The sequence below is a fragment of the Ochotona curzoniae genome, unplaced genomic scaffold, assembly GCF_017591425.1.
Source record: "Ochotona curzoniae isolate NIBS_2020 unplaced genomic scaffold, NIBS_Ocur_1.0 contig_1014, whole genome shotgun sequence".
Lineage (NCBI taxonomy): Eukaryota > Metazoa > Chordata > Mammalia > Lagomorpha > Ochotonidae > Ochotona > Ochotona curzoniae.
In genome coordinates, this window is record NW_024464920.1 from 9,321,268 (window position 1) to 9,609,625 (window position 288,358).

General features: G+C 44.8%; 4 protein-coding genes, 1 long non-coding RNA gene and 1 other non-coding gene across 7 annotated transcripts in view; 3 read left to right on the top strand and 3 right to left on the bottom strand.

The window, feature by feature from the left end:
- Positions 1 to 9,468: 9,468 nt before the first annotated feature.
- LOC121156689 lies at positions 9,469 to 146,214 on the bottom strand. Its single transcript, XR_005883911.1, has 7 exons — positions 146,060 to 146,214; positions 143,137 to 143,203; positions 74,195 to 74,318; positions 23,736 to 23,841; positions 18,511 to 18,607; positions 16,735 to 16,831; positions 9,469 to 9,533 (listed from the first exon to the last, which is right to left on the bottom strand). It is a non-coding gene; the product is annotated as an uncharacterized LOC121156689 (long non-coding RNA).
- Positions 146,005 to 146,076, bottom strand: TRNAD-GUC. Its single transcript has one exon. It is a non-coding gene; the product is annotated as a tRNA-Asp (tRNA).
- A 293-nt stretch (positions 146,215 to 146,507) lies between the features above and the next one.
- LTA4H (leukotriene A4 hydrolase) lies at positions 146,508 to 181,415 on the top strand. Of its 2 annotated transcripts, XM_040980506.1 has the most exons (19): positions 146,508 to 146,730; positions 152,879 to 153,009; positions 155,116 to 155,236; positions 156,043 to 156,111; positions 157,684 to 157,788; positions 159,017 to 159,069; positions 160,393 to 160,465; positions 160,716 to 160,856; positions 161,717 to 161,740; positions 162,466 to 162,536; positions 163,318 to 163,429; positions 165,090 to 165,234; positions 166,457 to 166,560; positions 167,100 to 167,170; positions 172,070 to 172,124; positions 175,060 to 175,155; positions 177,077 to 177,159; positions 177,807 to 177,911; positions 179,550 to 181,415. In XM_040980506.1, the coding sequence occupies exons 1-19, from the start codon at positions 146,572 to 146,574 to the stop codon at positions 179,665 to 179,667; spliced, it is 1,836 nt and encodes a 611-aa protein (XP_040836440.1). In that variant the 5' UTR covers positions 146,508 to 146,571; the 3' UTR covers positions 179,668 to 181,415. The 2 variants fall into 2 exon arrangements, with proteins under 2 accessions (XP_040836440.1, XP_040836448.1); XM_040980514.1 differs by lacking the exon at positions 177,077 to 177,159.
- A 4,910-nt stretch (positions 181,416 to 186,325) lies between these two features.
- On the top strand, positions 186,326 to 211,943 carry HAL (histidine ammonia-lyase). Its single transcript, XM_040980526.1, has 20 exons — positions 186,326 to 186,846; positions 187,595 to 187,655; positions 187,797 to 187,824; positions 188,119 to 188,193; positions 188,318 to 188,390; positions 188,481 to 188,547; positions 188,824 to 188,861; positions 189,431 to 189,556; positions 193,918 to 194,057; positions 195,580 to 195,627; positions 196,447 to 196,594; positions 197,472 to 197,567; positions 197,665 to 197,723; positions 199,785 to 199,865; positions 200,746 to 200,811; positions 200,888 to 201,053; positions 204,604 to 204,738; positions 209,329 to 209,437; positions 209,535 to 209,604; positions 211,441 to 211,943. Exons 1-20 carry the CDS (start codon positions 186,600 to 186,602, stop codon positions 211,579 to 211,581), a joined length of 1,974 nt encoding a protein of 657 aa, XP_040836460.1. The 5' UTR covers positions 186,326 to 186,599; the 3' UTR covers positions 211,582 to 211,943.
- A 2,257-nt stretch (positions 211,944 to 214,200) lies between these two features.
- AMDHD1 (amidohydrolase domain containing 1) lies at positions 214,201 to 231,018 on the bottom strand. The gene is made up of 9 exons (XM_040989502.1): positions 230,873 to 231,018; positions 226,696 to 226,802; positions 225,349 to 225,413; positions 224,213 to 224,490; positions 221,095 to 221,320; positions 218,546 to 218,670; positions 216,246 to 216,339; positions 215,548 to 215,708; positions 214,201 to 214,663 (listed from the first exon to the last, which is right to left on the bottom strand). The coding sequence occupies exons 1-9, from the start codon at positions 231,007 to 231,009 to the stop codon at positions 214,573 to 214,575; spliced, it is 1,284 nt and encodes a 427-aa protein (XP_040845436.1). The 5' UTR covers positions 231,010 to 231,018; the 3' UTR covers positions 214,201 to 214,572.
- A 7,117-nt stretch (positions 231,019 to 238,135) lies between these two features.
- Positions 238,136 to 288,358, top strand: part of CCDC38 (coiled-coil domain containing 38) — a 53,866-nt gene continuing 3,643 nt past the window's right edge. Inside the window, exons 1-12 of the mRNA XM_040978010.1 lie at positions 238,136 to 238,175; positions 238,728 to 238,828; positions 240,922 to 241,087; positions 251,505 to 251,569; positions 264,923 to 265,086; positions 265,254 to 265,334; positions 267,981 to 268,138; positions 269,166 to 269,243; positions 277,297 to 277,463; positions 279,582 to 279,733; positions 282,302 to 282,437; positions 286,973 to 287,178. Coding sequence (XP_040833944.1) covers positions 238,136 to 238,175; positions 238,728 to 238,828; positions 240,922 to 241,087; positions 251,505 to 251,569; positions 264,923 to 265,086; positions 265,254 to 265,334; positions 267,981 to 268,138; positions 269,166 to 269,243; positions 277,297 to 277,463; positions 279,582 to 279,733; positions 282,302 to 282,437; positions 286,973 to 287,178 — 1,514 coding nt within the window. The remainder of the gene's footprint in view (positions 238,176 to 238,727; positions 238,829 to 240,921; positions 241,088 to 251,504; positions 251,570 to 264,922; positions 265,087 to 265,253; positions 265,335 to 267,980; positions 268,139 to 269,165; positions 269,244 to 277,296; positions 277,464 to 279,581; positions 279,734 to 282,301; positions 282,438 to 286,972; positions 287,179 to 288,358) is intronic.

Below are 288,358 nucleotides of genomic sequence, written 5' to 3' on the forward strand. Positions count from 1 at the left end.
GGAGCCCCTGGCTCCATTTTAAAAAAGAAAGTCTTAATTTTTATTTTATTTTATTTTATGGATTTACCTGACAGGAGAGAGGGGAGCTCCCATTTGCTTTTTTACTCCCCAGGTGCCCACAAAAGGCTGGGGCATAAGCCCGAAGATTAGAACTCAATCCAGGTCTCCTGTATGGACAGCAAGGATTCAACTGTGGAGCCATCACTGCTGCCTCTTTGGGTGCACGTTAGCAGGAAGCTGGAACCAGAAACAGAGCCAAGATCCAAATGCAGGCACTCTGCTGGGAGAGGGACTGTCCCAATCAGCCTCTTAACCGTCATGCCAACTGCCTTCTCCTAAAGTCTTATCAATATTTTTTTTAACAAAAACATATGCCCAAGCCAAACATAGGCATATTTTAAGTCAGTAGCATTTACATTTTTGCTTTCTTAGAAATCTTTGTAGAATCCTCACTGCAAGGGAGCAGAAATGTACATGTTTTCTTCAGTTAGGAGAAAGACATTCTAGGAAAAGCACTGCGAGAGCTTTAGGGGTAGCCTTAGGCTTTCCCAACCCACAGAAGGCCTCTGAAGTGTCTGAGATTTTGTATTGGCCACACTGCCTGCTCCCAGATCTTCATGTAAATGAGCACTGCTGAGCAAACTGGCTCCTGCCCCAAGCCCTAAGAACACCTTCAGGGCTCCGCAGCTTCTGTCCTAAGCATTCCAAGAAAAAAACTGCGATGTTTTCCGTGCTGTCCTTCGCCCAGGCTCTAGTACTTGGGAGACTTGTGGAGTTCCTGGCTCCTAACTCTGGCTCCAGCTCAGCCTCAGACATTGCAGGCATTGGGTAGTGAACCAGAGTACAGGAAAGAGTGTTCTCTGCTGGGCCTGGTGTAGTAGCCTAGCGGCTAAAGCCCTCTCTTTGCACATGCTGGGATCCCATGTGGACACAGGTCCTGGTCCCAGCATCCCTGCTTCCCATCCAGCTCTCTGCTGTGGCCTGGGAGGGCAGTTGAGGACGGCCCAAGGCCTTGGAACCCTGCAGCTGTGTAGGAGATCCAGAGGAAGTTCTGGGTTCCTGGCTTCGGATTGACTAGGCTGTTGTGGCCGCTTGGGGAGTGAGGGGGGATTCTCCTCTTTGTCTCTCCTCCTGTCTGTATATCTGACTTTCAAATGAAAATAAATAAATCTTTTTCAAAAAGAGTGTTCTTTCTCAAAAATAAAAGTTGAAAAAAATAAACCAGCGGAGAGCTGTGGAATCTACTGTTCACGATCTACCCCTCTTTTCCTATGCCTTTGTTGTAAAGCAGTCAGCACTTACAACGGTGTGAGTTGCAAAATTACTTCCAGAACCCTCCTTTATTGCTAATGAGACAGGGTCTGCAAGCACACAGAATGAGATTCTTGCTGTTTTGACACAACGGAGAGCTCACCTGCAATGATACCGTTAATCTGTGATGTGTTACATAGAGGTGCCCTGTGAGGGTGAGGAAAAGTTAGCTCAGTCACACTCCATGAAGTCAAGAATGGGAGAGGACCAGCTCTCTCTAAGAAAATCAAAACCCTAGCTGCTAAAGAAGGCATGTGTTTATAAGCTTATGGTGGGATCATGCCGTATAACAAACAAGTCCAAACCATAGTGGTGTTCCCGGGGTTACCAGGTGTGTGGCTGGACCTGGCTCCCTTCTGTGTCACATGAACTCTCACTCTGGGGTCAGCCTGAAGGTAACAGAAGCTTCTTGGGTCATGTGGTACTCCAGGAGACTAGGTACTCCAGAGAAGCGAGTGGAAATCTCTGATGCCTGTGAGAACCTCTGCTTGGGACCTGCTGGCTTTCACTTTTGCTCATGTTGCACTGTGAAAACCGAAGTATAGCCAAGGGGTGACCTCGGTAGATGAGGAGAAGGACAGAGAGGGAAGAGAAAATTGGGATCAAATAATTGGCTGTACCACAAGGGTGAACAGATGATGGGCTTATAAAAACAAGAGTTTTTTCAGGCTCCTCATGATTCAGCACCACCCCTTGGTGATAACAGGTGAGATGCCATAACAAGTTGTAAAAAATTACTAATGGTCACCTGTTACTGGAGAAGTGGAGAAGAAAATAAGCTTTGGAATAAGCCAAAGTAAAATGTTTAAATTCAGGACAGAATAAACAGTGTTTGAAACTTTTGAGCTAGTGATTTTTTTTTTTTTTTGGTGGAAAATTAAGTGGCTTGTCATCACTGCTTTGAAGACTGGCTCAATACTTGGTTGGGGGAGGTCGGTGGGAGTGCTGGAGGCACGGGTTGAACATGAGTAACCAATGCCTGATGGGAAGACAGACCACCCTGATGGAAAGTACACCCAGTCTTCTAACAGTTCCTAGGAAGGAAACTAGGCCCGAGTGCCTGGGCTTGAGGACCAGCTCTGGATCCTGATCCCAGCTATTCACCAGTACAGACCAGGGAGCAGAGGTGATGGCTGGAGTGATTGTGCCTCCCATGCAGGATACCTGAATTGCATTCTTAGCCGCTGGCTCTAGCCTGGGCTCAGCCTTGGTCGAACTCTAGCTGTTGGGAGCATCTGGGGAAGGACCCACAGATGGGAGCTCTCTCTGTCTTTGCCTCTCTTTCTACTTCCAAAACAGTAAATAAATAAAAATGGAAAGTTCATGGAAAATGTGTGTTATGAAAAAATTAGGCATGGATTTCAAAATTACTCTTGCATCAGGAACTCTTTGAAATACCCTTGCATCTATTTGGGATCAGGGTTTGGGGGACTCCAGCTCTATACCTGAGTTGTTCCAATCCTGTGACTTTGTCTACATCAGTCACCCTCTCTGCGCTTGCATTCTCACATGAATGCTAACTTGACATTAAAACAACATGTACTGCGGACTGTGGTTTTCAAACGCCCATAAATTTCATTTGAAGAAGTAATTTAAAGACAGGCCCCATCTCTGACGTGTTGTCAGAGGCATCTCAGCGTGGACATCTGAGAAGCACTGATTGGAACCGCCCTTTCCACCCTCAGATTGGCAACCTGTAGGCCAGAGGTTGGTGGACTACAACCCACAGGGTGGGTGCAACTACCTGTTCCATGACTTTTGAATGAATAAGAACTTACTTTTGCCTTTACTTTCTATTACAGAAAAAAGCTTGATAAAATTTCCCCTTTTAACCATTGCTAAATGTAAATCTGAGTCACACTAAGTGAGCTTGCTTTGTTATGAAAGCCATCTCCACAACTTGTTCATCTTTCGTAAAACTGAAACTCTGTACCCATGAGACACAACTCCCATCCCCTCGAGGCCCCCATAACCATTACTCTACTTTTTGTGGGAATTGTACTAGATGCCTCCTCAACGGAACTATGTGAAATTTATCTTCTCATGTCTGGATTTTTTCTCTTGGTTTGATGTGCTCAAGGTTTAAGTCTGAATGAGGCTCCACTATATGTACATATTACGTGACTGACATTTGAGTTACTTCTAACTTTGGGCTATTGTGAATAGCTAGAATTCACATTGAAATCTGTATTCATTTATCTGAAATGCAGAGAGAGAGCTCTTTCATTCACCTGTTCACTCCTCATACACCCACAACATCCAGGGCTATGCCAGTCCCAAGCAGAGACTCTGTAACAAAATCCTGGTCTCCCAGATAAGAGGGAAGCAGGAGCCAAGTACTGGAACCATTACCACGCACCTCTACGGTGCATGTTGGCAGGAACCTGGAAACAGGGGTGCAGCTCAGGCCTAAACCTGGGCACTCCAGTGGGAGATGGGGGCATCCGTAAAGGCAGTTTAACTACTGTGCCAAATACCTGCTCTCAAAACATGGATTTCAGTCCCAGCCTCATTACTAAATAACTGGATGACCGTGAGCCCATAATTGCTTGATTGCTTTAAATAAAAAAGTCAATAATATTATTTGATAACTGAATCAGCTTATTTAATGGCCCCTTTTAGACTGTAAGACATTATACATAATTTGTAATGATTATTTTTGCTCCTTAGGCACTCATGACCTTTACTCCAGACACATGTATTGGCATGAAAAGAGAAAGACATGAAAGCGATGTTATGAAGGTTCAGCTTCTAAACTGTCACCAGCACAAGGGGGGCAAGGAGATGCTTTCCCCCTTCATTCTATTCCAGACCCTTTGATATCTGGAGGACTCACAGCAGCCTGCAGAACTGGGTGAAGGCCAAGCTAGTGCAATGGCATGACACCACTCCAACCCTGCTCCCCAAGGCAATCTATAGAAGCCCTTCCCTTCTCCCCATGAAGGGTGGCAACGACCGCCTCACTGGTCTGTGGGTCCACGTGAAGCCCCAAGACTATAGATACCCCATTGTGACCCTAGGTAAGGTATACTGGCTCATGTGGAAACCCCAACCTTCCTTCAGCTCTAACCCAGGCTTTTTCTCGGAATTCTAAGGAATTCAGGCTGTTGTGCGGGGAGAAACACCTCTCCTATCTCTGCACTGGACCCCTGAGAGAACAAAGGGCTGGGTTCAGAATAGCTCAGATTTGATATCCACACTCCCCGTAGGCTCTGGCACCTCCCATCACACACACATAGCCCCAGGACCCCTGACCGTGGGTTCCTGAAGTGGGCAGTTATTTGCCCCGCTTGAGCCTGGAAGATCTGATTTTGCTCTCAAGGCATCGCCCCACGCTCCACTGCAGGCCTGGTCCCAGGCCCACAGCTGCCTTCCGTTGCAGCTCTCTAATTACTAATTACATTCAAGTGATTTTTTTTAAAGGTGATAATCAGCCTCCAAGCCGTTGGCTTTTGCCACCCATCAAGAGTGGGTCTTGAAACCCCCTTGGCACCCCTTCCCCACCTTTGGCATTCACACCTAGTGTGACATCCTGCCCTTCCCGGTATTTCCTGAGCTTCCGGTGACTGCCTGATAAAAACAGACCACAGCTTCCTACCAAGCCTTGTCCGACACCTTCCAGGATCAAAACAAAAGATAAAATACTCCCATCTTCTTGCTCTAAACATTTAAAAGCTGTTGTGTGTGTTGGACTCTTGAGTGTTACAGACAGGGAAGAGGCCCAGGGCTGTCTGTCCCGTTGTACACAGATGCACTGCACTATGTGGGAAGTGACTTGGACTAGAGTGGCCACACTTGTATCATCTGGGGACTTACAGCAGTGGCTCATGGTTCAGTTGTGACTTCTCGCCCTTTCCTCTCCCTGTTGTTTTTTTTCCCTTAAAGAGTTAAGATTTATTTTACTTAAAAGAGTTACATAGAGACAAGGATAGATCTTCCATCTGCTGGTTCATTTCCCAAATGACTGCAATGGCTGGAGCTGGGTTGGTCTGAAGCTGGGAGCCAGAATCACCTTCCAGGTCTCGTGGGTTCAAATACTCGGATCATCTTCTGCTCCTTCCCTAGACCATAAGCAGGGAACTGTATGGGAAGTAGAGCAGCTGGGGAATGAACTGGTGTCACTAAGGGATGCTGGCACCACAGGTGGATAAGCTTCCTACATCACCACACCGATCCCTCCCTTTCCTTCTAATGGTACAACATGGATTTTGGGTGAGAGCACATGGTGTTAACAAATTTTCATCAGTAAAACCTACAGCAGACAGGGAGTAGGGGAGAATTTAGTGGTATAGTAAACTAATCATCTGCCTTCAGTGCCAGCATCCCATATGGGCACTAGTTAAGAGTCCTGGCTTCTCTGCTTCAGATCCAGCTCCCTCCTTATGGCCTGGGAAAACAGTGGAGGATGACTCAAGTCCTTAGGTTCCTGCATCCACGTGGGACACCTGCAAGAAGTTCCCAGCCCTCAGCTTCAGATTGGACCAAATGGTTGTTGTAGTCATTTGAGGAGTAAACCAGAGGATGAAATCTGTGTGTGTGTGTGTGTGTGTGTTATATTCTCTAACTTCCTTTCCAATAAAAAAATAAATAAATAAATCTTTTAAAAAAATCTCATGCTTGAGGGTAGAAAGTTAGCCCTACCATTCAGATGACATGTTCCATATCAGAATATCTGGGTTTGATTCCAGCTTCCTGCTAATGCAGATCCTGGAAGGCAGCAGTGAGGACCCAAGTTGCTGGGTCTGGGCAGCTCCATGTGGTAGTCTTGGCATGCAGTTCTGACTACCAGCTTGTACCCTGAGCCAAATGGCAGCATCTGTGAAGGAAGCCAGCAGATGAAGTCTCCACCTACCATCTTCCCTGCAAACACATTGATTAAAAAAAAAATTCTGAAGCTTGAGGTTTCAATTCTCCCCAAAATGTCACTAATTACTCCCTGTCCTGGTAATTATTTCTGTATCTCACTTATGATTATGCAATATCATTTATTAGGCTTATTACCCAGCATTCCTCCTACTGTCAATCAACTGACTCAACAACAACAACAAAATAGGATGTCTCAGCAGATATTAAGGACAGAAAGATGGGAGGCACGGAGGGGCAAATCACAGCAGTAACTCTAAGCGACAGAGTTCAAACAGGACGCTGTGGAGGAGCAGGAAAAAGAGTCAGGTCCTTCATCTGTGGACTTAGGGAGGCTTCTCGGAGGAGGTGGGGTTTGAGTGGGGCCAGCAGATGGGTAAGACTTTTACAAGAGTTTCATGAAGAGCAAGGTTGTTTGGATGGGTCTTTGGAAAGATACAGATTTTCTGGACTCAACATCAGACTCTTGGGGATAAGGCCATGATCCATGTAAATCTGATATATAAGCATGATTGGAAATTATCACAAGCTAAGATTCCACTTCCTATCCGAGGCCAAAGCACAGAATCTTAAAGGGCACAATTCCCACCCTTCCACCTCCCTGCCTCCGCTTCCTGGAGCAGAGGGCTGAAACCTTCATCTTCAAATTATCGTAGAAAATGAGGCTGACAGGGGCCACACAGTGGCAAATCAAGCCTATCCTCTGCCTGTAGTGCCGGCATCCCCTATGGACACTGGTTCAAGTGTCCATACACCAGTCCAATTTCCACACTTTCACAATGCCTACCATCGCAATGAGCACATTTCTACTTCAGTCATGGAATTGTCTTTTGAAATTGAATGTTCTGATGGACTGCGGCAGGCCCTGTACTTGCTAGTACATATAGGAATCTGGTCTGGGAACACCTCAGAGTTTCTTTGGGGATCCCCTCAATTGAAATGGCAGACTCAGAACATTAACCAAGAAAAGATGGAAGATGGAGCAGGTCAATCAACCACCTCAGCTATATGTTGGCAGCGAAATACTGGACAAGGGTAGACTCTATGATGGACTATGTCAATCAGTGTATTCTTCAACAACCTCATCGTACCTGGAGTGGCGAGATTGGCAGTGATTTATGACTGGTGAACTATCGGAACCACTTGAGCAAGGATCTCGGAGCGTGCCCTACATCTGGGACCTGGGGTGGGTGGGAGACTGGGTGGGGCTTCTCCCTCAATATTCCCTTTGCCTTATATATACGAAGGAAACAATAGGGAAATGGTGGTCTTAGCCACTTTCCCATAGCCCTTGTACCTTTTTACCCTAATTAACACTGTAAAGCTTGCCAAATATAATAAAAGAAAAAAAAACCTGAATGTTCAACAGATAACTTCAAGCATCCTAGGTCTGTTTGGCACTGACTGGATTCACCATCTCAGCAGCCCTCCAGCTTTGTGAGTGAGCACTGACACTGTCCGTAGCCAGCCCCATACTGAGCACAGGGGGACTGTGCTAGTCTAAGGGAGTCCCATGACAAGATCCCCATCTCACCAGAGAAGGCCGGTGGCAGCAGCCTGGTGACAGTGTAAGTCTTAGGTGACAAGTTCAAAAATGGATTGGACCTAACCACACTGCAGTGGAGTGCACAAAGAGTCAATCTTTTCACTAGCACCGTAGTGTTACACTGCATTCTGTATGTTGAGAGCACCAGTTGGGGTGTGGCATGTGGCACAGTAGTTAAGCTAGCCCTTGGGATGTCTGCATCTCTTAGTGGAGTAATGGTTGATCCCCAACTACTTTATTTTCTGATGCAGTTTCCTGCTAAGGCACACACTGGGAGACAGTAGATGATGGTTCAAGTACTGGAATAAATCAGTTAATGTTAAGTTCTCTGTTTCTCTTTGTGTCAGTCTCTACCTTTTAGGAAAGTAAATAAAAATTACTTTAAAAAATTTTAGGAGGACCCACTTAGTGCTACTGTGCGTTAAGCCTCTGTCTGAGATGCCAACATCCCTTATGGGTGCTGGTTCAAGTCCTGGCTGTTCTGCTTCTAATCTAGCTCCCTGTTAATGTACCTGAGAAAGTAGTCAAAAGATGGCTCAAGTACTTGGGCCTGTGTACCCACATGAGAGACCCAGAAGAAACTCTGGTCCCCTGCCCTGTGGTCATGTGGGGAGTGAGCCAGCAGATGGAAGATTCTGTCTCTCTCTTTCTTCCTCTGACTGTAACTCTGTTTTTCAAATAAATAAAATAATAAACCTTCCAAAAACTTTTAAAGCATTAGGCCCAGTACTACAGTCCTTGCCTTGCGTGCACCAGGATTCCATATGGGTGCCAATTTGTGTACTGGCTGCCCCACTTCCCAGGCATCTCCCTGCTTGTTATGTGGGAAAGCAGTCGAAGATGGCCCAAAGCCTTGGGACCCTACACTCATGTGGAGACCCAGAAGAAGCTTCTGGCTCCTGGCTTTGGATCAGCTCATCTCTGGCCATTGCAGCCACTTGAGGAATGAACTAGCATCAGAAGAGCTTTCTGTCTGTCTCTCTTCTCTGTAAATCTGACTTTCCAATAGAAATAAATAAGGCGGGCCCGGCAGCGTGGCCTAGCAGCGTGGCCTAGCAGCTAAAGTCCTCGCCTTGAACGTGCCAGGATCCCATATGGACACCGGTTCTAATCCTGGCAGCTCCACTTCCCATCCAGCTCCCTGCTTGTGGCCTGGGAAAGCAGTCGAGGATGGCCCAAAGCTTTGGGACCCTGCACCCACGTGGGAAACCCAGAAGAGGTTGCTGGCTCCTGGCTTCGGATTGGCATAGCATCGGACGACCATTGCACTCACTCCTCCGCTCACTTGGGGAGTGAATTATCGGTTGGAAGATCTTCCTCTCTGTCTCTCCTCCTCTGTGTATATCTGACTTTCCAATAAATAAATAAATCTTTTAAAAAAAGAAATAAATAAGGTTTTTTTTTTTTGTTTAATGAAAGCATCAATTGGTTTAAAACAGACCATAAATTTTGTAAGTGTGCTTTAGCATTTTTCATCAAAACATGATTGGTGCCAGAGCTTTTCTCAACTTGGAGAGGCCTCTTACCCAGGGAAGACAAGATTCTCAGTGGTGTCTTTTGTGTGGAGCTTCTTCAAAGACCGAGTTCACTTGCAGATTTCCTGAGGAGTCCAAGGAGAGCGAGCACTCCCTTCTCGAGGGGCTGAAATGACTGCAGCTCCCATGCTGTCTGGTAGACTCCCCAGGCAGGCAGGAAGGCAGCTTTCCATCTGCGAGTGTGTCTTTCAGCCAGCAGCAATGAAGGCACCATGATGCTTCAGGTCCCCAGGATGCTTACTGAGCCGCTCTGTTCTGCTCCCCTCACAGGGGCCACCCTGGAAACCAAAACACCCCCAATTCCCTTCATCCAGTGCCCCACCCCCTCACTCCTGGACACTCAAGCCAAGATGGTTTTTTGCTTTACATTCCCTCTGACCACACCCTGTTCTGTTCAAATGCTCTCTCTTTGAACATTAAACTCCAGTTCACTAGCTGTTCCAGGAGGCCTAGAAGGCATTGGTTTCCCACTCCCCTCCCCATCGCATGTGGATTTAATTTGTTTAATTTCATTTTCAGGGAGAAAACTTACTTCCAAGTTGAACCTCTTCCTAGGCTCCACACACTCCCATCATGACATGGTGCAGATACAAAATAGACACTATTCCTGACTCGAGGACCTTTCCACACCTCAATGGGAGGTCACACAAGAACGCTGCCCTACACACATGCACTGACACCACAGGTTGGGCCCTGTGGGCTCTCTTTCTAGGCCTTTCTATGACTCTGAGAAAGATGCACACCTCCTGCTTGAAAATGATGGGTGTGGGTGGAGAGTGGTTTAGAAAACCTCTCGCAACTGGAACCTGTGTGATCATTTGTTCATCCATGCATTCATCAGATACTGCGTGACTGCCTACTATGCATCAGGGGATGAAGCCATAACCAAATGGCAAGACATAACTCCATTCTTGAAGGAATTCCTCATCTGCAGCTTCCAACTTTAAAATTTCATCATTCAGGGCCCAGTGTGGTAGCTTAGTGGTTAAAGTCCTCTCACAGTGCATGTGCTGGGGTCCCATATGGGCACTGGTTCATGTCCTGACAGCCCCGCTTCCCATCCAGATCCCTGCTTGTGGCCTGGGAGGGCAAAAGGACAGCCCGGGGCCTTGGGACCCTGCACTGGTGTGGGATACCCTGAAGAAACTCCTAGCTCTTGGCTTCAGATAGGCTCGGCTCCGGCTGTTGAGGATACTTGGGGAGTGAATTAGCGGATGGAGGATCTTCCTCTCTGTGTCTCCTCCTCTCTGCATGTAACTCTCCAATAAAAATAAATAAATCTTTAAAACATTTTCACAATTCAAAATACAATGGCAATCAGAAAATTTATCAGCATCAAGAAGAGTTGGGCATCTTAGGAAGACCATCTACTACACGGGAATGGCTGGCACCAAGAGGATCAGGTGGTTCATGTTTCAAATTCAACTTTGGGAAAGTTTCCTGACCCCTGCTAGTCTCACTTTCCTTGTCCATAGAAGAGGCATAATGATATACTCTTTGAAGTGTTGAAACATTAGGACTAGGGCCCAGCAGCGTGGCCTAGAGGCTAAAGTCCTTGCCTTGAACACGCCAGGATCCCATATGGGCGCCGGTTCTAATCCCGGCAGCTCCATTTCCCATCCAGCTCCCTGCTTGTGGCCTGGGAAAGCAGTCGAGGATGGCCCAAAGCTTTGAGTCCCTGCACGCGCGTGTGGGAGACCCAGAAGAGGTTCCTGGCTCCTGGCTTCGGATCAGCATAGCATCAGACAGAAGATCTTCCTCTCTGTCTCTCCTTCTCTCTGTATATCTGACTTTCCAATAAATAAATAAATCTTTAAAAAAAATAAATAAATCATTTTAAAAAATTAGGACTAAAATATAAAAAGTGCTCCATGTGTTGGTAGCATTTTATAAACCACCTTCCCAATTTCACCCTAAAACCTTAATATCCCTTTCCTATCTAAGCAGCTCAGTTGATCTTTTTAAAAATGTAACTGTTGGAAGGGAGAGAGAGTAGAGAACTGGGAAGGGGAGGAAGCCCTATACCTGCAAACCTGCAAACCTGTAAAACAGAAAATAAGATTTTTTTTTTTTTTTAATAAAGTAACTCTGGAGTAAGTGTGTGGCACAGGAGGTTGAGCCTCCTTTGAGGATGTCCATATCCCATCTTGGAGTGCCTAGATTAAGTCCGGACTATTCCACACTTCTGATCCAGCTTCCTGCTAATTGTGCCTGGGAGATAGCAGATGATGGTCCATTATGTGGTACCCTGCTATCCAAGGTGGAAGACCCAGATGGAGTTTCTGGCGTCTGGCTTTGACCTGGCACAGCCTTGGCTGCTGCAGGCTTCTGGGAGAATGAACCAGCAGATGGAAGATGGCTCTCATTTTCTGTCACTCTGCTTTTCAAATAAATAGACAAGTTTTTTCCAAATATGTTCATCTGAGGAACAAGCATTTAACCCAGCAATTAAGAAACCCACATTGTACACTGAGGTGCTGGCTTCAGTTCCTGGCTCTGGCTCCTGACTCCAGGTTCTTGCTGATGCAGCCCTTGGGAGGTGACTGCAAGGGCTCAAGTAATTGGGTTCTTGCCACTCGTGTGGGAGGCTTGGATTTCCTTCTGGCCTCCTGATTCCGGCCTAATTCCAGTTTCAGCTGTTGTAGCATTGTGGGGAGAAAAATCAGTGGATAGAAACTCAGTCTCTCCATCTCTCTGCCTTCAAATACACTTGAACAATTTTAAATAAAATTGTCATGTTTCTTAAACCTGCCCTTCTGCTCACTCTAATATCTAGACTCCAGGCTCTGTGTTGAGTAGCTGCTGCCTCCATCTGCGCTGATGCCTTCTCTGCTCACTGCAGGCCGCTCCTCCAGCTCTGAAATAAGTACGCCCTGCTTCAGGGCGTTTCCTCTCTTCTGGTCCTGAAGTGTTGCTGCTTCCTCACCATAGAGGCTTCAGCTCGTATGTCATGACCTCAAAGAGGCCACTCTTGACCCTACATTCCTCAGGCCAGTCACCTCTTTCTCACCGTCTTGTTGACTCTTCAACACACCAGCCTCTGATTACCTTATTTCTTGGTATGTTGTCTGTCTCTCCTCCCCAGCAATGTAAATTGCCCACAGGTAGATGTTGTGTGTCTCTCTTGTCTGTATCCCACAAACAGGCACATTAGCGGTGCATGGCAAAAAAAAAATAAACCTATCTTTTTGGAAATACGCTGTTATTATTATTACCACTGTCATCTGGTGATTGGAAAAACTCCTCACGTGATGTGAGGACCCTGAATGACAAGAGGAAAGTGATTCCATGTCTGGAATATAAAGCTGAAAAGGACAGGTGTTAAGTTCATGGATCAGGAAGGAGGGTGGAGGCAGTGAAGGAGTCTTTGAGTGCAACATGAAGAGCTTCAGATTCGGAGCTAAGAGACATGAGTTAGGGATCTGATGTACTATCACAACTGTCTCTTTCCTTCTCAGGCTTAAAACAAAATTTTTTTTCCATGAATGTAACAATAACAACAGTAGAAATGGGGGTGCTGGTGTTGTGGAGTAGTGAGTAAAACTGCAACCTACAACACAGGCATCCGTATGGTCACCGGTTCATGTCCAGGGTGCACCACTTCCAAAACCAGCACCCTGCTAATACAACTGGGAAAGCAGCAGAAGATGGTGCAAGTCCTTGTGCTCTGTTCACATGTTGGAAATCCTGAGGAAATTCCTGGCTCCTGGTTCCTGGCTCCTGGCTTCAGCCTGGTCCAGCCTTGCTTGCTATAGCCATTAGGGTTTGAATGAAATAGCAGATGGAAGATCTCAATCTCACACATTCTCTCTTTCTCTTTCTCTAACTCTCCCTTTCAAATAAATGGAATAAATATTTAAAATACATAAATAAAAAGGTGAAGAAACTGGATCCTAAAAGTTCAGGGGCAGGTGTTTGGCTCAGTTGTTAGCGTATCTGTTAGGTTGTCGGTGCTCCACATTGGAGCACATGAGTTCAATACACAGCTTCAGTTACTAACTCCAGTTTCCTGCAAATGGAGGCCCTGGAACTCTCCAAACAATGGTTCAGATGTTTAAGTTCTTGTCACCCACATGGGCGACCCAAATGTAATTCCTGGCTACTGATTTTACTCCCACTAACCGTCCCCCATAGCTCTCTGTGTCTGCCTATCTCTTTACTCAATAGTAGCCTTAACTTGGAAATTTTGCGTCTTTAGGAGGGGGCTATCTCCACGGAAGCCCAAACAGCCAAGAGTGAGATGTTACAGAAAATTTGCAAGCAAAGGGCAGTGGGTAAGAGCCTCTCCACTGCTCAGATCTTGGCCAACCATCCACTCTACAGCCAACCCTAACTTAAAACAAAAAGATTACATAGCCTGACTTTTTAAAGCAATAAAATCAGTTTCCAGAATGTCAGCTATAAAAGGGTCAGCATCAGTTTTCCATTCACATATGATAAACCTCTACTTCACGCGTTAAAACAACAGCTATTCATTTGTTCCTAGTTCTATGAGCTGGCAATTTCGGTTGGGCTCAGCTGAGCACTTCTGCTAGTTTTGTGGGGATGGCCATGTTAACTGGCAACGTAAGTGGGCTATACTGTCCAAGATGACTTCAATCACATGGCCAGTGGTTGGTGCTGGCTGATGGCTGAACCTCTCAACAAGGTTAGCTCAAGCTTGTTGGTATCATCACAAGCGTTGTGAAACATCTTAACGCTCAGATGTAAATATAATGAACTTTTACTGCATTCTCTCATTCAGAACAATTTACAGGCCAACCCATATTCAAGTGGAGAGAAAATAAATTCTACTTATTTAAAAATTGTTATTTATTTTATTATTCCGTGATATAGTTCCATAGGCTTTGGAGTTTCCCTTACTCCTTCCCTAAGTACTCTCCCCCAAGCACTGATTTCCCCCATGTCATCACACTAGTAAAGTCCTTCAGAATCAGTCGTAAGTCCATCATTCTGCTATTTAAATGTATCCTGACATTGTAGGCATGGACAATAGCAGAGAGTCCAGCATCCTATTGTCAAGATACACTCAGCAGTTTCAATGAGAGTCTATCTTTGAGTTGGAAGTAGAGATGCACACTGCATTGTATCTTCACATCTGTATGTGACAGTCTCTACTACACAGTTACTACGCATGCCCTTAAATAAAAAGTCATAAGACAAAACCAATAAGAGAGGAAAAACAGAAAATTTACAACATGAAGTTAAATAATATGCTACTAAATGACCACTGTGCCACTGAAGAAATGAAAAAGAAAAGCAAAGAGTTGCCTGAAGCAATCTGTGAGTCAGTGAGGAAATTAGTTAGAAAAACTAAACTTTTTTTTGAATGAATGAAAATAAAAACAAAAATATCAAACCCACTGAGATGTAGCAAAAACAATATTGAAAGGGCTATTGATCTCATATTTTGCAGTATATCAGAGAGAACATATGATGTTTGTCCTTTTGGGATTGGCTTGATTCACTGAACATAATAGTTGGGACCTTTTGCTTGCAAATGGCACAATTTCACCCTTTTTTTAAAAAAAAGATTTATTTTATTTTTATTGCAAAGTCAGAGATACAGAGAGGAAGATCTGTCTGATGATTCACTCCCCAAGTGTCCTCAACAACTGGAGCTGGGCCAATCTGAAGCCAAGAGCTAGAAGTTTCTTCATGGTATCCCACACCAGTGCAGGGTCCCAAGGCCCCGGGCTGTCCTTTAGTGCCCTCCCAGGCCACAAGCAGGGAGCTGGATGGGAGGCGGGATTGCCAGGACATGAACCAGTGCCCATATGGGATCCCGGGCATGCAAGTTGAGGACTTTAACCACTAGGCTATCCCACCGGGCCCAAATTTCACTCTTTTTAATGACTAAGTAGCAATAGTTCACGGAGCAGATGTACCACAGTCTCTTTTTGGCTGAGAAAGAAAGTATAAGTACAATCCCCTTTAAAAGAATCTCAAATATCTTGGAAGATTCTCAAATACTTTGGAATTAACCTAACCAAAGATATGGAAGACTTCTATAATGAAAATTATAAAACATTAAAAAAAGAAATAGAAGAAGACATTAAAAGATTGAGAAACCTACCAATCTCTGGATCAGCAGGATAAACATCATCAAAAATGTCCATATTACCAAAAGTAACACACAGATTCAACATGATCCCAATCAAAATCCCAACATTCTTCTCAAAAATAGAAAAGGTGATACAAAAGTTCATTTGGAAACATAAGATACCATGAATAGCCAAAGCTATTCTGGAATAATCACCATTCCAAACCTCAAGACATACTACAGAGCAGCTGTCATCAAAACAGTCTGGTACTGGTACAGAAACAGAGAGGAAGATCAGTGAAACAGAATAAAAACCCCAGAAGAGAGCCAACACATGTACAGCCAATTAGTCTTCCACAAGAGAACTGAAAATAATCCAGGGAAGTCTGATGTCTTCAACAAATGCTATGGGGACAATTGGTAGCAGCCTGCAAAAGTAAGAAACAAGACTCCCACCTCTCACCTTATATAACAGTCAGTTCTAAATGGGTCAAGGACATAAATCTGCACCCAGAAACTATCGAACTATCAGAGGAATACATAGGAAGCACTCTCCAAGATAAAGGAATGAGGAAAGACTTAGAAAAGTCACCAAGAGCACAGGCAGTCAAAGCCAAAATGAACAAATGGAACTACATCAAACTAAAGAGCTTCTGTACAGCAAAGGAGACGATCAACAAAGTGAAGAACTAACCAATGGAATGGGAGAAATTCTTTGCACACTACATAACCAATAGAGGACTAGTATCCAGGATTTACAAAGAGCTTCAGAAACTCAATGACAGCAAAACAAAAAACCTTGTGAAGAAATGGGTGAAGGAAATGAACAGACATTTTTCAAAAGAATAAATTCAAATGGCTAATAGACATTTAAAAAATGCTCAGGCTCTCTAGCTGTCAAGTAGATACAAATGAAAACCACATTCGAGGTTTCACCTGACTCCAGTGAGACTGGCTTACATTCAGAACTCCACTAACAACACCTGCTGGCATGGATGTGGGAAGAAAGCATCCTCCACTATTGGTGGGAGTGTAGGGTAACACAACCATTATGGAAGTCAGTATGGAGAATGCTGAGAACTGAAAATTAACCCGCCATATGACCCAGCTATCCCAAGTCTGGGAATTTATCCAAAAGAAATGAAATCTGCATATGACAAAGGGATCTGTAGTCTTACATTTACAACAATACAAGTTAAAACAGCAAAGACATGGAAATTCTACTTCTTGATAAGAGAAGCATGCAGAGATGGGAGACATTATGGCTCTCTGCAAACCATATAGTGCAGATGGTTTGAGACAGGCAGATCCCCATTCTACAAATGAGATGACTGAGACAGACAGAACTTAAATGCCTTGACCAAGCTCCTAAAGAGCTAGTGGCACACCCAGAATTGGAGCCAGGGCTCCAGCCTTTGAGCCTAATGTGTTCATACCTCCAAGGACAACTTCTCCCACAGGCTCTATCCTCTGTTTAGCTGGTGACAGGGCCATCCTTTTGAGCCAGCTTGCTTCTCAGGCTGATGCAACAACCTGTTTAGGAATAGAACATCAGAACCCTATTTCTAAGGCTGATTACAACCACCCTGGATCTATGGGTGTCACACTGAGAAAGGAGACTCCACTGTATCTTCTGATCACCCACCAGGCCACAGCTACATTTAACATCCAACCTCATTTCTCTGGGTTGCGTTATAGCCATCTTATCAAGTAGCACCTTGTGATATGGTTTTCTTAAAATGGTAGGTCTCCTGTGCATCTTGAAAGGGTAGTCACAGTACCACTATAAAGAATTAATTCACCAGAGCAGCTATTGAAAATGATGATTTACCTCTGCAAGGGAGGTAGCAAAAACCTCTGAAAACCTAAATCTCCTTTCCTTTGCTTTTGTAGGCACTGAAATGTTTCAGATTCTCATTCCCATTTTCCTGATCACTCCTTGGCTGATTTGTTTTCCTCTGCATTCCCTGTGGAATACTGATAGCTCTATCAGACTAGCTGGGGTCTGCACTCATCTGTCTTCTTTCCTCTCTACCTGTTGGTCAACTAGCCAGTCTTACAGCTCCAGTCTTCACCCTTGGCTCCACCCAGGGTGCACATCTCATCTTCTTTCTTTCTGCCCCTGAGGTATCTTCTCTGAAAGATTTTTCTTTGCTCCAACGCCTCAACACTTGCTAGGAATTCCCAAACTTGATCTTCAGTCTGCACTTCTAGTTCCTTATAAGATGTTATAATCAACATAACTAGAATCAAGGACGGCATTGTGCCATAACAAGCTAAGCTGCTGTCTACAGTGCTGGCATCCTACAAGGGTGCCTGTTTGAGTCTCAAGGGCTTCACTTCCAATCCCTTCCCTATTAATGCACCTATGAAAGCAGAGGATGATTGGCCAAGTACTTGGGCCCCTCTACTCATGTGGGAGACTAGGAAGAAGCTCTGAATCAGCTCAGACCCAGTGATTGTGGCCATGTGAGGTGTGAACCAGCAGGTGGAATCTCTCTCTCTGTCTCCCTCTCTTTCTCTGTGTGTAACTCTGCCTTTCAAAAAAAAAAAAAAAGAAAGAAAGAAAAAATAAAAAATAAAAAAGAAATCTTGAGAAAAGGCAAAATAACTAACATCCACGGTCACTTGACCATTCAGATCTCCTTGTTGATGCTTATAGTTCTGTATTCATTGATCTTGGCTTTCCTCAGCCTGCTTCCGAGCTCACCTCCTCTGCAAGCTCTGCCCACACTCTCCAAAGACAGCCCACCTTTGCTCCTCTGAGCTCTTCTACGTAGCCCCCACCATGGCCACTCCTGTTGTTATCGCTTTATAGAATACAACGATCTTCTCCTTGGGCTGGCTCCTCTGCTAGACTGAGCACACCCTGAGAGTAGGGAGCAAGGCTTGTTCGTCTGTGTAGCTCCAGTGCTTTTGCACAGCAGTAAATGCCCACGTTTATTGTCTGCTGAACTATCTAACTAAATTTGGACTTAGGAAATTTTTTCAATTCCCTGGTCAAAAGCAGCACACTCTAGTGAAACCACAACACTTCTTTTTGAGTTTCCATCAGGGTGAGTTGACTGTGCTTGTAGGAGACTGCAAGGCAAATCATCTTTGTAGGCATGACTCTCCCCCACCCCACCCATCCCTCACCACCTCTTGTTTGTCTTATATCCCAGGAGCACCCACAGGACGGGAATGTTTGTGGTGCAGAGTCATCCCTTTACCTTGATCCATCCTTAGTGAGTGGTCCATTCTCAAGTGCCTTCTTCAGGGCAGGCCTTATCCAGGCTACGTCTCTGCCCTCAAGGAGTTTAGATTCTACTGTGAGCAATAAATAAGAAACCAAATAAGTAAGAAAATACCAGCTGGATCAGAGTTCTGAAAGAAACAAGCAGAGAGATGGGAAAGGCCTAGAGGGGATGTAGATGGCAGTGAGAGGACAGGTCTCTGAGGGATGCAGGGACTCAGGCCCAGGATGTCCAGAAGGGACTTCAGGAGGAAGTGGACACACCTAAGCCAACAAGGGAACATGCAAGGCACTGGATGGAGAGAATAAATGGGACAAGCTGACATTGTTAAGCAGCCACTGGGTTCACAGGCTTGCAAGGACAGGTGATTTCATTAGCAGCAAGACGGGACTCGTTAGCAGGTTTCATGCAGAGGCGCGATGCAATCTGATCAGTTTAGCTCTCAACAAAGATTGTGGGGAAACTGGAGCAGAGGCAGTAAACCTAGTTTAAAAAAATACTATAGGGTCTGGTGCAATAGCTCAATGGCTAAATCCTCACCTTGCAAGTATCAGGATCCAATATGGGCACTGGATCGTGTCCCAGTTGCCCCGCTTCCCATCCAGATCCCTACTTGATGGCCTGGGAAGGCAATCAAGGATGACCCAAAGCCTTGGGACCCTGCACCTGTGTGGAAGATCTGGAAGATGCTCCTGGCTCTTGGCTTTGGATCAGCTCAGCTCTGTACATTGTGGCCACTTGGGGAGTGAATCAGTGGAGAGAAGATCTTTCTTTCTGTCTCTCTATGAATCTGATCTGCTTTTTCAATAAAATAAATAAATCTTTCAAAAAAATACAGAGGAGGGTGTTTTGTACCACAGCTAAGTCACCATTTGACATAGCCACATCCAGTGTCAGAGTCCTTGGTTTTCATTCCTGATTCCAGCTTCCATCCTAATAGGAGGCAGGTGCTGACTCAGCTAGCTGGGTCCCCACTACCGAGACCCACATTGAGTTCCTGGCCTGGCGCTGCTGCAGGCATTTGAGGAGTAATCCAGTGGATGGGAGATCTTTTTTTAAAAAAAAAATTAATTTTGTTATTGTAAAGGTAGATTTACAGAGAGGAGAGACAGAGATAGATCTTCCATCTCAGCAGATGAGCAAATGACTCACCAAATGGCCACAATGGCCGGAGCTGAGCTGATCCTAAGGCAAGAACCAGGAGTCAGGAGCTTCCTCCTGGTCTCTCAAGTGGCAGATGGCTTTGGGTCATCCTTCATTGCTTTCCCAGGCCATAGCAGGCAGCTGGATCAGAAGTGAAGCAGCCAGGACATGAAGCAGCACCTAAGTGGAATCCCTGCTGCTTAAAAGTGGAAGATTAGCCAGTTGTGCCACAATGCTGACCCCAGAAGATCTCTTTTTTTTTTTTTTCCTCTGTCTCTCAGATGAATAAAATGTAAGGAAAAAATAGATGTCCTTAAAGCTTAAATAGAGTATTGTAACAGCCCAGGCAACTGCACTGTGGGCTTCGAGCAGGGTACTGGCTGACGGAGAGAGGCGCTGACTGCGTTCTATCTGCTCTCACTGCTGTTCAAAGCAGCATGCTAACCGCTGCTCGTGGTGTCCCAGTGTCAGCTAGCAGCCCCCATTGGTCTTTGCCTGTCTCTCAGGCCCTTTCCTTCTGGCTCCCCCTACCCTCCTCCAAGAAAGCCCTGTTTCTGGGCCAACCCTTCAGAAGTCCAGAACGGGTAGAGAGGCAGAAGTTGGCAGGACTCAGGAACTCTTAAGAGTCTGGAGGTGGGATGGGGTGGCACGGAATTTGGCACGTGTGGCTGGGTGGCTGTGATCTAAGTTTCTCCCAGCTGTCTTGGCTGAGGGCCCCACTCCATTTCTCCAGGCCTGTAATCTCTGCTCACCCGCAGACCAGCACTGAATGCTCCGTACTTGCCTAGGCTGCAAAATGCACTCCGGTATTACTGTGATTATTTCTCCACTGCAAGTTAGAGGTGCACACTGCAATAGCTGCATGACTGGTGACTGTTAACAGGCAGTAGCAGGTGTCTGACCTCAGGCTCACCTGCACTGCTGCAACTCCAGCCTAGTTCCCCTCTCTTCTCTTGGCACCTGTTGGGCTCTCCTCTGAGTCACAGCTCCAACATCACTTCCTTTTCTTAGCTGAGCCAGTCTATGACTTTTAAGCCCAATAAAATGGGTTCAAAGCACTGGGGACATTTCCTTCACAGTGCTCTAGGGAATTACAATGACACACTCACCCAATGGGGTGGAGTCCTAAATGCTCAGGTGTTTTTAAAAGGCACTTGACATTTTTCATTTTCCTAACTGTTCTTACCCACTTGCAGTCCCGCTGATGGTGGGAGAGAGAGGGAGTCTTAAACTTGCCAGTGAAAGGCAACCGCCTCTTCCGGTCTACAACAATCTGTTTCCCCCAAGTCATCAGTTAGTTCAGAGTCGTGCTTTCCTGTCAGGGTTGCTTCCTTCCTCTCCAGTGTATTTTCCCTTCCTCCTTCTCAAGGTCAGGTCTGGCTGAAGGGGCGGAGGGGTGGAGTGGGTAAGAGAAGGCTGGCTGCTGGGTCATTGACTCTCAGAGCCTGAGGCAGGGCCCAGTTGGGCTGCAATGGGCTGAGGGGTGATATACCCACCCAGCTGCCACCTCTGACACAAACTTTGCAGTGGCCCTGCTCCCAGAGAGCCTTGGATTATCTCCTTCACACTGTACCTGCAGGGAACCCTTGCTGGCTGGCCAGGGGAACCGTAGGAGCCCTTTAGAGCCAGCATCATGTCCACACATGGAATTTGTGGCCAGGTGAGGGGTCAGCCCCATCCTCTTCCTCTGGCTGCAAAGACACATCCCAGTTTGCAGTGGCATCAGCCCTCACCCGCCAGCTCACCAGCCAGCATTCTCAGTTCTTCTGGCCAAGGAAAAATGCAGAACAGTTCTTGCCCTCGGTGTGACCATATTCCCCCGCTGTGTCACCTCTGGAGAAAGAGCCCAGGGCTTAAAGTGCTTTATCAGTCCAAGTTGCATAAGTAGTGGCAGATGTGGATCTTGAACTCTGAGTCTTTCCACCCTCAGATTTTATCAGTGTTTTCCAATGCACCCAACCGTTTAAATGCCAAAACCAGTTACCTCGATGGGTTGCTTGATGGAGGTAGACCGTTCTCCCCTTCTCATTGTCTTCAGTTGTTACATATTTAAATGTGTGGGTTTTTCAGAGCAGAATCAGCTTAATCTTATGATCACAAATAGTATGAATTCTCATTGAAATAACAAACTATAAATAAATCTTCATATTGTATCCCTAGCATTTAACATACTGCTGGTAAGCCCTGAGTTCTTATTGAATGAATATGATTGAGGAAAAAAATAAAATCGTGTCTAATTGTATTATCCAGAAATAATAACTTGCACTTCAGCACATATGAGGGTGCTTCAGAAAGTTCATGGAAAATGAAATTAAAGGATAAGTTTACTTTTGCACAAGAAAAGGTTTTGAAATCCATATGTGGCCCTCTCATGCATTTTCCATGAACTTTTGGAAGAGTCCTTCTGTGTATTCTATCTGTACACATAAATACATTTGAAAAACAGAATTAGTCTACGGCCATACCACCCTGAACGCGCCCGATCTCGTCTGAAAAACAGAATTAGATATTTATTATTCTCTTTCCAGATCCTTTAAATAAAAAAGCACATTAAAGCATTCAAATACGTAGTTATCCTTTCAGCTAATACACTTATGAAACTGATTCCCAAGAGCATTGCTAATTATTTTCTCAATATAAGCAAATATTCATTCTTTGATGGATTTGTTTTGAACTCGGAATATTACTTGGCTAATCATGGAAAATGGTGAGTGTTGCTAATTTAGATCAAAACCAGGATGTGAGTGTAACATAATATTAAAATATTTTCCTAAATGGCTCTTAAATTGGGCTTGAAAGAATAACCTCACAAGGAGCCCCATAATGTCTCTTAATATTTTAAGGATTTATTTGATTTTTATTTGAAAGTTATAGAGAGAAAGAGAGAGATCTCCCACCTTCTGATTCACACCCTAGGTAGTCATAATGATCAGGGCGGGCCAGGCTGAAGGCAAAAGCTTCACCTAGGTCTCCCACAGAGGCGGCAGGAGCTCAGACGCTTAAGCCATCTTTCACCTCTTCTCCCAGGCCATTAGCAGGATCTGGATTGGAAGCGGAGCAGCGAGGACTTGAACCGGCGCTCATATGGGATGCTAGCGTCACAGGTGGCAACTTCACCAATTACATCACAACACCGGCCCCCAAAATGTTTCTTGTCAAGGGTATAGTGGGAAAAGGTGCAGATCTCTCAAGGGCTCTGCTTCGAAGCTGGCAGCCTGCTTTCTGTGTGCAAAGATTCAAGTAGATGAGTTTTAGAAGCAATTATATTGGTGGTTGGGTGCTGTGGCGCAGTTGGCTAAGCCGCTACTTTAGGATGCTCACTCCTTTATCAGAGCATCTGCCTCAAGCCCTGGTGCGTCTACTTCCACCTCCCAACTAATATACACCCCAGAAGCAGTGAGTGATGGCCCCAGTAGTTGAGTTCTTGCCACCCATAAGAGAGACACAGATGGAGTTCTGGGATCCAGGCGTGGGGAGAGAACAAGCAAAAACCTTTTTGTTTTTCACTTTTCCTCTGTCGCTCTGCTTGTCAAATAAATAGAAACAAACTTTTAAAAACCCACTTGGATAAAAACATTTCATACAATATTGAACTTTTATAGGAAACTATAATTGTAGAGAATATCCTTTAATAATCGGGTTGCTTTTAGATCAAAATTGAAAATCTTCCATGCTTTGGGTTGCAGGCAATCAAAGATTTCCTTTCCAATTGTTATGAGTTTTCTCCAGCAGTTCTTTAAATGCTCTTCTCAGGGTTTTCCACCAATCTGCTACTCAGTGAGTTTCTAAGTACTGCTGAACTTCCTAAGACACCTATTATCAGAGAGAAATGATGACTCACGCTCATTAGGGAAAAAAGTTAGGACAGGCTGGGACCTGGCCTGGACACCTTCATCTTTGATCCTAAATGCATCCCGTCTTTAGGAAGAGCATAGTTGAGGAATCACAGGTGTTAGAGGGACCCAGCAGGTGACACCAATGAATGCAGAAGACAGCTGCAGCCAAACAGCCATGCAAGACTGACCAAGCCACCCAGGACTGAGCAGCCCTGTCCCTACCTTTCCCTTCACTCAGGCTGATGCTTCCTTTCTTCTCATCCTCACCCTCCAGCTGCTGCCATGTCGTCAACCCTGGACTCAATGCCTTCAGTCAGGCTGCAGATTGCTGATAGGGAGAGAGATTTGAAATTGACAAATCATCTGTGATTATCAAGACCATCTTGGAATATCTGGGAATGGATGATGAAGCCGATGGCGGTGCAGTTACTCTACTAAATGTGAATACAGCGATATTATTAAAATAGGATATAAAGGGCACATCACCACCAGGATGATCTCCTGAAGACCACAACAAAGACAAGGAAACAGATGATACCCCCGCTTGGGACCCAGAATTCCTGAAAGCTGAGCTGGGAACACTCTTTGAACTTATTCTAGCTCCTGAATTTTCTCCCTGAGATGCTGGGCATCTAGGTTTTTCTTTTTATGATACCTCTCTTTATTTTTTAATGTCAGCAAATAGCACAAACATAACAGGGAGAAAGAAAAGCATAAACAGAAGTGTTACAGTTAAGAATGAGCACTCTGGTGCCAGATTAGATTCAAAATCTGCATGTCACATTAATTAGCTGTGCCACTTTGGGCAGATGACTTGGCCTCTCTGGGTCTTAGTTTGCTAAACTGTCAAATAGGAAATATAATAGTATCTGATTCAGAGTTTGAAGTGAAAATTAAGTGCATCAATATGTATAAAACCATGAGCATGTCTGGCTTGAACTTGGCACCACCCAAATGTCAGCTTGTAGTATGTGAAGAAATCACTGTATGGGTTGAGTAAGACATAGTTTTGGTATTCTGGTTTAGAATCCAGAGAGAAAGGCTTGGGAAGTAGAGAAAATCTGTGCAAAATCATACTTGCTTCTCAGCATATATCCAAATGCACTAAGATTCTGGTCACCCAACCCTCTGTTTAGTTACCCAGTGATCAGCAGGAGGGGAGTTATCCACTTCACCTGGGCAGCATGATTGGTTGAAACTCTCTCCCAGTCTCTAAGCAGACACTGCCATGACCAGTTTAACCGTTACTCAGTCAGCTCAGTCTCCCCCAGGGGCTCGAGTACTTGGATTCTGCTTCAGCTCCTTGGCTGCGCATCTGTTCTGACTGGCTGGTGCCCATGCCAGACCAGTTGTTAAATATTTTGCTTACACCCCTGAACATAGGAGCACACCAACCAAATAAGTTGCAGATTTAAGACATGAAGACATGTGTTCACTCTAAACTTGTAGATTGACCTCCCTGAACATTGATTTTCTTATAAAGTGGGGATAACACAAGGAAATACCTCCTGCATTGTTGTAGAATCCCAAGTGCAGCACCTGAGCCATGGCAAATCCCCTCCCTAATGCTGCAACTGTATTCATTTAGTTTACTCTGTCACCAGGCTTGATATCTGTTATGATTTGAGAAAGATTTGGCTGCCGAATTCATGCAGACATTTCAATCCCCAAATCATAAATGACTAGTAGAAGTAGAAATTTCACCCAGTTAGGGTGTTTAGGATTTTATCAGGTTAAAACATCAGTTTCCAATAACTTACTTAAATAAGAGTAAGAATCAGGTACTCTCTGGCAGTGTCTGTTATTTGGCTGGACCCTGAGCCCCTAGAGGATCATGTCCATTCTCTAGTCTAGTCACCTCTGTACTCACAGCAGCTGGCAGAGTACCTGGACATGGTAAGTGTTGCCTACATGTTTCTTGAATGGATGGATGAGTGTTGAATGAATGAATGAAGATGAAGAACGCTGAATGTTAGAGCCCAGAGGCAAGAACTGTACTGGCAGATACAGGTACCACAAAGCCAGACCCAGTGTCTGGGAAGGTACCGTGGGGAAGAAAGGACAAGGATGAAGGCCCAGAAGTCTTCCTGGAGAAAGAAGAAATCAGGGTCTGAGCATCAGGTGGGAACACATTGAGCTCAGCAATGAGTTGTTGCCTGGTGTATTTTAGAGATGCCCGCTGACCCCAGAGCCTGGCTGCCTGGACTCCACAGGAAGAGGCCACATCCTTCCTGGGCCGTGTGATACTGAGTTCAGAGAGCCAACACTGTCCCTCTCCTCACACATCCTCCTTCATGCAAGTCACCTGCTCGCTCAAGTGCTATCTAGCACTCAGCTTCGGTTTGCTGGGGCCCCTTCCCATGCAAGCTGGCATGTGTTCTGCTTCTCTTTTGTGGGTTAGGAACTTCCTGGGGCCCCAGGTAGTTCTTCAGGTTCAGGGCAGTTTGAGACTCAAAGACCTGTCTCTTTGTCAATTACCCCTCACTAATTAGGGTCAATTGCAGACTGTATTGAAACCATCTGATTGTCTTGCACATGCAACCCATTGTGGGGCACCTTATCAAAATGAATGAATGTGATGAGAGAAGCAACAGTTGTTCAGTACATGTGGGCCGCCTGAGTGAGTTCTGCCCATCCCTGTTTCCTGAGGGTGCAGTCTGCCTTACAGACAGCTGAACCTTCAGAATTCACCATAAACAGAAATCAAGGTCACCCTGTTACTTGTACTGGCTTTTCTATAACGCACCCCAGTCACTCCTCTGTTGTGAATAACGCATCCGGAGAACCAGTCATATTTTGCTTTACATACTTAAGTGAAGAATTGGTCTCTGGCTGAACATAATGGAAGCTATTTGTTCTGGAAAAAGCGGTTTGGAAAAAAAAATACATGTCCTCTAAAAGGCTGGAGCAGTCCACTCAGGTCTCCTCTTTGGATGGGCGTGAAAGACACTTGGGTTTTAAGAGCTATTTTGAGGAGGCAGACAGTGCCTTAATTCCCCATAATGGCAGCATCTAGGAAGTCTGTCTATTAACTCTAAGTGTTTGCTCCGAAAAGGTGTGATCAGCCCCATTTCAGAAGCAAGCGGGGTGGCTTTTAGTGCCAGCAGTGCCCATTAGAGCCTGGTTGGCAGGTGGCTTCTGCAATTGTGAGTTCTCTCAATCAGTGGGAACATGGAGAAAGAAGCTCCTTACTTTCACCTGCTGTCCTGGGAATACCTTCACCCTGCTGTTTTGCACCAGGGGTCCTGCGACTATCTCCCATGTTTCTGCCACCCATATATGCAGCTTGAGGCAAAGGAGACTATGTGGCTTAGTCCCCATGGGCCAGGCACAGGCGGGAGACTATCCCCTAAAGCTGCTGTCTCTGTTTTTCATCTTGGCTTCTGCCATTCAGATCTCATGACAGAATTGCTTCTGCCTGTTTCCATAATACTTTCCATAACTCTCAAACCAGAAGCTCTGTGGCTTGGGCCTTGGGGGGCTAGTGGGGCAGGCGCAGGGTCACGGGGAAGGAAATTTCCAGCCCTCCCTGGATCCTTGTGGAATGGGAATCCTATCCTTTTCACATCCCTTAGGCGTGAATTTGGGCCATTTTGGGCAAAACAAAAGAGCCCAACCAAAGCCTTGCCTTACTGGGGGGAGCAGAGATTGAGCTGGGAGAGTCACTCTCCAAATCTCCCCCCAAGGGGAGCTGCCCCTGCCCTGCACTGGACTTCAGGGAAGCCCATGCCCGTCCCAGAAATGACACATGGAAAAGACGGATCAGACTCTGCCCAGGCCAGGATACAGTCTCTGGAAAGAGGTGGGTTTCTTTTCGTTTTTTTTTTTTTCTTTGTCTCTAGTGCTATCAAAAACACATCCTCTTCACTTATTAAGCAGGGAATCAGTATGATCACACAGGCTGGAGGTTACCAAGGTGAATATAGCCCGAGATTAAAATCTGCCAGCCTGGGGGGTACATGGAAGCACGGAGGGCCTGCAGAGGAAATCTAGCCTGCTATTGGTAATATTTTTTTTTTTTTTGGATGCTGTTTACGTTTGAACTTTTCTCTGTTTTCCTGTCGAAACTTCCGTACCCTCTTCCTGTGTCCCTACAAAGGCCTGGACAATGCAGTCCCAGCACTGCTGTTAGGACATGGGCTGGACCCCACCTTCCTCCTTCCGGCAGGGATATCCTTTCCTATAGAAGAGGTAAGAATGTAGGGTTCATGTGAAAATGTTATTATGCTCCTTATCTCACTCATGGCGGGCTCTGCTGTTGGGCGACAGTGAGTTTGCCTGGCCACATTCACAATAGAGGTGGCCCCAGTTCCTCGTTGGGCTCCTGCTGTTTTCTCAGCTGAGGAGGGCAATGGCTGTTAAAAAATGCTGCCTGTTTGCCAGGATCTTATCAAGAGTTCATGTCTAAGGCCAGAAAGAGAAGGGAGGGCCTTTTTTTTTTCACTCTCCCTCATTGTTTCCAACTGAATTGGTAGGAAATGGGAGTCCTCCACCTGTCCCTCACGGGAGCAAAGTTGATTTAATTCCATGTTTCAGATGTATCTGCTGCCACCAGAAGCTGGGGACTGTTCCACTTACCCCAAAACCAATGTATCCAGACAGCTTGCAGAATGGGGGATGAATCAAATTTAAATGAAACTCTTTGGGATTGGCAATCATTTTAAGTCATTTCACAGAACCTCAATGTTGGCTTGATATTCTCATTCACCCCTTGGTAAAATGCCTTTGGGGACCACGGACTTTGCATGACTCCAGTAAGTTCATGTAAATGTGGTGTGTGTGTGTGCGTGTGTGTGTGTGTGTGTGTGTGTGTGTTATGGTTTGTGCTGTCACTAGTACAGCACTGAGAGGACTAAAATCCTCTGGATAGGGTTTCCTGGTAAGAAGAACAGTCCCATGCATAACTGTCAAGTGTATAAGTTTCAGACAGGGTAATGTAGGATTCAGGTGGAAGCCAAGACCCCATCTCAAGAATCCTAGTGCATTTGGGGTCAACCCAGTATTTTCCACTTAACCCCTTTCAGCCAGTTAGGACAAGAATCAGGATCTGGGGTCAATTTGCACGTCAAAAGTCATGAGACAGCAACTCCAGATGATTCTGTTTTTGAGGACTTTAGTCAAGATACTCCCTACAGACAAAGCCTCCACATAGGACTTCTGTATTCCGCAGTGTCCCAGAAGCTAACAAGCCTTCCTATCCCACATTATCCCTTCCCCCTGGAGCTGGGACTCAGCCTGCACACAGTTACTAGACAGAATCATCAAAGTACGTCTCCAAACGCCTCCCAGAACACAAGAATCAGAACAAGGCATGTGATTTTGTTCAGGATGGATTTGGGCCACATTATTGCACTTCAGATCAAGAGGCCATGCTCTGTCCTGGTCTTATGAAAACCCGGCTCACACTGGCCACTGCCTGCCTCTTTCTGTTCCTTGCTTGCTCAGGAATTGGGGTGACTGATTGTTCCTCCCACATTTCCCTGTGCCTCCACCCTTTTGGCTGTATTTGGCAAGCACCATCCCCATACCCTGAGCTCATCCTAGGGTTGCCAACTGATGCTTCACAAACAGAAGCCCAATAGATTGGCCAGGCATCATCCATATAGAAAAAGAAAATTTCCATCTAAGTGAGAAAACTAGCTTTAGATCAATCAGTCTCTTGGGAATGGGAAGGAAATATCTTAATATCCATGAACACTTTCACCCACCCCAAGGTTTCTTTGCTCTCTTTGGTATCTCCTCCTGCCCACTTACATCTTTGGAAGTTGCTGGGGCTCTTTTATGCTGACTGACTCCAGGAAAGGATGTTACAATAGAAAACATGGCCAGGAAAAGAGTCATCCTGACTTTAGAGTTTCAAAAGCTTAGCCCATTAGGGAAGTAGCAAAGATCCACAGAAAGGACACATAGCTTGTCAGAAATGTGGTAAGAACAGAAGTCCTCACCCGTTGTACCCTGTGAGCATCAAGAATCAGGCAGAGCCCAACAGAAAAGAAAACTTGCTGGGGCCTGGGACATGAAGGTGAGATATGAAAGGGACACTAGGCAGGTGAGTGGACTGAGCATCCCCACAACGGGACCACTCATGATCCACCCCTGTTCCCAGGGGCTACACTAATGACTTTGTCCTTCAGCATCTGATGCGCACTTCCTAAGATAGCTGTTGGCATTTCCTCACTGGTCACTTAGTGGGAGTAAAAACCATTCATGTCCCCAGATGTGGCAATATCACAGTGGGACTTGTGAGAATGTGGTCTGCATGTTGGATTTCCTACATAGTGTAAGTAAATTCCGAAAGAACGGTAGAGGGGCAGGGGCAGTGGTAATACTACAGATCCTTTGTGTCCATAACGGGGATTGAATAGAATCACTGAAGAGCAACCCCAAGAAACCGAGTTTGAAACTCCAACTCCCACCTCAAGTTCTCTTGATCACATGACTCTTTGGCCTTTAATAGGGAGTCACACTGCTCTTCCATGCTGAAGAATTTTGGACTACTTCCCAGAGATTTGATCTCATGGTTTGCAGGGGTTATTCTGTCCTGTATTGCATTCCCAGCCTCTGATCTAACCTTGACCCCGATTTGGGGTACTTGCCTGGTTTCCCAGATTGCCATGCCTCTGCCCCAGTTCCCAGGTCAGGGTTTACAGCACCCTTCATCTCTTCTTCTTTCCTGGGATACTTGTCTGCCCACCCCTGTCATGGACACATTAGTCATATACTCTAGGTTTGACTCTATGTCCTCAACTTCCAAGAAATTCTGAAAAGAACCTTCCCATTATGCCTAAAACTGACTGGGTTACAGGTAAAATGGGATACTCAGGGACACATCGTTAAGTACATGAGAAGGTGGTTTTGCCTGGACTAGGTCAAAATGCAGTGGAGGTTCAGTATCTCTTACTTAAAATGCTTGGGAAAGTATTTTAGGTATTTTTGCACATTTCAGAATTTTTTACAAAAAGATATATTTACTCAAAAGGCAGAATAACAGAGAGAAGAAGAAGAAGAAGAGAAAGAGAGATCTTCCATTCACTGGTTCAATCCTCAAATGCCCAGGACTGCCTGGGAGCCTGGAGTCAGGCTGAAGCCAGGAGCCATGAACTCCATCTCAGTGTCCCACATGGGGTCAGGGGTCCAAGCATGTAAGCCATCTTCTGATGTTTTCTCAGTTGCATTAACAGGGAGCTAGATTGGAAGTGGAGCACTAGAACCTGGATAAGCAAACTAATATAGATGCGTTTTCAAAATACCCACCAGGTGTTTTGAACTGTGGCTTAACCTGCAGTGTCACAATATAAACCCTCTACATTTTAGAATCTTTGCATTACCTAATCAGATATCTTGAGGAAGGGACCCAAGTCTAAACATGAAATCCATTCTGTTTATCTATATCTCTATATTATAGAGATATAGATATACACTCTGTACAACTTGTAGTAGATTTTTATATATCTTCTATAACTTAAAGGTAATTTATTTACTTACTTACTTGAGAGTCAGACAGCTCTCATCTGATGCTTCATTCCTCAAAGGCCAAAATGGCTAACACAGAGCCAGGGGTGAAGCTAAGAGCCAGAGGCTGAATCCAGGTCTCCCATGCAGGTGGCAGGCACCTCCAGGGTCTACATTAGTAGGAAGTTGGAGTTAGGAGCCAGGAGCCAGAGCCAGGAACTAAATATGGGCATAACATAGCACTCAGAGATCCTAACTAGCATTTTACCTGCCAGGCTAAATGACTTTCCTTAGTACCACGCTTTGATGCACATCCCTTGTATGTGGTCAGTTGTGGAGTTTTCCAACATATCATATTCAAAACATTTCAGGGTTTGGAGCATCTTGGAATTTGGACTAGGGTGCTCACCTATAGTAGAACCAAATTGGGCCAATGTCTGATGAGGATCCTTTGCCATCCACATGGAGTGCCTTCTCCACTCCTGTGTGACCAGTGTGGCTACATCATTCTGGGGACAAAACTGGCATCTCTCCTCCACAGCAGAAGGGAAGTTGAGGTAGGTTCCATGCCGAAAGGAAAGCTCAAAGGGTCTCTGAATAGGCCTGAATAGGAGGGCACGTGCTAATTGCTGAGACCTGCAACCACAGAAGAAAGTGGGGGTGGGGGACTCCAGCTGGGTCTCCAACATGAATGTTCACTGATCAAGTCTACACCAAAAAGATGCAAAGGAAAAGCAGCAAATGCAAGTATCACTCCTCCCAGATCCTGATTTGCTGAGAAATCCTGGGCACAAGCGCTACATAGATACAGGAATGTCAGTGTTTCCGAAGAGAAACACAGCATGAGAGGAGTGCTTTCATGGTGAAATTAGAAAATAAAGAATCAAAGATTGACGAGTTATGAGTGACACTGGGCTAGACTAGTTAGCAGGAATAAAGCAGGCCAACGGGACTGATCTTCATGTAAGGTTTTCAGATTATGACCGGCAAAGGGCCCTTGAGCATTCCTGGTGCTGTCATTTCTGTCATTTCTCTGGATTGCATTCTAGCCAAAATTAATGGGGTAAAAGTTGGGGCTAACAGATTTTTTTTTAAAATTAAAACACACAGTTGATTTTGAGCTAATTATGTTAGCTGGGAGGTTGAGGTAGGGGAGGGGACTGTTCTAGAACATTTATTCTCCCAAGTTTCCTATAAAAAAGTCCTATTGCATGGCTTCTGAGCCCATGTAAATTTGGGGCAAGTTTAAGTTAATCTTTGGTACCTAAGTGTCCTCATTTGTTTAACGGAAATAGTGAAAATATCTACCTCTTTAAATGATTAATAAGAACTCAAATAAGTTTGCTGATAGGAAGCCCTGGGACATAAACAACACTACCAAAAGGTCCCCTCTCCTTGTATTCATCCTGTTATTATTACACTGCCTTCGGAGACTTCTTGCACAAAGAATCATTTGGAATCTGACTGTGTCCCATGTAAGTCTCAAAAGAGGTCTAATGATTAGGGGCGAAGATTATTGAGAAAAGATGAAAGGAAAGTGGAGCTACTAGGGAGATTTTCCTGGACAAGTAAGTGTCTATTCCAAAGGCTTTCCACACCATTCCACCTCTCTCCACACCTCTGGAAGCCACTGTCAAAATAAGATTCCAGGTACTGAACCAAGTTGTGCCTAAACATATTTAAGTTCCCTCATTAACTCAGTATTAAAAAAAAAACAATTTATTTGTTTTTCTTGGAAAGTCAGATATATACAGAGCGGAGAGACAGAGAGGAAGATCTGTCTGTGGATTCACTCCCCAAGTGGCTGGAGCTGAGCTATTCTGAAGCCAGGAGCCCAGAGCCTCCTCCAGGTCTCCCATGCAGTGTGCAGGGTCCCGCTTTGGGCTGTCCTCAACTGCTTTCTCAGACCACAAGCAGGGAGCTGGATGGGAAGCGGGGCCTCCGGGATTAGAACTAGTGCCCATATGGGATCCTGGTGCAAGTAAGGTGAGGACTTTTTGCATCTAGGCTACCACGCCTGGCTCTAGCTCAGTATTTTAAAGCAACATTGGCTCCAACAGCCTCATTTGGCCCCTCTCTCTCTGAGTTTTCAAGAGATTTTCATTACTCTTGTTTATGTATTTTAGAGGCACAGAGACAGAGAAACACAATTCTCATCCATTGGTTTACTTCCACAAATATCCACAACAGTTGGGGTTGGGATGGGGCTGAAGGGACCAGAAATTCAGTCCAGGTCTCATGTGGGAACAGCAGGAATCCAACGACACAAGTTATCATCACTGGCTCCTAGGGTCTACAAGGGCAGGAAGCTGAAGCCAGGAGCTGGAGTTGGATATTGGACCATGTATTCCAAAGTGGAATGTGGCATCCTAATGGGCATCCCAACCACCAGGCTAAAGACTTGTCACCGTAGGATTTTCTGAGGAGCCTGTTTTAGATCACGGAAAGGAGATTGTTAGTAGGAACGTCTCTCTATTATTTTTCACTTCTTTCTCGCTGGGTAATCAGCAATGGGATTATACTTCTGGAACTCTTTGCAGAGTTAAATTGGGGCCAGGTGACGAGTCCTGCCTCTGAGCAGTGAAGGCAGCAGCACTCGTCACTTGCAGGCTGAAGCACGTAATAGGAAATGCAAGACCTGCTGGTGCTCTCCTTCCCTCTGGCATTGGAGGGACCTCCATCCCATGAACCTGTGTTCCTCAGCGACTGTCCCCGGGCGATGACCAGATCCACCACATGTCAACCCCGTTCCACCCACTCCCTAGGGGACAGCATGAGTGAGAAGTAAGCATTGATCGATTAAAGCCTCTATTTCGGGGATCATTTTTTATTCCATCACAACCCAATCTTTCCTAACTGATACATGATATCTGAAGTTTAAGAATCTACAGTGGGGCCCGGTGTGGTGGCGCAAGTGGTTAAGGTCCTCGCCTTGCACGCCCGGGATCCCATATGGGCGCCGGTTCTAATCCCAGCGGCAGCTCCCCTTCCCATCCAGCTCCCTGCCTGTGGCCTGGGAAAGCAGTCGAGGATGGCCCAAAGCTTTGGGACCCTGCACCCGCGTGGGAGACCCAGAAGAGGCTCCTGGCTTCGGATCGGCATCGGCCAGAGTGAATCATCGGACGGAAGATCTTCCTCTCTGTCTCTCTTCTCTGTATATCAGCCTTTCCAATAAAAAATAAATCTTTAAAAAAATAATAATAAAAATAAATCTTAAAAAAAAAAGAATCTACAGTGGCTGCAATAATACAATTTCCCTTTCCATAGGTGAAATTTTGTAAAGGCTTCGTTTGTATTGTGATCCATCCTGCAGCCGACTGTAAGATCCTAGTTTCTTAGCTTTGCACCTCAGTCTTGCATTGGCTTTTTACCCCATAGTTGCAGTACAGAAACCTTAGTGTAGACTAGGCTCTTCCCCCATGGACTTCCTCAAATCTCCCGGCATGTCTGAAGTGGTCCTCTCTTAGGGGAAGCACTTCCTACCATTCCTTGGTTGTTTAAACTCTATCCATTGGGTGAATGCTGCTTTCTGGGAAACAAATAGGAAACGTTAAAATGTGATTATTCTGTTCACCTGTAATTATAGATGAATGAATAAAATTCAAGAGGGCTAGGTGAAGATCAATGGTGGTGGTATAAGATGCACCAAAAATTCCTGTGTGCAGCACAGGTTCCTAAACATCAGAGTAATTTTTAAAGCAAAATGTACCTTTCTTCTTTTCTAATGTACCAGAGAAATCATTATTCTTGGCATTAATGCTGCAGACTACTAGTCAAGAGCTGAAACTGTGGCCATGTTGTGGCACAGAGGATTAAGCCACCACTTGCAACATCAGCATCCTGGAGAGGTCAGAGCCAGTTCACCAGTTCCCATCCAGCTCTCTACTAATGTGCCAGGGAAAGCATCATCCCAGCATTTAGTGAGTAAAGCAGCAGATAGAAGATCTCTTTCTGTGTCTCACTGCTTTTCCAATAAATAAATCTGAAACCCTGTTATAAGACAATCTGTTAGGGGGACATCTCAGTAGTGTAGTGGGTGAAACAATATCCCATAGGAGCACTGGTTTGAGCCATAGCTGCTCATTCTAGCTCACTGCTAATATGCCTGTTGAAACAGACTGTCTTGGACCCCTGCACCTATATGAGAGACATGGAAGAAGCTCTTAGCTCCTGGCTTCAGACTGGCCCAGGCCTGACAGTTATGGCCATCTGGGCAGTGAACCATTGGATGGGAGATTCTCTCTCTCTCTCTCTCTCTCTCTCTCTCTCTCTCTCTCCAACCCTGCCTTTCAAATAAATAAATAATTTTTTTAAAGGAGGGAAGGAATGAAGGAAGCCATTGAGGGTGAGCATTTGGCACAATAGTTATACACTTGAAAGCTGCTTCTTACAGCAGAGTGCCTGGACTCAAGTTGTGGCTCTGCTTCCAATTCCAGTTTCCCGTTGATGCACACCAGGGAGGTAGCAGGTGGGTGGCTCAACAACTTGGTCCCTGTAAATCACATGGAAAATCTGGATTGAGTTCTGGGTTCTTGGCTTCAGCTTGGCCCAGAACCAGTTATTGCGAAGCAGCAGATGGAAGATTCTCTCACATGTCTCTTTCTTTCCTCACCTCTGACTCTGGTTTTGAAACAAAGAAAACAAACAAATTAGTTAATTTTACAGAAAAAAGACAGCTATGAGGTAAAAATAAGTCCACAAAACATGATCTCCACAGCTTCTGGCTTTTGCCGTGAGATATGCTAAACATTTTAAGAGTGAAAATTTTTGTTTCAAAACAGAGCATGGTGAATATTCCTTACATATGTGGCCTACATGTTTTATGCCAGAATTTATACTGTTGATGCCTTATCACAAGTGTCACAACAGCACATCTGGGCTGGTCACAGCACAGTGCTCATTATTTTAAATTTATTCCATTTATTTGAGAAGCAGAGAGGCAGAGAGAGACAGAGAAAAGTGTCTTGAGCACTGGTGTTCTGCCTAAATGTCCACAACAGCCAAGGCTGGGCCAGACAGAAACTGGGAACTCAATCCCCTGGGGGTGGTAAAAAAGAATACTTGGGCCAACCATGCTGCCTCCAGGGACACACTTGAGTAAGAAGCTGAAGTTGAGAGTAGAAGCTAGGACTTGAACCCAGGGACTATGATGTGGGGTGCAAAGTGACTTACTGGTGCCTCCCTGATGCACTAAATACCCATACTTACTGGCACAGTGTTTATAATGGTGAGAAATTGGAAAAACGCAAGTGGCCCCCAACATGGTGATGAGTAAATTAATTAGCATGGTTCCCTAAACTTCAGTGCTAAACAGGTGTTAAAAAGGATGATGAGGTACAATCACGTATATTAACACAGGTAAGCATAATAAATAGAAATAGTAACTTGCAGGTACTTGCGGTATAATTCTGCTTATGTCACTAAACATGTTACTGGCTTCATAAAATTGCTGAAAGTATATTCACTGAACCAGCAGTAGTCCTGCCCGTGCAGGCTAGGGTGGCCAGGGTAGACTTGGGGAGCTCTTGCACTTTTCACTTTACTGCATGAGTTCATGCAAGAAGCATGTGTGGCTTAAATAACCATAATAACAGTTATTGTTCCATGAACACTTAGTGCCAAGGTTATCACTGGGTTCATATGATAATCTTGCCATGTAATTCCAGAAAGAAAGCTTTTTTATTATCCCCATTTCATTGGTGATAAAACTGAGGAACAGAGACCCTCTGTCATTTGCCCAAAGGCTTGGAGTAATAAGTTATTAGAATTGAAATTTGAACCTGGGAATTTTAGCTACATGATATGTGTTCTTACCACTGTGCTATCACCAAAACAAATATAAATTATTTTAAAAAGGATAATCTATCATCACTTCTTGGCTTTTTGGCTAAGATCAAGGAAAAGCTATCACTAAATACCTATTACTGGCTATTACTGGGATTATTACAAAGCCTGTAGGTCAAGTGAATCACAGTCATTGCCACGCCAGTGCTTATTGTCAAACAGGGGCACACAGGTGACTTCATTGGGAAGTATTCTAAGACAATGACAGAGTCCCTAAGAGTTCAGAGGGAGGGAGGCTACCTCCAGTTCTGGAAGACAGAGTCCAGCTTTCAGTACAAGCACATCATCAAAAAAGCTAATCCTCTGTTAGGCTGGAGTGAAGTGAAGTAACCAAATCACCGAGACAGGGTGGAGAAGGGTTTAGAACATACTAATGCCTATAACACCTTGTTTAGCAGGAAACGAGACACCATAAAATGCTAATGGAGTTACTGAGAGGAACAGAACAGCATCTGAAGGATAATAACTAAATTCTTATAAAGTACCAGACAGGGAGCAAAGTTCTTATGTATATACCAACTCATTCAATCCTCAAAACAACCCTAAGGGAAAGGAACTGGTTTTCTCCTAACTGTACAGAGAAATGACACAGCTGACTGGTTAGCGATCAGGGCTGGGCTGAACCACAACAGTCTGCTTTCAAAGTCTGTCCCTTCAACTGCACCATCGCTTGGTGTAGCTATGTCTGGTGCCATTGCCTGGGGAAGAGAGATTGCATGAGGGTTGAGTGTGTGGTGGGCAAGATTGGGCTGGACTGAAACACACATTAGTTTGCATAGAAGACAGGGCTGGAGACAGAACTACTCAGCAATTGCAACTACTACTATGTGTGTAGGCTGACTGGGGGTGATGAACTGTGCTGGACCATGTATTGGCACATACACACAAGAATCAGGTCTGGGATCACCTCAGATGAGGTTTCTTTGGGAAGCTCCCAACTGAACCGCTGGACTCAGAACTCCAAACATGGAGAGAATTGCAGGTTCTATGGTCTGTTTGTGGAATGCATGTGTCAGAGGTGGGCCTCCTCAGTGGCTAAGATGGAGCAGTGGACAGCATATCCAAATGCACATGGAGGATATGGCAGTACATCGGAACCTGCAGAAGACACCTGGTACCATGACAGAGGACAGAACAAATCGATCAACTCCTCAGCCAAGTGTTGGCAGTGAATACCTGGGCAAACGGAGACTAAAAGGTGAACTATGTCAGCCAGTGGATTCTGGAGAGATTTCATTGTGCTTGGAATGGCGAGATTGGCAGCAATTCAAATCTGTTGAACTGTCAAAGCCTCTTGAGCAGGACCTTCAGAGCGTGCTTCACATCAGGGACCCTGGGATGATTGCAAAGCTGGGAGGGGTTTCTCTCTTGATTTGTCCTCTCCCCCCAGATATACGAAGGAAAAAAGAGAATGTCAAAACAAGGGTCTCACCCACTTTCCTCTAGCCCTTGACCCTTCGCACCCTAATCAACTATTTAAAACTCATCAAAATAAAATAAAATTTACAAAGAAAGTGAAGAGTTCAGAGAGAGGGACAGAAAGAGAGAGAGAGAGAATCATCCACTTGCCAGTTCACTCCTTAGATGGCCTCAATAGCCAGAGCTAGTCCAGGCAGAAGCCAGGAGCCTGGAAATTCATCTAGGTCTCCCACATGGGTGGCAGCGGTCATGAACTTACATCATCTTCCACTACTTTCTCAGGGACATTAGCAGAGAGCTGAATCTGAAGTGAAGTAGCCAGGACTGGAATCATCACCCAAATAGAATGACAGCCAGCGTCATAGACAGAGACTTAACCTGCTGTGAGACAACACCAGCCCCTATAGCAATTTTTTAATGGTTTCTTTGATTTTTTTAAAGAGTTATTTATTTACTTGAAAGAGTGACAGAAAGACAGGCAGAGAAATACACTCCATCCACTAGTTCTCATACCAAATGATTACAACAGCTAGGGCTGGACTAAGCTGAAGTCAGGAGCCAGGAACTCCCTCTGGATCTCCCATGTTAGTGGCAGGGACCCAAACACTTGGAGTGTCTTATGTCTTCCTAGGAGCATTAGCAGGGAGCTTGATTAGAAGCAGCATATCGGGCCCGGCGCGGTGGCGCAAGTGGTTAAAGGTCCTCGCCTTGCACGCCCGGGATCCCATATGGGCGCCGGTTCTAATCCCGGCAGCCCCGCTTCCCTTCCAGCTCCCTGCCTGTGGCCTGGGAAAGCAGTCGAGGACGGCCCAAAGCTTTGGGAACCTGCACCCGTGTGGGAGACCCGGAAGAGGCTCCTGGCTTCGGATCGGCATAGTATCGGCCCGTTGCGCTCACTTGGGGAGTGAATCATCGGATGGAAGATCTTCCTCTCTGTCTCTCCTCTCTGTATATCTGCCTTTCCAATGAAAAAATAATAAAAATAAATCTTAAAAAAAAAATAAAAAAAAAAGAAGCAGCATATCAGGAAACTCAAACTGGTACTCTGATAGGGGATTCCAGTATCACAAGCAGTGGCTTGACCCTCTGTATGCCACAGTGCTGGCCTCTGACTGATTTTTCCCCCCCAGCATCTCAATGGATTGGTTGATATATTTGTTGGTTTGTTATTTGAGAAATAGATCAGATAGATAGACTGCTCACCTGGTGACTCCTCAAAAGCCCATAATGGCCAGGGCTGAGCCAGGACCAAAGCCAGAAGCCAGGAATGCAATCCAAGTTTCCTACAGTCAACTACTGGAGCTATCACCTGCTGGTTCCAAGAGTGCACCTGAACTGGAGACTGCAATTGGGAACCAGGGGTAGGAGTTAAACCCAGTCACTGTGGTACAGGATTGGATATCTTATTCTTTTGGCTGAATGCCCATCTTTAATTCTGATTTTTATAACAAAGATAAATAGAAGTAGATAGAACAGCACCACTTGTTCCAGAGGAGAAAAACGGATTAGGTGAGGCTATGTGTCCTGCCCCAAGTGACACAGCTCCTGAACCCTCAAGTCTGGGCTGAAACATAGAGGTCCCATTCTAAGTCTGGTGCTATTTATTGATTTATTTTTATTGGAAAGGCATATCAGACATATTGAGAGAAGGAAAGAAAGATCTTTTGTCCACTGGTTCACTCCCCAAATGGCTGCAACGACCAGAGTTGAGCTGATCCGATGCCAGGAGCCAGAAGCTTCTTCTGGATCTCCCAGGTGGGTTCAGGAGCCCAATGCTTAGGGTGATTTTCCACTGCTTTCCCAAGCCATAAGCAGGGAGCATGGTGGGAAGTGGAGCAGCTGGGACATGAACCATATGGGATCCCAGTGCTTGCAAAGTAAAGATTTAGCCAGAGTTATTGCACTGGGCCAAACCTGGTGCTATTTCTAAAATTGAAGACAATTCTAGGTTCATGGGACAGTGCAACCCTAAAAGCACTACTCAACCTTCATGTGAAATCTTGCTTCTTAGAATCTCAGTGTTTCATAAATTTCATTCACGTTTTCTGCATAGAAAGGAAGTGTGCAGGAGAGTAACCCTTCGCACAATGTATTGGCATAGTAGTGTTGAAGTGCAGATGCTGGTGGGGTGCTATCAACTCCACACCACTTCCCCCACCTTGAAGCTCCATGTATTGTTCATTTAAAGGTCCCATTAAATGTTTCTGCCTTTGCATTCATTCAGGGACACTTTGATGTGGACCTGGGCATGAAGTCACACATTGTGACTCACACTTCTACTTCAAAGAAGCTAATTATGAATGAATTCACCCCAGGTATGTCAAAATCCTGGGAATCACTGGCAATTCCTTACTAACTGTTGCAAGACACTTTCTGTATATGATTTCATGAAAATGCTGTTTGTGAGCAGGTCAAGCTGTGCCAGAACATCTAGTCATTCAATAATCAATCACTTTGAGCATGCCAGACTTGTTTAGGTGCTAGGGAGGGAGCAAGGAACAAAATAGGTGAGAGGGGCTGGTGTTGGATCCAAGTGGCTAAGGTGTTGGTTACAATGCCTGCATCCCTTGTTAGGATGCCTGTGCTTGAGTTTCAGTTCCATTCCTGATTCCAGCTTTCTGCTGAGGCGCATCATGGGAGGCAGCTGGTGACGGTTCAAGTGGTTGGGACCCTGCTACTCACATGGGACATGAAGCTTAGGTTCCCTGACCCCTACTCTGGCCTGGTCCAGCTCGGGCCATTGTGACCATTTAGGGAGAGAACCAGTGGATGGGCACTCTCTCTACTTGCCTCTCTTTCTCTCTGTCTCTTTGGGGGAGACAGAATAGCTAAGCAAATAAACAAAAAATTGGGTACTGAAAAGTGTCATGAAGAAAATAAAACAGGAGAAATGATGGAAACTGAGTATAGAAACTTTATTTTCTTTATCTTTTCATTTATTTAAAAAGGGAGAGAGAGATCTTTGATCTTCTTTCCATCCATTGGTTCATTCCCCAAAGCCTGCAACAGCCAAAGCTGAGCCAGGCAGAAGGCAAGAGCCTAGAACTGAATCTGAGTCTCCCAGATGGGTGACAGATAATACCCATCAACTACTGTCTCCCAGGTATAGTGGTCTAAGTCACCACCTATAGCACTGGCATGCCAGAGGGAAGCAGGTTTAAATCCCACCTGTTTCAATTCCAGTCTAGTTCCCTGCTAAGCCCTGGGAAAGCAGCAGAGGATAACCCAATTACTTGAGCCCCTGCACGCTCATGGGAGATCTTGAAGAGATCCAGGCTCCTGGTTTCTTCCCGGCCCAGTCCCAACCATTGCTGCCATTTGGGGAGTGAACCAGTAGATGGAAAGCCTCTCTCTGTCTCTAATCCTTCCTTTCAAATAAACTTTTTTTTTTTTAAGGCTCCACTTTCTAGTATCACCACACTGGGGTTAGGGATTCCACTTTAGACTTTTAGGGGAACACAAACATTCATTCCATAACAGGGCAGGAAGAGACAGTGAGAAGGCAGCTGCGGAGTCCAGGGCAGAGGTGGCAGGCCTGGCCCAGGCTGTGCATTACTGAGCGCAGAGGTGCAGGCTAGTTCAGGTGGTCCTTTGGCACCTAAGCTCGCAGGACTGGACCTGCGTGGAGGTCTCCAACTTCTTTCTTCTATTCCCCCTTGGTAGTTCTTTGCTTCATGTCATGTGCTGAGCTTTGACATGAGGAATTTCTTAGGCAAGCGGCATCCTTTTCTTTTAAATACATCAATCATAATTATATCCCAAATCCAAGTAGATTCAGGTCAGCTCAAAGAAAGTTTGCTGAGAAAAGAATCTGTAGTATGGAAAATGTTTGACTATCACATCAGATGGTCTTTCCACACCTCTTAGTTCAATGCCAAATGGGATTTTCATAAAGATTTATTTACTTTATTTATCTGAGAGGCCGAGTGACAGAGAAAGAGGGAGAGAACTTTTATTTGCTGATTCACTTCCCAAATGCCCGCAACAGCAAGGCTAGGAGCCAGGAACTCCATCCAGGTCTTCCATAGGGGTGGCAAGAACTTAAGTTCTTCACAGGTGTATGAGCAGGGAGCTGGATCACAAACACTGGGTTCCCAACAGGCAGTCTGATACGGGAGATGGCTTAACTTACCACACAATGCATGCCCCTCACAACCAGTTTGGTTGGCAGTTACCAGAATGTTGCTTTGATCAGTCCTTGCAGTTCAGATGAGAAAGATACAGCCCTGGCCCACATCAATCTAAAACGATTGGCAAGGAAACATGATATAATATAAAAGACAAGTGAAACACAAGCAATGGGTCAGAAATAGGACAAGGGACAGAAAAGGAGAAAGCTTCCCAGAGCAGGTGCCTGCTGGCCTGGAGACAGAATTGTTCCCTGCTGACAAGGCAGGGGTGGGCATATGGTCGGGGGAAACAGTAGAGCAGATATACAGGGAAATGAAACAGTGTGTATTACTGAGGGAATGCAGGTCACTCAGTACTCCTGGAGTACATGAAACAAGAGAGAGAGCAGGTCATCAGGGTCGCCAGGACCCAGCTCACAAGGGCCTCCTTATAAAGGGAGCTATCACTGGATCCCAGAAGTCACGGGGAGCCCGAGATGTGTTTCAGATATGGAAAGCACATCAGATTTCATTTGGTGCCACATGTTCACCAAGCACAGCCCTAACCACACACACACGTTACTTGAGAATATTTGCAAAGGCAAATGGATCACAGACTTTAAAAATGCATGGATCCAAAGAAATTACCTGACTTGGAAGAGGCAGAGAAGGAAGAGAGAAAAAATTATAGAGACTTGAGGGGGGAGTCTTGGTGCCTGCCAGCCCCTGGGTAAAGCCGGATGGGAGACGCAGTCAGCCTGTTATGTCTGCAGGCACCAGAGGCAAGCCCCGCTTGACCACAGAGTGGGCAATTCATGCAGAATGTAACGATGAGAGGGCCCATTTTCCAGGGGCTGTGATGCCAATTCCAGTCGCAGTAAGAAGGTGACAGGAGTCTGGAGGCCTGGCTGTGCCAAGGTACACATTTCCAGTGGGCACAGAATGAAGGCATCTAGTGAAAAAAAAATTCTAATTGTGCTCAGAGGACTTCCATAGCATTTGGCAGCTTAGACATGGTCTGGCATGTATAACTCCCTGGCCTGGCTGAGGAGTGCCTTGCCACATCTCACAGGATCTTGAAGGGGTAAGAAAGTGAGCACCGAGGCATGTACACACTGTTAACTTGATTCCACTTGGACATACATATTTTAAGATACCACATAAAATGCACAACTTCAAACACCACATTGCACCCCATAAATGTGGATCATGGTACTTCCAGAAGTCCACAGAATAGGGGGTTAAAGATAAATGTATTTTAGTGCAAAAATCCTGAAATCTATTGATACAAGGGGTCTTCAAAAAGCACATGGGAAATGCATAGATTGACAAAATTCTGTGTGGATTGCAACATTCTTTGCACCAAGATAATGCTAGCTTCTCATTTCATTCTCCATGAACCTGATGACATGCACTTGTATATTGTGCATGTGAATAAAAATGTATAAACTTGTTTGGAATGTAGATAAATAATTAAGTTACTTAAAAAGCAGAGAAGAATTCCATTTGAAAGAACAACTTTGTAGAGGATCTATGTGTGCAAACTGAAGTCACAAGAAGATGAAATCACTCTGACATCTCTCCTGTGCACAATGAACAGGGAAGGTTACGGTTATGAGTTGGAAAAATCCACCCAATATTTCTGTATAGTGTTGTTGTTTTTTTGGGCTTATATGTAGAAACTTTAGGGGTGAATGCACGGCTTTTGTAGTGGACAAAAAAAGCAGAACTACACTCACAATATAGCTAGAAAATGAAGGAAGAATTGCTGTATTATTTGGAATGAAAACATGCAAACATTCTCTATTACCAACTACTGCAAAGATCTTACGAATTTCGATTGCTCAGTCATCTTACAAACGCCTGCACTGCTATTGGAACTGAAATTTAAATGAGTTAAGATTAAATGCAATTTAAAATTTGGCTTTCCAATTACATTAGCTACATTTCAACTATTAGATATTCTTATATGAGAGTGGCATCTGATGCACTGATTAACATACCACTTGGCCCCCTGTGAACACAGGAGAGAAGGAACAAACATTTCTCTCACCCACTCTCTCCCCACCCCAATCTACTCCATCCCAGTTCATGGCCAACATGAGTCTGTGATCCCCTTACCTTTGTAATGAACTTTAAAAGTAAATGTCACCACTTGAACGCCCACATGGTGGTTGAGTACTTTTTCCAATTCTAACGTCCTGCTAATGTGCACCCTGGGAGATCGCAGGTGATGGCTCAAGTCCTTTGGCCTCCTGTCAGCTAAGTAGGAGACCCAATTATAGTTCAAGACTCCTTGCTTAGGTTTGGCCCAGTTTTATCCATTACAGGGAACTGGGAGGTGAATTCATGGGTAAGATTTCTCTCCTCTTTTTCTTTCAAATAAATAAATAAATAATAAATGAAAGCATTTTTAGACATAAATAAAAATACTCATAATGGCTACCCTATTGGACAGTGCAGAAAGTCACTAATACTATTTCATACATTGGATTTTTCACCATAGACTCGGGCCTGCTTCAGATATGGCTGCAGTAACAGTAACAGCTGCACTGATCATGATGCTGCTGGTCTACATTATTGAGCTCTCTCTCCACCCGTCTCGTGCAGTGGGAAGGTCTTTCTGTGAATGGCAGTTTACTGAAAAGCTAATTTTCTTACTTCCAAGAGGGAGTCCAAGGGGGAACTGGTCATGAGTCTTTATATGAGGAGAGACTGGGGTTGCAGAGCCGACAGTCAAGAGTTGACTGAAGATGACAGCTCAGTGTGTCGTCTATGAAAAGGATAAGCTCATGAAAACTGCTCTGGATCTCACGCAGGGAAACATGCAGAGTGGGGCAAGTCTCCCAGACTGGAATGGGAACCACATCACAGAATCCTTTTGGTTTGAGAATGAGTCCCCCGCTCCCTGGCAGCTAGCTTCCCGAGAAGAGTTCCAGAGGAGGCATTTGTTGGTGTCCCTTGAGGGGCCGAGCCAAGGCTTTGGATTTCCAGTCTTGGAGTCACTGTGCCTTAAGGGAACAATAGGCGGCTCACCATTGGTCCATAGAGTGCCTCAATGTTAATCTTTCTGATAGGGGCTGATCAATGCTCTTCCTATACATGCATGTGTCGAAGTCTCAACTCTCATGATCTAGAACGCGACCCCACGTGGAGGTAGCATCTGTAAAGACCAGAACAGGGAAGTAAATCCAAAGTTCCCGAGTTGGGATGTAGAAAGCCAATTTCTTAACCCCAGGGTCTGGATCCACAGAAAGCCAGAGTCAGGAGAAGAGCCAGGAATCAAACAAACACTTTCCAATACAGTACAATGGCAATTAAGCCAGACACTCACCCCAGAAGTCTAGGCCACTGATGAGTTACAGAGAGTCGTCACACTTGCAAGCAGCTGGAGGTGAGCTGGTACAGCTCTATCACCTAGTGAGGTCCTGGAGAAGAGCATGGGACTGTGCTGCCCTCAAACACAGAGCAGGAGAACCTAGGCAAACTTAATTCTACTTCATAAAAACAGATTGCATGACACCTAACGTGCATTTAAGATTGTGAAGTAAGATGTTTGCCTCCTGAGTGATTCGGCAACAAAGTCCCAGCAGGAGATTACAGTAACTAGAGAAGGATTTAAGGGGACTCTTTGCAAGGATGTAAGCAGGATTAAGCAATATCAGTAAATAGAGACACAGAAACTTAGAGCTAAGAGCAGCCAAAGCCCCTGCCTCCAACCACCTTGTCTGAAGAGCCCACAGGGTGTGCTCCCGAAGGAGCCCCTACTGCTGGTGAGGGCTGTGTGGGAGGAACTGGGGCTGTTCAGTGGCTTCCAGGGCCCTTAAAATGTTAACATTAGCCTATCCTGGCTCACCTGTGAAGCCCTATCTCGATCACAGGGTCAGTGTGGGATTTGCATGGCCAAGTCTGTGTTTGCCTTTTCCATCCTATTGACACAAAATGGTGCCCCTGTGATCACCCTGAGCTAATAAGAAAGGAACATGGGTGGACTTAATTCCTAAGTAATTCCTGAGTGAGGCCTAGAAAAGCCAAATGACATTCTAGAATGCTATACAAATGAGGAAAGTTGGAGCCCCATGCACATGAACTGGTCCCAGGGAGGGCAAAGGATCAGACGCCTTGTACTTGGTGTTAACCCAAACACCATCTCTCACATTTATGCTGTTATTCTGGATTGCACTGATTATGCAGAAATTTTTGTGTTTTTTTTTTAATTCAATTTGATTTGATCGTCACATAGGTTTTTAGATATAATTTTGTGTTTGTATAATTCTGGGCAACATATCATTTAAATTAACTTTTTACATTTTGTATTTCTTTTTCTTTAAAATATGTCGAGGCATCACTCAACTGTAGGAAAGGCTGGTGCTAAGATATAAAGCATGATATGAACTGCTTGTGCCAGGAACCTAATAAGGCAATCTGTGAGCTGTAAATAGTCCCTGTTTTTCGAACACTTAACAGTCACATCTTTGAGCTTTTGGCAAGTATCATTTCTAATCTTCCTAACACCTTTGCAATGTAAATGTTATTTCCCCATTTCACAGATGAGGAAGCTTAGGCTCAAAGAAGCGTAGAACTTGACACACAACTTGGAAAAACAAAGGTTCAAGCCCAGTCTGTCTGACCTTAGCAACTATACTTTTCAGTCTTTTCCTGACATCAAAAAATCACTCCAAGCTTAGAAGGATGGCAAAACAGCTTTCTGATGTGAATTTCTCGCATTTGACTAGTTTTACAAAAATTAATAAATGTTTGTGGATTTCTTTAACAAAACTCTAGCTTCTAAGTCCTTGTTAGCAGGTAACAAGAGTTTTTGCTGCCATGTGTAGTGAACGTCATGCTGTTCGTGTTGATAGAAACGCCTCCCAGTTCCAGGTCTATGTTGTCTAAAAAGTTCCGCGAATTTGTACCACTCTATGGACCATTTGCTCATGAGGGTTAAACTGACAAGTTCAGCTCTAATTATTTTACAACCTGAGTGTCTTTGAACCTGGTGTCTCTCTCCCCCTGAAAGGCAGTTCTATGTGAGAAGACTCTGCTGTCTGCTGCTGTAAGTCTCGTAGAGCCGCCAGGCCGCAGCCCAGAGGAAGGAGACTGGAGTCACCTTGGCTTTGCTCACACTAGGGCTGCTTTGGCCCTCTAACCCCCCTGTGGGGATTTCCCCGGCCAACTGCGGTTCACCCAGCTTGGTAGAGAGTCTTCCAGGTTAACCTTCCTGGTCAAGGCAATTACTGACAAGATCCCTTACAGCTTTGTGGTACTTGAGGGTCCATAAACAGAATTCATGTATTTCAGATTGTGTATGAGGGGGACACAAAAAGTCTATGTGAAATGGAATCAAAAGATAAGCTTGGGGTAATTACTGAACCTGGTGATTAAAATACCCACATCTCACAGAGAAGCAGCTGGCCTTGATTTGTGGCTCCAACTCTTGACTCTAGCTTCCTGCCAGTGCAGACCCTAGGAGACAGGAGTGAGGCCGGGACTGTGTTCTGACTCCTGGCTTTTACCCCTGTCCCATCCACTGCGGCAGGCATTTGGGTAGTAAGCCAGTGGGTGAGAGTGTGTATACTTGCTTTCTATCAAAACAAAATGATCTTTAAAATTTGATTTTGGTAACAAATATTTCCAAATCTGTACATATGTTTTCTTAATATGCATTTTACATGAGCCTTTGAACACCTCTTGTCAATTTCGAATCAGAGGTATGATTCCCAAATTAGGGAGAATATAACTGCTTTTTTAAAACTTTAAATGGGGACCTGGTGTGATAGCCTGGTAGCTAAAGTTCTTGCCTTGCACGCACCAGGATCCCATATGGGCGCCAGTTCGTATTCCAGGTGTTCCACTTCCCATCCAGCTCCCTGCTTGTGGCCTGGGAAAGCCATTGAGGACGGCCCAAAGCCTTGGGATCCTGCACCCGTGTGGGAGACCTGGAGGTTTCTGGCTCTTGACTTCAGATGGGCTTATCTTTGGCCATGTGGCTGCTTAATGAGGAAATCAGTGGACTGAAGATCTTTCTCTGTGTCTCTCCTTTTCTTTATATATCTTCCTTTCCAAAAGAATAAATAAATAAAAACTTTTTAGAAAAGATTTATTTATTTATTGGAAAGTCAGATATACACAGAGGAGGAGAGACAGAGAGGAAGATCTTCCGTCTGATGATTCACTCCCCAAGTGAGCACAACGGCCGACACTATGCCGATCCGAAGCCAGGATCCAGGAACTTCTTCCGGGTATCCCACGTGGGTGCAGGGTCCCAAGGCTTGGGCATTCCTCGACTGCTTTCCCAGGCCACAAGCAGGGAGCTGGATGGGAAGTGGAGCTGCTGGGATTAGAACTTGCGCCCATATGGGATCCCGGTGCATTCAAGGCAAGGACTTTAGCCACTAGGCCATGCTGCCGGGCCCAATAAAAACTTTTTAAAAAATAAAAACCTTTAAATGGTTGTTTAGGGGGTCTGAGTTCATGTTGTCCTACTGGCTCTCAAGCTCATGCTCATTTTTGCAGTTCCGTTGGTTCTCCATCTGTGGGGGCATGAATCCCTCGGAGGCCAGGTTACACTTGCAAAGGTGTCTGTGTTGGCATTTGCTTGCTTGCTAGGAAGCTGGCCTCCCTGAGGACAAGGGTTCTCCACCTGTTTAAAAACTGGGGCTCTGAACCCAGATGGATTTAAATCCCAGCTTCACCATTCGCTAGCTATACAGTTAGAGGCAAGGACCTTAGCCTCTCTATGCCCTATTCATTTATTATTCTATTTTTTAAAATAATAGAAGATAAGAGGGAGAGAGAGAGATAGAAAGAGATCTTCCATCTGCTGCTTTACCCCTCACCTGTCTTTATAGCCAATCCTGGGTCACACGAAACCCAGGAACCAGAAATTCCATGTAGGTCTTCCATAAGAGTGGCAGGGACCCACATACTTGGGCCATCATCTGTGGCTTCCCAGGTATGTTAGCTGGATCAGAAGTGGAGCAGCCAGTACTTTAATTTAAAAACATTTATCATCTGCAAAAGAAATATCTCCCTGTGACCATGGCATATGATTTTGAAGTTATAATATTTCTAGACAGATTCAAATATTTTAAAGAAAATTAATTTCACAACAATTTGTTTTTTAACACTAATAGCATGCCAATGGCTAAAACCATTGAGTAGCGTACAACAGCCACTCGATAAATATTTGGTGTTGATGATGAATATAGTATTTTGTGTCTGTTTGGGGCAGGAACAAACAGTTCCAGAAAATAATTTCTGCAGAGCTAGCAAAAGGCACAGGGCTGGTCTCACTCAACCTGGCCGGACACTGAATGTTTCCTATCCAGCATCAATTCTTACATCATGAGAGGGAAATTCTACCCTGAGAATGCATTTCAAGAGGGTTTTTGCCCTATTCTTTCCCCAGTTCAGGACCTCTGTTTTTCTGTAGTACTCTAAGAATCTGGGGGAGGCAAGGGGCATATGATCAGCCTGGCGGTTAACATGCACATGCGCCACAACAGAGTCCCTGGGATTGCTTCTAAACTCCTGACTCCAGGTTCCTGCTAACAAAGACCCTGTGAGGCAGCAGTGCGGCATGGCTCAAGGAGCTGGGTTCCTGCCACCTGTGCAGGAGACCTGGTTCTTGGCGTTGGCCCCACCCAGCCCCGACAGTTGTGTTTGGGAGAGTGAATCCAACAAGGGAGCTCTGGGTTTGCCTCTGAAAAGAAGAAAGAAGGAAGGAAGGAGAAAGAAGGAAAGAAAGAAGAGAAAGAGAAGGAATCAGGAGAGTAGACATTGAAGTAGTTTTTCACTCGGCCAGAGGAACAAGACTAGCCCCACAGTGTCCCTGCACGCTACTGTACATCAGTTAGGCTGCAGCTTTTACAATTCAGAACTGTGAGTGCAGCCGGTGGCTGACTGTGTGTGTGTGTATGAAAAATGTTGCTTGGAGTTTTGTTTTGTGGTATGCTATTCCTCCACCTTTGCTTGCCATTTCAACTTTTATGGATTTATTAGGAAAATGACACTCTCACAACACTTAACACTTCTCCTACCAGTATAGAGACAACTCTCACCCCTCCCTTCTCCAACTGGGAATTTTCTCTAACACGAGTTTTTTTTTTTTTTTTTTTTTACAAAAAGCACATGCAGTCCTTTCAGGCCACAGTGATCGCTCACAGGACATAGCTGTCTTTGAATCGGGATTCATCTCCACTAAGCCAGGAACAAAATCAAGGCAATGGAGATTTTAAAATGCAGGCAGGATGTTCTGCCCTTCTGACCTGGAAACCAAAAGGAAGGCAAGGAGGAAGATGATAAAGAAAAACCCAGAAGGAGCTCTTATATGCTGGTCTCTTACCACATTTTCCATCTATTCTCAGAAGATACTTTCTCAAGGTGGAAGCTATCTTTTTTAAAAAAATGCTGATGTCCACCAAATGAGCCACTGGACGTGACACTCCACTCAGGCAGCCTTTTTCTCATTAACCCCTTTTGCACAGACAAATCTGGGGCAAACAGTTCTAGGGGAAGAATGGGAAACAAAATCTTGAATAGTTTCTCACACTTGTCTTCCTCTTCCCAGCTTTCTCTCCCTTCTTGCTTTTCACTTCCTTTGCCTCATCCCTGTGTAGCTCTTTTTAAAAATCTCAGAGAATCAAGATGGTGGAATAGGGTAAGGACATGTTTAAACAGATGAAGAACATTAGCCAGTATAAAGCAGAGAGGGCACATTCCAGAAAACAGGAGAGGACAGAACAACAACAGAGGGGCACCTGGAGGCTGCCAGACACAGGAAAGCAGTGGACACAATGATGTGGTGTTGCAGAGACTCATACTCCAGCGGCATTCAGAAAGTGGTGATCTGAATTGCAGTGGCAGCTGGAACTCCACCAGCAACAAGGTGGGAAGGGACATTCATCTGGAGCTCAGTCAGTAAACCCAAAGAACTGCCTGTCCTGATGGTCTGTTTGATTTGACCAGGAGCAGAGACAGAGTGGCAGGTCCCGGATGGGCAAAACAGGAACAGGATGGATTTCAAAACCCAGTCTGCCCCCTTAGAGCCAAATTGGGTGCCATTTTGTTTAAGGAGGTGAAGGCTATAGACAGTACTGCGTGGGCACTGCGCTGGGAGTGAATACATTTCCGGCTAGGTGAACTGCAACAAAGCGGCATCCCACACGTTCCACCCAATATAGGTCCAGAAAGCCCTCAGACCTGACAGCCAGCAGATCAAGAACTCTAGTAGTGGTACATCAGGTATCATTTTGTATGGTGTGGTACAGGCTTTAAGACTGCAGGGACAACAGTGAGCTGTGAATACGCTGAGCTCAGTGTTTTGCACTGGTCTCATGGGGAAAATAATACTGACTTTGACATCATATGGGTCAAAATAGGTCTGTGTGGCCCTCAGACCTAACAGCTAACAGGTTCCGGCAAGATCAGTACCACCAACAACCTAGCTATATAGGACACCTGGTGTCTCCCTAATCCTAGGACCTTCTCCAACTGGAAATGGGATAAAGACTGTACAAACAACAGTGCAGACTCAACATGGTATCACAGGAGGTGGAAAGTGGTGAGCAAGGAGCTAGGGCTATGGAAACCATGGTGGAAATCTAACATAAAAAGTCAGACCTGTAACTCGCTGGAGGGAGTGGAACAAGTGATTGCAAACGAAGAACCATGTTCCAACTGCAATTAGTAAAATCAAAGTGTAAACTTGTGGGTGACACAGCTTAGAAACCTGCCCCAAGAAGAAGAATCTGAAAACCAGAAGTACAATGACCAAGAACAAAAGAAAAGACAAAGGCACAATGAATATTACTGAAGACACCCCTGCAAAGGAGCAAAAATCTTTGCCAATCTCAGAGTTAACTGAGGAAGACATCAAGAAAATGGGGGATACAGAATTCAAAACACTTGTTATAAAGCTTCTTATCAACAGCGAGAAGCATGTAAAGCAGTAGTTCAAGGAATTTAAGGAATGTATTACATAGGAAATAGCAGCAATGAATCAAATGAAAGCTGATATATCAGAAATTAAGAATACAATGAAGCAACTTATAAGTACAGTGGAGAGTCTCCAAAATAGAATGAAGGAGGCAGAATAAAGAATCTCAAAATTAGAAGCTATTTCCTGTCACCAGGGGGAAACAAAGAAAAAGCTGGAAGCAGATCTGGGTGAAGCTAAAAAAAGTATTCAAGACTTGAAAGACACTATTAAAAAGCCAAATACAAGAGTTATGGGAGTCCCAGAAGGTGCAGAAAGAGAAACTGAGATTAAAAGTGTATTCAGTGAAATAATAAAGGAAAATTTCCCTAATCTGGAGAAAGAATTGGGAAACAACATCCAGGAGGGGCACAGAGCTCCCAACATGGTGAACTAAAAGCGATCTTCACCACCGACACGTGATAATCAAGCTCTCTTCAATCAAACATAAGGAAAAGATCCTTAAATCTACACGTGAAAAAAAAATGAATTGACATATAATGGAATCCCAATTAAACTCTCAGGAGACCTCTCACAGGAAACTCTACAGGCCAGTAGAGAATGGAGTGATATATTCCAGATTCTAAAAGAAAAATTGTCAGCCTAGGATAACATACCCAGCAAAACTTTCCTTTGTCTTTGAAAATGAAATGAAACTCTTCCACAGTTCTTTACACAGTTAAAAGAATATGCCTCTTCCAAACCTGCCCTACAGAGGATACTTCAAGATGTTCTCTTGACAGAGAAGAGGAATAGCACCCACCCAAACCAAAGCAAATGTGGAGAACATTCCAGTAAAATAACAACAGAAGACCAAATCAATGAACAACCCATTGCTACAGTGATAGAACCAAATTACAACCCATTCATATTAACCCTGAATGTAAGTGGATTAAACTCATCAGTCAAATGTCATAGATCAGTAGACTGGGTTAAAATAACAAAACCCATCTATTTGTTGCCTATAGGAGACATATCTCATCAACAAAGTGGAAACTATATCTCACAGATTTAGATTTTTTTTAGTTTCATCTCTTCAAAACTGTTTCTCTTGATTAAATTCTTCAATGACTCATATAGATAATACAATAGCATCATTTTCTTCAAGAACGTTCTTGATTTTCTTTTTCATTTCTTCAATGACACATTAGTGATTCAGTAGCATGTTATTTAACTTCATGGCACTGCAAATTTCTATTTTTCTTCCTGTTGCTGATTTTGTATTGTGGCTTTTCATTTAAGGGATGTATATGCAATGGAGACTATCATATCCAGATGTGAGGATATAGTACAATATGCATTTCTACTTCCAGACCAAAGATGACTCCCAATGAAACTGTTTACTGTATCTTGACAACAGGATGCTGTACTCAGTCATTTGTCCATGCCTGCAATGATGGACATATGACTGAGTATGAAGAACTATACTATAGTAATAATATGGGGTAATTCAGTAAATGGGGAGGGGTTTGAAGAGGGGGTCAGGGAAATGCCAGGGCCCATGGAAATCCCAGGGCCTTATATATCACAAGATGAGATAGTAATAATAATAATAAAAAAAAATAAAAAGTCTCATTTTTATTGATTTGAAAGACAGACTGAGAGAGACAGTCTCTAAATGGTCAAAGTAGCCAGGGCAGGGTCAAGCTGAAGACAGGAGCGTAAAATTCCACCCAGAGCTCCCATGTGGATAGCAGAAGTCCAGGGACTTAGGCCATCTTCCGCTAATTTCCCAGAAACATTAGCAGAAAGCTGAATCAGAAACAAAGCAGCCAAGATTCAAATGGGCACTGTGGTGGCTTAGCGCACTGTGGCACGAGGTAGGTGTGCTGCTCACCACCATGTGATTCTTGCCCCTTGTTTCCGTCTGCTTTCCCCAGCTCCCTCCTTCCTCTTTCTGCTCTACCTCTGCATCCTTTAAGCAATTTGTTTGCATTTAAACCACCCTTATTCCATACTTTGTCCTTGGTGGAATTTTGAGAATCCAACTCCTCCTGGCTAAACTTAGAGAAAGGATACTTCACAAATTGTGGTTTCCTGGGCCCAAAGTTTCCCCTGACACCTAGGACTAGGAGAGGCTAAAATTAAACCAGTCACCTCTACTCCCAGTTCCTCTCCTTCTGAGGGGCCTGTTTTCCTCTGGCCCTCTGTTTTCTCATCTTCCTGGTCACCTCTAAGTTAGAGCTCTCCCTCTCCCTCTTCCTGCAAGTCTTATAGTTAGCACTGCTATGTCTTTTAAATGTTTGTCTTCCTTTCTTCACCTTACCCTACCATGTGCCATCACCAACACTCACCGTGTTTCCTACCTTTTGATCTTGCTGTGCCATTTCCTGTCCCTTCTTTACCCATCAGATCTAGCTCCTTGCAGCCCAAATCTGATTACGTGCTTTCCCTTGCTTCAAAGCCTTCAGTGGTTTTGTTTCCAAAGTGCAAGTTCACATCCTACAGAAAGACATTCAAGTCTTCCGCCATCAGGTTCAAACCTACCTTTCTAGTTCCCTCTCCTGGCACTGCTAGGTCATCAGCCAACAGACAGTAAACAAAACATGCTTTGTCTAAGGACATGTGTGGTGGTGCAATGGGTTAAACCATCCTTTGAGGTGTCCACATCTCATATCACAGTGCTTGGTTTAGTCCTGCCCTCCACTTCTAACTTTCTCTTAATGTGTCCTGTGGGAGGGAACAAGTGATGGTTCAAATAATTTGGTTCCTGACACCCATATGGGGGACTGGAACAAAGTTTTTGGCTCCTGGCTTTAACCTAGCTAGTCTAGGCATTTGGGGAGTGAACCAGCAGCTGGGGGAATGCTTTCTATGTCTCTCTCCCTAACTTCCTTATATCTCTGTCACTCTGCCTTTCAAATGTAAACAAACAAATCTTTAAAAATGCTTTCTCAAAAGTGGGCATTTAGCTTAATGATTAAGATAAGTAAGTCCCATAGCAGAGTGCCAGGGCTCAATTCCTGGCTCCAAATTCTGACTTCAGCTTTCTGCCAACACAGATGCTGCAGCGGGCAATGATGATGGCTCAAGTAGTTGGGTTCCTGCCACTCATGAGGAGAATTGGATTACACTGCTGGTTTTTGACTTGGTTTCAAAGCAGCCCTGATTGTCTCAGGCATTTAAGGAATAAACCAGCAGATGGGAGCCTTCTCTGCCTCTAAAGTAACTAAATACAAATTTTACAGAACTCTTTGATTGTAGTAACTGAAGTTCATTGGCAGAACCTCCCAAACAAAGCTCTACCTTTTCTTGACCCAGGTAAAAGCTGAGGCCTAGATTGTCTTGAATTATGATCTAAGCCCTAGACAGGTCCCACTGACGAATGAGCTGTGGGTGATCTCAGATAAGCCTTTGGGGTCATCTCTCCTCTTTACACATGACTTTCTTCATTTGTTCCTTGAAGCTTTGGCGACTTCAGAATTACCCTCCAGCATGAAGAGATGGTGGATGCAATGTGCAGACTTCCCATGTCACACTTCATGGGCTGTAGTATCTTGCTGCATTATGCCAGTAGGAGCCTGTCTGGAGGCATCATCTCATCCAGGAATGACATCAAGCTCTGGGAGAACTGACTCATGCTGCCCAGACTCAGACAAGTCAGAGTTGTTCCGGAAAGCTCTTTTATTAGTATGCAATAGCAAGAAAACTTCCATCTGCTCTCCAGAGCACCTTTTCCCTAGAGGGATGGTATATGCATGGGAATAGTCTCAAGACCTTTTTTTTTTTTTTGCAAGTGTGGTAAATCACATCAGTTACCAAAAGATTGCTTGCACATATAGACTCAGAGCAGCATATCTTCCTCAGAGGCTATTGTCCCAAGGCTGTCACACAGTCTGATAACTCTCTTTGTTCCATGTGTCTATTAGGAGGGTTTGATGACAAGCAACAGAATCAGACCCTTGGCTGCAAACAGCAAGCAAGATTACTGTGAAGGTCAGGTGTAGCCCAAGGGTGTCTTGTCTAACCACTCTATTGGAGGTGGCCTCCCCAACTGAGCTCCATTACATTGCTGTGAACTTCTATACAGCATTACGTGGTCTGCAGTTGCCTGGCTTACTTGCTTGTTGCCACCTTCTTCAGTAGACTTCCATGGGAACCAATACACCATCCCCCGTTGTTACTCTGCTTCCAGAACCTAGGATAGTGCCCAATACACATAGTGTGCTCAGAAATCTTCTGAAAATAAATGAGTAGAAAGAAAGAGTTGGAACTGTAAGTCCTGGGAATGGCTGGAAACAGAGAAAATCAGTAGCAGGGACTCCTGAAGCTTTTTGTGACTTCATTCATACGTTGACCTGTGTTTCTGCTCTGGTTTGCCTGGCCCAGGGGAGAGTGACCAGGCTTGAAATGAAGATCACATGTCACTCCAGAGGCTATGAGGCTGGGGTCCCAGGACTGCCTGCAGAGATTCACATGGAAGGTAGGAGGACAGATTCTCAAAAAACAACAACAAAAAATGCTGTTGGGCAGGTATCTACTATATCCTACCACTGCGATTACTTTTCTTAGAGACTTCTGAGATTGATTTAGAAATTTTGCTCCCTAGACAAATTCTTATAAGGTTTATCGATCATTGCCAATTTTCTTGTCTCCATTGGTTCCACCTGAGTGGGTCTCACTTATTAGTTAAGTCTCACTTGCTCACAGGAGAGACCCACTCAGGCCTTACCCATATGATGTTACGTGCTCTGTCCTTAGCACCTCCAAGTGTATCTTCTTATACATTTGTTTCTTATTTTCTAGCTCATGAATAAAACATACATCTACCTCACATTTGAAAAATGCATGTTTTCATTTAACCCAAATTTCTTGTTTTCTTTCCATAAACCCACATTTGATTGTTTTTGCTATGGCTGACACTGCTCCTTGTCTACCTGGAAGCCACTAAGTGCTACAATTCACTTCGACTTAAAGATCAGTCATACCAAAAACCTCTTATTCTTGCTTATGATCACAGTAGAAGTGACATTAAATCAGTACTAGGTTATAAAACAAATGAAAAGTCTACAAAAATAATAATGAAGTCTTTATAGCAGATTAAGCCACTGCCTACAAAACTAGCACCCCATATGGGTGCTGGTTCAAGTCCTTGGTGCTCCACTTCTGATCCAGCTCCCTGCTAATGTGCTAATGTGGGAAAGCATCAGAAGATGTCCCAAGTCTTAGACCTCTGCACCCAAGTGTAAAACCCAGAGGGTGAGGCAACGGTGTTCTTGAACCACCGGAGACAAGTTGGTGAGGAATGTCTGCTTTATTATGCACAAATTACAGGTTTTAAAGGTTAAGGAAGGGGAGGGCCAGAGGGTGTCTTCCAGCAGGCCACCCACCCTCCAAACACTGTAATTGGCTATACAACAAGTCTATTTCCTTTGACCTTCTGGTCATGTCAGAGGTCATGTTCCATCCACATTCCCTTTGACCTTCTAGTCATGTCAGAGGTAATGCTCCACATGTAGGCCTGGAGGCTATGCCTCAACCCATGGGGAGATAAGTTCTAATCCATGCCCACCAGGTAGCAGGCAGACTCAGGAGTGATTACCCACACTCCAGGATCCCATTTGGGTGTCAGCTTGTGTCCTGGCTGCCCAACTTTCCATCCAGCTCCCACTTGTGGCCTGGAAAAGCAATCGAGAATGGTCCAAAGCCTTGGGACCCTGAACCTGCATGGGAGACCTGGAAAAAAAACCTCCCAACTCCTGACTTTGGATTGGGTCAGCTCTGGCCATTGTGGCCACTTGAGGAGTAAACTAGTGGATGAAAGATCTTTCTCTCAGTAAATCTTCCTTCCCTTAAAAAAAAAAAAACTTGAAAAAAAACTTGGGAAAAAAAAGAGGTTTCATATAGAATGGAGTTGAAAAGAAACTCAGTGGCAAGTGAAGGTGGAGTTTTGAAACTGCATTTGCAAGACACTGTCAGAGATACAAGACAGGCAGTTGCCCTGATTACGGACTAAGAGAGACACCACAGCAGACATAGGCACCCTCATTCCACTCTATCTCTACCATAGCTTCTACCTATTATCCTTAAGATTGTCACAAACTTTCCTTCTGGAAGTCAAAGCATCGATTGCAAAGGTTTATTGCATGGGCCTTTGAGACTGGGGACTCGATGGAATAACATCATGCCACATCTACCCTGTCTAAGTAACTTCACCTTGCAACAATGGATTATCACCAATACTTAACATAAAAAGAAATCCCAGGGTTTCAGTGACTATGCAAAACACACAGACAAGCATCAGAGCCAGGTCTAACATCTTGGTCTCCTATTCATTCCTTTTCTCACTATACTCAGTGATAGGGATGTTTAGAATCTAGATGATCCTGATCCAAATCCTTGGACCAAGCATTCTGGTCGAAAATATGCACTTTTTCCTTCCAAAGAACAGAAAACTGGAGGGTTTGGAGGGTCAGGGAAGAAATGGGTGTCTGATTACCCAATGGGAAGGGAGCTACTCAGCTGAGTATCCGGCTCCATGTCAGAACCAGGAATACTTATCCAGAATATTACCCTCCTTCTGCCCCCCAAGGAACACTCAGTAATCTCACCAGTTAGAATCCAGAGTTGTTCCTTGGAAAGAAGGAGGAAGGCATGACCTGCATGTCTCTCCACACAGTGGTTCACCAGAGAATTTTGATTCCTCTCTAGACATGTGAGCCCAGATACAGGGTCTTGTGTTCCCAAAGAAAGGGAAGTATGTTTTCAGAGACAGATTAGCAGGCCTCAGGGGGAGAGGGTTTCAAGTCAAAGGCAGCCCTGCGCTTTCCGAACCCAAAGGGAGACCAAGTGCCTGCAGAGACATGGAAAGTTAGAACCGGGCCAGAGTGGGAGCCAAGGGAAAAGAAACCAGGAGGAAAACTGCTGTTGACAGACGGGCTGACTCAAAAGGGCCATACATAAATGTGGACAGAAGGCAGCTCTGACTGCTCTGCTCAGGACCAGGTGATGATGTAATCAGCATTAGCGAGACCCAGTGGTCTGGCAAGCATGCCAAGAATGTGGGCCGGAGGGGTCTGGGTTATTCCAGGTTGTCATGATTTTTAGCCAAAAGTAACAGAGCCAGGCAGGGGAAGGAGGCAGCCTTATGCCTCAAGATGTCAACATACACTCTGAGGCCTGGGACAAAAGAGGCCTGTTCATTCCCTTCCTATGCTGGCCAATGAACAGAGCTAGCAATAGAGCATAGTGTTTAGGGACACAGGATCTGGAACCACACAGTGCAGAGTTCACATACTGGCTTCATCATTTGCTTGTTGTGTGTCACAGTTATTATCTGTAGGCTAGCAGAGCATCTAATTGGGGGTTATGAGAATTAAGGTACAGTCTGAAGGTTTAACCTAATGCCTGATTCAGAGCAAGCACTCTCTCTCGATTCGTTGTTTTTCGTGATAAAGTGTATAGATAGATAGGTAGATGAAACTAAGAAAGTAGGAGAGCTGACAGCACTGGTTTTATAAGTGTGCTACAATTGCATTGGATAAGTGGATGGGAAAAAAGAAAAGACTGGGATGAGGGTTTGGATCATCAGTCAGAGAGAAGATAGCAAACGAGGTTGTCTTGATGTCAGATTTTCACCGTGGAAATGTTTGACTTGTGTTAGGCTGGCATCAGGAACAAATTTTGAGCCCCCAAACTACCACTTGGAACAAAGGGGGATGCATGACACAGATTTTCAAATAGGCATTTCTTTCTTTTTAAAAACCAATCACTGTGACATTTCAAACGATGACTGTAAAAAGGGTTGGACTATTTCCTGTTTGATCTAAGGCAAATTATTAAATTCTCTCACACCTTCTTCTCTTTAACAGTTAAAAATTTGACAATAACCATAACAACCTCAAGGGCCAGTATTGTGGTACAGTAGGTTGAATCTGTGATGCTGGCATCCTATATAGGACCATCAGTTCAAATCCTGGCTGCTCTGCTTCTAAGCCAGTTCTTTACTGAGGAAATCAGCAGTGAATGGCCCAAATACTTGAACCCCTGCCACTCCCATGGAAGATTCAGATGGAGTTCCTGGCTCCTCATTTCAGTCTGGCCAAGTCTTAACCATTATGACCCTTTGGAGAGTGATGGAAGATTCCGTGTGTGTGTGTGTGTGTGTGTGTCCCTCTCTGTCACTTCACATTTAAAATTTATAAAATATAAATATTTTTATTTAAAATATACCAGCTTCACAAGACTGTGATGAGAATCAGTTTGAAAAGCTCCCAGACAAGTGGCAAGAGCAGAGCGTCAACCCCATTGGCAAGATACCACAAAAGCCATGCCTCTCCATTGTGCAAATATCACCAACTTACCTATTGTCCTCCTGCTAAGTGGCAACTACCATGAATGTTCTATGTGTATCCTAAAATCTTTAACCATGTGTACACAGCAAACCCGCTCATTCCTTGGGGATTCATCCCAATACCTGCCTGAAACTACAGATCCTGTTATTACAGACCTGTGATGAAGGTTAGCTGTTCAGTTAGGCATAGTAAGAGATTAGCAATGACACCTAATAATAAAATAGAACATTTTAACGGCATAAAAGCCAAGGGAATGTATTTTGTCTTGCTCTCCCAAAACATTTTACTGTAGACTATTCATCCATCTTCTTCTGGGGATAATGTGAGATGATAGAATGACATGGATACTGTAATGTAGTGTTAGGCTACCACGCATGACTTCCTTAAATACAGGCACTGTGATAGGGCAGCAACTGACCTGATAACCAAGTCAGTCACTGAATGAATAACAGATGGGTAGCTTACACAGCATAGATATACTAGACAAGGACAGAATGTATGTCCTGGGGAAGATCTCATAATTTAGGATGATTTGCAATTGATGAATTGTTTGTTTCTGGAATTTTCCTCTTAATTAAAAAAATTATTTATTAGTATTGGAAAGGCAGATTTACAGAAAGAAGGAGAGACAGAGAAGAAGATCTTCTGTCCACTGATTCACTCCTCAAGTGACCTCAATGGGCAGAGCTGAATCGATCTGAAACCAGGAGCCAGGAGCTTCTTCCAGGTCTCCTATGCCAGTACAGTATCCCAAGGCTTTGGGCCGTCCTTTACTGCTTTCCCAGGCTACAAGCAGGAAGCAAGATGGGAAGTGGAACAGCTGGGACATAAACTAGCATCTATATAAGATCCCAGAGCATGCAAGATGAGGACTTTAGCCACTAGGCTATCGTTCCGGGCCCTCCACTTAATATTTTCAGACCACAGTTTGAGGTGATAAAAGTTCAACAGTGTGTGAAAGAGGCACTGGTGTATGGCCTATTTTTCATTAAAGGGGCCTGCCTACAACCTGCTTTTTCACCTGTCTACACCTGCGGAAGTGCTTCCTGTCTGTTAGCCTCTGCCAACTTCAGGGGTCATGGTCATCCTCTTTGAGTTCATCCTGGGTCTTGGGAGGGTCAGATCCCATTTCCTGCTCCTTCCCCCACCCCTGCTGTCTGTGGGCTTGTCTGCTGCTCCCTTCCTGTTCTCTGGGCAAAGGACTCCCCTCTCTGCCCTCCCCCTATGAAGTACAGGCACAGCACACTGACCCCAAGCATCAACTCACATGGTAGAGGTTTAATAAGCTTTTCTAAAGCATTAAAGATAATTAAAAATAATGAGGCAGGTGTTGTTGCATCCAAAACAGAATGCTGGCTCATGCCGTAATTCTTCTATTTCCCCTTCAGCACCCTGCTGGTGTATCCTGCAAAGCAGTAGTTAATGGCCTAAGCAGTGTTTAGGCCTCTGCCATTTATGTGGGAGCTCCTGGATCCTGGCTTCAGTTTGGACCAGCCACAGTCCTTATGGCCACTTGGGGATTGAACCAGTGGATGAGAGATCTCCTTCCACCACCTCCCCCCCCCCATCTCTAGATAGATACAGCTATATCTCTATACATAGATATCCTTCTCTCTGTAACTCTGCCTTTCAAAAGAAAAGAAAAGAAACCTTTAAAAAAGGAAGGCAAAGTTACAGGGAGAGAGAGAGAGATCTTTCATCTACTGGTTAACTCCTCAAATGGCCACAACAGCCACGGCTGGGTTAGACCAAAGCCAGGAGCCAGGAGCCCAAAACTCGACCCAGATCTCCCACATGGGGGCATCTTTCACTACTTTCTCAGGTGTATTAACAGGAAGGTAGATCACAAGTGGGGCAGCTGGGACTCAAACTGGGACTCATGGAATGCCAGCCCGGCAGGTGGCATCTTAACCCACTGTTCTGCAGTACTGGCCCCTGTTAACTACTTGTTGAGTTCAAGTAGATGAGTAAAGTATAGGAAGTCTCTTCACTCATATTTCCTAGCTCCATTCACTCCCCTCAACTGCCCATCTCCTGTTTCTGGGCTGGAAAACAAGCATTCTTCTGGTTTCCCCTGCCATCTCTGTACCATTCATTACTCATATAAACTGGCCACGTTCCACCAAAATCCAACCCTCAGAAGCCATTTGGCTAATAAGATGAATGAGTTGTCATCACTTGAACACCAGATTTTTTTTGTAGCTTCTCCTGAATGATGAAACACTGACAACACAGAACCCACATTCCTGTATGGCTGATGCCCTCTAACTTTACATGGATGGAACATGTGTCCAGCAGGTGGCTGGGCTCCATTAGTCTCTAGCATTTGAGACTGGATGCCATCACCTGTTTGTTCACCTGCCTAGCTTCTATGGAATCTGAGTCCAGGTAAGGGGGAATTTTCCAGGCTCTTAGCTTCCCATGTTCATGGAATTTCTGCCTCCCAGTCTTCCTCTCCACCCAGATGCTGCCATCCTCTAGGTGGTTTTATATCTATGAGGCCTGTCCACAATCCAGAGACCTCGACCAGCTGGATAAACACAGCATTGTCTGCTTGGAAAGAGGGTTTACCTGAGGGAATCTGAAGCTCACGTATCTGGCTGAAAAAGAACCATGGCTGAGGACAGCCCAAGCCATTACTTGAAAGTGGAATGGCCTAGAAACACCTAAAGCTAAGAAGCAGCATACAGACAGGTGGTGGGATGAGATGTGTTCTGTGCTGTTCGTGCTCTGGCTGTTTAAGACATATTCCTGGGCCAGGGCTTATGAAATTATACTCATTTGATTTAAAAATCAGAAATCTTAAACTCTAATCTCAAGGTTTCAGATCACAATGTCCAGCCTTTCCGCTTTCTTGTTAAGGATTCAATCCAATCTACTAAGCCCTTTACTTCACTTCCTTCCTGCCCAGCCTGCAGTCCATTTGTTATCAGTTTGAACTTGTGTGCTCTGCTCCTCACAACCTTCACTTCCAGCACCTGCCCCTGAAACTTACAGCCTTCATTCAGCCAATGACTTCCTCTCCACCCTAGACAGAGTCACCTAGCACTGTGGAGACACCCCACACACAACCTGATGCCCAACAGCATCAACTCCCCAACTGTCCTATATAGGACTTTAAAATGTTGTTCTCTTGATCCACCTCTAGGCTGTCTACATTCATGCGTACATGCTGGCTTTGAAACATTCATGGGGGAACCAGAATTAACAGATGAGTTTCTTTAGTTCAAAACAATAATTTGAAAATCTTGTGCAAAACAAACTTGTTTTGAGATTCTATTATTTCATAATACACATTTTCCATTAACTTTTTTGAAGTTTTTAAAAAATTATTATTTCTGTCCTTCTCATCTCAGGAGGACCTTGTGTCCACTCTCACCTCCTGTAGGATGTTGCTCTCTCAATCAGTCACCCTCTGTTTCCTTGTTCCCAACTTCGCCCTCTCCCCTGAGGCCTGTTCAGACCCTAAACAGACACACATTTCTCCCAGCTTGGAAGAAAAGCCCCTGAGAACTTCGGTGGAAATGACCAGAAAATGATAACATTCAGGGAGCTAAGGAAGGAAGGAGAGAAATCAGCAAGATAAAGAAAATGGGCTGTAAGAAGGTACATTTCCACGAGCTCAGGATCTTGGCAAGAAAAAGGCAGTGGGAACAAAATTGCAGCGACAAAGGACTGGCGTGAACAGGATGCCCTTTTCACATCACAGGCTAAATCCGTCGTGATGCCCTGCTTGTGGGCTGGGCTTTGTGGCTCACACACGGTGTTTCTCCTAGTTCTCACGTCTTTCCCATGAGAGAGGCAGGGGTGAGACTGGGTGGGTGAAGGAGAGCTTTGGGAAGTTCAAGATGTACAACACCACCCTGGGGTGGGATCCAGCCTGCACCACAAACACAGAACACAAGTGCCCAGCAGTTACAGCCCACGAAGGGAACTGTAGACCTGTTGGGACCACCTGGCAGAAGAGAACATAGGCACAGGGCAGAGGCAGCTGCACCTGGTTTCCTTAGATCTAGGGATGTCTGTAGAGAGAAAGAAATGGATCCTTATAGATGGGGATCATCAAAGAACAAAATGAAGCTGTTAGCAAAACAGTGGGTAGGACAACAAAGGAAACCACCAGCTGTTGGTTCATAAAGGACAAAGTGATGTTTCTAGGATTCAGTAGAAATTAAAAGTCATGGTAGGAGTAGGAATTGATGCAGAGGTTAAGATCCCGTTTGGGACTTTCACTGTCCATGTTAGAGCACAGAGTCTAGGTCTGAGTTCCCAGTCAGCTTCCAACTAATGCCCACCATGGACTGAGCAATGATGAACCAGGTTCTTGGATCTCTGCCCACCACGTGAGAGACCTGGATTGAGTGCTGGACTTCTGGTTTCAGCCCGGCCAAACCCTGGCTATGGCAGGTACGCTGGTAACTGTGACCACAGTCTAGTCAGGTATCTAGAGCCTTCTTCATCGTAATCTCTCCACCCAGGTGTGGCAGGAACCCAATGCGACAGCAGGTGGGAAAGTGTAAACTATGAGGATGTGCTAAGGAAAAGATGAGGCTCTATGTGTCTATAAGCCAGTGCCACTAACAGTGGAAAAAAACTGGGAAAAGAGATTGCAGCAAATCTGCACTCCACAGACCAAGGGGTATGCATGGGAGAATGGTGCCAGTAAGGACAATACCAAAGGGAAGTGAAACTCTGAAGGCTGTGGGGAGGAGAGGAGAGCTTTTTAAAGACAAGCCAGGAAACTGCAATCTTCATTAACAATATAGACTTGGATTTTTTTCAGTTGGGCCTGGCAGGGGATTCTCCATCAGGGGTTTCCCTCCCAGCTGCCTCTGAGGATGAGCATTAGATTTCATTGTAAAAGATCACATGCAGCAGACAGTTGGCACAGTGGTTAAATGGCTGCATGGGGTACCTGCATCTCATACCAAAGTGGCTAGAGTTCTAGCAACATTGCTGGTCCTGTTTCCTGCTAATGGACACTGTGGAAAGCAGCAGCGATGGCTCATGTAGTGGGTCCCTGCCACCTATGTGGGGGAACTGAATGGAGTTCCTCAGCGTTGGTTGCTGCAGGCATGTGGGGAGTGAATCAGCAGATACATGATCTTCCTTTGCCTTTCTCCTCTCTATCTTTCAAAATAAAATGAACATGAACACTGAGCAAATAACAATTGAACAAATAGAAGTGGGGCCTGGTACGGTAGCCTAGTGGCTAAAGTCTTTGCCTTGCCTGTGTCGGGATCCCATATGGGTGCCAGCTCTTATCCCGGCTGTTCCACTTCCCATCCAACTCTCTGCTTGTAGCCTGGGAAAGCAATCAAGGATGGCCCAAAGCCTTGGGACCCTGCACTCACATGGGAGACCTGGAAGAAGCTCCTGGCGTTGAACCAGCTTAGCTCTGGCTGTTGTGGCCACTTGGGGAGTGAATCATCAGACTTAAGATCTTTCTGTCTCTCCTTCTCTCTGTAAATTTGCCTTTCCAATAAAAATTTTAAAATCTTAAAAAAAAAAAAAAAACAGAGGTGGATATTGTGATGTAGTGGGTTAAGCCATCACCTGTAACACCAGCATCTCTGAATATTGATTCAAGTCCTGGTTGCTTCCCTTCTGATTAGCAATTCCCTGCTAATGCACCTGGGAAAGCAGTGATAGATGACCCAAGTCCTTGACCTTTGTACCTTTATGGGAGACCCAGAGTTTCAGGATCCTGCCATTTGGCCTGGCCCAGCCCTGCTGTTGTGATCATTTGGGGGCTAAACCAGTATATGACAGATTTCTCCCTGTCTCCCTTTCTCTCTGTATCTCTGCATTTCAAATAAATAGATAAATCTTAGGCTCCATCTTTTAAGAGGGGAAGAATAGCCCCAATAAGGACAAATGGTTGATCCACCTACAGAAGAGGCTGTATTTGGTGATGGAGAGCATACCGACCTGCATGGTGCTGATGCCGTGGCTCATCCATGTTACACTTATAAAGTGGGGGTGATGATGGTGACTCAGAGGATGACAATAGACAAAATCCTCCACCTTGAGTGCTCCAGCCAACAGCTCCTGGGATACTGGGACTGAAAACTAAGGCTCCGTGATGAGTACATTTTCTTGAGACAATCTAATTATTTTCTGGAAATACAGGAAGTTCAGAAGGATGCCATACATCTAAGACAATGGCTCTTAGCTGGGGACAATTTTTGTTCTTCAGGAGACATTTGATAGTGCCTGAAGATGGTATTTATTTATTTGAAAAGGAGAGAGAGAGAGAAAGTGCTCTTATCAAAAAATCAGAGGTGGGACTGGACCAGGAAGACTGGACCAGGACTGAAGACAGGAGCCAGGAACTCCATCCAGGATTTGTATAGGAGCCCAAGTATTAGAGCCATCACCTAGCGAGAGTGTACATTAGCAAAAAGCTACAATCAGGAGCAAAATCTGCACTTGAATCCAAGTGTTCTAGTAAGACAGCCCCCATCTGGAGGCAGTTTTACTTGTTCCAACTGGGAGGTTGTTAACCATTGGCATCTTGGAGGTAGAGTCCACAGAGGCTACTTAACATCTGAAGGACACACAAGACAGCTTCTTAAAATAAAGAATTACCTGGCTCCAAATCCTAGCAGTGCTACATTGAGAAACCCTGGCCTTACTCAAAGCTGGGACTTTGTGTGCCTTCCACAGGAGGTTCCAATGAGCCAGGCAAATACGGTTACCCGGGAAGCACTGCCATGTTCTGGGGCAGCTGGCGACAGAAATCACTGTTGGTGATTCGAATGTTACTTTAGGGTTAAACTTGATTTGAGTGTGTCCCCCAGTGTTCTTTTCTCAGAAAACTAATCCTCAATACAACAGGTAGGAAGTAGAATCTAATAAGAGAGGATTCATCTTGGTATCTAGAGAGCAGGTTGGTTATCATGAGGGTAGATTTGTGATGAAAGCAGGGCCAGCTCCCCTCTTGCTGCCCAGCTCTTGGTAATCCTCTCACCTTTCTCCATGGAATGATGCAACAAGAAGATTCTTGCCAGATGCCAGTCCCAACCTCCAATACTGTCAGAAATAAACCTGCCTTTATAAATTACTCAATTTTAAGCATTCTGTTACAGCATCAGAAAATGGACTATAATGAACAGTCAACAATATTTGTTCAAGGTTGGAGTAATTCATTCAAAGGGGCCACTAAGGTTTAGAGTTTGAAGGAGCAGAGTTGGATTATAAATCACCCTGAAAAACAAGAGTAGTAACTTTCCAAAGGTCAAATAAAATCTTTAGTGGGGAAAAACTATTTAGATTTGGGGTCATAGAAATGACCTAACAACCACAGAGGACCAAATCCATTTAATTATTTTTAATTAAAAAATTATTTCAAAGGTGGAGTAACAGATAGGCTGACAGGTAGTGATGTTTCATGTACTAGTTCACTTCCCAAATGTTACCAATGGGCAAGGCGGGGCTGTGCCAAAGCCAGGAGGCCAGAACTCAGTGCATGTCTCTCGTATCAGGTGGCAGGGACCCAAGTGCTACAGGCATCACCTGTTGCCTCCCAGAGTGTGAGCAAGAAGCTAGAACCAGAAGCAGCGACAGGACTTGAACCCAGGTACTCTGAGATGATGAAAGCAGCCAACCCAAGGAGTACCTCAACCACCGCACCAAACAGCAATCCTTTAGACACAGCCTGTGGTCACAACAGGATGGAGCAAAGATGGAGCTGGAAGCTTTCAGCACTTCTCTGACTGAATGAGATCATTTTGAACTTTTCAGAGTTAGGGCTTTGCATATTTTAAGATGAGAAATCTATAGAAAAGCCACAACAATACCTGGAAAACAAACAAAAAATATGTATGTTCTGAAAAAAGCAAAAGAGAGTTTGTGTTATTTAACATAGAAAAGAGGAGAATGAGTGTGCCTGGATTTGAACGTAAGACAGATTATCAGAAGGAGAAAAGTGGCCAGCTGTTTTCCATCTCCACAGAGGAGCAAATTGTAGGAAATGGGCTAAGATTGCAGCACAAGGGTGGTTATGAATACAAAAGCATTTCTAATTGTACCCTGGGACAGACTTCAGAGGAAGACAGTTCAATTCCCATTACTCAAGTCTGCTAAAAATACACTACATATTGACCTGACCACAGACAGTGGACTGAACATGATGATGTCTCGGGCCCGTTTTATTCTTCAGGCCTGTGTTTTCACAATGCCCAGGTAATTAGCTGACAAGTAAAAAATTCACTTGCTTTGCTCTATGGCCCTATCAAAGCTAGTTTTCTAAACAACCTATCTGGTGGACTTTTCATCTATGGGTTTATTACATTGACTGGTGGTTTTAGGGTCATGTTGACATAGCCTGTAATTTTACAACTCCACTGAGCTTGGATATGAAACTATAAACTATATTCTGCTTCAGTGAGGCTTATATGGATCACATTGTTAAAGAGCCCAGTTTTGTGAGCCAGCAGTTTCTTTAGCACTGATACCAGTACACATGCTGATATAATCTGAACCAGTCACTCAGACTGGAATCAAATAAGGTGAGGAAATGGTTCCAGGCTTTCAATTTGCTCCAAGGGTGTGCGCTTTGTATCAAGGGTATACCAATGGATTAGTGTTGAAACCAAACATCTGGGTTTGAATGTGGCAGGTGGGAGGTTGGAAAAGATGCAGTCCTGTAGTTTTTAGCATGTTGTAGCAAAAATAAATCCATTCTGTTCCGTGAATGTATGAGATTGTTGATAGAAAATCCATTGAGACTTCTGTCCTATCTGACTTTAGTGCAGGTACCCTCACTTTGAAGCTTAGACCCTGAGTGGGAGGGAGTGGGGATATTTCTTTATTGTGTTTACTGGCTGATTATTAAAGAGGTACTAGTAATAGTAGAGGTACCTGGTTGTTATTCAGTGCTTGCTGTGTGCCAGGTCATGTTGCTTTCTGGTCCAAGAAGGACTTGAATGAGATGCTGCTCTGCTCCTTGCTCAGAAACTACAAGTAGTCTTCATGGCCATCCTGGGATTATGAGAACACGGATGAGGCAAGGAGCTGGCTAAGTCAGACAAGCTGCTGTGAAAGACACAGAGCAAGAAAACTATAGAGGACATTATAGAAGGAGCATTGCCAGCAAGGGGTTCTGAAGCATGCGCTAACTCAACCTTAAAGAAGGAAAAAGAAAAACAAAAACCATGTGAGAGGAAATTCAGGATTGACTTTCTTATTTTCCATGAATCAGCATTTTTCAACATAGTTATTATCAAATGGAGAGCTGAGCTGATGAACTGGCATCCATATGGGATCCTGGCACATACAGGATGAGGATTTAGCCACTAGGCTATGCACCAGGCCCCCAGCTGCTCCACTTCTGAGCCAGCTCTCTGCTATTGTGCCTGGCAAAGCAGCAGAAGATGGTCCCAGTTCTTGGATCCTCTGGCTTTATCCTGGCTCACTCCTGGCCACTGCAGCTATTTAGCGAGTGAACCAGCAGACAGAAGATCTTCCTGTCTCTCTCTGTATCTTTCTCTCTTTCACTGTAACCCTGCCTTTCAAATCAATAAATGCATCTTTTAAAAAAGAGAGAGAGAACGTAGTTAATGCTTCAGGGAAAATAGTATGAAGTGTCTCAGCTACTTGATTGTCCAATATAATGGTGGCTTATGCTCAATAGACTTTCTGATGCTTATGCTATTTGTCAGTTTTCAAAATTCTGTAAATACTCATTCCATATCTGAAGCTGTGATTTTTGTTTGTCTTTCCTGCAAAGAGTTTCTCCTGTAGGGTGAGCTAGAGGACCCACATCATGTGGATCTTCTGTGGGAAGAAAGCTGACACCCACTGGTGAGATGAACACTTTTCTGCTCATCATTTTAGGTGGAGTTGAGTGACTGGGTTTGAGTAGTGTTTCCTGGGCAATGTAGTTTACCAGTCCCTGCTGCAGGAACTCAGGCACCTGTGTAGAACCAGCTGCTGTTCAGCTGGGGGTGTGTTGTGTGTTAGTGACTCATCCCTAAGAGGTGATGCGAGCGAGCTGTGTGCTTCCTTTTGATGCGCTGCAGCTCTCTTTTGAAATATCATGAATGCACAAGACTATTTCCTGACTAACTGTAACTGAAAAATCTAGAAAAAAAATCTTCTTTTGCTTTGGACCTTGCTGATCTAAATTTCAGTTGGACACACTCTAGTTGCACTAAACGTGGTGATAGTCCTCTTCATTTTGGAAAAGCGCTCTAATGGATGGTGGGAGGTGATGATGGGCTAAAGAAAGAAAAAGAGGAAAGCCACCTACCGTGTGTTAATCCCTACCATCAGAATCTAGCCAGAGACATAGAACCTCTCACTGGAACCTTGAGGACAGCTTGAGTCTCCATGAACAAACTCCCTTCCCAACCCCCAGCCTAGTTACCACACAAGAGCCAGTTATTTTGGGTAATTAGATCAGATCACCTTTGTACCTAAACCTTCCAATGACTGCCCACACAATGAGAATGAAGGCCCATCCTATTTATGGCCTACAACTTCTTCCCTGGGATGACCACTGCCTTTGCTTCTGCTACCTTCATCCCTAAAGACCCAGTCCCCAGATCTGCCTACGTTGTAGCCACTCCTCTTCCCTCTGCCCTTTTTTATTTTCTTTATTTTTTTTTCCTTTTTCACTCTTTCACTGTCTCCCTATAAAACATCTTTGTTGAGACAGCACTGTGAGTTTTGTATAATTTGTGAGCATTGTAAATAATGAAATTCAATGGTTTCCAGCACAGTTGCTCAGCCAGCATCACAATTAACCTTAGAACACGTTCACCCTATGAAGGAACCCGGTGCCTGCTAATAAACACTCCCTAACCTCCAACCCTCCTCCAACTCTCCCTAGATAATCTCAATCTACTTTCTATCCTTCATGGATTTACCTATTTTAGATTTTTTAAATGATGTTTTCATAGTTGATCAGGGTAGAAGGGGTCAAGGATTAGGGGAAAGTGGATGAGACCATTGTTTCCAAATTTTTTTTCTTCCTCTTGCATTTGAGGGAAGAGGGGAGATCATTGGAGAAGCAACATCCCCACCTCCCAATTGTACCAGTACCCAGGAATAAGGAATGGCCACCCATTGTCATCCCAATGTGGCACATGTTCCTAAAGTTCTGCTCATGTGGTTTTGATAGCTCTGAAATGTTGTTGATATCACTACCCCAAGGGTTAGATAATCCTTCCAAGTCCACTGGCTGACATAGTGCACCTTTGAATTTGCATTCGCCCAGATATTTGCTCTCAACACTTGGCTTGGAGAGTTGTCTAATTTGTTCTGTCCTCTTTCATCTGCTATAGTACCACATGTCCTCTGCAGGTCCCAATGGACTGCCATACACTCCATGTGCCTCTGGATATGGTGTCCACTGCTCTATCTAAGCCACTGAGGAGGCCTAGTTCTAATACATGCATTCCATGGTCAGTCTACAGATCCTGCAATTCTCCCCCATGGTTGGAGTTCTGGGTCCAGCAGTTCAGTTAAGGGGAGTCCCCCAAAGAAACCTCATCTGAGGTAATCCCAGACCCGACTCTTGTGTGTGCTTAACAGTACAGGATCTGGCTCAGGCTGTCACCCACATCTGCCTACACATACACTGGTGGTTGCAATTGCTGGGTCATTTCTGTCTCCAGCCCCATCTTTTATGCAAACAAATGGATGCTGCGGCCCAACCCAACCCAGCCTGCTACACACTCGGTTCTCACATAAATCAGCAGGAGCTGCAGCCCAGTCAGAGCAATACTCAATAAACCCCACCAGACCTGCCCCCAACCCTGGTTGCTGTGTATGCCAGTATGTGTAGCAGACTGGTTCAGTCTGTTGCACATCTCATTCAACTCTCATATACATCAATGGCATTGGAGCCTAGTTCAACCCAGCCAGCCCTACTATCTAGCCCACAATCATGCTGGTGAATGCCACCACCTGTCTACTCAAGCCCAACCCCAGCCCTGGTTCTCACGCTCACCAGTGGGAATTACAGCCCATCAGAGAGGTACCCACAGTTTCCCTACAGGGACCACTCCCAACCCCAGATCTTGCACTCTCCATGTGGTTCTGTAGTCTAGTTTGACCAGATTTGCCTCTAGTCACAGCACTTGACAGCTGATGCTTCAGCAGAGCCCAACCAGCCTGTATTTTAATCTGGCTCATGCTTGTACCAGTGGATACAATCGGTTAGCCCTGCCTGGTTCTCCCGCTAACACAATTCACATGCAGGAAAACAGGTGTTGTAGCCCTGCCTGTTCTTATGCTCACCAGTGTGGGAGAAGTAGCCCAGCATGGGAGCCCCTTGCAGGACCCTACTGGGCTCACATCCCCTCTTCCAGGTCACTTGTGGACTGGAAGGTGGTACAGCCTATTCTGGCATGGCCCATCTCACCTCAGCATTTGCCAGCAAGTGCTCTAGCCTAGCCCAGACTGGTCTGGGCCTAGTTCCAGATCATGCTTGTGAGTGCTACAGCCTAACCCAGCTGAGCTAGCCCCAGTCCTAATCCTAATGTGAACTGGCTGGTGTTGCAGCCTGAACTGGCTTGTTCTGCATCTGTCCTGGTCCTCAGATATGCCAGTAGTGTTATCAACTGGACCAGCCTGGCCTCCCCCAGATCTGACCCACACATATGCTAGCAGGTACTGCAACCTGGCCTGGTCTGGGCTGCCTCCAACCTTGGTTCTTGAGCTCACCTGCAGGGACTGCATTCTGATAGAGGAATTCCCCAAGCTCCTCTAGTAGGTCATTTCCCAGTGGCAGATCTCATACACACTGGTGGGCACAGCCTGAGTTGACCCACCTCCTGACTTCGCAGGAACAGTGGTGTTGTCCAACCGCCCACACCCATTCCGGTTCCTACTGTTGGGTGTTACATCCTAGCCACACCTGGTCCACACCCAGACTCAGCTCTCACATGGTTCAGTGGAAGCCAAGGCACAGCTCAGCCCATCTTACACCCACCCTGGCTGTTAATAATCACTCCCTGATTTACCTCCAATCCTCCCCCAACTCCTGGCCCTAGAGAACCCCAATCTACTTTCTATTCTTTATGGAATTACCTATTTTAGATTTTAAAAATGGAATTACACAAATATATTATGTGACTTTCCATGTCTGGTCTCTTTTCACCTTGGAAGATATTTTTAAAGGTGCATCCATGTTGTAGCATGTGTCTGTGCTTTATTCTTTACCATAGCGGAATACTATCGCATCGTGGGCACATACTGCACTTGTTTACCATTCACTGACTGGTGGACGCTTGAGTTGTTCCCACAGTTTGGTTATTGAAGGTAATGTTGCTATGAATATTTATGTATACATTCTTTTGTGAATACGTATTTCAATTCCCTGGGGCAAATGCCTAGGGATCGAATTCCTGGATCACATGATAAGTATACAGTTAACATTTTGAGGACTCTTTTACAGAGTGGTAGTACCATTTTGCAGCCCCACCAGCTGTATGTAAGCGTTCCAATTTCTGTATACCCTTGTCAGCATGAGGCACCTTTTATATTGAATAGTATCTTAATGTGATTTTGAATTGAATTTCCTTGATGTCATGTATTCCTTTCTGTGCCTGTTGGTGTTGGGCAGCCACATACCTTGTCTGGAGAAACGCCTATTCAGATCCTATCCCGGGTTTAAATTGAATTTCTTTTTTGTTTTGTTTTGTTCTTGGCTTGTGGGGGATCTTCAGACACTGAACAGGAATTTGGAGACATCATCCTGAAAAACATAAACCCAAATGTTGAAATTCAGGGAGCTAGCATTGTGGTACAGCAAATTAAGCTGTTGTTTGCAACACCAGCACCCCATATCAGAATGCTGGTTTGAGTCCCTGCTGTTCCACTTTTAATCCAGCTGCTTGCTAATGCACCTGGGAAAGCAGTGGAAGATAGCTCAGGCTCTGGTTTCTGCACTCAGTGGGAGATGTAGATAGAGATCTTGGCTCCTGGTTTTGGCCTTGTCTAGACCTAGCCATTGTTGCCATTTGGGGAGTGAAATACAAACAGAAGATTTCAATCGCTCTCTCTCTTTCTCTGTGTGTCTCTCTTTCCCCCACTCCCTGGCCTGGCACTGTCCCCCTGCCTTTCAAATAAATAAATAAACAAATCTTTAATAAATAAATGCATGAAATCTTTCAAGTCTAAAATCCATAAAGATAAAAAAAATCATTTAGAAAAAAAACTTTAATTGTTTAAAAGCTATTTATACTTTACAAAGATTTACTTAAGAAGCATATAAAAATGTGCCAGAATACTTCATAAGCCACTTTACATAACAGGCAACAAGAGCACTACGTATCAACACAGGTATACGAATGATAGTCACGCAGGCATAACAGCTGTGAGCTGCAGAATCGTATTCGTAAGCGAGCGTGTCAGGGCAGGTGGTATGACTGGCACCTGTGATTTAGCATTGCTTGGGCCACCAGCATCCCACACTGGACTTTTCAGGCTTTGAGTCCTATCTTCTGAGAAATTTCAACTTTCATAAATGCAGAGGAACAAAAAGACCATCTCATTGAGTATAGGGAAAAATCAGTTCTTTTGTAGCCATGCCTAATGCTTACACAGAAAGTCAACATTGTAATGACATGCTTTTATGGAGATAACTTCACCAAAAAAATGCATAAAACAAATTAAAATTCCCCAAAAGTCTTTATAGCAATGTGTGCCTCCAGCACAGAAATGATGTGGGGGTGAACTACATAGCATAACGAATTGTGAAAAATAGTACTGACAATCTATTTAGTGAGGAAAAAACAAAACTGAGAAAACAGAAAATTCAACGTTAAAAAGATACATTGTAGGGATAGATTATAGAGGGTTGCACACAAGTAATGCTGAAGAGCTGGCTAAGTCTCACCATCACTAAATATTTTTTTAAAGTCTTGTATCCCCAGCAGCTTTTGTATTTCTTATTTCATTCTATTTTTAAATGGAAAGTCAGAAATATAGAAAGGAGGAGAGACAAAGAGGAAGATCTTCTGTCTAATGATTCACTCCCCTAGCAGCCACAATGGCCAGAGCTGAGCTGATCCAAAGCCAGGAGCTTCTTCCAGGTCTCCCATGTGGATACAGGTCCCAAGGCTTTGGGCCATCCTTGACTGCTTTCCCAGGCCACAAGCAGAGAGCTGGATGGGAAGTGGGACTGCTGGGACACAAACTGGTGCCCATATGGGATCCTGGCATATAGAAGGCAAGAACTTTAGCCATTAGGCTGCCACACCAGGCCCATGAATGACTCTTGATGAGGCATTTGACTCTTGAAGAAGATACACTTCTTTTTTTTTTTTTAAAGATTTATTTTTATTATTTTTTTTATTGGAAAGGCAGATATACAGAGAGGAGAGACAGAGAGGAAGATCTTCCGTCCGATGATTCACTCCCCAAGTGAGCGCAATGGCCGATACTATGCCGATCCAAGCCAGGAGCCTCTTCCGGGTCTCCCACACGGGTGCAGGGTCCCAAGGGCCATCCTCGACTGCTTTCCCAGGCCACAGGCAGGGAGCTGGAAGGGAAGCGGGGCTGCCGGGATTAGAACCGGCGCCCATATGGGATCCCAGGCATGCAAGGCGAGGACCTTAACCACTGCGCCATTGCGCCAGGCCCAAAGATACACTTCTTAAATGTGTCACTAAGTCTAATAGAAAAAATAGCATGTGCTTCTTTTGGTTAATGATTTGTACATTCAAAATCATTCTGTTTTTTGTGTTATCAAATATATACAATTAATGTTCCATTTTGATATGAAAAATTTTAGAACTTAGTTACTCTTGAAAAGGAAAGCACTTTATGGACATTTATTTAAAGATTTTGTGGACTTGAAAGCAAATGGATTTCTGCAAACTATAGTGACAGATTTAGAATTAGGTGTAATCAAGTCTTCTAATAGTGAATTCCCAGGTACTGCCAATAAAGTTTGTTTTTCCATTCACTCAGATGCACTTGGTGGAAAATTAAAAGGATTGAGTTGGCTATACAGTTCCAGAATGAAAACTTCAGTTTAAAAGAATGTCATTTGCCTGCAATAGGCTTCCTCCAGCTCCAGGAACTCTTAACAAATAAAAGTCACTTTTCCCTGGACAAGCCAGTTTAATTGGAGAATAATTATGTGCACAATAAGATAAAAGGCATTAAGGCTACATACAGCATTCCTAGCCTGTCCCTAACATAGTTCCACCAAGTGTTGGTCTGTACATGAATGTTTGAGGAAAAGATATCTTAACACATAGCAAAATAGAAAAACCTGGCATAGAAGATGAAAACAAAAAATTGGGCCCAGCATGATAGCCTAGTAGCTAAATCCTCACCTTTCAATCACTGAAATTCCATATGGGTGCCAGTGTCTGTTGCAGCTGCTCTACTTTCCCTTGGGACCCTGTACCCACATGGGAGACCTGGAAGAAGCTCCTGTCTCCTGACTTCGGATCAATTCAGCTCCGGCCATTGTGGCCACCTGAGGAGTGAATCATCGGACAGAAGATCTTCCTCTTTGTCTCTCCTCCTCTCTGTATATAATTTTCCAATTAAAAAAATAAAATCTTTATTAAGTGTCATTCACCATCTAGTATGTTGTTTAATACAGGACGAACTCCCTCTAGGTAGTGTGTAGTGGGAATCCAATTGCTTGAGCCATCACCTGCTTTCAGGGTCTGCCCTTGGCAGGATGCTGGGGTCAGCAGCTGGAGCCAGGTATCTAACCCAGACATTCCAAAATGAATGTGTTAAGCCATGTCTTATCTAACCAGGTCAAATACTACTCCAGGACATTTTTTGAAAGCAAATGCTATGTGTATAAGGGCAGAAGTAGCATAGAATTGAGTGGTTTGGCCACAGTTCCATGTACAACTGAAGCCATGCTAATCCCATCTCCAGAATCCAGATCTCGATTCCTCTTATGCAGCCCTTTTCTCCACAGGAAACATGATTAGGATTTCAAAATTGCCCTTTCAGGACTCTGACTTTGAGGACTTGATCTTTTGGGGTTTCAACATTCAGGAGTCTGGTGTTCAGGATTGTATGTTTGGGGATTATGATCAGCATCAGTCATGGAGATGAAACCTTATCAGATCTATCCTTTGGCAGCGCTTTTTTTGCTGCCATATTTAAGAAACCTCTGCCTAATTCAAGCTCATGGAAATTTACCCCTAGATTTTCTTCTAAGAGTTTTATACTAATATTTCTTACATGCAGGTCTATGATTATTTTTGAGTTGATTTTTGAATATGGTATGAGAGAGCAGCTACATTCATTCATGTGTATATATTCAGGTGTACCCGTTCCATGTGCTGAAAAGGCTATTCTGTCCTCCATTGAATTATCTGGTCATCCTAAATCACCCTGCTTTCTGTTCCTCCGACAGATCAGCTGCTTCCTGCTTTGGGGTGTTTGCACCAATGCTTTCCTTGGCCTGGGAAATCTTTCCTGATTTCCACTGGCCGGTTCCTTCTCAGGTTGCAGATCCCAGTTCAGAGAACCAACCCTGAACTGAATGTCTCAAGCAGCTCCCACTCCCAATCCATCTTTATCTATCCATCTTTCTAATTTACTTAATTCTTAGGACTGCCTGAGCATGTCAACATTTTGATTGAATAGAGGTCTTAAAATCCTTTAAGTGGTTAGGCAGGTCCAGGAATAGGTAGTACATATTGAATTTAGAAAGCCAAGACTAATAGACTTGTTGTGTGTGTGTGGTGTGTGTTTGGAAACAAAGTGGGGTGTGGTTGAGGGCAAGGCCTGTAGATGAAAATGAGAAGCAAATGGTCTACCATGAAGCCGCTCTTCTCTTACCCAAGACTGGCCTTTTCTTTACTTTATGGTGAATTGAGAGGTACAGCAGTTCTGCTTACAGGTCAGATTTGTACTGCTTACCTCAAGCCTCTGTCTGAACTGAGTTCTGACACTGTCAGAAGGTTCTCCCGACCTGACCCAGGGACAGTCTGTACCCTCAGAAACGCCTGCCCTTGGGCCAAACCTTCTTTCTGTTGCTTTAGATCTCAGCTCTTCTCCATGAGGCAAAAGCTCAGAGTTGCCCCCAGCCTGCCATCCAGCTGCACTGGGACATGGAACTATGAAACCATGGGGCAGCCATTCACTTGCTCTGGAATGCTAGGGACTGTCACTCCTTTTCATTCTGTAGCATCTGGTAGTTGAGAGCAGGTGAAAGACAAAGAAGAGTGTGGTCTGTGTTCATCAGTCTGCTGAGCTTTGTGCCACTGAGACAGAGGGAAGCATACTCAGCAGCTTCTTTTGGGCAGGAACAGGAGGAAGAAAGTGGAGACAAATGAGCTGTAGAAACACAAACTGGGGCCTGGCGTGGTGGCCTAGCAGCTAACGTCCTTGCCTTAAATGTGCTGGGATCCCATATAGGTGCCAGTTCTAACCCCGGTGGCCCCACTTCCCATCCAGCTCTCTGCTTGTGGCCTGGGAGTGCAGTCAAGGATGGCCCAAAGCCTTGGGATCCTACACCCGCATGGGAGACCTGGAAGAGGCTCCTAGCTTTGGATCGGCTCAGCTCTGGCCATTGCAGTCACTTTGGGAGTGAATCAACACATGGAAAATCTTCCTCCTCTCTGTATATCTGACTTTGTAATAAAACTAAAAAAAAAAAAAAAAAATTCAAATAAAAAAAGAAAAAAACACAACCCAGCATACACATTCTGTTTCTAAGACTCTTTAGCCACATTTTGGTGACCTGTTTTATGAGAGACTTTGCTTAAGGGTTGGTTCCACTCAGACTTAATTAAACGACTTCAAGGGTGTTTTTCCTAACTGCATTTATAAATGTAATATGCTTGACTTCCTTTGCCGTGACAGCTAACACAGACCTTCCCAAGGTGCAGATACTGTCCTCAACAATTTATGTCATTCACTCATTTAATTCTTACAACATTTCTAGCTTGTATCTTATTATTACAGCTAATCATTTTGGAATTACTTTTTAAACCCATAAAGTTGGACTCCAGATTCCAGGTTTCAACTCTTACATGTTCATTAACTCACTACAAGTTAACTAACTAAAATGAAAAATTCTGATTTGGTCATTCCTGTAAGATGAATAAAAATTAAATTTTTAAATATAGTGTAACAGATTTAAAATTATTGAACATGCTCCATAACTGATTACACACTAAGTTCTGTAAACATGTAGGTTTGATGTCTGGCTTCTGCCAGGACTGTGGACAGGAGCAGGTGTTTAGCCCAGCAGTAAAGCTGTATTCCACGGCAGAGCACCTGAGCTGGTTGTGCAGTGCTACCTCCTGATTCCAGCTTCCTGCGAGTTCAGACCCAAGAACGCAGCAGTGATGGCTCGAGGAATTGAGGTTTTGCCACTTATGAGAAAGACCTGAATTGTGCTTCTCAGTTCCTGGCTCTGGCACCAGTCCTGACAGTTGCGGGTGAGTTAGCGCCTTTTCTCTTACTACCTCTTTAAAAAGGAGGTGGGGAGTGAATCATTGGATGGAAGATCTTCCTCTCTGTCTCTCCTCTCTGTATATCCGCCTTTCCAATAAAAAAAATAATAATAAAAATAAATCTTTAAAAAAAAAAAGGAGGTGGGAAGTGTGGCTCAGTGGCCTAGTGGCTAAAGGTCTTGCCTTGCACACACTGGAATCCCACATGGGTGCTGGTTCCAACCCCAGTGGCCCTTCTTTCCATCCAGCTCCCTGCTTGTGGCTTGGGAAAGCAGTTGAGGATGGCCCAAAACCTTAGGACCCTCCACTCACGAACGGAGACCTGGAGGAAGTTCCTGGCTCCTGGCTTCAGATTGGCTCATCTCTGGTCATTGCAGCCACTTGAAGAGTAAGTTAGTGGATGCAAGATCTTCCTCTCTCTGTCTCCTCCTCTCTATATTTGACTTTCCAATTAAAAAAAAAATCTTTTTAAAAAAAGTGTATGGACAAATAGAATCAAAAGCTAACTTTGTTTTAATGCCAAGATATTTGAAATCTATACATAATGCATATTTTCTGGGAACTTTTTGGAATTTTATACAAATCAAAGCCCACAAAGATAGAGTTATCCTAAGGCTGCAGGGCCAAGTTCAGCAATTGTTACTCACCCCAGGTGACTTTCAGTACTGATGCACACATCAGATTTCACTGGAAACTAGACATGGAGTGACTTCTGACCATGTTTTCAGTAGACTAATTATTCTGAAGCACAAGTTCCTGAAATGGTAATATCTCCATAGGAAGCTAATCCCCAACAGGCATTCTGTTTGCTCATAAAATGATTTTCTTCCCGATACCAAATGTTTCTCCCAAAACAGTTGCTCCCAGTTGATCTCTGCCTCAAGTCAGCTAATCTATCCCATTTCCATCCTGTTTCCACGGACACTCACTCTTCCTTGCTTTTCTAGCTCAGGCTAGGATTTGTCAACCTCTATACTTTGGTCAGGAGAATTCTCTGCCATCAACAACATTGCTGTGTCCACTGTAAGAGATTTCATGGCATCTCTGACCTCTATGTACCAAACAGTACCTCTTGTAACCCAGGTTATGACAACCAAAAATCTTTCAAGATTGTGAAATGTCTCCTGAGAGCCAAATTTAACCCTGATCAAGACTCTTTGATCTATTAGTATTAGCAAGAGTGGGACCCACAGGTATTCAAATTAGAGCTGCCTGTGGGATTTCCCATAGTAACCCTGACAGGATAAATTAAGTCTCTGGTGGAAAAGGGCAGGATTTGACAACCTCAGAGGCAAGAACTTAGACACTTTGCCGTCTTACAGAATGTGGCTGATCCCAATTTAAAAGGAAAAAAAGAAGAAGAAGAAGAACCTGTCACATTTCAACCTTCTCACCAATTGCAATGAGATTCCCAGGAGATGGTAATTAGTTAGCAACTGTAGGAAAAAGACAATGGCAGAATTTCAGGATTGGAAAAATGCAGAGAGAGAGTGAAGGGGAAGGGTGGTACAGGGGAAAAACCAAAAACCCAATGCAAAGCTAGAGCCTAACTGGACCAAGTCTTCATCTATAGCAGGAACACAGTGTGTGTGTATTAAAACTATGTCATCCAGCTTTCCACTGCCTGTGAGACTAGGTTCAAGCTCAGGGGCCTGGCCCTGTAGACATGATCCCTGGACTCTTTTTGGCTATTTTCACAAGGCTTTATTTTCCATCTGATTCACTCACATGACTACTGCTTATGATGATTCCCGAGCCTTTATCTCTAACACTTGCCCCTTACGGCATCTCCAATAATTAAAATTCAAGACCCATATCACTCCTGAGCCGATTCAGTCACCCCTCCCTCCAGCACACCCCGCAGCTGAAGGAGATAGCAGAGAGCAACAGCAAGGCAGTTGCTATGGACAAGCTGTCTTCTAAACCATCTTTGCTTTGGATCTCTGATTCCCAGCGCTGCTCACTGCTACCCCAGGAAGCAGAAGCATCTGTTATTGTGACACTGGCCTTTGGTCTCTTCATCTTCAGGGGCACATATGCAAAGCCTGGAGAATCCAGCAGGAAGACAGGAGGCTATGGAGCCAGTTGAGATAGACTGAATCAGCCAAGCAGAAGGTGAGGGCTGGGGTGGCAGTGCTGTGCTATTCAGGTTGAAGGGGACCTGCCGAGGGTTTGTCAGTCTATAGCGACCTTTGGCATTGGAGAGAAGGGGAAGAAGAAGCCGATCTAGGCTGCTCCTTGATTGGAACTTCTTAAAGGTGGAGTTCCCCATTCTTCAATGTCCATCTGCCTCCCTCTCCGTGCTTGCATAGCCGAGGCACTCACTTGGCTCAAATCTTGCAACACTGAGCCTGCTAATGACTCTGTCCCCAACTTCTGGACACTGAAAATAGGGCCTGGTTTCCTATTTTGAAGCTCTGAATTCACAGTAATTTCATTTCTTATAGTTGAAACCAAGCTGAAGAGCTGGGCTAAAACCTTGGCCTGTGTGAACTCTTCTAGTTTCTGGCTTCAATAACAAAATTCACTTTGAATCTAAAATTGCATTTCTGCATGCAGAACTATCTCTCTGTAGCCTCCCTTCCTCTCTCCTCATTTCCTGTTTCCTCTTCCCCTTATCTCCTTAGAGTCTGCTCACTTATCAACAAAACAGCAATGCTACGTGGTGGGACATTCTCAGGTCAAACAACAGAATGAGGTCTAGGCCGGAGCGCTGCAGGCGATGCTAGGCAGTGCCAAGTCTCTTTCCGAACTAAGCAGTATAATCCTGACCTGTTACATTACAGGGCAATTGCATTTCTTTTATAAAAGAGCCTTCTCTTTTGGTGTGGGATAAAGGGAGGTGTTTGTAGCAGGCCCACTTAGCCAGTTCTTTTACTCCAGAAGAAAAAAAGATCAGAAACATTCATCTCAATTTAGGTAACCAGAAAACAAGGTCTCTTGCTAAACAAACAAACAAAAAATTTTAATGGACCCAATTCTTGACCATGGCCGTGTGCCCACTTCTCCCACCCAGGCTGTCCCTTCTCCCTTTCCCAGAGTGGCTTTGGGACTGAGAAAAGAGATTTTGGATTCAGCAGTCCTGCCTTTAACTCCAGACATCACTACGGTCAGTTGCTCCTCAGTTTCCCCAATCTGTAAAATGGGCACAATAATGACAAAGATTCCTCCCCCACCAGAGGTTTGTTTTCAGGGACAACGATAACACCAGATGTGTACAGAGAAGTTGTACTTGTCAGGATTCTTAGCAAAGCAGAGATGTCTTTGTTGAGAAAATATTTTGCTAAATTCAAAAAGCAGAACAAAGATTCTTATAGCAGGAGGTGGGCCGATGGTCCCGGCAAGATAAAGGGAGGATTTTGCTTGCACCTCCAGGCAGGAAGTAGAGTGTTAGGACTGGGCAGAAACGCAGTGTTCCACAAGTGACCCTTCCCTGGCCACTTCTCTTCCACCAAAATCTTGAGTCAGTTGTTAGCCATTTCATGGAATACTTGCAATAAGTAATGAGAGAAACAGAAGGGGCCAAGCCCTGTGTCCCGGGAGCTGAGAGGCAAAGCAGTGAGAGCATTTGGGGAGGAGTGAGGATGGAGGCCCAGGAATGTTTAGAACCAAAGACCAGAGGCTCCCATGGGAGGGGTACTGGACCATCCCAGGCAAGGAGTCTCAGAGGCTAATTCCTCACAGACAGGGAACACCAGTTGGAAACCTGGGCCAGCAGCTTAGTCCTGTTGTTCCCTGTTTCATGTTTTCAGGAGTCTTTTCCTTCTTGGCTTTTAGTCTCAGTTTAGATGTTACTTTTTTCAGGAAGCCTTTTCTGTTTCCTAAACGTGGATTATATCCATGAATTCGGAGTCCCTCCCATGTATTCTCATCACTCCTTTGGATGTCTACTATTCTACTGAACCATTCACTCCTTGAGATCAAAGCCCAGTGTTTTACACCACTGTGTTCTTAAACTCGGTGCAGCATCCTAAATATCGTAGGTTCTCAATAAAATGTATGTTCTGTGCATGATGGTATAATAGAAAAACTGGAGTCTTTTAGAGTGCTATAAAGCTTAAGTTCAGATCCCAACTCTGCCCCTTAAAAGCTGTGCAACACTTGGAATGTTTCTTTACCTCTCTGAGTCTCACCTCTGATGTCTGTAAATAGGTATAAGGTACAGGATCAGTGGGAAAATGTGCAGAGAGAGGTATTTGCCCACAGTCTGTGCTCAGCAGGTCTTCAACTCCATACTTAATATGTAATACCTCTATTCCATCCACATGTCTCCAGCAGGTCAAAGCCCTCAGCACCTTATAAACCTCCTGCACTCTGTTTCTGTAGGATTCATTGAGCTCCTCCTGTGTACCAGATAATGTTCTAAATCACAAGAGAGCAAGCAGAGCCTATGTACCAAATCTAGCCCAGCATCTGTTTTTGTATGTTGTATCCAAGGGGTAAGAAAGGTTTTGGCATTTTTAAATGACTGGGGGATGGTGGTGGTGAGGGAATTAAAAGAATATTCCCTGATAGGTAAAAATTATTTTAAAAATTCAAACTTTAGGATTTACGAATTAAATTTGGCAGACACAATGTCACATTCATAGTTTTTTTTTATTTTTACTTATTTTTTATTTTTAACAGTTTGTCTTATTTCCTTTGGGTGCTGGCTTAGGAACTAGAGAAATGGCTGTTTTATGGTTCTGGAAGGTTGGAAACACAAGATCAAGGCCTTGGAAAGTGTGGTGTCTGGTGAGGAACCACAGGTGGTACCGTATAGCTGTGGATTCAGGTGGCAGGAGAGTCTAGCTGGCTATCTGGGACCTTTAGTGTAGGGACACTAATCCCATCTGCGAAGGCCTTGCCCTCATGACATATCATTCCCAGGGCTCTTTCTCTTAGCATCATCACTTTGAGGGTTGGGAATTCAACCTATGGATTTGAGGGGGACACAGTCAAATCCCAGTGGTGTTCTTGGGATGCATGGACCAGATGGATTAATTGTGACAGTGACCTGAAAGTTCCACAGCCTAAAATAGTCACCACTGGCCCTACTCCAAGCCAATTCCCACTGTCATCAATGACCAAGTCTTCTCAAATGCTCTCGGACATCAGGAGCACTGTTGCTTTAGAGTTAAGGAGCCTGCAGTGGACAGAGTTTAGGTGTCACAGCCAGGGTGACACTACAGTTGGAATTAACCCTCTACTGCCTCTACGCTGGTGGAAGGTGATAGGACAAGAGGCTGGGGCCAAGTGTCGATAGCCTTGTATGCCATGCCAGGAAGTCATGCCTTGTTTGTTCTGGGAAGTGACATCATGGAGTGAAATCTGAGCATTACCACGACGGCTGGTGGCTCGATGAAGAGTAGGGTGAAGAAATTGCAGACGGCAAGGATGAAGGATCTGAATTGCAGAGCTCAGCTTGCTGCCTCATTTTCTCAACCTCAACCATGGGAGTTAAAATGAAGACTCTACGTTTGGGGTTTTGGTGAAGATTAAAATGGAAGTTTATGTCTTCTAGAATCTACCTTTGGGGCACCAAATAACCCCTAGAGTAAGAGTTCGCTATGAGTAAGCCAATAACCTCACTACCTGTCCCCCTCCTCCAGAAATCCGCTGCTCTCTCTGTTCTGGAGGTCATCCAGGTAATTAGGATGCAAGAAGGATGAACCAACTAGACTTGATGTCTGCCTGTAAGGCGCACACCCTCAGTCCACTGAAGGGAACAGGAGGAGCACTCAGGACCTGGAGCAGTATAGCAAGTGCAAGGATTGGCTCTAACAACATAAGTGACAACAAGCACCCAGTTCTTGTTCTTCCCGCTGAGGTTCTTCCTTTTTCCTGAACACAGCAGGCACCTGGCTGGGTTTGACATAGACCTCCTCTCCCCAAACACTCCCCTGGTATGCGTAGGCAGTGATGTGAGCTTATGCAGTATCCCAGTGTCTTGGTATAAGGCTGTGTCCACAAAACTGCAAAGGACAAACCTGGGAGGACCTGAGCAGGGAGATAGCTTGGCCTTTTCCCTTTACCAAACTGCTAAACAACAAACTCACAGCAAAAGTACTGATGGTGCAAAAGCTTATCAGGTTCTAACCTAGGATATTTGTCTTTCTAATGTGTTCCGTGTCACACAAGAACCCAGAGCAAAGGAGAATTCTATGTCACTATGTGTCAGCATCTGATGCCTGCTTATTGTTTTTTTTTTTCACAGCCATCTATTAGCCTTTGATTTGTCATTTACAAGAACATATTTAGCTGTGACACAAGAAAGACTGGAAAGACACATGGGTGGTATCCAATTGGGGTAGCAGTGGAGCAGTTGACGAGTGGGAAGGAAAAGCAGAGGGAGGCTGTTCAAGCTTGTCTTTCCTGCTTGGGTAAATTGCTCTAAGCCTGCTCATTTTTTTAAAAAGTATTTATTTACTTGAGAGACAGAGAGCTGCCATTTGCTGATTCACTCCTTAAATGTCTGCAACGGGTGGAGGCCCAAGCTGGGAACCAGGAACTCAATCCAGACCCCCTACCCTGCAGCCATGTGAGTGGCAGCAACTCCATTCCATGAGCTGTAACCACTGTCGCCAGGGTCAGCATCAACAGCAAACTGCAGCTGGGCACCTAACACAGGTACATATGCTAAGGTGGGAGATGGTATCTTAACCAACTGCCTTTGCCCCATATGCATATTCTTAAAGTTACCAAGTAACTTTGATATATGCTTCTTTCTTCTTTTCACATTCCATACCTGATTTATTACCAATCACAGACTCCAAATGTTAGCGATAGTTAGTCACATGCTTAACTTTTTCATCCTTTTGTTTTTTGGATGTTATCCAACTTTTGTTATGTACCTGTAAACTAGTAGCATAATAGCTAAGGGGTTCTGGAACCACACAGCCTGAATTTAATCCTGATGTTGGCAGGTCACTGTGTCTCAGTGACAGCACCCGTGAAAGGAGAAGGATAATCATGGCTAGAGAATCAGGATGGGGAAAAAAAAAATCTGTGATCTTGACACATTCTGGAGACTTATTAAAACTGGACAGCAAGCCACACCCCTTCTTCCCCCTCTGGGAAAACAGAAAGCAGTGGACTATAAGGGTTGCATGGAAGGAGAAATAAAAAGCCGTGCGAAAGGGCTCTGAAAATATAATGTGCAGTTTGAAAACAAGGAATGCTTATTATGATTAGGAAGAGGACTGTGTAGCATTTTAAAAAAAGAAAATAGTCACATCAGCTGCCGGCTGCGCTGGCCGGCTGGTGGCAACAGGAAGGGGATGGCTGGGCTTCCCCTTCCGGCTCTCTGGTTCCGGCCCAGAAACTCCACCCTGGCTGGAGAGGGAAGATTGAGCCTCACCAAAAGGGGCCCCAACCATTCCTTTTCCTGTCACATTATATGGCACTCTGCTCTGTACATGTATTTCTCTTCTTTTCTCCCAGCTCGTTTTTTTTGGCCTTTAACAACCTGGCAGAATTACTTAAAGTTGCAGGCAAACCCACAGCTAATATTCATGGGTCACTTTCCCGTACCTATCCTAGACCGAGTGCTTGGGCCGCACTCCCCAAATTTGTCTGATAAACTCCCAACTCCAATACCATGTTGGTAGGAGGTAGGGCCCTTGGGAGGTGATGGGATCGTGAGGGTGGAGCCAACATGAGTGAGAGTAGCCTCCTGCCTCCTGACAAAAGGCACCGCAGAGAGTTTTGTCTGCTCTCCAACATAGCAGGATACCACAGAGCCACTTTTGAGCTAGGAAAGCTCACCAAACAATGGATATGCTAGTGTCTTGATCTTGGACCTCTTCATTCTCTTCATTTGTTAGAGATAAATTTCTATTGGTTAAGATACCCAGTCTGGGGCAGGCACAACAGCTCAACTGGTTCATCTTACACATGCAAGTGCCAACATTCCACATTGGCATCAGTTTGTGTCCTAGCTGCCCCATTTCCCATCCAGCTCTCTGCTTGTAGCCTGGGAAAGCACTTGCAAATGGCCCAAAGCCTTGGGACCCTACACCCTCATGGGAGATCCATAAGAAGCTCCTGGCTCCTGGCTTCAGATCAGCTCAGCTCCGGCAGTTGCAGCCATTTGGGAGTGAACCAACAGAAAAAAAATCTTTGTCTTTGCTTCTCTCAGTAAATCTGCCTTTCCAACAAAAATAAATACAGCTTAAAAAAAAAAAGCCACCCAGTCTATGATTTCTTTTAATGGCAGTTCAGATCAGCCCAGGACAGTGCGAGGCATTTGTTTTAAGACACATGTAGTCACTCCTTTATCCTCCGAGCATTCTTAGGAGAAATGCCTGCTGTATTTTGAATGTGCTCCTGAGAAGTCCATGTGTGAAAAACTTAATCCTTAAAATTCCTGCATCAATGGTTTTTGGAGGTGAGCCCTTTGGGAGGTGATTAGTCTTAAATGGGGTCATGAGGGTGGGGCCCCCAGGATGGCATGAGTGAGTTCACAGAAAGAAGGGAGACCCAAGCTTAGCAGGCTGGCTCTGTCTCATAGGCCCTCTGCCGTGTTATGAGACAGCCTGAAGGTCATCAGTCCTGGACTTCCCAGATTCTGGAATGGTGAGCCCCACAAACTGTTGTGGGTAGATTAACTTAGTCATTAGCTTTTCTTCTCTCCATCTTAGAGAGGTGGAGACTGAGAGTTCATAATTTGGACAGACAGTGTAGAGGATGTGGATCTAAGATTCAACCCCAGCAGCCCAGCCACAGAGTGCTCTTAGCCACGAAGACAGTCAGGGAAACAAATTCCCGGATGTCTTAAGCATTGACGGCAGGCTCTGTTGTAGTGATGTCTGCCAGGAGCCACCTGTGCATTTGCTGAGACTGGGAAGCGTGGCCCGTATCTGCCAGTTGACCTCAGCCTTGAGACGTCCTGTGGGTATATGAGCCCTGGGGAGCCAGGAGGGAAGTCCAGGCAGACTGATTCCACAGCCTGTCCTGTTCATTGCCAGCCTACACTAGCAACACAAATCAGTCAAGGATTTGCACAAACAAAGGCGGAAACAGGATGTCGGTTTTCATAGAGACTCTGCATTCAGAACCAGTTTCCACCCCGTGCTTCCGGCAATTGGTGAGGACGATGTAAACACTGCGACTTGCCAATGACCCTCAGTTTCGGGAAGAACAGCCGGCCCTCCTGGCTGGGGAAACAGCCGACATCAGCGGATGCCAGGTGATGTCTGCTGCTCTGACAGCTCCTGGGATCCATTCCTCGAGGATTCTGGAGAGCACATGCTCTGACGGTGGCCTTTCCTCTTACACAGCATGATGTCACCCTCCAACCCTCAGCCTCAAATGGTTTGCAGATTTTCTGGGGTGACTATTTCCTGTGTTCTGAGATTGCAGGTGGTGAGAGTGTTCTGCCTGAAAACTGTGGACAGCATGTCTAGGAAAACTGTTAATGGCAGTCAGGCTAGGCTTGGTGGCAAGTAACAGAAAACACAGCCCCACCTGGTGTGAAGAATGCAAGAACCTGTATTGGCTCAGGTAACAACAATCTCTGGGTAGATTTATGGTGAAGGTGGATATAGTGGCTCAACTAGGTCACAAAAGACCTGACTGTATCTTTTTCTCTCTGGCTTTCTACATGTAAAGTTTACCTTCAGGCTAGTCCTCTTGTAGCACAGCAGGAAGCTTACCAAAAGCCTTAGGGGAGAATGCTTGCTTGCTAATCTCTTGCAGAAGGGATATCTCTCCCATGCTATTAAAAGGATGTCCCAGGCAGCTGATTGGTTGTCTAGGGTCATAGGCTGGCCTCTGAATGGATCACTGCCGCTGTGAGCAATGAGAGGCCCATATTTAGTTTAAATCAATCAATCTCTACCCCTGGATCTGCCTTCCTCAGTCAGTGCACTATTCTTTTGTTTTGAAACAGACCTTTCTGAAGCTGCTAAAAATATATTAAGTCAACTATGGCTTAATAAGTAACAAAGTAAAGGGTAACTAGATCCTCATAATTCTTCAACTCAAACTCTTGAGATCATTCTTGACTCTGATTTCTCTGGATCAACTCCCATATTCAATCTATCCTAATCTATGTATTAGCTCCCCCACAAAATATATCTAAGCTCTGACCCATGTCCAGGGGGACACCTTAGGCCAAGTTGTCATTATCTTCCATCAGAATATCATAATAGTCTTCTCTCTGGCCATTCTACTTGCTTTCCAGCTGTCTCTTAACCACAGAGAACCACAGAAGAGTAAATGTTTTTAAATGATAAGTTGTCATGGGTTGAATGCATGTTTGTGCACAAAGGCTTGGTCTCCTGGTGGTAGTTTTGAGAGGTGCTATGGATGTTTAAGAGATGGGACTTTATGTAATGTCCTTGGGTCACTGATGATAAACGTCCAAAGGGGCTGACGGGACTCTAAACCCTCCCTCTATTTCTGACTTCTGCCTGGAGGTGTGACTCTTTTGTTCCCACACATACTCCCTACTGTGTTGAGCTGTGCCCACCAGAGGCCTAAACCGATGAACAGCCTGAAATTAGACTTGAACAACTCTAAGTTAAACAAACCTTTTTTTTTTTACAAGTTAGTTGCGTCAGGTATTTTGTTTTCAGTAACACAAAATCAAATGATGTACAAATCATATTGTATCACTTCTCAATTCAAAAGTACTCAGAGACACTGATATTTCAGGGTGGGTTGGAAGGAAAGATAAAAAGTAAAAATAGCCAATAGGGCTATATGCCCTACATGCTCTCGTCTGTTGCTTCTTCAATCTCACCTCCTACTGTTCTCCCTTTACTTGCTATGTGTTAGCCAGATGGGATTCTTGCTGTACCCCTAAAGTGCCAAACTGGACCCTGCTGTAGCACCTTTATATATACTGTTGTCTGAGACTAGAATACCCCTTTTCCCAATATACACCTGGCTCATCTTTTCAAAACTGACAGCATCAGGGTTATCCTGTGTGAATATATACCCAGCCAATATATATTTTAATGAATTCATTTTGTATTTTTTTTATTTGAAAGGCAGAGACAGAGAGAGGATAAGAGACAAAATATTGATTCACTCCCCAAACTCCTGCAACAGCCAGAATTTCCTGGCTAAACCCAGGAAGCCAGCACTCAATCCAGGTCTCCCACGCAGGTGGCCGTAACTCAAGCACTTGAGTCATTACTGCTGTCACCAGGGTACACATTAGTATGAAGCTAGAACAGAAGCAAAGCTGGGATTTGAACCTAGGCCCTCTAAAATGAAATGTAGGAAAATTCCAGGTAGTACTTAACTACTAATTCAGATGTCTGTCCCTATCCAGCCAATCTTTAAGACTCAAATCCTAATTTATTTTTCATAGCACATACCATTCCATAAAATATTTCAGTATTTGTTTAAATGTCACTTTTCTCACCTTCTAAATACAATGTCAACTGTAACAAGGGTATTCTCCACTATAGCTATACAGAACAATGAAAATGGTTATTAAATAGTCATTGAAAATTATTAATTCAGAGCACAAAATACACAGAAGAGAAAATGGCTAAAAACAAATACAGAAGTGATCAACCTTCCTAATAAAAAAAAAAAAAGAAATGTAACCTAAAAGATGGCTAGGGGCCAGTATGACTAGCTAATCTTAAGCCTTCAAGCACAAGCATCCCATATGGGCGCCAGATCATGTCCTGGCTGCTCCACTTCCTATTTAGTCCCCTGCTTGTGACCTGGGAGAGCACTTCAGGATGGCGCAAAGCCTTGGGACCTGCACCTCCATGGGATACCTAGAAGAAGTTCCTGGCTCCTGGCTTTGGATCAACACAGCTCTGGCCTTGTGGCTATTTGGGGAGTGAACCAGTAGATGGAAAATCTTTCCTTCTCTCTATAAATCTGCCTTTCCAACAAAAATAAATAAATCTTTGTAAAAATGGCCAAGAATGCAGATTTGCTATTTTTCAATGATTTTTTTTCAAGATTTATCTATTTATTTGAAAGCCAGAGTTACAGAGAGTGGAAGAAACAGAAATCTTTTATCTACTGGTTCACTCCCTGGATGCCCGCACTGGCCGGGGTTGAACCAAGCAAAAGCCAGGAGCCACGAGCTTCTTTCTGATCCCCCATGTAATCTAGCAAAGGTTCTTCTAGTGCTTGAGCCATTCTCTGCTGCTTTACACAGGCTATTACCAGCGAGCTAAATCAGCAGTGGAGAAGTCAGGACATGAACTAGTACCCATATGCTGGCATTACAGGCTTTACCCACTACGCCACAATGCCAGCCCCAGTTTTGCAAATAAAATCAGCAAAAACAAAATCTATCACTGTTTATATTACAAACTAATAAGATTACTAGTGGGAGGTGTTTTTGCCAGTCTCATTGATTCAAGATACTTCTTTAGCTTTCATTTGAAAAGAGAAAAAGACAGAGCCCTGCCCACATTTGGTTTTACTTCCCAAATGCCTACAACAGCTGGAGCTAAGCCAAGCCAAAACCAGGACCTGGAAACTCCATTCGGCTCTCCCACTGGGTGGCAGGGATTCATTCAACTGCCTGAGCTATCACTCATTGTCTCCTGAGGTGCACACTAGCCAGAAGCTAGAGTGGAATCAGAACTTGAACCCAAAATATGAGGTGCAGGCATCTCAAACAGCATTTTAAATAAAAAACCTGTCCTGGGGTCAGTGCAATGGTGTAGCAACCTAAGCCTCTGCTTGTGGTGCCAGACTCCCATCTGGGTGCTGGTTCAAGTCCTGGTGGCTCCACTTCCAACCCAGCTCCCTGCTAATAATGACCTGGGAAGGCAGTAGAGAATGGCCCAAGTCCTTGGGTTTCTCCTTGTACCCATGTGGGAAACTTGGAAAAAGTTCCTCGCTCCTAGCTTCAGAGTGGAACAGTTCTGTCTATTTGCCACCATTGGGGAAATAAACCAGCAAATGAAACATATCTCTCCTCTTACCCTGTAACTCTGCCTTTCAAACTAAACAAACCAACCAACCAATAAATAAATATTTTTAAAAAGCGTATCCCATAATTTAATAAACAGTTATTGGGTATCTACTATATACTAGGCATTGTACAATTTTCCAATATGTATTTTCTACGCTGTCGCAAAGTTCAAAGTTTTAATGTTAACCAGGATAGAATAAATTAGCTTTCTTAATAATTGGCCCTGGAATTCTAGTAGTTTGCCATACCTAATAGTGTTCACTTACTTCTTACTCAGCATATATACCTCAGGTTGGTAGAGAAGGAGTTTTTCTGTGATTTTTTTCTTTCAAAAAATTATTTTAAGTATTGGAAAGGTGGAGTAACAGAGACAGGTGGAAAAGACAGAGAGCTCTTCCATCTGTAGTGCACTCCCCATGTGGACCCAAAAACCAGGGCTGTGCCAGGCTGAAATCAGAAGCCAGACAATCCATCAATGCCTCCCAGGCATATGGCACAGGCCCAAGCAACTGGACATCTTCTCCTGCTTTCTCAGGTTCATTAGCAAGGAATCAGATGGGAAGTAGGAGAGACTGGGACTTGAACTGGCACCCATACTGGATACTAGTGTTGCAGGCAGCAGCATTACCCACTACCACAACAGTGGCCCTGAGTTGTTCTGTTCATCTCAGGCTCATTGAATCTCTACTATCAGGAATAGCATTGATAGAGGATAGGAATCACTGGCAAATTATGCAAAGGCTCTCCAAAACCACAACCAAAAAATGCACATTATTTCCCTTCACACTTCATTGTCTGGAACCACTCTTCTGGCCCTACCAAGTGACAAGGAAGATGGAGAGTGACATTTTCAGCATGTCCATAAGGTACAAAGAAACAGATGTTGGGAAAAGTTAACAATGTCTGAAGAATGTCTGCTATAGTCCTTAACCAAGAAATCTTATCATCCTGCTAAAATAACCTAAAGTACATAAAAAGCTACATTAAGAAAAACACGTACTGATGTCTTGCTTTGATGGACTTAAAAGACTCTTTTAAAATGAGGAAATGGATTATGGAATTACAATTTTTCCACATACACTGTGCAGTCATAAAAACTATAGTTAATGGAGAATATATATATAGAAAAGTGATTGTTATAAAATGGCGAGTAGAAATCAGAAAATAAATGAAACAGATACTATGATTCTATCAATATTAAAAACATTTAATTAGGTGTCAACTCCCTGGTGTGGTAGGCTAAGGTTCCTTCCTGGGCACTGGTTCCTGTCCCAGCTGCCCCATTTTCTGTCCAGCTCTCTGGAATAAGCACTGGAGAACGGCTCAAGTACTGGGGCCAGGGCACCCATGCTGGAGACCCGGAAGAAGCTCCTGACTCCTGGCTTTGGTTTGGCTCAGCTCTTGCTACTGTGCTCATTTGGAGAGTGAACCAGAAGATAAAGGATATCTTTTTCTCTCCTTACTTCTGTATCTCTTTCAAATAAAAATAAACCTTCAAAAACATCTAACAAGAAGAGAATTTTAAGGAAATAAATTAGAATGTACTGACTTAATAAATATTCAACAAATACCGTTGAGGCAGGGCCCTACAGGTGTGGACGTAAAAAATACTTTATCGGGCCTGGTGCAGTGGCCTAACGGCTAAAGTCCTCGTCCTGAATGTGCTAGGACCCCGTGTGGGTGCCAGTTCTAATCCCGGCAGCTCCACTTCCCAACCAGCTCCCTGCTTGTGGCCTGGGAAAGCAGTCGAGGACAGCCCAAATCCTTGGGATCCTGCACCCGCGTGGGAGACCTGGTTCCTGGTTCCCAGCTTCGGCCGTTGCAGTCACTTGGGGAGTGAATCATCGGACAGAAAATCTTTCTTTCTCTCTGTCTCTCCTCTTCTCTGCATATCTGACTTTGTAATAACAATGAATAAATCTTTGTAAAAAAAAAATATATATATATATATCTGCCCCCCATCCCCCCATAAAGCTGTAGGATAAAGCAGAGCTCTAGAAGGAAAGGAATTTCAAATTACATGGGAATCTTACCTCCCTGTCCTCTATCTTTGGTAACATCTATGGAAATTTATTTTCTTTGTTCTAACAATTATCATTGTCTTTCAAATACTTTATAGATTTGTGATCAGGATTGAATGAGTTAATTAGTGCAAAATTGTGCTGGGTGCACATGTACTATGTAAATGCTGGTTACTATTATTTATTTGAGAACAGGTAAAAATCTATCCAAGCTAGGACTTGCCAGAAAGTGGTAGTAACAGCAATGGTGACCAACATAAACTCAACTCAGTATGGTATGCCTGCCTATACTTGAAAAAGTCCTACAGCCTGCAAGAGTGGATGCTAATCCTGGACACACTCTGGTATTACAATACTTTTTCTAAACTGTTTGCTGAGTAAATCCCACATTTTAAACCTTTAGTGCTACATAAGCTTCGAAGTAAAAAATCTGTTTACTCTACAACCCCTTAAACAAACCTAGAACATTGTGTGTTATGCATGTACTCAGATAAGTTTAAGGGCTTACATATACATTGCACTGAAAGACAAGGTGGAAACTCCCAACACAATAGCATGCACTGACCCAGAAAATGGAGATCCATTGTTACCCAGCCAAGGGTACAGCTGCAGAACTAGCTGGGTCTAGTTCCTACTAGCCTCAGAGTTGGAAGGAAGGGAAGAAGGAAAGGGGGAAGGAAGAAAGGAAGGAAAAATATCACACCTGATTTTTTTTTAATTGCATTCTAAAGGGAAAGACAGTTTTTGACACATTTCATAAGCTCCCTGAAACAGGCCTTTTAAAAATGTATTTATTGGAAAGGCAGAGCAAGAGAGTGAATGAGAGAAGGAGAATTTGCATTTGCTGGTTCGCTTTCCAAATGACCACAAGAGCCATGGCTGAGCCAAATTCAAGTCAGGAGCCAGGAACTCCATACTGGTCTCTCACACAGGTGGCAAAGGCCCAAGTACGTGGGCCATCTTTTGCTGCTTTCCCAAGGTCATCAGCAGAAAGCTGGATCTGTAGCAGGAAGGATTCAAATATGGGATACAAGTATCTCATGGCATCATAACCCCAATTCTCAGAAATAAGATTTGTGAAAGTGGAAGTGGGAGGGCTGGTGTGGGGTGTGCTGGTGCATCAGGCTAATCCTCCATTCTTTGGAGCCAGTATCCCATATGGTGCCAGTTCATGTTCCAGCTGCTCCACTCCAATTCAGCTCTCCACTTACAGGCTGGGAAAGCAGCAGAGGATGGCTCAAGTTCTTGGAACCTTGTATCTATGGGGGAGACTCAGAAGAAGTTCCAGGTTCCCAGCTTTGGATCAGCTTAGCTCTGGCCATTGTGGCCAGATGGAAGACTTTCTCTATCTTTCCTTCTCTCTCTCTCTCTTTTTTTTAAAGATTTATTTTATTTTTATTGGAAAGGCAGATATACAGAGAGGAGAGACAGAGAGGAAGAACTTCTGTCCGGTGATTCACTCCCCAAGTGGCCGCAACGGCTGGAGCTGAGCCAATCTGAAGCCAGGAGCCTCTTCCAGGCCTCCCACGCGAGTGCAGGATCCCAAAGCTTTGGGCCATCCTCGACTGCTTTCCCAGGCCACAGGCAGGGAGCTGGATGGGAAGCAGGGCTGCTGGGATTAGAACTGGGCCCATGTGGGATCCCGGGCGTGCAAGGTGAGGACTTTAACCACTACACCATCGCGCCGGACCCCCTTCTCTCTCTTTAAAATCTGCCTTTCAAAGACAAAGAAATAAATCTATTAAAAAATTTAAAGGAGTAGTTGTGGCTATTGTAAACAAAATTTCTACCTTTGTGATATTCTAAGAAGTCTCATTTCATTCTGTTCTATAAGTACCTGTCAAGGCTCTATCCTATGACTGTCTGTTCTTAACATGTTTGGTCCTCAAAAATATAATTGTATTTATAGAATTCGTTGTTTTAATGCTAATTACCAGTGTCAAAAGAAATATTATTTCTTGAGAATAAAAAGAAGGGAGTTATTTTATTAAAGATTTATTTTATTTTTATTGGAAAGTCAGATATACAGAGAAGAGGAGAGACAGACAGAAAGATTTTCCATCCAATGATTCACTCCCCAAGTAGACACAACGACTAGAGCTGAGCTGATCTGAAGCCAGGAGCCAAGGTCCCAAGGCTTTAGGCCATCCTCGACTGCTTTCCCAGGCCACAGGTAGGGAGCTGGATGGGAAGTGGGGCCACCGGGATATGAACTGGTGCCCATATGGGATCCCAGTACATTCAAGGTGAGGACTTTAGCCACTAGGCTACCATGCTGGGCCCAAAAAGGGAGTTATTACAGAGGGATTGCACCGTTAATGTGAGAAAGAACAATGTTGAAGTCCTGTGCTTTCATTAATGATGGTGTTTGAGGTGAACAATTTATTTCTGTTTTTAACATGGAAAAATAAGGGTTGAATCATGTAACTGTGAATGCAATTTTTTTTTTAACAATTATGCTCCAAGATAATGTCTTAAAATGTTCAGTCCTGTGAAAGGACGAGACTGTGGTTAGCATTCAAGGTCTTCTGTATTTGGAGAGCTTTTCTGCCCAATTTCTCTGGATAGAAATCACCACTTGAGAATGTCATGGCCCCTTGACCTTCTACCAAGCTCTCCTATCCCACTCTGTGTCTTGGGTAACCATCATCACCTATTGGACTCACCTGTCTAAGTTTCAGAAACTACATTGACCTAGTTCCTTGGAACATAATGCAGTCACAAAATATGATTAGCCTTATCATATAAAGAACTAACATCAACCGGGCCCGGCGCGGTGGCGCAAGTGGTTAAAGGTCCTTGCCTTGTATGCCTGGGATCCCATATGGGCACCGGTTCTAATCCCAGCAGCCCCGCTTCCCTTCCAGCTCCCTGCCTGTGGCCCGGGAAGGCAGTCGAGGACAGCCCAAAGCTTTGGGAACCTGCACCCGCGTGGGAGACCTGGAAGAGGCTCCTGGCTTCGGATCGGCATAGTATCGGCCCGTTGCACTCACTTGGGGAGTGAATCATTGGACGGAAGATCTTCCTCTCTGTCTCTCCTCTGTGTATATCCGCCTTTCCAATAAAAAAAATAATAAAAATAAATCTTTAAAAAAAAAAAACTAACATCAACCAATAAGAAAATGTAAATAAAACAAAAACACATAAAGAACACAAACAACTCACAAGATAATTAATATAATTTGCTACAATACATTTGAAAAATTGACTTCACCAGTAACCATATCAATGCAAGTTAAAATGATATATCATTTTTCTTTCATCAGAAAAAAAACTTTTTAAAGATCTGTTTACATTATTTGAAAGGCAGATTGATAGAGACAGAGAGAGGGGAGAGAGGGAAAGAGAGATCAATCTTGGATCTGCTGGTTAACTACAAACAGCCACAACCAGCAGAGTTTAAGGTAGGAGCCAGGCACTCCCATATGAGTACAGGAACCCAAGACCTTGGGCCATCATCCATAGCTTCCCATGTACATCAACAAGGAGCTGCTTCAGAAATGAAGTTTTGGGGTTCACACTGGTACTACAGTTGGTGTGGGATATGTGCATCCTAAACAGAGGCTCAAATTACTGGGCCACAATCCTTATCTCAAGAAAAGAAACATAGAAGACCAAAATATCAAGTACTACGAAGGATTAAAAAAATAAGCACTTCCATACACTGCTGGAAAGGATACACATTAACACTAGGGTTCTAGGGTCTACATGGCTAAATAAAACAAATGAGTTGAAATAATACAGAAATAATACAAGTATGTAGTTTTCACACAGTATTTTTTTTGTCTAAGATGATTTGGTTTTTTCCCTAAAAATCATGACTATTAATTTTTTTAAAAAGTTATCAGATGGGTTACTTCAGAGTCGTAGAATTGGTTATCACTAAGAACATTTGGAAATAAACTAAATGTTCAACAATGTAAGGTTAGTTAAATAAATGATGTTGTGTCATTTTGCAGAGTAGCAAGCAGCCTCTTACTCCAAATAATGCATGCTATTTACTCAGCAGAAAAATGTTGCTATGAACTGAATGTTTGCATCCCTACCTATATTAATAAGCCCTAAAAACATAATGGAGGGGGCTTTTTTTTAATTGGGTCCCTTATAAAAACACATGAGAGAAATGGTCTTTCTTTCCACCATATGAGGTTATAGCAAGAAGATTGGCATCCACAAAAGATAAAGATGGCACTCAACAGCAACCAAGTCGACCAGTACCCGGATGTCTTATTACAGTAGTCTGAATGGATGAAAACAGAATTTGGTCATGAGAAGTGGGATGCTGATGTTAAGTGTTACCTAAAAATAGGGGAAAGTTTTGAAACAGGGCAATGGTAGAAGCTGGAGAAGTACTGGGGTCCATGCTAGAAAATATCAAGATCCTATGAAAGGGTTGCTAAAGACGGCTCTGGTGAGAGCTCAGAAAGTATTGATGAGCGCCTCCATCTTCTTAGAGAATACATGAATACTCATAATACAATGTTGGCAGTAATATGGTTGGTGAAGGCCATTCTTTTTTTTTTTAAAGATTTAGTTTTATTATTTTTTTTTTATTGGAAAGGTGGATATACAGAGAGGAGAGACAGAAAGATCTTCCGTCTGATGATTCACTCCCCAAGTGAGCACAACGGCCGATACTATGCCAATCTGAAGCCAGGAGCCTCTTCTGGGTCTCCCACACGGGTGCAGGGTCCCAAAGCTTTGGGCTGTCCTCGACTGCTTTCCCGGGCCACAGGCAGGGAGCTGGAAGGGAAGCGGGGCTGCCGGGATAGAACCGGCACCCATATGGGATCCTGGGCATGCAAGGCGAGGATCTTAACCACTGCGCCACCACACTGGGCCCGTGAAGGCCATTCTTATTTTATGAGGTCCCAGATGGAGATGACAAACACACTTAGTGGATAATGAGGAAAGGCTTGTTTTAAAGTGGCAAAGAACTTAGCTGAGTTATATTTATGTTCTAGTGCTTTTGTGAAAAGTAGAACTTTCAAGCAACTAAACTGCATTCTTAAGCTGAGGGTATAGTTAAGCAAAATATTGCAGGAATGGCTTAGTTTCTCTTGAATTCAGATGGCAAAAAGAGGAGAAAAATGAACTGAAGAGGTTATTGTCAAATGCAAAAGGAAATAGAAATACAAAATTTGGAAATTTTTCAGCCTGTATATATTACAAAAAAAACCAAGAAGACATGTTTGGAAGAGAAAAGTAAGGGTGGGGTGCGTTAACCATTTGATAAGCAAATCAGTGTGGCACTGGGCCACAAACCTGATCAACAATCCAAGCAGAAACAATGTCAGCTAGAGCTAAAGGGACAGAAACTGGTTGGAATAAAGGTAGGCTGTTGGCTTCTTCAATTTTACAACATGAGATCCTAGAGAGACTCAACTGCAAACATTTCTTCAAGACAAGGGAAGAATGACCCTGAAGGTGCTCAGAAACCCTGAAGCCTCCCTGACTTCAGAGTGAGGTGGACAAGGGGACAATTACCTCAGGTTCAAGAGGCCACAAGGCCTCCACCAAGGCTCTGAGGGTAGGCCATGTGGGGCCTTGGAGATGCTCTTCACTCTTGGTGGAGCTGGGATGTTGGGGAAGGACCACCTTCCACTCCCGGCAAGGAGGAAAGGCCCTCCACATGGGGGGATGGAGAAGGCAGAGCATCAAGGAGGAGGATTCTTGAGGCTTCAGAGTCTGAGTTTGCCTTGCTGGAATTTGGACTTCCTGGAACCTATCATCCCTCTTTTCTGTCTATATTCCCCTTTTAGAATGGGAATACCTGCCCTATGCCTATCCCAGCATCATTTTCATTTTGTTTGTTTGTTTTTGGAAGCACATAACTTGTTTGGTTTTCACAGGTTCTAAGGTGGAGAAGAATTTTGCTCTGGGATGATTCATACCTTACGTTTCACCCATTACTAGTTTTGAGGATATTTCAATGAGACTTTGGACTTCAAGACATCTGAGCTGACAGGACAAGTGAAGAGTCTGTGACTGTTGGAACAGAATGGATGTATTTCTGCACATAAAAGTGACATAAATTTGGGGAGTCCTATGGGCAGAATCCTTGGCCTGAGGTTCACAGTCCCCCAAATTCCAGTAGTGAAACCTACTCTCCAATGTGTTGGATTCTGGAGGGAAAACCTTTGCAATGCAGTTAGTTCACAAATGATCCACACTATGAATGGGACTGGTTGTTTTAATAAATAAGAGTGAGATGATCTCTTTCCAAAGGCCAAGGATACAGCAAGAATGTAGCCATCAGGAAGCCAGAAGAGGCCCCTCACCAGAAATCCAATCAGCTGGCACTTGATCTTGGATGTGTCAGCCATTTGAGAAGTCAATGTTTGGGGTTGAAACATCCAATTTAAGGTATTTGGCATAGCAGCCTGAGCTACGATAGATGTTCATGATTGAGAGGAAAAAGTAAAACCAAAGAATATACACAACAGCATCTGATTTATGTGTATTTCTGACTGTATCTACATATATCCACATTCATTGTTAAATTTTTAATTTACGTGAGTATTTATTTTTCTCATATAAAAAAATAAATTTTACTGACATGAGAGATAGAAACAGAGAGAGCTCATCTTCTGATTCATTCTGCAAATGCCTACATGCCAGGACCTGGGAACTCAATCTAGGTCGCTCATCTGGGTGGCAGAAATTCAACTCTCTGAACCGTACCACCTCTCCCCAGGGTCTGCCATGGCAAGAAGCTCAAAGTCAGGACTTACAGCCAAAAGTCAAACCCAGACATCTTGACAGGGGACACAGACGTCTCAACTGGTATCTGCTTGACTGAAGGCTCACTCTTTGAACCATTTTGATGTTAACACTCAGAAGCTTGTTTCCCCAAGAGTAAATGGTTATTGCTCAAAGTCAGGTTAAGCTTATTGACATTATTGTATTAATTTTCACAAGAACCCTGAGTCAAGCTCTATTTTCTTCCTTACTTACTGTTAAAACTAAAGGTTAAAAAGGCTTATAAGCTTATTCAAAATAACACAGCAAGTAAGAGGCAGGCATCAACTAACTTGTTAAATCCTAAAACTGGCATTTGGTTAAAAAAAAAAAAACACTATAGAGAGTTATCCATGATGCTAAATTTTTCAGCATCCAAAATAATTCAGATATTCCTCACCTTAAAATAGATTACAACTCAACAAACTCTTCACAAATTGAAAATATCCTAGGTACAAAACGCAAATTATTATACCCAATCTCCCCAATCTCTAAAATTAGCAACTCAGTACTCTGAGCATTGATTATTCCCTGCATGACTATGGGTACCAGTTTGTATTCCAGCTGCTAAAGGACCAGGGAAAGCAGTGCAGGACAGTCCAAGCATTTGTGCTCTTTCCATCCATGTGGGATACCTGGAAGAAGCTCTACACTGCTGGCTTTAGCTTGGCCCAGTGCTGAACTATAGTCATCTGGGGAGTGAACCAGTGACTGGAAGAGTCTCCTTTCTTTCTGTAGTCGTCTGGGGAGTGAACCAGTGACTGGAAGAGTCTCCTTTCTTTCTTTTTTTTCTTCCTTTCTCTCTAATTTCAAATAAACTAATTAATTAAAATTTTTTCATAATAGAAATCTGCAGCCTGTACAGAATTATCTATGAAACTACAATAAACCTTCATGGGACTTCCATCCAACTCCAAAACTTACCAATACACTGCAATTCTTGCTGCACCTGTGTTGCTACCTCTCTCCTTTTTCCATTGGATTATTTGAAGAAAACACCAGAAATCATAATTTCACCATGAATTAAAACCTTAGCACTGGTGTTGTGTAGAGAAATGTTATGGGAAGTAGCAGTGGAGCTGGAAGTGGGTGGGACAGAGTAATCAACAGGGATGTTGTAGAACCCTAAAACCTAGGTCTGCTTTCTTTTTTAGTCAATCACTCTCACTGGGTTGTTGGGGGAAAAGTAGGTATTATTTATGCAGCATACAGCAGGGAGTATAGTATTAAACTAGTATACTATACTAGTATAGTATTAAACTATTGTTTAATTCCTCCTGAAATTTAAGATAGGAGTCTTTCTGCTTGAAATGGCAGTGGAGAGGTACATGATCAGTTCATATGCAAGTCTCTGGTTAGTCAGTCCTGCTTAATATCCTCCTTTGATTAGTCAGTGAAGTAACTGTAAACTACATAAACGCTTTCTCTTTATAAAGTTAGCTGTCTTGTGTATTTCATCATAGTGATGAAACACTAACTAGTTCACCTCCTTGTGCTTTCTTCTCACTTGTCTGCCAGTCAAACACAGAGAATTCAGGCCTGTGGGAGCTGAGCCCTCAAGTGATGCTTCCGTACTCACATTAAAAATAAATAAATAAGTAAAAAGAACTTCTAATCAATCATGCCTTGATACTTTTGTAAAATATCATAAAAAAAATTACTGGTAAAATCAGTTTTTTAAAAAAAGATAAGATATAAGCCCAATTCTAATTCTAGTCTTCCTGCTTGACTCAATGATCCTAAAATTCCTCTGTCAAAGTATCATTCTGTCAATGTATCATTCTGTCAAAGTATCATAAAAGTGTCCACATTTTCTTGGGGTATGCTTTTATTTTTTTTAATTTATTTATTTATTGGAAAGTCAGATATACATAGAGGAGGAGAGACAGAGAGGAAGATCTTCCATCTGATGATCCATTCCCCAAGTGAGCGCAACTCCTCAAGTGGTCAATGCTATGCAGATCCGAACCCAGGATCCAGGAACTTCTTCCAGGTCTCCCACGTGGATGCATGGTCCCAAGGCCTTGGGCCATCCTCAACTGCTTTCCCAGGCCACAAGCAGGGAGCTGGATGGGAAGTGGAGCTGCTGGGATTAGAACCGGCGCCCATATGGGATCCCGGGCGCGTTCAAGGCAAGGACTTTAGCCACTAGGCCACACCGCCAGGCCCTTAGGGTACGCTTTTAATCCAGTGACTAAGACACCATTTTTGTCATCTGCATCCCATATGAGAGTGATTAGATTCTAGTCCTGCCTCTGTTTCCAGTCCAACTCCCTATTGAAGTGCAACTTGGGAAACAGTACTGATGGCCTGAGCACCTGAGTCCTTGTCATGTGTACAGCAAACTTGGATTGATTTCCTGGCTCCTAAATTCACCCTGGCTAAACCCGGCAGTTGTAGGCAATTGGGAACTTAATAGATGATCTCTCTCCTTCTTTTCTCCTCCTCCTCTCTCCCCCACTATCTTTCAAATAAATAAAAATAAACATTTTTTTAAGTTCATAAATTCTCTCAATTCATAAATATTTTGCTGAACCGGTAGTAAGATCCACAGGTCTGTGGACCATAGTTTAAGTAGGAATACTCTAAAAGATGCTGGAGCCACATGGTGGAAAGAGCCTGGGTCTCTAAATGACTGAGTGTTTCCTCCCTTGTCTTCCCTTCCCTTATAGCCAACCAACATCAGACTGTGATGTGAGTAAGAAATAAACTTGTGTTCTGTTAAGCCACTGAGACTTTGGAGTTGTTTGTGTGAAAGTTATCCTTGCTAATAAAACAGGATCTCTAGAGTTATACATCCACAGATTCAACCAACCATGACTTAAAATTATTTGGGGGAAAATGCATCTACACTCAGAATGTATAATAAAGACTTTGTCTTCTCATGGTTAGCTAATAAATAATACAGTAATTATTTGCAGAGTATTGTCATTGTATTAAGCATTACAAATAATCTGAGATGGTTTAAAGTAGAAAGGATGACATGCAAATACTGCACCACTTTACAGAAGGGACTTGAGCATCTACAGGTTTTGGTATCCAAGGATAAAATAGCCTGTAGATATTAAAGAATGACCAACCAGTCCTAGGATTTGGATCTGAGCAGCTTGAAGGAAGCTGGTCATTGAGATGGGGAGTCTGCAGAAAGAAAGCTCATCCCTTGTCTGCTTTGAAAGCCAAATTGCTTGAAAGGATCATTTACCCTCACAGAATGCCTCTCAACTTGTGAAAATTTGGCTCTTACCCTTAGCTCTCTACGAAACTGCAGGTGCTAAGAATGATTGATGCAGAGCACCAACCATATCACTCCTTCCATAAATACTTCACTGGTTCCCTCAGGAAGGGGCAGTGACGTGACAGGATCCTCAAGCACAAGTCTGTACTCCCTCTCTTCCCACTACCATGGCACTAACACCTGCCAACTTATACAGCTTTGCCTTGAGTACTCCTCAGTAACTGTTGCTAATGTGCTCCCTCGGAAAGCTTAGAGGGGTTTCCTTGGCTCTTCCTAACTTCCAGTGGCGTCATCAGTTTCAAAAACCAAGCTGCCTTCATCTGACAAGGCATCCTCTCTGTGCTGCTGCCTTCATCTGGCAGAATTCTTATAAGGACACCAGAACCATTGCATTAGGGACTCACTCTACTCCGATATGAACTCTTTGTAAACACTCTTATCTGCCAATAGACCTATTTCCAAGCAGGTCACACTCTGAGATATGAGGGTGAAGGTTAGGGATGTAACATGTATTACATGTATTTTATGGAGGGATAAGGAACAGTCAATGCACAGTGCTGTTTTTTAAGGAGTCTACAAAGGAGCCTCATAGTTAGTGCATCACTGTGTGAATAAAGATGAAAGCCATACTGTGATGGCAACAGGAACAACTGGAAGTCTGACAGGAGAAGTTAGGCCAAGGCAGAAGCAGTAACACTTCAGCTGAATCCAGAAGCTGGCTGGGGCTGAAGACTGATGGATAAGGAAGCCCCAGGCTAAGAAGAAATCTGACAGTGGCACATAGAAGCCCCTCCCTCATCAAGGGCAGCAAGAGAAAGCCCTCTCTATGTCACGTCATCAATCTGCAAGGTAGCACAGCTGTGTGAGAGCAGGGAGCTCAGTGAGTCCACTGTGTCCATGCAAGAAGGCAGGGTTGGGCTTGGGAGCAAGTGTTGTGGTGTGTAGGGGAGTTAAGCCACCATTTAGGACACCTGTGTCCCCACAGTGGAGCACCTCCTCCATTGCTCTGGGAAGTAATGGGTCAAATGCTTAAGAGTCCCTACGACCCACCTAGGAGACACAGAGGGAGTCCCTGGCTTTGGACTGGCCCTGGCTCTGCTGTTGTGAACCAGCAGATGAAAGATCTCTCTCCTTCTCTCATTTTCTGTTGCTCTGCCTTTCAGAAAAACAGACTATTAATAATAATATAATAACAAGGCTAGTCTGTCATACCATCAGGTTCTCTCACTACATTTGCTGGTGGATGTTTTGCTTCATTTTTCAGGGACCCTGCTACGAGAGCCAAGTTTCACTCATATTCATATTCCTTTGGCTCTGGCCGAGGCTGCAGAGTGTTGTGTCTGACAAGGCCAATGTGAGAGTCACTTCCAGTTTCCAATGTTTGAGGAAAACGTGTTGCATTTACAAGATTTCTGGGTTGGTAAACATTGATGCAAGTGCCTGATTTTGGTTTCTGGCTGCTGAAGTCCCTGTGAGTTTTTAGCACCACACTGTTTTGTGAGCAAATCCCTGAAAGGGATTTTATATCCACCCTGCCCCCTCACCCCCCAAAATCTCCAAAACCCAGTTATTCTAAAGGGAGTTCAAGCTTCCTGAAACAGAAGACAAAGAATCAAGTGTTAGCTCCGTGGTCAAGTTCAGATTACCTCTGCCAGCAACTAGGCCACAGCAGGAGGCACACATTTTCTGAGCCAGATGGGGAAGGGGGCTGGGCATGTTGCCCCTGGAAAGCCTGAGCTGCAGCTGGGTGTGGTGGGATGTTATCCTCCCTCTTCAGGGACAATGTGTCCCACCCTACGCCGGATAGTGGCAAATCACAGCTCAGCCTCCCAGTTTCACCCACTGGCCTGCACTTCCTATGTCACCCAAGGTCGAAGAGACCCACGCCAACAAAGGTGACTGCGCAGCCCTGCAGGAAGCTCAAGCTGTGAGAAGGAGGATGTGTGGCCCCATGTACATCCCAGAGGAGCTTTCTGTGGAGGGGCCAAGGCTGCTTCCGGGCCAGGGTCCAGGGCTGCTGCTGAGGGCCAGGTGGTGTTGGCGTTGGCCAACTACCCCTCCTCCATCACATTTTCCAGGAAGGGTGGTTAGGGACAGACGGGTGCTAGGTGGGGACACAGTCGGCAATGAATGTTGGTTCTTTTGAGCTGGTGCCAAGGTATTGTGTGTTTCAGGGGGTCTGGCAGGCACCTCCATCGAGGGAGACCTATACAGCAGGAGCGCCACCCCAGTTTACAGCAGATTCGCTTGAACATTACAGGACAGGGTGGTCATGGGTGTGGTTCCTACCATGAGGATCGAACCTTCTTTTTAAATGAATTAATGTATGTATTTTGATATATGTGGAAGGCAGAGAATACAGAAAGTATTACTACTCACTCGTTCATTCCCCAAATGGCCATCACAGCCAGGACTAGGACAGGCCAAAATGAGGAGCCAAGAGCTCCATCTGGGTCTCCAGCATAGATGCAAACGCCTGAGCCATCACTTGCCATATCTCAGAGAGTGTGTTAGTAGGAAGCTGGAACAGGAAGTAGAACCAGGACTGAAACCCAAGCACTCCCATACGGGGTGTAGTCATGTTAGCCAAAGCCACCAATGCCTGCCCTCCTTCACATCTAAGTAAATGAAGCATGGATGGGCTTGATCAGTTCTAGGGGTTAGACAGCAACAGAGAATTATGTCTTTGGTCTGCTATTTGAAATCAGGTCTTAACTGAGGAAAGTGGGCACAATAATAGGCAGCTAGCTAGCAGCCAGGGGAGCTTAACCCAGCTATGCTGTGCTCCTGTTTACAAAAGACCGCCCCACTGGGGTGTGACTTCTTCCTCACAGAGCCCTTACTGGCGTGAGAAAACCCAAAAGGACAAAGCCAGGGGGGGAAATGTCAAACTGTAGAAGGACCAACTTGTGAGCGACGCTGTGGGGAAGTTTTCTACCAAACACACAGGGCCCGGCCGACACTCAGCTCTCCTAGAGAAGCCGGTCCCCGCAGAGCGGGTTGAGCTCAGCCCCGCGGCATACACCATCTGATCACAGCTTGTTTCCATTTGGAAGGATCCAGGCTGTGGGCTGCTTCCCACCTGGTGTCAATTGTGGAGGCTACTGCTGCCACCAGCAGGGTATCAACAAACAAACCAGGCCTGGGGCCATTTGTGATGAATTTGAGGCTTGTGGTCTTTGAAACTGCACCATCACGTGGGAGACTGTTCCCCCAGAGAAGGCTAAAGCAGCACTGTGGGCCCCAGGGACCAGCCATTCTCTGGACTCACAACCCAGGCAGAATCTGGAATCCCAGCCATCAGAATCACAGTTTGCTTTGTGGACATGCTGCATTTAGCAAATAAAAAAACCCCCGCACAGGGGACAAATGTTTAGTGGTTAAGACACTGTTTAACATCCACATTCCGCACTGCGCTACCTGTGCCACTGCTCCCAGCTCCAGCTTCCTGCCAGCACAGACCCTGGGAAATGGCAGTGACAGTTTAATCGATGAGCATTCCTGCTGCCCACATGAGAGATGTGGACAGAGTTGCCAGTGCTCAGCTTCCACTGGTCCAGACCAAGAGTGTGAGTGTTTAAGAAGATGGGAGATCTCTCTCCTCTCTGTCTCTGTGTGCACATGGGCTTCTCAAATTAAAATAATAATAATAGGATCTGGTCTGGTAGCCTAGCAGCTAAGTCCTTGCCTTGCTCGTGCCAGGATCCCATATGGGCACCAGTTCTAATCCCGGAGGCCCCGCTTCCCATCCAGCTCCCTGCTTGTGGCCTAGGAAAGCAATGAAGGACGGCCCAAAGCCTTGGGACCCTGCACCTGCAAACGAGACCTAGAAGCAGCTCCTGGCTCCTGGCTTAGGATTGGCTCAGCACCGGTCATTGTGGCTTCTTGGGGAGTGAATCATTGGATGGAAAATCTTCCTCTCTGTTCTCGTCTTCTCTGTATATCTGACTTTCCAGTAAAAATAAATAAATCTTTAATAATAATAATAATTAAAAGATTTTAAAATCAGTCATCAAAACAGAGTTGAATGTTGGTTACTGGATCTGGGGAAATGTTGGTCAAAGGATACACAATTTTTATTAGACGTGAGCAATAATTCAAGAGGCCCAATGTGTGATGGGGTAACTTGACCATCACATCAAATCTATGCTTGAAAATCACTGAAAGAGATGTTTAAGTGTCCTCATCATCCAAAAATGATAAGCATATGAGGTCATAAATTTGGTAATTAGCCATTCTGGATGTATTCATATTTCAAAATATATTTTATACCATAAATGTATTCATTATTATCCATTAAGAGCTACTTTTTTTTGTTAAGATTTATTTATCTTTATTGGAAAGGTGGATATACACAGAGGAGGAAAGACAGAGAGGAAGATCTTCTGTCCACTGGTTCACTCCCCAAGCGGCCACAACAGCTGGAGCTGAGCCAATCCGAAGCCATGAACCAGGAGCTCTTTCAGGTTTCCCATGCGGGTGCAGGATCCTAAGGCTTTGGGCCTTCCTCGACTGTTTTCCCAGGCCACAGGCAGGGAGAGCATGGGAAGCAGGGCCACCGGGATTAGAACTGGCGACCATATGGGATCCTAGCACGTTCAAGGCGAGGACTTTAACCACTATGCTATCGCGTCGAGTCCAAGAGCTAAGTTTTAAAGTATTTGTTCCTTAAACTAAATTTAACAAAGTGTCCTATGATTTCTCTAAGAGTTCCACCCCCAGTGTGAGTGCTCCAGAAGCTTTTCCTGAAGGTAAAGAGTAATTAGCCTTGGGACTCGTAGGGGCTGTTTGTCAAGACACACAGCACTGCTTGCTGATGGGAGGAAGTGAATGCAGAGAACCGGAGTGGCCGGTTGTCATCCACCCACCTAAGGGACTCTTCTGAAGACAAAAAAAAAAAAAATGCTGTGCTTTGGTAATAATTAAACCTTGGGTAGTCTGGTAGAAGCTTCCCCACCGCAGCCCACACCTTCTGTTCTTCCTCCTCTCTACAGAGTCTGCTGCCCAGAGGGGGCAGGCCCAGCTTGTTCTTTCCTTTTTGCCCTCAACCTCTGCACTGCGGCTACTCAGCTCCAAATGGGTGTTTCCTCATTCCTCATGTGGAGTATTTCCCTGAACCTGTTTGTCTGAGGATGGAGCCAATATCTGGTGGGAAAAGCAATTTTTTTTTTAACTGGGACTACATTCATGTAACATAAACTAAGGTGTATGATGATGCTCATGCAGTGGTCTGTGGTAATACACCTGCAAACCTCCATTCACTTGCAATAAGTGAATTCACTTGTCCTGCCCAAAGGTAACTCCTCAGGCCCTAGGTAGTCAGGTCTCTGCACTGCACACAGTGTTCCCTCACAAAGGAAGTGCTGCCCTCTTGGTGAGGCTGAAGTGAGGAAGAGAAGGAGGGCCTGGGTCAGTGCCTGGGACTGGTTCACAAGCCTCATCAACCACTTCGCTGCATTTGTAGAACTGGATTGTGTGCAATGAAAGGGCTCCGGAAAGACGACCGTGAGAATGAAGCGAGGCCCTGGTCGACAGAAGAAGGTGTGTTTCGGGGCAGGGCCAGCCCGGAAAGCAGCAAAAGCTGCCAGAGCGAGCACAATGGGGCACAAGTCAGCAGGGCATGAAAGGGTGTCTTGGGAAGGGTGGAAACCTGCTCACAGAGCACATTCTTGGGGAGTAGGGTAAGCGAAGAGGCACCAAAAAAGGTACACAGTTGGCCCTGAGCTTCCGGGTTCAAACAGAGCCTATGAGTCACAACGGGAGGTGCCCGTCTCTCCCCTTGGCCAGTGCTTGCCTGGAGGTTTCCTGCTTTGCAGGGGTTAGCTCCTTCTTAGAGGAACCTGGAGTCTCTCCTCTGCAGAGGCGCCAACCCCCTCTCCTCATTGTATATAAAATCTGGTGCAACTGCATTTTTGGAGACCACTGCTACTTCCTGTAGCAACTTGCTTACAGCAGTTTTTCTTTGTTATTCGACTGGGTCCAGCTTCCTGTATTCTTTTGCAGCCAACAAGGGTCCCCAGCTCAGCACAGAAACTGAGGTTAGCTAGGAACAGGCTTCAGGGGTTGTCCGCTTGGTTTAAGCTTTGGGAGTCACCTGTTGAACTAATGTCTCCTTATTGCAAAGGATACAGGGCAAAAACCAAACCAAGAGCAAGATCAGCCACAAGCTATTGGAGCTGCCAGGGTGGCATAGAGTTTCAGAGTCGGTTTACTGAATACATATTCGTATAAGGTGCCAGAAGACCCAAGTGGTATCAGCTGACCTTAGGAACTGTTCTCAATGCTCCACTTATATTCATTCATTGAAGGACAACCCAATGATGACTTCTAAAGGATCTCCTTTTAAGATTTATTAATTCTTATTGGAAAGTCAGATTTACAGAGATGAAAGACAGAGAGAAAGATCTTCCACCTGCTAGCTCATTCCCTAAGTGGCCGCAACGGCCAGTGCTGAGCTGATCCAAAGACAGGAGCCTATTCTGGTTCTCCTTACACAGGTGCAGGGTCCCAAGGCTTTGGGTCATCCTCAACTGCTTTCCCAGACCACAAGCAGGGAGTTGGATGGGAAGCGGGGCCATCAGGGTTAGAACTGGCACCCATATGGATCCCAGTACATGTAAGGCAAGGACTTCAGTCACTAGGCTATCATCCAGGTCTAATTTTTTAAGTTCTTAATGCATTTGTTCTATTTTATTTTTAATTGAAAGGTAGAACAGCACATACAGGAGGGAGAAGGAAATAGAGAGAGAGAGAAAAAAAAAACCTTCCATCTGCTATTTCACTTTTTAGATGTTCACAACAACATGGAATGGGCCAGGCTGAGGCCAGGAGCCTGGAACTCAAGTACATCACCTGTTGCCCTCCAGTATGTGTGCGAGCGAGAAGTCAGATCAGAAGTGAATGAGCCAGACACTCTGCCGTGGAATGCAGCAGCCCTCAATGGCAGCTTAACTACTGTAATGCTTGCCTTATCCCTGCCTGTGGGGAAATGAGATTTTTCTACTGCGTGAGTGGGAGTTGTCCAAATGAGGTTTGCCCTGTGTCCAGGCCCTATCTACCACCCCGAGCATCACCAGGCCTGAACCTTCCTCTCCGCTCTCCCTTGTCTGTAGCAATCACAGGATACAAAGAAGTGGGAACAAACAACCAGAAGCAGAGACATGATCAGTGTCACTACCCTTCTGTTTACACTGTGCCTGCCTCACAAATGCCTTGGCTCTTCCCATATCTCTTCATGACTCCCATATACCATGAGATCAAAGAGGCTCTCCACTGTGTCTTCTTATAAATGCCTTTGCTCAGGTATCAGAAAAGACACAAGGATCCCTCTAAAAGTTTATAGAAAACACAGCTGGCATTGTGACACAACAGGTTAATCAATCACCTACAATGCCAACATGCCCCTGTGAATGTAGTTTGAATCACAGCACCTTCACTTTCTGATCCAGGTCCCTGACAATGCACCTGGGAATTCAGTAGAAGATGGCTCAGATGCTTGGGTCCTTCCACTCTTGTGGGAGACCCAGATGGAGTTTTGGGCTCTTGGCTTCAGCCTGCCTCAGGTCTGGCTGTTGCAGCCATCTGGGGAAGAAACCAAGGAAATGGGAGATCTCTCTATCTCAACCTTTGTTTCTCTAGCCTCTGCTTTTCAAAACAAAACCTTTAAAAAAAATAGTTGCTGTGTTCTTCCTTTTACACTGTACTAAATAAAAATACTAGCTCTTTAAATAGTCTCCACGTGAAGTTATGTCTCATTTCTCAATCTTCTTTTGACTGCGGTACACTCACTCTCCTCTTGTTTCCTGGGCCGGAACGGCTTGCAGACAGGGCATGTGTGGGTGTCGGGGCAGCACAGCAGCCTTTCCAGGAAGGGTTAAAGAGCCATGTGCAAATGAGCTCTCAGACCATGGCAGGCACCGTGAGGCCCAGGGCTCAGGAGCAGTGGATAATGAGGGGTTGCTGGTTGTGCGATTGCTTCCCAGGGATGCTGCAGGAAGGGGGAGGACACTAATTGGCTGGTCTGGCAAACAACTCAAGATGAGTCCACAAGTGGGGACCAGCTACTGGCAGGAAGTACACGAAAATTCACCTTCATGCTGGCCCTTCAGCAGGGAGTGTGCAGATGGGGAGAGGCAGATCCCTGGTCTGTCAAGGGGAGAACAACGGGAGGCCTGGCACTGCCCCCAGCCAGGGCCTCTGCTTTCCTCTGAGAAGCTAAGAAGCTCGCCTCCCCTGCCAACCTGCGTAGGGAGGCTTGGTGGTTTCAGGTGTGTCCAGGCAGTGCACCTGGGGAGGGCCCAGAGTGAGGCTGTAGCAGAAGCAGTAAAGTCTGTCCCCTTCCCTCTGCCACCCCACGGCCCTGTCCCCTGTCTATAGTCCGCCCTTGGGAATTCTGGAAAAGCATCAAACATATTCTGGGGGAAAAAATCATCCATATTGAACATGTTCAAGCTTTATTTAGCTTGTCATTTTTCCCTAAACAATATAGTATAGAAACTATTTACATGGTATTCACACTGTATTAGGCACTGAGAGTAACTTAAAGATCACTTAAAGTATGCAGGAGGATTATGTAGGTTATATGCAAATATTACATCATTTTAGGTTAATGGCTTGAGCATGCTCTGATTGTGGTATTCACAAGGGATTCTGGAACCAACTATCCCACAGATAATTGGTTGAAGAGGCCAGGCAGACCCTGTACCTAACCTAGAACGACCTCATGTGGTTACCCAGTGCAACTGGGCAACAGAGGACGCTAGGGGGCACCGTTGACGCGTAAACAGCATCCGACCTTCCAGCCACCCTGCAGGCCATAACACTCCTGACTTCTGAGAAACTGAGCCTCCAGCTCCATCTCATTCCACCTGCTCAAATGGTCCTTGAGAATTCCAAAACAGGAATCATTACAGAGCCAGCAGCTGCTGCAGCATGTCCTCATTCCATGCAAAACTGTGGCAAGCTGGGGTCTCCAAACACCCTCACCCTTTCTAGTCATCCTTAAACTCTCAAATGCAACTAACTTGGGAGGTAGGAAACAAGAAGTAGAAAGGAAAGCAGTCTGAGTTGGCAAAAGGTCCAAACATATTTACAATGCCATGTAATTCCTTTGTACTGGTGAACACAGAGCCCTTCAGTTAAGACAGGGCTATCATTAAATAAACAATTCAAAAATATGGAACATCTACATGACTTAAACAATGAGACAAATATATCATCTTGCTAGATGATGAGACAAATGTATCATCTTGCTTAACAAGAAATTAGTTAATTCAATGACTCAACAATGCCAAGAAAGATTTGTTTCTTCTCGTCTTTCTGTGCCATTCTTACTTAGCAGGTCAGCTTTGATCCTCTGGTCCCTTCCCTTCATGGTCACAAGATAACAGCCATGCTCCAGATATCCCATGCAAATCCCACAGTGTCCTTTGGATGAACAGTCCCTCCCCCTCCTCTCTCTGTGACTATGTTGTGTGTCTATTTTACTAGAGGAAACCATTTTCCAGGTTAGCCCCCACCGCCACCGTTTTTACAGAATGGCTGAAATGTCTGAAACAAGACTACAAGATGATGGTTCAAACAAGAAAGAAACTCATTTTCTTCCCATATACCAGTCCCCAAGTGTGTAGGCATTTCTATCTTGTGGTTCTGCCATTCTCTGGAACTGTGTACTTGCTTGAAGGCGGGTCACCAGCACCACCTCCCAGCTCAGAATCAGCAGGCAATCTCATTAAAAACATGGTTTGGAAATTATACTCACAATTTTCCTCAGATGACATTTACCCAGATGCACTCACATGGCACATTCTCAGAGAGGAAAGCTGGGAATTGCGATCTGGGGCTCAGCGTGTACCTACTCAACACCTGAGGCATACATCTCCCCAAGTCTGTCTCATTGGTCGGAATTACTTAACCTGACCAGGGCTAACCTGCTAACTGTGTGGGGAAATGAGATCACCATGACTGACTTATACCAGGGTTAACAACCTCAATATCAAGCACATTTGAGGTCAGAAAACTCTGTCATGGCGGTGTCCTGTGCACTGTGCAATGTCTAGCAGCCTCCTTGACCTCTTCCCATTCAACGCCAGTACTACAACCCTCTGTCCCATTGTGACTGCCAAATCGCCTGCAGTGGAGCATCACTGTCTTAAGTCAATCAGGATTTTGACCTTGAATCAGCAATAGGATGCACCTTCCTAGCTCTCTAAGGAAAAATGTCAACACAGTGTCAGGGCTCTTCTAACAGGGGTGACAGGGACAATGGTCATGGAGCAGGCACTCAACAGTGTCTTGTAGGTAGGACAACAGAGTAAATGTCGAATGACAACACTTGGAGAGATCCTGCCAGGTCAGCTTGATTTATGTTTTCCATGCATGCATGAAATGAACATTAGTGCTCCAGTGTGCTAGGCTCTGGAAACAGGAGGAATGGAGCAAAGCACAACACCTGACTTTATTGTTCCTGCACCTGGGTGCATGACCAGCTTCAGGTGCAGAGTTAGCCACAGAAGTAGGCTGGGGTGACAATGGAGCACAGATCTCAAAAGCAAACATGGGATCTGCACTGTATCCCAGTGCTTTGGGCTACCAGCTGCAGCACAAGCATCCCATGGAAGTGCTGGTTTGGGTCCTGGCTACTTTACTTCCAATCTGGGAAAGCTGTGGAAGATGATCCAAGGATCTGATGGAGAATCTGGACTCTTGGTGGAGAATCTGAACAGTGTTCCAGTCTCCTGGCCCTGCCCCAGCCCTGATGGCCATTTGGGAAATGGACAAACCCTCCCTGTCTCTCTATCTTTCAAATAAACTTCTACAATAAATCTTTAAAGGAGCAAACACTCTTGCTGTTAAGTAAACATGCGGAGCCCAGGTTCTGGCTCTGACAGTTAGGTGCCTGTCTCTGGGCAAGTTACTTTTAGCTCTCTCGGTTTTGTCTTTCTTTTTATTTAAATTCTCATTCATTTTATTTATTTCAGAGAGAGAGACTGACTGACTGACAAAAAAGATCACATCCTGTGGTTCATACCCCAACTGCCTGCAATGCCTTGAGCCCAGGTACTCTCACAGGGATGCCACTGCTGCAAGCTTCATGTAACCACTATGCCGGGCAGCTGTCCCTCATCTTTCTTAGCTGTTTTGTGCAAATAACAATATAACCTGCTTCTTAGGGCTATTAGGAAGATCACATGAGATACATGTCTTAGCCTAGCATTTCCAAGTAGGTATCAGACATGCTATAGCTGGTTTAAGCATGAGGGTTTTTGCTTTTGTTTTGTTTTGTTTTTCATCTAGATCGATGCCTGGTACATAGTGGTTGCCCCAATGTTTTCTTAGAGAAGAAATAAACAAATGTTTCTGTATAATGAGAAAAAATCTGAATTAGAAAAATGCTTTACAACAAGCACTGTGTGTCAGTGAAATTAGAAACATTTAGGACTGGGGGCTGGTGTTGTGGCATAGGACGTTAAGTCGTCACTTGTTGCACAAGCTTCCCATATGGGTGCTGGTTAGAGTTTCCAATGCTCCACTTCCATCCAGCTCCCTGCTAATGTGCCTGGAAAGGCAGCAGATGACCCTTGGCCCCTGCGCCATCGTGGGAGCACAGGAGGAAACTTCCTACTGTAGTTTCCTCCTGGGCCATTGTGACAATTTGAGTAGTGAACCAGAGAATGGAAGAAAGGCCTGTCTCTCTCTCTCTCCTCTCTCTCTCCTTCTCTTTCTCCCTCTGTCTCTCCTTCTCTCTCTGTAACTCTACCTTTCATATAAACAAAACTTGAAAGAGAGAAAAAGAAAGATCAAGGGTCATTTGTCATTATAAAATTAACTGATTTATGAGTAAAATGATACGATCAAAGATTTTACAAGTGCTTGGAAGCCATTTAGTTTCTCAAAAAGATTATTCATATTATTTTTTCTTGTTAACCCTTTCTCCCATTGACTGGAAAAATAAACTTTACATCAACTCATCTCTAAATCAAGACAACTGTGAAATACAAATGAATTTATCTGGGTTTAAAATGTCCTTAAAGCTTTCACTTCAATTTCATTGACTTCCACTATTAAAATACATTTAAATTAGCTTAGTCCTGGTTTCCACAGAAGAAGTGAAAAGAGAACAACAGCAAATGACAATTTAACAAACGCTTTAAAAATATAACGAATTGAATGCAATCTGTTCTTCCAGAATTGTAAAAAAAAAAAAAATTGATTCTATTTTTTGTTTGTTTGTTTAGAGAATCAAGCTGTTCCCACTTAGATAACCTCTAAATCTTCAAACGTGGATCATTTCATATCAAGCAGGGGACAGGTGAAAAGTGTGAAAGAAAATAGGCCCAGCTGAATGTCAGACCATCAGAAAGGGCTTTGAGGACTCTTTCCATGGGTTTCGCTTCTGTGAAATATCTCATTTAAATCTGGAACAGTAAAAGGGCAGGGTGGGGGTGGGGGAGAGATGGTTGACTGCCTGAGAGCAGAGAAAGAAGAGCAAATAAGCTATGAAGGACTGAAGGCAGCAGGAAATTGTCAGGTGAGATGCACTGTGCAAGAAGGGACTAACCAACTTAGGTGAAGTGCCTGCTCTTTGCATGTTTTTCCAAGTGACTCAGGTAAGCACAGCTCTTCTGAGACCAGAGGAACTTCAGACATCTCACTTGCTTCTTGGCTTGAAACAGGAAGCACTGCCCACAGTGAACAGCAGGGCTCCCACTTATGGTTTTTGCCAATTAGCCAGCCTTTTGCACACATGGATAGCTGTATTTCTATTTATATCTTATGTTCCAATTATATGTCTTTTTTCACTAAAAAAAGATCTGTTGAAATAAGAAGCATAACTTATAATCACACACAAAAAAATGAGTTTACCTATTCAAAACAAAGAAGTGAAGCCTAGAACAAGAGTTAAAGACACACAAAATTCAAAGTCACACAAACAGGTAGGTAGATTTGAGTTGCTTCTTCATTTAGTAGACTGTTAATGGAGTCAGCCTTCCATTCCTCGCATTCTACATCCTCAGACTCAAATGCTGGATCAAATACACTTGGGAGGGTTTGTGTTTGGTGCTGTGTTAGGATGCTGATTGGGACACCTGCATGGCACAGGGGCATGCCTGAGTGCAGGCTGTGGTTCCACTTCCAAGGCCATCTTCCACTAATGCACATTCCGGGACATAGCGGCATAAATACTTTGGTCCCGTTCATCCACGTGAGAGACCAGACTTGGCTTCCTGTCTTAGGGTGTTGCAGATACTTAGGGAGTGAAACAGCAGATGGAAAATCTCTCTCTCTCTCTCTCTCTCTCTCCCTTGTTTAACACTTAGTAGTACAAATCCATCTCAGTGTTCTCCGTTTCTGATGTACTTTTCTCCCTCTCATCCTACTACCATCAGTGTTCCTTTTATAGGACCCCTAAATTAGATGGGGTCCACCAAAATAATCCAAGACAATCTCTCCATCTCAACATCCTTAATGTAAGCATAATCGCAAAATCCCTTTGGCCACGTAGAGTCACACAGCCACAGCCCCAGGCATGGGGACCAGGACATTTTTGATCTATCTCACCTTCCTTCAAGACAAAGGCCTCTTCTGCTTTGTTCTCAGTCCTCAGATTCTACTCTTTATTTTGCTACCTCTGTCACCACCTTCCATCACAGGGTATCTAACCCAAGTCCCATGTTCTTTCCACACTGTCAGGACAGATACTGGGGGCTGACTAGTACCAGGAGAGTTCAACTAGCATCAGAGAGTGAGGGTTGCCCAGTACCCAGAAGTTCAAGAGTGACTATGACTGACTTTCTGTTCTTTATCACCTGATACTCATGTTTTCTTTTTTAAAGATTTGTTATTATTGGAAAGTCAGAGATACAGAGAGAAGGAAAGAAAGAGAGAAAGACCCTCCATCTGGTGGTTTACTCCCCAAGTAGCTGCAATGGCCAAAGCTGAGCTGACCCAAAGCCAGGAACCAGGGGCCTCCTCCAGGTCTCCCACATGGGTACAGGGTCCCAAGGCCCTGGGTTGTCCTCGGACGCCCTCTCAGGCCACAAGCAGGGAACTGGATGGAAAGTGGAGCAGCCATAACATGAACCAGTGCCCATATGGGGTCCAGGAGTTTAAGGTAAGGGCTTCAGCGACTAGGCTACCGTGCTGTGCTTTATGCTTACTTTTTGACCAGCTCTCTGATGCCCCCAAAGAATGGAGTAATTATTGGATTTTTGCTCATCAGAAAGAGGTTGTGAAATAGGTAATTTAGAGCTCACATGACTATCCTGCAAAGTCTGATACAGGGCTGAAGGTTATAAACTTTTTGATAATCAAAACATTATCAGTGTACAGCTAATGCTTAGGGCCTTGGACTCTGGATCAGATCGTGCCTTGGTTTAAATCTCCTTAGTTACTGGCTGCATGGTGCTGAGCATGCTACTTAACTTCCTCCTGTCACTTAGACGCTGTAATAAAGACACCCCAAGGTTCAAAGGGATCCACGTGTTTCTTTGTCACACAATGTGGCTGTATGCTGCAAGCCCTTCCAGGGACCAGAACATCTTCTGTGTTGGCCTCTGTTGTTCCACAGATTGTCCCTATTCCCATCCCAAGGAGCTGACTGACAGGAATAAAAGGCATGGAAGGCAAGCAGCGTCCTGTTAAGCATGGAATCTTGAGACTGCAGACAGCTTTTCTACTCTCCTCCAGTTAGCCAGCATTTAGTTGCATGGCTCCAGGAAGCTGCACCAGAGGCTGAGAAAAGTTGACTTATTGTTAGTCAACTATGGGCCCAGCTACAGTTTATGGGTTTCTGTAACATTAAACGAGAAGAAGGTAAACGTTAAGGAGCAATTAGGAGTTTCTGACATTTTCTCTGCAGCTGTTTACTTCTCTACACAATTAGAAAGTGGCTTTAACATTTATTTAAATCTTTATTTATTTTCATTTCAAATGCAATAGGCAGAGAGACACATAGGGATAGTTCCTAACCTCTTTATTCCTCAAATGCCCCAGCAGTGTGGGTTAGACCAGGCTGAAGCTGGGTGCCCAGAACCCAATTCCATGGGGGGTCTTCTAGGAGTTAATTAAATGAGTCCTTAAGTATGAGACATTAGGGCCCAGCATGAACAGCGTAGCGGTTAAAGTCCTCACCTTGAATGCGCCAAGATCCCATATGGTCACCAGTTCTAATCTCAGTGGCCCTGCTTCCCATCCAGCTCCCTGCTTGTGGCCTGGGACAGCAGTCAAGGACTGCCCAAAGCCTTGGGACCCTGCACCCGCATGGGAGACCTGGAGGAAGCTCAGCTGAACTCCAGCCATTGCAGCCACTTGGGGAGTGAATCAGTGGATAGAAGACCTTCCTCTCTATCTCTCCTCCTCTCAGTATATTTGCGTTTCCAATAAAAATAAATAAATCTTAAAAAAAAAAATGAGAGTTTGCCTGGTAAGACTGGCAGGGATCATCACTGGAAGTGGGCCCAGAGATGGAGGATGACTTTCTCTTGCATAGCACAGAGAGGCTGGAGGAGGCCACAGGGAGAAGACAGACATCAGCAAGGCAGGTCAGGAGGCCTGAAACCAATCTGATGGCACTCAGATTGGGCACTTCCAATCTACAGAACTGTGTTGCTGAAGCTACCTGCTCATGGTAGACAAATGCTGCCTGGGAAAAATGTTCATCACAGAAGAGAAAGGACCAAGACTGGAAAGAAGAGAGGAAGAAGAGAGAGAAGAGCCATCTCTTGAGGCCTAAAGGAAGTTCAGTTCTTTCCTTCACACTGGAACTCTGCACGCTGATACCCACAGTACAGACTTGATTCACTCCTCATGAGTGAGCCTCTATTGCCCTCTGGTGGCACCATTCTTAACAACTCATTTATTAATGAAACTTCTGAATGCCTGCTCTGCAGAAACTGTAAAGCAAAGAAAACAATACTGATGAAGATCAATGAACAACTGTGTCTCTGTTCTATGTGTTTTACCTACATAAATAATCTAAAGCTCACCACAATCATCTGGGCTATGTATTGCCATCTCTGTTTTACACAGGGGGAAACTGAGATAGTGGAAAAATTAAGTCAAACTCCTCTGTTGGGACACAATCCCTGCAGGTGACCGCCAAGAACCACAACAGGGAGCAGCCCAGATCAGACCAGGGAAACGTACCCATCAGCATACATTTGGCACAGGTAAGGGGTGCTGACCAGGCTGTACCAGTTCACATTACCCACTGGTGAATCTGAGCACCAAAACAGTGTGGGTGGGGCCAAGTTCGGTCGCAACACATACCAGTACACATTATGGCTGGGATTGGGAGCCGGCTGGATTGGTCTAGGCTATAACCCTCAGCAGCATCAGCTGGAATTGGGGGTAGGCGGGCCAGGCCATGCTACAGCACCCACTAGCAAATGCCGAGACGAAGTGGGCCATGCCAGATTGGACAGCAGTGCCCAAACAGCACATATGAGAACCAGGGAGGGAAGGGGCAAAGCTGCTAGGGGGAATGTGGAGGGCTCCCCTGCTGGAACACCATTCCCACTAGAGAGCCTGAGTTGGGATGGGAGCAGACCAGACCAGGCAGGGCTATAACACCTGTGGGCCTCATGTGGACTAGATCAGGAAAAGCCAGGTTCGGCTGACTGTTCCTACTGGTATAAGCATAAATCAGAGTAAGTGAGGGTTGGTTGGGTTTTGCCGCAGCATCAGCTGGCAGATGCTGGCACTGGGGGATAAGTCTGTCAAGTTAAACTCCAGAACCACCTAGAGTGCATGATCTGGGAGTGAGAATGGCCCAGTAAGGAAATAGTGGGCACCTCCCTCTTGATTTACCACTCCCACTGGAAAGCATGAAAACCTGGACTGGGACAGGCATGGCTAGATGTAACGGCACCCACCAGCATGTGTGTGGACTGCAGAGGGGCTGGTAAGGTTGAACTAAGCTTCAATGGCCAGTGACCTGAATGGGATGTGGAACAGACTGGACTACTCTGCTGGACAAACTGGCAAGCATGGGAACCAGAGTAGGGGGGCGGGCCTGGTAGGGGTCATTGGGAGTTGCCTTGACTAGGCTGCAGCTCCCTCTGGTTTGTGTGAGGGCTGAGTGTGTGGAGGGAAGAATCAGGCTGGACTGCAACACCCATTGATTCATATGGAAGACAGGCCTGGAAACAGAACTGACCCAGCAATTGCAAGGACCAGCATGTGCATAAGCTGATTGGGGCAACAGATTGTGCTGGACCCTGTACTAATATTCACACACAGGAATCAGACCCGGGGTCACCTCAGACAAAGCTTTTTTGGAGATCCCTCCAACTTAACTGCTGATCTCAGAACCCCAACCAGGAAGAGTAATGCAGGTTCCATGGTCTGACCATGGAGTGCATGTGTCAAAGTTGAGCCTCCTCAGAGGCTCAGATGAAGCAGTGTACAGCATATCCAGGTGTGCATGGAAGATATGGCAGTCCATTGGAACCTGCTGAGGACACCTGGTACTACAACAGAGGACATAGGACAGAATAAATTGATCATCTGCCCCAGCCATGTGTTGGCAGTGAATACCTGGGCAAATGGAAACTCTAAGATGGACTATATCAGCCAATGGATTCTGGAGAGATTTCATTGTGTTTGGAATGGTGAAATTGGCAGCAATTCAGAACTGTTGAATTATCAAAACCACTTGAGCAGGACCTTCAGAGCATGCCTCATGTTGGGGACCTGGATGGATGGGGTGGCAGTTTGGGTGTGGCTTCTCCCTTTATCTCTCCCCTTACCCTACGTACAGAAAAAAACATAATGTGGAAACAATGGTCTTACCCACTTTCCTGTAGCCCTTGACCCTCTGTGCCCTAATCAACTATGTAAAGATTATCAAAACAAAATAATAAATAATTTAAAAAAATTAAGTCACTTGACTGCGGCAGGATGTTAGTTTGGGTGTTAAGATGCCAGTTAAGACATACATACTCCTCGTTTGGGTTGGATGCCCACCTATGGCTCTGACTCCAGCTTCCTGCCGACGCCTTCCTGGGAGGCAGCCATAAGGCTCATGTGGTTGGATTTCTGGTTGACACGAAGGAGACAGCATGTCACAATCTAATCTTCAATGAGGGAGTCTGTCTCCAGGATCCTGGACACATCCACAGCCCTTGAAGATCTCACAGTTTTTCTGAATGAGAGTTAAGGAACCAGTTTAAAGGAGTTGTGTAAAAAGCAAATAGTATAAAATGGCAGCAATCCATTTCATTCCTGATGGATTCTGTTTTTGATTCTTCACCATCAAAACTCTTTCCTCTTGGCTAAAATAAAAAGTCACATTCGACCTATCCATTGTGCAGCCATGGGCAATAGTACCTATCCAGATTGAGAGGGTTTAAAAAAAAATAAGTTCACATTCCACGGAGGCATTTCTCCAAGGAGTGTAATGAGAGGAAATTGGTAGAAGGCAGAGCAGGAGAGAAAATAAAAGGAGAAAACAACTATAGCTCTGCACCCTCCAATACGGCAGCTATGAATCACTGCTCAGACTTTAATTTCAACTAATTAAATACATTAAAAAGTTCCTCAATTGAACTAGCAATTAAAGTGCCCAATAGGGACATGTGGCTAATGCTACTAGAACGAGCTGTATAAATATAAAACATTTCCATCATCACAGAAAGCTCTTTTGGACAGGAACAATCTAGATCCTTTGCGTGCTGGGAACTGGAACCATCATCTGGGCTGGCCCAGACCTATATCTTACAGCTGAGAATGTGCCAGGCAGTGACACAGCCCAGGAAGCAGAAGGGCCCCAGAGCAAAAGCTGTGTGCCTCCTTTCCTCCCAAACTGTCCCAGGACAAGCTGCTGAGCCCTAGATAAGACTTGGCTGGTTTTTCATGGGAGGCAGTAGGAAGCTATGAGGGACCTTGTTCCTCCCTTCCAGCAAGTGCTGGAGGTGGCTGTTTGGTGCTGCTGCTCAGCCTTCCAAGGGTCTCCTTATGGGTGCTCCCTTGGCTGGGTGTTAGAGAAGTGAGGTTGATTTCACCTGCTAAACTCTGCCTCCCTTGAGGCTGATGCTCGGGATGCAGCCCAGGAGAGGCTTCATTGCAGACAGGCTACACAGTCCCCTGCACTCCCAGTGGCCATGAAGCCACCGTTGAAGGAAAATTCTTCTTTGTGTGCTGATCATAGGAACTGCTAGGTCTCCGAAGTTAATGTGTCTATTTGTGTTAAACAGGAAGAGATGAGTCATTGCCTTATATATAATAATCAGCCAATAAAATTTTAACTTAGGTTGGCTGCTAGGAGATGTTAAAATGTGCTCAGAGACAATAAATGCACATAGACATGGACTAGGGTCACAGCCAAGCTGTAAAAGAGCTACTGTTCTACTTTGCTCTATGCCACTACCTTGTTAATGCTTTCTTTGTTTGATACCCGAAGTTCTCCTTCCCCTCCCCCTCCTCTGCTAAGTCCCTTGGTCATGCCTTACACTGATTACATTCATGGCTGACAAGGTTCTGCAGTGATTCGGTGTGTTGGTTTTCCTGAAGCGGTCCCTCCTCTAGGCTCAGTCCTGTCCCCCAAATACCCTTGAGCCAAATGCATTTAACAAACCTTTCTTGAGCATCTAGTGCCCCCAAAGAAGGAGGGAGACATATCAGTATCACCAAGCATATCTGGATATAGGAACATAGAGATAGAGAATAAATACATACCTCTTGGTTAGCATTTCTTTTGGTCAACAATTCAAACGAATTCAAGGAGAAAGAAAGAAGGACTTTGTTAGCACATGAAGGCCAGACCGTGTCCTGCATTAAGCAGAGCATGATGCAGAGAAGTGTCACAGCTGACTCTCCTCTCTCTCTCTCCCTCTCTCTCTCTCTCTCTCTCTCTCTTTTGTTGGAGCTCTCTTTATTTTGGCATCCTCCTCAGGCAATATGCAGAAAGAGAAGCCTGCCGGCAGCTCCAGAAAACCACAAGAAGCTATATGTTTCTGCTGAGTAGCTCCCCTTGCTTCCTAACAGTCATATTTCCATAGCCCTGAGTCACATGATGGTTTCTCAGCTGTGGCTCCCAAGTGCCTTGATTGGCCTACCTTGAATTGCCTGGTCTGTGTCCAAGGGGGAGGTGTGGGACTGGGACACAAAAAAGGGTGACTACAGAGATCTGTCTGGGGGAAGGAGTGAAGAAATCTTTTTATGCAAATGAAGAACAAGGATAGCAATCTAAAGACAAGGGTTGTGAGGGAGCAGAGAGCTCATTTCATCTGTGACTTCCAACAGCATTCTGATCAAAAGTAGGCATCTGTCACTGGATGAGTGGATAAAGAAAATACGTATCCATACACCACAATGGAATATTATGCAGCCACAAGAAAGAATGAAATTACGACATTTACAGCAAAATGGATGAAAGTAAAGAGCACTGTGTTGACTGAATAAACCAGAGGAAAATTTTTTTAAAAGAAAGGCTTTATTTGTTTTTAAAGATTTATTTATTAATTTGAAGAATAGTTACAGAGACAGGGAGGGAGAGACAGAGAGAGAGCACCCCTCTACCTTCCACTTTTTCATTCCTCAAATGGCCACAATGATTGGGGCTGCACTAAGCTCAAGCCACGAACCAGGAAATCCATGTGGGCCTCCCATATGGGTGGCAGAGAGCCAAACACTCGGGCCACCTGCTGCTGCTTTTCTAGGCCATGAGCAGGGTTGGAAGTGGAACAGCTGGGACGCCACACATTTAAATGTAGCAGAGCTTATTTGAACAAAGGACAATTCATGACTTGGGCAGCAGTTAGAACCTGAGGAGACTCAGTTTCCCCCTCAGTGCTGTAGGAAAGCAACTCTTATTGATCAAAGAGTGAAGCAAAGCAGAGAGATCGCCTGATGGGCCACAGCTAGGTGTCTGACTCACCTGGGCATGACTGATCAGGTGACTGCTGTGATAGCCTGAAGCTTGGCTATTTGTTCCAAAAATGCACTCCTAATGGTGTGTGTTGCAGCACAGTGGCTTAAATTGCTGCTTGGGACACACATACTCCCTATCAGAGTGCTTGAGATGTAGTCCCACCACCACTTCCAATCCAGCACCCTGCTAATGAACGCCCCGGGAGGCAGCAGTTGATGGCTCAAGTGCTTGGACCCCTGTCACGCACGTGGGAGTCCCAGACGAGTTCCTGGCTCTTGACTTCAGCCTGGTCCATCCATGATTATTGCAGCCCTCTGGGGGAATGAATCAACAGATGGAGTCTCTCTTCTCTCTCTTTTTATGCCTTTCAAATAAAGAAAAATAAAGTCAAAATATTTAAATAGGCTCCTAGATTAGCTTTCAGCCTATTTGCATATATTAGGTGGATTCTAGGCAGAAACTGAGAGTGTAAAGAGACCTTCACACCAGTGGCCTCTTAAGTTATTTCATTTTATACTAGATGAACCAAACCCAGCCCGTGTCTTTATAGTACAGGCAGCAACACATATTGAGAATACAGCAGGTCCCTATAGCTGCGCACAGGTCACAGAAGCAGGAACTTGCTGGGCAGGCAGTGGAAGAGCCGAGCACAGCAGGAAAGGACTCCCACGGCAAGGATGGCCCAAGCAGAATTACCAAGGAAAATGAGTCACACCACTGCATTTTTACACCAGGCAGAAATCCTGATGAAAAGTTAGCTTTCAGGCCTAGTGTCTAAAGTCCTCACCTTGCATGCTCTGGTATCCCATATGGGTACCGGTTTGTATCCTGGCTGCTCTATTTCCCATACAGCTCCCTGCTTGTGGCCTAGGAGAGCAGTCGAGGATGGCCCAAAGCCTTGAGACCCTACACCAAGGAGACCAAGAAGAAACTCCTGGCTCCTGGCTTCAGATCAGCTCAGCTCTGGCCCTGGCAGACACTCGAGGAATGAGCCAGCAGATTGAAGATCTTCCTCTCTGTCCTTCTCTCTGTAAATCTGACTTTCCAATAAAAAATAAATAAACCTTTAAAAAAAAAAAAAGCTATCTTCCAAAACCCCCAGTTGTAAAAGCTATCAGTAATAAAATCTTGGCTGGTTATCGCACTGCTCTATACCTCAATTTCCCCATCTGTAAAATAATAAGAGTGGTAATAAAAGTGCCTGCTGCCCAGCCTTTTTGCTGGGAGTACTTGAAATGTGTTGATACGCTTAAAACACATAGAATCAGACCTGGCAAATAGAATGTACCTTCAAAAAGAGATTTGTTTATTTGTTTGTTTATTGGAAGGTAGATATACAGAGAGGAGAGACATATATCTTCTGTCTGCTTGCTCACTACTGCAACAGCCAGAGCTGAGTCAATCTGAAGCCAGGAGCCAGGAGCTTCTTCTGGGTCTCTCACACAGGTGCAGGGTCCTGAGGCATTGGACCATCCCTGACTGCTTTCCTAGACCACAGGCAGAGAGCTGGATAGGAAGTGGAGCAACTGGAACAAGACCTGGCGCCCATATTGGATCCCAGTGAGTACCAGGCGAGGATTTAGCCACCGAGCCATCGCACTGGGACCAGAAAGTGTTTTGAAATTTACTGGATAAGTATGTTTATGTTTTGATGCTCTGTCATAATGCATTTTAAATAAATTACCAATTTGCTTATAAACACTAGCACAGGGTGGACATTGAGGTAATGGTTATGGTGCTGCTTGGGACACCCACATATCGTACCACAGTGCCTCGTCTGAGTCCTGGCTCTGTTTATCATCCAGTATCTCCTAATAAACCCCCTAGGAGGCAGCAGGTGAAGCTCCAGTGCTTGGGTACTTGTACCCAAGTGGGAGACCCAGATAGAGTTCAGGACTCCCAGTCTCAGCCTGGCCTGGCTCTGCAGCCTGGCTGGTGTGGGCATCTCTCTCTCATTCTCTCTCTCCATCCCTCTCTTAACCCTTCAAATTTAAAAAAAAAAAGACAAAAGAGCAGCATTTTTGTCTTTCTTATTGTCATTTATCTTCCTTAGAATAATTTAATATGTGATCTATTAATATGTGATCTATAATTCAGTTCTCACATATAAATCACCCTTTCTAGCCTCAGTGTTACCAGCCCTTTACCCCCAAAGTTTCTCCTCCCCAATTCTGTTTCCTAAGGTCCAATCTTGCAGCTGTATTTCAGTAAAAATGTTGATAACTGCATCCCATTCAGTCTCCTGAGATAACAACCTGACCCACATAATACTGAACTCAGAACTTTCACAGAATGGGCACCCAGCCCTTGGCCTGGTCTTCGCTCTGTCAGAGTCAACCTCTGAAACTGGGTTAATGGTTTCCTTCCTCCTAGTCTGCCTGTTGCATTTTCCTCAGTGTGTCTGAGTAGTAGGGACCAGGGCCAGATGTTCTCAGCATAGCTCATTCTTTGGAAACTTTCCAACTTTCCTCTTGTGCAGCAGCAACTTTCAAGATGATCTAGTCAGAGGAAGTGTATCTCATTCTCAATGTTTCAAGTGCTAGTGGAGGGAAGAGACAAGCTTGGAAAAGGGGAGCGGTCCTGTAGCAAGGCAGGGGACAGGACAATGTTCTAAAAGGAAGTATGCAGGAGGAGTAGACAAGCTGGCTTTGAGTACACTAACCAGCTTGAGTAAATTAACTATGTTTACTAGAGTCTTTTGCTTCCTTGACAAAAACAAGGATAAAATCACACCTATCTATGTAGTAGCCAGCCTTCATGAAAGCCCCCAGGGATCACCACCTCCTGGTACGCAGGGGTTGTGTGCAGTACCCCTCTTTAGTACCAGATTTGGTCCATGTGACCAAGGAAATGTAGCAGAGTGGGTGGCATGTCACTTTCGATGCCCATGAGTGCTAACTAAAAGATGGAGAGATTGCTGTCCATTTCTATCTCTTTTATGTAAAGAAAACCTTAACCCCCTGCCCTGACGGCCAGGTGTGGTGAAGTGGACAGCTCAGTGCACGCTGGCACCTCGTGTGACGTCTGATGGCTACTTTTACCCTTTGGGTGCTTGAGAAATGTGTCTTAGTTCATTTATGTTGCTGTGACAAAACACCAGAGGCTTGAGAGCTTTTTTCTTCTTTTTCTTTTTTAAAAAATATTTTTAAAAGATTTATTTATTTTCATTGGAAAGTTAGATATACAGAGAAAAAGATCCTCCATCTGCTGGTTCACTCTCCAAGTGGCCACAATGTGCAGATGCAGGGTCCAAAGACCCTGGGCTGTCCCCTACTGCCTTCCCAGGCCACAAGCAGGGAGCTGGGAAGGAAGCGGTGCTCACATGGGATCCCAGCTCATGCAAGGTGAGGACTCTAGCCACTGGGTTATTGTGACAGGGCCACTTGGTAGCTTTTTAACTGCAGACACTTACTTCTCACTGTTGGAGAGACTGAGAAATTCAAAATCAAGACACCAGCAGCTCTGGTGTCTGGTGAAGGCCTGATAGCTGGTTCACAGGTGGTGCCTTGCTGCTTCTTCATGTGGCTAGAGAGGAAGACAGCTGTCTGGGGCCTGTTCACGTGGGCACAAATCCCATTCATAAGAGCACCAGCATCCTGACCTAAGGACCTCCCAACGGCCCGTTCTTAACATAGCATCACCTCTGGGTTAGAAAATCAATGCAGGAATTTAGGGGAGACATGATCATTTGGACCTCAGCAGAGTGGCAATTATCTTTCTGAATTTGCTTTTTGTGTCTAAGTTTTCTCTTCACTCAACCTCCTTGGAGGGATTTTCCCTCTCAGTGACTCATCCCAAGTATACACATGAAGAGGGATTTCCAAAGAGGTGATGGACACATGCATGCAGCAGTCACCTGAGGGCAGGCAGATGATTCTGAAGCTGCATCTTTTTATGTAAGTGGCCTGTTGCACAGGCATGCCTTGTGAGACGTCATTATAAACAATCATATCATATCTATCCTGCTATCACCTGTTTGACTTTTCACAATGAGCTTGTGCTTCCCTTTCCTGTAGGTAAAACCTTGTGCAAGCTCATGCTTTCTTGGACACATAGGTAATTCAACAGTCTGCGGTCACACTGCACAGGCTACAGCCTCCGTCCAGATGCTAGAACATCAGCGTGACTCAGTGTGTCCGTTAGCTTAGTTTCCCATAACAAGACACTGAATACCCGGTGGCTAAAACAACAGAGATCTGTGTCTCACTGTTTTTTTTAGGCTAGACGGTACAAGATCATTCCCAGCTTGAGGATGGCTTCCTTCCTACTGTGTATCTTCACAACGTTGTGGGCAGAGGAAGCTCTGTTCTCTCTTCCTTGTTTGATAACCCCAGTGTAGAGGTTCCAGCCTCACGACCTCATCTATATCTCATTAATTACCTCCCCAAGGCTTCACTCTCTAAAGCTACCACACTAGGGATTACAGCTTTCATATAGGAGTTTGGGGTGGAGACACAAACATTAGCCTGTTACATTCTGCTTCTGATCTCCCACAATTGATCTCCTTGTGTGCAAAATACATTCATTTCATCTCAACAGTCTCAAAAGTCCGAACTCATCCAAGTCTCCTGTAAATATAATCTACAGCAAGTATGTGTGACTTCAGATCACCCTGAGGCAAAATTCCTGTCCAGCTGAGAAAGAGCGATGTTCTCCCCAAATGTAAGAAATTGGAAGGCAAGGTGTCTGAGTTCCAAGCAAGTCCCAAACCCAGCAACGCAAACTCCATCAGACCCTATAAGAATAATCCTTAGGCTCTATGAATTCTCTGTCAGGCTCATGAGGGCAGTGGTCCCACCTCCCAGAACCAAGGGTCTGGTGGCATCACCTGCATCACTCATGGGATGACTCCACCCCTTCACCTGGGGTGCCAGGATGGTAGAGGGTACCAGATACCTCTGCTCCCAGCAGCTCCCTCCTTTGATACTGAGGTGGGTGCAGCCTTGTTCACAGGAGTCTATGCGCTCTGAACCTGCAGTGGGAGGAGCAGTTCTGATCATCTCTGAACTGCTTTAGCGACCTGCTTCTCTCCTTTTGAATGGTAACCCATACTGCAGCCCTTTTTCGTCCAGTCTTGTTTGCCCCTAGGCCCAGCTGGCAGTGTTTCTGCTGGGGCAATCCCATGTCTGTTCTGGCTTCTATGGAGACAACTGATTATGTCCATGGTTTATACTCACATCAATCTTCTTACCAAATAGTAAGCCAGTCCCACATGTGGTACTCCCTAGAACATTCTCTCCCACTCCCCACCTCCTCCCCCTCCTCATTATGGACAAGCAAAGCATTTTTCCAGGTGTTAAAGTTCTGCTTCCTTCTTGCTTAACAATTTCTTCTTCAATTCACTTCTCTCTTCTTAACGATTACCATCGAAAGGAAGCACTCTGCCCAGAAAGTGCCTCAAATAATATTTCACGGCTCACGAGCCCTACCTTTGGCAAAACACCAGTGCATGAATTCAGTTCAGCACTTCTTTGCCATTTTAAAGCAAGGTGTTTTCTTGTTATCCAACAGCATGTCCTTCTGCTCCACTTCATCAGAATGCTCTTTCCACCCACATTTCCTGCAACATTCTACTCATGGTTACTTGTTCTCTAAGAGCCTTCTCTCTAGCTCTCGTTTTCCTTTTTGAAGTTCCACTAGAATCACCTTTAGTATAAACCCTTTCTTAGCAATCTTGACTTTTCTAGCATATACCTCAAAATTCTTCCAGAATTTCCCATTGCCCAGTTCCAAAACTGCTTCTATATTTCCATGTATTTGTTTTCAGAGTGCCCACCCCCGGCACCAATATCTGCTTTTGTCAACTGCAACTGCCATAAAATAACAGTTAGCAGCAGGAAAATCACAGAACTAATGGCTTTTCAAGATGGGAGCATTAACAAAAGAAATCATGACTGACAAGAAGGTAGCACCCCCATGCAAATCATAATTATTAAAAGAGATATTTAAAGATTTATATTCACCATTGTTGACAATGAACCTTCCCCTCAGTATATTTTGAGCCTTAAGATGTGAACATATGTCAAGATTTTGCAAACACTTCCTTGGATGTGCCTCAATCTTTTTGACATTAATGAGCAATTTTTAAAAATGCATGATCTTTGCATTATATTTCCATGCAGCCCTCACAGCATCCAAGAGAATGCTCACTGATTTCTCCATTAAAGTTCTACAGCATTATGTACCTTTACCCCAGGAGACAGACAACTTACAAGGGTTCAATGTATGCTATGCTTCTATGACTCTAGGATAGTGGGAGAGTGATATGAACTCAGTAGAAACCGCGCATTGAGCTTTGAATGTTAATCTTTGCCAGGACTAATGATATGTGGTATTTGTGGTGTTGGATAGTGGTAAGCAGCCAGACTCAGCACCTGTGAGTCAGCCTTGCCATCACAAGGGCAGACTCCACGGTATGCTGTGTTACTAGGGTATATGGTTGGTTATGTGGGCTCAGTGCATTAAAAAAAAAAAAAGATTTATTCTACTTTCTATTGCAAAGTCAGATACACAGAAAGAGGAGGGACAGAAAGGAAGACCTTCTGTCCGATGATTCATTCCAGCAATGGCTGGAGCTGTGCCGATCTGAAGCCAGGAGCATGGAGCTTCATATGGGTCTCCCAGGCAGGTGCAGGAACCCAAGGCTTTGACATCTCCACAGCCTTCCCACAAGTAGGGAGGTGGATGGGAAGCAGGGCTGCCAGGATTAGAACCACCGCCCATATGGGATCCCAGCATGTTCAAAGCAAGGACTTAAGGTGCTAGGCCACTGCATCAGGCCCGGCTCAGTGCATCTTTTGACTTAATGATGGGGTTATGGACATGTAGCCCCATCCTACCAGAAGGGCATGCTGGTCATCAGTGGTTTTACTTTATGGTGCCCATTTCCCCAATAAGTTTATGAATTTCCCCCATGCAAGTGGGACTCCATGTTTTTGGTCTCTACAAATGCTGCCTGACAACACCTCACACACATGTTCATGTATGCCACGAGTGCCTGTTTCCTTTTGCCCCAGAGTTTAGGGAGGTCTGGAATTCTCCATGTACAGACCAAAGGATAGGGCCTGGAGCAATGATGATGGTTCAATGCAACGTTTAAAAATGCAAAAGAATCCACAAAGCTTGTTCTGCTGTGTTTCTTAAGAGCAGAATTAAAAGGCAAAATGTAAGTTTCCACTGGCCAATACTACAAGTTCTACATACCCCTAGCCTAAGAAAAGATTACCATTCAAAATTCACATTACAGACTACCAAATGCATATCAATCTCCCACCCTGCTAAAGTTTTTTTTAAAAAATCATAATGTAATCCCTAGAAATCAAAGACTGAGGAATCCTGATAAACTAAGCCCTCTTAGATCAAGCAACAAACCCAACTTCTTTCTGCTACCCTTTGTTTACCTCTCTTCCCTCCCTCCTTTCTTGCAGTCCTTTCACATCTATTGTGGATCAACCACATTGCTTGTATGCTAAAGGAACTTAGGAACATCAGATACTGCTTCATCACTTGCTTGGGAAACACCATATTTTTGTTATTTTAAAAAGATTTATCTATTTTCTGAAAGGCAGAATGATAGAGATAGAGAAGAAGGGAGAAACGGATTCTCTCCTAACATACCTATAGTATAGTCAAGCCTGGCCAGAGCAAAGCTAGGAGCCAGAAACTCCTTCTGGATCTCCCATATGAGTGGCAGGGGTCCGAGTACTTGGGATGTGTTCTCTGATTTCCCAGGTGCATTAGCAGAAATTTCAACAACAAGCAGAGGAGTTAAGATTTGAATCTGTACTCTGATGTGAGATGTCAGAGCTGCTAACAGAAGCTTAATCCACTATACCACAGTGCTCGCCTCTATTTTTAATTTTCAAAATGTATTTATGAGAGGGCCTGGCACGATAGCATAGTGGTTAAAGTCCTCGCCTTGCACACGCCAGGATCCCATATGGGCACCAGTTCTAATCCCGGCAGCTCCATTTCCCATCCAGCTCCCTGCTTGTGGCCTGGGAAAGCAGTCGAGGATGGCCCAAAGCCTTGGGACCCTGCACCCGCATGAGAGGCCTGGAAGAGGCTCCTGGCTTCGGACTGGCTCAGCTCAAGCCGTTGCCGTCACTTGGGGAGTAAACCATCGGACGGAGGACCTTCCTCTCTGTCTCTCCTCTTCTCTGTATATCCATCTTTCCAATAAAAACAAATAAATCTTTTTAAAAAATGTATTATGAGAGAGAGCTGCTGGTTCACTCCCCATGTGCCCGCAGTTAGTTGGGTCAGGGCTGGGTGAGGCTGGGACTATACCAAGGGGCCAGGAGTTCAATCTAGGTCTGGGTTGTTGGTCACTGAAATCACCACTACTTCCCAGGTTTTGTACTAGCAGGAAGCTGGAGGGCAACATAGGTTTCCTAACTGATGTCCCAACCCTAGACCAAAGAAAGGTCTGCCCCATTGGGGAACATTTTTAATAGTAAAGTTTCTTATCAATAGGACAAACATGTGAAAAATCATGACAATGGACCACAAAAGGCCACGTGTTTACACTAGAAGAGTAGAAACAAAAAGGCACAGCATCTCTCTCTTTTTCTCCTTTTCCCCAACTGTTTCTCAAAATTTTAAGACATTTCCTTACTAAACAGTAGCTACTTCCTCCAACACAGATGTGCAGTAAGGACAATGTTCAGCAGGGAGGGCTACCTCTCAAGAGTGGTCTTCACTTGGGCGACCATATTTCATGGTCAGGAACCTACTTTGTTGACAAAGCAAGAGAGAGTAGGACCTTATTCTCCAGGGTACATGGTTGTGGCTGGGAGAACCAGTGCCAGGTCAGACTTCCTGCTGGGGATCTTAGTTCCCTGTCTACCACTGCTAGGCAAGGGTGGGTCCTGGGCTTGTGGGAGGCCAGAGTACCAACTGGTACCAAGGCTCCACCCGCTGGCCGCTCAGCAGCGAGCTCTGGGGTCTTGGGGTTATCAATTACTACCTAGGAACATCCATGGATAAGGTCACTGTTCATGTAGGTGAGGAATGAATCCTAAGGGACACCCAACGACAGGGCCACTGTACTTGCAGGTAAACGAGGGGACTGAGACCTGAAGATCTTTATGGGTCAGACTGATACAGCCTAGATGGGAGTCCTGGGTTGAACTTGTTAGCATGGAACATGGCTGACCACCAAATGCCAGTGCACATACAAGCTGTGTTTTGGTCCTGTCTAACAGGGCTATATCCCAGTACCTGATAGTGAGATAGATAGATGATCAGGAGATGGGTCACATTAGACTGGGCCATGACACCAACCAGCACACAAAAGAACCTGGTCTTGGGTTGAATTCTGTGGGAGATATGTGGACCCAGTCCCATTTGTTAGCTTGAGGGTGGGGTTGGTGATGGGCTGAGCTAGACATGACCACGGAACACGCCAATGCTCACCAGTACTGGGGCTGGGAACAAGCAGCGCAGGTCCAGGCTCCAGTACCCGCATGAGTACTCTAAAACAGAGTGTGGGGTTGGCCGGGCTACACTAGCTCATACGAAGGCTGGGACGAAGGGGGAAGTCCATGCTGGGTAAGGGCCAAGCATCCACTGCCATGTGTGAGATCTGGGTCTGGGAGTGGCCTGAACAGGGGAACCTGGGAAACTTCCCTAGTGGGTCATAGCTTCAGCTGATGAGCACGTGGTTCAGGCCTGGGTGCTGGGCAGGTTGGGCAGGCTGGGCAGGGTAGCTCCTTTTGTCAGCAAGTATGTGAGTTGGTTTTGCAAGGGGGCAAACCATAGCAAGTGCAGAAATCAGGAGGGCATGCTGGTCATGCTGGGGTAGGCTGTCACATCTACTGATTTGCATGAACCAGGGATAAGAGCAGACTGAGCAGGGCCAGGTTGCAGCACCAACCAGCAAAAGTTAGGACTGGGGCTGGCTGGGCCAGGCCAGGCTACAGCATCTAAAGGCAAAGGCCAAGACAGGAAAAGGGCTATGCCAAGCTAGGTCAGAGCAACCACTGGCACACATGAGATCTGTGGGTGGGATCAGGCTTGGTTAGGGAGCTAAGGGGACGCCCTGACTGAGTTGTGGTTCCCAGTGGTGAGAGTGGGGGCCAGAGTGGCGGCTGCATTCTGATTTGGACATGGACAGTGTCCTTTAGCATAAGGTTGGACTGGGTCTGGGTCTGGGTCTGGGGTGTGCCAGACTGGGCTAGACTCCAGCACCTACTGGTGGTTGTGAGAACCAGAGTGGGTGTATGACAGAATAGGCTAGGTCTCTGCCCCTGTTGAGTCATGTATGAGCTACAACTGAGTGTGGACTAGGCTTGGCTGGATTGTAGCACCTAACAGTAAGAACTGGGATTGGGTGAGAGCCAGTCAGGAAAAGCCACTGTTTCTGCTAGGACAGGAGGTGGACTAAGTAGGGCTGGCCTATGGACCCACCAGTATGCATAAGAACTGGCATTAGGAGAGGTTCTGATGGAGGAGCTTGGCAACTCCTCTGTTGGGATACAGTCCCTGCAAGTAAGCATAAGAACTACGACAGGTAGCAGCCCAGACCAGGCTAGGTTACAGTACCCCTGGACTTACCTTTGGTTCAGGTCTGGGGCAAACCAGGGTAGGGCAAGTTCATATTACCTGCTGGCAAATCCACGAGCCAGAATGATCTGTGGGTCATGCCAAGTCAGGCTGCAATACCAGCCAGTTCACATTAGGGCTGGGACTGGGGGCTGGCTGGGCTAGCTAGGCTGTAGTCCTCACCAGCATGAACTGGAACTGGGGGCAGGTTGGATCAGACCAGGCTACAGCACCCACTGGCAAATGCTGAGGAGAGGCAGGCCATGCCAAACTGGGTCACAGTGCCCAACCAGCACATGTGAGACCTGGGGGAGAGTGGATAAACCTGGTTGGGGGCTGCAGGGAGATCCCCTGTTAGGCCACTATTCCCACTGGTGAGCGTGAGAGCTGGGATTGGGGGCAGACCAGGCTGGGCAGGGCTACAACACCTGTTGGCCTGCATGTAAGCTGGATTGGGGACAAGCCAGGCTGGGCAGACTGTACCTACTGGAGCATTCATAAGCCAGAGTGGGTGAGGCTTATGCAGATGCTGCAGATGCTGGCATGGGGGCAAACTCTGTTGAGTTTATGTAGTACTACCTGCAGAGTGCTAGATCTGGGAGTAGGAATAAGCCCATTAGGGAAACAGTGGGCACCTCCCTCTTTGGTTGCCACTCCGATGGGTGAGCATGAGAACCAGGACTTGGACATATGGCTAGATAGAGAATGGCACCTGCTGGTGCATGTGTTGGCTGGATAGTGGGGCTTGATGGGTTGAACTAGGCTTCAATGGCCAGTGGCACGTATGAAAGCTGAATGGGATGTGAAACAGACTGAACCAGTCTGCTGTACATATCAGCAAGTGCAACTAGGGCAGGGGGCAGGCCTTGAGGGGGTTATTGCAGGTCACTCCGACCAAGTTACAACTCCCACTGTTTTGCGCGGGTGCCAAGTGTGTGGCAGGACTGGGTTGGACTGCACCATCCATTAGTTTGTGTAGAAGACAGGGCTAGAGACAGAACTGACTCAGCTATTGCACTTACAGTGTGTGTGAAGGTCAATTTGGGTGATGGACTGTGTTGGACCACGTATTGGCTTGTATACACAAGAATCATGTCTGGGATCACCTCAGATAAGGTTTCTTTGGGAATCCCCCCAACTGAACCACTGGACTCAGAACTCCAACCATGGAGAAAATTGCATGGTCTGACAGTGAAATGCATGTGTCAGAGGTGGGCCTCCTCAGTACTTAGAGCAGTGCACAGAATATCCAGGTGCACATGGAGGATATGGCAGTACACTGGAGCCTGCAGAGGACACCTGGTACCATAACAGAGGACAGAGGACAATTGATCAACTACCTCAGCCAAGTGTCGTCAGTTAATACCTGGTCAAACGGGGTCTCTAAGTTGGACTACGTCAGCCAGTGGACTCTGGAGAGATTTCATCATGATTGGAGTGGAAAGATCGGCAGCAATACAGAACTGCTGAACTATCAAAGCCACTTGAACAGGACACTCAGAGCATGCCCCACAGTGGGGACCCCGGGATGGTTGGGAGGCTGGGTGTGGTTTCTCCCCTTATCTCTCCCTTCCCCCCAGATACAGGAAGGAAAGAAGACAGTGTGAAAGCAATGATCTCATCCACTTTCCTCTAGCCCTTGACCCGTTGCACCCTAATCAAATATGCAAAAATTATAAAAAGTAAAATTTATACAATTAAGAAAAGAATATGAGAAAAAGAGAAAGTGGGTAGGAAGTCGACTGACAGATACACGGATTTTGGAAATGAAACCCTGCATACTTGTCAAACTCTACTCATACTTTATGCTGTGAGAATGAAAGGTGTAACTATTCACTGAGCTGAAATATCCTGGCTTAGGAGGCAGAATATAAACTAAGCTTGAGTTTCTGAGTCAGAAAACAAAACAAAGAGTATAGCCGAGGCTCACACGCACAAGTGGCTGAGAGGAAAATACATTACGATCCAGAGTCACAGCTGCCAAGAATTTTTTTTTCTTGCAACTTGGAAACAGCATCCCTTTTCTGCCGCACCCACCTTTCCTCTCGTCTGGCTCAAGCTGGAAGGTTGTTGGATGTGCATCAAAAACTACAGAACCCAGAAGCTGCCAAGATGATTTTTGGCTGCAGCAGTCTCAGAGGAAATTTCCTGGAATGAGTTAAAGTGTCCAGATCTTAAAGCAGCACAATTTTTTAAAAGCCTAGCTATAATTTATTTACCAACAGACATGTATTGGGATGTCCATAGCACCTTCGTAATTACCCAGAAGCAAATTCACCCAATTGACCATCTATAGTGGGATAAATGGAGGGCAATTCAGCAGTGAGAATGCACAATTTAGATGTGCACACAGAAAGACAGGAGCCTCACCAACAGAATACTGAGCTAAAGGAGCCAGGCATGAGAGTGCACACTGTGTGTTTCCAATGGATATAAAGGAAACAGACATGGCCAAATGCTTCAAAGTGATATGTAAACCACCGGCAAGGGTTACCCAGGGGAGTGGGATTCATATACACATGAAGAAAACGTAAGGCTGCGTCCAGTGGGACGGTGGTAAAGTTTCTGTTTTTGATCTGGGAGCTGATTACAGTGGGGGTGCTTGCGCAGCTCATTAAGCTATACATTTACGATATGGGCAGTTTTATAAATGGATCAGTGCAACGGTATGAATGTGCCCTCCAAAAAGTTCATGTGTTGGAAACTGAATCCCCAAATGTATAATGTATACATTCACGGCATTTGGAGGAGGCGCCTTGGGGAGGTGACCAGGATTAGATGAGGCCGTGAGGGTGTGTTTCCCACGGTGACTTTAGGAACTTTCGAAGAGAGGGAAACCCAAGCCAGCCTCCTTGCTCAGCCTTCCCATGTGATGCCCTCTGCCATGTTTTCATAACCTCACCAGAAGCTGAGTATGTGCAGGGCTGGGGTCTTGGACTTCTCCACTCCAGAAGTGAGTCAGATGAATGACCTGGCCTTGGGAATTCTGTTACAGCAACAGAGAACTGGGACAGATAGGATGTGTCAGTGACAATACCTGGCAAGTGTTCACCTTCAGCAGTAGTGTGGCAAGGGCATCCTGTGTGGCAACACACTACTGAGGGAAGGACCACAGGGCAGCTACTTCTTAGCCTCGGAGCCAAGGAAATGCATGGCTCAGAAGATAAAATTCCAAGGAGCAGGGAAATGCTGTTGTCAGATGAGGGCTCAGGAGAGGTCTTTGGTGTTATCAACCTGAAGGTTAATGTCAAAAACAAGAGCAATTTTGATGCATGGTGTGGAAGAAGAAGGGCAACCATAGCCTCCAACGGACAGAAAACTAGAAGAAATTATTTCAACCACCTTTTTCGTGTTCAGCACACAGCATGGTGAGGCAAACCTGACCTGTCTCTCTAACGTTCTGTTCAGTTGGCCTCTTAGCTTGTACAGGTTTGTGTTCTAATTCTAAATTTGGACCTATCTCTCCAGGCTTTTCTCCCCATCTAGAAAAGGCTTTTGCAGCCGGGGAGACTGCATAGGAGGAATATACAAAGCTGAGTTCTGCTGGTTCTGTCAGTCTCAGGGAGCCAGCCCTGTGTCCACAGTGGACAGCAGATGGGAGTGTGGTGCCACAAGTCTCCTGCAGGTCTGTCTTTTGTTTCTCTGTGCCCTTCACTGGCTGTGCAGCTGTCCTGGGCTGGAGCCAGAGAAGCAGCACTAGTCACTGTAGGGTCCTCCCTTCAGCCCTGTGCCAAATGGGGATCGAGGATCGAATCCCCATTCTCCAAAGGTTGCTCTTCCTGTTGATCCAAAGTGAATCCTGTCACCCTGACAGCATTAATTCATAACCTACCTGCCCACCCCCAGCCCTGGCACACACACACACGGGCCGTGGGTAGGGGAGAGTCATTGTTTGCTGCTGTAATACTGTCTCTACAAGGTTTATCCTTCCATGAGACCATCTGGGTTTTGCCAATAGAAGTGCCTGAACTTCACCCTGTGGTTTGTGATTCTGCTTCTTGTTACAAACTGTGTCATGTTCGAGGAAAAAAGCAAATTATGGAAAAATGCCCGAATTTCCAAATAGTTGGGTACAAAAATAAACCCTGTTTTCAGGTGTTTACTTATTTTTGTGCTTTTGTTTGAAAGGTAGAGAGACAAGGACAGAGATCTTGCATCTTCTGCTTCATTTCTGCCAAATACCTGCCCCAGCTGAGGCTGGGCCAGGTTACAGTGGGTGACACCGTCACAAGAATCGCCTGGCTCCTGGAGGTGAGACACATAGACAAGCATGTGCTGTTGGTGCTGGAACTCATGGGACTGGGTGCCAGCACTAAGTGTTGGAGCAGGGCAACCCGGGGGGGGGGGGGAAGGGATGAGGTCAGGTTCAACCAGACCCTGGCAGTGGTGTCCTACTGCCATGCACACAGGGCAGCACAGGGACCTGAAGCTAGACAACCTGCTGTTGGGCTTGCATGTGGACCTCCAATCGCCTGACCTTGGCCTTGGCAGCTGTTGCTGGTGGTGAGTGGCTTTTGCAGTACTCCAGATTCCTGGGCCCTGGAGGCCTTCCTGCAGCACTACGATGCCTCACAACAGGTCGCCAGCCTTCTGGGGGTGGGAGGACAAGGATGAGGGGCAGGGCTGTGCTCTGTGTGGTTGCTAGGTGCTGTCATATCCTGTCTGCCCAGCCCGGACGGAGCTCCTGGCACAGCTGCTAACCACAGACGCCTGGGAGTGGCCCTTGGCGGAGCTGGTGAGGACCCACCAGGTGGTATAGCCACTGCCAGGAAGCAGCTGAGGAGCATGAAATCACCTTTGTGAAGTTCCTGGTGTTCCAGCCACACCTCTCTGGAGTCTTTAAAAAGGAGCTGTATTAAAAGGTTGCTCTAGAGAACACTGATTTTCCGCTTTTGACTCTTTCAACATCCCCCACCTACAAGCATGATGATATGAATTACAAAGCCAATAGTCACATTTAGAAATCTCACACTTCAGCTTTTCTCTAAAACTCTCTGGAAGAAACACTGACACTCCTTTAACCCGCTCTTTTGTGTGTCTGAAGTTATCATTGTCTTTGCCAAATGTGAAAACACAACTGGAAGAAACGAGTGTGAAGGGCTGGTGCTGTAAAGACAGCGACCCCTCCCCTGCCCCACCTCGGATGCCAACATCCACATAGGCGCTTATTGGGGTGTTGGGGTTCCGGCCACCCCTCTCAATCCCAACTTACCACTGATAGGCCTGGGAAAACAGCAGAAGAAGGCCCAAGTACTTAGTCTTCTGAATGGAGTTCTAAGTCATTGACTTCAGTTGGCCCAGCCCTGGCACCCGTGGCCATTTGAGGAGTGAACCAGCAGATGGAAGATTTCTCTCTCTCTCTCTCTCACTCTCGCTCTTTCCTCTAATTAAATAAATACTTTTCACAAATTAAAAAAAAATGTGTGAATTGTATTTTGGAGGTATTTTATAATTTAACCAGTAGGTATGCATAGTAGACAGGAAAAAAAATTTTAAGGTTTATTTATTTATTTGAAAGTCAGGGCTCTAGGGAGAGAGACAGAAAGACAGATCTTCCATCACTGATTCACAGATGGTTGCAATAGTTCAGGTTAAGCTAAGGGGAAGCCAGGAGTTTGATCCAGGTCTCCCATGCGGGTAGAAGGGGCCAAGCCCTTGGGCCATCTTCTGCTACTTTTCCCAGGCCATAAGCAGGAAATATTGCATGTGGTGTCTTAATTTGTTATGCAACAATGCCGGCCCGTGAGCATTCGAATTCTTATCTCCAGCCTGGTCCAGCTTTCTCCATGAAGTTAAAAATACATCCAACTGTTCACTCAAGATCTCCACTCAGGTGGAAAAAGGCATCTCACACTAAACATGTGAAACATGGGGTCCCTGAGTTAATCATCCCTCTCCACAGCCCCGGTTTTTTCCACAACTGCTCCATCTCAGTTAGGTTACAGTCTCCAAAAACACAAAGTTAATCCTGACTCCCTTTCTCTCAGACTCAGTAGCTCTGCCTGCCAATTTTACCCTGAATCTGATCACTTCTTAGCAATGCTGCTGCTGACACACTGGACCAAGCCACCATCATTTGTGCCCTCAGAATTATTCATGCAGCTTCCCTCTTTGTGTTCTTAGAGTCTGATTTCTTAAAGCAATTACCAGTAACACTCTCAAAACAGAAAGGACCTGCTAATGCAACAAAGCAAGAGGGAAGTAGGAGGGATGATTTTTGAAATTTATTTTCTTTCCTCTGCTTCATGTCTCATGTCTCACACCAACACATCCTCAATCTATCTTCCATGCTGCTGCTGCTAATTCTTTCTAAAAGGCAAGTCCTGTACCATTTCACCCCCTTCAGGGTAAGCCCCAAGCCCTTGCTCACCACAGGCAGCATTCCTTCAACTGCAGTCCTTTGCCTTCCTTCTCCTTCACCTCCCAGGTAATCCACATGCCCTCACCTTATTAACTGCCTGGAGTTACCAGCCAGGGAAATTTCCAGGGAGAAGAGACAGAAAACGTTTCTGGAGAGACAATGCACATTTTTTTTGAGGCCTAATTCAGCATGATTAGTTTTGCTGAGTGAAACTTTGGTTGTATCTCGTTTCTAAACTCTGGCTAACACACACACACACACACACACACACACACACACACACACACACACACACACACAAATGCAAATATGAAAACTACCACAATGATACCAAGAAAAGCCATTGCAATGACAATGCCAACTAGTACACCATGAATGTGCACACTACAACAAGCACAGGGCAAAGGCCTTCCCGTGTGTCCACTCATGTCATCTTTTCAACTACTCTGCAAAGCACAGGGACTTTACCTTAGGTGAGCAGCACAGGTGGGCTAATTTCTCCTCATCCTGAAAATGCCAGGGGATTTCAAAAGGTCTGTGACAAAGAGAGAGAGAGAGAAAGGGAGAGAGAGAGGGAGGGACAGAGAGAAAGAGAGAGAGAGAGAGAGAAAAGGTAAGTTTGTTTTAATACAAAAAGTTTGAAATCTTAGAAATCTTCTCATAAGTATGCATTTTCCATGAATTGTTGAAGACTTCTCAATAATATACTATTTCTTTAAAAAAAATGTTATAATCTTTTTCATCTTTTTAAAAAAGAGCTTATTTATTTTTATTGGAAAGTTAGGTATACGGAGAGGAGGAAACACAGAGAGGAAGATCTTGGGTCCATTAATCCACTCTCCAAGTGAGCACAACGGCTGGAGCTGTGCCAATCCAAAGCCAGGAGTCCGGAGCCTCTTCCTGATCTCCCATGCAGGTGCAGGGTCCCACAGCTTTGGGCCGTCCCCCGTTGTTTTCCCAGGCCACAAGCAGGGAGCTGGATGGAAAGCTTGGCCTCTGGGACACGACCCAGTGCCCATATGGGATCCCAGAATGTGCAAAGTGAAGACTTCAACTGCTAGGCTACAACACTGGGCCCCATCTTTTTTATCTTTAATGAGATTTCTTTTTATAAATAAGGTCTAATATTATCTTTTATAGATTTAGTGGGATGTCTCTTTTTAAAACCATTCACAATCGATGCTCGGATATAAGTAACACTCCTCTTATTTGTGAATTGCTCATTTTGTATACTCTCTCTTTAGAGGTCAGTAGTATCTTAGAATTTCTACAGTCTATCCATCTTTTGAGTCATCTGATGATAAGTTAAGGGATTTACTGAAAATGCCTTTTTATGAACATAAATGGCATATATCATTTATATGGATTTATATGAATTCCTGACAATCAGTAATGTAAGATCATAACAATGATATTTTTTACTAAAACAATGTCCTGTCTCCATTCTAGGTAAAAAAAAGTATCATTTGTTTGTGAGTATTATTTGGTTAAATCAATGTTTTTGTATCATATTTGTCATCTAAGTTTGCTAACCTCAAAAAAAAAAAAAATGTTCGCGGGCCTGGCAGCATGGCCTAGCAGCTAAAGTCCTCCCTCACCTTGAACACGCCAGGATCCCATGGGGCGCCGGTTCTAATCCCTGGCAGCTCCACTTCCCATCCAGCTCCCTGCTTGTGGCCTAGGAAAGCAGTGGAGGATGGCCCTAAGCTTTGGACCCTGCACTCGTGCGGGAGACCCGGAAGAAGTTTCTGGTTCCCGGCTTCAGATCAGCACAGCACCAGCTGCTGCGCTCACTTGGGGAGTGAATCATCGGACGGAAGATTTTCCTCTGTCTCTCCTTCTCTCTGCATATCTGACTTTGTAATAAAAAATAGATAAATCTTTAAAAAACTGCCTGCAAATATTGATTAAGTTAGATTCTTCGGCTCTATGAAATTAATAATACTACTGTTAATAATGGCAGCTAATATGTAACAAAGGCACATGTAAGGTATCATATTTCATAATTAATGACATTTTTGTTTTATTTTGCTTTCCTTTGGCTTGTAGGAGACAACACCACAATACCTGCCCTGTTTTCCTACAACTGGTGCCAGATGTAATTGTTAGATCACTTTTGTTAAAGAGAATTGAACTGTAGCAACATGCGCAATCTATCATCTCTCCCACATAATTCTTAAATGTTCATTTTCTCCTCTAGAAATCATTTCTGTTCTGAACCTAAACATATTGAACTTTCTCTTGTCCTAAAACACAAAAACACTAACAAAAATACTTTCTCAATGTGCACGCCTCCCTAGCTATCTCTTTTCTGTTTCTTCTGACACTGGCCAGGTTTCTTGACCAAGTGGCTATGGGCCTCCGCCCTGCCTTCCATTGCTTAATTCCTTCCCCTCTGGATTCCACCTTCAACCAAACCACCGCTTTCCTCACTTCCACCCCATTGCCAAATCAAAGGAGAATTTTGCCCTTTTATTTTATTTCTAGTTTATTTTAGAGCCTCTTCCTCCAGCCCTTTTATAAAGGCACTTCCCCAGCTTCCAACTTGACCTCGCTCTTGCACACACAGGTGCGTTTCTCTGGAGTCACAGTTTCACATCGTGTGATGTTCCCTGGTCTACCGGACACTTTTCCACAGTCATGAACTGAAACACCCACGAGATTCATGGACATCTCTGCTCTGACTCCGTTATTTCCTGAATTCCTTATATTTAGAATGAGACATGGTATCTTCCCTGTTTTTAAATCTTTTCCTCTTGATTCTTACTACTTAGTCTATGTCAAGACTCCCTGGACTATTTTAAACTTTCCCTAACTCTCAAGCCTTTGTTCGCTCAATTCATACTGTTACTAGTATTCTTGACACGAACCTGGCCATGCAGGTTATTCATTTGCTTAAACGCCTTCAGGAGTGTCCCCATCGGCGGTCAAGATGACAGGTCTGTCTTGTTTGTAAGGACTTTGGGGATCCGATCTCGCTCCCATCTCTCCAGTTCCAACCCTGAGACCTCGCAGGAGGGCAGGCATCCCCCATCCTCACCCACCCAGAGAGGCCAGAGGGTCCCAGATTTGAACCGCAAGCCGCCTCTCCACATTCCTATTATCGTGGAATTTTCCCATTCTAGTTCCTAAGATGGGCAAATGTTAATTCCTTTTTTAATTTTTGAAGCTTGGAAATGTGCTTAAATAGGATTGCAAACGGACAGAAACGAGCTCATTTGAACTGGAATGCCACATGGCACTGGAAACAAGATCGTACTTCAAGGGTTTCAACATAGCGAACTGCCAACGACCTTAACACTGAAAAGCTGGGAGAGGAAAAAAAGTTCATAGTGCCTCCCCGTCGGGGAATCGAACCCCGGTCTCCCGCGTGACAGGCGGGGATACTCACCACTATACTAACGAGGAGCTGCACGACAATTTCCCGTCTGACAAACCCTTTACATCTTCTAGGCCCGCCTCCCGGCCTCAACATTCAAATTACTACAGAATCTGCCGGTCCTGTTGCCAGCGCCGTTTTCATTAAAGTTCAAACAAGCGAGTGTTCCATTTCCTTTCCCCGCTGTATCCCTCACCATGTCTCACAACCTCTCCTCCTCTAAGTGTCCCCCACTTTCTCGGCCTTTTCCTTCGTCTCTCCCGCCAGGAACCGACAGCGTTCCCCTCACGGCCCTCGGCACACTCGCTCCCAGGCAGCCAAGCGCACGCCTCGCCGCGCTGCACCACGGGACTTGTAGTTCCGCCCTCGCTGCCCCCACGCTCCTCTGATTCGAGGAAACTCGCTTTCCCGGCGTGCACCGCGAGCCACTCCTCCTCTTTTTTCTCCGTCCCCGCCCGGCCTTCGGACTCTCAGTCGGAGTGTCGGCAGCCGAGTGTGGGTGAGCGGCGGCATCCCTCAGAGCCATGCCCGAGATTGTGGATTCCTGTTCTCTGGCCTCTCCGGCCTTCGTCTGCCGGACCAAGCACCTGCACCTGCGCTGCAGCGTGGACTTCACTCGCCGGGCTGTGACTGGCATCGCGGCGCTCACAGTCCAGTCTCAGGAGGACAATCTGCGCAGCCTGGTACGGTGCGCGCCCAGTGCCCGCCTTCCCCCGGCCCCTCCGCGGGAGCCAGGTCCTCGGCTCTCCGCAGCCCGCCAAGCCGCGCATCCACACCTCCGCTTCAGCCGCAGCTCTCGGCGTTCCCTGCAGTCCCCTACCCGCCCCGGAGCGGCCGCTCTGCAACCCCACGGCCGCCCCTGCTCGCGTTCCCCCTGGTGTCTCCTTGGATTCTGTTCCGGATCCCAGGGCTCACCTAGCGCTGCGTCCACACACCTCCGCGCCCAGCCCCGGGTTTCATCTTTCTACACTCTTGCTCCCTCCCCCTACAGTTCTCCCCTTTTGCTCGGCCTTCAGCCCAGACCTCCCCCCGTCCTCAAGCCCCGGACTTCTCCCCGCCCTGGCGCTCCTTCCTCGGTGCACGAGCTCGGATCCTGGGATACCCTGGGGTATCTGACCCCACGCCTCCCTCGCTCCCCCGCAGGTCCTCGGGATCCCGCCCGCTTGCTCGGTTCCGTCCATCTCCCTGCCCACTGGAGCCGAAGCCCTTCTGCAATTCCAGCGCCAGATTCCTCCCCTCTGCCCTGCCCGCTTCCAACCGCTGCTTTTAAACTCTGGGAGCAGCTGTTGGTCTACGGGTCCTTCCAAGCGCTTGATCCTTACAATTCCCCGTGACTGACTGGGTGGGACATTCAGGCTTCCTTAGCATGATTCAAGCATACGGTTTATCTCTCAGTCGTTGCTTCCAGGGAGCGGGTAATTTTGAGGAATCTGAGCTGTCTTACCCTTTACCCAAAGATGTGCTTACGTTCGTGGAATGTTGTCCAGCGATTTTGTCTGCCCTGCATAACCTATATTCCGTGTTCTTATGAAATGATAGTGTTTGGATTGTGGCATTTAGCTGGACAATGTCCTGGAAGAGCATTTTAGAAACGAGAGGGACAAGGAAAGAACAGCTGGGGCTTCTCACCAGGGCCGGATGATACAGTTAATTTTGCACAGGGTTTCTGTCCGTTAAAGCAATCAACTTAGGGACGTTGTAAACTGGAGTGGGGAAATTAGCAAGGTCAGATAATTGGGCGAAATTACCAGTGTAGCCTTAATAGTTTTTGGTCTTCTTTTCCCCACTTGGTTAGTGGGTCTGTATTTTGAGGTCTTTCTTGTGAATGGGTAAAAGCACTTTCTTTCTTGCTCTTTGTGCTGTAACATTTTACTAATGAATTTGAACTATACAAAGGACCACTGCTCATGTGTATGTGTGTGATACATAGTTACCAGGAGTCCTGTAAGAAAGGAAAAGCGTGTTGAGAGCAAGAGCAGAAGTATTTCCTTGTAGGCTGCACTTTGGTCTTTAAGTACCACGCTATCTTATTAAATCAAAGGCGGCTTGACTTGGGTTGGGCTGAGGTCAAGTTCTGTTTCAGTTCAGTCTCTCCTTTTATGAAAAGAAAGTCGGTTTTTGCTTAATAGAACCCTTCTGCTCTGGTCTGTTTTTTTTTATTTATTTATTTACTTATTTATTTTTATTGCAGATATACAGAGAGATATACAGATATAGAGAGCAGGAGAGACAGAGAGGAAAATCTTCCATCCGATGATTCACTCCCCAAGTGAGCGCAGTGGCTGGTGCTGTGCTGATCTGAAGCCGGGTATCAGGAACCTCTTCCAGGTCTCCCACTCAGGTGCGGGGTCCCAAGGCTTAGGGCCGTCCTCGACTACTTTCCCAGGCCACAAGCAGGGAGCTGGATGGGAAGTGGAGCTGCCGGGGGGTGGGTTAGAACCAGCTCCCCTATGGGATCCTGGCGTGCTCAAGGTGAGGATTTTAGCTGCTAGGCCACGCTGCCGGGCCCTGGCCTGTTTTTTAAAAAGAAAACCTTTGCTTTGGTCTCATATGCGAGCCGGGGTTGGTATGCTTAGATTTGGAAAAGGATGTCCCAATTTAAAAACCTGCCTGTTGTTTAGCATGTAAAATTTTTAAACTGTGTTTCCTGGTTGACGTGTCTTTTTAGTGAATGAGAGCTTGGACTGATTAAAACGACAGATTTTATCCAGGGAGGCCTGTTTGCAGTGCAGAGGGACCACTTTTTATAATTGTTTGCATGTTTGTAACTATCGGGTTCTGTCCTGTTTATTTACTTCTGAAGTTAGCCTGTTTCTCTTCTCCACTCTTATGCACCCTTGAAGGCAGGGGCTGCTTTATGTCTACATTACAGCTCATATTTCTAGTGCAGCATCTGGCTTGTAAGAAAATGCTCAAAAGTTTGCTTAATGGATGGTTTAAATATATATGGGTAATTTATTTTATTTTTGATGATGTTTATGTAGTTGAGAGGGATGCATGCCTATGTGGACCACTGATTAGGGTGGAAAGAGGTAAGGAATAAGGGAAAGTGAGTAAGACAACTGCCTCCAATCTCCTGTTTTCATCCTTGAATCTGGGGAAAAGTGGAGAAAGATGGGGAGAGAGCCACTCCCAGCAGTCCAACTGCATCAGTACCCGGGAACTGTGGACTGTCACCTGATTTCATCCCACGGTCCCTGATGTAGAGCATGTTCCCAGGGTACTGCACTCTAGTGGTTCTGATAGTTCTGAGATGCTGTTGATTTTGTTGTTCCAAGGTTGAGGAAATCCTTTCAAGGTCTACTGGCTGACGCAGTTCATCTTACAGCTATACTTGTCCAGATACTCACTGTCAAAGCTTGGACAGGAAAGCTGTCCAATTTGTTCTGTGGTATTAGATGTCCTCTGCAGGCCTCAGCGAACTGGTTGTCATGTCTCCCCTGTGCATCTGGACATGCACAGGCTTCAACAACTGAGGAGGCCCAGTTCTGACATATGCACTCCATAGATCACAGATCCTGGGATTTTTTTCCCATGGTTGGAGTTCTGAGTCCAGTGGTCCAGTTGGAGAGTCACCAAAGAACCCTCACCTTAGGTGGCCCCAGAACTGACTCCTGTGTGTGGCAGTGCCAGATAGTGCAGAGTCCGGCTCGATCTGTGCCCCCTATCAGCCTACACACACGCTGGTGGTATTAGTTGCCTGGTCATTTCTGTCCACAGCCCCATCTCATGTGCAAACCAAAGGATACTGTGGGTTTTTTTGTTTTGTGTTGGTTTTGCGTTTTCCTTTTTCATAGCCCTGTGCAGATAACAAATAGCAAGTATGAATAGAGAATAATAAGGCAAAAACTCTCTGCTTTATAACATGTATGATGTAAAGCAATTGAAGCATATGGAGGAAGAAAAAGGATAGGAAAATTTAGCATAAAACTCACTACAGATAAAAATAGGCCACAGGGTCAACACAGAACTTCCTGAAAGTTTCTGTCCAAAAACAAAACCGGTGACATAACCCATAACAGTTAACTAGGGGCTTAAAATTGCAGCTCTGTTTGGGAGGTGTTGATCCAAGAGGTTGTAGCAAATTGCAGCAGCGATAATTCTCTACCGTAAGTAGGCCTGTTTTTTATAACTATATGAGGGTATTTAAAAAAGTGAGTGGATATTTCGCCAGCTCTACTTTCAGACCAGAGATGGTCTCCCCTAAGAAACTGTTGAATTTATCTGGACAATAAGATGCTGGACTCTATGCATGGTACATGCTTGCAATGTAGGAACCATGAGTGGAATTGAACTGTACTACTGCAACAATGTGGAGGAATTCATCATGGGGGAGAGCATGGGGAAGAGTTGGGGAAATCCCAGAGCCTATGAAACAGTGTCATAAAATGAAATAAAAAAAAAAGTGAGTGAAGGGGCAGATGATTGACCTAATGGTTAAGACCACTGGGGTTTCCTACATCCCATGTTGAGGAGCCTGTGTTTAGTACTCAGCTTCCTGCTATTACAGACATTTGCAGGCAGAGGTGATAGCTCAAGTAGTTGAGTTCCTGTCACCCATGTGGGAAACCAGGTTTGAATTCCTTGCTTGGACTAGAATTCTTTGCAGTGGCTAAAACTATTATTACTTAACCAGCAAATTGAAGCATACACACACTCTCTTTGCCTCTCAGATAAAAGATGTAAAAATAATTTTTTAAAGATTTACTTATTTTTAGTATAAAGTCAGATATACAGAGAGGAGGGGAGACAGGAAGATCTTCTGTCCAATGGTTCACTCCCCAAGTAGCCACAACAGCTGGAACTGCGCTGATCTGAAGCCAGGAGTCAGGAGCTTCTTCCAGGTCTCCCATGCAGGTGCAGGGTCCCAAGCTTAACTGTTACTCTTAATAAGATACAAACCATATATTCTGAATATATAAGTGCAGAAATATAATAAGACAGTTCTGCTAATTTAGAGAAACAATAACAGTTTAGGTGCCCTCAAAAGAAAGTAACCTGGAAGAAATAACTGCCCGCTAGGAGGGGAACAGTTGATGCTTATAATGCAGTTGGCTGCCCTGAAAAGAACAAAAGGGAATTATACCAGAATAGAAATTTTATCCCAAACAAAAATGGACTCCAGAATGATGGGAGTCAAACTGAACGATGACTGTTGTGACTCTTTCCTTGCACTTATCACCATGACCAATCAATAGAGAACAGAGGCTGTTGGGAAATGAGCCTTTCTTGGCATTCTAACTCCCTATTCTTTCCCAGAAAAGATACCGGGGGGAAAAGATGCCAGATACAGAGGGGAGATCTCACAGTCCAGGGCCTGACCTGGGGTGGAGGTAGAAGGAAAGAAAAGCCAATATGAAACAGTGTATATAAACCTTGATTGCTTATGTGAGATCAATTGTGTATTGTTTTGATCAAATCTCATGGTACCTTGAGTTTTATGAACAGATTTAAGAAAACAGGAAGGAACTGGCTAAGATGTATCATGATGGCTTCACTTTTCAAAGCATATAGAATAATGTATTGATGTTTCCCATGCAAATGTTGAACAAGGAATCCAATCTGGCTGACTTTCTGAGGGAGGGATGGTGGTAGAACTACAAACTGGCAGTCTTTTGAATAGATGGCATGTTAGAACTAGGGAGTGAAGAGTATGGTAGGATAAAGGGCCAGTGATACATCATTGGGATATATCCACATTTGGGAGTCATAAAGAAAGGAGGAGGAAAAAAGCTTTGGCCAAGTAGGAGAGCCATTTATATGTGAAAGCAGAGAAGCTGAGAAAGGGAATTCGACCAAATGGTGTGGTCCCTAAGACAGAGGCCAAGGTTATGGACCGGAACAACCGCCCTTTCTGTAGCAAAGTAGCTAGAAATGATATTAGAGGGGAGGATGAAGTGACTGGTGATGAGAGTAGCAGCTGTCGTTGCCCTTGGAGTTTAACAAGGAAGGAAATAGTGGATAGAGGATTGAGTGAAGGTTCAGAAATAATATATTATGAGAACCTTGTTTAGGTTATATAGAAGCAGTTTTATGGCATAGAAAGGTTGGACAGCCTCCGCTTCATTAGTTGAATGGTCAGAAAAGGATATAGTTTCTAAGACTTGGGATTATTGAGATGGAAAATAATCAGATGCTTGCTTGCACTCTTTCCTGCCCAAAACAGAGGCTTTGACTGGCCATAGCAAATAGATACGGTCTCCTAGCTGCAGGGTCATTTGTTCAGATGGACTTTCTAGACATAAAGCAATGATGTATGAGTATATTTTGCTTATTTGCCTGGAAAATGCAAGATTTTAAGTTTTGGATATTTGGAATTACACCTTAGGAGTATGATATACTCATATGAATATACTGCATATGAAAGTTCACTATGGGATGGGACTGAATTCTGGGACCAAATGGTGAAATATGTTGAGGAGTCAGAGTGAAAGAAAATCAAGTTACAGGTGCAGTTCTTCACACCAGAGAAGTTAAATTTTAGGGGATAGAATTAAGGACACTTTTGGTGTAACTTACTTAAGCCCCAAATTTGCATGATTATGGCAGAATTTCATTATACATATATATATATGTATTTCATTATATGTGTGTGTGCGTCTATTTATACAAACTTAAATCTTAAAACCAAGAAACTTTGGGAAGCTTAGGGTCTAAGATAATGAGACCTAAATTAACTTTCCAGTGCTCTAATTCTTGTCATTTCACCCTATACTTTACTCTGTACTGATAGCTGGCTGTACTGTGTAATGATTGTGGTTCAGATTTTTCAGTTTTTTTTTCTAATGTGAAAACTGATTCTTACGATTTAAAATATTAATTTAATTTTAGACTTTGGATACAAAAGACCTTACAATAGAAAAAGTGGTGATCAATGGGCAGGAAGTCAAGTACACTCTCGGAGAAAGACAAAGTTACAAAGGATCGCCGCTGGAGATCTCTCTTCCTATCGCTTTGAGCAAGTATGTTATTCTCTATCTTTTATAACTGAATCATGAGGAGATAATTTTAAGTAATTTGCATAGTTTTCTTTTCCCTTTTCATCTGTGAATATGTAGCTGTTGGTAAACTGCTCCTACTGCCTTGTTCAGGCTGAAGTTTATAGGAAAAAAAAACTATGTAATGTCAAGATACTAAGGACATGCATTGTCTAAATTGCTGCAGGCTAGGATTTCGGATAAGTGTAATTTCTTTAACCCTCTTCATTTCACAAGCATTTAGAGTGGCAATGGAGGCTGTGCATTCATCAGGAAGTGCTTGCAGAGAACCTGGGAAGCTTTTGCAAGCTGCACATTCCTCTTGCTTCAGAGCCCAACTGCTTTTTACAATGAAATAATAGTCTTCATCTTAATGTCATTAAGGGCAGTAATAGCACTATTGCTATGTGCTGCTTCAGATGCGTTTATCATAATCCTGTGGAGCACGGGCTATATTTTACAGATTAGGACAGGGAATTGCAGAAATAAAATTATCTGTTCAAACAAGTGTCAGGCGGAATTGCCATATTGGAAGTATGGCCCTCCCGTTGATACCTTTGTGTGGAGGAAGGAGGTGCAAAACCCATTATTCTAGAACAAAGGTGATCTCCCTTCTTCTTTCTTTTTATTTTAAAAGTTTAATTAATTAATTAACTTTTTTTATTGGAAAGGCAGATATACAGAGAGAAAGAGTTAGAGAGAGAACGATCTTCCATCTGCTGGTTCACTCCCCAAGTGGCTGCAATGGCTGGAGATGCACCAATCTGAAGCCAGGAGCCCAGAGTTTCTTCTGGGTCTCTCATGCGGGTCCAGAATCCCAAGGCTTTGGGCCATTCTCAATTGCTTTCCCAGTCCACACGCAGAGAGCTGGATGGGAAGTGGAGCACCCGGGATGTGAACTGGCACCCGTATGATATCCCAGGGGATGCAAGGCTTGGATTTAGTCACTAGGCTATCGTGCTAGGTAGGCCCTGTCCCCTTGTCTTTCAGCAGCCAGTGCTTTCATGCCTTCTATTCCCCCTCTAAGAAACAAAGAAAGCACCCAGACATAAGTTGTGGAGTAGGTGGCATTAATCCCATTTCACAGTTGAAGAAACTATAGCCAAGGAGTTCAAATGGTTTGCCCAAGTTCACAGCACCAGCAAGTGTTATGGGCAGGATCAAAACAGGCAGGGCTGTGGGGTCCCACAGCTGTTATTATTTCCTTGTTACACATTTGTTCATTACTGGGTTCAACAGATATTCAACTCCCTCTAGAAATCTGTGGGTGCTCTGTTTCTTGACTTTATTGTTGGGAACCACCAAGTTAGCAAACCAGTTCTGCTTTGTGTAAGCATCTATACCCACCACAGTGGTAGCTGAAGTTCCAAAATTATTTCTTCACTTCCCCGCTGTCATAAAAATACCAAAAGGAGTCACAAATGACAAGTGTGTGACACACTGGGGAATATTCAGCCAGTATTAGTTCCTATGGTGGCTGCAGTAGCAGTGTGGTAGAGGGAAAAGGACACGCAGGCTAACTCTCAGCCCCATAGCGAGATCAGTGTAGTACTCTTTCTGTCCTTTCTGTACAAGGGTACTTCAAAAAGTTCATCGGGATGGCCAGTGCAGTGGCACAGCAGGTTAAATCGCCTCCTGCAATGGTGGCATCCTATTTTGGAGTGTCTTTTCCAGGCCCAGCTGCTCTACTTCTAGTTCAGCTTGCTAGCAATGTGCCTGGGAAGGCAGCAGCAGATGACCCAAGTACTCAAATCTGTGCCACCCACATGAGAGACTAGGATGGCTCAGCCTGATCTAGCCAGGACCGTCGTGGCCATTTGGGGAGTCAGCCAGTGGATGAGAGAACCCGGTTTCTCCTTCCCTGTAATGAATCCTTTAAAAAAAAAAAAAAGCTAACAGCAGTGCAAAATTAATTGCAAATTTATTTTGGTGCCAAAAATTTGGGAATGCATGCATGATTTTTTTTTTTCGTAATGCACATTTTCCATGAAACTCTTTGGCGATCCCTTGTATCATGAGTTTATATTATTCACTGTATTAGGAATATAATCAGAATTATGCTCTACCAGTAGTTTTATTTATTTCATGTAGAAATCAAGAGGTCGTGATAGAAATTTCTTTTGAGACATCTCCCGAATCCTCTGCTCTTCAGTGGCTCACTCCTGAGCAAACCTCTGGGAAGAAGCATCCGTACCTCTTCAGTCAGTGCCAGGTAAGAAGGATGGTGTGTTGTGCAAGAAGTTCCCAGCACCTGCAGTTTCATCAAGCGAGATGGGCAATGCTCTCACGAATATGAGGCCCTTACTTAATCTGGTGTTTTATTTTATATTACAAAAGTTATATGCTTTCATTTGTATCTGTTGTTGTTAACACATTGTGTATTATTTCTAAGTTAATCTTTTATTTGGAATCATGTTCACCTAAATTATATTATCTAGGTATTGTTATTGTTTATTGTAGTACCTACAAAGTGCCATAGGTTGAGTACAAATATGTACTGGTTATGAAGCAATCTAAAGAAATGGGAAGTCACTACCCACAGGTTACCACAGTGGAATTTCTCCAGGTTTGCAATTACTTAACATATAGCTAAGGATAAAGAATTACAATTAAGGACAACCTGTTCATAAGGATTTTAAGAATATCAAACTTTGCTGAAAGAGAAAGGATCTCATTTTGTTAGCAATCAACTTGTGATTGTTGCATATTTACCGTCTTTCCATTGCAGTAGGTACTGTGCATATATAATCATCCTGATATTCATTCCTGTGTGATAGATATCATATTAGGATCAGGTGTCTTGGGTTGCAGGTGTAGTAAAAAGTAAGCCATATTGGCACCTGATTTAGATGTGGTGGTTTTTTGTTGTTGTTGTTGTTGTTTTTTTTTTTTTTTGTCACTTGAAATATCTTCAAAAGCCAAAAGACCTGTTCTTGTTTTTTAAGTGAATATGTCAGAAGAACCGTTCCATGTTAACAGTTTCTGAAGAACTTGCTGCTGTTGCTTTTCTTCCCCCAGGCAATCCACTGCAGAGCGATCCTCCCTTGCCAGGACACCCCTTCTGTGAAGCACACCTACACCGCAGAGGTAAAGGATGCACACTGTCAGCTAAAGTGAACGAGCCAAGAGTGGTGTGAGAGATCAACACAGATGAGGACTGAATCTTTACAACTAGAGATATTTTACGTAATGAAGTTCTGCTGTTGAAATACATAAAAGTGTGACAGTAGACCTCATTCTGAGTTCTCAGGCACGTTAGCAGGGAGCTGAATGGGAAGCTGAGCATCCAGGACTTGGCCTGTGCCTCTCTGTGATGCCAGCAGCGCAGGCTTTACCCAAGCGTGCTACAATGCTGCCCCTTAAAGGCAATTTGAGAAGATAGGTGTCATTCTGCTTTTGAGAGGGAACTCAGAATTCTGAAACTAAAGCCAAGACTTTTAAAGCTTTTTTTTTTAACTTCCAAAAATTGGTGCTTCTGCTTTCCCATAAATGCCCTCTGTAGCCCTATGTAAATTCGTGGGTATATATTGCAGACTTTTTCATATGTATACATTTTCAATTTACTCCTGAAGTAGGTGCTGATAACTTGGGCAGAAAACTGGTCTGTATTTAAACTCAATCCCAGAGGCTGAGACGGAGACCAAGCAAACTGACCTTGGTCCCCCATCATCCTGTAAGCACCCCACACCCAGTGTAGTGCTGTGAAATGCCATACGCATCCAAAGTTCTGTGCCCTTCGTCACTGCCTGATGACTGTGTGAGCTTGGTCAGTTCTCACAGCCTCACGTCCTCAGTTGACTCTTGTGGCCAACACACCGTGGCCTTCTTGGAGGGGAGGAGACGAATCTGAATTCCTGCAGCCTGCCTTTGGGCACTGGGTTTGTGGTCATTGCAGCAGTGATTCAAGGAACCCTCCTTCTTTGCGTGCTTCAGTGTTGGTTGTGAGGCTTGAGCTGTTGGATGGACACTTGCTGGATCAGGACGACCCCGGGGACAATCCTTGATGCCAGCTACTATTGGAAATGAAACTTCTTGAACCATAGAGCCAGGATGCACATGTCAGTGCCATATGATTTTGCCCCATAAGGATTTTTTTCCCATACATATTTCCAGAGAAAATTATTTCACCTTTTTTGTGGGGTGGGGGCAGTAAGTTTTAGCTTCTCAAATTAACCCTTTAAGTACTTATTTGTGGAGTGTGGGTATATGTTTAGAATGTAAAAATACTTGAAACTGAATTTTCTGGCCCTTCGGGATTGTTCTGGGCTGTGCATGGGTTGTGTGAGCTGTCTTTCTGAGTGGCGCTGGGCCCTATTATTTGCTCCTTTTAACAACTCTGTGACATTTTGCCCTCATGTGATGGGAAAGCGGGAGCTGAGGGAGGTTGTCTGCCTGTGTCTGCAGTTGGTCGGGAGGTCCAGCTGGGCCTTGAATCCAGTTTCTTTCACAGCTCTGCTCTTACGGTGCCTGCGATGAATGGTGCTCATTCATTTTGAAGGAATTCAGTTTTACCCATTGCTTTTTCTATTCGCACATTTTGCATTCATGCTCTGTTTATTATGTAAGGTAGTTAATAAAGAGGTAGTACATGGATACATGTAGTTTAAGAAGCACGGAACCTTTTACTTCTGAACAGAAATAACTCTTCTTCTTAATTAGGTGTCAGTCCCTAAAGAACTGGTCGCACTTATGAGTGCCATTCGTGATGGAGAAGCACCTGACCCAGAAGACCCAAGCCGGAAAATATATAAATTCAACCAAAAGGTAAGATTGCAGGATCTAGATTTTTGTTTATAGTTAGTAGTGAATTAGAATTCGCTTTTATCTGTCCACAGAGCAAACTTAACTTTTGCGATAGCTTCGCATTAGAAAGCAAGCTTTGAGTTGGTTCATTGGTTTTGCTTTCTTCCTTTTGTGTGTGCATGTATTTGAAGGATCTGGTTCCATCAACAGAGAGTTTTTTTTTTTTTTAAGATTTATTTTATTTTTATTGGAAAGGCAGATATACAGAGAGGAGAGACAGAGAGAAAGATCTTCCATCCGATGATTCACTCCCTAAGTGAGCACAACGGCCGATGCTATGCCGGTCCGAAGCCAGGAGCCTCTTCCGGGTCTCCCACGCGGGTGCAGGGTCCCAAAGCTTTGGGCAGTCCTCGACTGCTTTCCCGGGCCACAGGCAGGGAGCTGGATGGGAAGCAGGGCTGCCGGGACAGAACTGGCACCCATATGGGATCCCGGGCGTGCAAGGCGAGGACCTTAACCACTGCGCCACCGCGCCAGGTCCAACAACGAGTTTTGAGTTGAAGAAGCAGATTGCTGTAGAGACCCAGTAGGACTTGTGCCTGATCGTATCTTCCTCATTCAGTTAGTAGCAGGTTCCCTGATCTTTTTACGGTAATAACCTTTGCCTAGTTTGGTACTACAGTGTGGGCTTGTGACTACCAAGGGTGTTTATACATGAGAAAGCTATCTTGAACCAGAAAAATACCGTTTTACAGTTCTGTAAGTTAAACTTTTGTTTAGCTAGCAATTGGACTGTGTCTGTAACTTTTAAAGAGTAGACTGTGTGTGTGTGTGTGTGTGTGTGTGTGTGTGTGTGTGTGTGTGTGTGTGTTTTGGAGATTTTCTAAGTTATTCCTATTTCAGCTACTGTGGTTCCATGCTCCCATTCCTTTGGAATCCTCTTAATGCTGGCTTATTTTGCTTGTATTTAGAATATATAGTGGATTTGTAACACAAAAAATTAGAAGCATATTTGAAAAGGCAAGAGAATAAAGGTAGAAAAAAATAAGGGAAAAACATATCTCTAATAAGGTAAAAAACACAATCTCTAACGTTCTTTCCCCTTAAAAATGAGAACTATGTTAAAAGTATTAAAAAAAATCTGGATGTTATAAAAGGAATTTACTTAATAATTTTTAGGATGAGTTGTATTCTGCAACATTTTGAACACTAATGCAAGTTTGTGGTGTTTGTGTGTTTGTGCACATAGGTCCCAATACCCTGCTACCTGTTTGCTTTAGTTGTTGGAGCTTTAGAAAGCAGGTGAGTTTTTGCACAAATCTTGAGGTTTGTTGGAAGAGCCAGCCATGAGCATCTTGAACAATTCTGTCTAGATCAAGTAACACTCATTTGTGAGCTTCTCAAGATATTAAGCTGACTGGTCTGGAAAAATTCATACCTGATCTTAAAATTTAGGCATTGAATTAATTTTATATTGAAGACGTGTTATCATTTATAGATTTTCTAAGCATTGAAAAATGAGCATGCTCTGACCTCTTAACTAGAGACCTGGATTCTAATGTAAACTTGAATATCTCACGTCATCATAATTTCTGTGTCCTCACCTTTGAAAGAATGCTATCTGCTTATCCTGTCTCCTAGGGCAATTGTAGGAAACAAATGTGACAACATATATTAAAGTATTGGAAGCAGATAAAATTGTGGAACTGTAAGATGTTGATTATAGTTTTACCAATAGCTAAAGTGTCCTTCCTTCATAATTTTTTGTTCTGATTTCCAAACTAAAAATTTTGAATGTAGTTATTACTGTTTTTGGATTGCTAGAATTGTGGACGTGTGGAAGAAGATCTAGTTAACCCAGATTCAAACTCATGCTCCAGACTTTACTAACTGTACCCACAGTTATTCTCCATCTAGAAAACAGAAGGAATAATTTGCACTTCAAAGGTGTTATTTTTGTGAGGACTAATAGATCTTACAAATGTAAAACTCCTGGCCTAAATAATTATAATAATTGTCATAGCAGATATCCCAAGCAATGTCTTAATCCTTGAGCCAAGTAGAATTTGCCACCCCAGCATTTCTTTTTTAAAATTTTTTATTTTATTTTCTTATTTTAAAATTTTTTTGTAATGATTGCACGGTTGATCAGGGTGGGAAGGATCAAAGTTTAGGGAAGATTGGATGAACTCATTGCTTCCAAATTTGCTATTTCTTCTTGTTGCTTCTGCACCCTTGCATTTCTAATTGTGCACTTCAGCAGTGTTAAACGTATTTGCATGGTGGTAAAATAAAACTGCAGAACTTTCACATTGCAGCATTGCAATTCTTTACCCATCAAATGGCAACTCTGCTTTGCCTTCCTCCCTTACCACCAGGCTGACTGTTGGTGGGAGTGCTTCCTCTCTTTGTTTTCCTTGGACCTTGGCTCTGCCTCCTGAGGCAGCTATGGGTCTGGGATTGCATGTGCAATAGCATGTTTGTCCCTCAGGACACTTCACTTATCCCTGCCCTTATGCACACCAAAAATCCACTCCCACTGTAACGTAGGACTTTAAGTCCTTGCTAGACCCAAGATGAGCGTTCCGCCTTGAATTTCTTTTCATTAATCTTTTTCATTTACAGGCAGATTGGCCCAAGAAGTTTGGTATGGTCTGAAAAAGAACAGGTGGAAAAATCTGCTTTCGAATTTTCTGAGGTTGGTCCTATATTCATGCAATGTTTTTGTTTGTTTGTTTTTTAGATTTAGTATTTTGAATATGAAATGTGATGGATTTAAGAGAGTAAAAATATGTTTTGTTTTATGTGAGTTTTTAATTGTTACTTTTAAAAATCATTTCATTTGAAATAATTTCATTACCATGTGACCTTCAAAGAAAGCAATATGTACTTTTAAGATATTATGGTAGCAAGACATACAAATTCATATACATTCCTTTTTTTTCCAGACTGAATCTATGCTTAAAATTGCAGAAGATCTGGGGGGACCCTATGTCTGGGGCCAGTATGACCTGCTGGTCCTACCCCCATCCTTCCCGTATGGTGGCATGGAGAATCCTTGCCTTACATTTGTAACTCCAACCCTTCTGGTAAGTGTAAATATCTCATTTCCAGTTAAGATCTTCTCAGAAATCAGCCTAGCTCAGTAGGAATCTCAGACATATAACAAAAAAGTACCAAAAAATTTTTTTGTCTTTTTCATATATCCCTTGCTTCTAACTTTATTGCCTGTTATGGCTATCATAACCTTTTTTCCCAAAAGAAAATAGTTTTGACACTTGGGAAAAGACAATATTATTGTTCAGGGTGTTTTGAGGTGTTGAGAGGTAGGAGTGCTATGTAACAACCATCCATTGAAGAATAACCTATCCAGACAATGAAACTACTCCATTTGCAGTTGGTCTGTGTACTGATTACCAAGACAAAACAAAACAAAACAAAACTTCCCAGGGCACTGCCTGTAGGAAAGCAGTAGACCTGAAGTTTGCATTTTTCTGTTTGCCTTGTAAGCTCCTTTCAATATTTCCTAGAACCAGGTGACTAATAGGTTAATAGCTAAATTAATAAAATGAAATACCCCACAGAGCACACCCAACATCTTAACCTTCTCTTATGTTTAGAGTAGTAAGGGGAGAAAGGTACTGATAGGTGAGTAAGAGCAGATACAGAGAGATGGGATGAGAAGTGCTCCCTGGAAGTTACAGACAAGCACACTGCCCTCTTGCAGTTGGAAAGATACCCTAGGATTCCAGAGCAAGGAAGAGTGATGTCATTTTTTTTCAGTCTGGCATTTATTGTTTTGTTTTCATAATAAATGTCTCTTTTGAGCTGTCTGAAGTGCCAGTGTAACAGTACAGTAGATTATCAGTTATATGCTAGGTGCTGAGGTAGGCAATGTTGTAGCTGTAATAATCCTAAAGTAATTTTCTTCCTTTTTTTTTTTTTGTAGGCAGGTGACAAATCACTCTCCAACGTAAGTTCAAATTTCTTCATATAATCTTACACTCAAAAGGCATTCAGTCAGTCGGTTTTAATATATGCATTGTCTGGGAGGGATTTAACCCAACATCCCAAGTTGGAATGTCTGGGTTTGAGTCCCCAGCTCCTGACCCCAGCTTTGTGCTGACGTGGACCCCAGAAAGACAATGGTGATGACATAGTTCATTGAGTTCTTGCCACCGAGTGGGAGACCTGGATTGAGGTCCTGGCTCCTGGCTTCACTCAGCTATAACCACCAGTGGTCGTCTCGGGACCTAACCAATGCAACCTCTCTCTGCTTCTCAAAGAAATAAATAAGTAAATATTTTTTTTTTTAAAAAAGGAAAGAAAAAAAAATATTGGGAGATATTTGGGAGTTCCCATCACAAGACATTATTGCATTAACCATGATATATAATAAGCTTATGAAAATTTTATGGCTTGATTATATGTTAGTGAGATATTTTTGTAGAGTGATGTATCAATGTAATATTTTCTAAGTCATGTTTTCTTTCTAATTATTTTAACCATGCAATTTTTGTCACATTTGTCTAAATTGGTTTTTTTTTTTTTTTTGGTCTGAGTAACTTTGATATCTCAGCTAATTAAAAAAAAATTGAATAGTGAGATAGAATTGAAAGAATAACAGTGTTTAAATAATGATATATTTTAAGTAAGGCAATTAATCTTACTATTAGTCATTTATACTGCTTCCTTTAGGTTATTGCACATGAGATATCTCACAGTTGGACAGGAAACCTAGTGACCAACAAAACCTGGGATCACTTTTGGTAAGATTTCTAAAATTATTTTAATGGTCCTTTGTCAATTTCTTTCCCATCACTCTAAATTGGTTTAAGTCTAAATCTTTGGGTTTCGGGCTTAGTATGATGGCTAAATCCTCACCTTGCAATCTCTGGGATCCCATATGGATGCCAGTTCATTTCCTGGCTGCTCCCCTTCCGATCCAGCTCCCTGCTTGTGGCCTGGGAGAGCAGTGGAGGACGGCCCCAAACCTTGGGACCATGCACCTGCATGGGAGACCTGGAAGAAGCTCCTGACTCCTGGCTTCAAATCTGCTCAGCTCCAGCTGTTGCAGCCACTTGGGGAGTGAACCAGCAGACAGAAGAGCTTTCTGTCTCTCCTTTTCTCTGTAAATCTGCCTTTCCAATAAAAATAAACTTAAAGAAAAAAATTGGATTTTGTTGATGCTGCTCTTTGGTAGGAAGTGATTCAATGAAGCAGCATTCCAGAAGATGGTATTGGAAAGGGTCCGTGGGTTCGGTTTATGCTTGTGACTCAATTCCCAACACGGTGACATTTTAGTATGCTGATAAATGAAAATCCAGAACTGAATCTTATTTTTGTCTGGTGCCCTCTGCTGGTCCAGCCTTCTTGTCTCTCTTGAACTGACTGCCTGCAACGGCATAGGCTGTCTGCTGAGACTGTGCTAGTTGTGCCTTATGGCTGCTTCCTAAATGGAAAAGCCAGATAAGTTACTAATTAAAATGACTCTTCCCCTGCTATGTCATGTTTTCAGCTTATTTGTTTGTTTTTAATTTTTTTTTTCAGGCTGAATGAAGGACATACTGTGTATTTGGAACGTCACATTTGTGGACGATTGTTCGGTGAAAAGTTCAGACATTTTCATGCTCTGGGAGGCTGGGGAGAACTACAGAACACAGTAAGTGAATTAAGACCCTTACAGGCACTCAAAGTGGACTTTTCTGAACCGCCTTTAGTAAGATACCAGCAAGAAAATCACTTTTGTGGGTGTAGGAAGTGAAGCAGAAGCTAGTCTAATACTCAATTGATGCATGTCATCATTGTCCTGTGGAAGGTAGTGTCGTCTCTGTTGGAAACGGAAGGATCTCATTGGATCTTCGCTGTTGTAATATAGCTGGTTATGTGTTTCAGTTTTGTTTTTAGTATATTTATGTCATTTTTAGAAATTAAGCACATAATTTCCTTAATGCTTACATGGATAGGAATCCTTAGAGAACATTGGTTGTTCATTCAGTCATCAATTCAGAGAAATGAAGGAAAGGGTTTGGAACTGCTCGTCAGTGTGTATGGTGGGGAGCGTTGTTTGGACTAACCAAACCTGAATAGGGTTGTATAGTAATCAAATAAAAAATGGGCCAGTTCCCCAAAAATAAAAAAGCCACAAGATTCAGAGCAGTTGAACAAAAGGAGCCATTTACCTGAGTTAACGTAACACAACTCTCTTGCAGGACAATTAACTGTGAGATGATTCTAGAAAAAGTCAAGCAGATCTTTAAAGTGAACTTAGTGGTAATTTTTTTTTTTAATACTTTCACTGACTGAGTAGTAATTATGAAACCCAGAGGAATAATGGGAAATAGGACTGTTTGATCCAGGTCTGTTTCTACATGTTCATCTTGATGTTGACTCTCAGTCTTCAGTGAGGACAGGCGCTCTTCCCTCCCTGGGAAGGGAGACACTATCTTTGAAGGACAATCCACTCCTTCCTTTTAGACTGGTCCAACTCTTCCCTCACCTGCTGGGTTTCAGTTGCCTTTAGCTCAAAATAATCTGTAAGTAACAATGGCTCTTTTGGGATGACATTCTCATCTCTTCCAGAGAAATTTCAGAGAGATTATTGAAACACTGAACCCTTAAAACAGCCAACCATTTTTCTGACATCACACATGTTGGACAAAAATTTGCAAATGTACTTAGTGCAAATTTATTTGCAATATCCACATGTGAATTCAAGATTGCTTTTCTCAGAGTGTAAAACCTTTTATTTATTCATTTGAGAGGCAGAGTGAGAGCTCCCATCCATCAACCCACTTGTGTGTGGTGGCTGGAGCTGGGCCAAGGCCGAAACTAGGAACTAGAGAACTTACTACATATCTCCCACGTGGGTGGCAGGAGCCCAACAACTTTTGAGTCATCACTGCTGCTCCAAGAGTCACATTAGAGGACACTGAAGGCAAGAATTATGACTGGGTGTTGCACCAGGGGTTCTGAAATGGGACCTGGACGTGCCAACTGGCATCTCAATTGTTACATCAGTAGCCTGCCCTGGGCTGTGTCATTTTTAAGTGCTCCTTGAAAGCCAAGTTTGCTGACTAGGCATTGAATCACTTCTCTACTCTTTTATAGTAAAGTCTGTTATTGGATGAGAAATTTCAGGGACCATGATATAAATGGCCATTCTGTTAATGGATTTTTCAGACATTTAGGCCAACATGTCCTACTACTTCCTGTCTCTTAAGTTTATGTCAGTCTGGATTTCTTGAAGTTGTGCCTCTGCATGCTGATGCAGTGTAGCAGTCTCCACAGATGAGGTTTTTTTCTTATTTCTTGTCTTGCAGGTAAAGAGTTTAGGGGAGACACATCCTTTCACCAAACTTGTGGTTGATCTGACCGATGTGGACCCTGACGTAGCATATTGTCCGGTTCCCTATGAAAAGGGCTTTGCTTTGCTCTTTTACCTTGAACAGCTTCTTGGAGGACCTGGTGAGCAGTCAGCATTTTCTGATTCCTGTTTTTGAAGGTCATGACAAGAAATTAGGAAGAATTCTAAACTGTTGATGTTGCTCCTTAGGACAGCAAGTGACCATGGAATTCTAAAATGCACTGCATGACTTACAAAAAAAAAAAAAAAAAACAAACTCATTGGTAATGTTAAAATGAAGATAGTATGAACTCATTGAAAAATTTCTGTAGCACAAAAGTATATGAGTAACCAGTGAGAGTCTCCCCCTTGTTCTCCACTCCCTTAGGGTTACCCTACCCACAGGTGGCAGTTTGGTGTGTGTCCCTAGACTATTTTCAAGTATAAATGAACAGCAGATAAATATGTACCTATAGTACTTTTTCTTTAAAAATTATATGAAAGACGATAGAGAGAAACAGAGAAAGAGAGAGAGAGATCATCCATCCACTGATTGACTTCTGAAATATACCATCCTGGGTAGGGCGAGGCCAAAGCTATAAGTTTGCAATTCTACTGAGTCTCCTGCATGGGTGGCAAGGGCCCAAGTACATATTCCATTACTGCATTCTGAGGTGCACCAACTGGAAGCTGGATCAGCAGCAGAGCAGACGTAGCTTAGCCTGACACTCTGATTGGGATGCTGTTGCCCCCTAGAAAGTTATTTTAATTATAGAAGTGGAAAACAGGTACAGAGGTTATTTTTGAGAAACTACAACCACATAGCTTTTAATGTAGTGGAGAAGTAAATAGAGCTGCCATGTGCTGGCTCTCCAAATCCCATCAAAGCCTGGGCAGGACTGGGCCAGGCCACCCAAGCTGGTTGCCAGGAACTCAGTTCCACCTTCCCAGGTAGGTGCTGGGGATCCTGCTGCCTGAGCCCTCATGTGCTGCATTTGCAGCTGCACACATGCCAGAAACTAGAATCATGAGTGAAGCTAGAACTTAAACTCGGACTACAGTGCAAACACTGGCATCCTAACTGCAAGGTAGATGGCTGCCCCACTTTTCAGGTTTGCTGCACTCAGCATTTCACATCTCTCCTCAGTTCTGCTTCAGGACACCGGAATCTCTTAGACTCTTTTATGTCGTAATTGTGTGTCACTGTGAACATAGGATCTGAGTTTGTGTCATCTGCCCTGGTTGGGAGACGATCAGGTGTCTGTTGCTGATGGACTTGAAGGTCTGCTCTCCCCTAGGTCCATCTTTCTTTTCTTTTATTTTATTTTTATTTTTTACTTTTAGAGGTTTTCCTAGGATTCTTAAAGGCTTATGTCGAAAAGTTTTCCTACCAGAGCATAACCACTGATGACTGGAAGGATTTCCTGTATTCCCACTTTAAAGATAAGGTCGGATTTTTAAATCTTTCTTTTGTGCTCAGTGTTTTCTCATTTATACTATTTGTTAAACTGTTTTGAATTAATAAGAGTATTGATTCAGAAATTTTTTAGGAAGAAAACAATCTTTTTTCCTGTTTAAAATGCGATCTGAATAACATGAGCTCATATCTAGAACATTTCTATCTCAGAAAGGACCTAAATAGTATGATTCTGACTCTTATTTTTCCTGTGCCCTTTAGGTTCTTGCTTTAATTACTTAACAGAGGATAAATGATGAATGTAAAGTCATTTAGAAAACAAGCTTAGCTGAGGTCACAGTTACATTAATCATTTTAATTTAATCATTTCATGTTATGATATGTGGATTGAAGCATCTTGTTGTAGCCAATAAATGTGCATACTTAAAATTTACCAATTTAAAATATTAATAAAAAAGAAAAGAGATCTAGAAATTATCTTGATATGACAGGCTAGACAAAATGATAAATTTAAGAACTTAATTAAAAAAAAAACAGAAAAGGTTATTCTGATTTTTTTACTATTCCCAGGTTGACATACTCAATCAAGTAGATTGGAATGCATGGCTCTACTCTCCTGGCCTGCCTCCCGTGAAACCCAAGTAAGTACCTTCCTTCTCAATGCTAAATCTTAGGCTTTTGTGCCTTCTCTAAGCCTTCCCCGGTGAGGACAACGTTCATGGGTATTTGGACCTTAGTTCTGAGGCCAAAATAGTGATTTCCATGACTAACAAATTTTAGTTTGCTTGGTTTGTTGCAAATAATTGTTCAATGTCTCCTTTTTTCACACCATGAATGAGAGATACAGGGAATGATCTAGTGTCCCTTCGGACTTTTATAGTAAGGAAAGTAATGTTTAGGTGTCACATTGTTACAGCCGTTCCAGAAGATTCAGCTTAGGTTTTGGTTAGTTCAAGTGTCTTGCCCAAGGTTCCAGGGCTACCAAGTGTCAGGCATTGAGAGTCAAGCCTCATAGTCTTTGCCTCAGCATCCTGCCTTTTAGCCTTGCATACTCGTGGAGTCAGGGACCTGAACCCTGGTCTTCCATGAGTCTGGTGGCTCATTGCCCTTCCTTGGGACCCTGGGATTGACTGCCAACTATTCCCAAGTGAAATAGCCCCATTTAATGGATGTGCAGGTGCAGGAGATAAGATAGATGAGTCATGGTGATGTTTGTCAAAGCATTTTAAATAACTATGCTGGGGACGGGTTGGGTTGGAAAGTTACTGGGAGTTGAGAATATAAAAAGATGTGGTTAGCACTCCGCATTAACCAGGCAGTCCCAGTGTCGGAGCCTGGTGAAAACTGGAGCTCAGAAGCTAGAAAGAGCTAATGGCAACAGGATTGCTTGATTCTGTTTTTAGATGTAGGAAGATGGCACACACTTGCAGTAATCTCTATTAGTGTAAACAAAGGGGGGAAAAAAAGTTTGTAGTTTTGTCCGGCAGTTGGTAGTTTCAGAAGTGCCATCATTTAGATCGGTTCTTAGAACAGTTTTAGCAGAGATACTGGAGGCCCAGAGTGACACATGATAACAAGAAAAGCAAGGAACAGCTGCAAGGAGCGCTGTCTGAGGGTGTGGACACTGTTAGTAACTGATTGATCATGGTGAGCAAAAAGGAATTAAAATGAGCAGAGAAGTACAAAAGCTCTGTTTAATCCACCATATGCTGACTGAGTGGCAGCCACTGTTCAGGTGAATGCCAAACAAGGAACTCACAGAGCAAATACGGAAGTATGCATGGCAGGTTGCGCATCCCTATTGGAAATATTTGGGACTAAGAGGTTTCATGTTATCAGAATTTTGAATCTTTACAGATTCAAAGACTGGTCGAGCTTTCCAGTCAGCCCACAATTCTGAAATTGAATGTATTCTAAAATCTAAGAATTTTTGAGTTTCATGTCAGCCTTCAAAAGTTTCACTTAGGCTCAAGCATTGTGGCATAGTGAGTAAGACCGCCATCTGTGGTGCTGGCATCCCCTGTGGGTGCCGGTTCGTGTCCTGGCTGCTCCGCTTCTGGCCCAGCTCCCTACTAATGTGCCTGGGAAAGCAACGGAAGATGGTTGAAGTGATTGGGCCCCTGCATCACGTGAGAGACCCAGATGAAGCTCCTGGTTCCTGGCTTTGGATCGGCCCAGTTCTGGCTGTTGCAGCCATTTGGGAAGTTAACCGATGGATGGAAGATATGTCACTGTTTCTCCTCTCTTTTCTACCATTCAAAGAAATAAATAAATCTTTTGAAAAAAAAATTTAATTAGATTTTCAGATTAAGGGAGTTGAACCCACAATTATAATAAAAGGAAGTATTTTAATAAAATACCTGTTAAATGCTATGAGCAAGTAAACCACTCATTGGCTGGCTGTTGACTAATATATCACCCTAGAGGTTAATTACAAAGAAGGATACAAAGTGTGACGTTCAGCCTATGGAACTGTATCATACAATAATAATAAAAAATAATAAATAAAATTAAAATTTTTTAAATGTGCTGTTCAGAACCTTAGTGGTTCTCCACCAAAATAGAGACAACAAAATAGAATGAAGATCAGAAAACAGTTTCAGCAATTCACTGTTAAGAAAGCTTTGGGAAGAACTGACTTAAAAAGTGCTAAAGTGACCGGCAGGGTCAATGCTGGAACCTGAGAAAAACAGTGTAGCTTTTGAAGTTAGTCATGTCCAGAACTCATTTCAGTGTCTCAGTTAGGGCATAAGACAACTATGTAGGAAGATGAACCGTTGGCCCTTGCTTTCAAAGCTAAGAAAATCTGAATTAAAAGTGAGTTCTGCCCAAGGTATTTGATATCACACTACTGCGGGATCTTTTGAGGGCCTGGTTCATTAGGCATCAGAGCATGGAAGGGCCCTGGAATTCTTCCTGTGCCCAGGGGTCCCGTACGGAGACCCAAGCCACGGAAAATGCTTTGATCTGCTCCAGTCCAGGAGATTGATGTGCATGTCCCTCTGGTGCTGAAGCGTTCTCAGCATTATGTGCATTTTAAATATCTTTTGGAGCCATCTTTGTCTCCCCATTTTCACCACCACTGTACGAGATGGATCTGACATGATGGCCTCCTCCTAAAATTCTGCTCTGGCCTCCAGACTGGGCACCCAGGTCCTTTCCCAGCCCCTCCCAAGCACCGTCCACAGTAACACAACAGCATGCTCTTGAAAAGGCAGCTGTGTCACAGCCCTACTTAGTAGACAACCAGCAGTCCCAGGACTGTCAGGCTAGCAGTCTAACTGCTAACAGTCTGACGTCTGTTGGTTCAGTCAGCCTGGCATTTTGGGGTCTCCAGTGCACAGAGCACCTGAATGTGCTGGTCCCCTCCACCTGCAGTACCCTCTGCCCCTTGATTTCCAAGCTCAGCTCACGCATACCTCCTCACAAAACAGCTCTCAGGCTCTTGAGCCAGCCCGAAGCTCCCACCAGCAAGCTTGCTGGGGCTGTGGTTTGCCTCTTTCTAGCAGTTGCCATATTTGTAACTTTACCCTTAACTTGTGTGGTGATGAGCATGCTCCGCTGAACTACATCATAAATGCCAGGAGAGCAGGGGAGCAAGGTTCCTGTCTGGTTTAGCTCGTGTTTCTCAGGTCTTTGCCATAAGGAGAGATGGTTTCCTTTCCCTGGGCTAATTCCTAATTTGTTTACTTACACGGAGAAGGATGTTTCAGGAGACTCTGACGCAGACCAGGCGAAGGTTTTCCGCTGGCCTATTGTCCTGTATGAAATCAGTGCGAAGTATACAGTGATTTCCAGCCAGAACAGGTCAGGACCTCTGACCTCTCTTGTTCTTGAGGGAAAACACAGTAGCTTGCCTGCAGCTCCCCCATGGCCCCTGTGGCTGCTTGGAAGGAGAAAGCTGCCTTGGCCCCTTTGTGACCTCCCATAGGGAACAACAAGGAGACCTGGTCACAGCTCAAAACTTCATTCAAACCCTAAGGGCTGCCACCTGTCTCCATTCTCTAATGCAAACATTCCACAGGAAACAAGCATGATTTATGGACAAAGCAGGATGTTTTACAAGAGGGGCACATGTTCTTTATCACTGTTGTAAAACGTGAGATTTATTTTCTAAGCTGAGAACATGGATAACTTGCTTTGCCTCATGATCATAAGGTGGCACCTCTAAAAGGAAAGGAATAAAGTCATCCCCCAATAACGTGAGGGTCTAGTGTCTGGAACAGTGTGTGTTATGTAACAGCAGATGCTCACAGACCTGTTGCATGGTTAGATGGTTAGAACAAGAGGAAGTAAGATCCAGGAGGAAAAGGACTTTAGATCTCGAAAGTCTGGAGCATACCTGAATTCTGCATAGGCCCTCATGGGTCCAGTTCTTTCCAGATGCTTTAACTAGTGCTGCCTGTGCTTCTGGCCATCTCACTGAGGATGGTCAGTTGTCTCACAACATACCTTTTCAGATGAGGCCACTAGCATTCAAGTCCAGGGAAGGTTTGATATTTCCATCACGTTAAAGTTGTTTAAATTTTTAAAATATTGATTTATTTTTATTGAAAAGGCAGATTTCCAGAGAGAAGTGAAGGCAGAAAAAAAGTCTTCCATCTGCTGGTTCACTCCCCAGATGGCCACAATGGGTATAGATGAGCCGTTCCAAATCTAGAATATTCTCTTGGGTCTCCCATGCCAGTGCAGAGTCCCAAGGCTTCAGGCCATCTTCCACTGCTTTCCCAGACCATAGGCAAGGAGAGGGATGGGAAATGGGGCAGGCAGGACACGAAGCAGCACCTATATGGGATCCTGGCACTAGCAGTAGGAAGATTAACCAATTGTGCTATCACAATTGAAAGAGTTACACAGAGAGGGGAGCGACAGAGAGATATCTGCTCACTGGTTCACTCCCCAAAGGACCACAACAGCTAGAGCTGAGCCAGTCAAAGCTGGGAACCAGGAGTTTATTGCAAATCTCTCATGTGGGTGCAGCTTCCCAAGGCATTGGACCATCCTCCACTGCCTTCCCAGACCATTAGCAGGGAGATGAATTAAAAGTAGAACAGCCAGAGATCCTTGCATCCTCCAGAACCTCAAATAGGCTCCAGTTTGTGTCCTGGTTGTTCCACTTCCGATCCAGCTCCCTGTTTGTGGCCGGGGAATGCAGCAGTAGAGGATGACACAAGGCCTGAGGACCCTGCACCCACAGGGGAGACCCAGAGAAAGCTCCTGGCTCTTGGCCTTGGTGTGGCTCAGCTCCAGAAGTTGTAGCCACTTGAGGAGTAAACCAGCTGATTAAGATCTGTAAAGTCTGTAAATCTGACTTTCAAATAAAAATTAAAATCTTAAAAAAAAAAAAAAGAACAGCCAGAATTAGAACTGGTATGCTTACGGGATGCTTACACCACACCACCTAACTCCACCTCACCAGCCCCCTTATGTTCTTTGTTTAAACAGAGCCTAGAAATGTATGTCCTGAAACTTTAAAGCTATTTCCATGCAAAAGAGTGACCTTCTGTTAAGCAGTCTCGGTTATCTTTTCATCTTTGCAGTTACGACATGACTCTGACAAATGCTTGCATTGCTCTCAGTCAAAGATGGATCACAGTGAGTAGTAATGTGACTTTGACCTGCTCTTTGAATTGTACAAACAAGTTTCTGCTTGTGGAGGGAGGCTGGGGATGGATGCTTGGAGTGGTGAGTAGCTGTTAGGCAGAAAGACAGTTGAAAAGTCACATTTGTCTAGGGTGATTCTGTGTGCTTACTGAGTGAATAAGATTTTCATGAAGGAAAAGAAATGTTGGCAGCATTCATTCTGATTTTTCTTGTAGTCTTGGAACTCAGAAAAGAAAAAAACAAGAACGTTTTCATCTTACTCTTTTTCTTTTCTTTGTAAATCACTTCTAACATACTTTGAACATAGCAACTATCCATACCAGGTAGATCTAAATTGGTATTGGGTGACCGGTAATGCCAGCTGCTAGTGATGGGAGGAACTGGAGAACTTGTGCTGTGACCTTAGCTTTGTCTACTTCTGCAAAATGTCCTAAAGAGGAGCTTCTCTATGGAGGTACCAAAACATAATCTTTAGAGGAACTGCAGTAAAGTAGTCGCTGAACAAACAACAGAGAATCTGTAAGTCATTTTATTCCTATTATCTTAACACACTTAGATGTCACCTTTAAAATCTTGTGTTTCAAGTGTCCCTCACACCCTTGACATGGGGCAGATCATGTGGCAAGGGACACGAGGAGTGTTGATTCCTCTGGGGACTCTGTTTATCAGGGAGTACATATGTGAAAACTTTTATGCTATCTGTTTACTTCCCTGTTTCTTTCACTGCACTGTGAGTTGAGTGAGAGCCAGAATTACTTTCATTTACTTCTGTATTCCCAAGGCCAACCACATGTATTTGCTGTTAGATGTATACATAAATTATTAGGGGGAAAACAGGGTGGAAACATGAACCAGTCCCTGCCTGGGCAGGACTTGATTGTCAATATAAAATGCAATCTGTAGACAGCAGTGCCTCCATAAAGGTTTTGAATTGCAAATGAAGTGATAAGAGTTGTGTATTAGGGCCATTAATCTAGAAGTATAGTGTTTAGAGCCAATCAAAATGAAAAAAATTACTAAGGAGGCCTGCTAAAAGGGTGTCAGGATGTTTAGGGTTAAAAATGGAATGGATTTGGAATTACAACAGAGTACGGAAGGAAATAGTAAATAGACTTGAAAGATTTTTCAGCTTTACTGTTACCAGTAATTAAGAACTTGGAAACTGATTAAACATACAGAATAAGAAAGGGGAGTGGGAAGCTCTGGATACTAAGAGAACACATTCAGAGCCAGAAGAAGGAAAATAAACCCAGCCAGGAGCCAGAAACCAAAGGAAGAGATCCTGTGGTTTTTATTAGAGATTGATGAATCAAAGAAGGCGGCCGTTTGTCCATGTGTAGATGGAGCAAGCATGTGGCAGAGGCCTTGTCTTTCAGCCACTGGGCCTTTTATACTTAAAGGAGGTTTGAGAGTTTGGAGAAATGGGGAAGTAGGTGGACATTTCAACCTTGGTAGGTGTTGCTGCCTGGGGGCTAGGTAGTTAGAAAGGAATGCACACGGTGCTTTAGGGGGCACGGTAGACGGGTCTTTTGAAATGCAGGGTATGAGTTCCTGGTGGGAGATTCTCAACTTGCTATCCCAAAGACATAAGCTGAAGTGTGGGTCTTTGCCTCCTCAGGAAGTAAAACTATGACATCTTCTTGGAGATAGCATCACAATAAAGGTAGACCATGATTAACTGTTTAGATTTTCAGGTTAAAATCCTTTTTGTTCTTTGGAAGGAAGGAAATAAAGTCTGAGTAGGCACGTCTCAGAGAGGCAGGCTGTGCACACGTGCACGGCAGCTGTCCAGACTGCGTGGAATAGTTCTGGTTCAGATTGGAGGAACGGTTTGTGAGGTGCTCTTGCTAAATAATTTAGAAAGATTTGATTATGTCTCTTCAAGAAGCAAATCTGACACATCTTGCCAAGATAACACTTTGCTCTTCTACCTATGGCTGCCGGAATTGGGAGATCTGAGACCTGAAAGTGTAGTTGGATAATGGGAGGAGAGCATGCTAAGAGGTGTCTTAACTACTATGCCAATAATCATCCCTTACATTTGTCAAATTAAAACAGAATTCTAACACACATGTGGGTAAGATATCCCATTTCTCACAATCTCTCAATGCTTTTCCCCATGACGGGTTTGTCAACCACGTGAAACAAAGTTCAGGATTAATGTTTGGGGATGAAGGAAGCCTTGGTCTGTTGTCTCATCAACTCATTATTGTGCCATTTTAAAGAATAATCAGCCTGGTTCTTCACTAACATTTTTAAAATTGACCTATGAATCAGTTTACGCCCTTTCTCTAATGTTTATTTGCTTTGGAAATCTATATTCCTTGAGTGGCACAAAGAATGTGAAAAGTTTCCTCCACACATACTCCTAGTGGTTTAATATCTGTAAGCCATGTAGATGTTAGGAGTCATGTCATTTTTTAAAGATTTATTTGTTTTTACTTAAAAGCCACAGTTACAGAGAGGGAGACAGAGACAGAGATCTTCCATCCACTGGGTCACTCACCAAATAATTGGGATGACTGGAGCTGGGTTTATCTGAAGCCAGGAGCTTCTTCCAGGTGTTCCACATGGGCACAGGGGCTCAAGAACTTGGGCCATCTTCTGCTGCTTTCCCAGGCCATAAACAGAGAGCGAAATAGGAAGTGGAACAGCTAGGATATGAACCAGTGCCCATATGGGATGCCGACGCCGCAGGTAGAGAATTAGTGTGCTACACCACCATGCTGGACCCATTATGTCATCTTTTAAGTTTTAGTAACTCAGTCTCAGGATTTGGGTAGCTCAGGCTTAAATTTCTTTTGCATAATCTTTCTATACCCATGTATTTGCCTTTTTAAAATTTGTAGCATTATGCCAGATAAGCCAGTCAGTAGTATGAAGTTATACACAAGTGGAATAAACAGGTGATATTTCTTTATTTTAGGCCAAAGAAGAGGATTTAAATGCATTCAGTGCCGCAGACCTGAAGGATCTCTCTTCTCATCAGCTGAACGAGTTTTTGGCACACGTGCTGCAGAGAGTAAGCACCACCCAGAGCCTTAGGAAGGAAAGTAGACACAGGGCCATGGCATTTGTGTTGTCCTCATCTTAGAACAAAAATGATTCATGAGGAAACAAAACAGAGGAAATCGTTTATGACATTCAGTCACAGATTTAACAGCACACTGATTGAATGCTGTGTTGAATATAAAAATCTGTAGAAGACATATCCTGTCCTCACAAAGCTTCCAATCTAGTAGAAAGGGGAATGAATGCATCACATGCAGCATTTAGCAAGAAAAAGAGCGGTATTGTAGTTATCATTTGGAAAACCTTCTTAGTGGAGAAAGATTCCCTTCCACCCCAAGTCCTCCCCGAAGGCATTTTGGAAGAGTAGGGCCTGAGCTGAGCAAGTGGGAACTGCAGTGGGAGGGAGCAGCTATGGCCAGAACATACCTGTCTCCCCGGAGTGAGCACTGGGCAGGGCCAGAGGGCAGCTGAAGAAAACACTGGTAGATGGATGGGTTGGGAGCATCGGGGCGATGGATCTTGAATGCAAAGCCACAAATTGTAGATTTTATTCAGGTCAGTGGGAAAGGATTTGAAAGATGCAAGGACAGAGTCCCTTAGTGAAATGCTGTGTTTTTTTGAAAGCTAATCTGTTGGGTGGTGTGACGTGCGTCTTGTGGTGAAGGTTACTGGGGACCTGGTGGAGGGTGAGTGAGCTGCAAGGTCAGGAAATCAGAGAGACCACATGGAGGAGAGCGGCAGGGGGTATGACAGACTGGCTTTGGGGGTTAACAAGAAGGAGCCCAAGCAGATATTAAAGTTTAAAATCCTGGTTGCTGTCAGAGTACAGGATACAGAAAGGAGCCACTGCCTTTCAGTGGGACATTGGAGAGGACTCAGGGCTGAAGACCCGGAAAGTATGGAGGTGATTTGGAGCAGAGGATTCTGGGAAATTGATACTGGCATGTGGAGGCAGCTTTGGAGACAATCATCAGAGTTAATGAGTCTGTCACTTCTGTGTGGCCCAGGGCCAAAAAGGAGAGAAATTTCAGAAATGAGCTCTGGAAAAGCATGAAGCTTTAGAGGTGACCTTAGCCATGTGGCTTGCCAGGGTACATTTGAACTTGAGTGTGTCCACAAAGGGGCGCAATGGTCCAGAGGATTTGGGGTTGCCCTAGCAGTGAATGCAAGCAGAGATGGTTAGTGAGTGCGGAGTGAGATGTGTGTGACGGAAAGTGGCCGTGGCCTTGGGAGTCATCGTGTGCCTCTGCAGTTCTCATAGTACCCTGAGACTGCCTGTCCTAACCAATCGACCAAACCCTTCTTTCTGTCCTTCACCCAAATGGGTCCTCTCTGGAGTGTGGGTTAAGTGGGGGGCATACGAAGTCTGTGAACCCTTGGCTGAAGTTTGCATTTATGTGGTAAATGTAATTCCCACCTCTGACCCAAGACAGGTTCCATATTATTGATCAGATGCTCAGAGGTCATTCATTTCTATAAATACAGGAGTTGAAGAACTGCTTTTACATAGGCCTACAGATCATTTCCAAGAGAGTCCAGAGGAAACACATAAAGCTGGGTGGACTCAGGGAATACCAAGGAGCTCAGAGAATAAATGTGAGATGTACAAGGAACAGGGAAGAACTTGAAAGGAAAAGGCTGTGAAAGGGACTCCCAAGATAAACTAGACCATTTGGGGAGCATAATTCTCCTTTAATTCTGGAGCACCCCACACAGTAAATCATGCCTCTGCTCTCCATAAACACATCCTCACCCAGAGGAAGCCTGCAAAAAATTTCTGTTTTTAGTACGTACTTGCACCTTATTAGCTAACTGATTTCTGTACTATCGACCATTTAGGTTTTTAATCCAACTAAGACTTTTTCTCCAGCTCCTTTCTTCCAAGGAATCCTGTTGAAATGATACGTTATGCTTCTTTATTTTGCTCTTAGGCACCTCTTCCATTGGGGCACATAAAGCGAATGCAAGAGGTGTACAACTTGAATGCCATTAACAATTCTGAAATACGATTCAGGTACTACATCATTTTAACTTGTCTCTGTGGAAGAAAGTATAAAAGAGTTTGAAAGGTGGAAAAAAGGGAAAGCTAGGTGCCAGATATCCACGGGGCCTGAGAAATCCTTGGCAAATATCCTCCACTTATATCGGTGACTGTAGTGCTACTTAAGGAGTAGTTGTAATATTTGTAAGAGGATAGCATTAGTCTATTATGTTAGACATTGCATTAAGCTTTTGTTGCCTTAAAAAGTCATTAGAATGAAGGATTCAGTGGTTAAGCAGTTTCCACAACCAGCCAAATTGAGTCTGAAGTAGATTTCTTAGAAACCTTTGATTCTGTTATATATTATCTCCCTTAATTCAGTTTGTAGTGTGAGGCTTAAACCAGTTTAAGTTCTTCAGAAATGACATAAGGTACATGAGCACCTACACAATTCAAACTTCTTAAAACATATTTCTTGAAAACAACAACTCCTCTTCCCTCTTTTTCTCCAGTTATTAAGTCCGTGTAAGGCTTTGAGATTCGTAGCATGAAGGCAGTATCAAATGGTGCACAGTATAACTGATGGGATGGTGCAAATTTATAGAAGTGATGTTCAGGCTGCAGTGTCATTTTCTGCTTCCCACCATCTACCCTGCATCCCCTTACAATCCTTCTTACAGATGGTTACGGCTCTGCATTCAATCGAAGTGGGAGGAAGCAATTCCATTGGCTCTAAAAATGGCGACTGAACAGGGAAGAATGAAGTTTACACGGCCTTTATTCAAGTAAGAATCCAATCTGTTTTGAATCTTTGTGAGGAACAAAAATTTTAAACATTTTGTTATTGTTAAAATGATATCCAAGTATTAGGGTTTTTTTTCAAATCTTTTACAGTTCAAAGATAAAATGTTGGAATAGGAATTCAGACGTTGCTATGTAACTTCATTGGCTCTTTCAGCAGCATTGCATATGGGGTACCTGTATGGGCCAAATGGAATCAGACTCTGATCAAAAGGAGATAAGTCAGTCTTAGATACACAGAAGGATTTAAAAAACAATCAAGTAACATTTAATTGGCAAGCAGGTGTGAAAAGAATCTGAAATTAGAGTCAAAGAGAAATGAGCAGATGAAGTCAAGTCTTTGGATTTAAATGCTGCTGAATAATTGAAGTGGTCAGGACAATTTTTAATGAATTTTAGTATTTTCATGTTCTTGAAATCTTGATTTAAGAAAAAGCTTTTAAAAGTAATTGTTTTTTGAAGATTAATTGATTTTTATTGGAAAGTCAGATGCAAAGCAAAGAGGAGAGACAGAAAGATCTTCCATACATTGATTCACTCCCCAAGCAACTGCCATGACCCGAGCTGAGCAGATCTGAAGCCAGGAACTTCTTCCAGGTCTCTCACATGGGCGCAGGGTCTCAAGGCTTTGGGCCGCCCTCTATTGCTTTCCCAGGCCACAAGCTGAATGGGAAACAGGGCTACCAGGACACAAACTGGCGTCAGTATTGGATCCCGGTGCATGCAAGGCGAGGACTTTAGACACTAGGGTACTACACTGAGCCCTAAAAGTAATTTTTGAAGATTTCTTTTATTTGGGAGAGTTACAGAAAGAAAGACATTTTCCAGCTGCTAGTTCACTCCCAGAATGGCTGTTAACAGCCAGGGCTGTGCTAGGCCAAAGCCAGGAGCCAAAAGATTCTTCTTGCTCTCCCAGGAGCTTATGTAATCTTTCTCTGCTTTACTGCCACAGCACCAGCTCCCCCAGAAAGTGATTTCTTAGAAAGGCAGCCTTAAGAGAGACTCTCAAACAGGACTGAGACTTAGCTTGTAGGTGGGAGGACCCTGCTCAAGTAACCATGCTGCAGTGCACGTTGGCGTCCATCACCTTTTGGCCCTTCCCCGTGACCCTCAGCCCGACAGTGCCATATCTGTGGCAATGCAGGAGGCCTCAGATCTTGCAGCAGGGCCTCAGCCTCTCACTGGCTCAAACTGCCTTATTTGGCTGATCTTTGGCTGTCACTCATGCTCACATCCTTTTCTTTTGGTTTTCAATTTAATTTTAGTTTGTTTTTTTAATGTAGTAACTGTGGACGAGCACATCTCCGTGGGATGCAGTGATATTTAGATACCTTTTTATATAGTGTCATGGTCGACTTGGGCTATCAGCTGTTAATTCTCTCAAACACCATTCCTCTGGGATCCTCCCCTCTAGCCCTGGAGTTAGGTGACACAGTCTCCCCGCTCTGCGTCCTGGAGTATCAGAACTTTGTCCTGCTCTAGGACACAGCGCCCTTTGACATCATCGCACACATTGACATAGATTCTTGTTCTTCCCCTGCCTCCTTTGGTCTCCCGTTCTTGGATCGCCTCCCTGCCTCCATCTCTCCTATTTCCTCTCTCTTCCCTCTTTGTTTTTGCAGGGACCTTGCTGCTTTTGACAAGTCCCACAATCAAGCTGTGCAGACATACCTGGAGCACAGAGCCAGTATGCACCCTGTCACTGCGATGCTGGTGGGGAAGGATTTAAAATTAGATTAAGGATCTGCTTCTGGCTTATTTTGGAGATTGGTCTTTTTAAGAGTGAATTCCTAAAGAAACAGATACTTCAGTTTGCATTGTAGTTGAAAATGTCTTTTTAGGTTTGGCTTTTTATTGAGTGTCCATGATTTTACTAAATAAAGTTAAACTGCCTTTTTTTTTAAATGATGACATGTTCTTTATAAGTGTAGGAAAGGCTTAATCTTTTGATTTAGTAAGTTTTAAAACTTTAAATGAGCTCCATATTAGTTTCTTCTAGTATGATCGCAAAATATGTCAGGTTGTATACATGTTCTTTCATTTGAATCTGCTGCAAATTCAAAGTTTAACACGATGAGAATTTTGTTTTTTAAAAAAAATAAAACAGAACTCTGCTTTGCTGGTTTACAACCCAAATGCCTCCAGTGGCCACAGCTAGGCTGACTAATGAGAATTCAGTGTGTTTCTCCCACATGGGTAGCAGGAATCCTCCATAAAGTTTGTGTTAGCAGGAAGCTGGAGCAAGGAATCAAAGCCAAAATCAAACCTGGGGATTTTGCTGTGGAGTGCCTGCCCTGAATTCTGCTTTAGAAGTAACCCGAAACCTGAATACTCACTCCCCTCCTGGTAGAGATAAGACAATGTCACTTACCAAAATACCTCTGGTAGGAGCTCTCTGCTGTCTGTTCCTGGGTCCATCCTCCTGACGCAGGGGACTTCCCAGGGAACAGATAGCCGCCCTGAACCTCAGCCTCCCACCCCCAGTCCTTCCGGTAGCTTCTTCTCCTCAGTGGTCAGCAGATGGACTTCACCCACCTGGAACATACAACACATTGAGGCATCTACTGACAGTAGATGGGCTCAGTGAAAGGCAATAAGAACCAAGCCACACATGAAGGCAGTGCAGCACTGTCTAGCTCATGGACAGTTGGAGAACCACAGCCATATTCGTTAGGATTCTTTGCCAACAGCAGGAACCCACATGGCTGGAAGTCAGAAAGGGAAGGCATTATTTGCAGGGTACAAGGTGGATGCTGAACACCACCTCTGTGATTCTCCTGTCTACTGTCAACTTTGCTGATGTGTCTTACACAGTCTGGACACCTGCCAGCTCTACTTTTGCAAATGATTCTTGCCACATAGACAGACTGTCGCAATTCCAGATTCCCAGAGGTGAGATTCTGACTTGGGTTGGATCCACCCATGACCCAGTAAGTTCCAGCTGTGAAGAATGGTGTATTAAAAGTGTAAGTATGGGCGTGTCTTCCACCAGATACCCTCCAAAAGTGCCCATGCAGTGTTCAAAGCCTTAATAAACTAACTGAGAAGTGAATATCTGGAAGATTGGACAGGTACCCAAAGGTCAAATTCCAGCCTAACCCCGAAACTCTGTGTCGTCTGCCTTGTTCATTCACCCTGGCAGTCATTTCTTTCTGGAGAGTTGCCTACACTGTAATGGGATTCTGCTGCTCTGATTCTGGTCTCCCTTGTCTTCCTCACCAGGAATACCAGAGCAAGAGAATATTCAGTTCCCCTGTTATAATCACATTTCTGACAGCTTGCATTTCAAGTCCATGTACACAGATAATGCTTTTAAGGCTGCTTCTGCCCTGTGAGCTTAGGAGACAACTGGAAGCTACTGCCAGTTTTTCAGTTACCATTCAATGATACTGAAAGCCAGGAGTGCTTGAGGGTGCTGTGGAAGGGAAGGGGGCACTAGAGACAACTTACCCTACTTACAGGTTTATCTAAGGCCAGTTCAGGGGAGTTCATATTGATTTGGTCCAGCTAATAAGCATATGCAGAGTAGCTTTATGCTAGGTCAGGTGCAATTACTGGCTGAACAAAGATTAAAATAATTTTTTGGGAGAGATGGAGCTTCCAACCCCTAACTCATTACCCCTCTGTAGGCAGGGCTGGACCGAGCCAACAGCCTAGAATTCTATTCAGGTCTCCCAGGTAGAACTCAGGAACGCAAGCATATGAGCCAATACCCCCTGCCCTTTCCTGAGCAAGAAGCTAGGTCAAAAATGAAATAGGGCTCAAACTAGGCACTCCAATTTGGGATGCAGCCATCCCAAGGGTGGCTTAACCCACTGACCACAGTATCCACACATTCAAGAAGTAATTCATTTTTAAAGAAGATTTTCTGTTTTTATTTGGAAGGGTCGAGTTACAGAGAGAAGCAGAGACAGATAAGTAAACTTTCATCCATGGTTCGCTTCCCAAATGGGCATGACAACTGGAGCTGGGCTGATATGAAGCCAGAAATGAGGAGCTTCTTCCAGGACTCCACGTGGGTATAGGAGCCCAAGGATTTGAGCCATCTTTTGCCGCTTTCCCAGGCCATAAGCAGGGAGTTGGATCGAAAGTGCAGCAGCTAAGATATGAACCGACACCTTTATGGGAAGCTTATGCTGCAGGCAGAGGCTTAGCGTACTACACTACAGCACCAGCCCCAAGTAATTCCTATATGATGTTAAAGAAGAACTGTTAAAATAGTTTTTTATAAAAAGCAACTTGCCCTAACCAAAAAGTTAAGGTAAGTAAGTTAAGGTAAGTCCTCAAAGGCCTTCTGGGTTTTAATAACATGACTTATGATCCATATAAAATTATCAGCTTAAAATTAAACAACTTCAGATTTACTAAATTTATTGAAAGCCACACTGAATGACTTTGTGGACATTCTGCAGCCCATGCTGGACTTTCCCTGCATGTGGCCCAAGCTCAGATTACAGAAAACAAGAAATACCAAATATGGAAAGTGTGTTTCAGGTGGGAAAATAATTAACACGTTGTTCTACAATGTCTAGGGCCTGCCCGAATCCTCAGGTAGCTGGGAGTTACTTGAATTACTGGAAGTTTGTATCTGAAAGCTTTTTTTCTCATGTCTAATGTCTGGCTTATTCAAAAGCTGAGCTCAGCATAATTGGGAGTGAGTAGTTTCCTGTTCTTGCAAGTCTGAATCACCAGACAAGAAGCACCATGAGAGTGGGGAATGTCTTCTTTCATCCCCAGCACTTGGTATGGACTTTAATACATAACAAGGGTTTAAGAAATAGACTGTCATTTCAAAAAGTTCATGGCAAATGGAATTAAAAGTATAATTTTTGGTGGGAAAAATTAAAAGCCACGCATGCATGCTCAAAAAGAGAATGCAAGTATGAAAACTGCATGGATTTCAACTTTTTGCACCCCAAATAAATAGCATGTGTTTTTGCTATTGAAGAAGCAAAGAGATGGTGAACAGAGTTCCCGTGCATTCATTCACTCCCCAAACTCGTGTGAATTCTGAGGCTGACCTAGAGCTGGAGCCACGTGACTGATGGAGATGCCAACTCCTAAGCCATCACCGTGACCTCCCACAGTCAGTGGCAGCAGGGAGCTGGAGTCAGAATCCAGGCCAGGCACTTAGTGGTTTTGTATAGTATAGAGTTGGCTTTACTGGCATCATATCCACTCCAATTTAATCCCAATTTCTCCGTAAACATTTTGAGCACCTTTGTGTTTGTTGGATGAGTGGTTGACAGAGGACAGAAAGTTAAGGTGGTTCTTGTCTGAAAGCTTCTGGCTCCCCGGCAGTGTAGGAGGTGGTATCTTCTGAGACACAGTGGAGATGGATGATGGGAAGATCCTAGGGGAGGGATGAAGGTTTTGGAAGCAGAGGGAGAGGCATAAAGTACAGGACTCCATGGCAGGGTTGCCTTTGCTGTGATGATCTAGGGGATGCTACAGGCATAAATGTAAAGTTGTAAAGAATTTTAAGGCCTGGCATGATAGCCTAGTGGCTAACATCCTCACCTTACTTGTACTGGAATCCCATATGGCCACTGGTTTGTATCCCGGCTGCTTTACGTCCCATCCAGATCCCTGCTTGTGGCCTGGGAAAACAGTGGAAGACTGCCCAATGCCTTGGGACCCTGCACCCATGTGGGAGACCCAGAGGAGGCTTCTGGCTCCTGGCTTTGGATTGGCTCAGCTCCAGCCATTGCGGCCACTTGGGAAATGAACCAGCAGGTGGAAGATCTTTCTCTGTGTAAATCTGTCTTTTCAATAAAAAGAAATCTTTTTTTTTTTTTTAAGATTTTTTTAAGTACTAGGAAAGATGGCTCAGGAGTACTGTGGGAGGACCAGCTTTCTAGGACAGTAAATGAGGAAACTGATGGGAAGTTTGGAGTGACAAAGGACTACCTGGAGGTCAGGTCTAAAGGCAGAGATGACTGAGGGAAAGGAAGAACTTGAAGGCTGGAGGGCCATGGTCAGAGGATAACATTGGAGCTGAGAGCAGGTATGTGTCAAATATAGGTGATACCAGATTCCAGGCTGCAGTTAAGGTGTGACTAGCTGAAGGACAAGTTTCAATAAGGCTCTAGGAGGGGTAGCTTCTCATTTGTACTACTTTAGGAAGTTGTCATTAAGTGTGGGTATATGTGGGTTTTTAGCTGGTTGGCTGGTATTTGTGAGAAACTGTCTATTCTCAGTGACACTTCTGGACACAGACATCTATGGAGTTGTGATTGCATTAATCAAATCTCTAGAAAGTGACTTTTCATTAATATGCTGCTTATTTAAAACAATGCTGAGTACAGGGCTGGAGTGGGGGCTGTGTTCTGGTCTGGATATGGCTGCAGTTTCCCTTGGCACAAGTGTGGACTGGGGCTGGGCACACCAAGCCAGGTCAGACTCCAGCGTCATCTGGTGCTCTGGAGAACCTGGGTACATGTAGGATGGACTAGGCTAGGTCTCTGCCCCTACTGAGCCATGTGTGAGCAGTGTCTGGGTATGGACAAGCCTTGGCTGGGCTGAAACATCCAACAGTAAGAACCAGAATGGAGTGAAGGCCAGTCAGGAAAGGCCACTGTTGCTGCCAGGACAGGAGGTGGGCTAAGTAGGGCTGGCACATTGACCCAACAATATGTGCAAGATCTGGCATAGGAAGAGGTTCTGATGGAGGAGCTTGGGAAACTCCTCAGGCAGGACACAGTCCCTGCAGGTGAGTACAAGAACCAGGATAGGGAGTAACCCAGACCAGGCTAGGGAAAGGTATCCACTGGCATACATTTGGCACAGGTCAGGGGTGGATCAGGCTGAACCAGTTCACATTACCCGCTGATGAATCCAAGCACCAGAACAGAGTGTGGGTCAGGCCTGGTATGGTCGCAATACATATCAGCACACATGGCTGGGACTAGGTGCCGGCTGGGCCGGGCTGGGCTGGAAAGTCGGGCTCGTTGGTTGAACTAGGCTTCAATGCCCATTGACATGTGTAAGAGCTGAATGAGATATAGGACAGACTGGACAAGTCTGCTGTATGTACTGGCAAGCACAGGTACCAGCTTAGGGGGCAGACCTGGTGGGGGTTATTGGGAGTTGCCTTGACTAGGCTGCAGCTCCCTCTGGTTTGTGTGAGGGCTGAGTGTATGGAGGGAAGAATCAGGCTGGACTGCAACACCCATTGATTCATATGGAAGACAGGCCTGGAAACAACTGACCCAGCAATTGCAAGGACCAGCATGTGCATAAGCTGATTGGGGTAACAGATTGTGCTGGACCCTGTACTAACATTCACACACAGGAATGAGGTCTGGAATCACTTCAGATGAAATTTCTTTGGGGATCATTCTAACTGAACTGCTGATCTCAGAACACCAATCATGAAGAGAATTGCAGGTTCCATGGTCTGACCATGGAGTGCATGTGTCAAAGCTGAGCCTCCTCAGAGGCTCAGATGGAGCAGTGTACAGCATATCCAGGTGCGCATGGAAGATATGGCAGTCCATTGGAACCTGCTGAGGACACCTGGTACTACAACAGAGGACATAGGACAGAACAAATTGATCATCTGCCCCAGCCATGTGTTGGCAGTGAATACCTGGGCAAACAGAAACTCTAAGATGGACTATGTCAGCCAGTGGATTCTGGAGAGATTTCATTGTACTTGAAATGGCGAGATTGGCAGCAATTCAGAACTATTGAATTATCAAAACCACTTGAGCAGTGCCCTTGGGAGCATGCCTCATGTTGGGGACCTGGATGGATGGGGTGGCAGTTTGGGTGTGGCTTCTCCCTTTGTCTCCCTCCTTACCCCAGACACAGAAAAAAAAATAATGTGGAAACAATGGTCTTACCCACTTTCCTGTAGCCCTTGACCCTTTGTGCCCTAATCAACTATGTAAAGATTATCAAAATAAAATAATTACAGTAAATAAATAAAATTGTGGAGCCAGGATTTGCTCTAAAGTAGACATCATGAATTACTGCACTGGTGTTATATTATGGTCCCTCAGCTTTTGGATAAGGAAACAGAAGCCCCTAACACACCTGTTGGAAGTTGATACCCCAAGTTCCCACAGGCTCATTTGTCCAGACAATGACCTTCAGTTGTGAAAATGTCCTCTGGCCCCTGTGCTCCCTCTGTGCTGAGCAAGAGCTTCCAAAGGCCTAATGGGTGGCAGAGCGCAGTTGCTCAACAGGTGTTTGTGGAATAAACAAATGAAGACAGATTACCACACTCCTTGGTGTCACAGTTGGCCAGCAGAGTGCATTTTACCATTGAGTAATTCCAGAAAAACACAGGAACATGATGTTTATAAGCTGCTCCTCCTCATTAGCAGATAGAAACCAGCACAGAGGGGGGCTTGCAGCGCAAGCTAGAAGGGGCTCAGGTCCTCGGGGTAGGAAACTTCCGAACTTTAGTGCCAGCAGGGCTGGATGGCAGATGGAAGGTGGCCCACCTACATGCATTTGCTGTTCCTGCCCCTCACTCCGTTTTCAAAAATCAAAGGAACACCTGAACCTCTGATAAATATTTATCTACCACCTGAATGAGTGAAGGCGAGGGAGGGACAGTGTTGTGAAAGTTCATCTTGACCACACCCCAGCTGTCACTCCCAGATAAAACTTGGCTCCCAGAGTGTCTCATCCCGGGCCGCAAGGGCTACAGCAGCAGAGCCATGCCCAGGTACACGGTACATGTGCGTGGGGAATGGTTGGCCGTGCCATGCCAGGACTCGGGGCTCACGGTGGGCTGGCTGGGTCGCGAGGCTGTGCGGCGCTACATGAAGAACAAGCCTGACAATGGCGGCTTTGCCTCAGCCGACACTGTGTGCTTCCTTGTGCGCCGGTGCAAGGGCCTGGGGCTGCTGGACAATGAAGACCTGCTCGAGCTGGCTCTGGAGGACAATGAGTTCGTAGAAGTGGGTGAGTGGCTGGGGGTGGAAGAAGGGGCGCTGACTGCTGCGCGCCCTGGCCAGGCTTCATCCTCCCCACAACCCCGGGGTGGGGGCGTGATTCTGTTTCCTTACCTCCCCTTCAGGAAGAGGTGGGCTTGCTGGTGGTTTGCTCTGTGTAGGCACCTGCCACACCTCTGGGGCTCTGTGGTTTTCACACAACCCCAGGAGATAGGCAGGATTCCCAGTCCCCTTTGATGGTCTGTGAGAAGAACAACCTGGAGGAGGTGCCTTCCCCAGACTCAGCCAGCTGGTCAGAGGCATAGGCTGGATTAGAACCCTGAGAGTGCACGTCTGATTCTTTTTGCAGTCACTGAGACATTCTAAAGGTCTTTTGGTCCTTCCAAAGAACCCAGCAGACTGGAGGCAGGTATAGCACAGATTAAAAGGAGCTGAACCTGGGGATGGAGGGTGGTGGTAAGAGGTAGATCTCCAACTTGGCGTTGCATCCCCAGTGTCTACCTCGCTGCCTTTTGCTCTCCTTTGTAAACATACTCAGAGCACTTGAAAGTATTTGGCATTGAAGCAGGCATTTTTGTGAAAGTCAAGGGCAATTCATGAGTGTTTTCTCAGCGGATAGACAACTACACCCCAGCTGTCATTCCCAGATTAAACTCTCTGCTCCCAGGAGTGTCCCATCCTGGGGCCGCAAGGGAGAGCCACTATGTGTGGCTTTCCAGGGTGATTTGTAAGGACACCCCCTTGTATTCTCGTTCTAGTCATAGAAGGCGATACCATGTCCCCCGACTTCATTCCATCTCAGCCAGAAGGCGTCTACCTGTATCCTTTCCTACCAGCTTTGTGCTCTGCTTTGGGCGGGGGAGTGGTGTGGGAGGAAGGTGGACGCAGGGGGCCCCTCTTGCCAGCCATGGGGCTGGGGTTTTGCCACCCTAACCAATGTTTGCCTTTACGTGGCTTCAGATACAGCAAATACCGGGAGCCCGAAAAGGTAAGCTGCAAACCACTTGCTTTTTGCCAAGAAAATTCAGTCTCTCCCATTTAAGGTGCAAGAGGGCTTGGCAAAAATTTCTGAGCAAATGCAGGACCAGGCTCCAGTCAACTCTACAGCCGGGAACGGGGACAAGGAAATGCATGAGGATGTTTTTCCTCAGCCTCTTATGGAACACATTCAGGTTGCACAAGTGATCAAATGTCCCAAGTTTGGTTTTGCGAGAGCCTTCCTGATCTCTTGTTAGAGCCACAAGGTCATTCCCCATCACAGAGATTTTCTTCTTTCATGCAGTACATCGCTTTAGATGGAGATAGTCTGACCACAGAGGATCTGGTCAACTTGGGAAAGGGACATTACAAAATCAAGGTATGGAGGAAAGGTATGGAGGAAAGAGGGAGGCAGGGAGGGTGAGAGCAAGGCAAGCCCTCTGGGCATTTGTGCTGCGCAGAGAAGTCTTTAACATGCCCAGTTTGGACCAACCTGTTTCTAGCTCACCCCAATTGCTGAAAAGAAGGTGCAAAAATCCAGGGAGGTCATAGACAGCATCATCAAAGAAAAAACAGGTATTGTTCTCTTTAACTTATAAAATCCTTTTCATACACACATGGAAATCTATCATATCTGATTGTACAGTGTTTGTTTTTTTATTCTAGTTGTTTATGGAATTACCACTGGTTTTGGGAAGTTTGCCAGGACTGTCATTCCCATTAGTAAGCTACAGTAAGTTGAAAACACATGTTGTCTTCAGGTTCCACCTGTCATCATCTTTGGTAGAGTAATTCTCATTGGCCCAGTTTATACATGAGCAGAGTGGAGACTTGGGTTCAATGGCAGAAAAAGGAATTGACATTGAAAACACGGGCTGGCCGGCTTTATTCATTGCATCTGGCTACCGTGCATCCCTTGTCAAGATGGAACCATGCTTCCCTTCATTTTCCCAGTGGAAGGGACATTTTCACTGCAACAAATCTGAGAGCTTTAATTTTTCTCTTCCAGGGAGCTTCAGGTCAACTTAGTGCGATCACATTCTGCAGGTAAATCACGCCAAGTCCTGGGTGCCTCCTACATCCAGTCGGATCTGATGTATAACACAGAGCACAGTGTGAGTCAGCTGGAAATAGGTGGTGCACAGCAAGGACTAGGTGCAGGGTGTAGGAGGTAAAAAGGAAGCAGAGCATCAGGCAAGAGCACCTCTCAGTTGAGCCCCAGGGAAAGGAATGAACTAAGGTGGAAGAACCAGGAGGGACAGGAGCACACATCCCATGCTGCAGAGAAAATCCTGAGCATTCACAGGAGGAAATGAAGGCTGGCATTCGGGCCATGAATTTGGATGCATGATATGGTCAAGACTTAGCACTCCTCCAATGGGGATGTAGTTGGCAATGGAATCTGGATACTGTTCTTTAGGAATTTGGGAACTGGGGGATCCCAGACACTTTCCAGGGATAGGAAGCTGAGAAAACAAAGGTGGGACTTTTACCTTTGTCTGGAATGGGCAGGCAGGAAGGAGAGAGGACAGCTGACTGTGGGGAGGGAAGAGTTGAGAGGTGGAGGTAGAAAGTGTTGTGGTGTTCCTGGCAAAAGCATCCATTGTGTTTTGCAGGTGTTGGGAAGCCCCTTAGCCCTGAGAGGTGTCGCATGCTTTTGGCTCTAAGGATCAATGTCTTGGCTAAAGGATACAGTGGCATCTCTCTGGAAACACTCAAGCAAGTCATTGAAGTGTTTAACGGTAATGCAGGGGGTCCCAGACCCGCCTCTCACTGCGGTGCCCTTAGATACAGAGGGGCTGGCTGGGATAAGAAGACAAAGTAAATGAGATGAGTGGGTTGGTAGAAGGCACAGGTGGGGGGGGTGGTGGAGATGGCTCCTCCCTTGATGGCTACTCATTCTCATCACCCTTCACATTGCGTGTGGCATCTTTTTTTTTTTTCTATTTTGCAGCAAACAGTAAAACTTTACCGAGAGAATGTTAACAGTTCCAGATTAGAACAGCTTATGCAGTTTCAGTCTTTATTGTTCTTCTTGCAAGCCTATGGTTATTGCACCCAATCTGCTGCTGGCACTTCAGCGTTCTCTGACTTTGGAATTCTAATCAGAGTATTTAGGATTGTCTCGAGACTTCTCTGTTTCCTTTCACCAGTTTCCTTTCATCTGATTTCCCATCAGGTCCTGCATCCATCATGTCTTCTTCACTTTCAAGCTTCTGAGTCCTTGGAACATCCTCATGCTCCGACAGTAGCTCCTCTTTTGGAGGGTTTTCTTCCCTTTGGCCTTGGCCTCTGCTATCCAGTTGTCCCAACAGCATTTGTTGAATAGACCAGGACTTTCCCCCTGGATTGTTTTCAATTTTCTTGTCAAATATTAGTTGGCTATACATGTGTGGGCTCCCTTCTCGTGTTTCTATTCTGTTCCATTGATCTTGTGTGTTTCTGTATCAGTCTGTTTCGATGACCACTGTTCTGCAGTATGTCTTGAGGTATGGAATTGTAATTCCTCCAGCTTTTTATTCTTCAGGATTGCTTTGGCTACTCATGGTCTCTTGTGTTTCCAGATGAACTTTTGCATCTTTTTTTTTCTATCTCTGAGAAGAATGTTGTTGGGATTTTGATTGGGTTTGCATTGAATCTGTATGTTACATTTGGTAATACGCTCATTTTGGTGATGTTGATCCTGCCAATCCAGGAACATGGCAGGTTTCTTCATCTTTTAATGTCTTCCTCTGTTTCTTTCTTTTTAAAAGATGTTTTATAGTTTTCATTATAGAGGTCTTCCACATATTCGGTTAGATTAATTCCAAGGCATTTAAGATTCCTTTCCATTATTTTAAAGGGGACTGTACTTACAATTTCTTTCTCAGCCATACAGTTATTTGTATATGCTAGTGCAACTGATTTGTGTTCATTATTTTTGTATCCTGCTACCCTGACAAAGTGTCGTATGAGTTTCAGTAGTTTCCTGACTAAGTCTTTTGATTCTTCTATGTAAAGAATCATGTCATCTGCAAACAGGGATAATTTTAATTTCTCATTTTTGTTTGAATTCCTCTAATTCGTTTTTCCTGCCTAATAGCTCTGGCAAGGACTTCCAATACTATATTGAATAGCAGTGGTGAAAGTGGACATCCTTTTCTAGTTCCATATCTAAATGGAAAAACTTCCCATTTAGTATGATGCTGGTGTTGGGTTTTTGTATATTGCTTTGATTGTGTTATAGAATGTTCCTTTAATGCCTATCTTGATTAAGGTGTTTAGCATCAAATGGTGTCAGATTTTATCAAATGCCTTCTCTGGATCTATTGAGAAGATCATATGGGTTTTTTCAAATTCGTTGATGTGGTGTGTCACATTTATTAATATGTGAATGTTGAACCATCCCTGCATGCCTGGGATAAATTCCACCTGGTCTGGGTGAATGATCTGCCTGTTGTGCTATTGGATCCTGTTGGCTAGTATTTTGTTGAGGATCTTTGCATCTATGTTCCTCAGGAATATCAGACTTTCTCCAAGATTGACCATGTTTTAGGTCATAAAACAAGCCTCAGCAAATTTTTAAAAATTGAAATTATACCATGCATCTTCTCAGATCATCATGGAGTGAAACTAGAGATCAGTAAATCAAAACACCCAGAAAGACATGCAAATACATAGAGACTGAATAATATGCTACTATATGAGCAATATGTTAGAGAGGAAATCAAAAGGGAAATTTAAGAATTACTTGAAACAAAGGAAGGCATCAACACAACATATCAAAACTTATGGGATATGATCAAGGCAATGTTAAGAGGAAAGTTCATTTCAATCAATGCCTATGTTAAGAAATTAGAAAAGCATCAAGTGAATAAACTAACCTTACAGTTGAAAGAGCTAGAAAAACAACAGCAAAGCAATCCCAAGGTTAGCAGGAAAAAAGGAATAACCAAAATAAGGGAGGAAATAAACCAAATAGAGACCAAAAGAATAATATATAAGATCAATGAATCAAAAAGCTGATTATTTGAGAAACTCAACAAAATAGATTCCCCATTAGTCCAACTAATCAAAAAAAAAAAGGGTGAAAGATACACATAAATAGCATCAAAGATGAAAAAGAAAATATAATAACAGATATCTCAGACCAACATAAAATTATTAGGAACTATTACAAGCAAATATGTCAACAAATCAGAAGATCTAGAAGAGATGGATAGAGTTTTGGACACATACAAGCTACCAAAATTGGATCATGAGGCAGTTAATCATCTAAATAGATCTATAACAAGGACTGAGATTGAATTAGTAATTAAATCCCTCCCTACCAAGAAAAACCCTGGACCAGATGGCTTCACTGCTAAATTTCACCAAATGTTTCAAGAACTTACCCCAATTCTCCACAAACTTTTCCAAATAATGGAAAGTGTGTGTGTGTGGGGGGGTGCAAACCTTCCAAACTCTTTCTATGAAGTCAATATCACCTTAATATCAAAATCAGAGCCACAACAGAAAAAGCATTTGGCATCTTTAAGAGTACAACAAGCCGCTTACATCTGCCTTTAGACTCAGGCTTAGAGAGAAACTTGGATTCAGGGATGTCTGTATGTGGTTAGAAGAATTGGATCATCTGGGGAATATGATTGATAGGTTTGGCTGTTGAATGATGGCTCTCAGAGAGAAGTTCAGCAGTTCTGGCTGCTACCTGGAAACCTGAGATCTCAGCGCTCCTCATGTGATGGAACCCTCAGACTTACACACCGAAATGCCACTTCCTGCAAAGATGGAATAGAAACGCGAAGTGGTTGAGGCCTCGCTAGTAATCATGAAGCTAAGGAGTGGCAGAATTTGTTGCAACGCAATTCATCCCTTTGGTGCTTACTTTTTGGACAGGAAAATTCCGATGTAGGGGCCGGATTTGCAAAGCTTGGGAGGCATCGTTCTTTGTCACTGATAAGGATAATCCTTGTAGGTCAGGGAGGTGCATGGGCTGGGGTAGAAGGGGGAGAGTGGGAGGAGAAGCTGGGCCAGGCAGTCACACCAGGCAGAATACATACTAGAGTGCAAATGACCCATGAATATGAAACGAAAGCCAGTGAACAGAAATCTGAATGAATAATTCATAGTAGAGAGGGCTGAGCTGAACAGACCAGTCGTGATGTCAATCTATTCTCTATTAGCCAGCTCTATTACTGCCCTGATCTGCCCTGCTATGAATGTCAAATCCCACCCAGTACTTCAAGCTTGAGGTTGTGAAAACTTAATGAATGATTCTAAGGCCCTTGGGGTCCCTAGGACCCTGATATGCCCCGAGGACAAACTGCAAATTGCAATCTGTAAACTGGACTTGTACATGGCGCTACTCTCTCCAGTGTTAACAGTTGAAAAAACACTGCTGTCAGTGTCTGATTTTATTTTAGAAAGAAAAAAAAAGTATGGAAAACATTTTTGGTAACATTTTTGGGAATTTCTCACAAAATAATACATTTAATTATAAATGGTGGAAACTGGCAGAATGGGTGGCTAGCAAATAAAAAGGAGACTCATTTGCCACGACTTTACCTTCAGAGAGACCCTGTTAGCATCCTGGTGTCAAGTCTTTGTAGAACATTTCCATATTATGTTCCTACCTAATGTTAAAGAGTTACATATTTCCCAATACTGTCCAGAAACATTTAGTGGCTTCTTAACATTCGGTAACATAAACATGTCTTAACTCCATGTTAGGACCATTTCTAACTTTTGATTCTCACAAACAAGAATGTAAAAAACAACTAGTTCCCAATCTTATCTTTAAGATACACTTGTAGAATTTACTAAGTGAAATTGTCTAGTCAGATGACAGCTTGCACATTTTGAAAACTTTGCTCCTAGAAGGCTCCTTCTCACTTCCTGCTGTCTCTCACTTCCTTTCATCTTCTAACTCCATCCCTCTCTTTCTAAAACAGCTCAGCTGGGCCCCTTAAGCATTAGTTGTACTTGAGGAATTCTCGTTCCCAGGTATTCATGGCCATAGAGTGATGCTAGGTGGTGTGGGGGTGGGGGAGTGGGACTTCACTGCAAAGCGAGACTATGCAGAATGTTGCCTCCATGAAGTAACTCGTGCCTTCTTCTCTCCCAGCCTCCTGCCTGCCCTATGTTCCAGAGAAAGGCACTGTTGGCGCCAGTGGGGACCTGGCCCCACTCTCTCATCTGGCTCTAGGCCTGATCGGAGAAGGGAAGATGTGGTCTCCAAAGAGTGGCTGGGCTGATGCTAAATATGTAAGACTTTTCTAGTAATCTCCACGTGTCATCGTTTCCCTAGGTTGGATATAGGGTGGGTGTAGATGGTTTATAGCACAGCCCCGGCCTCTGTACTATCTTTATGGATGAAACACCTGAAGCTCAGAAGTCAAACTAGGTAAAACTATCAGCATCCATCCCTGAATATTAATCAGCTTTCTAGATTTTGTGATTACTTTTGTGGAAAGTTGATACTCCCAATAAGTTGCTGCCAGAATCTATTGCGAAGATCAGATAGTGTCACAATTTTACTCAGGAGTTCGTTTCATGGGTGCAGAACTGTGTGATCATAGCCCGTTCCACTTTAATTCCAAGTTCCCAAGGCTTGTTTTTCAATAAAACCTCCATGTTTTCCTCACCAATCTCCAAATTCCACAGGAGGAGAGCAAATAATCTGCTAAAATCTTATCTCTGGGCAGTTACTGGGAGGCCCTATAACAAGTGAAAGAGACAAGGAGCTGAGGAGGAAGAAAGGGGTAATGATAGTAATAATAGCAATAACTCAACAGGTTCCAGATGCTCTTTCTGCCACGCAGCCTTACCTCCTAGTCAGCCTGACCTCTCCAAGTAGCAAACCTAGCATGTTCTGGTTAGATCCCTGGATGTTTTTTCCATTATCCATCGATAGAATATAAATGTAAAGGGGCTCACAAGAGCCTTGGTTGTCATGTAATCAATCCCTCGAATCTCTCCTACCCAGAGCTCTCCTGTGCCCTTCTTCCTTGGCTCTTTCCTAAGTTCTTACGTGATTATTTTCCACTGCACCTTTCATAGTCCGTGCATCTGTGGGCACACATGAACTTGTCTGTCTCCATTTTTTTTCTTCCCCCAGCCCTAGTCCAACACCCAAAACAGAATCTGCATATGATAAATACTCAAATTCATTTGTAAAGTTGGTAAATGGGCTGGACTCTCTCTTCCTTCTACTTGAAATGTCCCTCTTCCCTTCCCTAGCAGGTCCCTTGAAACTCTTTAGGCCCCTCTTATTCCAGGAAGACACATCTGCTTCTATCCTCTTGTTTCCATGTGGCAGACAGGGCTCCATGGACCCTTCTCGGTTGATGCGCACCCTTTGCCACCCAAGCCCCCACCTTGAGGTCCTGTCAGAATTTGGATCCAGTAGAAATGACAGTAGAGGGCTTTTAGCTCACACCCTAGAAGAAAGAGTACAGACAGCGAAGAGCGAAACTTTAGCCTGCACAGGTGCCTAAAAACATCAGTACAACAGGTGAATCACTAAGGTAGAAATTGAACACAGGACTTGGAGATCAGAACTGGTTGTGTGAACAGAGAAACCCCCTAAGTGTAAAATTAGTCGGAAGATAAATTGCCTTTCAGACTGAAAAATTAAAGGCTAGAGCAGAGAGGCAAGGTATGGAGGTCTAGCCTTATATAAGATGGACCTTTGTCCCGACAGATCTGTCATTGGATTGTATACAGAATCAGAAATAGGCTGGTAATTCTTTAGGCTCCCATTTTTATATTTGTAATCATTCTACAGGTTCTGGAAGCTCATGGATTGAAACCAGTTGTTCTGCAACCTAAAGAGGTAGGAGAGAAAAGGAAAATTGGTATTAATAAGTCTTCAAGCAATAGTTTTGGTTTTAAAGGAACAGTGTTAATGGTTCCTTAAAATAAATGTTGGGTACATGTTTGTTGAAAGTTGTTCATTAAAAAAGCACATTCAAAATATTTTTTGTGTCAAAAATGCTTCAGGATTCTTCTCTCAGATCCCTAACAAATATTCCAAGATCCCTTAGGATGTGCTTAGCCAAAAGCGTTGGGCCAGAATTGTTCCTTGTGATCTTCCCTACCATGAAGGGATGTTTTAAAAAATGTAGTGTAATAAAGAGCTAAGAACTGTATGAAAATCCTTCCAAAGGTTCACACACACACACACACACACACACACAAACACACACACACACGGCATCAAAGGCTAAGTTTGTTTTGGTGGGAAAATTTTTGAAACCCTTGCGCAATGTGGGGTCTTCAAAAAATTTAGGAGAAAAAGTCAACTGTAAATTTCAAAATTGCTTTGCACCAAAATAAGCATCTCTTAATGCCATTTTTCATGACCTGTTCAAAATTCCCGGTTATGTGCAATCTGCATTCCAGAGCTGTGTGGCTGCCTGGGGGATGGACTTCCCCCACAGGCATCTGTTGGCTGTAAGTGTATCAGCAGATTCACATGTGGAAGCATTTATTACTGAAGTACTTAAATCAACGTCCATGCCCTGCACTTTAAGAAACACGGATCAGCTGATTGGCTCAATTCTCTCTTACAAAAGCAGAAGATGCAGACTCCACTTACATGTAGCCTCGTTGCAATGCATTCAGCAGAAAACTTTCCCTTCCCTCCCCAAAGGGCCTGGCGCTCATCAATGGGACACAGATGATCACCTCCCTGGGTTGTGAAGCTGTGGAGCGAGCCAGTGCCATTGCACGCCAGGCGGACATCGTCGCGGCCCTGACTCTGGAAGTGCTCAAGGGCACCACCAAGGCCTTCGATACTGGTCAGCATGGTGCCCTCATCTAAGTGTTACTTGTCCAGCTAAAGCTGGGGCAGGAGATGGGGTGGGGGTGGGGCATGGGTTGGAGTCTTCAGACGCAGTCCTGGTGGGAGTGGGTGGTGAGGAAGGAGGACAGGTGCACATCCAGGGAGACTACAGCTTCACCTGCATTGTGCTGTGCTTGGCCCTCGAGACCATACATGGCCGGAGAATCAAGTGAGTCAGGCTACGTCTGGGGCAGGCTCTGAGTTTTCTTGGGCATCTGTTCACAGATGGGTTTAAGATTGATCTCAATTAGGAAACTAAGCGAGGAAGACCTGGAGAAGCCATAGCTTATCCAGCAGGTAGTGAATTTCAGACTCTGTTGTAGGACAGAATATTGTTCCAAAATGACTTAGATGAAGACCCTTCTGTTATTAACTCTGTATTTAGTTACCTACGCCAAATCTTTTTTTCATTTGTCAAAAGACGTTTTTAAATCTTTCTTTGAGTCATTTTAAAAACTTTCATGGAGTCATAATAATTGTTTGTGTTTATAGGGTTCAGAAGCCTGGTTCCTTGAAAGATTGACCAAGTGTCTTGAGTAAGATTCCAGAGAAAACACACAATTTGCTCTCAGATATTTAAAGGAAAAGAATAGATAATATGGGGCCCAGCACAGTAGCCTAGTGGCTAAAGTCCTCACCTTGAACATGCTGGGATCCCATATGGGTGCCAGTTCTAATCCCGGCAGCTCTACTTCCTATCCAGCTCCCTGCTTGTGATCTGGGAAAAGCAGTTGAGGATGGCCCAAAGCCTTGGGACTCTGCACCTGAGCCATACCTGGTAGTTTGTTCTTTTACCAGAACTGCTCATACTTTGTTGTCTTTGTGAATTCTAGACATTCACGCTGTTCGCCCACATCGTGGACAAATTGAAGTTGCTTTTCGGTTTCGGTCACTGTTGGACTCAGACCATCACCCATCGGAAATAGCAGGTCTGGGCATGGTTATCTAAGTGGGCTTGTTTGGTTGTATGTTTGAGCAAGAACTGATCATGTATTTCTTCCCTCTTCCCCTGCACCACTTCCTCAGAGAGTCACAGGTTTTGTGACCGGGTCCAGGATGCATACACCTTGCGCTGCTGTCCACAGGTAAAAGCAAAAACGCCAACAAAATGTTTTTCCCCAAAATTCAGAGGGAAAATGGGAAAACAGCACAGTGTTAGCCAACCATGAAGTGGTCAATTGTAGTCCAAAATTTTTTTTATTGCCTCTATTGAAAATTTTGTTCATGGTATGTCCATTGACCCAGACATTATGAAGTTGCTATTCTTTCTTTGGTAAGCAATCTTGGAATTGCTTGGTTTTGTTGCTCCTTTCAGAACTACTCCACAGACACCTTGCTTGGTTTATCTATTGTCATAACATTTTTCAGTAAGATTTATTTATGTATGTATTTGAAGGAAAAAAAGAGAAGCAGGAGAGGAAGAACTCAAGTTTTCATCTACTGGATTGCTCCCCATATGGTGGCATCAGAGTGCCCTAATTTATACAAATTTTTGTTACTAACATCACCATAACCAGTTAATAGAGTTTTACTGGTTTTCCCTGTTAGATACAAGTTGAGCCAACCAATTAGCCATATTCATAGAAAAGTCTAATCATGTTCATAATTACAACTTATCTGCCTCAGCAGTCAGGTATAAATCATTACGGCTGAATATATGAGATGTAGCAAATTAAAAAAAACAACAGATAACCTCAAGTGGCATCACAAATCCCATGTTGCACATGCTCATTTACATGTGGCAGCAGCAACCAAGAGATTAACGAGCATGTCAAGAAACAATATGCCAGCCTGTGCCATGGCCCAGTTCTTACTGTACCACTGAGTCCCCAGGGCAAACACTCTCATTTCCTCTGACTCAGCAGGCTCTGCTCTGGCTGGCTTCTTAGATGGCAGATTAAAAACATGTATGGGAAAGGATTGCCAGATGAGTTCAGCAGGAAGGAGAAATCCTGTTTGGCACTTCCCTGTACATCAATAATGAAAGCAGACCATGTGGCAGGTCCTATTCCAGGGTCTTCCATGTACATTATTTAATGTTCCCGATAATGAGATAAGTACTCTTCCTCTCATTTTGCAACTAGGAATGAGACCCAGACTTAAGTACTTTGCATAGAGTCTGTTTGCTCACTGCCGCTTTCCTTCCTTGATTTCCTTGATTTGAAAGAAGCCAGGGGCAGGTGCTGCCTTGGCACGTGGTGCCTGCCCTTGGCTTGCTCCACAGAACTGCTCGTTTTTGAGCTTCTTCCAACGTGATACCTTTGTGCTTCATGCATGTAATCTCCTTGGATAACAGCTACCATCTGAATGGTCTCTATAGGTCATGTTCAGGGGTTTGTGTGCACCATGTTAAGTAGTTTAAGGGTAAGTTCTGGTGTCTGTTTTCTGAGTCTGTGTCTCAACTGTTACTTCTGTCACCCAGCTTTCACACTAACTGGCTTGTGAATGTGCCTGTGTCTAGAATTAGCATTCACTCTCCTCCACGGAGCTGATTCTGGATGAATAGAGTGTGATGGGACTTCAAAAAGTTCATGGAAAATGAAGTTAAGGCTAAGTTTATTTGGCTGCAAAAAATTTAAAATCCCTGCATACTAGAGGTGTTCAAAAACTGAGTGGGCAATGCTTATTATGAGGCATTTCAAATTTTTTACACCAAAATAAATGTATTTTCATTCAATTTTCCACTGACTTTTTAGAACCTCCCTATTTATTTATTTTTTTAAAAGATTTATTTATTGGAAAGTCAGATATACAGAGAGGAGGAGAGACAGAGAGGAAGATCTTCCGTCTGATGCTTCACTGCCCAAGTGAGCGCAACGGTCGATGCTATGCTGATCCAAAGCCAGGAGCCAGGAACTTCTTCCGGGTCTCCCATACAGGTTGCAGGGTCCCAAGGCTTTGTGCCGTCCTCAACGGCTTTCCCAGGCCACAAGCAGGGAGCTGGATGGGAAGTGGAGCTGCCAGGATTAGAACTGATGCCCATATGGGATCCTGGCACGTTCAAGGTGAAAACTTTAGCCGCTAGGCCACACCGCCAGGCCCAGCACCTCCCTATTTATTGCCAAGGTTATAACTGTAAAGCATTTTCTGTGGGAAAGACAAATTATTTGGTTATTTATTTTTTTCTTATTTTGATTGTATTTTAGATCCATGGTGTGGCAAATGATACAATAGCGTTTGTGAAGGACATCATTACCACAGAACTGAACAGCGCAACAGATAATCCTGTATCTTTTGAATGTCTACCAAATCTCCAGGATAGCATTTCCCCCTGGTAACTTGAAGATCTGCTGAAACAGTAATTTATGCATACCCTCTCAGTTTTGCTTCCTTCCATGGCATAAATGAACAGGTAGCTGAGGGCTCATAGATCTTGGAGGTGGGCCAATCTGTGGATGCAAAGCCCATGGGTACAGAAGGCCAGGAGTAGCATTCTGTCACCCTGTAAGCAAAAGTCAGCTCTTCGGAAGCAGGAGGGAGGATCTGTTACTGCCTTGGCCTGGTTGGGGGCCTGCTTAAGTGCATGGGAAAATGGAATTGTTGCTGACAGTAATATTCAGTGGGTCTGAAGTTGCCTTCTGCTAAAGCAGATTGGTGAGGACTTCTCAGTAGCCATCTGCTGTTGAAGCCCAGGACCACTGACTGTGGAGATCTAAAGTTTGCCCAGGAGTAAATGTTCCAGACTTTGTGGGAGTTGCTCATCAATGTCTTCCATTCTGCAGATTCTTTTTGGAAAAGCCCACAGTGCCCACCATGCCCATTTTAAGGGATGCTCTGGTCTTCATTCTTAGTCTCAGGCTACGAATCTTTTGAGAGTAGATGCTGATCACTGCGGTAGTGCAGGTACAGAGCTTGAATATTGCTAATTTCAGGAGAAAGCATCATTTCATGTTCACCGTTTCATTGGTCCCCAGTTGAGTGGCATGATTCATCTTTGAGGTTGGTGCCAGTTTATGCTGAAACTGACTCAGGGAAGATGGTCTCTTCTTTCTACTACCCTTCTTTTTACAAGGACTGTCACCTAGAAGTTAGACATAGATTGGGGCTAAGAATTGTACTTGAAGTGATCAACCAACACTGTGTTCTAGCCTTAACCTGTTTTGAAAGATGGTCTTTGCCAGTAGGGGTGAGACAATCTCTGGAGGAAACTTCCATGGTGAATACCCAGCCAAAGTAAGCTTTTTAAACTTGCCTCTCACTCAGAGTGCATATTCTGGCAGAGGCTGACTGAATGGAGATTCTTTTGCAGGCCCTGGACTATTTGGCCATTGGTGTCCATGAACTTGCTGCCATTAGTGAAAGAAGAATTGAAAGGCTGTGTAATCCCTCGCTCAGTGAGCTACCTGCCTTTCTGGTGTCTGAAGGGGGTCTGAACTCGGGATTCATGATAGCACACTGCACAGCTGCAGCCCTCGGTAAGGATTCTGCTCTTTGCCCCAGATACAAGTCTGGTCAGCTTAGGGTGTTTCCATTTTATCTAGATATCAAATTTTGTCTTTGAATAAAATCTACTTTTTCAGCACTTTTTCTACCCCTCTCAATAAAAATGTAGCAGGTTGACTTCTTCTTAATTATCTCTTAAAGTTTTCAAAATTAATTGGTGATTTTGTTTTTATTTGTTTGAAAGTTAGAGCTAAAAAGACGGAGACACAGACAGGGATCTTCCATCTGCTGGCTCACTTCCCAGATCGCTGCAAAGACTGAAGTGAGGCTAAATCAAAACCCAGGAGCCAGGAGCCTCCTCTAGGTATTCCATGTGGGTGCAGAGCCCCAAGCACATGGGCTGTCCTCTGCTGCTTTCCCAGTTACATCAGAGAGAGCTGAATGAGAAGTAGAGTAGCTAGGACTTGAAAAGGGACTCAAATGGGATGTTGGCACTGCAGGCAGTGGCTTAACCCATTATGCCACAGCAACAGCCCCAGCAGGTTGACTCTTTTAACACTTTTTAGAAAAAGAAAGTAAATCCCAAGCAATGTTATAATGAAACATGACAGTACAATATTTAGTTGTAAGTACAAGGGTAATTCAAAAACTTCATGGAAAATGGAGTTAAAAGATATGTTTGCTTTGATACAAAAAATTTTGAATCCATGCATAAAACATACTTTCCATTAACTTCTTGGAAGCTTTCAAGAAATTTCTCTAGAGAAAGAATTTTTTGAAAATTTTTTTCTTTATTTCAAAGGCAGAGAGAGATATACAGAGAATGTCCATGTGCTGGTTTATTCTCCAAACACCTGCAATGGGCTGGGGCTAGGCTGGGCCTCAGGCTGGGATATAGGAAAACAACCCAGGTCTCCAACATGGGTGCAGCAGCCTCATTCCTTGAGCCATCATCACTCTTTCTAGGATCTGTGTTAGCAAGAAACTAGAATCAAGTGCTGGAAGTGGGAGCTTGTCCCAATTCCTCCACGGTGACTCTAGTGTTTTCGTCACTAGGACAAATGCCTGCCCCCCTGGAAAGCAATTAGATGCTACATGGTAGCTTCATCTTGATAGCTTTTCCCAGTTCTCACCATGAAGACTCTCAGAAGGAAAGAAATAGACCAAGATGGTGATTTATAATTTGAATCAACCTGAATAAACTTGGAATATATTTCATTAGTTATACCAACCACTGAAAACAAAGATATGTTTACAATATTTAAGATTACCTGTAAGTAGCAGGGTCTCCTCTATAAAGGTTGAATACCAAGATAGCTGGTTTCTGACTTGAGATTGCAAGTAATTCATCATAGCCATGCCTGGCATGGGGTGTCCGAGGTCCCACAGTATTCGCTCAATAATCCTATTGGTACCACGAGGCAGCTACTATTGTCTTCGTTGCACAAATGAATAGCTGCAGGTCCAAGAAGTGAAGTGACTTGTCCAATACTTCACAGCTAGTAAGATGTTGAACAGAAGACAAACCCAGGCATTTGGCCTCCCACTTCAGTTAAAACGAAGACCTCATTTTAGTAGATACATAAGCCTTAAGATAGGGCTGCAAGTTTAACAATAACACAGTCTGTCTAGTAAAATTTGAATTGTTCTGTACAGACCTATCCTGGAAAAATCTGAAATCCTGATGGCCTGGGAGGTCCTTTATTTTATCAACACTACTGCCCCAAAAGGTAGAACAACGTGGTCGTCAGCTAAGAGGCTAGACCCTGAACCTGACTCCCAACTTTACGATTTCCTTACCAGCGGTATCTCACTGAGTCGGATAACCCTGTTAATCACAGTTTTCTCCTGCCTAAAACAAAGATGACAGATGTACTCCATGGACCCACTTTGAGAATAAAATTAATAGAAAGCCTTAGAACTCTGCCCAGCACATAAGAAGCACTAAGGAGGTATTAGCTGCTATGAAAAATTACTCCTAATTCCGTCCCCACCTAAACCTCTGATTAAAACCTAGCACAAACAACCGACCACGAGCCCCTGGATTTACCTTCTCCTCTGAGCCTGGATCTTCTATCTGTTCTGTTGCTTGCTGATTACAATACCCTGTAAAGGAATATATTTCTCATGATGGCAAGCTGGCAGTCGGGGGAATGGTAATCCGTTTCCAGAAGCCTTTTGACCTGGGAAGCTTGGTTTCATTGTCTTGTGCTTCCCAAGCCCCCTTTGCAGTTTTAGCCTGTTTTTGTGAAGTGAAATGTTTCCCCTTGTTTGGCCACTTGCAAATCATCTTTCTGAACAAGCCTCACTACATATGCTAGTTTAAAGGCTCAGGACTTGGGACTTCAGGACCCAAAAGGTGCCAAGAGTTGCTGATCACCTTCGCTGGAAACTACAGGACAGGAAACAACTGAAGATTCTCTGAGTGACTTTCTTTCTTGTTTTTATTATTACATTATTATTATTATTAGAAAGGCAGATTTATAGACATTAGAGGCAGAAAGAAAGCTCTCTTATCTACTGGTTAATTCTCCAAGAGGTCACAACAGCCAACTGAGCTGATCTGGAGTTAGAGACATCTGGGTCTCCCACATGGATGCAGGGTCCCAAGGCTTTGGGCCATCCTGGACTGCTTTCCCAGGCCACAAGCAGGGAGCTGGATGGGAAGAGGAGTTGCCAGAACATAAACCAGCACCCATATAGGATCCTGGCACTTGAGGTAGAGGATTAGCATGTTGAGCCACCACACTAGTCCCTCTCATGACCACTTTTATTATTTTTTATAGGTTTATTTTTATTGGAAATGTAGATTTACAGATAGAAGAAGAGACAGAAAGATCTTCCATCTGCTAGTTCACTCCCCAAATGGCCACAATGGCTGGAGCTGAGCTGATGCAAAGCCAGGAGCCAGGAGCTTCTTCTGGTTCTCCCATGGGGGTATAGGATCCCAAGACTTTGGGCTGTTCTTGACTGCTTTCCCAGGCTCCAAGCAGGAAGCTGAATAGGAAGTGGAGCAATCAGGACATGAACAGGCACCCATATGGGGTCTTGGCACATGCAAGGTGAGGATTTTAGGCACTGAGCCATTGCACCAGACCCAGAACCACTTTCAAGTTCAATAAAACAAAGAGGAAAAAAGAATTTGGGGGTTGGGCCTTGATTAAATTCTGGAACTGGGTAGGAGGATTTCCTGAATTTCGATGCTTGCTGTGTAACTTGCTGTCTTTGACTTACAGTATGGACATCACCTGGAGTTATTAGGCCAGTAGAGGTGCAGGTCCCACTCCAAACTCAGCGGGCATGATCCAGTTTGAAAAGCCCCAATGTGAACCATCTGGGAGTTCTGCCCATTCCTAGTTCCCCATCTCTTTCTTAGAATTCAGGATACTTCTAAAGTCTCTCTCACTTTGAGGGACAGGGTTAAGCCTGCTTCCTTAGAGTAATTCTTCCCAGTCTGGAGCTTCAGTCATGGTGCCCCCAGAGAGGTGCACCCCTTGTCGTGGGTCCTCTCAGGGGACCCACGTGTCATTTGGTGCTTTAGCCTCCTGAGGACACTGGCTAATGTGCATTGGTCTCTTGCAGTTTCTGAAAACAAGGCTCTGTGCCACCCTTCATCCGTGGACTCTCTCTCTACCAGTGCTGCCACAGAGGACCATGTCTCCATGGGAGGGTGGGCAGCGAGGAAGGCCCTCAGGGTCGTGGAGCATGTGGAGCAAGGTAATGGCGTGAGCGAGGGTGGGGTGGGGGGCGCATGGATGATCTGCTACATTGGTGGTCCTCAAACTGGGATCCCCATTGGCTGCCTTGGCATCACCTGGGAGGTGGCTAAGGATGGGAATTCTCAGATAGAAGGCAGGGATAGGCTCAACCTGTGTTTAACGAGCTTCCCACAATCAACTTTCACATGTTTTTATCAGCCTGAAAAGAAATTCTGAGGCTGTTCTATTCCCACAATTCCCATTCTCCTGCCTCCCAGTCCTAGGCAATCACTACTTTAATTTCTGTCTCCACAGATTTACCTATTTTTACATTGATGAGATCATATGCTAGTGCTTATTTGTGGCTGACTTCTTATACTTGGCTTGATATTTACAAGGTTCATCATATCATAGCACATGTCAGCATTTGTTGCCTCTTTCGAGCTGAATAATGATCTATTAATAGGCCACATTTTGTTTGTCCTTTTGCTAAAAGATTCTTGATTTTTCTCCACCCTTTGGCTAATATAAATGATGCTTCTATGAACATATGTTCTCATATCTACAGAATTGGTAGGCCACACAGTCACCAAATGTGTGGAGCGCTTGGTGTATGAACCTTAAGATGACTTCTTAAGGATCTTCCCAGCTGGTTTCCTAAGTGGTTGCGCCACACTATGCTCCACCTGCAGTGCTGGAAGGGACCAGTTTCTCTGCATTATCACCAGTGCATGTTGTTATCTGTGCATCTCGGTGTGCTGTGAGCATTCACTGCTCAGATGGTTTCTCCATTGGGCATGTTGCTCTGACCAAAAGCTCTGAGTTACCCTTCTCAGTCCTCTTCTCAGAAAAACCAAGCTTCCATCATCTGATAATCTTGTTCGCACTTTCTCTGCTGTTGCTGCACACCATAAACTAGGGTGAATGATTGAAAATGTTGTTGAGACCACACCATACGCCTGCTGTAAATTTCCCCAGTGACTTCCTAGTGCTCAACACAAATCCAACCCCCTTCCTGTAGTCCACGAAGCTCCCCCTGATCTGACTTCTGCCCCTACTGCCACCTCTCTCTGTCCCATTCTCTGCTCTGGGTCACAGTGCTGTGCTTGCACCTTTCTCTTTTTCCCCTATCTTTTTAGATTTGTATTGAAAAGACAGATGTACAGAGAGGAAGAGAGACAGAAAGATCTTCCATGAACTGGTTCAACCCCCAAGTGGCCTCAATAGCTAGAGCTGAGCCGATCTAAACCCAGGAGCTAAGCGCTTCTTCTGGGTCTCCCATGTGGATTCAGGGCCCCAAGGCTTTGGGCCATCCTTTACTGCTTTCCCAGGCCACAGGCAGGGAGTTGGATGGGAGGTGAAGCAGCCTGGACAGGATTCAGTGCCCATACGGGATCTTGGCCCAGGTAAGGTGGGGATTTAGCCACTAGGCCATTGATCTAGGCCGTGTGCTTGCACTATTCAACAAATGCATGTCTTCCTCAGCAACTTTCTGGCTGTTGGCTTGCAGCTCTGGGTTCCTTGTGGTCTCCTTTCTACATACATCTGCATACATCCCAGATTTCATCTCTGAAACCTTCCCTTCTCACACCAACTGAAGCACCCATTATTGCTCTTTCTCCTTTTTTCCCTCTGTAATATCACTTAGTATCATTGATTTCTAAGGTTTATTTGCCTTTCCCAGAAAAATGTAATATCCATGAGGTCTTGTCTGATCCATCACATACCCAGTTGGACCTGCAATATATAGATCAGATGTTCAAATGTTTGCTTGACAATGAAGTGGGTGTTCTGTGTCACAAGCAGCAATCTTTTTAAAATAATTCTTTTATTTTAACAATCCTTACATAGTTGATTAGGTCACACAAGGTCAAGGGCTACAGGAAAGTGGCTAAGATCATTGTTTCCACATTAATATTATTTCTTTTTCTGTATCTGGGGTAAGGGTAGAGATAAAAGGAAAAGCCCCACTCAACCTTCCATCCATTCCAGGTCCCTGACATGGGGCATGCTCCGAGGGTCTTGCTCATGCAGTTTTGATAGTTCCACAGTTCTGAACTGCACAAACAACAATCTTAATAAAGGAATGCAGGCATATACTAGCTTAGAGGTTGGTGAAATGAATATTGTTAAAGTTTTAAAGCTTTATGGATATACATTTGCAATGCATTTTAGTAGGACTGATATTATTTGACTAGGATAACCTTATTTATGTGTTTTCTACTGTTAAGGTCAGCAAAATAATCATATAAAACTAAATATATTTCCAGAATTCTTCCAATCATTTTCAATGTGTTTTAACATTTTTTTGCAGATGATTATTAAATCATAAACTATCAGCTTATTTCAAAATAAAGGAGATCATGTTAAAAATTAAATTAAGACACATTAGGTCTCTCCCATGAGTGCAGGGTCCCAAGGCTTTGGGCCATCCTCTACTGTTTTCCCAGGTCACAAGCAGGGAGTTGGATGAGAAGTGCAGCAGCCAGGACATGAACAGTGTTGATATAGGATACTAGCATTTGCAAGGGGAAGATTAGCCAATTGAGCCATTGTGTCAGGCCCCTAGCAGGTCTATTTTCAAGGTCAGAAAGACAAATCAGAGATGTTAATTAATGTGCCAAAGGCTATACAGCTAATGACAATGCTAGTATGGCTGATTCAATTTCACTTTCTTATTCATTCCCTATGCCTCCTGATTAGAAAAAATAAGCCCCCGTCCTCATAGATTCTCAGGCTGACTTTGGCAAGATTGTCCTAGATCTACTCCTGTGGACATATCTCAAAGTAGGACTCCTGGGAGTGGAGAGTATATTCTTTTAGTCAGATGCCTGTAGCACCTGTGAAAATGAGGATTAGTCAATGATATAGCTGACTTAACAATATACTAACTTTCTTCTAGTCATAGAAGTGTCTATAGATGACAAGGGTCTCTTCTCGCACACCAGCTCCCCACTCAACTTCTTTGATCAAGATGGATGACCACAGTTTCCCATCTCTATCTTTATGTAAATTTCAAGTTGTTTTTAGTCTTGTAATTTCTTAGGCTTGAAACACCCAGTACATAGTCCTTCATCAAAGTCCTGAAGGATCCAGTTAACCAGGAAGTAGGTATGACTGTTCTAGAACTAACTCTATAGTGCCCATTCCAACACTCTCAAGACCACCAAAATAGAAATTGTAGAAATTAATATCCTACCAATCTTAATTATTCAGAAAAACAATTTTTCTACAGTCTTCCTTAGCTAAGAACTTTTACAATTGTATCATACATGATAATAGTGCAATCTGTGTTTTCCTATATTAGAGTCTAAATGATGGAGAATTTTAATAGAAATGTAATTTTAGATTAAACCATTTTGTATTCTGTTATTTACAAAGGAAATAGTTTAAGAGCTTAAGGTTGATTATGTTCCTTATCAATTATTCCAAATAGAGTTCTAAAAACATTTGACTTATTTTCTTTAAAAGATTTATGTGGTTTACCTGAAAGTCACAGTTACAGAGTTATAGGGAGAGATAGTGGATTAAGCTGCCACTTCCGGTGCCAGCACCACATGTGGGTGTCAGTTTGAGTTCCGACTACTCCACTTCCCATCCTGCTCCCTGATAATGCACCTGGGAAAGCAGTGGAGGATGGCCTGTTGCACCCAGATTTTGAGATCCCCAGAAATCATCAGGAGTCTGAAGTCGATTCCAACGCATAAGGGCAATTTATTCAGACTAGTCTGGGCTCCCATCGGCCTCCAGCCTGACGGAACTGGGGGATGGCAGCATCAGCAGAAGCACCGAGGTTGGAAGGCACAGGGTTTTATATGCTTCGGGCCAATTCTGCATAATTCTATGATTGGTCAGTTTAACTGTTAACTTTAAAAAGAGCAAGTTGGCAGGCTTCTATTGGTGGGTTTGAAGCAAGCAACATTCTTTTAAAAATTTATTTATTTTTATTGGAAAGTCAGATATATGTAGAGAGGAGGAGAGATAGAGGAAGATCTTCCATTCAATAACTCACTCCCCAAATGACAACAAAGGCCAGTGCTGTGCTGATCCGAAGCCAGGAGCCAGGAACTTCTTCCAGGTCTCACACACTGGTGCAGGGTCTCAAGGCTTTGGGCCATCCTTGACTGCTTTCCCAGGCCACAAGCAGGGAGCTGGATGGGAAGCAAGGTTGCCAGGATTAGAACTGGCACCCATATGGAATCCCGGCAGGTCAAGGCGAGGACCTTAGCTGCTAGGCCACCGTGCCAGACTCCGCAACTTTCAAATTGTACAAACTAGTGGGCTATGGGGTAGCGAGCAACTCTCATCTAAAAAGCACACCAGGTGCCTCCTTCCTGAGGAGTGTTCTGCCTACATGACCTGTTCAGTGTCATGATGTAGGCTGTCAGTCCTGGACTTCACAGAGCTCCCCAGTCAAGCAAGCAAGGCAGAAACCACAAAAACATAAAACACTGAGGTTCCTCAGGCCCAAGTGCTTGGGCCCCTGCACTCACATGGGATCTCCTAGCTCCTGTCTTCAGCCTGGCTCAGCCCTGGCTGTTGTGATTTGTATTTCTCAAGCATGAATTCACACCTTAACCACCCATTGCTCTTGCATTTCTTGTTTCAGTGCTGGCCATCGAGCTTCTGGCAGCCTGCCAGGGCATAGAGTTTCTACGTCCCCTGAGAACAACCACTCCACTGGAGAAGGTCTATGACCTAGTGCGCTCTGTTGTAAGGTAAGGCCAACAGGTCCCTGGAGATGACAGTGTTTCAGACCCGTGAGCCTTGCCGCATTTACTGTTTGGCTGATGGGTTGCTGTGCTTCCTCCGTAGGCCCTGGATGAAAGATCGCTTCATGGCCCCAGACATTGAAGCAGCTCACCGGCTGCTCCTTGAGCAGAAGGTAAGCTGACTTCCTGCCTTTTTGATCATTATGAAAAGTCAAAAAGAGAAAAGGAGTGGGAAGCAGGAGTGGAAACACATTGTCTTCCATTGTCTCCTTACTATTCCATGGAAGTAGAAACACAGGCTGCTACAAAGCCTGTGATAAACCCTCAGATGCCTGGTCACCTAAACACCATCAGATTGTATGACGACAATGATGATGATTTGAGCAGAGGAAAGAGAAAGATCAGGAGAGCTACTATCCACTGGCTGATGTCTCAGATTCCTGCTGGAAAACAGCCGTCCCCAGCTGGAGCTGAAACAGAGCCAGAAACGTATTCCAGGACTCCTCACAGGTGGCAGGTCCTCAGAGACTAGCGCCTTGAACAGGGTCTGCACTAACAGAGAGCTGGGACTTGAAGCCACGCCCTCTAATATGACTAAATGGCCCTGTGAAAGGGATTTTAAATGGAATTTTAAGAAAAGTATTTGCAGGAAGGAAACAAAGAGTAATTATTCATCCCCTCCCTTAAAATAATCTTTTTTTCAGAAGCATGAGAATCTTTCAAAATATATATAGAAAATGGAATTAAACGCTAAGTTTATTTTGAATTTTTAAAAATCCATGCACAGAGGAATCACTAAAACATGTTTATAGAAAGTATATAATATGGGAGGTAGGGAGGGAGGCAGGGAAGCTATATAGTGGCTGCTTTCCCAGGCATACTAGCAGGGAGCCAGATCAGAAATGTGGTAGCTGGAACTTCAGTGTCTATGTGGGATGCCGCACTGTAGGTTGAGATGGCTTAACTGGCCTCACCACATCACCACCAGCCCTCCTTTGATCTTCATGCTTATCATTTCTAAGTGTTCTCCCCCCCCCCACCTCTACTAGGGAAGCTGTTTGCCAGCTACTAAGGAAAAGGTGTGAGAGGCTGGCTTTCACGAGAATGCATTTTGGGAGGCCTTGAGCAAGAAAAGCTTTCTTGCTGGCCACGGTAATCAGTAGTGTGAACAAGCACCTGGGTTTCCATCTGAGATGATAATATGTTTCAAAGATGAGGTTGGTGGGTGGATGAAAATCTGAAGAAGGGCCTGAGGCAGGCTTCCCAAACTGTACTGCGGGGGGCGGGGGGGGGGGGCAGGCGGGTGCCAAATGCAGATTTGGTCTCAGCAGGTTTGCTGATGTTGCTAGGGAACAGGTCACACGCTGGGGTGAGGTCAAGGTCATAGGGTACCTGTGACCTGAAGATAGAACAAAGGGCAAATCCAATAAACAAACTGCCTTTTATCAATGCTCGTTTTAGGAAACACACCATGTCCACTTTTGTGGACATCAACTCTTTCCACAGAAGTCTCTAGATGTTATCTGCTATTTGTTGCTTTTATTTTGGAACAGAAAGCAATGCAAGCTTTTGTGGGAGAGTGGGATTAGCATAGCAGTTAAAGTGCCCATGTCCCACGGTGGGGTATCTGGATTCAGTTCCTAGCTCTGGCTCCAGATTCCAGCTTCTTGCTAATGAGGCCCTTTGAAGGTGGCAGTTGGGTCCCTGCCACCTATGTGAGAGACCTGGAATGTGTTCTTGGCTCCTGACTTCAACCCAGCCCAGTCCAGTCCAGCCCTGGCTCTTGTGGCCTTTTGGGAAGTGAATCAATGGGTGAAAAAATTCTCTCTCTCAAATTAAATTAAAGAACTTCATGGTAACTTTGGGAAAGTTTTGATGTTTTTAAATACGAGCAGCCATTGTGTATCCAAGTCAGGAATAGGGGATGTCTGACTTGAGATGAAGTTGATGTTTAATGACATCTGGAAACAAGGTCGTCAGTATTTCGTCTTTGTTTGCTTGTTTCTCAGGTTTGGGATGTAGCTGCGCCCTACATTGAAAAGTACAGAATGGAGCATATTCCAGAATCACGCCCTGTTTCTCCAACAGCCTTTTCCCTGGAATCGCTCCATAAGAAAGCCAACAAAGTCCCAGAGTCTGAGGATCTTTAGTGGGCTCTGTTTTGGATTATCAGGTCAGATAGCTTGGTTGAACATAAAGCAGTACTGTAATGAAAAAGAACTAGGAACTTTCTTGGTAAATTCACCCATTTTATAAGCAAAGCTTATTTCCACTAACGCTTATTTGTGATCCAACTGGTGGCAGAATTGCAGGTGCTAAATTCGCATTGTGTCCTTGTGTTTCTTGCATCCTTTATTTTCTCTTTGCTTTAGCAAACTCCCCACTAGCTGACTTTTAAAAATTGATCATACTATGCCATGTTATGACAGATGTCCTCTAATATGCCTTCATAACCATTTGAAGTGATCATTTGTCCCAAAACTGCTTGCTTCCGTTAATTGAATCATAATAAAGAATGGCCGGTAGGTCTTCAGCAATTAATACAGAAGTCATAAAATGAATTACAGAAAGGCATTAAAGAATGGTGATTAAGATTGCTATTTGGATGGTCTTTATTCAACTGTATATTTCAGGTTTATCATGTATCACTTGCTACACATATCCACTCAAATGATGAACTAAATCATGTGCTCAGTTTGTGTTGGAGATAAGTAGCATCCCCTCCCACGTGTTAGCACTCAAGTCAAACGTTTACAGTAACCCTGTCTGAAAAGACTAACTTCCTAGGTAAGGGATCTCTGGGATTGACTAACCCCATCTCTACAGTGGTGATCATTACGATGAACCCTGTTGACAAAGGTCAGATGGGACCCTTGGATGTCTTACCCAATCTGTTTTCCTCCCAAGAAAATGATAAAGGACTTGGAAAGACTTCCATGAAATTTTTCCAGTGAAAAGTCAGGTGACCCCTGGGCTTCCCAAGGTGAAGTCCATGACTTTGTACGCATCTGTACAGGAGTTTGACACCATGGCTTTGAAAAGGGAAGCTGGTCAAGGAAAGGGTAGATATACTTGTTCTCCGGCCCTCCCGATGGCAGACTACAATGTGCAATGTAACAAGATTTTTGAGTGTTCAGATGCAAACTTTTCACTGCAGAGACCCAAGTGAAAACTGTTGCCTCCAGTAATGAACAGAGCTAAACTGTGCTGAGAATGCTGTTTAGACAATGGTTGATCTTGGTGGCGATCTCTACCAAAATGAAAACACACCAATCAAGTCTGTCATTCTTGTCCATGAAAAGCATTGAGCCCGTAAAGCCCAGCAGTCTAATGGCTTTTCTCCACTTCTGAATTCCTGTCCACTTCTGCAGTCCTTGGGAACATACTGACAACTTGACTTAGGAACTGACTCCCGTGTCTTCAAGGGCACTTCAAGGTCAATAAGGAATAAAGTCTCAAAATGGCCTTATGTTGCTCTCCTGTATTTTTTTCCCTTGGAATTTTGCAGCAGTTTAATACTTCTTTAGGAAATCACTATTTAAAACTCAGTTACACCAACCCTGTGATCAGTTAGAAATAGCTTTAAAATGTGATCAGCTCAGTAAACATTTTCTTTTTCTATTTCCCACTGAGTAGCAGCAGGAGAAATGGAGGGATCAGATGCCCTCACCCAGTAGGCTCACCTGGGCTCCGTCTCATAATGTTGCATGCCACGCAGGGAGGGTGAACCCCACGGCCTTAGGGCTTCCCAACCTTTACCATATCATCTGCTTATGTCCTGTTGGCCAATGCAAGTCACACTCCAAGCCCATAGTCACTTGGGCAGAGGATACTCAAGGGCATGGACGTGTGACTTGGTGTGATTCATGGACCATTGTCTAACCATCTACCACATATATAAAATCCCAGAGAATCTGAAAAAAAATTTAAGGATATTTTTCATACTACTTTCAGCATATATCCCATTTCCAGGTCTGGTCATTGGACTGATTATTTTACTATTGAACATCATCTAGCAGTTACTGTACGAGGCATATGTCCTAAAATAGGACAGCTGTTAGATCACCATGGAGGCCTCCAGAAAGCTGAACTCTGCATGATGGGTTTCAGAGAATGGAGAAAAAGGCCAACTGGACTCTAGATTTCAGGGTCAGAAACCATTCGTGTCAGAAAACCACTTGCATGTTTGCTCAGTTTGTCATTAAATAAATGATGACTAAGATGTGCTCAGTCCTTGCCCTTATCGTTGATAGTCTAAGCAATGGGCTGGAGGACTAAATGAGCAGCAGTGACATGTGGAACTACAATAGGAAGGCTGCAACAGAACCAGGAGCAAGATCACAGAGAACTCAACCCTAATACAAAGTAAAGGAAACACCACTCTAGCAGAACAGAAAACCTCTGAGATCTTGAGGGTGGGGGTCTGTTCAGGGCCTCATTCATTCAGGCTCTGGCAGGCTGAACTTCGTAATGATTTGACCAACTGATGGTTACTTGTGAAACCATTTCTTAACACAGAGGATGAAATTGGATAATGGACTTGTGATTTTAAAGGTGATTATAACACTTTAATAAAGAATTTATTAATAACACTTTAATAAACACTTTTAATAAAGAATTTCAAATAAGCTCACTTGGGTTTAGAAACATCTATTCATAAAAATAATCATCCATTCTTGAAATGACTTTGCAATCATTCACCTCTGTTCTGGAAACTTAATAGACAATACTGCTGGTCTACTCCCAAGGTCACAAGGCAACAACAAAAATTGTGACAGCAAATATTTATTGAGAACTATAAATTTCTTTATACACATTTAATGTTGAGAATCAAAAACTCGATAACAATTTTTTTAAATGATATCTTTTGTAATAGCCCCTTCTGTTAATTTTCAGACCGTCTATAACCAGTCTTGCTGGGTCCCTATAAATGCCTTGAGATTATCCTCACAGCAGATGTTATCTGTTCATAAGTCTTGGTGCACATGTTAATAAAATGAATGAACTCCGAATTTCTCAGGTAGATTAACAGAACATTGGAATATATTTAGGTTTAAGTAACACAGTTCTGGTAAACTACTGCTGTATTCTATTTATTAGCTTCTTTGATTCAGTGGAAAAAATCTTCTTTTCTTGCAAATCTAGCATTTTTTGTAGATGACTTTTCCTTTAATTATAACATATTCAATTAATTCATGGTGACCTCCAAACTGATAAATCAAATGCTCCCATCTAGAAAGAAATCAAACATCATTTCAATGTGTACCAACTCAAGTCATCACTAGGCATGTAAGAGAGGAACTGGCATTTGCACACAGGTAAGTAGGCTACCCCTGGGTAGTCTGAGTATCCATGTTAAGACAGATACTTAGTCTGTGGTTTGGACGGTGCATGATTTAAAAGCACATTCCCAAAAACTGATTTATAGCAGATCATTGGTATTTAAGCTTATATGTATATGTACATATATATGTATATATATATATATATAATTAGTCAATGATAAGTCAAATCTTGTGTAATAAGATTTTTAAGTGTTTGATCTTAAAATATTTGCCTCATTAAGGGACATATAAAAGATAATGTCAGTATTATTTTTCATAGAGGAGTTTGGTTTCTGAGCATTGGGGTAGAGTTAATAGCAGTACTATTGGCAAACATGATGTACAAAGCCACAATACTTCTGAAGATCAGGAAGTCATACAATTTATACTTAGAGATTTAGGATAATAAGACACATAGAGATCCAAGAGACCACAAAGTATGAATGACTCCAGACAATTGAGTTAGGCTTTTGGGATCTAGTTGGTATCAAAAGTCAGAAAACGAATGAATGAGCTCCAGGGAGACACTGTGGAGCTAGAACAAACAAAGTCAGAAGCCAAGGGCTCAAGTCCAAAGTCTAGGTAAACAGAGCAGGAAGCCAATAACACATTAGACCAATGAAGAGACCTAAAAACTTGTAGTTTGGGACCTGGATGTTGGAAGAGATAGATATATGAGACTGTGTAGTGTCTGAGTCTAGATGGAACCTTATCCTCATAACTAGTGGGAAACAGACTTCCACTGTGCCGACATGTGACATCACAAAACAGCTAAGCCTGGGGAATACTCACCTGGATGAATTGATGATGATGAGATCTCCTTGCTTGCCAACTTCCAAAGACCCATGTGTGTGAGATTTTCCCAGGGCAAAGGCTGCATTGATGGTGGCAGCTGCCAAGGCTTCAGGCATGGACATCCTCATGTTTACACAGGCCAGGTGCATAACTATTGGCTAACAGCAACAGAGTGGTATCTGTCACTCAAGATGTTTCTCAACACAGCACAGCAGATAAAGGTGATTAAGCACACACGTGGATTGGGTACAATACTAAGGGAAAAAAAATCTGTTTGAAGGCTCTTGCCTTTGGAAACAATTTATGCCGTGATTGCATATTTAATGCTGAGATGAAATTTTTCAAGACTCATGATGTAAGACAAAACCTTATTTCCACCCACCCATGCTTATTAAAATCTCTTTGTTTACATTATCCTCTGGAGAAGGATTATGGCTTATTGGAAAATCACATTGCTCAAGGTTGAACCTGAAAATAAGGCAAATAAAAGCTGTTCTCTTGTGTGCCTGGAGACATTCATGTGTTATGGGAAGAAAATCCAATACCTACAAGGTTTTTCTTGTTTTACACAAAAATAATTTTAGATCTTTTTCATTTTTAGATCCTTATATTTTTAATAGCTAGTGAAAAAGTTTTAAATGACCTATATGCTTGATAGGCAATGTGCTCAGAATTGCATGTGAAAAAGTCATTACCATTGATAAACAGTAGGCGTTTGGGTTGAAGTCACTCCCCAGAGCCACGATCACGCCTTCATCTAACATCTTCCTGGCTCGAGGCTGCTTCAGTCTAAGGGAAAGAAGAAGACATGGCCACCTCTGCAGGTGGGGCTTCTGCAGAATCCAAGCTGATAATGGAGGACAACTTGAAATGTCTAAACCCTTCACGTTCTAGAAGAAACAAACTCCGGCTTATGTGCTAGAGTGAGATAGAATACTAGAACTCTTGATCCAAACAAAAAATGGACTCCCAGTGAAAGTGTTGGACATATCTATACAATGGGATGATGGACTGTCTGACATTGTCTGTACCAGCAATGTCAGGGCACACTTAAATGGCAGACTGATGGAATTGTACTGTTGTGAAAATATGGGAAAAATCAGTCGGGGGTGGGAATTAGGGGGAGGGGAGTCCAAGACTATACAGAATTGTACAATAAAATTCAAAAGTTAGAAAAAAAAAAGGGCAGGCCAAAAATTAAAAAAAAAAAAATGTCAAAGTAGGGAATGGGGCAGGGAGGCCAGGCTTTCACAGTCAGCAAAGTGGAAATTTCCAAAAAGAAGATGTGATCTGGGGTTATCAGTCATCATTTATCTGCAGAAGAAACAAACTATGTTTGTAACAGGAGGCGGGGTGTAGGTTAGAGCGAGGTGCCCACTGGACTGGGAACAAGAGTCAGTCAGTTGTTTCCTTGAATGGTTGCCCTTGGCACAGTGATGAAGATGCCTAGTGGGCTAACTGCATCCAATATTTGAAATCTTGGGTTGAAATCTCAGCTCTTGGCTCCAGTTGCCTGAAATGTACACCTTGTGAGCCAGCAGGTGATGGCTCAAGTGCTTGAGTCTCTGCCACCCACAGAAGAGATATGGATTGAGCTCTAGGTTCCTGGCTTTGACCTGACCCAGCCCCAACTCTTACAAATATCTGGAGCAGTGAGTCACTGCATGGAAGTTCTATCTCTCTGTCTCTGCTGCCTGAGCAATCAATCTATCATCTATCTAGCAACTCTCCTTCTCTCTTCTGAATAAATAAAATAAACAATTTTTAAAGAGAGAGAAATGGCTTTTAGGTCCTAAGAAGAGTTCCAGGTGGTAGAGATTTGTTATTGCAGAGTGGCAGAGAAAGAATTTATAATAGTAAGCTTTTTAAAGTATCTGTTCTGAGAGGGGATTCAGGGACCTATCTGTCCACTCACAGGCATTTCTCCTGGCAGTGTCAAGCTTTCTCTGTCAGGTGCCATGAGGGAGGAGGGAAAAGGAAAGAAAAGGAAGAGGGAAGCACATTTGAGTGGCTAGAAACTATCCCAGTGAAGGCTGTAGTCTCATAGCAGTGCCGGCAGGGGAATAGTTGCAAGCATGTGTGCTGGGTCTCTGGGTTTTACCGTCCAAGTTTGAAGCCTAGTCCAGAATAGGGCTTAGAGAAACAACCCTGCCCAGGGTTTGGCCATATCTAAAGTCCAGGCCAGCTACTAAGTGGGAGGTGATGGCTCAAGGTGTTGGGTTGCTGCTACCAGACTAAGTTTTAGACTCCTGCCTTTGGCCTGAAGCAGCCTGAGCAGTTGCAGGCATTTGGTCAGTAAACCACAGAGTGGATGATCTCTCTTACTTCTGTCATCACTTTGTTCTGAATATAGTTGGTCCTCAGTACCTCTGGGTCCACAGCTGTGAAAGATTTTGGGGGTGGGGGTGGGGAATGCATCCATACTGAACTCGTATAAACATTTTTTTTTCTTGTCATCTTTCCCTAAGTAACAAGCAGTGACACAGTGTTTACATTGCATTCAGTATTATAAGTAATCTGCAGGTGGCTTTAAGTACACAGGGTTTGCACAGGTTATGTGCATCTGCTCTGCCCTGTATATAAGGGACTTGAACATCCGGAATGGGTCCTGGAATGAATGCTTCCAGGATACCGAGCATAAGCATCATTAAAAGTCAAGCTTATTGCGTTACTTTCTGATTTTAAAAACAATGTATGCTATTAGTTTAAATTGGGAAATAGCAAAATTTGGGCTTGGATTGGAATAGTAAAAAGGAAAAAAGAAAGCACCACGTTCCTTTAGAAGCCTTCACTCAAGGCAAGGGAGGGGAAGGGTTGGTCTTAGCATCTTCCTCTGGGAACCCACTTAGGAGCATCATGGCAGAGCTGGCTTCCTCATGAGTGAAGTGTTCTTCCTCCACATCTTGAAGGGTTGTGTGAGGGACTCAAGTTCAGACATCTGGATAGTGCCTTTGTACTTGCCCCGGCTGCTCCAGTTCAAGGTGAGGCACCTTACCTCAGCATGTAGGCTGTGGTGGGCAGAAGAATGGCGGAACACCTGGCCTTTGCCATGGCAACGATGCCTTCATCACTCACTTCCTCCAGGTGGCTGATGGCCTGGGCTCCCAGTTCAGCCCCAAGCTAAGCAGAGCCAGCAGAGAGGGACCGGTTTAACCATCAGCAATAACAAATCAACAAAGTGTTTCTCCTACCAAAATAAACTTTTGAAACAGCCCTCTGTCAAGATTTCATGCCAAACTATATCAGTGCAAGCCATCAAATGGAAAAAGGGCATATAATGGCCATTCACTTGAAAATGAGTTTGAGTGCTACTTCAATTGATGTAATGAGAAAAAAACCGTCTCACATAATTCCATGAGTGTCCCAGGAAATCCTCATTGGGAAAGAGACTGACGAATACGTGATGAATTACAACACTTCATTTCATCACTGAGAATGAAAAAATGAGCCCAATGTGTAAGTACTATCCTCTGAATATATTTTTTTATTTTAATTTTTTAATCCTCTGAATATTTTTTTAGCTTTTTCTTGAGATGGTCAGAACAAAGTGTTACTAAATTGCATCTTATTGTCCACAGCAAACACAGTAATAAAATGTTATCACATTTCAAGAAAGCTACTCTGAAACACAAATGCTTTCAGATATTGTCTGAAGCAGAACTTTATGAGTTTTTGGGTTAAGATTTAGGCTTGGAGTAATAGAGTTCTAAAAATCTAATTATAGCAACTAATAATACAAAAAATACAATAAACATGTCATTAAGTACACAAAAACAAAATGGCATTTGGGAATTCTGCACTCAGTGCAAAGTGTTAATAAAACAAATTTAAAAATGTTAAGTCATATACAGTTGGGAAATACAAGCTGAGCTTGACTGTATTCTGGGTGAATATTTCAGACAGATGGCTAGGAGAAAACCAAGAAAAGGCTCTGCTGTAATGATAGTGTAAGTACTGCCAGCAGCTAGATTGCTTCTCCAGTTCATATTATGGCCTTTACCCCTACCTAAGTAGACACACACACACACACAGAATCATTCTTACACAAATACTGAGGGCTGAACTGTAAAGGGTTAAGTATTCCAAGGGAAGGAAAGTAGATGAATTGATATTTGGTGTGATGTTTTGGCCCTGAAAGGCTGCAAAGCTCACAGCCAAGGCAAAGATGAACTGCCCTCCTCAGCAAAGCACACTCAGGTTTCAGAGGATTTTGGATGCTGCTCTCGGGAGCCTGGTGAGGAGTTTCTTTCTGACCTTGGACTCACTCTGATTCTTGCAAACATGATTCTCTCCCTCTGGGTGTTGACTTGTGCCAGTCACTCACTACACCCCAAAACATCTTGTTCAGCACCCAGATTGCATTCATGCAATGGACTGTCAACAAATATTTACTTAGTTAGAATGAGCCAGAAAAGTGAGAGTTCAGGTCAGAGAAAGAGGATATTGGGAGTTGTTTATTGTGGCCTGTGTTGACGCAGTTCATGGTCGAGAGGGTGGAGGAGGTGAAAAGTGGGGAGGGAGTATGGGCCAAATGAGAGAAAAGCAAGAGCTGGGAGCCTGACAAGTCACATTGGAGCTTAGAACGTGTCCTAAGAGCAGTTATCGGGATTTGTGTAGTTTGGAAGAGCAGTGGAAAGATTAAGATGCACTGAGAGAATGGATTCAAGGGGAGCCAAGATTGGAGGCAGGAGAATAGCTGAGGCAGGAATCCAGGTCGTGGTGGTTAGAATCAGCAGAGGGTGGGAGAAGTTAATCTTGAGCTATTCAGGAGGAGTTCAGGGAAAACATGGTGGTTGGCTGAAATGTAAGTGAGGAAGAGAAAGGAGTCAAAGCGTTCACTTAACAACAAACAGATGAGATGATGGTGTTATTCACTGGGGCCAGAAACACGAACCAAGATTTGGAAACAGCATGAAGAGAGCAAGTTGGACATATCATGGTGGAGAGGCAGGTGAGGCACCTGTGTTCGTGTTAATGCCATAAGGTAATTGTTTATTTAGCTCCAGGGTTGAGAGAAAATGTTTAGACTCAGAATGACAGGGCCAATTTGATTCACTGCTAAAATTCTTAATGTCTAGCACACAGTGTTCGTTGAAAGTATGAATAAATGAATCTGGGCAAGACAAATGGATGTGGAAATTGTCCCTGTTGCTATTAGTGGTGTGTTCCACCATAATGTATTTGATTATCTCCATGAATGATTCTAGAAGCTTCATGAAAACTAGTCTACTCTCCCAGTGTGGCCTTGTCAGCCCATATGCTATATTCAGTACAGGGGATCACAGCAGCACTTCCTTTCCTATTAATGTCACCAGCAAATAATATTTTACAAGGAAATAACCAACAAAACATGAAATGTCCGAGACTTTTCAAGACTCATTTGGACCACTCTGTTCATGGTTCAAATAATTTTGCCCATTTTACATATATACAAACTATCTTTTCAGAATGACACCCTTATTTTAAACAGATGAATTCGATTTTGCAGAGCATGGATGTGCAAGGATGGGCATGGACAAAAGAAAGGTCAAAGGTTGTCCATACCTCAGCAGCCTTCATTGGGTGGAGTTCATCCCCATGGAAGTTGATTTGCAATCCAAGCTCTTTTCCACCTTGAAGAATCCTTCTGGTGGACTCCAGATCAAAGACACCCTTTTCACAGAACACATCGATATTGTCAACTTGTATCTCCCCATTTCTGCCAAGCTCTTTCAGTTTGGGGAGGTGGTTCTTGACAATGTCAGCAGCAGCTTCTGTAGCAGTCTTTCCTCTGAGGGAAGAAAACGAGATTACTATGGGCAAACATAAATATCAATATATATATTACCATATATATGGTAATGATATTACCATATTACCATATTACCATATATATATGGTAATGGAGAGTTATTCAGCACTTGGAAAACCTGAAATATGGGTACAAGTGAAGGACATCAAACCTCAGAGAGGTAGAGAAATGATCAAAGCTACAACTTAAGACCCTATCAGGCAACACCCACAAAGCAAAGACTTCTCTACAAAAACCCAAAGAGCTCATTCTGTCCAGCACAATAGTGTTACCCTTGGCAATGCCAGCAGGGACACCAAGCTGACAAAGTGAGGCTTCCTCTGTCAGGACTCTCAGAGGGCTTCCCTGATAATCCACTATGATTGCCTTACTTGGGTCTTAGCTATAACCTAGCTCTACCAGGTTGCCTGAAGTGTCTACCTGAGCTTTCCTGTCTCACCCCCCAGGGGAATGAGTTTTAGCAGTGAAGATGCTTATATTCCAAGTCACAGTGCCTGGGCTCCAGTCCTGGCTACAGCTCCTGACTCTTGCCTCTGGTCAATGCAGGCCATGGAAGGCACTGGTGATGGCCTATGTAAAAGGGATTCTGGCTCCCAACTTTGGTCCCAATCCAGCCCTGGTCACTGCAGGCATTTGGGGGAGCGAATCACAAATGGGTGCTATCTTACTGACTCTCTGTCTCTTTCTGCCTCCCAAATAAAATTTTAAAACAATTCAGAAATATGAATAAAACTGAGGGTCTGGTGTTGTGGCACAGCAAGTGAACATGCCACCTGTGACACCAGCATCCCATATTGGTGCCAGTTGGAGTCCTGGCTGTCCAGTGTCCTATTGATAATGTGCCCGGGAAAGCAGTGGAAGATGATTCAAATCGTTGGGCCACTGGAGCCATGAGGGAGACCAGGCAACTTTCCAGGCTTCTGGCTTTAGCCTGTCATGCCATGGTTGTTGTGGCTATTTGGGGAGTGAACCAGCAGATGGAATCTCTCCAATTCAAACTCTGAAATAGATAAATATCTTTTAAAAGAAATATAAAAGCTAAAATGTACAACAAAAATATTGAAAATACTCAATACTGCTGTTCTATGCAACTTTGTTCTCTGATTTTTAAAGAATAAATTTTAATGCTTTTAGTTCCTCTGATTTAAGATGATAAACATTAACACCAAAATTTACATTTTTAAACAATATGATGATTATAGTTAATAACAATCTATTGTATTTTTGGATATTGGTAAAATGATAGATTTTTAGTGTTCTCATCATAAATGGTGATAAGCATGTGAGGTAGTGTTAATGAGACAAATTGAGCCATTTTACAGAGCATATGAGAGTACTTCAACACATCCACATAAAAACAGAATTACAGTTAAGTTTATGGAGCTGATACTATGATGCATTGGGCTAAACTGCCACTTGTGATACTATATGGGAGTGCTGATTCAAATCCTGGTGCATCTGCTTATGGTTCAGTTTCCTGTTGATGCACCTGGGGAGGCAGTGGACAGCGACTCAAGTGTTTGGGCCCCTGCCACCCTTGTGGGAAACCTGGATGAAGTTCCTGTCTTCTGGCTTCAGCTTGGCTCAACCCCCGCTTTGGGACCCTCTGGGGAGTGGACTAGCAAATGGAACAACTTCCTCTGTATCTATCTTTCCCTCTCTCTCTATCTATCTCAAATAAATACATCTGGAAAAAAAAAAAGAATCCATTGATTTCAAGTTGTTTTACACAAATATATATATATTTAACTTTCAAAAAATGTATTTATTTGAGAGACAAAGAGAAAGGGCCACAGATAAATCTCATCTGCTGGTTCACTCCCAAGTGCTCTCAAAGGCTTCAGCTAGGCCAGGGCTGGAGCCAGGAGCCAGGAGCTCCATCAGAGCCTCTCACGTGTGTGGGAGGGATCCAGTTACTTAAATGTCACCACTTGGAAAACTGGACTCAGAAATTCAGAAATTGGAGGCGAGTATTGAACCTAGGTACTCCAAGGTGGAATGCAGCTAAATGTAGGAAGCTCTAATGTGAAATGCAGCTAAACCCCTAAACTTAACCTTTTAGTTCCATTTTCCTCTTAACTGAGGAACCCCAGGTCTGAGGCACCCAGGTCCATATTTCAAAACAACATGTATACAAACATATACAAGTATCACTTGTCAGATAAATTTCTACTTCAACATTCAGAAAATAACTATAGAAGAAATGAAGATGATTAACTTTCAAACAAAGTGTATAAACCTATGGCTTTTATGTGCCTAACTCATTAAAGCTTAAGGCTGTACTAAAACTTTGGAATGCCCTGTCAAGTCCTGCATTTCTTTTAGCTCTTTTCCTTCTGGAACCATGAATTTCCTCTAGAAATCCCAGGATGGAGAGGAATCCAAGGATAACCAAGACGCAGACACATAAGAGGAGAGTGATGTCTGTAGTAACACTATGTGGAGAAACTTTTTAGATAAAGGGCAAGACTACAGAACATTTGCAGCCATTCCAGTGCTTGGTTGTTGATCCTTGTCAACCTCATCTAGGCTTCAAGGTATGGTCTATCTTTTGGAGTTTTCTATTTCTCAGGTGTTTTAGAGATGAGTCCAGTTGCTGCCTTTATTTTAAAGGATCTATAAGGAGCCCCTTCTTTTTTGCTAACCTAAAGAGCTTAAAACATCTCACTAAAGAACCAACCAACTCCTAAGGCCAATAAGGCCTCTTCCTAAAATCTCATGCAAGGTGATTGATCCTTAGAAGCCAAACAGCTTTGCACAGGCCTTTCCCCTGGGTTCGCAGCATGCCCCTAAACTGCTCAGCTCTGGACAGCATAGCTTCCTTTCCAGAGCCCTGAGACCAACCCCCACCTCGCCACCAGCTGAGATTACTTGGGCACGGAGTGAGCCCCACAGTAGGTGGCCGAGATGCCCATGTCCAGCTCGCGCCGGGCACGCTCGATCACCCGCAGCATCTTGAGCTCTGTCTCCAAGGTGAGTCCATATCCACTCTTGCACTCCACCAAGGTGGTGCCGGCCCTCAGCATGCACTGCAGCCGCTGCTGTAACGAGTCGAACAGCTCCTCCTCCGAGGCCTGGCGCGTGCGCTCCACGGTGAAGTGGATCCCTCCTCCAGCCCGGTGAATATCCATGTAGGTGGCTCCTGCCAACTGAACACACCATACCACTTACCCTTAGGTGGGCAGCTCTACAGAAGCTACCACCAAGGGTGGCATCACAAGATGACTAAGAGGTGATATGGCGGAGGAACCAACTTATCGGACCAGAATGGACGTGCACAGTCCTGGAGGCCCTTACTTTGTCAGGTGCTGAATGGTGTGGGAGCACAGGGGGAGTCAGGGAGAGGTGCAGGAAGACATTGGAGTGGAAGAGATGGGACATGTGATAGCTCTCAGGGCAGCTGCAATGAAAACCGACATAGGAATATATTTTTATTTTTCTCCAAAATAATCCAATTTGGCTGCTAGAATACAATATCTTCTATCTAAAAAAAAAAAAAAAAAAAAAAAAAGTGAAAGCAACCTCTCCAGGAATTTAGGAATTGGTTGTGGCTATTTTATAACTGACACCAATTATATTTTGTAATTCTCAATGTCTCATTTTTTAAGAATAAAACAGAACAATTTTTATGACATTTTCTTTTTGTTATTAGTACTATATTTCGCCTAGTTTCCCACCCCCCCCCACATGAATGGTAATTTTCAAATTGTGTCTGGAACCCTTTCAAAGGCTGTTAGAGGGAATGGTTTGGAACGGAGGGTAGGGATATTAAAAACAGCTCTATTTTAAAAAGATATTTGGCTAAAATTTTTAAAAACCACTATATTTAAATGACTGTTGGCCCTGTGCATAATATAAAGACCAGGGGGAGCAGTTACAAGTAAGTTTGCTGTGCTGTCTCTTGTTTTCCACACTCAGGCAAGTGAAAATATCCCTCAGAAAGACAAGAAGATGTGTGTGGCAAAGTCTGACAGTCTATTAACTCTGCCCTTATCCGCTGCAGTTACCTTCATTGCAAACTCATGAACTCTCTCACCAGCCCATACAGGATGAGTGTGCGCATCCACCAAGCCTGCAATCGATAAAACAGTCCTCTTAAAGTCAGGAAATCACACTGTGCTGTGATGGCCAGCTATGCGGGAGCAGGTACAAGAACAAGAAGTTATGGATCCCTCAACAGAGGCAAACATGACTGCCGCTCTGCATGGCTGCTCTAGAAGATTCTCATGGAGACGGGAACTCAGCATATTGAAAATCTCCCTTAAGGAAATACATACACCTCTTTTTTTCAGTGTCAGTGGCAACCACATTAGCTTTTATAGCAGGTTGTCATATCCATCAGTTGAGCACAACTAAGGAATGTATCACCAAGGGACAGTTTCTGTAGAAACACAGAGAAACACAAACCCTCCCCAACCTGGAGAAGGAGAAATATGGATCCGAGAGATGACTACACTTCAACTAAAGAGAAACTACGAAGCATTCAATTGGAACTTTTCTCTATCCAGGTATAATTTAGTTAAGCAGGTCTTTCTGAAGTGCTTAAAATTAATGGTTTTGACTGGACTAAAATCAAGTCTCTTTTTATATACTTTTAATTGTAGTCTTGCTTTTTTCACATGATGTGACGATATTTCTTCTTTTTCTTAAGATTCTATTTTTGGAAAGTCAAATTTATAGAGAGAAGGAGAGACAGAGAGAAAGATCTTCGCGCTGGTTTACTCTCAAAGGGTCCACACAGCTGGAGCCAAGCTGATTGAAGACAGGAACCATGAGCTTCTTTCTGGCCTCCCACACAGGTGCAGATCCCAAGGCTTTGGGCCATGCTCTACTGCTTTCCCAGGGCACAAGTGGGGAGCTGGATGGAAAGTGGAGCAGTCAGGACACAAACTGACACCCATGTAGGATGCCAGCATGTGCAAGGTAAGAATTTAGCCACTGGGCCATTGTACCAGGCCCTTTCACTTGATATTTCACCTTTGTTTTGTCTCCTGACCCTCAAGAACCATAAGAGAAACTGCTTGAGGCTGGTTCTGTGGTGCAATGAATGGGTGTCGAATTTGAACACTGGTTGCTCCATTTCTGATCCAGCTCCCTGCTAATGTGCCTAGCAAAGGAGTAAAGGGTGGCCCATGCTCTTGGGCCCTTGCTCCAACATGGGAGACCCAGATGAAGCTCCTAGATCCTGGCTTTAGCCTGGTCTAGCCCTGACTGATTGGGCCATTTAGGGAATGAGGAAGATCAACCACGCTTACTCCCCAATCCCCAAATCTTATTCTTTCTCTCTATAAATCTTTGAAATAAATACATAAATCTTAAAAAAAAAAACACTTCATGGAGAAGGAGATAAATACCTGGTAGTATACATTTCCCAGAACAGTCAATTCTTTCTTTAAAAGTTTCTTCAGAAAACTGTCTTTGGATAGTGTCAGCAGGACCAATAGCTTTGATAAGCCCATCACTGAAGAAAAAACAAGAAATAGTTACTAAGGTTTCAGAAATGTTGTGATAAATCCAACAAGTGATTTAAAATACTTTCTCGGGGCCTGGCATGATAGCCTAGTGGCTCAAGTTCATGCCTTGCATGTGCTGGGATCCAATATGGGCACCGGTTCATGTCCCAGCAGTCCCATTTCCCATCCAGCTCCCTGCTTGTGGCCTGGGAGAGCATTCGAGGATGGTCCCAAACCTTGGGAACCTGCACCCGCATGGGAGACCCAAAAGAGGCTCCTGGCTTCAGATCAGCTTAGATTCAGCCATTGCAGCCACTTGGGGAGTGAATCATCAGACAGAAGATCTTTCTCTCTGTCTCTCCTCTTCTTTGTATATCTGCCTTTCCAATAAAAATAAATAAATCTTAAAAAAAATACTTTCTGGTTACCTCTGTCCATGTTTATTGTGCTTCCCTCCTGAGTTTTGAAAAGGGGGCTCTAGCCACATTCAAACCAAAGTCATATGTAGCAGAGATTGCCGAACACAAGAACACCCAGAATAAAACTACATTTCCCAGCGTCTCATTTGGCTGGTGTGGCCATGTGACTAAATCTAGCCAATAGGATTGTTCTCCTCCTATCGTTACTGGCTGAAACACAAGATACCATAACTAGGAATGCAGCAATCACCTTAGCTCATGTACAGTGGGGCAGGACAGGAAGGGCTAGGGTCCCCAGGACTGACTGTACAGAGTGTAGCCGGCTGCCAGCCTGCCATCTTCTCTCTAGGTCTCTATAAGGAGAGACTTTTATCTTGTTTATGTGCTGCTACTTTGGGTCATTGTCACTCTTTGTCATACTTTTATTCTGCACACTAGTGCTTCCAAAATTGACAATCATTTCTCCTGAGAGCTGAGACATGCTGTGAGGGGCAGGGGAAAGGAGAAATTCTGAAGTGGTTTGAGTAACCTAACAGGACACAAAAGTGGAGAAACAGAGACTGAATGAGACTAGGTGTCACAAGAGGTGAAGGAGCTATTATGAAGGAACTGACTTAGGGATAGAAGCAAAACGAGGCTTTGACATTTCCGTTAGTATCCGTTTTGATGCACTTTCATCTCCGTAACAGATTTCACGCAGCCTGACTAGTGAGGCCGCTATGCTGCGAGCCTGATGCTAGGAAGATGGCCAGAGTTGGAAATTGACCTTTGGATGGGAAAGGACAAAGAGAAGGTTCTCACCTGGCACTTTTTATTTTTTAAATGCTTCCTTTATTGGAATGGTGTCTCTTGGCATGAAGCTATTATTAACTGGGAGCCAAAGGACCAAAGATCTGCCCAAGCTAGTCCATGTGGGGAGTTAATGACTGACACTGCTTTCAGAAGGGTTGTTGGTGTTTTAGGGCAGACCTAAGAAAGAAATCTCTAATCAATCACATGACCATCTAAGACTGCTGAGGACGTTGGTGGATTCGTCCCTACGACATTGAACAAAGGTTTACATTAATGGACAGTTCCTGAAGCAACCAAAACACTCCCCCAAAACTGTGAGTTAGAATTACAGAGATAGGAGGTGCGTGCTATGGCACAGTGTGTTAAACTACCACTTGGGAACCCACATCCCCTATCAGAGCAGGGTTCAAGTCCTTCCTCCACTTGGCTTTAAGCTACCTGCTAATGCATGGAGGAGCAGATGGAGCAAAGTACTTGGGTCCCTCTCACTGACATCAGAAACCTAAGCAGATTTCCCAGCTCCTACGCTTTGACCTGGTCCCAGCCCTGGCTGCTGCAGGTGTCTGGGGGAGTAAACCAGTGGATGAAAAACTTCTCTCTATGTCTCTGCCTTTCAAATAAACAACAACAACAAAAATACATTATAAACAAATTACAAAAATATTTAATAGTCTTTTGGTGACATTTTTATTACTTATTACTAAGTGTAAAAACAAGGTACAAGGGCCCGGTGTGGTGGCCTAGCGGCTAAAGTCCTCACCTTGAATGTGCCAGGGTCCCATATGGGCATCAGTTCTAATCCTGGCAGAAAGCAGTGGAGGATGGCCCAAAGCTTTGGGACCCTGCACCTGCATGGGAGATCTGGAAGAAGCTCCTGACTCCTGGCTTCAGATCCAGGCGTTGTGGTCATTTGGGGAGTGAGTCATTGGACAGAAGATCTTCCTCTCTGTCTCTCCTCCTCTCTGTATATCTGACTTTGCAATAAATAAATCTTTCTTCAAAATGAAGGTCCAAATAATATATACACATTCTGTTTTTAAAGGATTTTTAGATGACCTCATATAGGAAAAGATTAGAAAGAAGAAATATTTGAGTTTGAATTAATTCACTCCCACTGGGTGAGGTTTAGTGATTTTCTTCTTTTCTTTTTAAACTATTTATTTATTTATTCGAAGGGCAGAGCTATCTAGAGGTGATTGGGAGAGATCTTCTAGCCAGTGGCTCGCTCCCCAGCTGGCTGTAACAGCCAGGCCAAAGCCAGGACCCAGGGGCTTCTTCTGGAACGCCCATGTGGGTGGCAGGAGCTCAAGCACATGGGTCATCTGCTGCTGCTTTCCCAGGCACCTTAGCAGTGAGTCAGATGGGAAGCTGAGCAGGCAGGACTCGAACCAGTGCCTGTATGAGATGCTTGCATGAAGGTGGTGGTTTCACCAGCTTTGTTACAACACTGGCCCCCTTTTCCTCCCTTCATAGTTCAACTACATTTTCTCACTTTCCCTACAATGAACATGTCACAATTTAAAGGCAATGAAGAACAGGAATGTGGTGTTATTGTTTTATTTGCTTTTGATTTAAGCTGGGGCTTGAACTGGCACCCATAAAGGAAGCCCATGCTATAGGCAGAAACTTAACCCACTGTGACACAGTACTGACCCCTAAATTTATCTTTAAACTACATTTTTTTCCCCATACAAACTTGCTTAAGTGCCCTCATGGTCTGAATGTTCTTCCTGAACATTCACACATGGGCAACTCAATCTCCAAACTCATACGTTTGTGGCATATGGAGGTGGGGTCTTTCAGGAGGCCATTAGCATTAGATGGGTCATGAAAACCAGTTCCTCACGGTGGCACTGGTGGTTTTAGAAGGGGCAGTGAGAGCTCAGCATGTGACGCCAGGGCCGGGATCCTAGCCATCTGAGTCCCTTGAATTGAGCTATTCTGTTCTTTATAAAGGACTATCTGGTCCAGCTATTCCATTAGAGCAAGAAAAAAGATGCAGGCTGCAATACTGGGAATGTTTTCATCCCTTTCTTAACTGGAAGCAAACACACACACACCCACAGTCCCTATAAGACTGGCATGACACAACCTCAGATGAGCAGGATTCGCGGGTAACTGATTCAGCTTGTCATTTCAAATCCCCATCCAAGTAGCCCTCCCAAACTTTGTTCTGCTGTTCTCATCTGGCAACAATCTCAGGGGGCTGACATTTCAAAGTGATTCCGACGAGTACTTTATTATTTTTTTTTTTCGTTCTGGTCAAAATCTTAACTTTTCATGGCCCAAAGCCACCACCATCTGGAACCATCGTTTTTTTATGCCTTACGTTCCAGTTCACAATTAGGAGAAGGTACTTAAAAAAAAAAAAAAGGCTGGATCTCAGAGCTCCCTCCCCGGAGAGGCTGATATCAAACATTTGGGTAGAGGGAGTTTGGAGGTGGGGAGTGAACTCAGAAATCGGTCTTATAATAATATTAATTATAGCAAGTATAATCACAGGCCAATCTGCCAAAAGGTGGACCCTGCATCACACCTCAAGAAGCACTGGGCAGGGATTCCAAGTCCTTCCGGTTGTTGGACAAGGTTGCTTGACAAGCAGTGGTGGCCTGGAGATCTGTGCTAAGAGGGTATTCAGCTTGAGCGGTTTTTCTCACCAAATGACAACCTAAGCTAGTTTGGCGCCTGCGTAGTGTGTCAGCAACAGGTGCCTCACAGGCTGGTCTGCCTAAGTCTCGTCGCAGGCAAGGGGAAGCTTTTACACAATGCCCCACCGCCTTCCCCAGTGCACTGGTTAGAAGCACAGAGGCAAGAGGGCGCGCGCCCTGGCCGATCCGTGCCGCACTCCAGCGCGCGCAGCCCCTTACCTGCCCACCACCAGGCTGGCGCCCTCCAGCACAGCCAGGCTGCTCAGCGCGTCCCCAGCCAGGAAGCGCTCGCCGCGGGCGCACACCAGCACCACCTGCCGCGCATTCTCCAGCAGGAGAAGGTGGCGACCCTCCATGACTCCGCGCACTGAAATCCGCGTGGCGACCGCGGCCAGGATGGTGGAAAAAGACACGGCGGCTCCACTGGCTGCGCCTCCCGGGCTCGGAGGGTGGGGCGGGGGCGGGCACTCCAGGCGGGCTGCCCTGGAAGCTGCGGGTGAAGGCTCTTCTCCCCCTCCCCCATGGCCATCCCACCCCCCAGGCGCAGCAGACACACACAGGAGACCAGCACTTAGCAATTAGCCTCAATGGAGCTCGTCTTGGATAAGTGGTCTGATGAGCAACCTGAACTTCGGTCACCTGTGTCTTTTACCAGACCGTACAAGAGTAGTCGCCGAAAGGTGAGGCTCGCTTGGGAGGGAGCAGGAGTTGGGGAGGTCTGTCCGGGGGTCTGGAAGCGAACCTGGGAATCGGGCTGCCTCGGGAGCTAGCTTGAATCTCTCGGAGCGAGTCCGGGACGCCGTGCGCAGCGGCGGGGAGAACCTGAGCGCGGGGAGGAGGATGGGGCGTGGGGCGTGCGGCGGGCGGGGGTTAAGCTTGGGTCCGCGCGACCGCCTAGCAGGGTGGGTGGGTGCCGCGCCTTCTGCGGTTGGCCGGCATCGCTGCGGAATCGGCTGGCAGGCCCAAGATGAAGGCGACTCCGGGCGGAGGCGGATAGAGTTGACGGCGAATATTTGAGTGGTGCCTCTGCCAGGCGTCCCCAGACCCTTCCTGGAGGATAGGTTGGAGTGGTTCCAGATCTGAAACCAAAGGAGGTGGGACAGGTGTGTGAACTCCGCGTCTTCTCTGCCCCAACCTCGTCCGACCTGGGAGGGGTGGGGGTCCGCTTGCAGACTGATGGTGTTTAAGAAGCTCTGTAATGTAACCCGCATCTCTGCCTCTTCTTGCCTATCTGTTGCTATGAAAACCCGGGCAGGCACTGGGGGTGGAGGGACGTGTGTGTGCTTAAAGATTTGGTCCGCTCTGATGAAAAGGTATGTCCTGGATTCCCTGGCAAAGCCCATTTCCAATCAAAAGGAAGACAGACGTTTCCACACAAACTCAGGCTAAACCTGCAAGCCCGCCAGACTGTCGAAGTGAGTTTGGTGTTGTTTGAAAAACTAAGGGCAGAAAGTGCGAAGTCCTTTCGATGAGCATGATAAATAACCCGTTTACGCCTCATATTACAGTCTATAGAAAGATCAGCCGGGACAGGAAAAACTTGGAAAAAGAATTAGTGAAAGAGGCTCCAGTGGCAAAAAACAAAAATCACCAACAAAAGTGTGTCTATACAGTTGTGTGTGCATACATATGTACCTATGTGTAATGTATCTGACACACATGTGTATTATATATTCAATATGAGTAGAAGTAGAGGAAATGGAAACCTAAAGTGCCTAACTTGAAATATGCTAGAATTTTGTGAATTTATGCTAAAGGTTAGCTAATGTGTTAACATTTTAAAATTAGACATTTGCAGAATTTCAGAGTTATATAGAAGGGTTGAAATGATAGAAAACTAGGAGACGGGGGTGGGGTGGGGTGGGGTGGGTGGTCAGCCCCTTGTTTTAATCCCACGTGTTTATGAGCTGCTGGACTGCCAGGCTTGACCTGCCTATGCCTCAGTTAGCTTTATGCTGGAGAGCCAGGCTTCTACTTCGTGCGACTTGAGCCTTAAGTGATTAAAAAAAGGATGGCTTCTTCTAGCCCAGTGCCTAGCTCTAAACAAATACTAACTGTAATGATTCGTTCTAATCCTGTTTGTTCTGCTTAGGGTAAGATTTCAGCTGGTAGTTCTGACTTCACAGAGTCAACTAAGTGCTTAAAACTTGTAACTTTCTGGTAAGTTGACAAGAAATTATACAGCCTTTTCACAGGTGTGTGTGTGTGTGTGTGTGTGTGTGTGTGTGTGTGTGTGTGTGTGTGTGTGTGTGTGTGTGTGTGTGTGTGTGTGTGTGTGTGTGTGTGTGTGTGTGTGTGTGTGTGTGTGTGTGTGTGTGTGCGCACGCGCACTGAGCGGGTCAGGTTAATTGCCCAGATAGGCATCACCTGAGACACCCCTTCAGCGACGAGGTTTGCACAAGTACACCTGGTTCCTGTTGGGTGCTTGGCGAGGCTAGCCAGCGATTCCTTGGAATAACCGACATCTGTGCAGCACATCTTTGCTTACAAAAAGGCGCACCTGCTCTGACTTGACTTAGAGTTGCTGACTCTTGCCCTCTAGACTTCCCTTCTCTGGGCCTCTGGTTATTTATTTATTTCTCAATTTACAAAAAAGGGGCAGTGAGAAATGTCAACAGAGACATGTCTGCGAAAACAGTGAGTCTGACGCCAGTGGAGCCTCAGAGGTCAAACTGGAAGTCATTGGGCAGTCAGTGCGCAGTGCGTCTGACGTCACCAAGAGGCAGGTGCAGTCGGCAAGGCCAAGGACCTGGTGGCTCCTGGCTTTCTAGCAAACAAAATCCTGCTAACGCTGGTGTCTCCGCACCCCACGAGTGCACGCTTCATAGCTTCACAGCCCTTTCTGCGTTTGAGGTAGGTGGAGCAGAGGTGGGTGGGGTTGGGGGGGGACTCTGAAAGGCATTGGGTCTGTTGGCGAGAGGTAGAACGTTTGGTCACATTTCAAACCCGCTTTCCCCGGCTTGGTGAGAAGGTTGTTTTGGGAATCAAGCGCAAAGTGTTTTGAGCCATCTCTCTGGCAGGCAGTGTTATTGTTAACTCTGGGGTGGAACCATACAATGTCCCACTCCTCCTCTCTTCCTTCTGCGGAGTGTGCATGGTTAAGCAGCTGGGTGTGGGTGGCCAGGTTTTTCATATTGGCACGGACATTGCCCACAGCTTCCTTGCACATGACCAGGTTGGAAGACCTTTGATTTTGAAATTCTTACCAATACTGGTTGACAGTTCTGCCCCGTCTTGTTCTAGAAGGTTGAGAGGAGAGGAGAGATGGGGAGGGGAGGGGAGAGGGGAGGGGAGGGGAGAGGGGAGGGGAGGGGAGGGGAGGGGAGGGGAGGGGAGTACAGTAACAAGCCAGAGCAGATGCAAAGGGGCCAGATGAACACAATGTCTACTTTGAAGAGTAAGTGAGTTTTTGTCCATCAGCCCACCATGAGCAGGCCCTTGGTGTACATTATCTGTGTTGGAAAAATGCAAGAAATTCCAAGGACAAGTGTGGTTGAGAGATGAATCCGAGGGGCACTGCGTTTAAATTGCTAAGCTTATGGGAAAGTGCTGATTTTAAAAAGCCCAGGTCTTTCCCGTAGTGTCATTCCTACTCAGCCCCTGACTGGGTGATGAATACATGCATAGAAGGCAGAGGAATGCAGCAATTCGCCAGCGTGGTGTGAGAGAGCAGGGTCATTCACATCTGTGGCCCTTTGGCTGGCTGGCTCATTTAACATCGTCCTCACCCAACCTCTCCTCACCCTCCGCTGTTTCTTCCCCCACTGCCTTCTCTGTTGCTAACAAGTCAGTACCTGTTTGTCTCTGATCTTTGATCATAATCTCTGCAGCCAAGCTGTCTGCTAATCCCGCAGGCTCTCAAAATGCTTTCAAAGCAGTGTGTAGTTGCTAGTGTGATTGTCAAGGTTTTTTAGACTTGGCACAGAACTTTAGGGTCCGACCTTACAAACCCCATTCCTCTTTTTTTTTTTTTACTTCGCTGGAGCTTGGAATCTTACAAACCTGCTCTTTGTCTTTTTCATCTAGTTGGAAGTTGGAGTTGAACTAGATTTTTTTTAAGGTTTATTTTTATTGGAAAGGCAGATTTATAGAGAACAAGAGACAGAAAAATCTTCATCTGCTAGTTCACTCCCTAAATGTCCATAACACCTGGAGCTAAGTTGATTCAAAACCAGGAGCTTCTTCAGGGTCTCTTAACAAGTTGAGCCATCCTCTGTTGCTTTCCCAGGCCACTAGCAGCGAGCTGGATGGGAAGTGGGGCAGCTGGTACACCAACCAGCACCCACATGGGATGCCGGCACTTGCAGGTGGAGGATTAGCTTGTTGAGCCACCAGGCTGTCCACTGAACTTGATTAATAACAATATTCAGATTGGCTCTGCAGTCCAGTTACGCTTTTTCTCTTTCATCACAGGGACTTTATTTTTTAGTCACCATGATGTTTTTATTTTGTACAACAAAGATGTTCCCTCCCCCTCCGCTTTTTTGGGGGGGTTTGGAAAAGGGAACTTCAGGATCCCTTGCTTGCTAAGAATGGCTGGTTGTCTTGGTCATTCAGCAACCCTTCGTTAATTAACGGGAAGATTCAGGGGCCAGAGTTGGCATAGCAGGTTTAGCCGCTGCATCTCATTTTGGAGTGAAGGTTCACTTCCCAGCCAGATTCCTGCGGATGCAGCAGCAGATGCCCCAGGGGAGGTGGGAGAGACCAGGATGGAGTTTCTGGCCTATTGTTTCCATTTTTGGAGTGAACTATTGGATGAAATCTGTCTCTGCCTCTGCCTTTCATATAAGTAAATCTTAATGGGGTGAGTCATGCCTGTGGAAGTCTGTCCCGTCCAGCAGAACAGTCAATGGGGGTCGCAACAACCTAGGAGAGAATGAAGGGACAAGAGACACGAAGAATGGACAGCAAGACAGGATGTCTGATCAAGCTGTCAGTTTTTTAATTTAATTGAGGGTTTTTATATTCTTCAGTAACTAAGGCTCAGGGAGGAAAGGAGAAACTGGGACGCAAGCCATGGTTGCATGACCGATTGTTCTTGAGCAGCCACCACATCAATAATAGTAACCAACATACCAACAATAGTGTAGGTAACCAGTAACAGGATGTCGGCAGGTACAGCATAAATCACATTCTGAAATGGTTGCTAGAAACAATTGAAGCTAAGCGTGTGATTAGTTTCATAACCTCTTTCCCAAGCATCTAGCCAGCTGGGGGTTTTCCACTGTCCCATAGGTCTATATTCAAAATGGCTTCAGTATGGCTATAATACACGGCTCCTGACAGTCTAGCAACTTTAGAGACTACAATTGCATCTCCTGGTGCATTACTGTATAAGCAGGTGTCTGCTGTGAGCAGTTGGCTTCGAGAAATTGAAACTGCCAGTTCTCAGAGGGAAAATGTCCAGTTCATGGGCGAAGATTTTTCTCTGCCAATTTTTAAGGCAAGGGGATGGGAGTGGCGGGGAGGTGGGAAGGGACTTTAGATAGAAGAATTGAAGGGGTGAAAATGCAGCAAGAGAGGAAGTGGAATGTGTGTGGTGGGGATAAGCATCAACTAAATATTTGGAAATTGAAGGATCTCTGGTATTAGACTTCCAAATGCGTTTCATATCAGTTGTTCCTTTCCACCTGTTGTGAGCATAACGCCTGTGAAAACAAATTTCAGTCACTGGAAAATAGTGCTGCAGGATTTTATGAACTTCTTTTATAGGCTTTCACATGCATTTTTTGAAATCTTTGTCATCACCTTCAAGTCTGATGGTTTTCCAAAGGATTACTGATCTGCTAATTGGTAATGATGAGCAACCAGCAACTCTCACTCCCTGAACTGACCTGCATGCCGGGCACCCTGCTTTTGTGGCTGAACTCACTGCCTTGTTAGCCGCTCAAGAAAGCCTGGAGAGGTAGAATTCCTTGGGATAGGAACCGGAGGCTCAGAGATTTTTGGTAATTGAAATGTAGGCTCCAGGGAGTCGGTGGTTTAGGGACTTTTATATGTGTCTTTTTAAAAATTGCTGTATCTCCCACACCTAGAATGTGCAGGAGCATGGCATATATTAGCTACTCAATAAATATTTTTTGAATATTAAATGAACTTGTTCACACATCCATAAATGCTTGACCAAGATTCAAGATAGGGCTTGTCTTCCCAATATCTGTTTTCTTTCAACTCTTTATTTATACAAAGTGGACACATTTCATGTATATTATAGTACAGATTTAGGAACTTAGTGATAACGCCTACCCTGCCCCTCCTGCCCTCATTCCCCACCCACCCTTATCCTGCCTTATTTCCCCTCCCTCCCTGCTTGGTTTTTACAATAGTGCACTTTGATTTCACAGTCATAGGTTTAAACCCCTTTAGGTAAACATATCAACGCCTGGCAGGTAGAAAATAATAGCAAAGAAAAAAACCTATTCCTTGGGTATACCAATAAAGGCCTTGCACAATGATCAAATCCCAGATTGTCACTTGGCACCTATGGATTGCATTTTTGGGTTCTGCGTATTAGTCATATTTTCGGGAAAACATGCTATTTGTATTTTAGGGATTGGCTTTTCTCACCAGGCATAATGGTGAAAAGACAAGATTTTGTTGATTTGTGTGTGTTTGTGTGTGGCTGAGTAGTATTCCAAAGCATATATATACCATATTTTCTTGATCCAGTCATCAGTTGATTCTAGGTTCATTCCACATCTTCGCTATTGTGAACTGAACTGCTATAAATAGAAGTGTACAAAAAATTCTTATATGCTGATTTTAGTTCATTTGGGTAAATTCCCAGGAGTGGGATGACTGGGTCATATAATCTATTATCGGATTTCTATGGAATTTCCTACTGTCCTCCATAATAGTTATACTAGTTTACATTTCCACCAACGAGGGATTAGGGTACCTCTTCCCCACATCCTTACCAGCACTTACTGTTTTTGATTTTCAGATGATAACCACTCTAACTGGGGTAAGGTGAAACTTTTTTTTAAACAAGGTCTAGTCTATTTGTTATTATTATTTTTTATAATGTTACATAGTTGATTTGGGTACAAAAGGTCAAGGGCTACAGGAAAGTGGGTAAGACCATTGTTTCTACACTAATATCATCGTTTTTCTCCCTTTATCTAGGGTCAGGGGAGAAACAAAGGGAGAGGCCCTATCCATTCCAGGTTCCCGATGTGGGGCATGCACTGAGGGTCCTGCTCAAACAGTTTTGATAGTCTAAAGCTGAGAGTCAAGAGCCTCATCTGGATCTCCCAGATGTATGTAGGGACCCAAGGCCTTGAGCCATCATCCACTGCTTTCCCAGGCCCCTTAGCAGGGAGCTGGATTGGAAGCTGAGTAACTGGGACACAAACTGGCACCCATATGTGAGGCTGGAGCTTGCAGGTGCAGGATTATCCGGTTGAGCCACAGCACTGGCACCTATTTGTAGAATTTTTTTAAAGTATGTTTCCTTTTCTTTGGACAGGGCCAAGAGACAAAATGACATCAGACTTTTTGCAGACATCCGTGAATTCTGAAGGTAAAAAATACCATGTGTTACTGGTGTTTAGTCTGGTTAAGCTGCAAAACGGAGTGGGAAAGCAAAGAAAAATGTGACCCAGTCTACCTGCTGAGAAGTTTGTTTTATTGAGAATCAATGTTGGACTGGTGTTGAGAGGGGCTGCCACCAGTGTAGGAGGGGCTGGTTTCTGCACATTCTCTTGAGTGTTCTTGGTCTGCTCTCACTCGAGGTGGGGACTGTGTCTGTTGGACTGAGAAGGTTGGAGGAGCATCATGATGGATGTGTGTATCATGATGGGAAGACGCATCTTATGATCTCAACGTGCAGGCCCATGGTTCTGCTAGGGATCTTAGTCTTCGGTGGGTTCATTCACCACAGGTGTGAAGTGCTGTAGGAAGGAGAGGAGACCAGGCTGTGTGGCTCCACCTACAGCTAGGAAGCTGAGGTCACTGGGCCTGCCTTCTCAAACATCCCTGCGAGAGCCCACTTACTTTGCCCAGGCTGGCATGAACCCTACTGCTCTGGTCAACAGAAAAGGGATGCTAGAAGTCTGTCTTTCTGTTCTCACAGATAAATTAAAGGATGATGCCATCAAAAATGACAAGCCTTATAAGGTCTTCTTCAAAGATATCTTTTTTTTCAAGGAGAATGAAAGGGCGGCAAGGAAAAAGGTAAGGCTTGGTTAACGTCACAGTCCCAATGAATCTTATCTGTTGCACTTGAGAACTTTACTGGGTTACAGCATGGAATCAGATGTTGACATCAGACACAAGTTGGTGTTGAGCCCTGCTTTCTGTGTCCCCCTCCTAGCGTGCTAGGGAGACCCTGAGAACAACCTGTATGACAGAACAACATTCAGAACTTGATAGGAACTGGCAGAGGTTGCCAGCTAATGGAGCAAGACACGAGCATCATACAATCCAGGATGACTAGTAGCGCATGAGCAAACACTTTCCCCCTCATGTTTACATTTCTGAAATTGAGATCTTGCTTACATCGAAGCACCACCAAACACCATTGTGCATCTTATGATAAATGACATCCCAGAGTTGATGGAATACCATGGAGCCATGCATGGGAAATGCAGAGAGATCTCCACCCCACTTTGTTGGTGAGAGGAAGCAGGAGATAGTACCAAGATAGTAGTGTGTAGTCAGACTTGACTGCGGTGACAGGAGCTGAGTCTGCAAGGACAAGGTGGGCTATTGGCACCACAGATAAGGTGCCCCTGAAGACAGCTCTATCTCCTGGCAGAGTGCTGGGTTCGAATCCGACTTGTACTTCCTGTCTTGTCTTCTGCTTGTGTGTCCCCCTGGGGAGGGTCTCTGGGGCTCCAGTGCTTGGGCCCCTGCCACCCTTGACCTAGTTCCTGACTTTGGTCTGGTCTAGTCCCAGTTGTCAGAAGCAATTGGGAGCTGAACCAGCAGATGGAAGTTCTCTGTATTCTGTCTTTGTCTGCCTCTGGCTTTATAAATGCACAAAAAATGTTTTAAAAATATAAAGTAATATAGTTAATACAACATGTGTAACTTAACAAGGAAGTCAGAATTTGTGAGCAGACAATATACACACTGTTGTTCTGTGATGGAGAGCAGGTAAGATGAAGGGATAAAAAATAGAGGAAGAATGTCCTTCAGAATGATCTGGAATGGGGCCAGTGTTGTGGCATGGTGGGTTATCTCGAAGTGCCAGTTCCATGTTCTACTTTGAATCCAGCTTCCTGCCAGTGTGCCTGGAAGGCAGCTGATAGCCACTCAAGTGCATGTGTTCCCGATACCTACATGGAATTCTGGGCTCCTAGCTTCAGCCTGACCCAGCCCTGGCTCTTACAGACATTTGAGGAGTAAACCAGCACATGGAGAATCTCTCTCCATTTCTCGTTTTCTGTGACTGTGTCCTTAAAGGAAGGAAATCTTTCAAAAATAGAATGACTGAAAATGAAGCAAAGTCAGCAAGGTGGCCAGCTTCCCACTGTGCCTCGCAGAGTTCATCTTCCCACCTGTATGTTCCCCTGGTGTTGTTGGTTCATACCTCACAAGAGGTATTTTCTTCACTCCTGAAAGTCAAGCTTGATTGCTGGTCTTTCTTTGCCCAGCTTAAAATGAAAACACCTAGAAATGCTCAACAGCTAGCTCATCGTATGTAATAGCTGTCATAGTTATGTTGAACCTACGCAACTTAAGTTGAAGAGATTAATAAAAGCAGGAGCCTGATTTTTTTAAAGACTTATTTTTTATTGGAAAGGCAGATATACAAAGAGGAGGAGAGACAGAGAGGAAGATCTTCCCTCCACTGATTCACTCCCCAAGTGGCTGCAGTGGCTGGAGCTGAGCTAATCCAAAGCTACGAGCCAGGAGCTCTTCCGGGTGTCCCATGCAGGTGCAGGGTCCCAAGGCTTTGGGCCGTCCTCAACTGCTTTCCCAGGCCACAAGCAGGGAGCTGGATGGGAAGCGGGGCTTCCAGGATTAACGCTGGAGCCCATATGGGACCCTGGCTTGTTCAAGGTGAGGACTTTAGCCACTAGGCCCCGCTGCCAGGCCCGGAAATTTTTTTTTTTTTTTAGAGAGAAAAGGTTACATGTTATATTTTTGCTCAACTTCTTGGAGGAGTAGAAAATTCTTACACAGAACTTTAAGGGAAAGGACGTGGGATCGCTCTGTTTATGTCTTTTGTTGTAGATGATATTTTTAATAGATGGATGCTGTTCTAAAATAATGATCCTTGGTCCTATTAAAAATCCTTTACCATTTTTCTACTTGGGTAGGAAAAATTGATGAATCAGAACATGAAAATCCACCAGAAGTCGACTTTTTCCTCCCGAATGAAGAGTCGCTCCCACCTGAACCAGCTGGGTTTTTATGGGGACAGAAGTGACAGCTCCTTGGAGAATTTCGGGCTGGATCCCACTCTGATTCTCCGACTAGCAGAAGGTATGTCTAAAGGACACTGGAAGAGCGGTGTGTGGACTGTGGACTCAGAACAGCAAGATTGGGAGGCAGGTTTTCCGGGTTTTGGAAAGAAAGGAAGCGTGTGCTGTCTCCCAGAGGGAAGACAAATGGAGTTTCAGAGGTAGAAGGAAATCAGTTTTAAAAAGAAGTGCCAACATTTTCGTAGCTCTTAAGAAAAATACAGTATGACAGTTGGCAAAGAAGGACTGGTGTTGTGGCACAGCAGGCTAAGCCCCTGCTTGTGGACACTGGCATCCTATCTTGGATTCGATCTTGTGCTTCACACTTCACCTCTGTTCAGTGACCCCTAGGTCATCAAGAGCATTTAAAATTGTGTACAGGAGTGAGCCTGGGTTACATGGGGTTAGGTTGTCATGTGGGGTGCCCTCCCTGCATATGAGAGTTCCTGGGATTGAGTTATGCCTCCATTTGTGACCGAAACTCCTGACAATGAGGCAGTATTTAATTCAAGCCAAGACTTGAGTCTCTGTCACCCGTGTGAGGGACGTAGCTGGAGTCGCTGGCTCCTGGCTTTGACATGGCCCAGCCCCAGCTGTTGCAAGCATTTGAGGAGTGTATTAGTGGTTGGAAGATTCTGTCCCTGTTGCTGTGTGTTTCAAATAAATAAAAGTAAATAAACATGAACATTTTTTCATAGGTTCAACATGGAAGTGTTTCTACATGAAGTAGCTGACTTCTAAAATCCCTTGTCACGTTAATAGTTCCAAGATGACTGGGGAGTCTGGCTTTACAGATGACCAAGTTCTGCACCATTGCTGTCTGATGCAGAGCTTACTGACCCATTATGTACGTGGGGTGAGGGGAAGACTGTTGAACAGGAGATAGATAAGTTGTTTGACAGTATCCGACGCAACTTGAACACTGGTGCCACTAGGAGTCAGGTGGTCAGTTTCTGCTGATTGCTCAGATACGCAGTTGAGGCATGGCTTCCGTGAATGAGTAAACCCCTGTGCCTCCACCCTTCTCTCACCTGCCTGCACTGTGGCTGTAAGCAAGCCTACATGATAGCAAAATAAACCAGGGAGAGCCTTGCACACCTGTGCGAGTGTGTGCGCATGCATACAATAGTTGGTAAACCACCAACTCATCATCAAAGAAATTGCATGGCCAGCTAAGTGCCAGGTACAAATTGGTTGGACTGCATGGTTGAGGTACCACTTGGCTTTATTTTCGGAGGGCAGCACCTCTGAACACGTTATCAGTTGGGTGGGCTGCCACCTCAGAGCTCTCGACCTGCTCTGGGCTCAGGGACATTGGCAAGAAAGAGACCCTTCCTGCAAGATCTCTTGTATGAAATGGGTAGGTACAGTACGTCTCACTGGGGTGAAGGGTCAGCCAGACTGCTGTGTTAGACTGAAATGCTACTTAGTTAATAGCACGTACTCCTTGTGGATGCTGATGTTTATTCTCAGTTTGGTGCATCGTAAGTGACCAAACAAAAGTGATAGCAAGATTTTAGTAAATTGAACCTCAATATAATCAAGCGAATAAGAGGGTGGGAGGACCATGTTAAGCAATCCTCTCAGGATGGTGTGTACTAGACCCATTGTGTATGGGAAGCTGACCAAGATTCTTGACGAAGTGAATGGCATGAAAAAGGAGAGGTGGGAAGGGGTGCAGAGGAGGTTGCTGTTAGTGATGAAAAGCAGATTTTGAGTGTACCAGCCCCATTGTTTTTGCTTTGTTTTTAGCCTTTCCACATTTCATAAAAGATTTTTTTTCATTTGAAATGCAGAGTTGCATGAAGACAGAGAGAAAGAAATTTTCCATCTGCTGATTTACTCCCCAAAATGTTTGCAGTGGCCAGAGCTGGGCTGATCTAAAGCTGGAGCTAGCAGCTTTTTTGGGGTCTCCCACATGGTTGCAGGGGCCCCCCGCATGGTTGCAGGGGCCCAAGGACTTGGGCTGTTTTTCAGTGCTTTTCCAGAGCACAAGCAGGGAGGTGGATTTGAAGTGGAGCAGCCAGGACATGAATCAGCACCTATGTAGGATGTCAGTGCCACAAATGGAGTCTTATCCTACTGTGCCACAGCACCAGCCTCCTTCATTTATTTATTTTACACCGATGAGTTTCCCCACCTGTGTGGATTATCTGATTTCAGGCCATGCATGGGCTCCTCAGAGTGAGTTCTCTGATGGGTAGAAAAGCAGCATTCGCAGCTGCAGGATTTCCCACAGGGGCTAGAAACAAAGAGTTTTTTTTTTTTCCTTTGTGTTCCTGTAGGTTTTCTCTGATTTATTTCCAAATCTGGTTTGTCAATGAGAGTTTTCGCACACTTGAGAGTGCCCTAGAACTTCTCTGTGTATTTACTAAGGTTTCTGCGGTAGGAATTTTTCTGGCACGTTTTGGCCGGCTGAGCTGTGTTTCCTGTGCTAACAGTTGACTTGCTGCAGTGTGAGCTCTGCAGTGTGAGCTCTCTCACGCGAAAGCAGCATCCTCCTGGTGGTGAAGGCTGTGTCTTGTCTCCTGTTTCTTAGCAGGTGAACCGTGTGGTGCTGGCTTGGACACAGCCAGCTGCTTGTCTAAGCAGCAAGTGAGTAGAGCTCAGGGCAGGCCCATGACTCAGCGTGCTACAGGAGAACATGTTCAGTAACAGGACAATGAATATTTTCAATTGTCAAGATTGTTATATATGTATTTTATTTTTGTAAAGTTGATTTAAAAGGTGATGAAATCAGACAGGTAGGCCTTGTTCGATGAGAGAGCAGGCAGGGAGGGGGAAGGTGGAAAGAGATTTCTACTTTAATCTTGGGTCAGTGGGGAGAGAGAGTGCCCCTGCCTGTTGCTGGACTTCTTACGAGTCTAGACAGAGAAGTGGTTACATGACATCACCCCCAGACCCAGGTGAGGGGAAGTACATCTTAGGAAGGTTTCATTTAATTGACAGGTAGGCATACAGTGTTACAGAAGGCATGGGGGAGGTATGGCTTCCTAAGCCTGTCCCATTTCATTCACTGCCCAGGAATTTCCAGCCCTCTTCTTATCAGTCACTGAAGGACATACATGTATTTCATCTTCTCTAGCTACTTTCTGCTGGTTAAGGGTATAGGCCTTGCATGTTCCAGGTTTGGAAATCTTTTCCTATCTCATCTAATGGATCTATCTCATGAATCATGGTCATCGCTGGCACCAATGGTGCTGCCACTTGCATGACTCAGAGTCATCACCATTCTGAGAAATCGTTGGCCTTTTTCGTCCTTATTAATTTTTTAAAGGTTTATTTTTCTGGCCTGGTGTGGCGGCCTAGCAGCTAAAGTCCTTGCCTTGAACGTGCCGGAATCCCATATGGGCGCCGGTTCTAATCCAGGCAGCTCCACTTCCCATCCAGCTCCCTGCTTGTGGCCTGGGAAAGCAATCAAGGACAGCCCAAAGCCTGGGGACCCTGCACCCATGTGGGAGACCTGGAGGAGGTTCCTGGCTCCTGGCTTTGGATTAGCACAGCTTAGCCGTGGTGGCCGCTTGGGGAGTGAATCATCAACAGAAGATTTTCATCTCTGTCTCTCCTCCTCTCTGTATATCTGACTTTGCAATAAAAATAAATAAATCTTAAAAGATTTATTTTCATTGGAAAGGCAGATTTACAAAGAGAAGGAGAAAGATCTTCTTTCTATCTGCTGGTTCACTCCCATAATGGCCGAAACAGCTGGAGTTGAACCAATCCAAAGCCAGCAACTTCTTCCAAGTATGCCACCTTGGTGCAGGGTCCCAAGATTTGGGCCATCCTCTGTTAGTTTTGCAGGCCACAAGCAGGGAGCTGGATGGGAGATGAACTGGATGCTGTTTGGAGGTGGATTAGCTAGTTGAGCCATTACCCGGTCCCTGTTTTGAAGTAGCATCTAAGGTCCTTAGCTGTTCGCAGGAGCAGGTTGATTCATCCCTTGTGTGCCTCCTGGCATGATCCACGAGTGAGCACTAGAAATAGCCTGATGTGTGCAGTGTGCTCTGGTGCGAGGACACACACCTGCAAGCTCTGGTTCCTGAGATCGGAGATCCTGTCGCATCTGGGACTGATAGTACATAAAAGCCCATGTTTCTTGGTGATGTCAAAGGCCACCAGTAGGCCTCCACCCTGGAGGACTCTGTCCTAATATGGCGGCACATCATGGGTGTGACTGCCTAAAACCCATCAAGCACCTGATCTGCTGCTCCAACACTGGTGTGGTAGACCTGCATGTGTGTTGCTTGCCTAGGACCCCAAATCACACCCCTGGCTGACCAGTATCCATGCCCTGTACCCCCTCTCCATCCCTCAGGTCCCTGGTCTAGCATAGTGGTTTACTATGGGTGTGGCCTGCCTAGGACCTGTGAGGGCCCTGGTGTGTCTGCTCTCAGGCAGGCGTTGTGGTGTGCCATTTTTGGACATGCCCAGGACCCACAGAGACCCTGGCCTGCACTCTCCAAGATGATATGAGGCCATGTCTTTGGTACAGTCTGCCTGAGACCCTGGCTTCAGGTCCCTGGCCTGCCACTGCTACCTAGGACCCATCAGGCCCCTGGCCTGCTGAAAGCCATCTATGGGTACCCCCTCTCCCAAACCTGGGCAGCTGCCTGAAGCTGGGGGCCATTGAGTTTTTCCAAGATTTTAATTTTTTTAAATTCATGAAGGTGTCATCAAGATACTGGGAAACTTTTAACCCAGGCTAGCTATGACTAAAAAGATGTTAATTTTGTTAGGTGTGAGAGTGGTTCTATTTAAAACTGTTATCTGGCAGCATTGTATGCTTTTTTAATATATTATAGATTTTTATTTTGATAATCTTACATAGTTGATTTGGGTACAAAGGTCAAGGGCTACAGGAAAGTGGGTAAGACCATTGTTTCCACACTAATATCGTCATTTTTCCCCCTGTATTGGGGTCAGGGGAGATAAAGGGAGAAGCTCACCCAGCCTCCCCCATCCCAGGTTCCTGATGTGGGGCATGCTGAAGGTCCCGATCAAGCAGTTTTGACAGTTTTTTGGTTTTTTTTTTAATTTTCTGAATTGCTGCCAATCTCACCATTCCAAGCATGATGCAATCTATTCAGAATTCACTGGCTGACATAATCTCTTCATGGTTGGGGTTCTGAGATCAGCAGTTCAGTTGCAGGGTTCTCCAAAGAAACTTCGTCTGAGGTGATCCCAGACCTGATTCCTGTGTGTTCTTGCCAGTACCGGGTCTGGCACAGTCCATTGCCCCAGTCAGCTTATGCACATGGTGATGGTTACAACTGCTGGGTCAGTTCTGTTTCCAGCCCTGTGTTCCATATGAACCAATGATTGTTGCAGTCCAGCCCGATCCTGCCTACTTCATACTTGGCCCTCATGCAAACCAGTGGGAGCTGCAGCCTAGTCAAGATGACTTCCCATAGCCCCCACCAGGCCTGCCCCCTACCCTGGTTGCAGTGCTTGCCAGTTTGCACCGCAGACTTTGTCCCACATCCCATTTAGCTCTCCTACATGTCAGTGACATTGAAGCCTAGTTCAACCCAACCCTACTATCCAGCGAGTGCCTTTCTGTCCAGTTGCATCTATTCCTGTCCTGGTTTTCGTGCTTTCCAGTGGGAGTGGTAACCCAAGAGGGAGGTGCCCACTATTTCCTTACTAAGCCACTCCCACTCCATGATGATGCACTTTCCAGGTGGTTCTGCAGTTTAACTTGACAGATTTTGCCCCCAGTGCCAGCCTCTGCCAGCTGATGCTACGGTAAAGCCCAACCAACCCTCACCCACTCTAATCTTTGGTTGCCCCAGTCAGAACAGTCAGCCGAACCTGGCTTTTCCCTGTTCAGCTCACATGAGGCCCACAGATGTTTTAACCCTGCCTGGTCTGGTCTACCCTCATCCCAACTCAGGCTCTCCAGTGGGAATGGTTGTCCAGCAGGGGAGCTCACATTCCACCTGCCGCCTTTGCCCCCTCGCTCCCTGGTTCTCATATGTGCTGTTTGGGCACTGCAGCCACATCTGGTACGGCCCCCCTCACCTTGGCATTCTGTAATGTGTATTGGTTTGTGTTGTGCCCATACCAGGCCCTACCCACACTCTGTTTTGGTGCTCAGATAAGCCAGCAGGTAATGTGAACTGGTTCAGCCTGGTCTGCCTCCGACCTATGCCAAATGTATGCCAGTGGGTATCTTTCCCTAGCCTGGTCTGTGTTACTCCCTATCCTGGTTCTTGCGCTCACCTGCAGGGACTGTGTCCTGCCTGAGGAGTTTCCCAAGCTCCTCCATCAGAACCTCTTCCTATGCCAGATCTTGTGCATATTGTTGGGTCAATGTGCCAGCCCTACTTAGTCTACTTCCTGTCCTGGTAGGAATGTGGCCTTTCCTGACTGGCCTTTACTCCATTCTGGTTCTTACTGTTGGATGTTTCAGCCCAGCCAAGACTTGTCCATACCCAGACACTGCTCATACATGGCTCAGTAGGAACAGAGACCTAGCCTAGTCCATCCTACATCTACCCAGGTTCTCCAGAGCACCAGATGGTGCTGGAGTCTAGCCTGGCTAGGTGTACCCAGCCCCAGTCCACACTTGTGCTAAAGGAATTGTAGCCATATCCAGACCAGAACACAGCCCCAACTCCAGCTCCTGCACTCTCCTGTGGGAATCCCAACCCTGCAAGGATGTACTCTCAAAGCTCCCCAAGTGAGCGTATTCCCAGCCCTGATTAAGTGCAAGCCAGTGGTTGCTCTGACCCAGTTGGCTTAGCCTCTCACCTGTCTCAGCCTTTGCATTTGATGCTGTGGCCTAGTATCCCTGGCTCATGCAGACCAATCAGTGTAAGAGCCTAGTTTGGCATGACCTGGCATGACCTCCTGATTTCTGTTCTTCCTTATGAGTTGAGGTTTGCTCGGCCCTGCCTGGTCCGCCCCCTCCAGTTGCAGCTCGGCCCACTCCACATCCTATTTTAGGATGCACATTTGGGTGCTGCTGGCTTGACCTGCCCAGACTGTTGTTGGTTCCTTTACCTGTAAGTGATGGCAAGTTCCATGGTTACAGCTAGTTCAGCCCATCACCACCCCAGCTCGTGAGCTAACCAGTGGGACTTGTATTTCCACAGGATTGGGCCCACAGTTCCCCCACAGAATCTACCCCTGGACCTGGTTCTCTCATGTGCTGGTTAGTGTCTTGACCCTGCCAAGTGTGACCCATTCTCAGTTCCACCACTCAGTCAGGTACTGGTACCTAGCCCTGCCAGACAGTCCCCCAACCATAGCTTTCATGTGGACTGGTGTGTGGCAGTCAGTGATGTTCTATGCTAACAGCCCATCTCAGGATTCCAATTTGGGCTGGTGAATCAGTCTGGTCCAAATAGATCTTATGAACTCCCCTCTCCAAACCACCAGGTTTCAGTCCCTACGCTCGCCCAAAAGTTCCATGATCCCATTGCTGGGAATCACCCAGAATTCATTCCTCACACTGGCCTCCACAGATGTCCCTAGGCAGCAATTACATATCCTAAAAACCCAGAACTGCCTCCGGGAGGCCAGCAGGTAGAGCCTAACGCTCAGTAGGCACACTGGCTACCCAAAGCCTAGGACTCAATCACAGCCTGTCAGCAGTGACTTTGGCCTGAATCCCCAGCTTTGGGTCCGCCTGGCTGGGGCACCCCCCACAGCCACCACACTGCAGGGAGCTGCTTTTGCCCAAACCCCGTGACTGAACACTGCCCAAACTCTTCCTGCTGCAAGATGATAGTGGCAGAGCCAGGACCTTAATCCAGTTCCCAAGTTTCCCTCATGGTGTATTCACCCTGAGGGAAGAGATCTCTCAGGCCTGGAGAAAGCCTAGGACTTGGTCACTGCTGCCTAAAGCCCCAGCTCTGGGTATGGCATGGCTGGGGAACCCCCCACTGGTGGCATTGTATATACTAAAGGGTGGCATGATTGTATACTAAAGGGAGGCTTGAATTTTGTTTAAAATATTCCAGGAAGGGAGCCTGGCATGGTAGCCTAGTGGCTAAAGTCCTCGCCTTGCTTGCGCTGGGATTCCATAATTGGCACTGGTTCTAATCCCAGCACAGCCCTGCTTCCAATCCGGCTCCTTGCTTGTGGCCTGGGAAAGCAGTCAAGGATGGCCCAAAGCCTCAGGACTCTGCACCCATGTGGGAGACCCGGAAGAGGCTCCAGGTTCTTAGCTTAGGATAGGCTCAGCTCCAGATGTTGTAGCTGCTTGGGGAGTGAATCAACAGATGGAAAATCTTCCTCTTTGTGTCTCTTTCTCTCTGTATATTTGCAATAAAAATAATTGTTTAAAAATAAAACATTCCAGGGAGGACAAAAGTGAAGACATAAAACGTTGGCAGTGTCATAGAAGGTGACATTAGGGCTCTCTGTGACTCTCAACTTCTATGAACATGGGTGATTTCCATGATAGAGGGTTATAAGGGAACTGTGTGCTAAGCCTGACTGCTTTCCTGTGTATTTCATTTAACCCACAACAAAGTTTTGCTAATAGTTTTGCCCCTCCTTGCAGCTAGTGCAAACCGCTTAGCCTGTTTGGCTCCAAAACTTGTCACTCGTTACCTCCCAATTAATAGTTATTAATGATTACCGTCAGCATTTCTTCCCTTAAAATTGACCTTGAGAAATTAAACAGTTACTCTTTCCAGTTGTATCATTTCGGTAACAACAGATGACAAAGACTGAGAAGTTGCAATGTGTTTTGTAATCTCTTGCTCACATCAGCGTGATGGAGTCCTGTGCCGTCTTAGGTGTGAAGGTGATGAAACACTGTGGATTGCAGCAGCTTCCAATAGGAAAGGTTTAATGTTCATTTCGGTTTCAACACTGGCGCCTTTTGAAGGACCTTTTGCTGAAGGGGTGATCTCTGGACCATCGCTAGGATTCAAGCAAAGGGAGAAAGGGAGGTGGATCTTTGAGCTTCTGCTTGGAAGTGACATAGATCCTTCCAGTCACGTTCCATGGATCAAGTCATCAGTGGTTAAGCCTGACAGCAGATGAAGGGACAGTTAAACTCTCCCAGTTATGAGCCACTTTATCCTAATGAGAACAGAGGCAACAGGAGGATATGTTGTTTACTTTTAATATGTTGTTTACATGTCTAACTTTTAACAAGTGGTGGGAACCAGTTTTGACCCAGGCGAACTGCAGGCCTCTTAGAGTAGCAATTGCTAGTTGTTTGGAAAACATTATTTGTGCTTCTGTTTGTATTTCCACTTGGATACTTCATTCTTTACTGTATTCTCTTGTTTTCCCACAGAGCTAACATAATTTAAATGTAGCATATGATTGATTTTTCTAGAATGAAGAAATCTTGTAACATTTTTAGTAAGGACTTTGGTTTACTGTTTAGGTCAAACATGAGTGTTTCAAACAATCCAGTCTCATTGAGGGTGGTGATGCCTTCGAAGGAGTCTCCTCTTTGCTGTCACTTGATAGCTGCGTGACCTTACATGAGAACTCTGACCCCACAAAGCCTGATGGCCTCCCAGACAGGAGCAGTACAGGAAAAAAGTACTTTGGGTTGTTAAGATTAACTGATATATTCAAAGTGTCAGAGTTCCTGGAGGATGAGGACATGAAATAAATGGCAATTTATATACTTAAGTCAGTTTTTAAACTACTTGTATTGATTTTCTTTTTATTGGAGAGACAGTTCTTCCATCCAGTGGTTCACTCCCCAGATCACAACAGCTGTGGTTGCTTCAGGCTACCACCAGGGGGAGCCTGGAACAGCATTCAGATTTCCCTCACCGAGCAGGTGCTGAGGTGCTTGGGCCATCGTCTGCCTCTCTCGGATGTGCGTTAGCAAGAAGCTAGAATCAGAGTAGCCAGGATTTAAACCAGGTATTCTGATATCCTGATGTATATATCAGATACATCCTGATATCTGGTTTATTTCTTTTTAAAGATTTGTTTATGTTTATTGCAAAGTCAGCTATAGAGAGAGGAAGATCTTCCGTCCACTGATTCACTCCCCCGAGTGACCACAATGGCCACAGCTGCTCTGATCTGAAGGCAGGAACTTCCTCCAGCTCTCCCACGTGGGTGCAGGGTTCCTAGGCCTTGGACCATCGTCTACTGCTTTCCCAGGCCACAAGCAGGGAGCTGGATGGGAAGCAGGACTGCCAGGATTAGAGCCAGTGCCCATATGGGATCCTGACACGTTCAAGGCAAGGACTTTAACTGCTAGGCCACTGTGCCGGGCCCCATATCTGATTTAAACACTGGCATCCCCAGTGGCAAGCCATCCTGTTGTGTCAAATTCCCACTGCTAAATAGATTTTTTGAGTGATTTGGGAAAAAGTATTTAAAGGCATAAACTTTATTTTTAGTCCAGATATATACTTTGTGCAATAATTCAGTTGCTTAGTTTTATTTTATTCATTATCTTTGAAGGGTACTGAACTAAACCTGAGTATTTCAATTTTTTTTTGTAGGTGCAGACACAAAAAAGACAGTTCGTGAATTTATCAAGGACCAACGAGACAGATTTCTGCTTGAGGTAGTCAAAATAATTTGTCTTTTCCATTAGCCGAAGAGAAAGCTCCCTGTACAGCATTGTTAAATCTTCCTCTTCATGTTTTATTTTTGTCTTTGTCTCAAGTTTATTGGCTGAGCAGACTTGTTCATTCATAAACTTATTTGGAAAATACTTATGCAATGCGGACTTTGTGCCGCACGCTGAGCAAAGCACAGACCCCGGTCTTCAGACAGCTTGCATTCTAGAACCCTAGTGTTCCATGACTCCTAGATTTAATCTGGAGAAGTCATCAGGAGGGACCTGGTCCAGGTGCCCTTTTTCCATTTCTGTCCCTCATGACGAGGTCAGTGTGAGAAGCCCAGCTGACTCCAGATTGTACCATTAGTATGTTTGAATGTGACAGGAGCCTAGCACTGGGAACCCCGACAATTCTAGAATCCTGCCAAGTCTTCCTATTGCCACGCAAGCCATAAGAGAGGGCGAGGTGCCTACTGGGAAGTGTTGGCCCCTAGGTATTGCAGCCATTTGGTGACTGAACCAAAGGATTCAAGATTATGTCTCACTCATGTGCCTATTGAAAAAACAAAACAGTGGACGCACAATTACAAAGCGAATGATTGAGTCTTGTTTCCAGCTCTCTGGTCTAGCATGTACTATCCAATGAGGATCATCTGTCCCAAAGTCTTTGCTGCTAAATGCAAATGTACTTTCTGGCATTTCACATAGCACATTTTGGAGCATAAATCTTAATTATCACTGTATGCCTGAGCTATGATCAATATGGAAAATTTCACTTGAGGAAAGTAATGCAGTTACAAATTTGTACTATTTTACTACTGTAATTCCCAAAATGCTAATTGCACTTTTTACTCACTTCTGACCGGTGTGTGTGTGTGTGTGTGTGTGTGTATGTGTGTGTGTGTCTGCTCTGTGTATTCATTGTAATAGAGAACATATTTGTTTTTCTGAGACTGACTTATTTCACTCAGCATGATAGTCTCCAGCTGGATCCATTAGGTTGCAATAGACAAGATCACATTCTTTTTTATGGCTAATATTCCATCATATATATGTACCACATTTTCTTAATCCATTGATAGGCATCTGGGTTGATTCAATATCTTAGCTATTCTGGATTGTGCTGCTATACATATGGAGGTACAGATGGCTCTCACATGCAGGTTTCGTTTCATTTGGGTTTATTCCCAGGAGTGGAATGGCCAGTTTGTACGGTAGCTCTGTGTTCATGTGTCTGAGTAGTCTGAGACAGTGGCTGCACCCACTCGCATTCCCACCAGCAGTGGATTAGGTTACTCTTCCCCCATGTCTTCACCAGGATTTCTTGTTTTCTGATTTCTGTACGATAGCCGTTCTCACTGGGGTGAGGTGGGACCTCATTGTGGTTTTTATTTGCGTTTTTCTATTGGCTGAAGCCCCTGACTGCTTTTCTTTTCATATGCCTATTAGCCTTTTGAATTTCATCCTTTGAAAAACACCTGTTCGTGTCTTTCCCCATTTCTTCATGGAATTATTTGATTTGTTGTTGTTGGGTTTCTGGACTTCTTTATAAATCTTGGATTATTAATCTTCTCTCAGTTATTCAGTTTGCAAATATTTTCTCCCTTTGTTGAATGCCGTTTTACCTTGGTGGTTTCTTTGCAATGCAGAAGCTTCTTAGCTTGATGCAATCCCATTTGTTTGTTTTTGCTCTCATTGTCTGTGCTTCTGGGTAAGAAGCCTCTGTCTTGCATTGTTCCTTGTGTTATTATGCCAATACCAGGCTGTTTTGATTACAACCTCCGGTAGGATCTCTTGAAGTCCGATATTCTGTTACCTCCAGGTTTGTTTTTGTCGCTAAAGATTGCTTTAATTGTACGGGGTCTCTTGTGTTTGCATATGACCTGTAGCATCCTTTTTTCTTAGTTCTGGGAAGAACGTTGTAGATATTTCGGTGTGGAAAGAACTGAGTATGTACATTACTTTTGGTAATATGAACATTTTGCTTCTATTAATTTTACCTGTCCAGGAATATGACAGATTTTTTCCATATTTTCATGTCTTCAATATCTTTAATGTTCTGTAATTTTCAGAATAGAGATAGCTCACATCTTTGGTTGAATTTATTTCAAGGAGGGAACTGGTATGGTGGTATCACAGGCTAATCCTATTCCTACAAGTGCCAGTATCCCATCTGGGGCAGTGGCTGCTCTAATTCTGATCCAGATCGCTGCTTATGGCCTGGGAAAGCAGCGGAAGATGGTCCAGGTCCTTGTGTGCCTTCACCCATGTGGGAGACCTGGAAAGAAGCTCCTGACTCCTTCCTTCAGGTCTGCTCAGTTCCAGCTTTTGCAGCTTTTTAGGAAATGAGTCAGCAGATAGAAGATCTGTCTTTCCTCTCTCCAATATTTCTCTTTCATAATAAAAACAAATCTTTGAAAAAAAAAATTTCAAGAGGCTGCCATGTTGGTGTAGCAAGTTAATCCTTTGCCTGTTAGTACTGGCATCCCATGTGGGTACCAATTTAAGTCCCAGCTGCTCCACTTCTGATCTAACTCTCTGCTTATGGCCTAAAGAAGCAGCAGAGAGTGGCCTGAGTCCTTGCGCCCCTGCACCCATGTGGGCGACTGGAAGAAACTATTGTTTCTCATCCCCGGATCAGCTCAACTCTGGCCGTTACAGCCATTGAGGAGTGAACCAATGGGTGCAAGGCCTCTCTCTCTGTTTCTCCTCTCTGTGGAATTTGCCTTTCAAACAAATATTTCAAAAATTTGTTTCAAAGCATTTAATAATTTTTGCAGTAATTATGCCTGGAACTGATCATTAAAGTTCTTTCTTAGTCATGGAATTGTTTGCGTATACATTGGCCAATTACGTATTGATTTTACCTCCTGCAACTTCATCAAACCCAGAGGAAATCCAATCTCTTAGTACAGCCTTTTTGTTTCCCTATTTAGAGAACCATTTCACTTGAAAATAGCTAACATGACTACATCCTTTTCAAGTCATGTCCTTTAGATTTCTTTTTCTTGCCTAATAGCACTGGCTAAAGCTTACAGGAGTATGTTAAATAGCAGTGGTAAGAATGAACATCCTTGTCTGGTTCCAGATCCTAGTGGAAGCGCCTTCAACTTTTCCCCCATTCAATTTGATGCTGGCATTGTATTTCATGTATTCTCTTGATTTTTTGAGTGCTGTTCCTTCTCTATCCAGTTAAACTAAGCTTTTTTTTTTTTTTAACCATGACTGATACTGTGTTTTATTAAATGCTTTTCTACATCTATTGAGATAATCATATGATTCATGTTTGTTCATGCTTGTTAATGTGATGTATCCCATTTATTGATTTGTCTATGTTGAGGCATTCCCTGTATAACAACAGGGATAAATCTCACTTGTTCTGGTCAATGACCTTTCTGATGTACTGTTGGATTCAGGTAAGTGTACCGTTGAGGATTCCTACATCAGGGATATTGGTCTGTAGTTCTCTTTCTTTGATGTGTGCTTTTCTGGTTTTGAAAGACAAGTGATATTGACTTCGTAGGAAGATTTTTAAGAGAGTTGCCTCCCTTTCAGTTGGAGTTAGTACTTCTTGGAAGACTTGGTAGAATTCAGATGACTTGGCTGGTCCTGGATTTTAATTGCTGTAAGCCTTTTAACGATTGACTAACTGTCCTACTTGTTGGTCTGTTTAGGTTTTCAATGTCCTCTTGATTCAGTTTTGATAGATTGAATATATCCAGAAATCTATTCTGTTTCTCCAAGATTTTCCAATTTATTGGCATGCTTCTACTTGTAGTAATTCTGGTGATTCTTTGTGGAATTGATTGTTATAGTTCCCTTCTCATTTCCGGTTTAATTGATTTGAGTCTTCTTCCTCTCTGTAGTGTTAATTTTATAATAAAAAAAAGACCAGCTCTTTGATTCACTGATTTTATTTATCTTTGTTTCAATTGTGTTGCTTCTCTAATTTTACTTCTTTGTGCTGGTTTTCAGTTTGGTTTGCTGCATTTTAAAAATTATTTTATTTTGATAATCTTTACATAGTTGATTTGGGCGCAAAGGGTCAAGGGCTACAGGAAAGTGGGTAAGACCATTGTTTCCACATTGTTATTTTTTTTCCATATCTGGGGTAAGGGAAAAATAAGGGGAGAAGCCCCACCCAGCCTCCCACCATCCCAGGTCCCCAGCATGAGGCATGCTCTAAAGTCCTGCTCAAGTGATTTTGATAATTCAACGGTTCTGAATTGCTGCCAATCTCGCCGTTCCAAACACAATGAAATCTCTCCAGAATCCACTGGCTGACATAGTTCCCCTTAGAGTCTCTGTTTGCCCATGTCTTCACTGCCAACGCTTGGCTGGGGTAGATGATCGATTTGTTCTGTCCTCTGTTGTGGTACCAGGTGTTCTCTGCAGCCTCCAGTGTACTGCCATATCCTCCATGTGCACCTGGATATGCTGTCTACTGTTCCGTCTGAGCCTCTGAGGAGTCTCAGCTATGACACTTGCACTTTATGGTCAGACCATGGAACTTGCAATTCTCTTCAAAGATTCTGGGGGTTCTGAGATCAGCGGCTCAGTTGAAGGGATCTCCAAAGAAACTTCGTCTGAGGTGATCCCAGGCCTGATTCCTGTGTGTGCATGCTCATATAGGGACCGGCAGAGTTTGTTGCCCCAATTAGCTTTTGCACATATGCTGGTCAGTTCTGTTTCCAGTACTGTCTTCCACACGAACCATTGGGTGTTGCAGTCCAGCCTGATCCTGCCCACCACACACTCAACCCTCACACAAACGAGATGCAGCTGCAGCCTAGTCAGGGCGACTCCCAATAACCCCCGCCAGGTCTGCCCCCTAACCTGGTACCTGTGCTTGCCAGTACATACAGCGGACTTGTCCAGTCTGTTCTATATCTCATTCAGCTCTTACACATGTCAGTGGGCATTGAAGCCTAGTTCAACCCAACCAGCCTTCTAGCTAGTCTACACACATGCTGGTGGGTGCCTTTCTGTCCAGTTGTGTCTGCCCCCGCCCTGGTTTTCATGCTATCCAATGGGAGTGCTAACCCAAGAGGGAGGTGTCCACGATTTCCCTTCTGGGCCCACTCCTAGATCATGCACTTTCCAGGTGGTTCTGCAGTTTAACTTAACAAAATTAGTCCACAGTGTCAGCATCTGCCAGCTGATGCTGCAGCAAAGCCCAACCAATCCTCACTCACACTGATTTATGCTTGCCCCAAACAGTCAGCCTAGCCCGATCTAGCTCACATGAGGCCCACAAGTATGGTAGCTCTGCCTGGTTTGGTCTGCCCCCATCCCATCTCATGCTCTCCGCTGGGAATGGCATTCCAGCAGGGGAGTCCTCCACATTCCCCCTAGCAGCTTTACCCCTTCCCACCTCCCACCCTGGATGTTGCATGTGCTGGCTGGGCACCGGTCTGGCATGGCCTGCCTCACCTCAGCTCTTGCCAGTGGGTGCTGTAGCCTGGCCCGGCCCGGCCCAGCCCGGCTCACCCCCAATTCCAGCTCAGGTTGGTGGGGGTTAAAGCCTATCAACACAGCTGGCTCCCAGTCCAAGCCATATTGTGTACTGGTATGTGTTGCAACCATACCTGGCATGACCCACACTCTGTTCTGGTGCTGGGATCTGCCAGCAGGCGGTGTAACTGGTTCAGCCTGGTCAGCACCCGACCTATGCCAAATGTATGCTACTGGGTACCGTTCCCTAGCCTGGTCTGGGCTGCTCCCTGTTGTGATTTGCTGTTTTTTTAAGATCCTTTAGATGCAAATAGTTTGATGCCCTTCTGATTTCTTAACATAGGTGCTAGCTGCTGTGGCTTTCTCTTACTGTGTTTTTGCTCGACCCCGTGTGTTTTGATATGCTGTTATTATCATAAATTTTTATTTTTTTCTGTTGGATTTTTTCTGTGACCCACTGTTCATTCAGAAGCCTGTTATTTAGTCAACATGTACCTGTTTATTTTGAGGAGTTTAAGTTGTTGATTTCAGGCCTAGCACAGTAGCTAGTGGCTAAATCCTCGCCTTGCAACCACCAAGATCCCACATAATTGCCAGCTTGTATCCTGGCTGCTCCACTTCCCTTCCAGCACCCTGCTTGAAACCTGGGAAAGCATGAGAGAATGGCCCAAGGCCTTGGGACTTTGCATGTATCTGGAAAACCCAGAAGCACTTGGCTCCTAGCTTTGGATGGGTTCAACTCTGGCCATTGCTGCCACTTGGGGAGTGAAAGAGTAGACAAAAGATCTGTCTCTCCTTCTCTCTGTACATCTGACTTTCCAGTAAAAATAAATACATATTTTTTAAAGAAAGTTGTTAATTTCCAATTTCATTGTCTGGTGATCTGATATGGTAAATAGTATAATTTCAATTATTTTGTATTTGCTGAAGCTTGTTTTATGGCCTACCATGTGGTCTTCCTAGAGAAATTTTCATGTGGTATTGAAAATAATGCAGATTCTGCACCTGTGGGTTGAAATGTTCTGTAGCTATCAACTAAGTCTGACCCATGGTGTAAGTTGTTTCTTTGAGTTTCTGTATAGTTGATCTGTGCAGTGATGACAGTAGGTTGTTGAAATCCTCCACTACTATTTTATTGGCGTCTATGTCTTCCTTTAGAGCAGTTGTTTTAAATAACCAGGTCCTCTGGCATTGGATGCAGATCGGTTTACTATGACCATTTCTTGTTGAATTTATCCCTGAATCATTATATAACGACCTTCTTCATTTTATTTATTTATTTCACTTTTTAAAAATTGCAATGGCAGATCAGATTTAGAGAGAGAAGGATAGACAGAAAGATCTTTCATCCACTGGTTTGTTCCCCCAAATGGCCATAATACCCAGAGCTGAGCCAATCTGAAACCAGGAGCCAGAAGCTTCTTCTGGGTCTCCTACATGGCTATAAGGTCCCCAGGGTTTGAGCCACCCTCTGTTGCTCTCCAAGGCCATAAGCAGAGAGCTGAGTGGGAAGTGGAGCAGCTGAGATACAAAGCAGCACCCAGGGATGGGATCCATACCCTTGTAAGGTGAGGCTTTAGCCAGTGAGCCATTGCACCGGAACCCTCTTCATCTTTATTAATGATTTTGTGTCTAAAGTCTATCTTGTGATATTAGACTGGCAACACCCTGTCATGTTTCTTCTCCATTGGCATGGAATGTCTTTTTCCATCCTTTCACTTTCAGTCTGTATCTGTGTTAGTGAGATGTGTCTCTTGTGGGCAGTAGATTGGTTGATCTTGTTTTTTGATGCAGCCCGCCAGTCTGTGTGTTTGGATGGGAGAGTTTAGTCCATTTGTGTTCGTGGTTGCTACTGGAAGAGAGTGTCTTGGTCTTCTCATTCTAACAGATTTCCTTTGTGGCTTTGCTGGAACGTCCTTTCCCTTCATCTGCTTTGGTTATTATGAACATCATTCCCAGTTGCTGTGTGCAGTATCCTTAAGCATCATTTGGAGGGTTGGTTTAGTGGTGACAAATTCTTTGTTTACAAAGTTCTGCATGTAAAAATGAAAGTTTTGCGAGGCACAGTCTCCTGGTTTTTTTTTTTTTAATTTCTTTTTATTGCAAAGTCAGATATACAGAGAGGAAGATCTTCCATCCGCTGATTCCCTCCCCAAGTGACCACAATGGCTGGAGCTGTGCTGATCTGAAGCCACGAGCCAGGAACGTTCTCCAGGTCTCCTACTCAGGTGCAGGATCCCAAGGCTTTGGGCCGTCCTCGACTGCTTTCCCAGGCCACAAGCCCATATGGGATCCCGGCACATGCAAGGCGAGGACCTTAACCACTCCACTTTTGCGCCAGGCCCGACAGTTTATTTTATGACTTGGATTATGTCTGCATTCTCTTAGTCCGTAGGGTTTCTGATGAGAAATCTGCTAAGTGTGGAAATCCTGAAAGGATGTCTGTTTCTCACGTTTGAGTTCAAGGGTCTTCGCTGTATGATTGACCATGGAAAGCTGGACTGTAATGTGTTGTGAGGATCACTCCTGCTCTTGTCTTTTCAAGGTTCTCCGTGCTTCCCGTTCAGACACACCTGCCTTTCTACATATTAGGACTGTTTTCAGTTATTATTTAATAGGCCTTCTAATCCAGCTCCTATTTCCATAATTTTCAGGAACTCCTAAGATACGTATTTTTGGTCATTTGATTATTTCACATAATTACTGAATGCTTTCTTCGGTTTTACTCAATTTTTCTTCTTGTTTTTTTGTCAGACAGAACTTTTTTCCAAGAATTTTCTTCTTGTTCAGGGATTCTTTCTTCAGCCTCACCAACTCTGTTGTTACAAGTCTCCAAAATATTTTTGTGCTTGGCACATTTGCATTCTTCATTTCTATGTTTTCTGTTTGATTTCTCTTCTGTATTCCAGTCTCGTGTGAAAACAGTTCATGTGTTCCTTGCATGGGTTTTCTTACTTGTTGCGTGTGCTTCTCACTGTTTTTGAGTGGCCTTATGATCATTTTCTGAATTATTTCTTTAAGGCTGTTTCTCAGTCCCTTCATCTTCACCTTCTCAGGTGGTTTTTGTGCTCCTTCGGGAGCTTCTTCCTCATTCATCTGCCTTTATCCGTGGGTGTGTCAGTACAGATTGGTGGCCTTTCTTTCATTGTTTTTATCTTTGAACAGGTCCCTGTGGTTTCCAGTTGGGACAGATCCTCTGCTGGGATTCCGGGGTGTGTGGTGGGAGTAGTCCCTGTCCCTGGGTCAGTGCTGCAGTGTGGGGTGAGAGTCCGGGCTGCCACGGAGGTTGGGCTGTTGGGTTGCCTCGCTTGTCCTCACTGGGGAAGCAGCCATCACACCTGTCAGTGGAACCAGAATCTCTTCTTGACTCCTCAGGAGCTGTAATGCCCACCACACCGGGCCAAGTGCCAGGTCAGGGCATCTGTAGGTCTGTGTGCACCTTGTACCCAGCTAAGCACTAGGCCCTTGTGTATAGTAACAGAATTCGCACAGATGCTGTGTACAGAACGTCACAGTGAGCCGGGGCTGAGGCGCTTGTCACTCAGCTCCTTCTGCATGGGAATAGAGGAGGCTTGTTCCCCTGCCTGCTATTACAGGGTCTGAGCACACAGCTCCCTGCTCGCTCTCCATTCCAGTCTCCAAGGCTGTGGCATCAGCTAATGCTGCTCATTTCTTTATTTTAATTAATGAACTAATGAATTAATTAGAACCTGAGACCACAGACCCATTTTCTTGACATAACCCGCAAAATACATTTGTGGTATAAGATTAAGTGGCTGCCTCGTGGAGAGCCATGTGTGAGCTCACGTCATGCTGGGCACAGCTCCAAGACTTGGCAGTCTTGGGACGCCTTGGGGAACCAGGGTGGAGTCTCGGCCACTCTGACCTGGCATCCACCAAGATGCCACCTGCTGCAGACTGATCCAGCGCTCTGCAGGGGCACTGGGAACCTGGGTGTATAGGTCACCCAGGCACCTCACTGCCCTTTCTCAGCTTGCTTTGATCATGGGATCCGCAGACCCTGCAGCTTCCCAGGTCAAGAATGTCTCCCACACGGCTGCCCCTCCCACCTTTCTGCTCCAAAGTTTAAGTGGCTGTTCGCCTGCAGGGACGTCACTCATGCCGCAGATGCTCTGTCACACTGTCCTTTCTGCTTCACATTTTTTTTCGTGTCCTCTATAGTTTCTCTGCCACCGAGGTCTCTGCTGTAACTGTCTCCCTCCTCCGTGCTAACCCTTCCCGACTTTACCCTATTTGACCTAAGGAAAATCTCTATATATTCAGGAATATCACAACTCCCACAATGCTTTGTGAGTCCTTCTAGCAAATGGTCAAGAGTGAAGATGTTTGGGGAACTGTAGCTGGTGTGAGCGGTGGAGGCAATCTTGGGAATTGTGCCTTCCCATCTTGCAGTTTGGCTAGCTCTGAAAAGGCTTGCTGGCTCTCTTGCTTAACCCACTATCCTCTCTCCCCTCCTGCCACCTTCTTCTCCCTCCCTCCCCTCTCATTTGTGGCATAGTTAGGGCCTGAAATGCTTATTCTTTCAAAAATATGAATCTTAACGTCTTGTCTATAAGTGCCGCTGAAGCAAGCACAAGTGTTGACATATTCTGAACTTAGTACTATGAGCTTTATGCCAATATATTTGACAACACGGATGAAAAATGAGTTATTCCCTGAAGAGTTATTTTATTTTTTTACTTGAAAGGCAGAGTTAGAGAGGAGGAGAGATCTTTGATCCTCTGGCTCACACCCCAGTTGACTGCGATGGATGGAGCTGGGCTGATCCAAGTCTCCCATATGGAGCCCAAGCGCTTAGACTGTCGTCCTGTGCTTTCCCCGGCCCCTTAGCGGGGAGCTGGGTGGAAGTGGAGCAGTCAGGACTCCAACCAGTACCAATATGGGGTGTCAGTGCTGCAGGCAGAGGCTTGATATACTGGCCCTAAAATGAGTTCTTTTAAAGATACAAACTACTAGTTTACTCATGAAGAATGGATAAACTACACAAAGTCACAACTCTTAATGAAAATGAACTTATAAATGAAAGCTTTAACTTTTGAAAGTTTTTGTGTTCATAAAAGAAAAGCCAGATTCATTGGTAAATTCTACCAAACATGGAGGAAGATAAATCTAGATTTAAATGCATTGTTCCACAAAGCTTGAATATTAAGAGGGACCTCTCCTCAACTCATGCTAGGGGGCAAACATTTCCCTGATAAGAGAATTAAATTAAAGCAGAAGGGAAAAAAAGTCCTAAAGACCAAAGACTCTTGTGAGCATAAATGCAAGCATTCTCAACAAAATTTGGCACATAAAATCCACTGATAGATGAAGTTGGTAATGAGTCTTGTAAATATTGGTATTTACTCTAAGAATTCCAAGGTGGTTCGACATTTGCAAATGAATCACGGCAGTGCACATTAACATTAAAAATGAAAAAAACGTGATTATCTCAACTACAGCACAAAACCTTTGACAATATTCAAAACTCATTCTTTTGGAAAGAGAAAAGCAGCAGCAGAAGGGGGCTTTGCAGACAGCACATCAGGGCAGCTGCTAGGAACTTTCAGCTCATGTACTTGTGAAAGTGAGATGCCTGCCCCGTAGGGTGAGGAACAAGGCAAGGGTTTCCACTCAGCTCCTTATCATTGATCTGGAAATCCCAGCCAGTGCAATATAAGACAAGGAAAAAAAAAAAAAGAGTGCCTTCCCCAGATTGGAAAGGCAACGTTAACTAACTCCACGTTTACAAACAACATGACCATATCTATATAAAATCCTGAGAAACCCCAGGAAGATGTTATAAGGTTGCAGAATATGTCGTTTATAAAAATTAGCTGTATTTTTCCAATATTTCAGTGAAAAATAAGATATTCAAATTTTAAGCAGTGTTATGTCCAACAGCTTCAAAAGTATGAAATATGGATAAATTCATAAAACATTTGTGAGGAGCCCTCAAAAATCTCATGGAAAATACATATTATGGGACGCGGCACAATGGCCTAGTGGCTAAAGCTCTTGCTTTGCATGTGCCAGGATCCCATATGGGTATCAGTTTGTGTCCCAGTTGTTCCACTTCCCATCCAGGTCCCTGCTTGTGGCCTGGGAGACCAGTCAAGGATGGCCCAAACCTTGGGACCTTGCATCCATGTGGAAGACCTGGAAGAAGTTCCTGACTTAAGGTCAACTCAGGTCCAGCTCAGTTTCATTTTTCCATAAACTTTTTCAGGTTATACACTGAAAATGACAAAGCATTGCTGAGGAAAAAAATAAATGGAGACATATACCATGTTCATTGATCTAAAGACTTAATGTTAAGATCAATTCTCTTCAGATTTGTTTATAAATTCCACAAATATCAATATAAATTCCAGCATCATTCTGTTAGAAATTGACAGACTGACACTAAATTCGATGTGAAAATAGAAAGGACCAATCAGGAACTAGGAGGGTATGAAGTGCTAATCTACATGCAAGCTATGAAGTTACTCTGCAGTGGCTCCATGGTTTGTACATGACAACATTAAAAATGGTTTGCTATAACTAGGTTATAGTCAGACATCAAACATGGTTTGCTGTAACTAGGTTTCCACTCCTCAGTATTTGTCCAAGAAAAATGACAACATACATGGTCATAGCAACTTGACTAGAAGTAGCCCCAAACTGGCTGGCATTGTGACATGGCAGGTTCAGCCCCCACCTGCAGCACTGACATCCCATATGGATGCCGGTTTGAGTCTTGGCTTCTCCACTCTCCATCCAGCACCCAGCTAGTGCACCTGGGAAAGCAGCAGACAATGACCCAAGCCATGGGGTCCCTGCCCCCTACAAAGGAGACCAGCAGAGTTCCTGGCTCCTAGCTTTAGCCGGCCCAGCCCAGACTGAGCACATTTGAAGAGCAAACCAGCGAATGAAATATTTGTCTCTTTCACTCTAACTCTGCCTTTTGGAGAAGTAAAATGAATCTTACAAGAAAGAAATAACCCCCTGAACAACTCAGATGTGCTTGAAATGGGAGACACATTGTAGTATTCCCTCCTGGTTGACTGTACACAGCCATAAAAGGGGATAAACTGTGCATGTTTGTCATAGCATGGATGAGTTTCAAAATAATCTTGCTGTCTAAAAGTTAGAAAAATACTTTGTGTTATTTCATGTACATAAAATTCTAGAAAATGCTAGCTAATTCATAGTGAAAGAGAGCAGGCCCATGGTTGCCTAGGGAGGGAGTTGCGAGGATGGAGACGTGATAAGTACAGGAGGTTGAGAAAATGTGGTGGGGAGATGCGCGGTCATTCGGATAACTTTGACAGTGGTGATGATTTCCCAGAGTATACACGTCAAAACTCAAACTGTGCAGTTTAAACATACGGAGTTGACCTGTGCTTTTCCAACTGCTTCCTCAAGTTCACTACCTAAGATTTACGTGGGCATCCCACTATTTCTTTTTTTTTTAAAGATTTATTTTTATTATTTTTTTATTGGAAAGGCGGATATACAGAGAGGAGAGACAGAGAGGAAGATCTTCCGTCCGATGATTCACTCCCCAAGTGAGCGCAACGGGCCGATACTATGCCGATCCGAAGCCAGGAGCCTCTTCCGGGTCTCCCACGCGGGTGCAGGTTCCCAAAGCTTTGGGCCGTCCTCGACTGCTTTCCCGGGCCACAGGCAGGGAGCTGGAAGGGAAGCGGGGCTGCCGGGATTAGAACCGGCACCCATATGGGATCCTGGGCGTGCAAGGCGAGGACCTTAGCCACTGCGCCACCGCGCCGGGCCCCATCCCACTAGTTCTAACATAACTGATTGCTTGTCTCGCAACATGTTCTTTATCTCATGACACTGTTAACATGTGCAGTAATAGCTTCTTTCTTTCTCATGTACTTTTCTTTCCAATATTCCTAGTATGCTCTGTTAACCAAAAGAAACGCCATTGAAAAGTTTGAAAAACACATAGCCATGAAAGAAAAACAGCTCATAAAAGCAGAAAAAAAGCTCCAAGATGATGCAATGGCCTTTGAAGAATTCCTTCGGGAAAATGACCAAAGATCCGTAGAAGCTCTTAAAATGTTAGTTTCTATATTATTCCAACCCTTCCTGTTACTCTAACCTTTTCTATTGTTGGTGTTTTTTGGTTTTGTTTTTTGCTTTTTCTTTTCTTTTTTTTTTTTTACTCTTTTTTAAAGTTTCTCACAATGTGACACAAAATGAAACATGAATCTCTATTAATTTGCAGCGCAGCACAGGAAACCATAAGCAAGCTCCAAGTGACCGCAGAGCTCAAGAAAGCCAGTATGGATGTGCAGGCAGTGAAAAGGTGAGGGGCGGGGGCGCCGGGTTCCCCCTCATGTTCCCGTTCCCCCTCATGTTCCCATATCCCGGGAAGGCTGGCAGTGGAGCCGGCATTTCTGCGGTAGTTAAGACACTCCTTGGGAAGCATGTGTTCCAAGTTGGAGTCCCTGGTTCAAGTCCCACCTTGGCTTTCTACACCATTTCCTGCTAATGTGCACTGGGGGAGGGTTGCAGGGGCTGAAGCAGTGAAGTCCCTGGTGCTCCACGGGAGACCCGGATTGGACTTGAGGCTCCTGGCAGTGGCTTGGCCCAGCTCCAGCTCCAGCTAATGCAGGCAGTTTGTCGTAGCTTGACAACAGGCTATTCAGAGATTCAGTCACTTACTTACTCCTCAGGGTGAAGATATCATGGCAAGTAGAAAATAATAAGGAAATAAACAACAACAACAGGAAGAAGAAAAACAAGAGACCTACCTTTCCTTGGGAGCATAAACAAAGGCTGTCCACACGAACCATATCCCAGGCTGTCCACCTGTGGGTGACGGCTTGTGCTCTATCGTCACAGATCAGGGAAGGCAAATGGTGTTATCAGTCTTTTTGGAACTGGCTTTTTTCACTAAGCATAATGGTTTCCAGTGACCTTGACTTAGTTGTGAAAAGACAGGATTTCATTTCTGTCTTGTGGCTAAGTAGTATTCCATAGCACGTATATCCCACACTCTTGATCCAGTCACCCGTGGGTGAGCATCTAGGCCGACTCTTGTGAATTGAGTTATTATCTCTGCGAGGGGACAGATGACTCTCTCATGTGCTGAGTTCATCTCGTGGATAAATTCCCAGGAGTGGGATAGCTGGATCATATGGTTGATCTATTTTCAGGTACCTGAGGAAGCTCCATCTTGTCTTTGGTAATGGTTGCACCGGTTTGCGTCAGGATGACTTTGGCCCACGTCCTTGCCAGCATTTACTGTTTTCTGATTTCTGCATGGCAGCCATGCTGAGGTGACGGGTAACCCCACTGTGGTATTTATCTGCGTTTCTGTACTGGCTAGTGAGCCTCAGCGTTTTGTTCGTTTCTGTTGGCCGTTTGACTTTCATCATCGAGAAATGCCTGCTTACGTCCGTTGCCATTCTTTACTGTTTTGATATTGTGTTTGAGATCTTTATAGATCCCGACTAGTAATCACCTCTCAGTTGTGTGGTTTGCAAGTATTTGTGCCATTCAGTTGGACACCGCTTCGCTTTGGTTTCTTTGCAGTGCAGAAGCTCCTTGCTTGATGCAATCCCACTTGCTCCCGTCTGCTCTCATTACCTGTGCTCTGGGCTCTTGTCCGAGAAGCTTTGGCCTCCGCCTGCGTCCTGCGGCGCATTCCCCTTGCTTTCCTCTGGTGATTTGAGTATAGCAGGTTGTGGATGCAGATCGTTGAAGCATTTTGTAAAAGCTCTAAGGCAGGGCTGTCGTTTTACTTCTGCACGCCCTAGATCCATGAAGAGTCTGTCCTTTCCTAGATGAATTCTCCACTTATCCAGAACCAAGTGAGCTGTACATGTGTGGGTTGGTTTCTGGGATTCATATTCTGTTCCCTTGATATTTTGGGTCAGTATCATGCCATTTTAATTACACAGTGTACATCTTGAAGTCTGCGACTATAATTTCTCCAGATTTTCGTTTACAGTTGCTTTAGCTTTTTGTGGTCTCTTGTGTTTGCATATGAATTGGAGCATATTTGTCTAGGTTTGAGAGGAATGTCACAGATACTTTGATTGGGGTTACATTGAATCTGTAAATTGCTTTTGGTAGTATGGACACTTTGATGGTATTGATTCTGCCAATCCACAAACACGGAAGGTTTTTCCATGTTTGGGGAGTCTTTTTTTTTAAGATTTATTTTCAAAATTTATATCTTTTTAAAGATTTATTTCATTTTTATTGCAAAGTCAGATATACAAAGAGGAAGAGAGACAGAGAGGAAGATCTTCCATGTGCTGACTTACTCCCTAAGTGTCTGCCATGGCTGGAGCTGTGCCGATCCGAAACCAGGAGCCAGGAGTCTCGTCTGGGCCTCCCATTGCTGGTGCAGGGTCCCAAGGTCTTGGACCTTCCTCAACTGCTTTCCCAGGCCACAAGCAGGATGGGAAAGCAGGGCTTCCAGGATTAGAACCGGTGACCATATGGGATCCCAGCGTGTGCAAGGCGAGGACTTTAGCCATTAGGCTACCACACCGGGCCCCAAGTCCCTTCCTTGCAGCTCAGATTGTTGTCTGCTAGGTATCACTGACGCACACACCTGGCAAAAGTCTGTGGGAATTGTGCCCAGCCATGGCAGGACCGGGTCCTTGTGAACTCCTTAGTCCTCCGCTCTACAGGTCTTCAGCTACCTTTGAATTTCTCCTTGTGTTTACAGCATAACACATTATTTTTGATAAACAGAAATACGTAAGGTGAAACTCATCAGTCTATTATATGTGGGCGTGGCTTTGGGTACCTTTGATCCATGTGGCATTCCTATAGAAGCCTGTATTTTGTTTTTGTTTTTTTTTTTTTATAGCTATGTCTGTCTTTCTGACAGTCCATTATTCCATGATGGACTGGATTTATAAATTATTGTTCTGGCTGAACATGGTTTTTTTTACAGATCTATGTAACATAGACCTTTGTTTCTTTCGAATAGTGAAATAGCAAAGGCAGAGTTCGTGCTGAGGGAGTACATGAAGTACGGGCTTTTCCTGCTGAAGTTATCCCCGAAGCCTTGGCAGGTGCAGCAAGCCCTCAAGAGGGCGCAGGCGCCCAAGGGCAAGGAGAGCGTCATCCTGCCAAAATTATTAGCAAGTAAGTCCTGTATCCTCAGCTGCCACTAACGCTAATGTTCATGCCAATTCTAAAAATATTCTGCTTTGATCTCTTTTTTTTTACTTATATTGTCTCAAATAGTTTTGAAGGTGTTTTCTTTTTTTAAGATTTATTATTATTATTTTTTTTAATTCGAAAGTCAGATTTACAGAGAAGAGAGACATAAAGATCTTCTATCTCTTGGTTCACTCCCCACGTGGCCACAAGAGCCGGAGCTGAGCTGATCTGAAGCCAGGAGCTTCTTCCAGGTTTCCCACGTGGGTGCAGGGTACCAAGGCTTTCGGCCGTCCTCCACTGCTTTCCCAGGCCACAGGCAGGGATCTGAGTGGGAAATGGAGCAGCTGGGACATGAACCGACACCCATATGGGATCCCAGCGGCTCTAAGGCAAGACTTTAGCTACTAGGCTACTGCATTGGTCCTGTTTTACGTTGTTTTGTTGTTGTTTGTCTGTTTGTTATTTATTTATTTGAAATGCAGACTTAGAGGGAGATCTTCCCTCCACTAGTTCATTCTCTGAGTAGCTGTGAGAGTCAGGCCTGGACCAAGCAGGGAGCTGGATGGAAAGTAGAACATCCAGGACTCAAACCAGCACTCCACATGGGCTTAGCTGCTGTACCACAACACCAGCCCCATGTTGTCAGAGTTTCTAATGCAAAATTTGGACAAAGATTCCTACTATCTTTGCGGTTATCTATTATTAATTTGAAAACGTGTTGATGTCAGCTATAAAGGAATTGTATACACGGAAAAAGAGAAGTATATTATTGGCAGATGATAGGATAGAGGCTAGTATTGTGGTGTAGTAGGTAAAGCCTCTGCTTGTGGTGCCAGCATCCTCTATGGCCACCAGTTCAAGTCCTGGCTCCTCCTGTGCTGGGAAAGCTGCAGATGGTCCAAGGGCGTGAGCCACCACACTGGTGTAGGAGATCTGGACCTTCCCGCAAGGCTCGCCCCGCTCATCCCCTCCCGCGAGTTCTTCTATTCCTCTTAACCTTCATATCCAGATTTCAACTTAAATTCCAACATAAAAGATGGCGACCTGCAGGAGCCTGCGTTGCTGTCAGAAGGAAGACGGGGCCAAGGTAACTCAGAGCCTCCGGCGCCCTCTAGTGGGGGAAAAGCAGAAGTGTGTCTGTCCGGGTGGGAGGGGGAATAGCGAAGCTGCACCTAACCTGGAGACCAGAAGGCAGCCTGCACCCCTCGCGTCTTGGGGAGCGGTGGGCAGGGTCCCAGTTCCTTCTGATAATGTCAGGAAGCTCAGAGATGGGCACAAGCAGACAGACCCGGTGGAGGACTTGGATGGGGAGGAGAGCCCGTGGTCGGGGTGGCCCCTTAGCTACTTGCACCTGCCCAGAGTCTCTGGGTGGTAGAAGTGGAGGTGGGCGTGACTCTGCTGCAGGCCTGCCTGGGAGTTTTGAGGGGCGCATTCCACGGCACCCTGGAAGCCAGGCCGACAGCAAGCACAGGAGTGCTGGGATCAGTTTCCAGCACTTTGGGAACTTGGGGAACGTCACCATCTCCTTCTCATGCGACCTCTCTCCCGCTGCCTCTCTGCATGCTCTCCCTGTCCTAACTGTGGACTAGGGATTTGCTCCAGGGGTTGGAACACTGCTGGGCTTGGTGGTCGGCATGTAGAGATGAGCAGAGGCCTTGCACGGATCTGGAGCCCTTGTCTTCTCTTGAATACAAGTCCAGGGGGCCAAGATGGGACATTCCCACAGGACAGGCTGTCTCCCCGCTCCTTCCTCCAAGGCCCCGTTCTTCCTTGGTCGTGCCCAACTCTGTTGTCACTTGGAACTGCGACTACCCTGTCCAGGCTAACTCCTGGTAACCCCATGTCCTGTATCCTGCTGCTGACCAGTGTTGCAGGGTGGGGGCGCTGGGAAGGGAACAGGTACAGCTCCACCATACCTTGTACCTGTCCAGAAATGAGTCAGCAAGGAGCCTGTTGTTCTGATACCAGCCAGCTGCTTAACACAGGGCATTCTTGGGGGTGCTGGGGCCCCTTTGCACTCGCCTGTTAGAGGAACGTGTTGTGGTGGCAGGATCCATTTGGTTCCCCAGCCAGTCTTTGCCTTCTTTTTCTTGCCCACCATTTATGTATCAGAGACAGATAAGATGTGCACCCCAGAACTGGGATAAGATGGGGCGAGTGATAGGCAGTGAGGAGGCAAAGGCCCAGGAGCTGACCTCTGCCTGACAACATTGAGAGGAGTCTTTATGGTTAAGGGTGTATGTGAGCTGGGTTTTGTGGTTTAAGTAGGAGCTTGGCAGAGAGAGGGTAGGAAGAGTGAGCTGCCCTCCTCCCCCTACCCCTGTGGTTTCACAATAGAATAGAAGAAAGGGTGGCTGGGCATGGGGAAATGTGCCCCGGTAGGGGGCTTGGTCACTTCTCAGCTTCAACTCCTTGTGGGGCCCTCCTTGAAGGGGGGGAGGAGCAGTGCACACAGGTGTGTTGAGGTGTGGGGGGACAAGGGCATAAGCCACTTACATGTGACAAGGGCACCTCTGTCCCACGGTGGGACGCTTGGCAGGCCCATCACTTACACTTTCTCCTTGTGCCAGGGTGACGAGAGCTGACCTCTAATCTAATCACATGCTATTTCTTTTTCACCCCACCCCCACCGATGGCCTGGACTCCACCTGCACATTTTTGAACAGGAAAGCCACGCAAGAAGTCCACCCTGAACCCAGAGCTGAAGAACTCGTCCACGTCCAAGTACAGTACATACTGTTGAACTCTCTTGGAAGTGCATTGGTGTTTGGAAAAATAGCCTTACTGTGTGTGGGTGCCCTGTGCCCACAGCTGGGGTAACTGACGCCGGAGGGGGCCATGACCCTAGCTGTAGCTCCTGTTCCTGTAGACCTCTGTGCACTCTGGAAGTCAATTACTACTTCCAGAAGCCGCCAGCCCTGCCCCTGGGGCCTCGGCCGTTGTGCACTGAGCTGCTCTGCCTGCGGCCTTGCAGTTTCACAACACTCAAATTGACTGAAATAGCAACATGAACATTTGTGGGTTTTGTTTTTTTTGTTGCTTAATATTCATTACAAAGGGGAGGAGTTGGGGATCGCAGACCCATATGGGCTGCTAGGAGGGTTGTGAGGGCAGTGAGAGAGATGTTGCCTGCAGGGGCGGTGGGTGGTGGGAGAGGAGGGAAGGAGGGTGCAGTGCTTCTTGCTGGGTACGTTACTGCTGGGGGTGGAGATGCTATCTTGATGCCACGTCAAGGACCTCGGTCGGGAAGATTGTGCAGGGGGTGTTACTGGAGTGTGGATTGACACTGGGCAGGGGAGGTGAGACCTCCACCCGTGGCCTCGAGCTTGTTTGTAGCTGACCTGATTGGAGCCTCTGCTGGTGAACCTTCATCACTGGACAGAGGCTTTCCCTGCCGTGGCTGTGTTCCCGCATTGTCTGGGTTGTCCTAAGATGGCCATGGCTGTGTTCCCCGCGTCGTCTGAACTGTCCCAAGATGGCTGTAGCTGTATTTCCTATATCTGGGTTGTCCTAAGATGGCCATGGCTGTGTTCCCCGCATCATCTGGACTGTCCCAAGATGGCTGTAGCTGTATTTCCTACATCTGGATTGTCCTAAGATGGCTGAGGTTGTGTTGCCCACGTCTTCTGGATTGTCCTAAGACATTGTTGGCTTCCTTGTATAAGAGGTGGCCTGTTCCATCGGGCCACACAGGCGCTCTTCCTTGTTTTCACTGGCGAAGTTCAGAAGCCTGTTGGTTGCCCATGTCTGCCTCAGAGCATCCTCAGATGCTTTTTGCAGTGTTGGGCCACCTGCTTTTCTCTCTGCCCTTTGAGGAGGTTCTTGAGGTCCTCTGTCAGATTGGAGGAGCCAGTCATCTTTTCTTTCGTGTGTTTCTCGGTGTGTTCTTCATCCTTTCTCTCGAGTCAGAAATAGAGGTACCCTCATCTTGCAGCATGCTCTCCTTGGCCGGACTGCATGTTTATGCCTTGTGCCTGAGATCAGCAATCCTGTGGGTCTAAGGTTCTCAGGCAATTCAGGTCTCCCTTCCTAGGCTACCTTGGCAAATATTGTAGCTGAGTCTTAAAACTGCCTGCTGCATTTCCCATATGTATCTGTGGATATGTCAGCCTATTGGGGGGGACCCCCAGAATCCCTACCAGGCTGGCCCCCAGCCCCAGCTCTCATGCACACTGGTGTGTACGTAGCCCGCTCAAGGAGACCCCCTGAGCCCCTACTAGGCTGTTCTGTAGAATTGGCTGTCTTGTGTGCCAGCATGTATAGCAGCCCACCCCCAGCCCCAGTCCTTGTGGATGCAGTGGCCAAACTTGTCCCACCCCTGGACCCACCTCTCATGCTCCCCAGTGACCCTCCAGAACCCCTACCAGACTCATGTATACTCATTATTTCCTGAGTTGCTAGCCCTCCACCCAGGCTGTGCTAAGGGAGCTTTAAGAAGGTAGATCAGTGCTGGCACAGGGACCCCAGCCCTGAGGAAGGCATATGGAATGGCACCAGTATACCCCCAGCAGTTGCCAAGGGCAACAGAGTTGCTTTATTTAGATTTCCTTGGGCGGCTCCACTTCTATGGCATTTGCAGGCTATTTAATAAAAGGTTTTTATTTTGAGATAACTGTAAATTCACATGTACTTACAGGAAATAATACAGAGGAAGCTCGTGTACCCTTTGCCATCCCTCTCCATCCGCCCAGGGTCACAACAGGCAGAGGTATGGTACAATATCATGGCTGGGCCCTGGTGCTGATACAGTCAATTAAAGCCGATCAGCACAGGCTTCTCTGGGTTGCCATTCCATCGTCACACCTCGTAACCCCTGGCAGTCACTAACCTGCTCCCTGCTTCTACACTTTTGTTGTTTCAGGACTGTTGTGTGAGTGGAATCACGCTGTGGTAATCTTTTGGGTTTTTGACCAAGCATAATTCTCAAACATCAGTTAAGTAACCGGGTCTAGCAATAGTCGGTTCCTGTTATTGCTGAATCATGTTCTATGAAATGAACAGAGTCACAGTTCAACTGTTCAGCCATCAAAGCGTGTCTAGATTATTTCTAGTTTGGCGCTGCGATGAAGCTAGTTGCTATAAATATATTCAACTCGTTGTGTGTGGACAGTTCTCATTTTTCCATGGGAGAGGCTTGGATGTGATGCTACGTAGGGTTCCTGATACATGCTGTCTTTTTAAAGAAATGGGCCAGGTGTTTCCTAATGTCTCTACCATATTACATTCCTGAGGGATCCAGTTCCTCAACATCCTCATTAGCATTTAGTATTTTTTTTTTAACTTAAGCAATTCTGCAAGGTACAAAATATTTTGTTGTGCATTTAATTTGCGTTTCCCCAGCAGTTAATGATGTTGGATATCTTTTCTTACACTTGCTTGTGTTGCTGTACCCTCTGGCGAAACGTCCTTGACTCATTTTCTCACTTTATAAAAATATAATTTGATTACTGAAGTTGAGAATTCTTTGGTAGATAGCACTCTTTCAGTATACATGGTGTACAAAGACAAAGTTTTAAATTTTGATGAAGTCCAGTTGGTTCTTTGTTTTATGGATCATCCTTTCAGTATCAATTCTGGAATCCGTTGCCAGGCTCCAACCCAAGGAGTTTTTCCCTAAGCCCATGATCCATTTTGCTGATGGAGGTCATTATATATGGTGTCAGGCTGTGACTGAAGGCTTTTTGCTCTTGCTTTTTCAGTTGACTGCTATGCTTTTGTCTACTTGGGCCATGCTGGACTCATTTCTTGCTCCTTGGATTCTGTTTGGTTTCACTCGTAAAGGCTCACTTGGGTTTGCCATTTGGCCTGGTGGTGAAGGCACCAGTTAGGATTCCTTCCTTCCACATCCAAAGACCTGGGTCTAATTCCTAGCCCTGGGTCCCAGCTCCAGCCTGCTGCAGTGCAAACTGTGGTTGGCAAAGGTGACAGCTCAAGTTCTTGGGTCCCTTCTGCCCAGGCAGGTGACCTACACTGAGTCTTTGACTCTGAGCTTTGGTCTGGACCAGCTGTAGCAATTACAAGAAATAATACAGACATATTTTGGAAGCAGACCAGTGAATAGGAGTTTGCTACCCCCTCCACACTCAAAAAAAAAAAAAAAAAGAATCCTTAAGAGTGCATAGGTGGACCAGCATGTAATGTCATGCAATGTGCAAACAGGGAGAGTTGGCTGTCTCTCTTTCTGGTCTATGTTCCCTTTACGTCCTTTGTCTTTGCCCTTCCTTTATCCTACGCTGAGTAAGAGAAAAGGGGACAGCTGCCCTTGCCAGCTCCTGGTCTTGAGAGGACTCACATGATCAATGTTAAGTTTAACGTGAGTTTTTTTTTAAGGTTTATTTATTTTGCTTGGAATTTATAATCACAGAGAAAGAGATCTTCATCCATGGCTTCATTCCCCAAAGGGCCACAATGCAGAATTTGCAAGTCTGAAGCCTGGTGCTTCTTCCAGGTCTCCTACATAGGTGCAAGGACCCAAGGCTTTGAGCCATCCTCTGCTGCTTTCCCGTGCTAGAAACAGAATGCTTGATGGGAAGTGGAGCAGCCAGGACTCAACCTGGCACCCATATAGAAACTGGCACTGCAGGCAGAGCTTAAACCTGCTACTTCATGGTACCCATCTTGTATTAGGGGATTTTAGCTGTAGATACTCTACCAAATTGAGTCTCCTCTATTCCGTTTTTTTTTTTTTCCTGAGAGTTTTATCACACATGCATGTTAAATTTTGCCTGATGCCATCTCTTTATCGAGACTCACAGGGTAACATATACTCCGTATCTTCCCTCGGAGAACTCCTTTTTCTCATGGTCTCAACGAACACTTCATGGGATGGGACTTGGGCGCCCAGGGTCAAGCGCCAAGCATTTTCGAAGTGCTTGGGTTGGAGTCTGGGCTCTGCTTGCCCTTCCAGCTTCTTGCTAATGCCCAAACCTGCATATGATGACTCAAGAACCTGGATCCCTGCCTGACTTATGGGAGACTGGGCTGAGTTCAGGGAAACTGGTTTCCACCTGGCCCAACCAGAGTTAGGAACTGTACCAGTAGACGGAAGACCCGTCTCTTCTATAGGTCTGCCTTTCAAATAAAAATAAATAAGATTGACAATTCAATGTTAAAGAATTGTGATATATTTGAGTGCCCTGGAGCTCTCTGCTTCAAAGTTATCATGTAGGGAGGGAGACGGACAAGGGATTGGTTAGTTACAAATGCCATTGGAACGATGAACTCAGAGGACCATGGGCATCAGAGGTGGGCTTCGGCAAGCCCTCCACCAGCAGACGACATCTAAACCAGGAGGCGAGAAGACCTGGGAAGGGTGCGCTTTCTGACACAGCACTGGGTTCTGTTGGAATGGTGAGGCCGTTCTCACCATCGTGAGATGGGAGAGGCCCAAAGTGGTAAACAGGTCCTGCACTGGGAGCCGGCAGGTGGTGAAGCCATCCCAGAAAAGCTGCACTTTGTCTCGAGCATTGGGCAGCTAGGGAGGACCGCTACGGTGTGTGGGAGGCCCAGTCAGATTCGGTAGGAGTCGACACTAGAGGTAGAGGGGCCAGTTAGAGCCTGTTGTCACAGATCAGATGACATACGAGGAACTGCCTAAACCATGTTCCAGAGGTTGAGTAAACTATGTGGGTTTCAAAAAAAAGTCTGTGTCAAAATAAACTCTAAAATATTTATTTGAAAGGCAGTGTGGTGTTCCTCCTCCAGTGTCCACAGCAGATAGGACTGGACCAAGCCACAGCCAGGAGCCTGGAGTTGAGGCTTGGACTCCCACGTGGGCAGCAGGAACCCATGTCCTTGAGCCATCAGCTGCTGCCTCCCAGGGTGTCCGTTAGAAGGAAGCTGAGGTCAGGATTTGAACAGACACTCTGATATGGGATGCCAGGGGTCCCAAGAGGAATGGTGAAGGATAACTCTGAATATACTCTAGTATAGCAACCAGGTTATGGTCTTGTCATCCAGGGCCATTGAGGGCATAGTAAGGGCAGGATTGAAAAGAGGGGAGTAGAAATTTCTTTTTATTATCATTGCAAAGTCAGATATACAGAGAGGAGGAGAAGAGAGAGGAAGATCTTCAGTCCAATGATTCACTCCCCAAGTGGCCGCAACGGCCCGTGCTGCACCTATCCGAAGCCAGGAGCTAGAAACTTCCTCCAGGTCTCCCATGTGGGTGCAGCGTCCCAAGGGATCCCAGTACTTTAGCCGCTAGGCCACCACCCTGGGCCCGGAAGTAGGACTTTGAACTCATCAATTTAACTCCTTAAGGGGCAGCAGTGAAGTGGATATTGATGACTGGCAGGAAGTTGGACACTAAAACCTAGAGCTCAGGTTGAAGAGATTGAGATGCAGGAGTCGCTGTCAGCAGGGCTTGAGCTCATCCTCAAACGGCTGGGTAGGATAAGGAACAGGACTAAAGGACAACTGAGGCAGGATTATGGCCTGGTGGTTACAAAGTCATCTGGGGGGCCCGGCATAGTAGCCTAGCGGCTTAAGTCCTCACCTTGCACGTGCTGGGATCCCATGTGGGCACTGGTTCTAATCCCAGCAGCCCCACTTCCCATCCAACTCCCTGATTGTGGCCTGGGAAAGCAGTCGAGAATGGCTCAAGACTTTGGGACCCTGAGCCCATGTGGGAGACCTGGAGGAGGTTCCTGGCTCCTGGCTTTAGATCAATGCCACTCCGAATGTTATGGGCACTTGGGGAGTGAATCATCGGACAGAAGATCTGCCTCTCTCTTCTCCTCCTCTCTGTATATCTGACTTTCCTATATAAATAAAATAAATAAACAAATGACTAAATAAATCTTTAAAGAAGCCATTTGGAATTGCTGCATCTGCATCAAAAGGCCTGGGTTCGAGTCCTGGCTTTGCTGCTAATTCCAGCTCCTGGCTAGAGTACCCAGGGAGGTATCCAACGACGGGCCACCCATGTGGGGGACCCAGACAAGGGTTCTGCTGCTGGTTTGGGCCTGGCTGAGCCCTCATGGTTGTAGGCATTTGGGAGTCAACCAGCAAGTGGGAGATGTCACTCTCTAGCCTTTTTTTGGTTTATTTTTATTTTATCTGAAAGGCAGAGTTGCCCAGGGAAGGGGGGCAAGAATCTTCTTCCAGTTGACTCCCTAAATGATCTCAATGGCCATTAGGTTCTGAAGGCAATTCAGAAATGAAAGCAAATGTGTTGATAGAAAATAGTTCAGAAATCAAACATTTCTCCCCCGTCCCCCTCTCTCCCTCGTGTAGCCGGCCTGAGAGTATCAGTTCCGAAGACAGTCTGGAATTCTTTCTCGATGAAGACATGGACGTTGATCTGGTAACCTCACCACGTCTCACTGAATCCTTGGGTTGGGTGACACACAGCTGTGCATTTCTGCTTTGGAAATCACAGTTTTCTGTCTTGATCATGCCACACGTTTCCCAGAAGCAGTGTGATTTTACTGATGTTTTCTGATTGGATGAAGGTACAATTTTGTCATTCCATCATTCAAGGAAAATATCGGAGGGTGATCGTGGGAAATGTGTGCCTGTGTGACAGTGCTTGCCGAGTTCATTGGGATGCGTTGTTGAAAGCTTGCTGTCAGACACGTGCGCACCTTCTCATGAGCTTTTGAAGTATCCTTATGTTGTCTGCAATCTTCCCATCCAAACAGCCGTTCTGTCGTTGCTGCTTATTCTTTGGGGCCTGGGGTTATTGGGGCGCTGAGCCAGGCGGTGACCAGGCCTTCAGCAGAGCAGCCCATTCCTGCTCCAAGCCCCACTTTAGCTACCCCACCCTACATATGACCACAGGAACTCAAAAGGAATAAAAACCACCACCCGTTAGGATGCTTTTTTTGGTACTTTGTTGTTTATTTCCATGATACAGCTTGTAGGTATGGGGAGTCCCCCCTCCTCCCTGCCTCCCGTTTGATACTGTAATAAGCTTTCACCTAGTCAGCAGGTGTAATTATGATTTCAAAACCAAACCAACAAAAGGCAAGAACCCATAACATTTTCCTGTCTGCCGTTTCTCGGGTGTGTGGTCCAGCAGTGCTGAGAGCGTACTGGCCACAGATTTCCGTTTCCATCCCGCAGCAGAACTTGGCACTCAGCAGGAGCTCCCCTCTTCCCCCTCCCGTGACCCCCCGACAGCCTCCACTCTGTGAGAGTTCGACTTTAGAGACTTCATGTCGGTGGGTGTTGTGGCATAGCACGTCAAGCTGCCACTTGGGATAGAGCCCCAAGGAGTTCTTGGGTGGGATGTTTCCTGTCCCGGTGCCTGTAGACAGTGTCAGCAGCCCCGCCCAGGGCTCTTGCTGCTCACACCGCTGGCCTGGGCAGTGCTTCTGGCTCCTAGCTTTGGCCCAGCCTTGGCTGTTGAGATGTTTGATTAATTAAACAGCAGAAACAAAAGGGCTCACACATTCGCTCTCTCAGCCTTTCAAATAAGACTGACAATGAGTAAGGAAACGTGCGGGAAAACAAGATAACTTAAAGCAGAGTTTCTGAACTTTCAAAAGCAGCAGATAACCCCATTTAGATGTAATCATGCAGTATTTGTCTTTTGTGACATTATGTCTGATGTCCCCAGCGTTCGCCTATGCTGTAGAATGTGACAGAGTCTCCATTTTTGGTTTTTGCTAAGATCCATTTATGTTTATTTGAAAGGCAGATTTGCAGAGGGGAGAGACAGCTCTTCTGTCTGCTGCTTGACTGCCCAAATGGCCACAAAGACTGTGGCTGAGCTGAACTGAAACCAGGAGCTTCTCTGGGTCTCCCACATGGGTGCAGGGTCCCAAGACCTTGAGCCGTCCTCCACTGCTTTCCCAGGCCACAGGCAGGGAGCTGGATGGGAAGTGAAGCACCCAGGACAGGAAGTGGTGTCCACACAGACAGAGGGTTCGCCTACTATGCCACAGTGTCTGCCCCTCCTTTGTTTTTAAGGGTGAATAATATTTCACTAAGTGCCCACACCACGTTGGCTTCATAATTTTATTCATCAATGGGCAATTCTGGTAGCTTTTTTCTCTTGGCAACTGTAAATAACAAAGCATGTAAATGCTTAAGTCATATTTTAAGAATAATTTTCTTATGGTAACACATACATAGTCTTGAAAATGTGGAAAAACTCCCTGCCCCAGCCGCCTTCTTTAGCCCACCTCTTCCTGTTGCCTTGCCTTTTTCCTGCTCATGCCCCACCTTTTGCTTTGGGCTTGCTTTCTCTCTGCCTCACCCTCTCCCTCCATCTTCCCAGCCCTTCCCACTTTCCCAGCATCCACGTGTCCTCTTGCTAAGAGCCAGGTCCCACAGGCAGGGGCACTGGGGTCCACCCTGGCGCCCCTCCCAGCAGGACGGCAGCCCTTTTCCTGCCCGTCTAGAGAAATCCTGCCTGCACAGGTGTCGTCCCCCCCGCCCCACCACTACGCTGAATCCTTTGTTCCTGACCCGTTAGGAGCCCGAGCTTTATTTCAAAGAGCCGGAAGAGTTACTCCAAGTGCTCATGGAGCTGGAGGAACAGAACCTCACGCTGGTGCAGTATTCCCAGGACGTGGATGAGAACCTGGAGGATATAAACAAGCGAGAAAAGGTGATCCAGGAAAAGATGTGAGTCGTGACAACAAGGGCTTTGGTTCTGTCCCGCGGTGGCTAACGGGAAACTGGATCACGTGGCTCTTCCTCCCCGACCCTCTACGTTCAGGCTGGGGTTTTTACTAATCAGGTTTTTGTTGCCGGATATCAAAGGTAGAAGTTAATATTGACACAGAATGGGCTGGCATTCGTTTGATTTTGCTCTCACTTGTTAAAACACTTGTTTCTAGCTGGTTATGAGAAAAGAGCATTTGAAAGACCAAAGAGGGTATAACTTGGCACCCACGGCCTTCATTTTGCTCCTAGGTACTTTTTTACCCTCTGCTTGGCTTGCGGTCACTTCTTCCAGCAAGTCATGCTTTGTTGGCAATTCTGAAAAATGCGCTTTCCTTCACTGACTCTCAGCAAAAACAAGGGTCACAGTTAATCATGCTGGTCCTTCTAATGGACCTGTCGGCACACTCGGGTTCTTTTTTTTTTTTTTTTAAGATTTATTTGATTTCATTGCAAAGTCATATATGTAGAGAGAGGAGGAGAAACAGAGAGAAATATCTTCTGTCCAATGATTCACTCCCCAAGTAAGTGCAACAGCTGGTGCTGCGCCGATCCAAAGCCAGGAGCCCAAATCCTCTTCCAGGTCTCCCACACAGGCGCAGAGTCCCAAGGCTTTGGGCTGTTCTCGACTGCTTTCCCAGGCCACAAGCGGGGAGCTGGATGGAAAGTGGAGCTGCCAGGATTAGAACTGGCGCCCACATGGGATACGGCATGTTCAAGGCGAGGACCTTAGCTGCTAAGTCACCATGCTGGGCCCACACTCAGGCTCTTACAGACAAAGAGTTAGGGATGACTTAAAATTTTAATGCAGTTATTACACTTCTGAGTTAAGAGGGTTAAGCAAGAGGGGACAGATCTGGGTACCTACCCATCATCCCAAGAGGTAGAACCTTTTTTAAAGAAATCTGCTGGGCTAGAAGATTTTTTTTTTTTTTTGCAGTATTTACTTACTTTTAGTGGAAAGACAGAGAAGGAGAGAGTGAGAAGTCTTCCATCTGCTGGTTCATTCCTCAGATAGCCACAACATCTGGAACTGAGCTGATGTGAAGCCAGGAGTTTCCTCTGGGTCTCCCACACAGGTGCAGAGGCCCAAGAACCCAAGCCATCCTTTGCTGCTTCCCAGGCCATATGCCAGGAGCTGGATCAGAAGCAAAACAACTGGAACTTAAAGCAGTGTTCATATGGGATGCTGACACACCACAAATGGTGGCTTAGTGTGCTATGCCACCACACTGGCCCCAAGATTTATTGTATTTGAAAGGCGTAGGTAGGACGAAGAAGAGAGGGAGGTTTTGCATTCACAGATTGATTCAGTCCCTGAATGGGCACAATGGTTGCATGGCTGAAGCCAGGAACCAGGAGCTGCTTCTGGGTCTCCCTTTGGGTGCAGGGGTTCAAACATTTGGGCCATCCTTCACTGTTTTCCCAGGCACATTAACAGGGAGCTGGATCAGGTGTGGAGCAGCCAGGACACAAACTTGAACCATGTGGGAAGCTGGCGCTGCAAGTGGAGGCTTAGCCTAGTGTGCCATAAACAGTAGGTCCAGATGCAGTTATCTTGAGAACAAATTAGTTTGTTCAGAAAGTGAGCACCCAAGGCACGTATTACTAAGCCACCCATTCCCGCTGCTGTAACTTTTCCATCTCCCGGTTACCCCGGTCTTCACAGCATGAGCTAGCACCCATATCCCCACTCCATGTGATTTTTTATTTTGGGGTACAGGATGAGTGCAAACAGGCAAGAGAAAGGGATCCTCATAGCATTGGTTTCTGGGGGTCTCCGTGGAAATCTTGAGGGGAGGGACGCGGGAGTCGGCTCCTCCCGGTTCCCCAGATGGCTTGATCACCCAGCCAGTCTGAGAACACTGGTGTAATGGCTCACAGTACAGCTGGACCTCCTGACCCCTCTGCTCTGCAACTATCTGGGGGCTGGGAGAGGGGACCCCACCAGTGGGAACAGGGAAGACAATGCCCTCAGATGGAAATTGAAAGCAGTAGTTGTCCATTTGTTTTCTCAACTTGAAATGCTGCTTGAACCTTGACCGTGTCTTGACTCCTATCTGCCTTCCTAGATCTAGATATTGACAATGATATTAAAAAAAGTTGGGGTTCACTGTGAGGTTCAGTGGCAACATCCTTGCCTTACATGCACCAAGATCCCATATGGCATTGGTTCATGTCCCGGCAGCTCTGCTTCCCTCCCAGCTCCCTGCCTGTGGCCTGGGAAAGCAGTCGAGGATGGCCCAAAGCCTTGGGACCCTGCACTTGTGTGGGAGACCTGGAAGAAGCTCCTGGCTCCTGGCTTCAGACCAGTCCAGCTGCAGCTGTTGCAGCTGTTTAGGGAATGAACCAGTGGATGGAAGATCTTTCTGTCTCCTTCTCTGTAAATCTGCCTTTCCAATAAACATGAAGAAATCGTTTTTTAAAAATGTTGAAGTGTTGAAGCTCCTGACATGTTTTGTTTTTGTTTTTTTCTTTTCCTTCCACCAAATGGTGACTCCCAACCTGGGGTCTCTTCTTATGCAACAGAAACAGCAACGTGGAGTTCCTGCTGGAGCACAAAGCCATGCTCAAGGCAAACTGCGTGAGGGAAGAGGAGAAGGCAGCAGAGCTGGAGTTAAGGTCCAGGCTGTTTAGTTTCGGAGAATTCAATTCAGAAGCCCAGGTAATCGTTCTTGACCTTCAGTCATTTCGTGTTGGCCCTTGATAGTAGACAGTTTGCATTCCTTGTGTACTTGGCAGAGGGGAGCTAAAGCCACCCACAAGGCCCACACAGCTGATGGAGGCAGAAAACCATTGTGGGGTTACCTGCCCGCCCATTTACATAGGTACAAAGCATTCAGATTGGTGTGGGAGTCTTATTGCTCTGATGGTTGTAAAATATATCAAAGTTCCTCCACCCTTCCGCCAGATGCTTTTTTTTTCCCCCAGTAAAGGTGTATATATCATGAAATGAACCACAGCCTGTGATGGCTCGGGACAGGGGGCAGTCAGGGTGTAGTTCAAGGGGCCAGCAACTAGGGAAGGCAGTGAATCAACACAGATATCAAAGAAGCAACGTTTGCTGCGCCCAGAGCCTGTAATCCATGGATTGTGGCCTGTCGGCCCTGCACAAAGCCGTGTGACACACAGCACACTTACTTGGGAACACGTAAGTTCCTCCCCCTCCCCCCAATTGAATGCAGACCCCTTGAGGACAGCGACTCTTAACCTTCTTACCTTCTTGTCCCTGTGACGTCTGCACTCAGGAAATGTTTGTTGAATAGAGATTGGATGAGTTGTAGAGCCCACAACAAAGGCTGGCTGACACTGCTTTCCTTGTCAAAGCCTCCAACGAGACAAACGTGGAAAGCGTACATGGGGGGCTAGCAGCAGTTCTGGATGTAAACCAGAGACAGATTTGGGAGAACTGTATCAGAAAACAGCTGTCCTCCACGTGTGGGCAGGGTGGAAAATCAGAGCTGGTGGAGGCTCTGTCACACATTTCTTGCGGTGTCCCAGAGCCCTGAGTTAGTAAGGGTTGTGTTCCACGTGCCTGGAACAAGAAGGGTGACTCTGGCCACACTGAGATCTCTCAGCATTGCTGCAGCTTTCGACACCACTTTGCTACTAAACCCTGTGAAGTGGGCAGTTCGGTGGCATTCAGTGTTGGGTGACCACTGTCGCTATGTTCATAACTTTTGCATCACTTCCATGTAAAATTTTACATTTTACCCATGATCCTATGTACAGGTCGTACTCATAAGTGCATGCACATAGTTTTGCAGCCCATCTGCAGACTTGCTCCATGAAAACTGGAGCTCTAGCCTTGTCAAACACCAGTTCCCCCATTTGCCCTGGCAATGTCAGTGTCTGTTTTTTCTCTCTCTGAATTTGGCTCTTCCGGGTGCTTTAAATAAACACAACTGTACAGTATTTGTCATTTGGAATCTAGCTTATTTCAGACAGCATAATGATTTCAGGGTTCCTACATGTTATCAGAATTTGATTCCTTTTTTACATTTTCAAATAATATTCCATGGTTATAAGGGCAGACATACTTGATCCATTCACCTACTGATGGCTATCTGGGTTTTTGGCACACTTTTTATTCTGAAGGTGGGTGTTGTGGAACAGTGGGTTAAGCTGCCACCTGGAATGCCAACATTCTGTATCAGAGTGCCTGGCCACTCCACTTCTGATCCAGCTTCCTGCTACTACGCACCCTGGGAGGCTCAAGTGCTCGAGCCCCACCCACTCATATGGAAGGCCCAGTTTAAGGTTCTGGCTGTTGGCCTCAGTCTGGCAGTCTCTGTTGTAGGCTTCTAAGCACTAACCCAGTAGATGGAAGATCCTTCCTTCTGTCTCAGTAGCTGAAAGTTCTGTTTCTCTGCTACTTAAACATTAGGTGGTGAATAATTCTGAAGCTGCAAAATGTGAAATCCATAGCTGGGTCTCTCCCTCTGCCAATCCCAACCCAAACCCTTTTATCCAAGATTGGGGGAACCATGAAAAAAGGAGGTGTTTCCCTCCAGGCCGTGGCGCAGCTTCTTGCCAGCCCCCTGGACATCTTCCCTCAAAGCGAACCACTTCCCTAACTTGGCTCCATAGACGTGGACTCATGTGATACATCTAGATTCTTTCCTGTTCATTGTGTTTGGTTGTGTTGCTTGTTCATGGAACATGCAACGGAACATAAAAGCTTTCCTGTCGTTCAGTGTGCCAAGTGTGTGTGTGTGTCTGGTCTTCCCTTTTGCAGAACGGGCTTGCAGTTGAGTTGGGAGAGCTGTAAACAGGCAGCACACAGCTGGGATGATCAAATCCTTGAGTTATATGCCCCTGTGCTCTCCCCAGTTTGAATGCTTTCTCCTAAAACATTGCTGTGGTCCATTCACCTCTGGGAGGCGTGACCCTGACCTTCTGGTTACTGAATCTGCCACAGTCCTGCCTCATTGTACTGGGAGTCACCTCCTCCTCACAGCCTCTCATCGAGGTACCCCGGGCTGGCCCTGCCATCTGGTGGCAGAACCAAGGATCAGTTCTATATGTTGTTCTCTATCAACAGGCCTGGACCCTGTCACCCTTTTTTGCCTTCTCTGGGGCAGGCCTTCCATCTCTTTCTCATACAGGAGTCCTTCACTCTCATTCCCCTTACTTCCTAAACTGTCCTTAATTTCAGAATATCCCCTCTTTTATTCTCCTGTTTGATGGTGATCAGTATGCTTTTAGTGTGTTTTTAAAAGAGATTTATTTATTTATTAGAAAGGCAGATTTACAAAGAAAAGAACAGAGAGAAAGGTCTTCCATCTGCTGGCTCATTTGCCTAATGGCCACAAAGGCCAGAGCTGAGCCAATCTGAAGCCAGGAGCTCTTCCAGGTCTCCCACATGGGTGCAGGGTTCCAAGGCTTTGGGCCATCCACGACTGCTTTCTCAGGCCATGAGCAGGGAGCTGGGAGGGAAGTGGAGCAGCCAGGACAGGAACCAGACCCCATTTTTGGATGGCTGGTGCTTAGAGATGGAGGATTAGTCAGATGAACCGCTCTGCTCATGCTTTGTCAGTTCCACTGTGGCAATATCTTTCACATGCAATGCACAGTTATTTCAGGTTTTCCTACTTGTGTTAGGAAAGCCTACAGGTTTCTAAACCTGACATATCGTTACATGAACAGGAAACATAGGGTAGTATTATTTTAGGAAAGGGAACAAAGGGGCTTTAGGGCAACTAGGGCTTAACGTTGCTTTTCCCTTTTTGTTCTGAAAGGGTCATTTTAAAAATAGGAACTACAAAGAAGTGTCAGAAAAATGAAATTTATTAATTGTTTTTTTAAAAGATTTATTTTTATTATTTTTTTATTGGAAAGGCGGATATACAGAGAGGAGAGACAGAGAGGAAGATCTTCCATCTGATGATTCACTCCCCAAGTGAGCGCAACGGCCGATGCTATGCCGATCCAAAGCCAGGAGACTCTTCCGGGTCTCTCACATGGGTGCAGGGTCCCAAAGCTTTGGGCTGTCTTCCACTGCTTTCCCAGGCCACAGGCAGGGAGCTGGAAGGGAAGCGGGGCTGCCAGGATAGAACCGGCGCCCATATGGGATCCAGGGCATGCAAGGCGAGGACCTTAACCACTGTGCCACCGTGCCGGGCCCTATTGATAAATTGTTAAATTGAGTTGGGATACAAAAACTATCAGAAATACACCCTTGGTACCAGATCTTAGCTTGTAATTAAGTGTCGGATGGATGGAGTCTGTGGTTCCAGACGGGGTTGGCCTTGGCTTCCATAGCCACATCTGTCTTGAGTGTGTTATTTGTCCTTGGCTTTAGGGTCGGTCTCTTCTTGAGCAGAGTCGGGAAATGGGGAAGGATGCTACCTGGAGAACGATTATCCTTGCCCAGCAGTTTGTTGAGATCCTCTTAGCTGCAAATACCGGGTCCCCAGTGGAGAAAGAGAGAAGTTCTCTTTTGGTCCCAGGACACGTTACCTACAAGCTCAAGAATCTCCACCAGCAGTTAAAATGGCGCAGTGCCGAGGTACAGGGATCAGCAGGGTTTGGCCTAAGCTTCTGTTTAGAATACTGCCGTGGCTTCCCATTGGAGAGGTGAAGGCTCCTAAGCAGGCTTTGTACGCCAGCCTGGGAATCTGTTAGCTTGCAGACTTGTTCTTCCGAGAATGCAGTTGTGCAGACATTAAGTGCGTGGGTCTGTGCAAGGCGCTATTTTAGATCTAAACCTAAGACGTAGCTCCTGCCCTCCACATGCTTAAACTGTCACACAGGATGACTGTAGTGTTAGTGAGCCTAAGAAATACAAATACAAAAAGGGGAGGAGGCGCATGTATTTGCTGCCAGGAGATATATCAGAGCCATACAAAAGGATTAAAAATATATATATGTGTGTGTTTGTGTATTACCTTTCCTAAATGTTTACCAGAAATATGAAAATATTCAAGCAAAAAGGATCTTCCTAATTTTTTATGCTGGCTTAAAATATTTTTAATAATCAGAGCTGTTGCTATAGTAATGATCTAACTAAATTATGATACTGATTAGATGTGTTACATTTCTCACTTGTCTATGTCATTTGAAGTTTTTCTGTAAAAAACTGCTGGTAGAACATAAAGAATCTTTTCTATGTAACACACTAAGGAGTTTTACATTCACTGGGAAACCAGATAGTGCTGTGATGTTTTCTGTCCCTCTCTCCTTCTCCATCCACCTCAGGAAAAGCTGATTGAGTCACTCAGCAGAAAGATTAACCAAGTGTACAGGGTCTGCATTGGGGATGCAGAGGTTGGCAGTCTCAACCCAGTGCAGAAGCTGGTCAAAGTGGAGTCTCGCCTGGTGGAACTCAGTGACCTCATCGAGTCTATCCCCAAAGAAAACGTGGAGGCGATCGAGAGGATCAAACAGAAAGAACGGCGGCAAAAGTACGGTCCATGCGTCAGGATTAAAGCAAAGGGGTCTTTTTACGGGCTGGGGGAATGGGCCCTTGGGTTGAGCACTACAACTGCGTGAACTTGTGTGGACAGCTATCACGTGGCACAATCATTACCTGTCAAGATGAGCCCTCAGTGGGAACCTACTGTCCGCCTGTCAGAGTGCTGGAGCGCCACCCAGTGGCCTCCCTGGGTATCTGCCACTGCCCACGCAGCATTTACACATGAATTGTTACTCCTTTAAACCACATGATGAGGCTGATGGTCGCACTCATCCTTGCCTGCACGGAGCCTCTTCAGAAGATGTATAAATTGCCACACCCAGTGACACATGTCTACATACATTGTCTGTCAATCATTACTCTAACAGGTTCCCGCTAGTATGGTGTGGCTGTATATGTGTGTATATGGGGGCGGCCGGGTGGTACTTGTAGAACGGGCACGGGCACAGCGCCTGCCTGCCTGCGCACTGTGACTTGGGCAGCAGCGTTACCTCATGAGTCTGTTGGCACTAACAGTACTTGCCACCACCCGGGGCTGCTGTTACCTAACCTACATCAAAGTAGGAACGCTCGGCATTCAGTAAGCACTTCCATGTTGAGCCTGTTGACCCACTTGCTCCATTGCTAAACATGGAGAAGGGCAGTTCCTCCACAGAAAAGCAAACTTGGGAATATGAAAGTGACCCAGAGGGGATCTACCGAACTTAACTTAAAATTTTACTCCTGTAAGCTGCTCCACCTCAACTGAGGACAGTAGTAACAGCCGGGGTATCTAGCAGAAGCTGTGTTCTCCAGGAAGAAGTACAATTTGTTTTCAGCACTGATACACTAATCTAATTCCAGGGATTCTCCTCCTTACTCAAGAGGGTTTTAGTTGATTTTCATCGCAGAATAGAAATTCCTAACAGCATCAAATTTCACACTGTTACAATGCTTTTAAGTTAGTAACTTAGAATTGTATGGCCCATTAAAATAGCTACCATGTGGTAGTGAATGCCCCTTCTGTACAACTTATATTCATGTATGTAGCAATGTCATGTAATTTTCCCTCACAGCCAACTCTTAAGAGTAGCACTTGGTCTTTATTCAAAAGATCAACTGGAAAGCACTGGCGTGGTTATTCACTGTCCAACCCACTTGTGATTTCTGTACAGTTCCATTCATGTGAC

Bases quoted from the DNA above. Each gene is read 5' to 3' on its own strand.
- HAL (XM_040980526.1), top strand. From the start codon at position 186,600: ATGCCCAGGTACACGGTACATGTGCGTGGGGAATGGTTGGCCGTGCCA. The intron at 186,847-187,594 runs GTGAGTGGCTGG...TTCTCGTTCTAG, and splicing joins CAATGAGTTCGTAGAAGTGG to TCATAGAAGGCGATACCATG. The intron at 188,862-189,430 runs GTAAATCACGCC...TGTGTTTTGCAG, and splicing joins AGTGCGATCACATTCTGCAG to GTGTTGGGAAGCCCCTTAGC.
- LTA4H (XM_040980506.1), top strand. From the start codon at position 146,572: ATGCCCGAGATTGTGGATTCCTGTTCTCTGGCCTCTCCGGCCTTCGTC. The intron at 175,156-177,076 runs GTAAGCACCACC...TTTTGCTCTTAG, and splicing joins TGGCACACGTGCTGCAGAGA to GCACCTCTTCCATTGGGGCA. The intron at 177,160-177,806 runs GTACTACATCAT...TCCTTCTTACAG, and splicing joins AATTCTGAAATACGATTCAG to ATGGTTACGGCTCTGCATTC.
- AMDHD1 (XM_040989502.1), bottom strand. From the start codon at position 231,009: ATGGAGGGTCGCCACCTTCTCCTGCTGGAGAATGCGCGGCAGGTGGTG. The intron at 226,803-230,872 runs GTAAGGGGCTGC...TTTTTTCTTCAG, and splicing joins GCCAGCCTGGTGGTGGGCAG to TGATGGGCTTATCAAAGCTA. The intron at 224,491-225,348 runs GTAACTGCAGCG...TGGTGTGTTCAG, and splicing joins TTCATGAGTTTGCAATGAAG to TTGGCAGGAGCCACCTACAT.